We start from the raw sequence: 288358 nt of genomic DNA on the forward strand, positions 1-288358 counted from the left end.
AGACCTTCAAAAAGGGTATCACTAACCTACTGCCAACAGACCAAGAATTGCCTTTTATAAACATAGGAATGTAGATTAGAACTGAAAAGGATTACAGTGATCTTCTAGTCCAACTCTTTCATCTTACAGATGAGGAAACTGAGGCTAAGGGAAGTTGTGACTTCCCCAGTATTACACAGCTCCTCTAACTCCACAGCCCAGGGTTGTTTCCACTTGTACCACACTGCTGTCTTGTCTCTGCTACAGGGATCTGAGGTCATCCACATACATTCTTAGGATCCAAAGCATGCAACCAAGAAAACAGCTGGCCATGGTTAGGGGAGTCATTTGAAAAGGAGCAGAGCTAACTGGGCTATGCAGCTCAACCATGGGATCCCAACCTTGCTAGCACCATCCTCTGCTTAATCCTATTCATTTGGGATTGACCATGAGACTATGGTTGAAGACGCATTCTCCCCTCCTCCCAGCCGCTCTTTTTATTCCTTCTGAACTTTACAATCTGCCTTGTAAAGTAATGCTGTCCACTAACACTACTATTTCTGGTCTATCTGGAATTGGGGCGGGGGGGAGTGGTTCACTCTCAATTTATTAGAAAATGGAGGCTAGGGAACTATAAAAATAAGTCCATGTTATTACAACAAGCAGACAGAAATTGTAGGTTGAGCTCTGGCGAATAAATGATGGGTTGAAACATGACCATATGTGGTGAGACCAACACCTTTGCCCACATAGCTAAGTTCTCCTCAACCTTTTCTGGAGGCTGAAGTTTTGGGGGAGGGGTGTCTCCATTTTAAGAATAAAACCTTAGCATACGACTTTTATCAAATGTGTTGAAAAGCTAAGGGTGGCTTAGTTTTAATGTGTCCCTGTGAGAAGACTAGCCTTCTTTCTCAAATTATGGCAGTGCAAAGAATTCAACCCCAACAGGGGAGAATCGCCTAGAACTGCCATTTCTTTTGGTAAAGCTACAACTGAAAACTTATCTCAGGATGCGTGAGTCTCCAAAAACCCACCAGGCCCTGCAGTGCTTACAAGCCCACAGCCACATGAAGAATGAAATTAAACCCCATGGAAATCTTTGACATTTCTCACATTATGCAATATTTGGGTGAAAAGAAAGACGGGGAAATGGGAAGGGTACAGAAGGAAGATATCAGAAATGCTCCTCTCCTTCCCAGGACTTAACCCAGCTATTTCTAGCTCCTAATTATACATGTCACCATCACTTCATGGGCAGTTTTAAGAGCCACGAAAGAGGACTATTATGTAACTCCTTTAAAGTAGGAAATTAGGAACTCTTGAATGAATTCTGTTACTGTGCTTTAACTTCTGAAAGGCTGGGAAGAGACTACAGTTCTATTTCGAGGTGGGCAATCCATCCTATGACTGCCCAGAAAACACCACAAAGTTTGATGTATCACTGGAGGTTTCATAACCAAAACAGCTCAAGTAGTTTGAACTGCTGGAACATTTAGTTTCTAAATCCTATTAGCCTGAAAAGCAGAGGAATGGTTTCCTCATTGCCAATTATTCAAAAATGCAAATGTTTGAGATCAAATAAATATTCATTTCTTTTTCTTCTAAACTGAGTCCAGCAAAATGTTCTGGTCAACAGGATAAAAAGAGATGTCTGTTTCTAAAGGAGCCATTGCTGGGCACATACATAAAACAGAACTGCATGAAACTTGTGGACATTTGGGTACTCTGGGCCTAACTGGTTCTTGAAAACATTGGAAATCAACTTATTTCAAGCCTCAAGCTCCCCCTAGTGGATAAAAAACATAGGGCTTCAGTTTTACTGGAATTTCACAGCTGACAGTTGCAAGGGACTGCCCCCCATCAACAAAAATATATATTAATACCTTAGGGTTACAATGAGTTCCTTTTTAATTCATTTTCAAATATAGTATTTTATGAGAACCTCAACACAACTCAATAAGTCTGCTGGCCCATATCATGTAGTCTGGTTGTCAAAGCTTTTGCATTTTGCCAAAAACGTTCAGTCACTTCAGTTGTGTCCAACTCTTTGACCCCATTTGGGGATTTCATGGCAGAGATACAGGAGTGGTTTGAAATTTCCTTCTCTCCTTTTCCGAATGAGAAACTGAGGCAAACGGGGTTAAGTAACTTGCTCAGGGTCACACAGTTAGTTAATAAGTGTCTGGGGCCATATTTGAACTCTGGAAGATGTCTTCTTGACTTCAGGCCCAGTATTCTATACACTGTGCCACCTAGCTGCCCTCCAAGGGGAACAGATGAGAGCAAAATTTGGAATCAGAGGATTTGAGCTTTTTTCTTGGCCTCTAAACTTACTAGACATATGACCTAGGGCTTAACCTTTCTGAACTTCAATAAGACGGGGGTTTCGGATCCAGACCTCTCTTTGGCCAACCTGTAAAATAAGGAGGTTAATAAGGTGATTTCTAAGAAGTTTACTAGTCCTTTTTCATTGAATCACAAATTTATAGAATTTAGTCCATTCCCTTCATTTTACATTGCATTTAGGCAACTAAAGGTCAGAGGAATTAAATGACTGACCCCAGGATCTTTGACAGGAAGGCATTATTATACAGTAAAACGAGCATTGACTAGTGCTAAAAGATGTGAATTCAAATCACACTTACTATGATATTAGGCAAGCAATAACTTCCCTGGACACCTCAGTTTTCTCAACTGCAAATGAAACAGGTAGAACTGGATGATTTTGAGGTCTTTTCCAGCTCCTGAGTCATGATCCCACATTCAGGGCTCTTCCACTTCACTACCCTGCCTCCTAATGCCTTTCCTAGAATACTAATCACTCAGACTGTTTCTTCTTCTGTGAAATGGGAACACTCATAAACTAATGAGAAAAGTACTTTGTGAATTATCAAATGCTATATAAAAGTGGGCTGCTCTGATTATAGAATGTGCCAGGACACAAACAATCCCAAGATCCTATGTTAAGCACTGGAAAGGACCTCTGCAGTTCAGCTCACTCAGTTTCCAGATGAGGAAACTGAGGGTCATATTAAAAAAAAATTTACCACATGGGGAGCGACTTCTTTTATAGTGTTTGAAGGAGAAGAATCACAACTAATATCAGATGCTTCAGCCATTAGCCAAAATGTAGGTAATGGTGGCTGTATTAGGAATCTCACACAACAAATAACATCTTTAGAATAATGAATAGAGGGCTTTCTGTTTTGTCTTTTTTAATCCACAGGATAATTCCATAAGATAAATAGCCAAGTATTATAGCTGCCCCACCTTGTGATTTTGTTTTGTTGTTATTCAGTTGTGTCTGACTCTGGGATCCCCATTTGGGGTTTTCTCAGCAAAGACACTGAAATGGTTTGCCATTTCCTTCTACAGTTCATCTTATAGATGAGGAAACTGAAGCAAACAGGGTTAAATGGCTTGCTCAGGTTCACACAGTTAGTTTCTTTCTTAGTTCATTTAACAGATAAGGAAACTGAGGCAGAATTAAGTAACTTGCCCAAAGCCATAGAGCCAGTGTTTGAGGGCAGATTTGAACCCAGGAAGAGTATTTTTGGCTCCAGGCCTGGCACTCTATCCATTATGCCACCCAGATATCCTTTGATTTTATAAGTGGTTGTGTTGTTTAGTCATTTCAGTCATGTCTCTGTGACCCCATATGGGATTTTCTTGACAAAGATACTGAAGTGGCTTGCCATTTCCTTCTACAGCTCATCTTATAGATGAGGAAACTGAGGCAAACAGGGTTAAATGGCTTGCTCAGGTTCACACAGTTAGTTTCTGAGGAAAGATTTGAACTCAGGAAAAGGAGTCTTCCTGAATTCAGGAAAGCTCTCTACTGTGCCACCTAGCTGTCCTTTCATAGGTGTGAGGAGCTCTTTATGTGGAAACTCCCTCCAGTGCTGAAGACTGACAAATTAATTGTAACTTACAGCCTCACTCAGTAGCAAAGAATATCAAATGGGTTAGAGCAGTAATGGTGAACCTTTTAGAGAGGCATGTGATGTCCTCAGGAACATGAAGAGGGGTCTGGCCCCATATCCCTCTGACTTTCTAGTAATGAACTCTGGCAAACTCTGTGCTGGGGCAATGGCAAGCATGCTTACAGAAGGCTCGGAGTGCCCCCTATGGCATGCATGCCATAGATTCACCACCACAGGGTTAGAGTGGCTTTCAAAGTGGTGGTCACAAAGTTATTATGTATCAGAGGCAGCACTTGGACCCAGGTGTTCTGCTTCCAAGAGTGGTCTTCCTTTTCACTGTGTCCTGCCACTGACTTTCCCACTCCATTTCATGGATGAAGAAACTAAGGTTAATGTACTTTTGAGACATTTGGCCACAAGCTGGCAAGTGATAGAACTTGAATTCAAAATCTCTATTTTTTTTACCCCATGTCTAGTGCCATTTCTCTACATTCACAAATGAAGAACCATACAGAAGAGACATGGCAAGAACTCTACAATTGACAGAGACTTCAGGTTGAAATGAACGCCAATGAATCGTTTCACTAATTATGCTGCCACCCTGCCCCAAACCCCTAAAGCAAGGTGGTTCTTTCCATAGTCTTCTTGCTCTAGAAGGTATGAACTAGATTAAAATCACCAACAACTGTGTATGTAAAGAAAACATGAAGTTGCATAAAATTTATTTTTTCACCTTTTTTTTTTTTGCATTTACATCAATTCCATCTGGACCATACAAGGGCACAGAACAATAAATAGCTTGCATTCATTTTTCACTGAAGTCAAGACCTTTGAGAACTTGAATAAGTTATTTACATCACGTGTATTAGGTGATGGGTACAAAACATCAGCATCACAATAAATAGTTATCATCTCCACACCAGGAATCATATTTCCACAGAAATTAAAATGATCTTTAAAGGCAAAGCATACACAACTTTTATTAGGCAACAGGAATGAACCAGATTGGCAAACAATGAAAGAAGAACTATATTTGAAACGCTCAAGATCACAAGTGTGTCATCATAAGTTTTAGAATTTAAATCATCTGGGATTTCTTGTTAAATTAAACCATATTGTACCAAAATTCCCCTCTAATCAAAAAACCATGTGCTCACAAATACTTTGCAAGTTTGAGGCTTTTATATACATTTATATATATGTGTGTGTCTGTATATATATATGTATGTATATGTAATATTTGAGGGAGAGCCATCAATGAAGAAACCTTAGAATTCTGGATGAGTTTTAAACCTAACCTTACTGCCCCTACAACACTAATTTGGCAATTCCTGCTCCTGCTGCCATCATCTAGCCCTCACAAGGAAGCCTCACAATACTGTATATAGTGCATGATGATATTCAAGGATCGTTCATCATACCAGCTAATGTCGTCAAGGATGTGGGTGCATAAGCAATGTTACTTTGGCATGAAAAGGCAATGTTTTTGTAGCAATGGTGTCATTGTGCATCATGTTCATTTTCATAGGCTCATGAGATTTACAATTCAAGGGGCTCTTAGATCATCTGGTAGAGTCCCCTCATTTTACAAAGAAGGGAATCGAGGCTCACAGAGGGAAAGCAATTTGGCCAAGGACACCCAGCTTGTAAAAGTATAAGAGCCAGGATCTGAACCTAGGTCCTGACTACAAATCCATTGCTATGCCACACTGCAGTTATCTCCTTTCAAAACATAATCAGTACTTCTCACAAAAAAGAATAAAATTAGAGAAAATATTTCCTAAGAAGGCTACAAAGGCAAGGCCAGGTTGAAGTAAAGCTGGAAGTAAGGAGGAGGAACAAAATCTTTTATATTCCTAAAAAATTGTTTGTTTCTTTTTAAATGGCAGCATGAAGTCTTAAAGGGAATAGATTTTTGATACAACTCAAAAGGACACACTTATCACTGAAATCAGAGAGGATGGATGAATCCTTCCTTACCTCCTTCCTCCAAAAAGAAAACAGGTATCTATAGATCAACAGAAGTGGAAAAGGAAAGAAATTATTTTAGAAGGAAGAAGACCTTTGAAAATAGCTTGTAGGTCTTTGCTTTCAAGTCAAAATAAAGAACATGATAAATATTTTGGGATAAAGGCTTATAGCTACTCCTCACAAAAATGTGAGCCCAAATGACCATTATCCTCCAATTCTAAAATTAAAAAATAATAATAAAAAAGTATAAAAACAAAATCCTGTCTAAAGGAACAGGTATTAAAATTTCCATTTTCCATTGAGCGCAAAATTCAAAATTCATTAAAAAGTATTTTGTGTTACCTAAGTTTCCAATAGGGAACAGTATCATGGAAATGTTTAGTAAACATACATCGGTATTCAATGTGAGTATTACAAAATGGAGACTCTTAATTCAAGGGAAACTAGCATAAAAACGACACATAAAATGTGAAACTGGGGGCAGGGGGATGAGGGGTGGAGGGGAATAGCATTCATCCCACTTCCCCTTCGCTGCTATAAAAGTGTGATGCCTCTGCTCAGAGAACAGAGTGCATCCCGTGCTCCCCGGGTACTTTGCCATAAAGCCCCCTTGTATGAGAGGCTAGAATTTTGAGTTAAGCTGCTGGGCAGCCTAACACTAAACACCCTCAGCCCATTCCCAAATGCATTGAGGTGAAGATGTACACACAAGCACGCATATGCATACACACACACACACACACACACACACACACACACACACATCCAAAATGCCAACGATAAAAAAGTACTAAAGAAACAGTAGTTAGTTTATGCCCCTGATTTAGATTTGGTCTTTATCTAAAAAAAAAATAATAATAATCTCTTACATCCCTATAAACAAAAAACAATCTGCCAGAATTATTAGGGTAGTTTTTTTTTGTTTTTTTTTTTTCAAGGAAAAGAATTGCTTTGATAGTGCTAAGCACATTTACTCTGCTAAGCTAATTGGCCAGAGTGTTCTCTGGAAATTGGTGACGCTCTCCAAGACTTAAGTGCAGTTTTGCCCAGAGACAGGGGAAGAGCTTGAGGTCCATTTCAGGCCAGTGATTTTAGGAGGGAAATGCCAAAAAATGAAAAGTCAGCAGAACCAGAAAGAAGGAAATGGAACCTTGATTTGGAAACTTTATTGACTCAAGGGGCTTCTCTACAACATAGCTCAGGAGAACAATCAAAATGGCATGCTTCTCAAATTGGCCAGAATCCCCATGTGAAGTCTCCAAATGTTGATTCTTTTTCCTTTATTGTGTAAGACTTAATTTGTGTCAATATGGACTCAAAAGCAGCATTTGGACTGAGTCCAAAAAACACTGACTCTTACTCTATTTGTACCCAATACGTAGAGTGGCCCCCTGATTCCTGAGGATAGTCAGCAATTACTAAATGCTCCTTAGGGTCTGAAATTGAAGTGCAGAAGGCTGCCATGTGTTCACACAAAAGCAAGAGACAATTGGTTCCTTTCCTTATGTGGATATTTGGGATACTCCTTACTGATGGTCTCTATAAAAGCTAGGCTAGATAACATGATGAGAGCTTGCATGGATGGCATTTCACCAAATCTCCTGCTTCCGTGGGTCAGGATTCCTAAAACTATGAAACACTCTTTTCCCTCTCTTGTCAAGTATCAGTTTCAGTGTCTACCATAATTCCTGTTTCTTCCACACCTGAATTAAGAAATTGGGTCTCTTGACAAAAATAGGGGATATAAAAGGCCCCAAAAAACTAAAAACTTTTTACATGGTAAATATGTCTGTATTCTCTGATGTGACATATTGAAACAACCAGCTGAGGTTCACAGAGGACATAACTCAATTTATGCCTCCTATGTATGATTCTGCCTGCCTTTCTTATCTAGGGAGAAGATTACAAAAGTCAAACTAGTTTTTGAAGAGAAAAAAATATTCTCTAAACTTAAAAAAAAAAACAATGACATATCTATTCATCTGATGAGCCTTCAATATCTAATAGAGCTTTTGCATGGGAGCACCACTGCATACAACTCCAGTCTTTTCAAAAATAATCCAGTTCAGGGTTTGTAACCTCAGAAAGAGAGGATCAGATGGGTCTCTAGTTCCTTTGGATAGACTGAGAGTTGTATCAATTGAGCCCAAAGACTTCATGAAAGCTTAGTGCAAGCTTCTCTTCCTACTTTGAAACTACAAACCCCCCAATGTGCTTTCCCGTTGTTTTTTAAGCATCTGAATAAATGCCACTCCTCTCACAATCCATTCAGTCTTTTTCTCCTTCATCATATTTTTTTTATCCTCCTCTGCAAATGGCTGGATTAAGATGTGAAGGAGGAGCAGCTAGGTAATAAGAGTAGATAAAGTGCCAAGCCTGGAGTTGGGAGCAACTGAGCTCAAATCTGGTCTCAGAAACTTCCTAGCTGTTTGACTCTGGCCAAGTCACTTAACCCCCAATTGCCTAGAGCCCTTGCCACTCTTCTGTCTTAAGAGTTGTTACTGGAAAACAGAAAGTATAGGTTAAAAAAAAAAAAAGATGATGTGAAGGACCAAATAACAGGCTGGTTTTCCAAGTCAAAAGATCCCAGGGGCAGTTAGGTAGCTCAGTAGATTGAGAGCAGGCCTAGAGATGGGAGGTTTTGGGTTCAAATCCAGCCTCAGACACTTCCCAGCTGTGTGACCCTGGGCAAGTCACTTGACCCCCATTGCCTACCCTTACCACTCTTCCACCTATAAGTCAATACACAGAAGTTAAGGGTTTAAAAAAAAAAAAAGATCCCAGTCACACAAACTTGAGGAAGTAGAAAACTTCAAGGGACAATCTATTCTTGTCAGCAGTTTACTTTCATTCTTGAAAAGGGATTTAGAGCTTGGTCAGGTGCTGAAAGGACAATGTTGAAAATACAAACAACTGGACCCAGAGGTATCAATCCTGAAACTGGTGGGCCACATGTAGCCCACAACACTCCCAGGTATAGTTGACTCAGATTAAAATATAATTGCGAGGGGCAGCTAGGTGGCTCAGTGGAAAGAGAGCCAGACTTAGACATGGGAGATGCTAGGCTCAAATATGGCTGCAGATACTTCCTAGCTGTGTGACACTGGGCAAGTCACTTAACCCTAAATGGGTAGCATTACTGCTCTTTTCCTTGGAACCAATACTAAGTATTGATTCTAAGATAGAAAATAAGAGTTTTTTTTTAATGTAATTGGGAAATGTTTAACAAAATAAATAAAAATAAAATAAAACATAGATAATAATCATGTCATTTTCTAAGTCAGAATGCAGCCTGTAGAAATCATAAGTATGGCAAAATGGTTAACATTTCTCTTTGAGTTTGACACCCTGGCTCTAAGTAAAACAATGAAACCACCTATTCCAAGTACCACGCTGGTTAGTGGGATTCGCCCTGGGATAGTGATGGGGTTGGGACTAGGCAGTGGTAGCTTTGTGTCTTCAAGCACACACTTTTGGGGTATCCAGCATCAGCATCTCATTTTACTACTGGAGGTTTCACTTTGGAAGGTATGAGCTCATAAGGTGCTAGACTAGGAAGCCCAGACATTAAATATATGTTACTAACGAAGGCTCATTCATTTCTTCTCTACTGCACAAGCAGCTATATTTAAACGTGTGATTTTGAAACTCAAATTCCTTTGCCCTATGGGAAAACCCTTCTAAATTTCCTCTATCACTCTTTGAAACAACAAGCCATATTTCACATGAAATACTGCTTTATAAGAAACATACCCCAGGATTCTCAGCCCCGGTGGGAGAGAAATCTTTACCACTGACTGCTTTTCAACAAGTTTGCCTTCAGATCTGTCTCACTGAAGCACACTCCCACTCCCAAAGCTGTGGTTGTGGCCTTCTCTCCACTAAAGTTTTCTTGTTTTAAAAAGCCACTGATGAATGGTAACAGTGTAAAAAGTCTCGGCTTATTGTCAGATCATCTTCATTAATTCCTCTTAACAGGAAACAGATTTTTTTTAATGGAAGCAAAGAGTGGCAGCAGCTCTCTGACCTTTCCTTTGTAGTCTCAGAGGGCTTGAGCCCCATCTGCCATATTGTCTAAAGAATTAGTTGAGTCTCTTATCACACTGTCAACACTTTTAGAGGGAGCTCTAATTTCTCACTAGAGATCTCTGCTGAAGTTTAGGGAAGATTGTTGGTGAGCTGTTGTACCATTCTGTTATTATAAAGGATGATGACACCTATAAAAGTTATTGATTAGGTGGCTAGAGAGCCTGAAAGGAGTACCATGGGCATTAGACCATATTAAAGAATAACTGGGTCAAGGAGTCTGGTCTGGCAAATTCTGTCTTGGGCTATTCTAATGAACAGTGCTGCCTCTTGGAAGGGAAAAGTGACACCACAAGGTTGCAAAGCAGATTTCTTTTCAAGTAATTTTATATGATGCTCAAAGCTTTCCTTGAAATGTACCAAGTGCTGTTGTATCTCACTAGAAAGACAATTTTAAATTAAAATAAAGAAAAACATTAGGAGAATTCTAAACCAAAGCAAAATACTTCCTTGCAATTGTCATCTCATTTACAACTGCTGCCACGTGATGTCCCAAGTCAGGGTCATTAAGCCGCTTTCATGGTGCCCCCTCATGGATATGTTGGCCAAGTTGCCAATTTTCTACATATTCACACCCACTCAGTTCAATTATATTTGAAGAAGGGCAAAATTGACCCAATGAGATGCTTGTATGTACCCACCCCACCCCAATTACTCTGCAAAAGGGTTCAGTTAATTGAATTTGAAGCAGCACATACAAGCAATTACTGCATGATCCATACACAACTATCATAAGTAGTCGTATTATTAGTCGGAGTATATCCTCTTTTTCCATCAATAATGTGCAAAATAAAGGTTCTTGCCAACAGATGAGCAGGCTACGATGTGAGCTTCGAGTAACTTGGAGGAGAAAATCGCCTTCGTAGGTATTTCAGGACATAAAGGGGAAGACAGCTGACCAAGGTGATGACCGTGACCTTCCACAAGAATGATACGGTGGCAATGAAATAAACATCTGAAACCAAAAAAGGAAGATATCATTGGACAGAGTCCAGTGTTTTCTGAATTGTACACAGCTCAAAGGGAAAAAAGTCACAGGCTCCCCAAAAGGCAAAACATTCCACAGAGAAAATGTACTACCTTCTGGTATCTATATCCTTCCTGTCCTTCCTCCCAACTCTTCCTACAATTAAATATGCTTCTATTGATGGTTATACAAAGGTCATTAGTTATTCTCATTTTCAAGCTAGCTTTAAAAGACTCCCACACTTTGGCCGCAACCTATTTCTCCAGCCTTATCTCATATTATTATTCTATACATATCTTATTCTCTAGTCAAATTGAACTTCTCATTAGCCTCCAAACAGTACTTTGCTACATTTGTTCATTGAAATTTCCTTTCCGGAAAAATCTCTCCCAGTCCTATTTATGCCAGTCAGAGAATTCTACTCTTCTTCCAAGACCTAGATCAAATGCCCTTTTTACGTGAAGCCTTCCTGGTCTTTACATGCCAAATTTAATTGTTCCCCAATAATATTCTGCTTGTATAGCATTTGGGGTTAATCATTCTTCCTAAAAGAAATTAGTTCTAAGTAACGAAAATAGGAATCTTGAAGAAAAGGATCATATATGATTCTTCTTTTTAGCCTCCATAGTAACTTGTGCGAAACAGTTGCTCAAAAATGAGTGAAGAGTAGCTCACATTTCCACAATACTTGAAAGTTTATAAAATGCTTTCCCCATGACACCTCTATGAAATGGGTATTGCAAACAATATTTTTTCCCACTTTCCAAGTGAGTATATGTGTTCAGAGAGATTAACTTTTCCAAGGTCAAATGACTAGAAAGCAGCAAAACCAGGGCTAGGGCTCAGATCTCCCAACCTCCTTGATGCTCTGCCTAATGAACCACACTGCCTCCACAAAAGACACATAGTAAGAGTTTTCTCTGAGTGTTTTTTTTTTTAATTTGGGAATTTTCTGGCTTGGGGTTCTTTTGTCTCCTTTTAACTCTGAAACTACAAACTGCATACTTTTGATTCAAAAGGATGAACATACTTTCCAGTATTCCTTTTTACCAGTTTTAATTCATCAGAAATCCACTACCTAAACCTAAAATAAGTTCAAAGCAAGTTGAGCTACCCATGTGTTGGGGATCTCCCATAAAAATCAAAGAAATGAGGGCTGAGGTTCCTCCCAATACAGGACACAGAGCTGGTATTTGAGAGTTTTGAGAGAAGAGGAGTGACATCTTGTGGTTTTCAGTAGTAGGTGGAGAAAACTCCAGTGAGGAAGACTGCCATAACCAGATCAGCAGAAGAAAGGCATGCCCTGTCTTCATAAAAACCTAGCGTAAGAAGAAATCAGAACCTTTGTTTGGAAACCTTCAGGTTTGGAGAGAAAAAAGTCAGAGGCCTCCTCTGGACCCCAGTTCACCTTCTGGAGTCCAGCTTAAGTGTCAATTCCTCCAGGATATCTCAATCCATACAGATCCCTCCTTCCTAGGGATTCTTATGTTCTCTGCCTGCATGTCTCTTATTATTCCCTTGCTGTTATTCATCCTCCCTAGATTTAGGCTGTCAAGTTATCGCTTTATGCAATAATTCATTGTATTTATTTAATAATACCTTTATACATTGCTTTAGGGGTTTGAAAACTGCTTCACAAACATGAATCATTTTGATCCTCTGAATCAAATAAATGACTATATCCTCATCCCAATTTTAGAGATTAAAAAATGGGAATGCAAAGTGTTGAAAATGAAATTAATCCATCAACAAGCAATATTAAGCACCTACCAGGAACTGTGTCCTTGCCCTCAAGAAGTTTGCATTCTAATGGGGCAGACAACATTCCATGAATTCTAAACTGCACTGAGATTTTTGAGATACCCTGTATCAATCAGAATGTGCAAGATATTGCAAAACTGATGGAAGGTGGCCTTAGAGGGAAGGCTCAAGCAGCTAAGGGAAAGAAGGGAACAGAGAAGGAAAGGAGTGCAAAAGTCTTCTGGAGAAGGCTATGCTTGAGCTGAATCTTATTTATTTATCTATTTTAAACCCTGCTTTATGGCTCAGAATCAATATATTGGTTCCAAAGCAGAAGAGTAGTAAGGGCTAGGCAACTGTGGTTAAATCACACAGCTAAGAAGTGTTTGAATTTGGATTTGAACCCAGGACCTCCCCATCTCTAGACCTGGCTCTCAATCCATTGAGTCACCTCATTGCCCTCAATTGAGCTAAATCTTTTTTTTTTTTTTTTAAGTTTTTTTTTTTTAATCCTTGTACTTCGGTGTATTGTCTCATAGGTGGAAGATTGGTAAGGGTGGGCAATGGGGGTCAAGTGACTTGCCCAGGGTCACACAGCTGGGAAGTGGCTAAGGCCGGGTTTGAACCTAGGACCTCCTGTCTCTAGGCCTGACTCTCACTCCACTGAGCAACCCAGCTAGCCCTGAGCTAAATCTTAAAGGAAGTCAGAGATCCTATGAGTCAGAGGTTGGAAGGGAGAACATTCTAAGCATGAGGGACAGCCAGTGTAGATAGAGAGAAGGAAGATGGAAAACACCAGCCAGTCGGTCAGTATGACTTGCCGATTTGCATTCAGCTAGTAAGGAGATAGAGCTAGGGTTCAGTGCTAGGTCTTCTGATCAAATCGAACACATATTCCACTATTCTACATTGCTTTTCTCTCTTAACTTCCTAATTATGCTGTAAGATCCTTAAGGCAAAGGGACATGTTTGATACCTCTCTGTCCCCTATATCACACTGAAAACACGGTCTAGAACTCAGTTCTTTGCTCACTGAATATAAACTGGTTTTTCACACACTTGAGAAATTGTTCTCAGCTTTGTTGTTTATTATTATCGGTCAGTCATTTTTTAGTTGTGTCTGACTCTTCATGATCTCTTTTTGGAGTTTTCTTGGCAAAGATACTGGAGTGGTTTGCTATTTCCTTCTCCAGCTCATTTTATGGATGAGGAAATTGAAGCAAATAGGGTTAATAACTTGCCCCGTGTCACACAGCTACTAAGTGACTGAGGCTAGATTTGAGTCTAGGTTTTTCTGACTTTAGGCCTAGCAGTCTAGCCACTGTGCCACTTTCTATTTATAGTGATGCCTTTTTTATCCATAATAAATCCCCTTCTTAGAGTCTCATTAGGCTGATGAAAGAGATAATGTCTAAGAATTCTTCCAAGTAAAAAAATAATAGTTTGCATTTAAATAGCACTTTGTCAGGGGCAGCTAGGTAGCTCAGTGGATTGAGAGCCAGGCCTAGAGATGGAAGGTCCTGGGTTCAAATCTGGCCTCAGACATGTCCCAGCTGTGTGACCCTGGGCAAGTCATTTGACCCCCATTGCCTACCCTTACCACTCTCAAGTCGGAAGGTAAGGGTTTAAAAAATATTTTAAAAAAATAAATAGCACTTTGTCATTTGCAAAGCATTTTACATTTATTATTTCATTTGACCCTCACAACAATGAGAACTACTTGAATGGGAAACCTTGGATCTGAATCACAGTCAAATAATGAGAGGTTCACTTAGAATTCAAATAAAAGATAAATGTGGTACAAGAGAAAAAACGATGGGTCTGAGTTCAAATCCTACCTCTTTTTCTTCTTAAGTATAACTTTTGCATGTCATTTAATTTCTCTTTCAGGGCTTAGCTTCTAAGGACTCCTTCTAGCTCTAACCAATGATTCTATGGCCCTAAATCCATCTTCTTCGTCCAGCTGTCTCATTTATCGAACTGCACTTAATGGAACCCTTCTAATATACTTAAAGAACTGAGAGAGAAATCTTTAAGCAATATTTGCAAACATTTTTGAGTCTGTGGGAGATAAGCAATAGGTTAAAATAAAAAAAAAAAGATGCACACCTGCCTTTGACCTTGGGAGTCTGAAACAACCTTTATACATATACATAAATATAGAAAAAGGCTTAAGCATTTAATAGATCAAATGAATTTGAGTTTTTCTCACACTGGGCTGGCAAGACTGGATTACCACAGCATTATCCATAACACTACACAGTAAGAATGGTGAATCAGCTCTACCACCCACCTACAAAGATTTGTGAACCTGGGAAAAGAGAGAAACTGGCAGACTTTAAATCTAACTGCCCATCAATTCTCACATTACTGTCACCTGAAAAGATTTCCACTTCTATTTTTGGAATGACTTTAATTGAGATGCTAGGGATGCTGCTCAAAACTACTGGAAACTACTCCTCCAAGAAGATTGTGTTGCAACCTGACAGTGACTAACTTTGGAGTAGCCTAGGAGATGAATCCATCAATGAACATTTATATATTAGGTACTGTGGATAATACAATATATTAGGCGTGGTCTCTGACTTCATGGGGATGAATCTAACAGGAGATGAGCCATGTGTACAAATAATATTAATATAAAGTGGAATGGCAAAGTACAATAAGAAAGGTCCAAATAGGCTATTAAGAGAAGGATCAGGCTTGGCTGGGAAGGGTCACTGTTACCCTTTTACCATGAAAAGCCACTAAATGCTCTAGCCTACATTTGATGCTTGTACATTTTCCCACTGACAGGACTTTTACATTTGGAGCCTAACTATTACTTTATGGCTGCTCTGTGTACTTGAACTTCTCGACTTGTTAGAACCTGGTAGAACCAGACTTAACAGATAGATGGCATAGGGGTGCAATCTGAGGTAGCTCTGAACCAAAACTATTTCCCAACCACAGTTTATACTTTAAATACTAATCATGTCACAAAATTCTGCTATCTGTCAGAAAGAGGTTTAAATGAGACTGCATCCCCGATGTATAACCTTATACAAAATAAATGCTTATTGGATCAGATTGAATTAGACAGTACATATGACTTAGTACTAATCAATCAACCAATACTGTAAACAGGATAAAGGATAGGAATAAGATCTTTGATCTCATTGGCATAGAGAACTCCTAAGTGTGGACACCATCTCTACCAATGCAGGTTAGCACCTTCTCTGTAACACAAGATGTCAGAGAGTTGTCTAGACCACTAAGAGATTAAAGGCTGTAATAAGATTTGTTAGAGACAGTACCTGATCTCAGTTCTTCCTGTCTTTGAGTTCTGATTCTCTATGTACTAACAAGGCTGCCCCCTGGAAAAACAATCTAAAACCAAGATTAACTGACAGTAGGTCATCAATGTCAACTTCACGAATGAAAGATACTCTTGAGTTAGTGACTGCTGTGAGCTTGGACCTCAGATCAGCTTTTGCTGGGTTCACATAAATTGGCGCCTTACCAATGAACTCATGTAAGAAGACCAGGGAGGCGATGTAGCAGGAGAGGCTGAGCAATTCTGCCACTATCATGAGCCAGTGCCATGTCTGAATCGTTAATGCCACCATCAACAGCTCAGTAAGAATCAAGGACGTGAAGGAGATTGCAACAATGTGGACAAATTCTGATTCAAATAGTAGTAAAGCTCCATACATAATGATGCTACCTACAAAATCAGAAAGAGAAAATCCTGAGGAATGAAGTAAACAGAATTGAAGGATGGGTTCCCCTCCCCAATATGACCTGGCACCATCCATGAATTTTAATACAAAGATTGTATGAGACAATATGACATGGTAACTACTTTGTGCTGGACCAAGGCAGGAAGACATAGGTTGAACTCCTACCTCTGAAACTTACTGTGTGACCAAAATGTTGTGTGACCAAAGTGGCAAGTCACTTAAAGTCTAGTCGAACTCTTCAGTCTAAAATTTTAAGTCTAAGATTTAGTCTTGTTAAGTCTAAGATTCATCAACTAAAGCAAGGGTCTTCAAAGATTTTAGTCTTAGAACCCCTTTACATTTTTTAAAAGTGAGGACCCTTCCCCAAAGGGTTTTTTTCTTATGTGGGTTATATCTATGAGTATTTACTATGTTAGAAATTAAAACATCTTGGTATTGTTATGAAAATAGTTTTGACCTTACAGATCCCCTGAAAAGGACTTGAGCATACTTTGATAACCACTGAACTAAGTTATAGATAGATTGTGATCTGTACCAGTAAAGAGTTTCCACATCCATAAATTTCCATATCTTGACCTATAGATAAATTTATTCTGCTTCATATCCACATTAAATGTTTTTATTTAAAAACTAAAGTTAATGATAATGGCAGTTAACGACCAGTGATTTCTTAGAAACGAGGCAAGTAGATGAAAAAAGAAGTGTCATTATTTCACGACATGAACAATTCAGCATAACAGTTCAGCATAAAATCAGTCACTGAGTCATAGTGGTTATATAGAAATAAGGAGGATTATTAACAACAATATCTTTCTATAAGAACACATGTACAACTATAGCACAGTGAACTATGTAAAAGCAAGAAAACAATCTACATGATTATTAGGATGATATAAATGGAAATAAAAAAAATTGAAACTGAATATTTTGTAACTATAATGACTGAGAAGTTTATCCCTAAAGAGGAATATGAGAAAAATGCAATTTCTTCCTCTGTTCTTTGGAAAGGGGCGGGGAGACGGGGGGGACAGGAGGGTGGAAGACTATAGATGTGGAGTGTTATAAACACTTTCCAATTACTCATTTGAATTTAGCTAACTGCTTCCTCCACTCTTTCTTTATCTTTGTTAGAAGAGATAGTTTGCTGGATAGAGGAAGAGGAAGTAATATATTTAAAAATAAAGTTGATATAGAAACAAAAAACATCTAAAAAATGTTAAATAGCCTTCCCTGAATAATGATGATGATAATAGTTCTCATTTCTGGTTGGTTGTTTTTTTTTTAAGCTCTTACCTTCTGATTTAGAATCATTACTAAGTACTGATTCTAAGACAGAAAAACAGTAAAGCCTAGGCAATGGGGTTAAGTGATTTGCTCAGGGTCAGACAGCTAGGAAGTATGAGACCAGATTTGAACCATAGACCTTTGCACTTCAGATGTGGCTCTCTATCATTAATCTACCTAGCTTCCCCCACCCCCCAACTCCATTTCAGTTTAATGAGGGCTTTTTCTTCATAAGAACTTGGTGAAGCAGGTAGTATATATCATCATTTCCTAACACAGCTGGAGAATTAGAAGCTCAGAGAGGTCAAAATATTTGCCCAGGATCACAGTATCCAAGCCTGACATAAGTGTCAGTCAGAACTTGAAACCAGGTTGTCTGACTCCAAAGCCAACATACTGGTTGTTTTCAGTGTATAAATAATCCATAAGCAAAATTCTCTACCTCTCGTACTTTTGACTTTCATTTAATACTTGCAAGAGTCTGTAACATTGGTATAAGAAGAAATTCCACCGTCACAATACAAAAACATCATAGCTCATGGAGGCTACATTAGCATAAAGAGTCACTATAGAAGGACTCTTCATTTCCACCACAGCAAACAGACATTATGTTGCCTCCTTTTGAAACACCACAAAGAAAGCCAAAAGGAAAAAAAATTCACTTCCTTACCCTGATAGACACTTATCAAAACCCATATTAAGAAGGTCTTGTAGGACAATGGCCGTCCCTAAGTAAAAGAGAGAGAAAGAGATTAGAGTTATGTCAGAAACTAATTAACTGCCATCTGCCTTAATTTTACCAGAAGGAAATACCTATCCATTGACTGAGGCAAGTACAAGAGATTAAGTTCTGTCTAACTTTACCAAATGTCTTCAAAAAAATAAAAGGCACTAGAGAAATTAACTTTGAAAAGAATCAGCATCAGGGTTCAGGTACTGGTAGATTTACCAGTAATTAAGAGGACTAGTCACCTCCCAGTCTACTGAGAAAACACCTGAAAGACAGCATATAGAATGTTCTTAGAAAATAAAGATCTTGTTGAACCTTAAGAAGGTCCTTGTAGAGTTCTGGATACAGCATGGCAACTTCAGACTTGACATCTTTATCCAGGACCAAAGAGAATACAGGAAACATGGTATAAATAGTGGAATACCTAGAAATAAAGAAATATCACAAATTGCAAATTAGCAATATACAGAAAGAAATAAAAAGCAATTCTGGTGATACTCTGCCTAGTATGAAAGCCATGAGAATGCAAGTTCTATTTCCTGCACAGTTCACCTATTGGCTTGCTCCTTGACATACCCCATTGGCTTTACCCTCACTCCCCTGGCATATCTATTGGCTTACTATCACTCCAAACATATTTTCTTAAACTTCCCAATGATATGAAAATAATACATTTCATTCCTTCCAACCAAAACTACAAAACTAGGAGCAGCTGAAAGAACTCAGTTATCTACTGCTCAATCTATTCCATAAGCAAAAATATCTGGGATCATCTCTTCTACAAGACAGACTTCTAGAATCACCCTGAAAAAGATATCTGTGGTCTCAAATCTCTCCAACCTACTTTCTAGTATCTGCTTTTACATTATTCAGTACTAGAGAATCCAGGTTCCACGTGGCTCTGTATTTCCAAAGGTACATCAGATTCCCCAGAATTATTTATATCATATAAAGCCAAGCCTGTGAATACATTCTCCAGATGGGTGAAAAGGTTCTGAAACCTGGTAGAATCTATTGGTAGCAGTATAGGATGGTAGGAGAAATACTTACTAACTTTTATCTTTGAAACCCAGAAATGAAGATGATGAATAATAATGCCTTCTCATATCAACAATACAATGGAGGCCCCTTCTGGAAGCTTCACTGCATAGATGAAGTCCTGATAGGCTTGGGTTCCTATGTATCATTTTGGGGAGCCCCTACCTTACTTCTTAGGATCCTACTTAACATAGCCTCCTCTCCACTCAGGTAGTTCCTAAAGTATCTCATTTTCCCCCAGAGATCTCACAAAGATAGTGAGGATACAAAATAAGGGTTTTGTTTTTGCTGCCAACTTAATAGGCAATTAGCTTGGTTCCTCAATGGGGCAAACTGTACTTTCTTCATTCTCAAAAAGTACTAATGAAATAACTACAAAAACATAATAGCTACAAAAACAAGAAGCTCCATTTTTTAAGTTAGATTAAGGTCATAAGTTTTGAGAACTTACTTCAAGGGCATCTTCAATTGTATTTCCATTAATACCCAGGCCCAGTGACAACAGACATGAGCTCAAAATAATTTGGGAACTGACAGGACTTTGCAAAATGATTGTGCCCCTTTAAGAAAATGCTTCCCTTGTAATCAGATTCCAAAAAGAATAATCTCTCTTCTATACAATTCTTTAAGGAATGCTGAACTTACCCAATGATGAGAAATCCTTGATAAAGGGGTACAGAGGCAAAGTAAAACACTGAGGAGAAAACAGCCTGTGACAAAGAAAGAAAAAGGGGTCACACGAAAAACTTCTCCCAGGCCCCTAACATGAGCAGGTATCCCCTACATTAAATCCTTCTGTCTCCAGATTTGCAAGTTATTTGGCTACTAATAGTGCGAACTCAGCAAGGAGAATAGGAGTCAGAGACAGTGAGATCAATTACTTCTCTAGAGGTACTTTGGCCTTTAAGGGCAAGAAAAGGAAGTTAAGGACACTGTATTCAGGGAGCTAATTCTTAGTTGTAAATTTTCTTGCAAAATCAAAGGCAGTCCAAAGAGAGTTGTCACCTGAGGCACCGTTTAAATGATTAATGGAAAGGCTGGGGCTTTGTTCCTAGAAATGACTCTAAATCCAACTCTCACTTCCTGAGATAAGAAAGGGGAAATCCATATATACTCCTGTGTGTGTGTGTGTGTGTGTGTGTGTGTGTGTGTGTGTGTGTGTGTGTGTAACAGTGAGAAAGACAGCGGAAGAGGGAGGGAGGGATAAAGGGGGGAAGAGACAGAGAGAATGAGCCACACACTAGCCTTCCAAATCATTCCAGTAGTCAATCACAATCCTTCCCTTGTTACTAAAGTCTTCTACTCCCTATGGGAATGTCCTTTAACTAAAGATCAGCACCATTCATTAAAGAGTGTTGGGTTTGGAATCATAGGACTTGGGTTTAAATCTCACCTCTAATATGACTTGTATGAATCTGGGTAAGTAACTTAGCCTCCCTGGGCTAAGCTTCTTCCATTATGATTTAAGATCCTTAAATTCGAGCCTATTTTTGCCTTTTTCTTGAAACTCTAGCATTTAGCACTCAGCACATATAGACTGGACCTATGATTTCACTGGTATAGAGAACTCCCAAGTAAGGACATTCCCTTCATCAAAGTATGTCAGTGCCTTTTCTACAACTTAAAATCTTAAGAGAACTGCCTAGAGCACTGGGAGATTAAAGGTCACACAGTATGTGTCAGGGACAGAACCGGATCCCAAATTGACCTGGCTTTGAGGCCAGCTCTGGACCCATCCTACCACATGTGGAGCATTTAAAAAAATACGTAAGTGATCAATTGGTCTAGAGGGATTCTGAGGTTCCCCCTGCTCTAGACCTACAAGATCCTATGATTCTACAAAATAGAGTTGTAAGTTTATAGAAATTTTGTTCTAACCACCCCTAGGTCAAAAGCAGTTTTGCTCATCTAAGTACATGAATATTCCAATGGACCCTTTGGGCAAAGTGAAGCAATATATCCAATGCTCAGCATTGATTTTTAAACAAATCACAATCACATGCAACCAGTGGAGAAGAATTCATTTATTCCCTGAAGCTGGATACTCATAGAGTTACCCCAATATATTTGTCAGGGATTAATACTTTAGTTTTTATATAGGCAATTCTCCATCCCGAGTCAAAAAGAGTAAGGGATTGCATGAATTCTTAGAAACATATGGACAATGGAGAATTGAGTTCATCAAGCCAAGATTCTCTACGTGCATCCAGTGATGACAGATTAATTTCCAAATGATTAAAAACATAGCTTTGTCCAGCTCAATGCTTAAGTTAATGTAAATTAAAGACACAGATGTGGGTATGACTAACCAAACCAGCTGTTTGGATTTGGAGAATTTTGATGAAAATGAATTTGAGAGTTCCCCATTGTGACTTCCTCTCCTTCCCCCACACACCTCTCCTCCAAGTAAATGGATGAGAGACAGGACAATATAATAGAAAGAGCACCGAATTAGAATCAAAAGCCTGAACTTGAATCCTGGCTTTGACCCAGGGCAAGTTACAAACTAAGTTTCAGTTTTCTCATCTGCAAAATTGCAATAATAAAACTCAAACTACCTCACAAGGTTATTAGGAGGAAAATGTGTGTGTATAATTATATTATACCTACACATAGATATAATATATGTGTATGTATTTATGTATGTACATATGTGTGTATGTATGTGAGCAGCTAAGCGGCACAATAGAGTGCTAGACCTAGAGTCAAGAAGACTCTTCTTCCTGAGGTCAAATCAGACCTCAGATACTTACTCATTGTGCGACCCTGGGCATGTCATTTAATTCTACCTCAGTTTACCTACAGCAAAATGAGCTAGAGAAGGAAAGGGCAAACCACTCCAGTATCTTTGCCAAGAAAACATCAAATGGCGTTACAAAGAATCGGGCGTGGGTAAAAAAATGACTGAAAATGTATATAATGTATATGTATACAGGCATATTATAAACACACCTATGTGTGTTTTATAAATATTACAAAAATAAAATCTATCATCAATGAGTAACAATCAAGATATTAACAAATGTAATGGATACGTATGATATACGTACAAATTTGTTAATCAATATGCCATCCTAAAGATGTGTTAGGGTAGAAGAGAAGTTGGGCAATCACATACATTAGGAAATTACTGATTTTCCATTTTGAAGAACAATATGATATTCAAATAAGACTTAATCATTATAAAGTATAGTGTTGCCTCAGGTTTCAAAGTGCTCTGCAGACCCAATATTTAATTCTATCCCTTATCAGGGGGGGAACAAGCAATAATATTCCCCATTTTAAAGTTGAAGTTCCCTAGAAACTCAATGATTTATCCACCATCCAGAAGCTATATCTCTTGGTCAGGGTAGATATACAGTCTAGTGATTGACATTCCCATATTTTTTCCCAGCCAACCATAGGATTTCTATCTAACAATGACCAACTCTGGATGACTACATCTGCCCTCTTTTCCCCACATGACTCAGAAGTCACTGCTAAACTCCTAGAATTTGGTGATTCCCTTAAAATGTGGCTTTCTCCCTTGGACTGACCCTGCTATGGGTGTAAAAGCCAAGATGGGTAACTGCAGCTTCTTTGGAGTGGGCCATTTTTCTCAGTACCAAATCCTAACTATGTTAGAATATTAATGAGAATAACAGTGAGATTGACCAACATTTACATAGCACTTCAAGGTTAGAAAAGTGCTTTACATATATTATCTCATTTATCCTCACTACCCTCTGAGGTAGATGCCATTATTATTCCTATTTCACAGATAAGGAAACAGGAAATTGGAAGTAAGCAACTTTTCCAGGGTTACACAGCTAGTTAAGTGCCTGAGATAGAATTCAAATTCAGGTCTTCTTAACTATTAAGAGCAGCATTCCATAGACCTAGTTTGCAGCTATGTGCTGTCATGTATCAGGGGACCTCCATATTAGACACGGTTCTTACAGGCTTGACACATTCTTAAACACCTTTCCTTTGGTTCCCGCCCAATGCACAGGCAAATAGATTCTTAACATATTCTCTGTGCCAATGCGAATGCTCCTCCTCCAGGAGCATAGGTTTTAACTCCTTCACAACTTAATCTTTGTGAACTGTTGTGACTGAAAAATTTCCTCCCTTCGTGGTCAACCTTCCAGCAAGGAACCTCTCTTCTTCCTACATGTTCTTGGGCAGCAGACGCGGTCTTTGGCTAGACTTAAAAACAAAGGCTTTTCTGGCTTAGTACTTCTCATGGTGTCCTTAATATTTTTCAAATTAGAAGCTCCCACCTAAGTCAATCATTTACTCAACATCCATTGACCAAGTACCTCTAGTAGACAAGATGCACACACAAGAAGGTCCCAAGATTCTGTTTACCTGCATGGTGCTGATACAGAGGCTTCTGTGGATAACAAATTGACTGAGGGCGGCTGAGCGTTTGTAACTGTTCCTTCCATGAACCATAAGTAACCGGCCCAGATGTTTAAATTGAGTGACGGAAAAATCTGCAGCAAGAGATGCTTGTTTTCCTTCCTAAAATCCAATGAAATTGAGCACCATTAGAGTACAAGAGGTCAGGGTAAAAACTTTTTTTTAATTGAAAAAACAAGATGTTCTTTGGGAATTTTTGAGAAACTTCAATGAAGAAACCTTAGTTCTTTGGTTTCAAGCTCCACATGGTAGGTGGTCCAACTTAGAAGTTAAGCTTAAGAAGCAGAGGTAATTTAAATAAAAACATTCTGAATTACAAGTCAATTACAATTTAGGGGGATAACTAGATACAGCAATAAATGTTAAGTGGTAAAGCCGACCCCAGAACCTGTAGCTGAATGCTCCAAATCCTCTAAGGGTAATGCATTTTTTTTTAAACAAAATTCAATACCTTCTCAGTTAGCTCAATTTTTTTCCCTAAGGAAATGTGGGCTCTTCTCAGATGTAAAACTCTTCTTGTCCTTTAATCCAGCAATCTCACTAATAAGACTATGCCTACCTGAAAGTTATCAGGTAGAGGAAAAAAAAAAGGTCTAGCTGTATGAAAGTATATTTTTGGAAATAATCCATGAGTCTACCATTTAGGGACTGACTGAGAAAATTGTAGTACATGAATATAATATAAATTATTATGTCATAAGAAATAGAAAATATGAATTTGTTAAGTGACTTGTCCAGGTCACGCAGCTAGAAAGTGTCTGAGGTCACATTTGAACCCAGATCCTCCCAACTCCAGACCTGGTGTTCTAGCCATTGTGCTACCCAGTTACCACTAATGCCATTCTTAAGACCCTGATGAATCAGCTACAGAAAAGTTCAGGGAACAGCCAAACCGAAAAAAAAACAACTTTTATTCAGTCACTCACCTTTCCTTCTACCCCTACACCACAATCGGATTCCTGAATCATGCTAACATCATTGCCTCCATCACCTGCAAACAAACAAAAAAAAGATGGAAATTTGGAGATGGTCAGAAAACAGGGCTCCTATATCCAGAACAATAAAAGTAACTAACATTTATATAATACTTTAGACTGAGTTTTATATATGTTAATTTGTCTAATCCTTACAACAATCCTATAAAGTATCACCATTTTACAGATGAGGAAAATGAGTCTAAAACAGGTTAAGTGACATTTCCAGGGTCCGTGTCAAAAGACAAATTTTAATTCAAGGCTTCCTGACTCAGAGGCCAGCCCTCTAGCCACTGCATCACCTAACTGCCTCTACTGCCAATAAGAGGCCTCATTCAAAATGTGGACCCAGGGTAGCCAGGTGGTTCAGTGGATAGAGACCCTAGTGAATCCTGGGTTCAAATCTGACCTCAGACACTCCTAAGTGTGTGACACTGGACAACTCACTTAATCCCTTAATCCCTTTGGCCTAGACCTTACAGACCTTCTTCCCTAGAAGCAGTACTTTGCATTGATTCTGAGACAGAAGATAAGTGGTTTTTGTTTTTTTTTTTGGTTAAATGTGGACCCAGTGCTCTTCATCAAATAAAAACATAAGCAAATCATCAATTTTAAAATGTTTTTACTATGTTTAGCCTTAAATGTTTAGCCTTAAGCACAAATTAAACAATTTTTTTCAATTGGAAGATAAAAAATTTGGATGTTGAAAAGTATTTCAATGCTCAGGCATGAAGTGGGTCTATTAACCAGTGAACTGGGGAGATCTGATAATCATCTAAATCAGTGATGGGCAAACTATTCCCCGTAGGTCAGATCCAGGCCATAGTTTGCCCATTACTGCCTTAAGCAATTCCCTAATCACTACATCAGCATGTGGGGGTTTAATGATTAGGATATTAGGGCCTGGACCTGGCCCGAGGGAAATAGTTTGCTCATGGCTGATTTAGATGATTCAGCATCATCAATATCATTATCCCACCAACTTTAAAAATTTGAATACTAAAATGTTAATAAATAATAATAGCGACATACATTTCTCTCATACTTTCTACTTCCTAAAATACTTCCTTTTAAGATAGGTAAATCTTTGAGGTAAGTAGTACAAGTATTTTCTCTATTTTTCAGATATAGAAACTAAAGCTTCAGAGGTAAGATGTGGTTCAGATGCTATATCCTGTCATGATGTTCTGACTCCTTCACTTGCCCCACTCCCTCCCAATGCACTATATTCTTCCTTAACCCAGACATATCACTTTATTTTATTTTGAAACTCTAATGGACCTGTCATAATCTTTGCTGATATCTTAGTTCCCTATTGGACTAGGTTCTATGCCGGTAGGAATTTCATCTTACTTAAATTTTGTAACTTCCCCAGCACATAATCTACTCCTTTGCATACCCTATGTGCATATCAAATGTTTATTGAATGAGAAAATAAAGCAAGTTGCTGAAAGATCCAAAACTAGTAAAAGGTAGATCTGGACTGAAATTTAGATGTTCTGCCTCTTCGGATAAAGGAGAAATTGATTGGCATGGAACCTGCAGACTTAAAAATGCCTACCGACAGCACAGGTCAGCTTTCCCGTCCGTTCCTGCAGAAGACGCACAATCTGGGCCTTCTGGGTGGGGGCACAGCGGCAGCAGACCACTGCTGGACACTGGCAGGCCAGCTCCATGAACTCGTACTCATAGTATTTCAGACACACCTGACGTGGGAGAACCCAAAACAGTTATCTCTCACATGTAGCTCACAACAAAAACAGGACTAGTTATACTCTTAAGACTTGACCTTTGTTATTCCCAATGATTCCTGAGCATACCTCCAAGGAGTCACCAGAGATCACCAGGGCACAGTCATGTTTCCTGCGGAACGCATTCAGCTCCAAATGTGCTTCTCCCCGGTTAGTCACCTGGAAATGAACAAATAGGGAAAAGCAATGCTCCAGAGAAGTGGCTAGTAAAACAAACACTTTTATCTTAAAATGCTCCATGCTTGCATATGGTACCTAAATCAACAAATCCCTGACTCTAACCATCCCTGCAAGGCTAAGGATAAGCTCCTTTTGCTCCCCTCATTTTTTTTTGAAGGCACAAGATTGTAAAATAAAATTCTGTGCAAACAAAATGTGTAGGAGAACAAGTGTACCTTGAGATCCACTTTCTTACAGGTTTCACTTACCCCAAATCTGAGAAAGTAGGAGGAAGCAGCACAGTGTCATGGGAAGAGAAATAACTGGTCTTAAAGTCCCAAGTCCCTGATCCCAGATCCCTTATTTGTGAGCTCTGAGACCCTTGGCAAGTCACTGTAATTCTCTAGATCTTCATTCCCTCACATGCAAAGTGGGAATGATAACATCCCAATTATGTATCTCACAAAGTTGTGGTAAGGATCACATGAAATGATTTATGCAAAATGTCTCATAAGTGTGAAAACACTGTGTAAATGTGGGCTGCCAATCAAATCAATACAGTTAAAGTATTGTGGTGGACACCAGAGATACAAAGAAAATATGTCATTAAAAAAAGATAAGCACCTGCCCTGAAGGAGTTTGCATTTTCCTAGAATGATGGATTTGTACACATTAACAGATATGTAGAGCTAAAATAATTTCATGAAAAAGAACACTAAAAATTAGTTTTCCTTATTCAGCATAATGCTTGATTTTGGTCACTGTTAAAAGTTTATCTCCCACAGATTACTGATGATTCAGAGTACACTTGGAAACCCGCCATTGATAGATAAGAGTATCTAGACCTAAGAGGATGATTTTGTTGTTGTTGTTGTTGAGTCATGTCTGACTCTTTGTAATGCTGTGGACCATAGCATGGTAGTACTATCCAAAGGATTTTTTTGACAAAGAAAGTAGAGTTGTTTGCCATTTCCTTCTCCAATGGATTAAGACAAACAGAGGTTAACTGACTCACCCCAGGGTCACAAAGCTAGTAAGTGTCTGAGGTAGGATTTGAAATCAGGTCTCCCTAACCCTAGTCCCAGCACTTTATCCACTAAGCCACCTTGCTGCCTCCAAGGCAAATGGAAGTTAAATGTCTGAGGTCAAATTTAAACCTCGGGTCCTCCTGACTGAAGAACCAGTGTTTTATCCGCTGAGTCACCTAGCTGTCTCAAAAGGATGGTTTGAACCTGCTCTAATGCAAGAAAACATTTAGAGTCACTTCGAACTCAGGATTGTTGGCTTCTGACTCAGTTGTGGAGGATTTATAGATCCTATCTTAAGTACAAACTTGTTTTTCTCTGACTTCTTAATCTAATGCCAAGTACTTAGCACTAGAAAATCTACCAAGTATATTCTAGTGGTTTCGAATAAGTGAAAGTAACCTGCCTGGGTCACTGGGGAGAGTGGGGGGGGGGAGGGGAAGGAGGGGGAGAGACAGAGACAGAGAGAGAGAGAGAGAGAAAGAGAGAGAGAGAGAGAGAGAGAGAGAGAGNAGACAAAGACAAAGACAAAGACAAAGACAAAGACAAAGACAAAGACAAAGACAAAGACAAAGACAAAGACAAAGACAAAGACAAAGACAAAGACAAAGACAAAGACAAAGACAAAGACAAAGACAAAGACAAAGACAAAGACAAAGACAAAGACAAAGACAAAGACAAAGACAAAGACAAAGACAAAGACAAAGACAAAGACAAAGACAAAGACAAAGACAAAGACAAAGACAAAGACAAAGACAAAGACAAAGACAAAGACAAAGACAAAGACAAAGACAAAGACAAAGACAAAGACAAAGACAAAGACAAAGACAAAGACAAAGACAAAGACAAAGACAAAGACAAAGACAAAGACAAAGACAAAGACAAAGACAAAGACAAAGACAAAGACAAAGACAAAGACAAAGACAAAGACAAAGACAAAGACAAAGACAAAGACAAAGACAAAGACAAAGACAAAGACAAAGCATCATGGTGTAGAAAGAATCAAAGATTTAGAGTGAGAAGATTCAGGTGATCCTAACTGATATTAGCCAAGAGACACATTTATCACTCTTAGTTTCTTAATCTCTAAAATGGGAGGAATAAAACTTTTGTGATATGTCTGATAAGAATACATTGAGAAAAAAAAATCCCTCATGACCTAACTATAAAGCTATTCTTAACCCTCAGGCAGGATAAGAATCTTTTATCTTCAACCAACTCAGCACCTGGTTGGTTGCAGGCACCACTTAATTCCACTTAAGCCAATCATACAAAGTGTTCTCTTCCCTAGCCTTCTGGCTAATCCTCCTTAACCCCTTTTCCTCTCTCCTAACCTAACTCCCCCACCCCCAGAAGGAGACTCAGTACATGCTCTGGAAAAGTCCCTGCTTACCACATTCTGCACAGTCCTGACAGAAAGAACACTCACCAATCTAAAAATATGGATGTCCTGGTTCCTGGTTACCAGATGTGCGTTCTTGGCCGTACATGTGGCTGTCTCCAGTTTGTCCCCCGTCAGCATCCAAACCTGAAATTAAAACATGGAAGGGACTCATGTTAGTTCGTTTTTGAGGCTGCCTGCGTCAGCTGAGTTTCCAAGAACGCTAAGCTAAATCTGATCTATTCAATTTGCCTGCCTCAGAACATGCTGTTTTAAAAGGCTTCACCACAGGAGATGCCCCAGTTCATGAGTCTGGGAGCTAGGAAGCTTCCCATAATAAGACAGTTTGTGTGCAGGGATAGCCCCACATTAGCAAGTAGGCCATTCTTCTAGTTCAAATTGTCAAGGCAGGGAGGAGGAGTTACAGTGAAAGAACCTGACTATCCAAAAAATGTTTCCTCCACACCTTTGGTATCGTACCAGAAAATGACTGTCAACATCATTCTTTAACAACCCTTTTTTACAAACTCTTACCTTCTGTCTTAGAACCAGTACTGTGTATAGGCAGGAAGTGATGTGTGCTAGGCAATGGGGGCTAATCGACGTGCCCAAAGTCATAAAGCTAGGAAGTGTTTGAACCCAGGACTTCTGGTCTCTAGGTCTGGTTTTCAATCCACTAGCTATCCCCCACAACCTTTTAAAATAAAAACCTTGATTATCTTAGCTTGGTAGAATAGAGAGAGCACTGGGTATAGAAACAGAAAACTTGGACTCACCCCTTGGTTGCTGTTTGATCCTAATTAAAAAATGCTTTTTCTCTGAGCCTCAGTTTATATATATATATAAATAAAAGCTCTTTTCTAGAGCTTATATGTTTGCTATGAGGCATCAAATCACTTTAAAGTCATATAGAAATACTTGCTCCTATTGATATTCGACCTAGATTAGGTCCTTTCATTGTTTGAGAAAGAGCATATTTTTAACAAGTGAAATACCAGTTAAATCAGTGATTCCCAAAGTGGGCACTACCGCCCCCTGGTGGGTGCTGCAGCGATCCAGGGAGGCGATAATGGCCACATTTTTTTATATTACATTCTATTCTGAATTCAATAAATAGTTTCATAATTTCCAGGGGGCCCTAAGTAATACTTTTTCTGGAATTTGGGAACCACTGAGTTAAATTATCTGATTAAACTATTGCTGCCCTTTGGGCCTATGAGAAAGGATACAAAACAGTCCTGATGAAGCAGGGACAGGGTCAGAAATGCAGGGCACCAATCAAAAGATGGAAAGAGAGAGGGCAAAGAGCAGGGAGAGAACAAAACAGGATTTCTTTGGCTATTTACTCACAACAAACTACAATTATAAACTGAAGGTTAACAATGGAATATAGCTAATATGGAAACACATATGCATGTATATTCACATACACATTCATTCATCTTTTTTGTTATGTTTTAACCTTTACTTTCTGTCTTAGCATCAATTCTAAGACAGAAGAGAGGCAAGAGGTAGACCTTTGGGGTTAAGTGATTTGCCTAGAGTCCAATAAAAAGGTAGAGCCTGAGGCCAGATTTGAACTCAGATCCTCCCAACTCTGGGCTTGGTGCTCTATCTACTGTGCTATCTAGCTGCCCTCCAGACACATGCAAAGACATTTAAATGGTCACTGAGTTTCACTGAAGGACATGAGGACAACAGGCATCATTTGTGCTCCTGGAATGAGTTCAGGGATTATTTGAGTCTCTTCTTTCATCTGGGTCCTAAAGTTGGAAGATCATTGGATCCTAGACTTGGTGCTAAAAGAAATTTTAGAGCTCATCTAGTCCAACTCTCTCATTTTACAGATTAGGGAACCAAGGCCCAGAGAAAGTAAGTGACTTGACCACAGTTATATGTATAAAAAGTGGCCAAGTGGGGATTTGGACCCAAGTGGTTTGACTCTAAAAGAGCAAATGTCCTTTCTATCATACCATGCCACCACTACTCGCTTCCAATGCAGGGCAAAATGGTGATGAACTGAATGCTGTGAACTCTTGTTTTAATCCTCAGCCTTTATCCTGTTCTTATTTCTGTATGGAAATGGGTGGTAAAACATCTGTTTGTCAGAGCCTACAGGCATCCACATCCTCAAGTTGCTCAGAATCTTGGAAAAGAATAGTAAATGTTTTTCCCTCAGTTAATCACAGATTTGACCTCATACTCCCTCTGCTGGATGTTTTAAATATTTGAAGTTGCTCCTTTGGCTATCGCTAGAGAGCCCAGGACACTCATGCATCAACTACCACCATTTGTTGGGCACCTTCTGTATAGAGTGTTGCATCCTGGGAGGTAGGACATAAATAAAAATATCCAGAGGGGCTGTAGCCAACTCATACCAGTGGGCTGACTGTTAAATTTTCAGTGTGAACACTGACACCTCAGAAATCAGCAAATGCTACAAATCAGTTTAGCAATGTTTATTTGTTTTGTTGATTGTCAAGACTTAAGAAAGTAATGGAAGAAATGTTAATGATGCAGTTTAAACCTAAAAGTGCGTCATGTATCATTTTTTTTCAGAGAGCCAGTTGTTAAACATTTACCAGCCTACCACCTGAAAGTATCTTGCTTCCTTCAAGCTTTTAAACTCAGATGCCACTCCCTCTGTGCTGCCTTACCTGATCCCCACTCCTTTAGCTAAAAATTTCTCCATTTTCAAATTTTCTTAGACCACCTTATCGGAACCTGTCCTTTATCTCCCTTCACTTCCCACCCTGTTTTATTTCATAATGTAATAATATAAGTTAATATTAATATATACATAGTGTTTTCTTTTTAAACCTTTACCTTGTCTTACAATCAATATTGTGTATTGGTTCCAGGGCAGAAGAGTGGTAAGGGGTAGGCAATGGGGGTTAAGTGACCTGCCCAGAGTCACACAACTAGGAAGTATCTGAGGCCAGATTTGAACCCAAGACCTCCCATTACTAAGCCTGGCTCTCAATCCACTGAACTGCCTCATTGCCCCTTATATAGTGTTTTAAGGTTTACAGAGTGCTTTATATCTTATTTGATTTTCACAACAACCCTCCAAGGTAGATGCTCTTATCTCCATTTTACAGATGACAAATCTGAGGCACAGAGCTGTTAAGTGACTTGCCCAGTTTTTAAGTGTCAGGAGCAGATTTTGAACCTATGCCTTCTTGACTCCAAGTTTAGTATTCTATATACTATATATACTTCTTTAGACTTCCTCAAGGAATGTTTTGTTTTTTCATATCTTCAGGTATAACACATGTACTTAGTAGTACACACTTAATAAAAGATAAAGGAATGCTGAATTGAATTATGTCCTATGTTGTATTCTAGTCATTTGAGTGCTTGTCACAGCTCCACTACTAGAGTCATATCATTTTAGGGCAAAGACCATATTGCTGTCATTATTTTTAAACCTTTCTAGTGTCTAGCACACTGTTCCTGCATGTGTGTGCTTAAGTTGTTGAATTAAATTGGCTAGAACTATTTGTGAGAAGCAGAAGCCATGGACTCAGAGTCCAGTCTCAAGTGCTATTCTGGCCCTACCTTGATGCCTGCATTCCTCAGGGTCTCCAAGGTTGGCCGCACATCTGTCTGCAGCTGGTCTTCCACTCCAGTCAGACAAAGCAGTTCCATCTCCATTTCCAGGCTCTCAATCACAGTTGCCACTTTGAGGGAACGGTCATGAACACTGAGCTTTGCTTGGACATAACGTGCCTGAAGGGGAAGCAAAAGACCTGCCCACTGATTTATCTGAAGGTTAGACTCCTAATCCCCTGGGAGAAAGGCACAAGATTCTATAATAAGGTTATCATAGTGTAGCTAACAAGAATCTGGTTGTTTTAACTCATAAAACTGTTCAAGCTCTTTTCTTAATGTCATATCCCAGATTATCTATCAAAAGAGCATCATAACAGCCACAGTGCCAGAGCAGTTTGATTCTGTGTCCAAACAAGGTGGCCAATTACATATTCCGCTTCCTGCATCTTTAAATACAAAGCCAGTTACAAGACGTGATTTCTGCTGGGTAAATTGTACATGTTTATTCTCAAGGTTTCCTTAGGAATTGTCCCTCAAGGGCATAGAGCAGCTAGATGGCTTTGTACAGAAGCTTATGCCTTCTTTCTGCTGCTGTCAAGTCTTGGGGTCCTGGTCATCTGTTTCACATGGTAAAACCTCTTACCTCAAAGTCCTGATACTGTTCTTCCGTCAGAGATTTCTTGGCAACCACAAGAACTCTTAGGCCTTCTCTGGCCATGTTGCCACACTGAAAAGCAGTCAGAGAACAAGACCACAATCAACCTTCAGAAAAGTCTAACACATAGCAAGTGCTTCTTAACTATGTGACTTGAAGTCTGCTTGCATCTACATTTTGAATATACAAACAGTTCTTCTTCCCTGAAGATGGTAACATATTATTTTGTTTATCTAACATAGAAAATAGAGACAGAATGACCTGTTCGATCCAAGAAGAATTTGAGGGTTGTATAGTACAAAAATTTGTCTTAAAATCAAAGGGAATTAGAATCAGAAGGGAATTCTGTGATACAAACCCTACAAGAAGTTCAAATGAATCTCTCCATAATATTCCTGATATTCAATCAATACACTTTTATTTCAAAATATTTAGTGACAAAGAATTCATCACTTTTTTTGAGTCATTACCTTCTTTCTTGGAATTGATCAATTCCAAGGCAGAAGAGTGCTAAGGACTAGGCAATGGGGGGTTATGTAACTTGTCCAGGGTCACAAGGCTAGGAAGTATCTGAGTCCAGACTTGAACCCATGATCTTCTGTCTCCAGTCCTGAGCCCACTGAGCCACCTAGCTGCCCTCCAATTCATTACTTTTCAAGGCAACTCCTTTTTTCCCCCCTTAGATAGTTTGGATTGTTAAGAAGCCTTTTATATTGAATCAAAATCTGATTCTCTATAGCTTCTACCCATTGATCTTAGTCTTGCCTTCTGGAGCCACAGAGAACAACCCCTTCTCACATAATAACCCTTCATATATCTGAAGGCTAAGATAATTTCATCCCATCTTCCCTAACCCAACCCCCTGCCAAGTCTTTTCTTTTCTTAGTTAAACACCTCCAGTTGCTTTAAATAATCCTTGGACACTTTGGCTTGAGTCCCTACTCTAGTCACCATTCTGATTGCTCTCCTCTTTCAACTTATCAATACCTCTTCAAAACTGTGGTGCTGGGGGCAGGTGGGTGGCTAAGTGGATTGAGAGCCAGGCCCAGAGATGGGAGGTCCTGGGTTCAAATCTGGCCTCAGGCACTTCCTAGCTGTGTGCCCCTGAGCAAGTCACTTCACCTCCCTTGCCAGGGCCTTCCCACTCTTCTGCCTTGGAACCAATACTCAGTATTTTTCTAAGACATAAGGTAAGGGATTTTTTTTAATGGTTACTGAAAGAAGAAATGACTGAGTACATGGATGAATAAATATTAAGATCATATTGGGGTTTTTTTGGTAGGAGGGGGGCTAAACTATCATATTATTGACTCATACTGAATTTGTAGATCTTTTTCTCATGAACTGCTGTCTGACCATGTCTCTTCTAACTTCAACTTGTCCAACTCATTTACTTTAACCTAAATTTAAGATTCTGGATTACACATATACTAGTTTTCTATATTTCCTAATAGTAGTGATTTAGGCATCTGAATGAGCATTTTCTTACTTAAAATCCACAAAGGTCATCACTGGCTATTATTGAATAAGCCCACACACTTGGAATAAAGTCCAGTCCAAATGACTAAATGTTACATAAATATGCAGTTTGACATTAGGAGAGAGACTTGCAAACCTGAAAAATGTGCCCTCCCCAAACCCATACCAAACCATGGTTTTCTTAGAAACAACACCTCAAAAACTGGGGAAAAGTTTAAAATTTCAAACAGGATCCTAGAAATTAAAGCAGCTATGGACAAAGAGAATGATTAAATGAGCCAAATTGACATTGAAACTGATCCTCTGGGGCTCACTCTCCTGCTCCCAAATGACCATTTTTTTTACTTCAGAAACCCAGCTCTTTACAGCCTTATGTTTCCTGCTGTTAGGCTGCTTTCATAAACCAGAATGCAACAGGGGACTGTTTCTCTTAAGAAGGCTATTAGCAGCTTCTGCTTTGTGCTTTATTCTAGAAAGAACAAACTCAGGCCAATTCTTACCTCTTCTTCTAGCCAGTCATTATACTGTACAATACCAGACATGACAACATCTGCTCCCTTCATGTAGAATGTGATTTCTCCTGTTGACTCATCCTGGGGGTGGGAAATGAATAAAGAACTGAAAGATCATCCTCATTTTCCCCTAAATATATTTTCAAAAGAACTGAAACTACAAACGACCCAAAGAACAATAGTAATAATGATTTTTAAAAGCCCAGCAGATGTATGTAGGCTAAATGTATGTAAACAATGACTTACCTGCAAGAATTCGTTTGAAATACATCCAAGAAATATCTGACTAGTCTATGGAGTTGCCTGGTTATATAACCAAAATGAAAAGCAACAAATGGACAGCCTAAGTGGAAATACTGGTGTCTTCAATATATACAAAGAATCAGAGGAAAGATTCTGGGACCATTTGTGAGGCTCTGTTTTTCGTCATTCTATTATTCACAAATAGGCTCGGCTACATTTTTTTTTTTAACCCTTAGCTTCTATCTTAGAATTGATCCGCCAGTTCCAAAGCAGAAGAGCAAAAAGGGCTAGAGAATTGTAGTTAAGTAACTTGCCCAGGGTCACACAGCCTAGTCAATGTCTGAGGCCAAATTTGGACCCAAGACCTGTCTCCAGGCCTGAGCCCCCTGGGCCACCTCAAGATGCTACATTCTTAAGCATTCTAAACATCTAGGAGTGTCTCAATTTCTCCACTATAAAAGAGGGTAATAATAGTCTATCTCCCAGGGTTGAGGATCAAAAGAGATATTATTTGAAAAGTGCTTGATACATTAGAAGTATTTAACAAGTGCTAATAATGATTATACCAGTGAAGATGATATATGAATAGATGAAAAAATTCAAAGTAGGGAGTGATGAGAGTAAAAGGGAGAAATACTTGAGGAGGAAGAGAAAACTAACAACTTGGCGAGACATGGAAGGTTTCACTGAAGAAGTAAAATCTCAGTTAAGCTTTGAAGAATGTTAAGGATTCTAAGAGGAAGAAATTATCAAAATGATGTACATTCTTGGTATGGAGGGTGTTCTGTAAGGAACAAATGTCAAGGTCAAGAAAATAGCTAGTTTTCCTGTTCAGATTGAATGAGGACTCCAAAAGCAGGAAGCACAAGATAAGCCTGGAAAGGTAAATTAGAGCCACACTAGAGAAAGCCTTATGTACTAGGCTCCAGAAGTTACATAATTTATCCCAGAGAAAATGATAGTTTCTTAAGGTTTATTTTTCAGTTTAGAGTGGGGTTTTTAGTTATTGCTTATTTGGATTTTTTTTTTTTTTGTGGGAGTAAGGAGACGTCATCAGACCTATGCCTTGAAAAGTTTATTTTGGCAGCTGTGTGAAGGGTGAAATGGAAAGAGTGGAGGAAGGGAGGTCAATCAGAAGGCTAATACAACAGTACATAGAAGAAGTAATAAGGGTCTAAACTAGAGTAGCAATAATGTAAAGTAAGAGAAAGAAAGGAAAACCAAAGAATGTTGAGATTGAATCTAAAATAGTTGGCCCCTGAATGGTTAAGAAAGGTAAGGAATGAGGTCAATAAAGAGCCTAAGATTACAAACCTACTGGAGACTGGTTATTTTGTCAACACAAACAAGACCATTTATAGGACAAGTGGGTTTAGGGAAGAAAAATGATGAGTATTATTTTGGACATGCTGAGTTTGAAGTATCAGCAGGATATTCAAATGAAGAAATCTAGCAAGTGACTGAGATACAAGTATAAAATTCAAAAGAAAGATTAAGGATAGATTTTATATTATAAAGTGCAGAGAGAAAAGACAAAATTATAAAGTCTTGGGGTACATTCACACTTAAAGAGTGGGAAACTAACATATGATTTTGAAAAAGACAATGAGAAGTGGTCAGATAGGTGTGAAGAAAATCAGGGCTGGTACCTGAGGAGTCAAAAGAGGGACTATCTCAATGGGGTGAGCAACACCATATAGAGAGAGAAATATTAAAGAGAATAAAAAACTGAAAAAAATCATTAGAGTTACTATTAAGAGAAGAATGATAACCCTGAGGAAGGCAATTCATTTTACTAGTGGGATCTGAAGTCAAACTGGAGGGGCATCAAAATGGAAGCAGTGAGTACAGATGACACTGTCTTGGACCCTGGTAATAAAACTTAAGTGAGATTACAAAATAAAAGGATCACGCAAAAGTTGTTGTTTTATGAGATTTGAGATTATAAGAAATAAGGAAGTATCTTGCACTTAGGGGAAAACTGAAGACGAATGAAAGTATACAATCAATGAAGCAAACTTCTGAAGGAGGTGGGTGGGGATGAGATTAAAGGTACAAATAAGAGGTTAGTCTTGTCTAGAATTATGATTACTTCATCCTCTAAGATTAGAGTTTAACAAAAGAAAATAGATGAAGGCACAGAGAAGTAAGAGATCAGCAAATTCAAGAAGGATGACTTTGATTTTCTTAGTACAGTAGGAGGCCAGTTGATCTACTAAGATGGAAAGGGTTGGAAATGAAGAAAGTTTTAAACAGCTTCTTTAGGGAAATTAAATGCGTGGACAATCAGGGATGATGCTGTTAAATTACAGCACTGAATATGCCATCAAATTTGCAAACTCAACATTGGCCACAGGACTGGAAAAGACCCGTTTACATCCTGAAGAAGGGTAATGTCAAAGAATGTTCAAATTATCAAACAATTGTGCTGCTCATTTTACATGCTGAAAAGGTTATGCTTAGGATTCTACAAGCTAAGTTTCAGCAACACGTGAAACAAGAATTACCAGAAGAACAGGCTAGTTTTCAAAGAGGCAGAGGAACTAGAAATCAAATTGCTAACATTCACTGGATTATGGAGAAAGCAAGGGGGTTCCAGTAAAACATCAACTTCTGCTTCATTGACTACCCTTTAAAGCCTTTGACTGTGTGGATCACAACAAAATTTGACAAGTTCTCTTAGAGATGAGAGTACCAGGTCATCTTACTTGTCTCCTGAGGAACCTGTATGCAGGCCAAGAAGTAACAGTTAGAACTGAACATGGAACAACTGATTGGTTTAAGACCAGAAAAGGAATATGACAAGGTTGTATATTGTCTTCTTACTTAATTTACATGCAGAATACAGCATGCAAAATGGATGAATTTTGATGATGAATGGATGAATCAAAAACCAGAATTAAGGTACTTAACCACTCAAGAAAGAAAAGAAAATAATCTGAAGGCCAGTAGATGGTAGTAACAAAGTTATAAACAGGAAAATATAAATAAATGGAGTAAGCCTCAGAGGTGTTTGATAAGAGTGAGTACCAAGATTACCTATAAATTACCAAAGGATACAAACAGAAAGTTTTCAAAGGAAGAAATCCAAGCTATCAATAAGCATATGAAAAAATACCCCAAAGCACCAATAATTAAAGAAATCCAAATTAAAGCATCTCTGAGGTTCTGTCTTATGCTTATCAAAATGACAACAATGTCAATAATGGAAAATGACAATTATTGTCAGGATTGCAGGAAAATAGGCACACTAAGAGCTAAGAATTGTTAGATATAGCCATTCTGGAAAGCAATTTGGAAAGTAACTGTGGCATTTTTTTTTTAATACAAAGAACAGAAAAGAAGGTAGGCTAGTAGAATACATAAGTGAACAAAACAACTTTGAAATCGTGTGTGTGTGTGTGTGTGTGTGTGTGTGTGTGTGTGTATTCAGTTCTATCCAATTCTTCAGGATCCTGTAGGCCATTGCCCACAGGATTTTCTTGGCAAAGATACTGGAATACTTTGCCATTACTTCTCCAGTGGATTAAGACAAACATAGGTTAAGTTACTTGCCTAGGATCACACAGTTCTATTACATGTCTGAAGCAGGATTTGAATTCAATCTTCCTGACTTCAATTCCAGCATTCTATCCACTAAGCCTCTAGCTGATCCCTTGAAAGCAATTGGCTGAACTTAAACATATAATTAAAAGAAAAGCAAGATATATATATATACACATATGTATGTATATATATATATGTAAAGAGAGAGAGAGAGATCTGCAGTTTCAGGTACAAACCTCTTATTCTGTTCTACTATGCATACAGAAATATCCATTTTATTTGATGTTTGAGTACAGAATAAAAATTATTAATTTGTTATTTAAATTTATTAATTTAAAAAGAGTGACAGGGGTATAGTCAAGAAGTGGCAGCAGGGAACGAAAAATATGTAACAATTCCTCCACAATGATACAAAATAAGATTTCACCAACATAAACACCATGAGCAAAAATGTTTCTATTACTGACAAGCCCTGTATGCAAAAACAATCTTTCATTTAAATACAGAGCAGCCTAAATCAAAAAGGTAACAATTTTCTTTTTAAATTTATTTTCAGGTGGCCTTCTAAACTTAAAAACCTTAACAGGATTATATAAATAGCCAGAAGATATATCTCAATCAAAAGGAGCAAAAAGTGGCCTTGAGAGTCAATTCATATAGTTTATCTTCATTGTATTGCTCCAGAATTTATTGTCCCAGAGCTCTATGGTTCAAGCAAAAGATAGCTGTCCCTATATAAAGCATTTGACTGTTTTCTTCTCAAAAAATGGTGTTTAGCAACAATTTTGTAGGAAAATGAATAAACCTTCCACTTCCTCTGCAGTAGAACTGGCTTAAGATAGTTTAGAAATTCTGTCCAATATAAATACTATATCAACTGTCTTGCAGCATTAGTCATTTCCTCCTCACCAAGTTCATTAGAAGGTTACTTCGTTCTCAGATTATGACAAGATCACACTATGAATTTACAGCAGGATTTGCCAATGCTATTGTTTCAGAATTTCATCTTTTTCCACCCTGGTTTGCTTTTGGCCAGTATTCAAAGGCTTCTTTTCTTCTAGCTATGACAATGGTATGATCTATGCAAGAGATCAGACTTCATCATTCCACATGTTGGGGAGGGAGAAGGGGGCTGAGGGATGGGAAAGGAGGGGGCTCACTGGAACATCTTGTGCACAACAAAACAAATGCCTTACCCCAACCCTTTTCCAAAAAGGTAGCTAGAATGGCCTTTGTTCCTAACCAACTTCCTAGGACTGCGGTCATGACAAAAAGAAAAAGACTGGTTTGTGGCCAGCAAGAAGATCCTTCTGTAAGCTGTTTGATGTAACTGATAGTATGGGGTGAAAGAATTCAATACCTAGGAAGAAACACTCAACCAGATTCTGATCTGAAGCATAACTAAATCTACCTTCTTCACAGTAGGAAGTTTTCTTAATTATTTTAATATATAAAAATATATATTGTTTGAATTTGCAGGAAGTCAGATATTAGTTCACCGTGATGGAAGTAAGTCAGAAAACTAAGACACATTGAAAAGTGTTTCTCTCTGTGTATCTGTCTGTTCATTTGTGTCTGCCTGGGTCCCTGTATATGTCTCTGTCTTATCCCCAAGTGGATCTATCTTTACATCTCTCTCCTTGTATATGTCAATCCTATCTTGCTTTTGTTTATTTGCATAAAGCATGGCATATAATAAGCTTCCCCCACCCTAAACCCCTTACCTTCCATATTAGAATCAATATTAGATATCGATTCTAAGGCAGAAGAGTAATAAAGGTTAGACCATTGGAGTGAAGTGACTTGCCCAAGGTTACACAACTAGGAAGTCTCTGGGGCTAGATTTGAACTCAGAACCTCTTATCTACCAGTCTGAATTCTTTGTCTATCCACATGGTTTTCTGTGTGTGTGTGTGTGTGTGTGTGTGTGTGTGTGTGTGTGTGTGTGACAGAGAGAGAGAGAGAGAGAGAGAGAGAGAGAGAGAGAGAGAGAGAGAGAGAGAGAGAGAGCACGCGCGAGAGTGCACATGTGTACATACATCTGGGTATCTCTGTCTCAGGCAAAAAAAGTTTGTCATAATTTTCTACATCATATATAGTATTGAGTCCAAGACAGAAGATAAGGGTTAAAAAAAAAAAGAACACTTCCTTCCTTCTTATAATTCCATTTCTTTCATAGCTCAGCTCAAAGCACCATCTTTTACAGGAAGCTTTTCCTGACTCCACCTATTAGTGTCTTGTTTTTTTAATTTTTAATTAAAAGGTAAGATTCTTGAAGGCAGGAACCATTTATTTCTCATTTGTTTTTGTATCTTCGAGGCCCAGCACAATGACTGGAACACAGTTGCTTGATAAATCTTCATTAATTAGAAATTGAGGCAACTGGCTATCCCCTTTGTTTAACAACGTAGTATTGTCTTAAGAGGGGAAAAGCACTGAATAGAGAATCAGAAAATCTAGAATTCAGCTCCAACTAGCCATGAAACTACAGGCAAGACCCAACAGAAACAACCATAACGAATTGTCCCTCATAAAGTGCTATAAAAAATGTGAGCTGTCATCATTATTATTCCCAAATAATAGTTGATTTGAGGAAATATTTGATTATGACAGAAAAAAAGAGAAAAAAATGAAAAAAAAATCTTAGGTGAAAATTCTTCCTTGTCCCAGGTCTCCATAAAAATGTATGATCTCTCGCTCTCTTTTTTTTAAACCCTTATTTCAATACTATGTATTGGTTCCAAAGTAGAAGAGCAGTAAGGGCTAGGCAAGGAGGGTTAAGTGACTTGCCCAGGGTCACCCAACTAGTTAGTGTCTGAGGCCAGATTTGAACATAGGACCTCCCATCTCTAGGCCTGGCTCTCAATCCACTGAGATACCCAGCTGCCCCCTAGTCTCTTCTTAAGAAGCCTTTCTTGAGTGAGGTGAAGAGGAAAAAAGATACTGGTGATAGAAAAGCTATAGAGGTATCTAAGTGGTGCCCCAAACTCTGCTGCCCTCCATTCTCACATCTCCAACTGCCTCTTCAGATATGTCATTTTAGCTGTCCCACAGACATCTTAAACATGTCCAAAACAAATTCATTATCATTTCCCCTAAAACCTCCCCCCATTTTCCTTCCCTATTAAGGTAGAGGGAAGTATCATCCTCCCAGTTGCCCAGGCTCACTCACAACTTAGGAGTCATTCTGAATTCCTTACTCTCTCTCTTACCCACTCACATCCAAGCTATAGCCAAGGCCTATCAATTTCACTTTTGCAATATCACCTAAATATGCCCTCTTCTCTCTTCTGGCACTGCCACCCCTCTAGGACAAGCTCCAATCACCTCACATTTGGCCGTAGCCTGTTAGTGGGTCTGTCCGCTTCAAGTCTCTCCCCATTCCAATTTATCCTCCAATCAGCCACTAAAGTAGTTTTCCTACAATCAGGTTTGATCACGCCACTTTCCTACTTGGTAAATTCCTGTATAACTCCCTACAAAATGATCTGTTTGGTATTTGAGGTCAGCCTTCTTTTACCTTACCCCCAGAAAAGTACTCTTCGATCCAATGGCCCTGGACAAATCACTTAACCATTTTTGGCTGCCATTTCTTCATTTGTAAAATGAGGACAATAATAGTTCCTACTTCCCAGGGTTGTTGGAAGATCAGACGAGATAATATTTATAACTATAAAGTGTGTGGCAGGGAGCAACTGTGTAGCTCAGTGGATTGAGAGTCAGGCCTAGAGACAGAAGGTCCTAGGTTCAAATCCAGCCTCAGCCACTTCCCAGCTGTGTGACCCTGGGCAAGTCACTTGACCCCCATTGCCCACCCTTACCACTCTTCCACCTAAAAGCCAATACACAGAAGTTAAGGGTTTCAAAAAAACAAACAAACAAATAAATAAATGAAGTGTGTGGCAAACCTTAAAGCACTGCATGAATGTGCAATATACTTTCATTATGTTTCATTTCCAGAACTTTTATTTACTAACTCAATTGATTTTGGACAAATGACTTCATTTTACTGAGCCTCATTTTCTTCAACTATAAAACAGGGGAAATAATACTTGAACATCCCAGGCAGGAGAGTCTTTGGGAAGAAAACATTTTGTAAACTGTAAAGCAACACAGAAATGGAACTCGTTATCATCACGATTCGTTGTGGAGAGTTTCATTCCCAAGAAATGCTCGATCTTTCGCCATTGGGATTTAGATAGTGCCTGCATGTTTTCCATCCTAATTCAATGAGTTAACCAGAAGCTGTATCAGATATCTGTGGTCTGTCTGCTTTAGAAAAGTATATTTTCTTATCAGTGAAGGTCAGAAAGGTCGTGGCTTCAACATATGGAAAGATTTTACACTTTCAGAAAAAATGCATATCAAAGAGGGAGAGGGTGACAGAAAACACTAAATCAAGAATGCTGCTGCCGCTTGACATGTGCACTGTACCTGCTTTGTTTTTTTAACCGTTGTAGCCATAAATAAAGAACAATTTGCATAAGGTTACTTACCCTTACTATGATCCCCATGCGCTTGCTTTCATAGGTGAATGGGAAGATTTGAAGAATGGTGAAGTTCAAAATCTGGCCACCAGGGGTCCTCAGCTGCATAGAAGATTGATCTCTGCCCACCAGGGTTAAACCTACACTTTCAGTCCACTGGACCAGGGCCACCTAAATATAACCAAAGGTCAAAGGTCAGGTAGACTGCTGAGTTTCCAGGTTCACGGGTCATGCAAATGAACAGCAGTCAGGGAGGAGCTGTGGGCGGGCTGAAGAAAAAGTTGGTCACTTATGTCCATGTAAAAGCATTCGGTTTTCCTGACATGGGGGTGGGGGTGGGGGGGAAGGTGGCATGAACAAATGAGTCTTTAACATCACTTCCTGAGGCCGAGCCTGCTCATTGACAATATTAATTACTTTGGGACTGTGGAGGGCTTAGGAAGTTAATGCTGTTATAATGAACTATATTCAGTACAGTACAAACTATGGCCAGATAGACAAGGAAACTAACTAGATGAGAGACAGAGACAGACAGATTCAGAGACAGAGAGGAAAGCAGAGGGGGAAAGAGACAGAGACAGAAAGTGAGACAGAGACAGGAAGAAACAGAGAAGAAAGAGGAGAGGAGAGAGAGGAGGTGGGGAGGAGGAGAGAGAGAAAGAGAGAGATTCAGAGACAGAGACAGAAAGGAAAGAGGAGAGGGAGAGACAGAGAGGGGGGAACAGACAGACAGAGACAGAGAGGAAAGAAGAGAGGAGGGGGAGAGACAGACAGAGACAGAGAGAACAAAAGAAGTTCACAGCATTAGACTAAGTTATACGGCCACTAATCAATTTTAACCTTAATCACTAGAACACAGAGCCTGAGTTGAAAGGAATCATGGAGCTGGAAGAGACATTTAATGTCATTTAGTCCAATCCCCTAATTTTGCAGATGAGGAAACAAGTCCACAGAGGTAAAGTGACTTATTCAAAGTTTATAAAAGTAATGAGTTGTAGAGATCAGTATTTGAACTCAGTTCCTCTCATCTCAAATCTAGTATTCTTTTTTTTTCTGACAATTTCAATTTTGTATATGTTTATATGTATAAATAGTGTTTCCAATAAAAGAATGTAAGTTTCTAGAGGATAGACACTATTTCTCCACTGTACCACATTGCCAGAGAAGGAAGCCAAGACCTAAAGAAGTTTTTACTTGCCTAAGATCACATAAATATTATGCAAAGCCAGCATTTGAACATAGGTCTTCTAGCTTCAAATCCAGTGCCCTTTCCATTAGATCAGTGGTTCCCACTTTTTTTGGCCTACTGCCCCCTTTCCAGAAAAAATATTATTTAGCCCCCTGGAAATTAATTTTTTTTTAATTTTAATAACAATTAATAGGAAAGATAAATGCACCTGTGGCCATCACCACTTCCCTGGATCACTGCAGCACCCACCAGGGGGTAGTAGAGCCCACTTTGGGAATCACTGCATTAAATCATTATACTACACTGTCTCATTGATTCTACATATCTTCCAGCATGGGATCCTATTCATGGTATGTGATACTTTTTGAATGCCTGTCTTCATTTAGTCTATTTCTACATACATCTTGGACAGACAATGCAGATGGACAATAAGCTAGACTCAAAATTAAGAGGAAAAAGAAGCTCAACTGCATTTAGGAAATCACATGGCACTTTCAATACTCTCCAGGATCTTCCTGAACACAAAAACCCAATTTTTTAACCTGAATAGCCTCCAGCCAATACAGCATGAATATAAATCACTGGATACCACAATGTCTGAAAACCAGTCAAAATTTTAGAGAACCTGAAGAGTAACAGAGAGATGGAATGTGGGTAGCTGCAGCATATTGTCCACAATTGCAAGGATGTCAAAAAGTATACCATCCAGGAAATATATGAGCAGAAATAAAAGAAGGCCAGTAAGGTGGCAAAAGCAAGAGATAACAGATAGACAGCCCAAGTATACTTTACTGGTTCTTATGAAATATTTAAAAATATCAAGAAGGCCTCTGCTTGTGGAGGAGATCTGAAGTGCATGGATAAGAATCTATCCTACAGGATAAGAGGCATGGATGAGCTGTGGTTTGTACCACTGAAAACAATCCCTACATTATGACATCAGATCTTCATTGAAGAAGTATTAAAGAAGAAAGGATAAACTTGGATAAGTTTCAATTGACACTCAAATGTATCTGTAAATCTCATCAATTCAGGAGTTTCCTACAGAGATGCAGGCTACAACCCATTCATGCCAATCTATCCTATGTTTCTCTCATCAATGTCTGCCCAAAATTCCCAATAGGGGCTTATTCAATGGGCAAGGAGTCTTTCCTTACTTTCTCTCAACATCCTGAGTGTACCAGTTTGGAATGTTCTGATCATCTAGCCCCCATTCCTAGATCTTACTAAATGAACCAACCCATATTGTCTTTCTTTAATACAACTCTTTCAATACATTCTTTAGTCTCATTTTTTGGAGTTGCTCCTTGGTTAACACTGCTGACCTGTTCAAACCTACTATGTGCTTTTTTCCTTCCAGTGTCCTCCATGTGATGTGTAGTTCTCAGAGGCTGCAACATTTCACGTCTTGATGCTATATAGCAACACTGGTAAAATGTTTACATTGAAATGATGGATCTTTGCTGTTTTAGGAAACTTGGGATCAATCATGTATTATCCAATTACCCAAAAGCAAATTAGCTTGTTCACCTTCTTTTTCAACTTACTTTTTCAACTCTGGGTCTAGCTCATTGTTTACTTTTATTTTGTGCCCCAAGTATACATCCTGTTGGAAAAACCTTTGAAGGGATCCATTCAGTTGCAAGTTAAAATCTGAGCAACAGACATTCTTCCTCGTTTTCATTCATTTTATTCAAACATTTCCTTGATAATTGCTAAAATGTATAAAGTGCTATTCCTCATTCACTTAATTTCATTTACTCAAGATTTTCTTTAAAAAAAAAATCTAGAATTTATATAGTATTTTAAGGTTTGCAAAGCCTATCTGCCTATCTTACCTATGAATATAGGTACTTACCTATGAAGTAGGTACTATTCTTATGCCCATTTTACAGATAAAGAAGTGTGATTTTCCCAGTCACACACCTTTTAAGTGTCTGAGCAAGAATTCAAGCTCAGGTCTCTCTCTCTAAGTCCAACATTCTATTGTGTCACCTAACTGCCAATATTTCATGTTCTCAGATTCAGAATTGTTCTTCAACCATTCTTTACCCACTATGCCTTCAATTTGGCCATTTTCCATTGGAATCATTCAGAAATACCTTCCCTTCTCCCCATATGGTACTTTCTTCCACCTCTGGACCAGAAAACTATAATTAAATCAATACTACAACCCTTTCCATACCATCCCCACGACCCAGAACAAAACATCTTTCCCAAACCATATTCTTTTATATTCTAGTGAGGGAGATAATATATACATAAGCATCTAGAGCAGCTAGATGACACCGTGGCTAGAATATACAGGGATCAACTGGGGGTAAGATACTAGCAACTTGGAAGTATTAGCAAAGGCTTTATATAGAAACTATTATTTGAACAACTTTGTAGGAAACAAGGGATTTTAAGAGGAAGAAGAGAGAGAGAGATTTGCTGGTAAAGTCACCAAATGAGAGAGAAGAAAGAGGACAGAAGAGGAACCAGGAAAGAAATTTTAGGTACATCCACAGATAGAGGAAAAGAATATCAGTGATCAAATGGCAAAGGAGACTGAGATAGAACAATTAGACAAGTAGAAAGGGGGGAGGGGAAGAGAGTCAGAGACAGAACAGTGTTAAAAATGCAGAGTAGAGAGGATGCAGGAGTAATGGATGGTTAACAGTGTTAGATGGTATAGAGAGATCAAGAATAATGAGGATTGAGAAAAGACCTTCAGATCTGGCCATTAAAAGATCTATAAATCAGGAGATTCAATCAGTCACCAAAATCACATCTTCCTGTGGAGGGACTGTACTCTGAACTCCAAGCTATTTGGTTTTAAAGGCAAATTCTCTCTAGCACAATACATTTCACTTAGTGGAGTCCCCATTAAGTAAACTAGCTCTCTTTGCTTCCCCTCATTACTCTGTGGTCACTGAAACTTTAGCAAGTTTTTTCAAACCTTATCCAAACAGGATATGAGCCCTGTAGGTAGCCTTACATTTTCACCTTCTGCTCAAATATGCTACTTTTGTATATTAACTTCAATTTAAAGATATCCTCTAAGAAAACACAAAAGAAAAAAAAATCACACCAGATTAACACCACTGTGAATAAGAAGTTCTAAACATATTATTTTTAATTCTTGAAATCACGGCAGAAAAAAATTTGAATGTTAAAAATTAAGCTAAACCATTCCAAATAAATAAATTTCCCTAATAACTTGATTTATTTAATCTATGTGATCTTGGGCAAGTTATTTTCCATTTCTTGTACCTTTCTTATCTGCAAAATAAAGGAAGTTGACTAGATAATTTCTAAAGTCCCTTCAATTCTAACATTCTATATACAAGTCTATATCAGGGGTTCTTTATTCATTCTTTTTTATGTCATGGCCCCCTTTGCCAATCTGGTGATGTCTCTGGGTTTTTTCTCAGAATAATGTTTTAAATACATAATTACATTAAATACATAAAATAAAGTATTAGTATTTCTAAAAATCAATTATATTAAAATAAAAATGTATTTTTTTCATATTCAAGTTGATAGTCAGAGGTCAAGAATCACTGGCCTTTAGGGTTATTCTAGTTCCATGGAATTCAGAAGAATATTTTCATCTTTTAGCACCTGAAGCTAAAGCTCCTTGAGGGCAGAGACCATACCATTTGGCATCTTTATGTCTCTATAGTGTATAGATAGAATTCACTCCCCAAGGCTCCTCCGACCCAGCATCCCATTTAATTCTATCTACACAATAGCATGCACAGTTCTTTGTATGTAAGGGGTTCACAATAAATATTTGTTCAATTGAATTGAAAAACTTTAATAATTCTTCTAATGATTGCCCTATATTTGGCTAAAAACTAATAAACTTCACAATTACAAAATAGAGCAGTTCATGAAACAAATTTGGAGATTCTGGTGACTGCAAGCTCAATATAAATCAAAAGTACAATATGGGGACAGCTTGGTGACTTAACAGATAGAGAGTTAGGCCTGGAGATGGGGTTCCTGGGTTCTTATCTGGCCTCAGACACTTCCAAGCTATGTGGCCTTGGGTAAGTCACTTAACCCCCATTGCTTAGCCCTTACCACTCTTTTGCTTTAGAATTGGTTTAGAATCCTAAGACAAAAGATAAAGGTTTGTCATTTTTTGTTTTTAATTTTTAAAGGAAAAGCCTAGGTTACATAATAGGTTACAATCCTCTTATACCCTGCCCTGGTCAGACAACATTTTAGAAAGGACATTTGTTAACTTGGAAAGAATTCTGAGGATGATGATCAAGGGCAAAGAACTTCTAGAATACACTGTATGATGAGGAACTGAATGTGTTAAACCTAGAGAAAAAGGAGCATATGATAGCTGTCTTCAAAGATTTGAAGGACTGTGGCATAGAAAAGGGTTTTCAGACTTGGTCTGCTTGGTACCAGAGGATAAAATTAGTAGCAATGACTAGAAGTTATAAAGAGGAAGATTTTGTTTTGACATAAAAAAAAAAACCTCAAATAATCACAGCTGTTCAAAATAGAATGGATCAGCTCAAGAAGTAAAATCATCTAAATAAGCACTTATTAAGCACCTACTATGTACCAAATGCTGTGCTAAGTTCAAAGGATAAAAAGAAAGGCAAAAGGTAGTCATTAACCTCAAAAAATTAACGATCTAATGAGGAAGACAACATACCAAAAAAGCTAACTGTATACAAACAAGATAAATTGGATGTAATAGAAGAAAGGCACTAGCATTAAGGGGGGAGGAGGGTAAGGAAAACCTACTTTATTTTATTTTTTAAAAAACCCTTACCCTACCATCTTAGAATCAATACTATATATTAATTCCAAGGCAGTAGAGTGATAAGGGGCAATAGGGGTTAAGTGACTTGCTCAGAGTCATTCAGCTAGGAAGTGTCTAAAGCCACATTTGAATCCAGGATCTCCTGACTCTAGGCCTGTTTCTCAACCCACTGAGCCACCTAGATGGCCCTGAAAGGCTACTTCCAGAAGTTAGAATTTTAGAAAAGACCCAAAAGAAGGAGGCAGAGATGAGAGGGGAGAGCATCCCAGGCATGGGGTACAATCAATGAAAATGTCCGGAGCTGGGAGATGGAGTGTCTTATTCAAAGAACAGCAAGGAAGTCAATGGATGGTAGGACATATAGAGAAGTAAGGTATCATAAGTTTTGAAAAAGTAGGAGAGATAAGACAGGTTATAAAGGGATTTAAAAACCACAGAGGATTTGATATTTGATCCTGAAGGTAACAGGCATCCACTTAAGTTTATTACATAGAAGATGAGCTAGGCCTAACACTCATTTCCCTGATATAGCTTCTCCCATCCCCATCACATAAGACAAGGTCTCTCCTCTTTTTCTCCTTGTACAGGGATTAGTTTTCCCTTAAAGGAGACAAGCTGTCTCTAGGACCTGACTGGTCCAAGCCTCCCCACTGAAGTTTCCTAACTACCTAAAGCCATAAAAAGCCACAACCACATGGAGTCTGAAACTCTTCTTAGAAGATGGATCTCTTAAGACCACATGAGTTATCATGTCCTTCCTTCCCCCAGACAATTAGTCTAGGTCAGAAATGCTAAGTACCACTGTATCCTTGCTGCATTAGGTTAAAGTTCTTTTTGTAACTGTTCAGTGACTAGGGAGTATCTCACTCCATTCCAACAGTAAATTGGAAGTAACAGAGAACTAGCGTTAGAGCCACCTCCAAAACCTGGTGTAATTATCTAGGACAGGTTGGGATGAGATGAGATGGCTTTGTAGGTCATTTCATGGTTGAGCTGGGGAAGAGCCCCTCACATAAAGGATGGACAATTTAATGGCAGGACACTTCCAGGGTTCCAGATTACAAAGATCCTTGTCATTATGCATAGGGAGCTCTCTCTAGGAGTCTGGGAGCAAGAGAGGGACTAGTTCAAGGAATGCTAATTCTAGATTTACTCTAGAGAATAAAGGAAGTAAGAAGCAAGTCCAATATTCCCTAGCTATTGTTGATTAGTTAGTGTAAATTGGACTTCCAGTATGAAAAGATTGAAAAGTAAAGTGGGTCAGCACATTCATCAAGAAGAAATAGAGCTCACAGCTTTCAGAGACCATGAAATTATAGACAGGGAGCAGCTAATGAAGCTGGTGGATGTATGAGTGAATCTCTACTGATGGAGGCAGAAACTGAAAGGACCCAACCAGGAATCTGCTCTATGGTTTCTGACCCAGAATGTATTGTGTTCTGCTGAGATGGGGGCCATCAGACAGGGGTAGAGACTTGGAAATTCCCACAAACAGTAATGAAGCTCTAGGTTTATCCTACCACTGTTTTCATATTTTAGCCATGGGTGCCACACAATCAATTTAATTGGTGAAAATCTGCATTAGAGGCTGGGCCATTATAGCTTGGGAAAATATGAAGGCCCTTTCAACAATCTCTAGGCATATTATTGTGGGTTGGATCAAATGGAAACATTGAACAATCTTACATGGTTAACACAATATAACCCAGAGACCGTAAGAGGGTGAAAGATATTTCTTCTCTGGTGAAGGAAATGAAAAAAGTTGGAATACTTTGTTATACCAGCTCTTAATAGTAAGGAAGGCAGGTGGCAATCTGGCAACTTACAGTGAACTACATGGAGCAGGAAAAAGTCATCATGCCCATCACTATAACTTTTCCTGATCTTTTTAGTTTTGTTGAGCAGGTAGCTCAGGCCCACAGTGGGTGGTATGGGATTATCAACTTTGCTGATCCTTTTTTCTCTCCTCCTGGGGCTGAGGCTAATCAGAAGCTGTTTGTTTTCACCTGGGAAAAGTTCAATATACCTTCACCATTATTCCCCAGGGACTAGTTGAACTGCAATATTACCACATTATGGTAGGCAGCAACCTAAAAGAGTCTTTCCCCAAAACATTGATGTACACCATTATATTGATGATGCAGTGTTGACCAGGTTACAGTGACAGAAGTCATAGATCAGATGATGAACTATATGCAGGACAAGGGGTGGGAAATAAACCCTAAAAAAATTCAAGGTCCAGCCCATTTAGTCCAGTTTTAGGGAATGTGGTTAGTATGGGAAATCCAGAGGATTTAAACACAATTCAAAAATAAGCTTCTGACAGTTGCTTCCAATGTAAGAAGGAAGCCCAGAAAATCGTGAGTCTTCATATTTTGGAGAACCTGCATTACCTCCCTGAGTGTTCTGATGGCCCCAATTTACTGAGTAATGTACAAGTTCATTTCTTTTAAGTGGTACCCAGAATAGGCTACATCCTAAAAAATATAAAGAAAGTTGATTAGTAGTCACCTCTTGGATCTTTATTTATTTATTTGCTAATAAAAAATTTTTGAAGCCCTTAACCTTCCATCTTAGAATCAATACTATGTATTGGTTCCAAGTCAGAAGAGAGTTAAGGGCTAGGCAATGGGGGTTAAGTGACTTGCCCAGGGTCACAAAGCTGGGAAGTATCTGAGGCCAGATTTAAACTTAGGACCACCCATCTCTAGGCCTCACTCTCAATCCATTGAACTACCCAGCTGCCCACTCCCCCTTAGATCTTTATGACTTTCCAGGGTATATGCTTCTGAAAGTCTCTGTCCAATAAAGACTAGGCTAAATGGGAGTCTATGGCAGATTTCAAAAAGTATCTAGAATTGGCTATTTGGGCTTCTAGAATTCCAAGTTCCCTGCCATCTTTGAAAAACAATCGCTTAACTGTTTCAGGGCCCTAGGAGCTACTGAATGGATAATTAAAGGGTCATATAATAACTCTTTGCCTAGAGTTGCCTATAATAGGCTGAGTTATAAATGCTAGTCCCTCTAATAAGATGGGTAGAGTATAGAAGGCTTCTATTGCTAAATAGAAAAGGTACATTAAAAATCACACCTGCCTGGGTCCTTCTAGTATTCATGCACTTCATAAATATGAAGTAATTATTCCAAAGAGTAAGGCCTTCAATCCAGAACCTGGAACCTTGCTTCTCCTGATAACCCAATAGGTCCTACCTATAAGGACCTGGTTCCTGAGGAATGCCCTTATGCCTTGTTGACTGATGGCTCTATCCACTATGAAAAAAACATATACAGGTAGCCATTAATCCAGAAACCAGAGAATACTCTAGACCCAGGTTAGTGAAGACATGGCAAGTGTGTTCCAGTGTTCTGGAGGGGGCTACTCCAATTTTCACATGCCCCATCCCTCTGTCCAACAGCCCAATGTGAGCACTTCCTCCCTCTGCTGTCTGGGGAATGCAGGGGGCTCACAGGCAGCTTGAAGGTACAGTTTCGGCATAGGATCTCTAAAAGGTTCACCAATGCTGCTCTAGGGAATAAGGGTCCTAGTAAATCCTTCCAGAGGGCTCAGCTCTAGGTTGCATGGCTAGCATGTGAGAGAGCCTTGAAGGATGAGGCAGAAAAGATCTACGATCTATACTAATTCCTGAGTGGTGGCATGGGTCTAACCAAGTGGGTCTGGAGTCTGAAGAGCAGAGAACTGGATAGTAGAAGGTTCTCCCCTTTGGAGACAGGACCAACGAAGGAATTTTGTCCATGTCTCCCATTTTATCCAGTTACTGTGGGGCATGTCAGCATTTATCAGAGATAGTATATGCTTAATGACCACATAAAAACCATTACAGGAATAGCAGAAGTTGAAGAGAGAATCCAGTGCCAATTTAGACATTGGAGTGGAAATGCCACGTTGTGCTCTGTATAGGATCATATGATTCCCCCTAATTAAGAACAAGGCACCTCTTCATGTCCAATTTGTCTTTGCTAGAGAACCTATCTAACCTTAGTGATACTTAACCTATCTCCAACTGGCAAAATAGCATTCTCCCACCTAAGGACAAGATATTTACCCCTGCTAATCAAAAGCTGCATTTTATGCATCTGACTTCCAGATTTTTTTTCTTTTCCTCTTTTTTCCCCTTAGTTTGGTCCATGTCAGAATGACATGTCCAACAAATCCTAAAAGCATTTAATTAGTGGAAGGCCCTACAGAACAGATATCAAACACATGACCTGTGGGCTGCAATATAGTCCACAGAATTCTTGAGTGTGGCTCAATTCAGATCAAAATGTAATTCTCCTCTCTGATTTTAATGGCTGATGTACTAATAAAAAATTCTTATTTAAACTTGTGTGGTTTTCTAAGTTAATATGTGGCCCATGGAGTTCCTTATATATTGTTTAATGGTCCCTATTTCTATTTGAGTTTTTATTTATTTATTTAGGATGTTTTTCCATGGCTACCTGATACATGTTCTTTCCCACCCCTCTTCCATCCCCCTTCCCAGAGCTGATAAACAATTCCACTGGGTTATATATGTATCATTGTTCGAAACCTATTTCCATGTTATTCATATTTGCAATAGAATGATCCTTTAACATCAAAACCCTAATCATATCCCTAAGAACCATGTGATCAATCATATGTTTTTCTTCTGCATTTCTATCCATTTGAGTTTGACACTACTGTTGTGGACGATCCTTAGCCCCTAAGAGGTAGTATGTGATGGGATAATGTTTACATAAATGGTTTTTCAAATCACTACTACTCTAATATAGGTTAGCCTAGATCATGTCTGAGGTTCTTGAACATTTTCTTCCTCGGATCTCTCATAACATTTTGTTTGTACCTCTACTACTTATTTGCATTCTACTTTATACTATAGTTATTTGTGTTCATGTCTTAACTCCTCAATCCAATTAAGTTTCTTAAAGGTGGAGAGCACCATAAGTCATCTTTGAGCCCAACAATATGCACATAGTAGGTACTTACTAGATATAAACGGTATACTGAATTTAACTTCCTCCTCTAGAATCTCACTTTTCAAACTGACTTTCAAACATCTTAAAGCAATGTGTCTGGATTGAAAGAATAGTACTAAAATTACAGCCCATGTTAGGTTAAACAGATACAACAACACAAACCAAACTCTGGAAACTGCAGAGAGGGACAGCCAACTTCATGTTTTGCTCCCATTTTGGATTGGTTTCAATAGTGAAATAGGATAAGTAGAACAAGGTTTCGCCCTACTTAAAAAAAAAAAAAAAGCCTAAATCAAATGAATCTGGATCAAAGATTTCCAAAAAAATGGCTTTTCTTTTTTTCTATGAGCAGCAATAAACTACTGAGGACAGATTTTAATTATTTCTCCCTTGTATATAGTGATATGTGTTTAGGTATTGGGCCAGAATCCATTAAATGTTTCACTCTTTGACAAGAATCCAAAGTTACTTAGTCACTGTAAAAGCATTTGTAATATAAGGCAAGAATTAATTTTTAATGATGAATAATTCACATGTTACTTCCCCAAATTAAACATTTCAGTTAGCTGAGTGTTTTGCACATATTGGTATTCAATAAACATTTGTTGGATTGAATTAAAACTGTAACATACTGTGAACTCTTCTGTTCTAGACTGTAAGCTTGTTCACAGTTTCATAATCAGACATAAGACTTTTAACATTTTAAATAAGAACCATACCATAAAGAGGCAACATGTACATCATACTACAAAGACTAGAGACTTAGATTCAATGACAACTATGTCATTTCCCATTCTTGCAAGTAGCCCAGTGATTTTCAAAGTACAATCTATAATGTATAGGGCTAGCACTTGCTTTCCAGTAATGAAAAGCTATCAATTTTTTCCTTGGTTGTAAACAAATAATTCACTTCTGATATTTATCTGTAACCAGTTCTAATCTAAGTCAACATTTTAGAAACATCAATAGTAAGGTATAGATTTTAAAAAAATACTGATCTTAAAAAAGGCCTGCATTCAAGTGTGTAAGGAAATCACTAGGTCTGTTTCCTAATCTATAAAATGAGAGTGTTGGTCCAGTTATTTATCTCTAAGTTCCTTCTTACCTCTAACAGTGTCTTTTAAACATCCTCCCAGCTCTGACATTTTGGGGTTACAAGGGTCATAGAACTTGGCCTGTGAAGCTTTTCTGATCACAGTAAAAGCAGACTATAAAGGAAAGCACTCACCATCAAACACTGGATCTAACATAATCTAATAGTCCAGTAAGACTATGGATTGCTGCATGAGAGGCCATGGAGAGCAACTGATACCACATATCTCCATATAGTAAAGGCCCTCTTGCTTCTGCATTTAATGAGGAAATCCCTCATTTGCTCCCTTTCTCAAATTACCAAAGTGTTCAAAAGCTCCAATTAAATACACTTAAATAGATTTCATTTTGCAGACACCAAAGTCCATCATCCTTTGCTGTTAGTCCCTAGCATGAAAGTGCCATGCCTTGATTGGCTTGGCACTGAAACAATAACCTTAATCAATTCATCACCTATCACCAACTTCCCCATGCCATATACTTGGCCCCCCACAATCCACCCCCCAAAGTCTTAGAAATTGTGGAATGCTGTCAGGGTTAAAGAGTATTTGCTAAAGGATCTCAGGCACACTTATCTCTGATCAGATTATATCTACTTAATTTCCCCTGTTAGTTACTGTATGGCTGCCAGAGAAGGATCAGTACCCCTGAGGCTGTAATCGATATCTGAATAAAAGATACTTCAAGGGTTCTAAAGCAGAATGTGCACAGGAAACAAATTTAGGAAATCCTGCTTTCTGTTACAGGAAATGAATCTGTGCCAACTGGTAGAAATTACTCTCGCAGCTTTGGAATAAAATGAATACAAGTTTCTGTATGCATTTCATAAACTGACCTTGCCTAGAATATTTTATTGATATTGAATTTCAAAGGGAGGATTTCTAACCCTAGTAAAACTTTCACTTAGTCCAGGAGGAATTCAGAAACAATAAGGCTTTCTCAAGAATTCTACTTAAGCAGAACTCAGTTTCATGCTAAAACAGAAATGGGACTGAATGATCTCTAAGGTTTAACAGTAAAAAATATTGCAACATGAATGCCTTTAAGGTGTTCTCTTTAGTTCATCTTCAGCCAAAAATATTTATTTTGCCAAAGTTACTAAGAATTCTCAATTTAGGTTAAAAAAAGAGAAAATGAAAAGTGCTTCAACTTTTTGAATGATTGATATTAACATACAACTCTGAATTAGGTCCTAAGAGGGAAATGACATTAACAATTACTTACATATGATCTTTTATAGATGAGGGGACTTGGAAACCCTAAATAAATATAATAGAGGCAAAAGAACAAAGCAATAGGACTGCTTACCCCTGGCAATACAACTAAACAAATGTCAGATGCATAACTTGAACTCAGCTCTCCTGACTCTAGGTCTGGTGCTTTTCTAAAGAACCATGTGATATATATAGAAGTATATCAAACTGCTTAGGGGAGGGGGACAGTACACAAAAACATGGGAAAGACTACTAAAAACCTAAGAAAATTCAATCATTATCCAATTTTTCAAACCATATTAGGAAACACTATGAGTGATATGAAAATCAACATCTGGAAATTATCAACACTCAACCAACAAACATTCATTAAGTCTATGCCGAGGAGTATGCTAGGCACTAAAAGTACTAAGAATGAAGCAATCTCTACTCTCTCTTTTTTTAAATAATATTTTGGTTTTTTCCAGAATTACATGTAAAAATAATTTTTAATCCCTATTCCCAAGGAGTTTGTATTCTGGCAAATCAAATATATGTCTGTGTGTATATATATATATGTATATATATATACACACAGACATATATTTCATATATATATACATATATATATAAGCACTATATAGTTCTCTCAGAATTATTCTTCAGTAATAATAATAAAATTGCAATATTTATAAATTTTAGATACATTTATTACAAATGCATATGTGTTTATTATATATTATATGCATTTATATAGCATCTACTGTGTGCCAGGCACTATTATAAACACTTTACTCAATTACTCATTAACTTATTTACTTATTAACTCATTTGCTCATTAACTCATTTTTACAGTTAATCCATTTGATCTTCACACAATCCTGGGAGGTAGATGCTCTAATATCCCCACTTTACAGTTGAGGAAACTGAGGCGAATAAAAGCTTAACTGATTTGCTTAGGGTCACACAGCTAGTAAGTGTCTGAGGCTGGATTTGATTTGTATTTGAACTCAGGTCCTGATTCTAGGCTCAGAGCTCTATACACTGCTCCACCTAGTATTCTCTGTCCCTACCAAGGCCTTTATTCACCAACTCTCAAACTAAAAGAGTCGTCAAGAGAACCAAAAATAGGTATGTTACAAAATAAATCCATTAATTCAAAATATTTCTGATAATTATAGTTGGCTTAGGATTTTGTTGTTGCTATTGTTTTCTTTCAGGAAAGTCACATAGAGACTGCAAGTCAACTAGGGAGAACATGTGAATTTCTGTACATTTCCAAATTTAATATGTGCAACAGCAAAGAAATCTTTAACTTCTGAAAAAGTTGGTCCAAATTCTATTGCCACAAGTTAAAGGCATGTGGTAGTTATGCCACTTCTAGGAATTTGTCACATTGCAAATGTGACATAGAGTTTTTTTAAGCAGTCAACAATGGCATGAAATTTCAGCCTCCAAATTCTTAGTTCAAGTGAAATAAAAGAAAAATTAAAGAGAGAACAAGACAAAAGAAACATATAAGATTTCACATAAGTTTTGTGCCATGTCTCTAATGTGTTCAGTATGGTGGATTTGTGTTTCTCCCCCTACGAAATCATGAGCTCCATGACGGCAGTGAGCATTTGTTAACTCCCTTCTGCCAGTGTCCCTCACATGATTCTCTAGACAAAAATCACTTTTTTTTTTAAACCCTTGTACTTCGGTGTATTGTCTCATAGGTGGAAGATTGGTAAGGGTGGGCAATGGGGGTCAAGTGACTTGCCCAGGGTCACACAGCTGGGAAGTGGCTGAGGCCAGGTTTGAACCTAGGACCTCCTGTCTCTAGGCCTGACTCTCACTCCACTGAGCTACCCAGCTGCCCCCAAAAATCACTTTTAATAGATGTTTGATGGTTGATGTGTTGGGGGGGAGAGGGGGAGTCTTCTTCTTTTTGAATGTAACAGATGCCTTTGGCAGTCTAACGAACTCTATGGACCCCTTCTCAGAATGTTTGCAAATGTACAAAATAAAATGCAAAGAATCTCAGAGAAAAAACTATAGTGAAATAGTTATAAAAAAAATTTTTAAAAAACTTCATAGTTTCTAGATTAAGACCTCCTGAGCTAAGAGTATCAGAGGTTAACTGGGAGGTAAAATAAGAATATCTACACATATCAGAGCAACTCTTTGAAGCAGAAAGGTCAAAATATTCAGAACTAAAAGGGCACTTTAAAATACTTTATCCTTCCACCATTCATTTTCCAGATGAGGACATTGAGGCCCAAAGAAGATAAGTGACTTTCCCAAGGTTGTACAAGTAGTTAAACAGAGTCAAGATTTGAATCCAAGACTTCTGACTGCAAATCTGGTGTTCTATCATATCAGATCTACATTTACTTTGAAAAAAGAGAAAAAACACTACCCCAAGTACAGTCATGCATAATGGGTCATTTTATCAATATAAGTGGCTCTGGAATAGAACTATATACCATATAAACTATATAATCATGCCCAATATTTGTTAAAACCCACCACTCCTTCAGGTGGTTTATCCTGCTTAAAACAAAAGTTAAGTTTCTAAATAGTTTCTGTTTATAAAACCAATACCTTGCTTGAACAAGTAACCAAGGAAAATGACCTCTGTAACTGACCACAATGCTAACACTTCTGATGTAGAGAAACTTAAAGGTCCATCCATTTTTTAAAAGTAGCTTAATGTTTCAGTTCAGTCTCAAATATTAGATAATCACTAGGAGGGTAGAGTAGGAACTTGGAAAGTGTGATCTATTGTTGTTTAATCACATCTGACTCTGTGACCCCATTGAGAGTCTTCTTGGCAAAGATCCTGGAGTGGTTTGCCATTTCCTTCACCAAGTCATTTTAGAGAAGAGGAAACTAAGACAAAATGGTAAAGTGACTTGCCCAGGATCACAAAGCTAACGTCTAAGACTAAATTTGAACTCAGATGAATCATCCTGACTCTAGGCTAGTCACACTATCCACTGTGCCACCTAGTTGCCCCTGAGTGTGGTCTGGCATTATAGAAAGATTGCTGAATTTAGAATCTAAAAACCTGAACCTGGAATCTTGGTAATGAGAACCTGTGTGTCTGTGAGCATACTACTTTCCCTTTCTGGCTCTCAGTTCATTGTCTTTAAAATGGGTATAATAATATTTGCATAATCCACCTGACTAGTGTGCTAAGGTGCTCTATAAACTGCTGAGAATTACATACAAATGAGTTCTTCTTAATTAATTATATAATGATCAGTCCTAATATTCACATAATTAGGAGAACAAATAATTGATTTTTGTAAATTATATCATAAGTCAGCATGACAGAGGATATAAAAACACTTTTCCTGCTGAGTGAGCAACTTCTACCTGGAAGCAATGGGCATTCTTAGCTGTATGAGAAACTGGAAGGAAAACTAATTAGGAGCTCATTATAAACAAACATAAAACGGGCAACTCTGTTTCCAGGGTCTACACTCACTATGAAGAGAGACAAATGAGTTCTTTTGGGTTTAGTAATAGAATATGCTTCAACATGAAAGGACTTCTTAAAGGTATGTGGCTTTTAAATTGGACCACATGCCTTTTAAACACTGGTCATTCTGGTTGCTAATCAAGACCTCTTACTCTTTCCTAATTCCATACTTATCTTAAGGCAAAAACTTCTTTCTTAAAAGTCCAACTAATTCTCTCGTTTATTTCTAAGTGTGTTTATCCCAAAACACTGCATTGGGGGGGGGGGGGGGGCATTTGTCTTCATTCTATTTCATTAGCAATTATCTACCCTGATTCCGAGTTTCCTGATAACTCCTTGGGAAATTGCCAATTTCGAGCTTGTAAAAACATGCAAGGGATGGCCCACGTCCCAAGCTTTAGCCGGCTTCAGGCTTTACCTCATCCGGGCTAGATGCCTGGTACACCCGGCACGAGTCCTCGTAGTGCTTCTCCGCTTCTGCCTGATCCGTGACCCCGTTCGATTCATAGACTGGCGTAACGTTGTGGCAGAGGGCGATTGCTTTCACGGCCTCATGAACGCGGCTGCTCATGGTTTTCCGGACCTTGGTGGTGAGCGTAGGGCCCTTTAAAGTGGGAGGGTCTTGAGATTGCTAGAGAGAAGAAACAAAGGAAGATGATTAAAGATGAAAGACTTCGGAGAAGGAAAATCCCAGCTGGAGTCTGATCCCCTTCTCCAGATCGCCTAACAGACACATATATCACACACACAACCTCTTGGGATGTTTGGGGGTAATTTTTTTTTTTTTTCAAAAACTCCTGATTCCGTTTCAATGTTTTTCTCAGGTGGAGTATACCTGCTTGACCCCTGAACTGTCCACTTTTCCAGGTAATTAGTGACTTCGTATTTAATTCAGACTCTCGGCAGGGGAAATAGAGAAATAATAAAAAATAGAACACACGTATGCTGGTCCTCGGATCTCTCTTTGGTAGCCAAAGGATCATCTATAACAAATCTACTTTTTCCACAGCTAACGGAAACCTGGTTTTAGATTTGATGTGCCATTGGAAAGCCATCTCATTCCACAGAAAGACAAGGGATTTGATATTTTAGAATGAATGAGATTTAGATACATGAACACATGGTTGCCCCAAAATAGAAAACAGATGGGTTTCCTGAAACTAGAAAATGACTTTCATTTCATTTTTTAATACTATTTTTAGTAGCAGCGTCAGACTTTTCAGGTAATTAGACAATTACTAAATTATACTGGTCACTGAGGGGACACACAGTGCTCTGGCTTCCTGTTCGGTTAACCTCTGGTGTCAAGAGGACAAAAATTTCGCTTCCAGGTCAAAGGGCATTGCATGGTAACAGTAATTAGAGTAATGAATCAGAACTATAGTTTAAATGAATCATCATTTGCCAAGTGCTTTTAATTATAAAAAATTTAACACTGAGAATGTAAAAAAGAACAAAGATTTATAGAAAGTTATCATCGTCATAATGTAAAAATTCATCATGAGCAACTGGGGATAAGTTTAATAATTTAAACTGGAAAACATGAGTCCTTTGGGTATTTACACATTACTCAGAACACAAACTGACCCAGAATATTACTATTTGTCAGTGGAACCAATCATCACAATAGTTAATAGAATAATTACTTTGGTTTGTAATGTTAGTACTTATTTCAACAATGAATTTAGACACATAAAAGCTTTTGGCCACAGGAAATGTTCTGGATTTCATAAATAAAATAATCCCCTACACAAGGAAGTCAGATGTGGTCGGCTCCCATTAATATCTCAACTGAAGAAAACCACACGCGAATTGGTTTCCAAATAAGATTGAACACCCACGAAAATTAACCAATGACTAAGGTGGCCTAAAGCTTCCCCAAAATACAAACCACTTGGAGTCTGGTAGACCATTGGGCTCAGGGTCAGGTGCTGGTCCTTCAATACCTTTAGTAATTCAAGTCCTAGCCTTGTGTTTTTGTTTCCTCATCCCTAAAATAAGCTGTCTTCCCTCAAAGGATTAGTATATTCACATAATGAGAATTCTCAAGTGCTTTTTTTTTTTTAACCCTTTGCTTCTGTTTTAGTATCGATTTGAAGACAGAAGAATGGTAAGGCTAGGCAATGGGGTTAAAGTGACTTAACCCAGTCACACAGCTAGGAAGTGTCTGAGGTCAAATTTGAACCCAGGACCTCCTGTCTCTGGGCCTGGTGTTCTCTGTACTGTGTTACTTAGCTGTCCCTCAAGCATTTTCAAAGTAAAAACACACATTTGGGTATGCCAACTCTTAAAACATTAATAGTAGCGATATCTTACAGCCAATTTCTGTCAATACAAGAAGGCACACTCTTCAATCTTTCTAGCAAGCCTCATAGAAGAGTTTCAGATATTACAGTGTTTATATCTCTATACCCTCTCCCCAAGTCCTTTAACCCAAACACATTTCTTCTTACTTAAAAAAAATGCCAGAGGAAAACAAAAACAGATGTAGTAGCCAAGAAGGCAGGTTACTACACATTTTGCCCTGGGGAAAAACATTAGTCTCTTGCATAGGGAAAATAAAAAGACTTCATGTGAGGTCAGAAGAGATTTCATAACCAAACACAACTAGATGTGTGGGACATTCAGATCTCTGCAAAGAGTAATTCTACTGGGTCACAGCTCACAAAAGGGAAATCGGGAGCCATTGGAAAAGGCATCTCCTGCTCCTCATTAAAGAAGCACTCATTAATGAATACGTTTAGAGAGACTAATTCTAGGCTGTGTTAAAAAAAATCTTTTTAAAAAATTAAATTTCAAGTTAGAATGAATAAGCATTTTTTCTCAAAATAAGTACTGCCTGCAATGCATATTACACAAAATTTACATAAGCTGTAAATAAATAAGAAGAGAAAAAGAAATATGAAATTCAAATATCCTGGTTTTTTTTAAAGCATTTTTTAAAAATTCACAACTCATCCAAATCTGATCTTATTTATTTTTCAAAGTGCCAGAGGAACACAGAGATCAAATAACTTATATTTTCAAATAAAGAAACTGAGACCCTAAGTGATTAGTTGACTCCATTCACTTTATGACATAGAAGTTGTCAGTAAAATTTCAGAAATCTCCAAGAAAAACATGCCTTTCCATCCCAACTTATTTACCTGACCAAAACCAGGAAAATTTTATAAATTAAATAATTATGCTTACAATGTTATTGTAACATTATTATACTTATAACATAATACCTAGTATTTATACAGTGCTTTAAGATTTGCAAAGCACTTTATATATCATTTCATTTGTTCCTCACAATAATCTTGTTAGAGAGTATTATTATTCCCATTTTACAGATGAGGAAACCTGAAGTTCCCAGAGAGGTTAAGTGACTTGTCCAGGTTCACACAGGTATTAAGTGTCTGAAGTAGATTTAAATTCAGTTCTTTCTGACTCTAGTCCAGCTATCTAGCCACTATGTCCACCAGCTGCTACTCTATATTTTAAAATCTTATCTATGATTCCTCTCTAGGAATCCAATTTTTAAAAGTCATTGACTCTAAAACAGTGGCAAAGTTGATACATTCCTTGAACATGTTAACAAACCCAGTGTGTTTATTCATTATACAAGGGTATACTCTATTTAGACAAGAGCAGGGTGGATAAAGTCCTGGACTTAAAATCTGGAACATCTGACATTTTCTATAACTCTGGAAAAGTCATTTAGCTTTTCTCCTGGGCTTCAGTTTCTTCATCGACAAAATGGAGTTAATAATACTTGTACTACCTAATTTCACAAGACTTTTGTGGCAAAAAGGAAATAATGCATGTAAAGTGTTTAGCAAACCTCAAAGTACTATCTGAATGTTTCCTTTCTTTTTTTTAATCAGTAATAGTATTGCAGGTAATTCATAGTAGCTACATAATGTTTATTGAACATATAAAAAGCTAACTCTCTACAAAAGATTAATTTGGAAGAACCAATACTGTTTAGCAGGTAAAGCTCTGGCCTCAGAGACAGTCTCACCTGTGACACCAAGTGGTGGTGTGAACTTAGGCAAGTTACTTGCCCTAGGCAATTCTCTAATACTTTAAGTTAGGAAATTTCTTCACCTAGGAATTCTAGCAAATCTCTTTCCTTAAAGGGATGGCTATTTATTTTTTTTTTTTAAAAATTACTTACTTGACAAAAGCCTGCACTATTACTCTAAAAATAGCAAATTCCCCTGGAAAATGATTATATTTTCAAACAATAATTTACAAACTTCTACTTCTAACTTAGTATTTCTTAGCCAGCATAATGCCTGATTTGGAGTAGGCACTTAATTAAGGCTTCTTGACTTAAGTTCTAGATAAATGTATACTTCCTAAAGACAGGAACTACTTCCTTCTTAGTTTGTATCATTAGCCCCTAGCACAGTTCTTTCCACAATTACTTAATAAGTATTTGTTGTTTTTTATCATTCTTGACTTGGCATGAATTGGATTTAAGTGAGGCAGGGGTGTTCAGAGTTGTCAGCCTCCTCTTCCAGAGTCATCACAATCCAGTAGCAGGACAACAGTCAAAATGCCTGGTGATGGCTCAGGAAGCAGTAAATGAGCTTGGTGACTTCAACATCTGACCAACCAGCTTCAGCCACCTTCACGGTCAATGCAACAAACTGTTCTTATCCATCCGTTCCCAAGTGTTTCTTAATTTGAACTGAATTCTTAGAAATACAACTATTATATACATTATCGTAAACCTACCTTATAGACATACATACCTAAAACCATTAATTGCTTCCTTAAAAACACAACTTTCAGCAAAAAGCCCATTAAAAGGTACAGCTAGTTTCACAGGAAGAATAATTTAATATTATATGCGAGCAGTTAGGCAAAGAGCACTGTAGCATTTCTGTCATGTTACATCAAGGTTTGGCTATCATCTCAAGGTTTTACTATGAGAAAACTTTGGTCATGTCACTGACATGTTGGTTATATTTCTGCTCTGTTTAACCAGTGATAAATGGGTAGAATAAATGATTTCTTAGGGAATCTAGGTCAATCGTTTGGTGAGTTAGGTAGTGCAATTAATCTCAACCTGAGTGAAAAGAACAATCCATTGTAGCTGAAAGTACATGGAGAGTTTTGCCTTCTGTGGTAATAGAAAACTCTTGCCACCTCTCCTTAGGGAGTGTTTGTATTCAACAATTACCAGCATTTGGGTTGGTTAGTGCAATAGTATCTATACCTTGGACATTCCCTATCTCTGGAAGGCATTTCTCCTTAGCTCCAATCTTTGCCTTACTGAATCCCTTACTGCCTTCAAGACCCAGCTGAAACACCACTTCCTACATAAAGACTCTCCTGCTCTTCCCCACTGCTGGCACCCTCCCCCCTTAACTACCCTGTGTTTATTTTGTACTTACTCTATTTGTTAAAGCCAACGGGTTTTACTTATTTAAACAAGAGGAAATATAGTGTGACTGCTCAGTGTGCTGTTCTAATTCTATGTCATAGCTTTGGATTTTTAAAGGGTGAGTGGATTAAGCAACAGGAGGAAAACATCAAGGATATTACATTTTCTTTTCTCCAGGTTTACATTCTTGAACTCAATACTATGTTTTACATTCTAAAACACTGTGCCTCATGGATATCATTGTGATTTCATAAGAATCTGCTTCTTTATATCAATTCAAACTATCAATATTGCTGTAAGATAACGTCAGTCTTCTTTGTCCTCTTTATGATGATATGTGACCTTCCTATCTCACAGGTGGTTGTAAAGATAAAATAAGTATGTGGATATGAAAATATTTTGCCAACTCTAAAATACATCAAAATACAAATTTTATTACTAGTTATGGTCTGTTAAAAATGATAAAAGCATATCAATACTTATAAACCAACATGTTAGCTCCTTAAACAAACTATATATTCCTGAAGAATAGGGATTATTTCATTTCTTGATTTGTATTCACAACATGTAGCACAGTGCCTGGTTCATAGGAGGAGAGGGATAGGCCATAGGGAACAGACCTGTGATTTCATGGGTATAAAGAAGACCCAATAGGGAAATGATCTCTATCACTATAGGTTACCACATTTTCTTTTACTTGTACTCTTGGAAAAGTTTAAGAACATAGTAGGCAAACAATAGACATTTGATAAATGCTTGTTGACTGATTTAATTAAAATTTAGATATGTGTGTATGAGTGTATATGTACGGAGAGATAAAAGAAAACATAACAATTGAAAACACTTCAAGAGATATATTTTAGATCTGACATTTCTTCCCCCAACCTTAACTCTGCCGTTAATTTTTTTCTTTTTAAAAAACCTTTACCTGCCATCTTACAATCAATACTGTGTATTGATTCCAAATCAGAAGAGCAGTAAGGTCTAGGCAGTTGGAGTTAAGTGACTTGCCCAGGGTCACATGGCTAAGAAGTGTCTGAATCCAGATTTGAACCCAGCACCTCCTATCTCTAGGTCTGGCTCTCTAACCACTTAGCAACCTAGCTGTCTCCTTGCCATTACCTTTTTAAATTTTTGGCTAATTTAGGCATATTTATACTTTGAGAAAAAAAATTCAAACCATACATACCTTTGCTAACAACAAAATCTGTAGAAATTTTATACTTTAATATTCACCATCTTTTTATTCTTATTTTTAAAAAACCCTTACCTTCCATCTCAGAATCAGTACTGTGTATTATTTCCAAGTCAAAAGAGCAGTAAGGGCTAGCAATAGGAGTTAAGTGACTTGCCCAGTGTCACACAGCTAGGAAGTGTCTTGATTTGAACCCAGGATGACCTCTCATCTCTGGGCTTGACCCTCAATCCACTGAGTCACTCAGCTGTCCCTTCACCATCTTTTTATAGAAATTTGGGGGGGGGGGCCATGGGAAAGAATTATTTTTCACCACAAAGGCAGAGTAACATCTCTGACAAAGGCTTCAAAAGCCTCACCACAAGGCTACTTGTATGACTGGACCTAAATATGTATGCTCTGTTTTCCTACCAGGAAATCTTTGTGCTGTTCTTCCCCAACTGCAAGACAAGACCAGATACAACTATAGCTCCTACTCCAAGATCTTTTCTGCTATAGCAGTGGTTCCCAAACTTTCATGGCCTACCACCCCCTTTCCAGAAAAAAATATTACTTAGCCCCCTGGAAATTAAATTTTTTTATTTTAATAGCAATTAATAAGAAAGATAAATGCACCTGTGGCCATCACCTCCTCCCTGGATTGCTGCAGCATCCACCAGGGGGTGGTAGCGCCCACTTTAGGAATCAGTGTACTATAGGCTTGGAATATTTCAGTTTTTGAGGCTTGCATATATATATATATACACACACACACACACATATATATACATACATACACATAAATACATAAACATGTGTGTGTTAATATTGTTTATATGTATACATGTATGTATAATTTTTAATTACAATGAGCTAGAGCAGGAGAGGGAATATAGTTTCTTAGACTACAGAATTCACAGAGACGTCTTGGGTTAAATCTCAACTTGGATACTGTCTACCAGAACTAGGTTAGTTATGATATGAGTGAGGGAAAAAGGAGACAGATACAAGAAATATTTGGAAGGTAGAATTGAGAAAACTGGGCAACCAACTTCTAATGATAGCTGAATTGAAGGGAAGAGTTCAGGATAACTTTACAGTTATAAACCTTTCTAACTGAAGAAATAGAGAGCATTCCTTGAAAAATGGGGAAGTTAGGAGGAAATGTGGGTTTAGACAATAAGTACAGTTTTTGGATATGTGTAACTTGAAATGCCAATGGACATCTGGCAGCTAGAGAGTATAATGGAAAAAGCGTTTGGTATGCTATTGAGAAAATGAGAATTTAAGTGAGTCTTGAGCCACTATGAATTTGTCTCCTGATCTTTAAACAGGGATGCCACTCTCTTATCTGACTACTTCAGAGGGCTGTAAGAAGAATCAAGTGAGATAATGCAAATGAAGATACTTTGTGAGCTATAAAAGCGTAAGATGGCCTTTTTACTACACCTCAAAAAGACACAGTACCCATAAGATTTCTGAAATCAACATTTTTAATACATTTCAACCCAAACCCACTAATATCATTTGCCCCAGGGCTTGCCTACTTATAACAATATTTCATACAACCAACTAAATCCTGTAACATTCTTTTGCCTAATATTCTGTTTTAAAAGAGCAAATTACTGATGTTGTGAAGAGAGAATTAGACTCAGTTTATTTTTAATGTGTAATCAATCAGAAAACTTTAAATTTAATCAATTCAAGAACATAAAGTACTCCTACTTAATAGCTAGCTAACCATTAAGTAAGAGAACTCACAAGTCACTTACTAGTTCACACCCCCCCAAAACCACAAGTATTGCCCACCCTTGGCCAGTGCTAGGCAAACTGGGAGGCTGTGATTGGTTCCTGTGAAGTAGGAGGGAGACAGGAAGTGACATGGCGCTTTGGTACAACACTCTCCGGTGTGTGCTCTAGTGAGATTCTCGGCGGTCTTAGCCTGGTGTGCGCTGAAGACTCTCGGCAGTTTTTCAGCATCTCCTGGCTCTTTGGATTTCAGCTTCCTAATTAGAACTCTGGATTCTGGTGAGACTTGCTTTCGGATTTGCATTCTTGATATAGGATTAGGGTATTTGTAGGTAGGTGATTTTTTTCCTACCTCTTTCCTATATTTCATATCCCCACCCAGTTGTAAATAAAAGCTACTAATAGTTTTTCTGACTTAAGGGTTAATATTTTATAAATGGCAACCACAATCTTACTTTTATAACTCTCATATTTAGTCAAACCTAATTTTAAATTTTTTAATGTTAAATGGTAATGTTACTTTAACAATTTTTAATTTTACTTCCTGCTTCTGTACTATGTCTCAGTTTTATGTCTCAGTTAGAACCTAGAAATTCTAGTGTTTCTACTATGATTGGCAGCTGGCAATCAAGAAGTTAAAATTAGATGTCAACAATGGTAGTGCCATTCATTGCTCTGATGAATGAGAGATCATCAGATGATCTCTAAGGAACCCTTCCAGCTCTAAAGTTCTAAGGCTTTTCATTTATTTGGTTAATACTGAGCCATCCTTGCAAACCTATATAAAACCAACCTGGTCATGGTATATAATTCTTATGATATATTGCTATAATCTCCTTGCTAGTATTTTATTTAGAACTTTTACTCAAAATTCATTAGGGAGATTGGTCTATAGTGTTTTTTCTATTTTTTTCTCTTCCTGGTTTAGGTAACAATACCATATTTGTGTCATAAAAGAAATTTGGTAGAATTCCTTCTTTAGCTATTTTTCCAAATAGTTTCCGTAGCATTGTAATTAATTGTTCTTTAAGTGTTTGGTAGAATTCAATTGTGAATTCATCTGGCCCTAGGAGTTTTTTTCTTAACAATTCATTAATGGTTTGTTCGATTTCTTTTTCTGAGATGAAATTGTTTAAGTATTTGATTTCTTCTTTTCATTTATTTGGTTAATAAATTTTAATCCAGATAGCATTCTGACTTCAGAGAGATAATAATGCATAATGAATAGAAGCCTGAACTTCCAAGTCAGAAAAATTGGAGTTCACATCTTTACTTTGACACTTACTAAACCACAATCAAGTCCCTTAACTTTTCAAAGTTTCAAGTCTTCATCTCTAACATGGAAAAAATACCACTGGTGATACATATTTTGAAAGATAGTTACAAAATTAAAATGAAATAGCATTTCTACACAAGTCTTTAAAGACTCTATATCAGTTAGCATCATCATCATTATTATATTACATTTTCCCCAAGACTCATTAGCATTTCAGTACAGCAGATTATCTTCAAATATACTTCAGCCAGATGATATTGATAATTCTTGATTTGATAACAACTCAACAATGAATTGTTAAACACCTACTATGTGCCAGGTACTGGGAATATAAAAAAAAGACATCAACAAAAAAAAGTCCCTGCTTTCTAATAGCTCAAGATCTCAAGGGGGAGATAGCACCAACAAAAACAAATAAAGGATAATAAGCTGGAGATAATCAACAGAAGGAAGTCACTAGTTTTAAGGGGATCAGGAAAAGGTACTAGAAGGAAATAGGCTAGCATTAGCAAGAGACACTATACAACAGACCACATATTTTCCATCTCATAGTGGACTAAAAGATGAAAAGAATACAAGATTCAATCGTGCTTTACTATTTGTTGATTTTTTTAAAAAGCATTTGATGGGGCAACTAGGTAGCTCAGTGAATAGAGAACTAGGCCTGGAGACAGGACATATTGAGTAGTCAAATCTGACCTCAGATACTTCCTACCTATGTGACCCTGGGCAACTCACTTAGCCCCAGTTGCCTTGCCTTTACTGCTCTTCTGCCTTGGAACTGATACCCAGTTTCAATTCTAATACAGAAGGTAAAGGTGGTTTTTTTTGTTTGTTTGTTTATTTGTTTTTTAAGCGTTTGATCAGTAGTACAAAACATTAACTTCAAGTCTCTCTTCCAACAAAGTATCTTCTATCCATACATCAAAATAATTCAAGACTCTTTGAAACAGATAGCAGCAATAACCTTGTTCGACAACCTTAGATGATAAACATCAGCTAAGGCATAAAAGAAAAGATACGGGATAGACTGTCATAGAAAAAAAATTTTAACTGAACATCAATATATGAAGAATATTGGGGAAATGCTTTTTTAATAAAATAGTAACTTGGAATTACCTTACCTGGGTGTATATGCTAAATATGTGACTCTGTACTTCATCCATTGAATCTAATCCGTAAGCAACTGTTCCAAGGTGGAGTCGTTTAAAGACCATCTCATTCTGGGTAAGAGTCCCTGTCACAAGTACAATTCCTAAAATTAGCGACCATGCCCATTTCCAGGAAAAGAAACATTCCATCAAAGGAGCAACCTCCCCTCTGATCTCAAAAAAAAAAAAAAAATCAAATAAGTAGGAACACATTTTTCTAACCTTCCAAGAGAAAAAAAATCCTATTAATTCCAATTACAGAAAGAATTGGAAAATGGGAGTAGGGGGCACCATTAGTTAGTAAATGACTAAACAAATTATGTTATATAAATGTAGAATAATACTATTATGCCATAAGAAATGAATATAGAGAATATAGAATATCTTCTTCAGAAGAACACGTTAAGACTTTTATGAACTAATACATATTGGAGTGAACAGAACCAGGAGAACAACTTCAAAGGAAAACAACTGTGAAAGGCTCAAGAACCCTGACTAATGCACAATAATCAGTCAGTATAGCAGAGCACTGACGATGAAGCCTGCTGCTACCTACCACTTCCTAAAAGAGAAGTGATAAACTCAAGATACAGAATGACATATTTCTTTGTTAACGGCCAATTTGGAAATTTGTTTTGCTTGACTATGTATATTTGTTACAAGGATTTTCTTTTTCTTTTTTTCCAAAGGAGAAGAATTAGTGGCAAGGAGAGGGAAAAAAGTGTCTGTTAGTTGAAAAAAAAACATTTTTTTAAATGTGCCCACATGAAGAAAATATTATGCTAAAGAATTCACTCTGTACCTTAACTACTGCTCTTCAATTAAAAGGTTACCTGTTTTGTCTGTAAGTAAATAGGAGATCCGTCCAAGCTGCTCTGGAATTGTGCTGGAACGAACCACTGTGCCAGGAATTTTGGAATCCCTTCGAATCACCCAGCTATATACAATTTTCCCCATGTCTAGGTTGACACGTAAACTGTCCAGAAAAAAATAGAGCAAAGGTATTTAATCTTTGAATAATAGTACCTTAAAAAGATCAACACATGACATGAAAACATAGGCTTCTCAGCCCTCTTACCTTATAGGAATGATGTTGGAAAATAAGAGAAGGAATCTAATGATCTGTAGATACCAGCGGCCAGCAAAGTGCTGCAGTGCCACCATGACAAGAGACACCACCACCAAAGCACCAAAGAGTATTTTGGTGAGACAGTTCACTTCTAGGTCAAAAAGGCCAATCTTGAAGAAAACAGAGAAAGGGGAAAGGCAATTTGAGATATTTCGCCTGATGCCCATATACCTGACTAGAAACCAATTATACCACCTAGAAAAATGCATACCTTTAATTCGAGGCCTTCATCCACATGGACAGCAATAGGATGAGACAGAGCCAGCATGGTATAGTGGGAAGAGCACTAGATTTGGAGTCAGGGGACCTGAGTTCAAATCATCCCAGCTCTGGTGCTTACTACCTGACCTGGAGCAAGTTACTTCCCCTCTTTGGTCCTCATTTTCCTCATCTGTAAAATGAGGAAATTGGCATAGGTGTTCTCTAAAATCCCTTCTAGCTCTAAATTCTATGATCTCTGACTCCGAGATAACAGTTCAGCATGCTAGACACTCAAAGTTGCAAGTCTCAAAGAATCTTCACAAGGGCCCTTTCTCGCCTTTCTTAGCCATAAGGAAAAGACATTGCCATTGAGCAAGCAAGCACAGTACTTGTCTGGGAGTGAGAAAAACAGAGAATAATTTCTACTTCTATAACTTGGCTATATGACCTTGATAAAATCTCATCTCTTTATTGGGCCCATTTCCTCTATAAAGAGGAAATTGCATTAGATTAACTCTCATTTTGCTTCCAACTTTGACATCCTACAGACTGTAAATCACTTTTCCTCCCATAAAGTTCCTTCTTCATATGTTTAAAAAAAATTTTTTAAATATACTTAATCAGGCTGACAACAGTTTTGCAGATTAGATCACAGGAGGTTTAACAACAAAGAAAACAAGGAGCTGCAAGAAGATATATTTGTGTGTGTGTGTGTGTGTGTGTGTGTGTGCGCTCACACACACAGACTGCTACAACTAAAATTATTACACAAGTCTTTACATAATAAATTATTTATTATTCAATATTTAAATGGAATTTTCATACTAGAGAAAAAATAGTTCAAAATTGAACTACAAGGTCTCAATGCTAATTTTCTTTAAAACTAGACCTGTGATTTCATTTATATAGAGAGTTCTGCATTAAAAAGTCCCCAAACCAAGGTAGAACACAGCACCTTCTCTACAAGTTATGGTCTTAGAGAGTTGCCTAGGGGCACTATGAAATTGTCTTGCCTAGAATAAGATAAGTCAGTACCAGTCAGAGGCAGGATCTGTACATAGGCCTTCTTGACTCCAAATATACCTCTTTATCCACTATAGCATGCTGCCTCTCTATAAAGTTTAGGACATAATAATTCATCATAAAAGCATCTAAGGAGCTCCAGATTGGAATTCAGGAGACATGAGTTTCATTCTTGACTCAACCGATAACTCAATATATAATCTTGGTCAAGTCGCCTCGTCTGTAAGATGACAGAGTTGAACTAGGTGATTTCTAATTTCCCTTTCTACTCTGATATACCATGATTCTATGAATCCCTTCTTCTCATTCTCAAATTGTCAGAATTTGGCAAAACCCTAAATTGCAGCTGCTACCATATAAAAAATTCATCACCAATAAACAGTTTTGCAATTGTTTTAAATTCTAAAACAATGATTCCTAACCTTCCTTGTATTCTCAATCCCTTTGGCAGTATGGTTAAGTCTATGAACCTGTTCTCAGAATAATGCTTTTAAATACATAAAATAAAATACTAGGATTTAAAAAGGAAACCATGTTTAAATACAATAATAAAAAAATCAAGTTCATGGACTCCAAACTAAGGACTTATCATCTAAGCTAATTATATCTGACCCTTCACATAACTATAGGAAATCAGAAGGCAGACTATATTTTGAAATACTATACCTTGCCTAGAGTTGTCCCTTGTGCCTCCCAGGCAAAATAAGGCTATCATACACACTAAGTTGCTATTCCCTGGAAGTTTTGAGCAATTTGACTTATGGTCAAAGGATCATTACTTTAGAGCTAGAAGTCTAGTCCATCTAGTCCAAAGCCTTCCTATTATAGGATGGAATTGAAGTCAGGAGAATTTAGATGACTTAATTTCAATATTTCAAGGACCACTGATTTCATTCACGGGGGCACGCTCTCCAACAGGGTAGATATTAAAAAAGGAAACAAAAAAAAACCCACCAAACTCCTTAGTGTATATACATCATGGGGAAAAAATATCAACTGTCAATCAATCTAATGATGAGTCACGCTTAGCTTGATTTGTTCTTGGAAAACAGACACAAAATCTACTATATTTTTCCTACTTGAACCTTTTTTTAGTTTGAGGTTTTTTTTTCTCTAAAATATAACTTTATTTACTGCTCAAATTTGAGCTTATTCTATACACATTTAATCTTCTAGGGATTCGTATAGTGTGTGTCTGTGTGTCCGTATAACAACCTTCATATTTTTGTGCCTCATTCTGAACAGTAAGTTGTACATTTTTTGAGAGATTTTACTTCATACCTCCCAGAGTACCTGGGTTCAAATGATGGTTCTGCCAACTTTCTGCCTGGTATCTTTGGAAGGCAGCTATGTTCACCCCTATACCACCAATGCAGCTTGCCTGGTATCTTTGGACAAGTAATTTGACTTTAACCTCCTTTATCTGTTAATTTATTTGTTTGCTACATTTCAATTCACAGTTTTAACTTCATGCAGAGGATAAAACTAGCAAAATTATTAATTTGTTACTTCAGGGAAAAAAAATTGGGCGATGGGTAAATAAAATAAAGTGGAAGAAGAAAAGTTTCATTTTCTCTGGCATGAGGAGGTTCAGAAGAAGCAGGACACTGTGCTTGGAAGGGAAGGGAAATCTTCCTTTAATATGAGGAATGTTTCTGGGCAGCTTCCAGATGCAGATACTTTGATCAGGACAATGGTAGGAGAGAACTAACCTCCCAGAGACCCATAGGAGTGAGTATAGTCACCAGAGGTGGCAAATAAAGGTTAAGGAAGCTGTTCTGAGAGATATTATGCCAAAACTTACACTTCACTGGTTTACCCTTTGAAAATCGAATAGTTTCATATTCCTACCATGGAGAGAATTTATTAGAGGACTACCTGGGTTATCCCAAAATAAATCTCTAAAGTTTATAGAGAACAGCCTCTTCTGGCAATAAAAATGCATAAACTTTAGAAAACAAGAGGTTAAAAAATGTCCCTGAAAGCCCTGACTACGTAGTAGTGGAAGCAGCTACCTGCCTATCTTGTCTCTCCTGGCCCCAACTCCAAAAACATCTTTCTAAAAGTAAATTTCGAACCATTGATCAAACAAGATCAAACAATCAGCAAATGTTAATAATTACCTATTATGTGCCAGGCACAGTGAAAGGCATTGATATAAATACAATCAATAAAATAATTTCTTTTCTCAAGGAATTTCTAACCATTAGAAGACACACAATCAGACTAAGAAGTCTAACATCCCACAGGATTCAAAAAATCCTGCAAGACCACAGTAGATACTAATACCCAACATCCATATCCTTACTAACGACATTCTGAAATAGTGCTGTGTTGTTATTTGTGCTGGCCTCCTTTGACCTACCTTACTTCTTGGGTTGGAAGTATTCATGACACTCCGCAGTTCCCGACCAGTATAAAGGACCACACCCACAACTGTGCCTAAATAGAAAATCAATGAAAAAACAAAATAACAAGTGAAATATTAATGGAGACATTGCTACTTACAAATAAAATAAACTGCTTTTGGTGAGGCAGGGAAGGGACACAACTTGCCACATGATAGTGTGGCAAGAACACTGGAAATTGACTTAGAAACCTGGAAATTGTATGTTATAGAAATGTAAGCTATTAAGGCATGATACCAAGATTCCATAGTTTTCAGTCATCAGAGCTGATGGCACCTAGTCTAACACTAGAGAGACTCTAAGAAATTTAGTCTGTTTCATATGGTCAGAGCTTATGGATATAATGAGATCTACTTAAAGTTAACAGCAAATGTTTTGGAATTTCTCTGGGGAATTTCAAATATAGATTAAGTATGTCATCAAAAGTCCTCTAGATAATTACCCCAAGATTACTACATTAGTGTTGATGGATATACTCCCAAGATACCTCTCCAAGAAGAAAAATCAAATCTGAATCATGTTTGGAAAATCTCCACTAAAGTTCTCCCCAGAAGCTCCTTCATGAAAGGAAGATGATTATATACATTCTCACAAGATTTATCAACGGAGTCTAAGTTTTCTCAGGTCTTACTAAAGCTGGAAAAGACTTCCAAGTTCATCAAAAAAACATGAATCTGTCATCCTAAGAACAGTCAAGCTAAGTTAAATGAAGCTCATAAAAAGACTAGCCAAGAATGGATATACTTTTTAGACAGACACTCATCAAACTCTACTAAAACAACAAAGGAGGTGCAATTTACTCGGGTGAAAGGATTGCCCAAGCCAATAAAGTCAAAAATCTTTTGAAGTATTTGGAAACCCATACAAATTATACTAAATGACAACTTGATACCATATGCCAGTCTCTACTTTTGGAAAACCAAGGCTGAGATCTTTAATGACAATACAAAAGACAAGCAATTACTAAATTCTGCTACTGAGATTAATAAGAACATTCTAATGAATAAGGAATAGAGAATTATATCACAGCATCTAAGATGTCCTTTGTAAACTTGACAGAGATCTATATGAAAAGCAGATTCCAGCTGCAAAGCAAAGCAAACTGAAGTTGTCCAGTCATTAGAAGTGATCAATCTTCCATAGACTATGAGGCTGTGCATGCTACAAACTCATGCCCAGTTTATCAGTGTCACCTCTGAAGTTCAGTAAACACTAGTTGCCAAGTTGCTCTAGGGAGGAAATGGAATACAGCCAAACTAACCACACAGTAGCAAGCTCTGCAAAACACAATGCCTCTGGGATGGGATAGCTATTGTTTGGGTCATCTGAGATGGGAGTCATATTATTTTTAAGTATCTTTCTTTTTAAAAAATCATTTATCCCTATTTAAGGGAAAAATGTAAATACCTCCTTTTAAGGTGTTTACTTACATTTAAGGAATCTCAAAGTTCAATGGAATCAACATGAACAATAATCCTTTCAATGGCACACCTAAAGAGGTCAGTCAGCCTCTTTTTCTTCTTTCTTTTTTTTTTTTTAAACCCTTACCTTCTGTCTTGGAGTCAATACTGTGTATTGACTCCAAGGCAGAAGAGTGGTAAGGGTAGGCAAAGGGGGTCAAGTGACTTGCCCAGAGTCACACAGCTGGGAAGTGTCTGAGGTTAGATTTGAACCTAGGACCTCCCATCTCTAGGCCTGACTCTCAATCCACTGAGCTACCCAGCTGCCCCCAGTCAGCCTCTTCTTGAAGACTTCCAAGGAGAGAAAACGTACTGTCTCCTAAGAAAGTCTATTCTACTTTTGGACAGTTCTAATTGTTAGCAATATTTACCCTGCATCAAAATTTATTTTTTTAGTTAAAACATTCATTCATTGTTCCTAGTTTTGTCTTCTGGGACCAAAGAGACCAAATCTAATACCTCTGTCACATGACAAACTTTCAAATAACTAGAGACAACTATCATGTCCACCCCAAGTCTTCTATTTTCAAAGAACATCTCCCAGTTCTTCTTTTTCTTTTATTAAACTCTTATCTTTGGGGCAGCTGGGTAGCTCAGTGGAGTGAGAGTCAGGCCTAGAGACAGGAGGTCCTAGGTTCAAACCCAGCCTCAGCCACTTCCCAGCTGTGTGACCCTGGGCAAGTCACTTGACCCCCATTGCCCACCCTTACCACTCTTCCACCTATGAGACAATACACCGAAGTACAAGGGTTTAAAAAAAAAAAAACACCTCTTATCTTTGACTTAGAATCCATAAGCTATTGGCAGGGGGGTTGGGGAGAGGGGGGCAAACTGACTTGCCCAGGGTTACACAGCTAGAAAGTGTATAAGGTCAGATTTAAACCCAGGTCCTCCTGACTCCAGAATCTATCTACTGAGTCACCTAACTGCCCCTATTCCACAGTTCTTTCAACTGATCCTTACTTGCCATGAACTAAAGCCCTACAACATCCTGGTCATTCTCCTCTGGATATAATCCAGTTTATCAAAATATAGCACCTAGAACTCAGCACAATGATGCAGACACCATTTGATCTGGACAAAATTAAACAGAGCTAACATCAATTCATAAATATCAGACTGTCTTTTTGGCTGCCATATCACACAGATTAAAGTCCACAAGAACCCACAAACTTTTTACTCAGAAACTGATTTCTACTTTCCCATTTCACATAGGTGAAATTGATTTTTTTGAACCCAAGTATCCTGAATATGTATCTGTCCCTATTAAATTTCATCTTATTTGATCTGGTCCAAGATTCACTAATATCTTTTTGGATCTTGACTCTATCTTCCAATAGATTTAGTTTTGTGTCATTTGGAGTTTGAAAAGCATACCTCTATAAAAACAAATTTAAAAATTCAAGCAACCTAACAATGAGCTGAGAACTGTGTCTCTGTGCAAATGTATAGCTATATAAATTCCAATGTCAAATGACTTACCTTAGCAGTAAAAAAACAAATGTGAAGAAACAATACTTAACACAAAGTTACAAAAGAATTATTGTTGAATACTTATGGTTTCTAGTTTCCAGGGAAAGATAACACTTTAGAGAAAGCCATAGATTCCATAAAAATTTTCTTTTCCTCCATGGTTTTAAACCAACAGGCAGAACAAATCAATTCAATAAACATGTATTAGGTACCTACTGCATGTAGACTTAGCTACTGCTTCAGGTACCACTGATGCTATAAACAGCTTATGTTCTATTAGAAGAGTAGTGCTCACATACTCTTCTATTTAGAGACAGAAATGTTGTAAGTCATCCAATCCAAACCCATTTAACAGATAAAGGAGGTAAAAAGTCAAACTTGTCAAAGGATGCCAGGCAGAAAGTTGGCAGAACCATCATTTAAACCCAGGTACTCTGGGAGGTATAAAGTAAAATCTCTCAAAAAACATGTAACTTACTATTCAGAAAGAGACACAAAAATATGAAGATTAGGGGGCAGCTGGGTAGCTCAGTGGATTGAGAGCCAGGTCTAGAGACGGGAGGTCCTAGGTTCAAATCCGGCCTCAGACACTTCCCAGTTGTGTGACCCTGGGCAAGTCACTTGACCCCCATTGCCTACCCTTACCACTCTTCCACCTATAAGTCAATACACAGAAGTTAAGGGTTTAAAATTTAAAAAAAAAATATGAAGGTTGTTACATGCACACAGACACACACACACACACACACACACACACACACACACACTATTATGCACCCCTAGAAGATTAAATGTGTACAGAATGAGCTCAAATTCTCAAATTAAAGGATCTGAAATTTTCTTCTCAATTATTCTCAAAGAAATCTATATTTTTTCCAAATATAATGCACACTTGTAAAACTGACATCTTCAATTTAATACTGTATGTGCACACAAACAGGATACTCAGCCAGATGGCTAGGTGGAGAAAGCTGAGCATTCCCATCAGCAGATGGCAGGCTACTCCTGCAGCAGCCAGGGCCCCCCTTCAGTGGTCCCTGTGGCTATAGCAGATGGCAGAGATGACAGGCTCTGCTGAACTCTGGTCTGAGGGCTAGACCACAGGCTCCATGACATTGCTGAAATGCCGAGTCCACTCCAATTAGCTGAGGTCTGGGCCTTAGAACAGTACTTCCCATATTAACTGGGACTTGAACTATAATGACAGAACCACAAGAGCTAATAAAAGTACCTAAGAGTCTGAGAACTTTGGGAACAAAATACAGGAAATCAAGTCTATTTTCATACTAAAAAGTTCCCTCATGAGTTATTTTCAAAAAATGTGAGATTTCATAGTTATTATTTTAGAAGAAAAAATATTACTAGAATCAAAATTTTGTCACATCAATTTTTATCATGCCCCCCCATACTCAGGAAGGGTTCAGTTGAAAACAACTGGAAATACTGCTTTAGAATGTAGGTCTTTTTATCTTTAAAAGTATTTAATATATTTAGAGCATAATTGTTAAAGTGGGGGCCACAGGGAGTAGAAAATGACCTTAAGGAATCAGAAATGAGTTTTCAGCTTAAGGGTCTCAAAAACAAACCAAACAAACTATACGAGCATATGCAAAAACAAAATTGGGGCAGAAGGCTGGAAATTTTTAGGCCAGAATACAGATTATGCTGTCATCTCATATTTGTGCATCTGTATGTAACTGAAAAGAAACCCAGGCTCTGAAAATGCATAATTTATGATCAATTATTTACTCATAGCCTTCTCATTCATTGTATTTGACTAGATGAATTCGATGTTAAGCAGGCAGTATGGTGATGGCAGAAAGTACTAGATGTAAAGTCTGAGGATCTGGGCTAATTCCTGTCTCTGCTACCTTCTGTCATTTTGGCTAAGACATTTTCCTTTTTAGGCATTGGCTTCTTCCTTTGTAAAGTGAATGGGTTGTACTAGATGATCTCTCCAATCTCTTTCAATTTGAGATACTATAGATATTCTCAGGACATTTAATTAAATCACTGTCAATCACTCTGACTATATTCTTTGTGCCTAAGAATTATGCAAGAAATAGCTTGTCTAACTTGGTTGGCCTCTTAGTAAGTTTTGTTGAACTTCTCTTCTCAAGTCTAGGAATTTCCATTGGTTGTCCCCAAAGCTTGGAATGCTCTCCTTTCCTCATCTCCACCTCTAGGCTTCACTGACTTTCCTCAAGTTCCCCCTAAAATCCTATCTTCTATAGGAAGCCTTTCCCAATCCCTCTTCTTTCTAGTCCATTCCCTCTGTTGGTTGTTTCCTATTATCCTATACATAGTTTTTGCACGGTTTGTTTAGACATGGTTATTTATGTTACTTTCCTCTTTCAATTGTAAGCTTCTTCTGTACAAGAACCATTTTTTGCCATTCTTTGTATCTCCAGCACTTAGTACAGTGTCTTGCACGTAGTAAGTGCTTTAAAATGTTTGTTAACTGATTTAACTGTTTTCCATCTCCCTTTCTTCTTTTAAGTTCTTTTTTAAATTAAATTTAAATTATTTCACCTTTATAAGAGATAGTGTATTAGATAAGAGACAAGGAAGGAATATCTTCTGAAAAGGTAGCAAGAAAGCAGAAGATAGTAATAAAAATTAAAAATTAAGAAAAGAAAAACCTTTTTGAAGGAAAATTAATAATTATGTAAGAGAAATAGCATATAAGATGAAATATATAAATGGAAAAGGCCTCAACCCAGTAATCAACACTATATGTGTATATATATATTTGCATATATATACATAAAATTTTTTTATAAAACAAAAGATAACTGAAAGTTAGCACTTCATTGGTATTGACACAATTCCTTGAGCATAGAAACCATGGGATCTGGGCAGGATTGGGGATGGGGATGTACTTTGTTTCCCTAGCACTAAACATAGTACCAGGTATTTAGTAAGTGCTCCACAAATGCTTGCTAACTCATTGCCTGAAGGCTCCAGCATACTGAATGGACTCTCAATGGAAGATTTACAGAAAGATATGGTGGACTGGTGCTTTGGGAAAGGCAAAGAAAATAATGGTCTTCCATATTTTTAAATGAGTACCTACACTGTGGGGAATTTGACAGTCACATCAAAAAATGAAAAAAAAAAAAAAAACACCTTTGAGTGAATTTTTTTTTAATTTGGAAAGATCTACATGAAATCATGAAAAGCAGAACAAGTTCAACAAAGAGAATATTATATACAGCTACAAAATTAATTTTTAAGAATAACTTGAGAGTATTCACCTCCAGAGAAAGAACTGATATATAGAAACACAAAAGATATACTTTATATATATGTAAATCTATATATTTTGTGTTAAAAGATAAAAATTATATCTTTTGTGTTTGCTATATACACAGTTCTTTCTCTGGAGATATATATACACACACACATATATTTTTTTTTGGGGGGGGGTGTCAAGTGATACCTTCTCTCCTGCAGGGAAAAGAACGAGGGAGATACCTGAAAACTTTAATATAACCAACAAAAAAATTAATTTTTAAAAAAAGAAAAGAAAAACCACCCTTCTCCCAAAGCATGTGAGAATTTAAAGCTAAATTTATTGGGAGGAAATAATCAGCTGGTTTATTATTGAAACAGTTCTGATGGCTTCAATCCCAGACAACTTGCAGTTTGAAGTACATCCTCCTCAGGCAAGGAGAAGTTTCTGGCTTCAGGACCACAGCAGAAACACAGGTCCTTGAATTTCATAATAGCTTAAAAGTGAGGCATTGGTCTTATTTTCTTTAAAAGAAGGGATCTCATTTTCTCAAGTTGGTTATGAATCCCCTATCAGTTTTCCTTGCTCTTAATTTCAAAATCAAATTCAAGTAATAGGGTTGAAGTCCAAATTAAATTCTTTAGGCCTCTTTCTTTGAAAGGCCATTATTATCCTCCTAGGTCTAGAATGGGAAGGGGAACTTTAGAAAGGTGCTTAGGCATAAAAATTATGAAATTTTTGTCAAATTATGTGGAGCTAAAGACCAGATCAATTCTAATATCATACCATCATAGCTGTAGTCTCACATTCATTAGATTAGTAAAGCTGACCAAAAAGGATGAGAATTGTGGGAAAATAGGCAAATTAAATACACTGTCAGTGGAGCTATGAACTGGCCCAGCCAATTCTAGAAAGCAATTTGGAACTAAAGTCCAAAAAGTTATGAAAATCTGAACCAGCAATAAATACCACTACCATTTCTATATACCCCAAAGAGTCCAAAGAAAGAAGAAATGGGTCCATTTGTGCAAAAATATTTATATCACCTCTTTTGTGGAGACAAAGAAATGGAAATTAAGGGAGGACCACTTATCAATTGGGAAATGACTCCACAGTTATGGTATGAATATGACTAAATACTATTATACTGCAAGAAATGATCAAAGGAATGGTTTCAGAAAAATGGGAAGACTTGTATGAACTGACAAAAAGTGAAGAGAACAGTACCAAGAAAAAAATTTACAATGTAATAGCAATACTCTAAATCCACTTTGAACATTCAGAAATTTTGATTAATACAATGACCCACCACAGTTCCATAGGACTAATGATGAAACATGCTATCAACCTTCAGAAATAGAACTGATGGATACAGAGTGCAGAATGAAGCATATTTTTCTCTTTTTTGTTTGTTTCTTTCTTTCTGGAAACATGGCTAATGAAGAAATCTGTTCTGAATGGCTCTATATATCTGTAACAGGTTTTCCCTTTTCACTAGGTGAGGGAATTGGCAGAAAGGAGAGAATCTGGAACAGAAAAATAGTAGTAAAAAAGTCTCTGTGCTTCAAAATAAACAATTCTTTAAAAAGTAGAAAAAGATGATGAAGGAGATGGTTTCAAAGAAATCTGGAAAGACTTAAAAACTGAAGCAGAATGAGATGAGTATAACCAGTAGAATAATTCACACAATAACAACAACATTGTAAAGACAGAACAACTTTGACTTGGCAACTCTGATCAACATAATGACCAACCACATTTCTGGAGAATTCATGATGAAATGCTTTCAGTCTCCAGATAAAAAGTTAATAAATTCAGAGTGTAGATTGAAGCATACCTTTTTAAACATAATGTGAAATTTTGTCTCCCCTCTTTACTATATTTAACTGTAACATTTTGGGGTTTTTTTGTTGTTTGTTTGTTTTTTTTGCTTCCTCAAAGAGTAGGAGGGGAGGAATGAGAGAAAATTTAGAACTGAAAATAAATTAAAAACTCAATTAAAATAATTTATTGGTGGTTTTTTTAAGATTATTAGGTATAAAGGCAGATGGGGTCTTTGATGCCAACTCTACCATTTCACAAATGGAGAAATTAAGGCTTGGAGAAGTGATTCGTGAAACGTCATGCAGGTAGTGACACAGAAAGGATATAAACCCAAGAATCATATTAACCAAATAGATACAGGAATACAATTTAGCTTTCTCTGGAGAGGTAGGTGGAAGGAGAGAGTATTCTTCATTCTTGGATTGCTCAACAAAAGAAAATAAGCACCTCAACTAAAATGTAAAGCATACAAAGATATGAACGTGTTATATGTGTGTTCACACAGCTGAATAAGATCCCTAACTCCTACCTTTTAATAATTAACTTAGAAAAGAGGAGAAGCCATTGATAAAATTATTCTCTCAGATGATTGTCTTAGAGAGCAGAAAGATTATTGTCAACCATTCCTTTAAGACAACAAACTTAAATACTTGAAATTTTAATATGGAAAAGAAAAGAAAACTAGTCCTGGTGAGTCTGGAATGCAATGAGGAGGGAGGGAGTTGTTTTGAGAACAGATAGGATAGCCTTTGAATGCAAATCCCTACATTTCTCTAGAGCAGATAATTTAAAGCCATTAAAACAAATCACACAAAGCTTATTTTAATGCTTTATAAATTGAAGTTCCCTATATCCATGAGATAGATGATAAGAAAAGTTGTTAAAAGTTTTTTAAAAAGCAAAATAAGTATACATAGATAGGAGTCACACAAGTGTAAATGGTTTGAAGATCTCTATTGTTGCCAGGAGTATCAATATCTATGAATTCACATATCCATTTGAGTACCAAAGTAAATTATTAAGCTAGATAAAAAGTAAAAGGAAGCTTATGACAATATAAATTTTTATACATTCCAATTACAGAAAACCAAAGTAATAGATTTCCTGGAAGGTGGTTTATAATAAGAATAAGAGTTTATAACCAAGCCAGGTTTTTTCATTACTTCCTATAAAAAAAAACAAATATGCATGCTTTCCTCAAAATGTTAAAAAATATTTACACAAAAACAGACAAAAAAGGCAATAAACAAAAGATAAGCTCAAACATATACATATATGAACATAAAGATTATAGAATAAGACCAGCAAAGCAAAAAAAAAACAAAATACTAAAACAGAAATAATGTAAGAAATCCTAAATTCAAAAATATAAATGGAAAAGAAACTCTGATGTAGTTTAAAAGATTATAAAATGAGAGAGCACCAAAAGCAAAAATACAGAAAGAAACAAATAAAAATAGATATTCCAAATTAAAATAGATAACTGACATTTTCAAAGATTTTAAAGAAGAATTTAAAATGGCACCCAAAAAAGTCAAGAGAGAATTTAAAAAGCAACAGTGCAACTAAAAAATAAATTCCAGAAGGAAATTAGATTCTTTTGCCTTCACTCCCTTGCCTGCTTATAGTAAGAACACTGTGGAGAGCCAGAATGAAAAGGGATACGGTTAAACATGTAAACTGTACCTTTCCTGAAACTCTTCAGATAATATTGATATACATTTGAAGGTGGCATGGGTCTTAGAAAAGCTATAAGCATGCAGTCCCATCACAGACACTCTGTTATGCAGTATTCATTGGGTTTTATTGGTAATATAGTAAAACACTGCATACAACTTCCCGTGGGAAATTGGCTTCATTATACCAATATCACCAAAAATGGGGCTCCGTGAAATAAGTAGATTCATGGAAGAGGAATCATTTCTAGCAGAAAGAGGCTCAGAGCTATTTTAATTAGGTAACTCTATACTCTCTGAGCACCCTACAGAGCATAGCAGTTTCTTGGTTCTCTCTCTAAAAGTAGTGGAATGTAGAGCTGCCAAAGTGAGCATGGAGCTTCCCTGGGAGCATGACACTTTTTGGTAAAGATCATGTGAATAACAATGCCATTTGTGGTCCAAAATGAAATACTATTGAGCCATGAAGACCAATGTCATTCCTGGGACCATAGATCTATAGTTGGAAAGGACCTTGGAGGTCATCTAGTACAACTTCTTCCTTATGCAGATAGGGAAACAACTACAGAGAGGTTGAGTCATTTGCCCAAGGTCACAAAGGTAGTAAATCCCAGAGTTTAGATTTGATTGCACATCCTCAGACTCTAAATCTAGTATACTTTTCATTGTGTTGTTCATTGTTCATTGACTTAGCTCCTTTTTTTTCCCTTTTTTTGGTTAAGGGAAGCCTGGTTGGGGGAACAGACAACTGCTGTCATGTAATAACAAAAGACATCCAGAGAGGGAAGGCAGGAAGGAAAGTATGAGACAATATGCTCTTTTTAAGTCAATAATGTCATCTGTATTATATACCAATGACGGTGTTGATAAAGAAGCATAAATGGAAAAAGGCATCTAGGTTTAGGAGTAAAAAGACCTCTAAGTTAATCATAGATACAGCAAAGATTCAGTATGGGACACTGCACTCTGGGATCCTGGCTAAGTCATTACCTTCTAATGTCAGACCGTATAAAGCTGAATTAACCAAGGAGCCTGGATGAACCGATTTCACTTCTGCCCACAATGATTCCCTCACACTTTAGTAGCCTTCTAATTGGCCAAAAGAGCTGGTAGTGCATTCAAGAACTGCTACAAAGGGCAAATACAGAGAAAGGATAAAGAAGGAATCCCATGGTCCCAGATGCAAAATCTTCTGAAATTTTGATAGTTGCCAGTAGTGAGTCCCTGGGAACCTTCCATTTGCTGATGCCTGGGACTCATTTCATCTTAGACATTCAAAATCAAATAGCTCTGATTTTACTCCCACCTCCATGAATAAACACCCCAATTCAAATTGAACCATAATATGCTTCCATATTGACTAGCTCACTTCATAACTGCTGCACTTGCTTTGCTGTCTCTCACACAAGCTTCCATCACAACATTCAATCTGACACGATTTCTGTTACAGATTAGGATGTCAATCTAAAGGGAGCAATTAAGGCCTATTCTCAGAATGGAAGATCCAGAAGGGCCCACAGGCCATTGGAATTCCCACTCCTACACTTTTATAAACATCTGAGAGGCAATTAGATGTCAGCTCAGCTCCCCAGAGGTGCTAGGACAAGTGGAAAACTTCATTCTACCACTAATTTCCCCAACTGACAGAAGAAGATTATTCTAATTACAAAATGATTTTTTTTCTTTTAAAATTGCTAACATATTCCTCAGCAATCACACACTTACCTGATGCTATGACTGTGCCAGCCCAGAGTGTATTCTCTATACTTAAGCTCTCATTGATGGGAGGGTCACTGTCTTCCTGATAAAGATCAAGAAGAACATTTATTTGTCAAGCTCACAGAATTGCTACATACCCCTCCCATACAATAGCAAAATCTATAACAGAAAGCATAATGAAATCAAAAGAAAAGACTTTAAACTTGTGATTATCCTTCTCTACTCTTTGTTTTTGTCTATAAAAATATCTGTAATTGTGGTCACAAAATTAAATACCACTAACATTTATTTAAGTCCTTTTTTGCTAGGTGCTAGACATGGTTTTAGATGCTAGAGATACAAAAATGAAACAAAATCTCTGTTCTCAAAGTGTTTATGCTACTGGTGGTGGAGGTAGGGGCTAAATAAGGACACAGATAAGAAAATATAAAGTAATTTGAGGAGGGAGGAGAAAAGGACTCAATTGGGACAACAATTTTGTTTAGAAGTGGACCTCTGAGAGATCCTGGGTTCAAATCTAGCCTCAGACACTTCCTAGCTCTGTGGTCCTGGGCAAGTCACTTAACCCCCATTGCCTAGCCCTTACTACTCTTCTGCCTTAGAATCAATACCCAGTATTGATTCTAAGATGGAAGGTAAGGGATTAAAAAAAAAGAAGTTGACCTCCAAGGAATCATATATGTAGGATACTGTCTTCAAGAAGGCTGGAGATTTTAAGAGAAGTATAAGGGCTTCCATTCCAAATATGTGACACAGCCTTAGCTTAGAGATGGGAGATGCAGTATAAAATTTGGGGAACAACTATTAAAATACTGTGGCTAGAATGAAAAGTACAAGAAATACAAAACAAATCTGGAAGAATAGCTTGCAACCAGATTGTAGTGGGCTTTATATATTGGTCTGAGGCATTTATATTTAGCTTGAAAGCAAGAAAAAATCAGAGAAGATTTCTGAGAAGGGGAATAATATAGTCTGACCCGTGTCTAGAAATTTATTTTGGCAACTACATGGAGAATAAAATAGAAAGAGAAGAGACTAGAGACAGGAAGTCCAATTAGAAAGCTACTGCAATAAGATGCCTGAGTTTGGAAAACAATGTTTGGAAGAGTTTTTTGGCATTATTATGCCAAATTAGCAAGACTTGTCAATTGACTTGGCCTAGAGAGTTAAGATGACTTACAGATTTGGTCATTGTTGTCATAAGAATGATAACTTAATCCAAAGGAGCAGATGAGGCAACCAAGGAAGTATGGAGGCAGTCTTGAGCTGTGGGCACACACTCAGCAGGGAGAAGATGATGATGCAACAAAAGTAATTCAGACAGGGATGAGGAAAATTCAAAGCCGTGCCACAGGAGCCAGAGTAGTGTAGGGAGAAGGGATGGCTGACAATATCCAAAGCAGCAGAAAGCTCAAGGAGTCTGATGACTGAATATGGCACTTGATTTAGCAGTTAAGAATTATCATCATCATAATTGCTAGCATTTATATAGCATTTAAAGGTTTGCAAAGTGCTTTACTAATACCTTATTTTATTCTCCCAACAACCATGGGCAGTAAGTGCTATTATTATCCCCATTTTGCAGGTGAGGAAACTGATGTGACTAGCAGTTAAGTCACTTACCCAGTAATGTATGAGGTCACATATGAACTCAGGTCTTCCTGATTCCAGGTCGAATACTCTATTTATTATGTCACTTAAGCTACCTAATAACTGGTAACCTTCAAGAAAGCAGTATCTATAGAACAATGGGGGTGAAAGTTAGCTTACAGAGGGACAGAAATGAGTGGGAGTTGAGGAAGTGAAGGCAACAAGTGTAGCTGATTTCTTCCTAGGAGTTTGACTGTATCAAAGAGAAGAGATACAGGATGATTGCTAGAGGGAAGTACAGCAGAGACAAATTAACATTTTTTTAAGAATGAGGGAGAACTAGAAATGTTTGTACCCTGTGCCAAAGGAGCTGGTACATAAGAGAATGAAAGACAATAATTGAAAGGGCAAGTTCTCAGTTGTGATGGGAGGGGGAAGGGCACAAGTAAACAGGTTAGCCTAAGCAATGAGAAAGCCACTTTCTTCCTCTGAAGCCTGCTGTAAGCTTCTCCATGTCTCCAATACCATAAGCTCCCTGTGTTAGCCCCATCTTCTCTTCCTTTGATCCAGTCTTTGACTCCTGCTTTAGCAAGAAAAGAAAGTTCTCAGATTTACATTAGCAGAAATATAAGTATCTAGGGGAAAAGAGGAATGAGTTATATAGCAATGCTCATCACTAACAGTAGAGGGAAAAAACTATGATCACAAAGAACGGAGTTTTCAAGTCTGATCTCACACATTAGATGATACTCTAGTGGCTTATCTTGTATTTTATAAAACTGATTATATAAATCATACAGCTGTTCTCTCCTGGTTCTCTTTTTAAACTACCTGACCAGAAATAAAAAAACACAATTTTTATAATTAAAGGAAAATGAAAAAATTAAAAACAAAAAATAAAATAGTAAGTTAAAAAGACTTAGAAAGTTAAAAAAAATAAACTACCTGACCATTCCTTTTCATACTCCTTTGAGGACCAAAGAAACTAGACTCCAAGCAGAGGAAGGTCCATGAACACCATCTTGTCCTGATCCCTTCATTTTATAGGGAATTGAGGCTCAAAAAGGGGGGGGGGGGAGAAATAGCATGCAAACAGCAAGTAGCCTAAGTAGGATTCCAATCCACATGCCTCTGACACCAAATCTAATGCTCTCTCCCACTGTACCACCAAATATTATGAAAACCATTTCTTATCATTTAAGATGTATGCCCCATCTGCTTCAGAAAAATCCCAAGTAAAGTGGAGTGTCAGAAGATATTTAAGGATAAAAGAAATCAAGTAAAGGAAGCAGCAAAAGAGGTGGATGCCCCTAGCCCTAGGAGACAAAAAAAAAAAATCACACTTCAGCAATGCATCTGCTTTTAAATTTTCTGGCAGAAGTTGAAAAGGGAAGCGCAAGTTACAGAAGTTTCATTCTGACAACAGAAAGAAAATTCATTTGTAGACACAGAATTTAATCCTGGGCAAGGAAATCAAGCAGGAATTTATTGGGTGGGTCTTTATATAAAAGACACAAAATGACAGTGATGATGACAATATTCTAGGATTATCATTCAACTGAGAAGAAACAGAGGCCAGGAAAAGTGACTTGCTCAGGATAACAAACGAGTAAAGAAGAGTCTATGCTTCAACTGAGGTTTTCTATTTCCAAAATGAGAGTTCTTTTACTATCATTCTACTTCAACCATAGTTTTTATAGGAAGTATTAGACTCTTCTATCTATTTTCTATAAAGGCAAAAGATGTAACACTTGGTCCTAAAAGCCTTATGCAAATTAGTGTGGAAGATGAGAATCAAGGGGCCTGAGTTCTAAGTTCTGCCTCCACCATTAATAGATGCAGGATCTTGGACAAGACATTTTCAATCTTTTTCCTCTGTAGAATGAAGGGGTTAGATTAGATGATCTTTAAAATCCCTTATAGAGCTAAAAAGAAGTTCTTGGATTCAAAGAGCTAACGTAATATAGGGACTTAGCATAAGAATCTACATGAATGACTAGCTAACATGATTACATAGATTGACTTTCTCAAATCCTATAGGTCTCAAATGAGCTACAGATACAAAACACTAATTTTATTAAGTCAAGTCAACAAGCAGTTAAGTGCTATGTGTCAGGTACTATGTGACTTGGTTAAGTGAAAAGTCACTTATCTTCTTGGTTGTCTAAAACTAAATTATAAAAAAAGGTGCCAACCAAAATGGATAGAAGTGTCCTCATCAAGGAGTTCCCTATAGCAATGAAACCATGGGTCCAGTCTCTATTCCCTATCTCTTTTCACACGCCCCCATTCTTGCATACACTCAAAGATAATACCCTTATCAATATAAAAGTACATTTGTAACAATTTTGAGGTTTTTAACATATTTTTTTTAAACTTACCCTTGTAAAAGTCCCCACAAAGTTATGGATGTCGATATTTGGCTCTTCTGCATAGACATATGATCGAATTTGAAGAAGATCCTTTGAAATAGAGAATAAAACCCTTAAAAGTTACTTTATTAGCAAAAACTAAGTTCATTAGCTATTTGTTCAAAGAATGTTTTATTTTATTCAAGAATTAATTTGCTTTGTGAACAAATATTCATATCAACATGTTAGGGAAATCTAAATTGATTTTTTAAAAAAAGAATCTTGCCTTTACTTAGTAAGACCAGCTTTCTAAAAATTTCTTTTTTTAAAAAACCCTTACTTTCTGTCTTAGTATCACTTCTAAGAAAGAAGAGCTGCAAGGTCTAGGCAGGGTTAACTGACTTGCCCAAGGTTACACTGCTAGTGTTTGAGACCAAATTTGAAACCAGGATCTCCCATCTCCAGGACTGCCTCTCTATTCACTGAGCCTGCTATATGGTAACCTTTCAAACACTTGAAAACAGCTACCATATTCCCTCTACCATCCTAGCTTGGTCCCTGCTCTCCAAAAGGCCTGTATTTAACCTGGCACTGATAACTTTGATATAAAGTTATTTTTACAGCATTCCACTGTACATGCCAAAGAGGTTTCCCCTTTCACTTCACCTTGTTCTCCTACTCATTCTTTTTTTCCTCTCTATGTCCTTTTCTGTATTAGGTTCTGCCAGTGTCAGTGCTGAAGACTTAGAAATATTACCAGTGCCTAATGCAAATAATTCAGATAGGTGGAGTTTTCCCTGTTTTAAAAGGTCTCTTTCACTTCCTTTAGTAGCTTGTTCAAATGTTTAAACACTCTTATCACCAGGCAGCCTCTTTACATCACAACTAGGTGGTCTCTAAAATCTCAAAGTACACCTCAGAGGCTCTCTCTGTAAGACAGATGGGGATGATTTATGGGAAAATTGGAGGATGTTTCTTTATACATATATATAGATATATACACATATACATAAGTGTGTGTATATATGCATATATATAAGCACTTTGCTTCCTTACAATACACTAGATAAATAGGAAACTGCTTTGCAAAGACTGGAGGTAAAAGATTATACTCTTGTTCCTGTTCCCCTCCCACTCACTTCCAGCCCTAACACCTGCCAAAAAATTCTTTGCAACTCTGTGCCCTACGAAACATGGGCATCATTGTTTCTTCCCTAGAAATAACATGTTCTTTTAGTTAAGCCTAAAATATTTCATTTTTAAAAGTTATAAAAATGATACTATTTAGTTCTTAAAGCTTTCATAGATCAATAATAATAAACCAAACAAATGAAAGCATTAAAGACAATGGTACTGGTAGTACATAGGCTTGCCAAATCCTAAAAAAGTATAATATAAAGGATTAAGATACTGAATAGGAGAGAACACACTGTTCAATATAGTCTTTCTGAAGAGGAGCTTCCTGATTCACTGCAAACTATTCTATGATCTATTACCATAGGATCCTGGGGAGGTAAAAGGGGAGAAAGAGAGGAGGGGAGGGAAGGGAAAAGGAGAAAGAGAGGAAAAGGTAATTAGATAAGAGAGGATAGGGAAAGGTAAAAGAGAATGGAGGGAAGGGGAGAAGGGAAAGAGATAAAAGGGAGAGGGGAGGGAATGGGAGATTAGCTAAGAGATAGAAGGAAAAGAGAGGGGGGAAGAGGGAAGACAGAAGGGAAGGGAGAAAAGGGTATGAGGAGGAAAAGGGAGAAGGAAAAAAGGGAAGAAAGAGGAAGGAAGAGAGAAAGGACTAAAGAGGAGGAGGGAAGAGGGAGGAAAGGAAAAAGAAGGAATGAAGTAGAGGATGAAAGGGTAGAGGAAGGGAAGAGTAGAAGAAAGGAAAAAGAAGAGAATGATGGGGAAAGAAAAAAGGAAAGAGTAATGGGGAGACAGGAGAAAAGAGAAAATAAAAATGAGAAAGTCAGAAAGGTGGAGGACAATAAAGGTTACAAAGGAATAAAAGGAGGAATGAAGGAAATACTCACTGCAGCGGTGGGCAGTCTTTGCGTGCAAGCCACAGGCAAGCGTAGTTTCCAGTCTGTCTCCCCATCTAACTGATCCGTCCTCAAGAAGCAAGACCCTGTGAAATGTCCACATATTTCATATTCTTTTTCAACTTAAGAATCACTTAATCAAACCTGCTAGTTATCATCAGGAATACCTCTAAGCAGCTTTGAAAATAAATCTTCAAGTTCTAGTTGCCTTCAAAATGGAACCATTCAAAGATCACTGCATCACATCCCACTCTCTTTCCAATCAGCTGCTTCCTCTCCATCACTAGATTTTAAGAGTAGGAAGACTTGCTACCACAGTAGGGAGGCCAGACAATCAGAGGCACTTTTGCCACTAATAATTTGTGGTGCAACAGAGTATGTTGTAGTTTCTGCTACCATAGTCAAACAGAAGTCACCATGAAGCACTGATCTATCACAACTGACAAGATTATATGACAGAGAAAGTTAAGGATAAATTCCCTAGAAAACAGAAACCTCCTTCCACAGTCATACATTGAATATTTCATAGTATATTCCACAGGCAGCCTTGTGCAGTGAATATCGAGCTTTAAAAAGATCTGGGTTCAAAATCCATCTCAGAAAGTTATAAGCTATATGACTCTGGGGAAGTCATTGAACCCTTCTGGGTTTCAATCTCTTATCTATAAAATGAGGATAATGAGAACATCTACCCCACAAGGTTATAAAGATAACATGAACTGTCATTTGTACATGTCTAATATGGAAATGTTCTGCATGTATAATGAAAGGTATCATATTGCCTGCCTTCTCAATGAGTGGGGGGTGGGAGAGAACTTGGGACTCAAATTTTAAAAATTAATACCACAAAAAGATATACTGTTTATAAGGCTTCTAAAACTTGAAAGCATTATATAAACATGAACCATTATTATTCTACGAAAAGAGAAATGGAGAGGAAAGGGACTAGAATTGTAACTTCATTAGTAAAGGGAACTCCCTATACCACTGCAAACTCTAGAATTCCCTGGAAGTTATAGTCTTCTAAAGCTGCTAGGGCACTGACAAATTAAGTGACTAGCCCAGAGTCACAGGACTAATAAGTATCAAAAGCAGAACTTGAGTTCAGGTGTCCCTCGCTAGGAAGTTGCCTCTCATCCATTATCTCATGTTGTTTCTCTATTATTAGTATTACCCAGATTGATAAATGGTTATATGAAGACTGGACTTGTTGTGTGTTTACACATACACACGCACAGACAAAATAACCTAAAATCTTTGTTATTTTCACTTCAAACTGAACTGAGACTTCTGGGATGCATTGTATGTATACGCATTCTAGGTATGTGCATACACGTATAGAAGATGTATAGATATACAGACATATAACATGTAAAATTATTTGCATTTGCAAAAACATTTTGAAGAAAAATAATTATAAGAATATCAGTGATGAGCTCCTAAACTGCTTTCTAAAGAAAAGAACTTGTGTGCTCTTAAAGACATCACAGAGTAATGGAAAGGAAAATGAAGAAGTCAAGAGAGACCTTTGTGCCTCTCACTAGTTGTATGACTGAGCACAAGTTAAGATTCCTCTGGGTTTCATTTCCCTCAGCTATAAGATGAGAATTATTACATTATAGATCTAGAAACAGAAAGGCTCTCAGAGGCAATCTAGTTCAACTCTTTTCTTATATTATATATATAATGAAGAAACCAAGGCTCCAAAAGTTAAGTGGCTTGCCCAAAGCCACAATGGCAATAAACAGCAGAGGTAGGATTAGAAACTAGCTCCTTCAACTTTTAAGGCAAGTATTTTTACACCATAGTACATAATAATAATACCTATAGGAACAACCAGAAAAGACAACTGAGATTAAGCATGATCCTGTGTTTAAAAGTCCTTGCAAACTTAAAATACTATTAGGAATTATTATTATTGTTCTCCTTTTTCTCATATGCTACAGATGTCCTAGTACCGGTCACTATCTTAAAATTATTCTTTTTGTTTAATGTTCAGCAGACCATTGTATAGGAGGATAAAATGATTGCTTTTGGTAACTGAATAAAAATTGGGTGTCTTAATGCCTATTCACTTGAGTACCTTCCCTCTGTTGATTATTTCCTATTTATCTTTTAAATATTTTTTTGTACATAGCCTGTTTGCATGTTGTCACTCCCCATTAGATTGTAAATTTCTGGAGGGCAGGGACTGCCTTTTGTCTCTTTGTATCCTCAGAACTTAACACAGTGCCCTACACATAGTAAACACTTAATAAATATCTATTGACTATTACTACTATTAATATTACTACTACTACTACAAAATGACAATAAGCACATTACTATTTTACTATTACTAAGCACATTAGGTTTTTACAAAGAATTTGCCTCACAACAACTCTTTGAAGTAGACAATGAAAATGTTAGCATTCTCATTTTACAGATGAGTAAACTGAGGTTCACAAAGGTGAAATGATTTGCCCAAAGTCATACAGCTAGTAAGTGACAGAGGCAAGACTTGAACCTAGTTCCTCCCACTCTAAGAACAGGATTCTTTCCATTATACCATCCTCTCTCTCTCTCTCTCTCTCCCCACCCCCATTTATATCTACATATGTATATCAATAACACACACATGTGTGTGAATATATATACACAAACACACTCTATTTATTCATTCTAGTTTCCCCTCCCCCCCAAAAAAAACAATGTCTGTATTAAAGCCAAAGTCACAAAAAGCCAGTTCTAATTGGTGACCCACTAATCCCTGCCCCCTTCCTATTCATTTTTTTTCTTCTAAAATATAGAAGGGAGAAATCTAAACCACCTACAGCAGGCCACAAGAACCTCAAAGGAAAATAAATTCTGGCTTTCAGAGGTTAAAAGGTCTAGAATCATGCCTGACTACCAGTCACAGGAAAAATGGCACCATTTACCCAGAGCCGCCTAAAAATAAAAACGCAGGGAGGTTTCAAAGCCTGCTGGCAGAGAGACCAGTGAATTGTGGCAACCACACTGAGAAAGGGTTACAACTGCAGCTAACGCCAGCTGAGTCGTTCAGTGGAGCAAACTCGGGCTATCACAATAAACAAACAGATGGGCCCAGGAGAGGTAGAGCCCCTGTCATTCATGACAAGCTTATGAAAAAGGCAGGCTTTTACTCTTGCTTCTTTAATGCCAGATATCATCCATTGCAAACACATCTTGAAGGAATTTTCCAGGAGAAGAGAGACAACTGCTGTTTAAAGCCTCTATGTTAGAAACACTTCCTCCTTTACCAGCTCCTGAAGCTAACTTAACTCAGCCAAGAAGAGAGTGATAACAGGCAGTATTTATTTAACTCTCCATGGAACGTGAGCCACTGTGTGACTTTGCCAGCTGTGACTCTCCGTGGGTCCAGGCAGTTATATCTTTTTAATTATCAAAACCTACCATCACATAAATCGCCCCCACAAAGAAAAGGATGGGGGGAGGGGAAGACTAGCCCATCAAAAAGATGTTTTTGATTCATCTCTGTGACTCTAAAATTATATCTACTTCTGTTACATTTTCAAATTATTGTTTTGCCAAATAACCACTGAAAGGTTAATGGTTATTTCCAAAATTGATCCCAGATGTTTACCATTTTTTTCTGATGTCCTCAGGAAGATCATGTCAGCAGGGACCCGTTGGTTCTACATTATGAAAAGAAAGAGTGTTATTGTGTACACATGTGCAAGCTCTATCCACTACCACCCTCCTCCCACTGCCACCCCTGCCCCGACAAAAAATTTTTTGAAGGCCCACAGCCCCTTTTTAAGTTTGCTTCTTTGTCAAACAGAGATTTAGGGATTTATTTTGTATTAAATCTGAAAAATCTTGCAAGTTGCTGCTATTGTACTAATCCACCATAGAAATCCAATCACAGGAAGGGACTTTCTAGACTTCCAGAGAATCCAACCATTACCTCCAGTGATTCCCATCAAAGGATCACCAGCTTAGAGCTTAAGACTACTATTGGCTTTCTTCCAAAGAGTTCCCTATTGGCAATGCTACAAATACTCTCCCTATAGTTTCATTCTGTTTCTACTAATTTCTTGCTTGATTTTTTTTGGAAGTAGAGAATATAAATAACAGGAAAAAAGAGAAGTATCGAGGACTAATGAAAGTCATCTTCTGAAGGAATGGAAGGCTAAAATGGTAATACAGTATAATTATAAACAGAAGCAGCTTAAAGGGAGGGGGATGTGCACTTCTGTCTAAAACATCTCACTCTTCCCTGAAATCACATTTGTATCATCTACTTTAATCCTTTTGAAAAGGGCATGACCATTTTCTTCAGAAAGGAGTTAAAGCACAATCCTTCTCTGATTAAATATTATTCTGTTGACTTCTTTCCACCTCTCCCACCACCCCCCACATATCTTAGACCCCACACACTAATAAATGCATGGCAAAGAAATTAAGGCAATAACAAAGATTTTATAACTTATTCAAGGACACTGTAGTTCATCTTAATGCTGTTCCTCTAAGGGAGCAAAGTTTTTAAAGATCTAGGGTTTTTAAAATATGTTTCTAACACATTTTTTTATGTCATGCTCCATTCAACATGATGGTATGCCTACAAAAACAATTCAAAAATGTATTATTTAAAGATGGAGGGCTACTAATACTAGCTAAGAAAATTTGAGCATATAAACTACACATAAGATCACAGATCTAGTGCTGGAAGGGACCTCAGAAATAATCTAATCTAACCTCTTCACTTTACGATGAGTAAATACGGGTCCCAGAATCTTAAGTGACTTGTCCAAGGTCACCTAAGTGGTAAGCATCAGTGGAAAGGTTTGAATCCAGGTCCTTTGAATCCAGAGTCAGTGTTCATTGTTCTGTATAAGGCTATTTACCTATTTAAATAACAGGATCTTGTAACCCTATTATGTGAATGAAAATACTAGACTGAAAAAAAAATGGAAATCAAAATTTCAGATTCATCACCATGATGTCAAAGAATGATATCTGGCTAGCGAGTAGGCACAGACTGCAGAATTCCCCACCTTGCTCCCCAACCTCGTAATAGAATGAGATAAAATGTATCCAGGAAAAGGAATTAGATTTAATCCTAAAGAACAAATGCACAATTAATTTGTCAGTCTACAAATTACATGCTCATATTAACAGAGAGAAAAATTGGTGCATGCCAACATTGACAGAAGAATGTATATAGCCACATGTTTATATTAACCTTTTCAACAAGGATAAGGTCTCCCACTTGGATGCCAGAACTCTTCACCTTCACCGTGCCTGTGGAAAAGAAACAGTCCCCATCAGGTCCAAGCCAAATCATTCCAAAAATTAAATCCAATTCAGCAAATACTGAGTGAATGTCTACTGCCCAGTGCTCCTAAAACTCAGATACACATGTGGCCCTCACACAAATCAATTAAAGAAAGCAGTGTGGTACAGGGGGGTAAAGACCATGTAGATTTCTTTCTCAATAAAAATAGTGCTTTTCTGAAGCTCTGAAATGAATTGACTTCCATCTGCTTTCCTGCAAAAATGTTATCCACTAAATAAGTTTTTCTCAAATACTGATGCCTCATTATTCTGGTATAGACTTCCCAGAGGATTCCACTCCTCTTCAGAAGAACCTCTAGTGGAATAGTTTTCTACTCTTGGCTTTCCTAACTACTTGTGTGATAATGGACAAGTAATCTATCTGCACCAAATTGCAATTTCTGTCTCTTTATGTAAGGATTGAATTAACTGATCTCTATCCAACAGCACTTACACTATCATAAGGTACCTTCCAGTTCTGACATTCTATCACTATAACAAGTAAGGCAAGATTTTAATCTACATCCAACTTCCATGGGAGAGTTGTATGAAAGAATGGGCAAAGAGATGAAAAAGGAATTATGAACATGATTTGGTGGGCTTTTGAATTATTTTTTTTAAACTTCTACCTTTTGTCTTAGAATCAATACGATATATTAGTTCTAAGGCAGAAGAGCACTAAAGGCTAGGCAATGGAGGTTAAATGACTTGCCCAGGGTCACACAGCTGGGAAGCGTCTGTGGCCAGATTTAAATATAGGATCTCCCATCTCTAGGTTTGGCTCTCAATTCACTGAGCTACCCAGCTGCCCCCAAGGTTTGCCACTTTCTTATCTGGATCATTTTGCAGATGAGGAAACCAAGGCAAAACAAGTTACAATCAGATAGCTATTTGGACAAGTCTCCCAGACTCCAGGCCTAGCATTCCGTCCATTGTACCACCTAGGTGCTGCCATTTACATGGTGACTTGTCCAGGGTCACGCAGCTAGAAGTGTATGAGGCCATATTTGAACCCAGGACCCCCCATCTCTGGGCCTGGCTCTCAATCCACTGAGCCACCCCGCTGCCCCCAGGGCTTTAGAATTATTAAGAAGGCCAGAGATGAAATTTAAGGGGGAGACTTTTAGAGGGCATCAGCAAAAATTAAAGGTGGAGAAGGATGAAGGAGGATTTACTTTAAAGGAGAAAAAAGAGAAAGAATAGGAGACTAAGGGAGGAAGATCTGCAGAAGAAGAGAAAATGAAGAAACCTAAGGGGAAACAGCAGCAGAAAGAAAAGATGAAGACTAAGAATTAACAGAGAAAGCAAAGATTGTTATCAAGGCAAAGTAAGACAAAGTAAATAAAACAAATTGGTAAGATAGGTAAAAGGTTAACAGAAAGTAGGGAAAGAAATTTGGATGTGATTTATAAGGCATTAAGAGGTACTCCAAAAAAAAAAAAAAAACAACAAAGTATAAACCTGGTAAAAAGATGAGAAAAATCACTCTGGAGAGGAAATCATGACCTCTGAGCCCTTTGCCATCCAAATTCTACAGAATAAAAGCTAAACATTGACAATCATATTTCTAATTATGGAGAAAAGGGCAATTTTGCATGAGTCCAAGTCACCTATAAGATTACAGACAAACTCCTTCTTTAGGTACTGAAAGAACCAGTAAATATAATCATCAGATCACTGTCAATAATCTTTGAAAGTGCCACAGGGTTGGAGAAAGCAGGAGTATGCTTAAACCAACTCCAACTTATTATGAAAACTTTTAAAATTTTCCGTTATAAACATTTTCACCTTGGAAATGGGTGAATGCTATAAATAAGGGCTTTGATTTATCACTGTGTTGATTAACTAGACTTTTTAAAAATGATAGAGAGGAACATACACAAGTCATTCTTTAAATAATATTTCTATTGCTATATATAATGTTCTCTTGGTTCTAAAATATAAATAAAGTAGATTAAACTTAAAAGTGTGTCATGTGGGGCAGCTGGGTAGCTCAGTGGAGTGAGAGTCAGGCCTACAGACAGGAGGTCCTAGGTTCAAACCTGGCCTCAGCCACTTCCCAGCTGTGTGACCCTGGGCAAGTCACTTGACCCCCATTGCCCACCCTTACCAATCTTCCACCTATGAGATAATACACCGAAGTACAAGGGTTTAAAAAAAAAAAAGTGTGTCATGTACTTTTTTTTCCCTACAGCACTAGTTGTTACACATTTACTATCACATTCCAGAAAGGCTTTTATCCCAATTTACAAAAAAAAAAAAAAAAAAAAAAAGGAACATATTATTAGAGACTGAAAAAAGTCAATGAACTTGACTCCAATTTCTTGGGAAAATTCTAAAATCATTTTAATAAGTGGATATCTAGTATAGAAGCAAAATATTGAGGGTAATGCAGAGGATTTAGCTAAAGTTTTAAAATAATCATTGCTACAAAACCTCATAGTATGAGGTGATTTTTCGAGCTTTCTAGAAGTATTTTCACAAAAGTACATCAGATCTAGAATTCTTTACTCAAACAAGGAAACTTAGTTGAAGGAAAGTTGTCATTAACAGGTAACCATCCTCCCAACAACTTTTTGATGTAAGTAATAAAAGTACAATTCTAATAGATTTGATCATTAAACATAAAACTGAATAACTTAGTCTATTTGCTTCAACACTAATCAATATTTAGAAAGAGAAGAGGTGGTCATAAAAAGCTAGCATAGCTTTCACAAGGGCAGTTCATGCCAGACTAACCTTATTTCCTTTTTTTGACAGGGTTATCAACTGGGAAAGCTATGGAACATTATAGACATAATTTGCCTTGATTTTCTCAAAAGATTTGATAAAGCTCTCAGGATGAAAGAAAAAATGAGGGGGCAAACAGTTATACAATAATGAAATTAAGTAGATTAGGAAGGTCAGACCCAAAAAGTAGTCAATAGTTCAATGTCAACATAGTATAAGATCTCCAAGGTCTTGCCCCTGAGCCCTTAGTTGGCTTTATGTTAATTAACAATTTTGTGAATAACTTAGATACAAATACTGGCATTCCTAAAATTTGCAGATGACACAAATCTGAGAGGGATAATAGAATAAGGATTCATAAAGACAACACCATTCTTCCAGTCTCAGAGGTTGCAATCTCAAAGTTATCTTCAATGCTTTTCCCTAAATGCATCCCCTAATCAGTCACCAAATCTTACCAATTCTATCTCTAAAAAATTGGTTGCATCTGCCCCTTTTACTATACTTACATTATATGCACCAAAATTTAGCCCATCACCTCTTTTCTAGAGTACATCAATAACCTTGTAATGTGTCTCCTTGTATTTAGCCTCTCTCCTCTCTCTATTACATACTCTATAAAGTTGCCAGATTTATATTCCCAAAACACAGGTCTGACCATGTTCTTCCCCTGCTCAACAACATCCAGTGACTATTACATCTAGTTTAAAATATAATCTCCCCTATATAGCACATAAAATCTTTCCTAATATGGCTCCAGTCTACTTTTCCAGGCTGATTATCATACACCCTACAATTGTCTGTTGGCCATGTAACACAACAAACATCTTTCTTGATATCCATGCTTTTGTATTAGTATTATTCTATGTTCTCCCTCTTAATCTCCAACTCTTAGAACTTTTTTCCCAATTTTCCAAGTTTTTCTACACCTCAGTCCTTTTAACACTTTTAACAGTCATTTTATTTGTAAATGTATAACACTTTGTATACAAGTATGTAACACTCTTGTGTTATTTATCTGAACATATACTCTCCAGTGAAATATAAGCTCTTTGAGGCAAGGACTATCTCCCTTTGGTCTTATATCTCCAAGCACTTAGCCTGGCACACAGTTGGTGCTTAATGAACACTTATTGACAAACTGAATATATTAATTTAATAAAAGTTCTGTTGCCCTAATGACCCTAACGAAAACTGAAATTGACTTTTTCATTGCTAAGTATAAGATATTTCAAAGTTATCTCCATTTGTATTTCTGTAATTATGAGAAAATATGAACCATTTTCCTATGACAATTAACAATCCCAGTATCTTTCTAAAGGAAGACATGGTGATTGTTGAAATGTCCATATATCTCCTTGAGCTAAAGAAGCACAAGCAACTCAGTTTTGGTCAGACTACAAATTAGCATGACTCTTACTTTTAGAGAGGTTTTTTTTCCCCCCATAAAATCACTAAGTACTGTTACCTTAAAATTCAACTAAACTCCCTCTGGAGTGTCAGACTGTAGGAGGAACAGTTCCCTTTATAGGAATCGTTCATGTCAATAAAGAACCTGACATAAAAAGATTTCACAGCCTGAACCTTTAATATAAAGAGATGCTCATTGTGAGAGTATGGGATGGAGTTTTCTTTTAGTAAAACTTCCTGCTACTAATAAAAAAAATCAAATTAATAACATGTGTTAAGTATTGACTAGGTATAGATCACTGTGATAGATAATAGGGGAAAAGCAAAAATAATAAGTCTTGGTTGCCTCCTAGCATTACATACTCAAGAAGTCCCAAAGTGAATCCATAAACTCAAATACTCTCCCATCTTGTCTATTTCTATTACTGGGTAGCACCATCTTCCTAGTCACCCCCAGCTCAAAACCTCTGTCATTCTGATTCCTCTTTATCCCTTACTCTACTCCCTGCACACACACATCCAAATAGCTGCCAAGTATTCTCATTTCCACCTCCACAACATCTCTAGTTCACATCCCACCTACTCATGCTATCACTCCCCCAGTCAAACTGTCAACACATCTCACCTGAAGTAATAAAAAAGTTGCTCACTGCTCTCCCTGCCTCCAGAGTCTCTCTGTGATCTATTCTTCACACAGATAAGAAAATAAACTTCCTAATGCACAAGCTTCAGCATATCATTTCCTACTTTAAAAAAGTTTAGAGGGCTCCCTATTGCTTATAACAGGAGTGCAACAGATAATGTGCTGGGCCTGGAGTTCAAATCTGGCCTTAGTTACTTCCTAACTGTATGATCACTAGCAAGTCATTGTAACCTCTTTTTGCCTCCATTTCTTCAACTACAAGCTGAAGATAATAATAACAACTACTTCCCAGGGTTATTTTGAGAATCAAATAAGATAATAATTGTAAATCACTTAGTGGTGTACACATATTTTGTTGTTGTTGAGTCTTTTTCCAGTTATTCTGGATTCTTCATGACCTCATTTGTGGTTTTCTTGGCAGATGCTGGAGTGGTTTGCCATTTCCTTCTCCAGCTCATTTGACAGAAGAACTGAGGCAAACAAGGTTAAGTAACTTGCCCAGAGTTGCACAGCCAGGAAGTATCTGAGAATAGATGTGAACTCAGGTCTTCATGACTTCAGGCTCAGACACTATCCACTCTGTCACTTCATTCTCCCAATAGGAGGGGCATAATAGGTGCTACATAAATACTTATTCCTTTCTCCTTCCCCCTTCCCCTCTAAGACAAAATACAAACTCCTCATCCTAGCCCTTAACACCCACTATATATGGTTCCAACCTACCTGTCCAAGCTTACTTCACACATTCTTTCCTTCCTCACACAATATCTCTAATCTAAATTTGCTTATTAGTTTTTTCCTAATCTTATCCTGTTTTGTTTTTTTTAACCACTTGCATAGACAGGCACAGGACACAACTCTCATATCCAAAACAATGGCTTCATTCCTAGGTCACCTCCTTCAAGAAAAAGCTTTCCCAACTGAAAGCAATCCACTGAATCTCTCTCCCTTCTGAAATATCCCTAAAATACTTTGGTTGGATTTCTCCTTTATGTCTATCACACTCTACTTTGTACTTGTATACACTGAAGATACCTCCTCCTCCCATACTGACTGTAATTTCCTTGAGCTCAAGAACCTTCTCATTTTTCACCTTCATACACTCAGTACCTAAGATAGTGTCTTTGTCACAGCAGATACTGAATAAATGTTTGTTAAATCACGATTATCACTAATACCTTGCATTTTTAAAGAACTTTAAGGTTTACATGCACTTTACATGTGTCATTATCCTTCTTGTACAGATGAGGAGACTGATGTTCAAAAGTGGCCGGAGCCACAGAGCTGATAAATATGCAAAGAAAGATTCAAACTTAGGACCTTTTGGTTCCAAGTAGAAAGCTCTAGTCATTGAGTTGAATTGAATTTGCTGAATTGAATGATAATTTCAGTCTAATAGGGGAAATGTTCTATTTTGCAACATAATTATGCAGGTGTAACACGTTAAGTGCATGTTAGATTAGAGTTAGTTATAAGCAAAATGCCATGCGAAATTTCTTATTAGTGAAGATCAGGGAAGTCAGCTTGGAGAAAGTTGCATTTGGCTTGGGTTCTAAAGGATGGGTAATATTCAGAGAGTAGGGCAGGATGGTAGTAAAGAATACATTACTTTAGATCATTTATTTCAATCCTCATCTTACAGATGAGGAAACTAATATTCAAGGAACGGGAGGGACTAAAGATATCACTTCCCTCTAGGTCTGACTCAGTTTCCTCTTCCATAAAGTAAAGGAGCTGGCCTACATGACCCCTAAGGTCCTCTCCAGGCCTAGATATATGCTTACTTTGATCACACAAGTTAGAGACAAAGCCAGGGGCAGAATGATGACTTGCTCAATCGACTGTTTCTTCACAACTTCAACAACTTTGTACCCACTATTTGCTCTTCAGTTTCCTCCCCAAGAACAAACATATAAAAAGACTCATCAAAATTTTCATTGATTAGTCTGATTCCCCCAAAATATCCCTCCTGTCAGTTTCTTGAAGTTTCATTACAAGTTTAAATTTAACAATTAACTCAGAATGTTTAATTGCCAGGTCCAGATTCTGCCCCACAGAATGGACTCCTGATTTATTATCCATTCATTTGAACTCTGTCTTGCCCAGCCTGCTCTACCTCAACAAAAACCTCTTTAATCCATTGTGTTTGTTAAGAGGTTTCTGATTGACCTCAGCAGGCAGACATTTCATACAAACACTCCTACTGTACCTGACCATTCATCAGCTAACTGGCCACCAGAAGGGAGAAAGACACAGAGAGGGGGAAGGGGGGGAGGGAGAGAAAAAGGGGTTGAAGTAAGGAGAGAGGAAAGGAGGGGGGGGGGGGCGGGGAGAGACAGGGACAGAGAGACAGCCTTGTAGGGCAGGAAGTAAGTTGAGGATGAAGGAAATTAACACCACTTCAGAGGTTTCTTCATTAGCATCTCCTTCAAGGCAAACTTAGCTCATATGGTTTTCTGTTTTGTTTTGTTTTGTTTTTTAACTCTTTTTTTTTCTTAAAAAGCCAAGCTTTCACACATAATAGAGTTACATGCCTGGTCAGTGATGCTAATAAATTTATATTTCCCCAAATGCTATAATATCTGCTGCCAAAAACAAGCATTGGTGGCTCATTTTGAAAATAAGGGCTACAACTGTGAGATGTTTGTGGTTTGTACAAGGCTCTGGTAACAGAGCTTGGTGTATTTTGGGTACAATGGGGATAGGGAGAAGAGAAGAAGAATCCTGGAAGGAATAATAGCTGAGCAAATGGTGTCAGAGATTAACACAAAAAGGGATGAGATATAAAATGCCACAAGAGCCAACATTCACCTGATTTGCAGGTCAGAGCTCCTTCCACTTACCCTAGCCTGCCTCTCCAATATCCAATATATATATATATATATATAACTTCTAGAACACTCACAGATGAGATGCTTATTTAGTTGGTGGGATGTAGTTTAAAACCTACAAACACTACTATAAACATTATTTTTAAGTTTTCTATAGATCCTCAAAGAAAAAGTAAGCAAAAGCAATGTGGCAAATTCTTTCTTCCTAGTTAGAAATCACAGTTGAGTAAAATGTATAGCCAGATTTAAAAAGTCCACTTGCAATGGTTTTCCATTTTGTGATGATTGTTATCTGCATCAAGTGCACAGTGCATCTGCCTAGTACACCACCAAATTGTGTGGCTTTCCCTGACACACAAAAGAAAAACTAGCAGCCAAATTTTCAAAGTACCTTCTTCATGCCTACTCCTCCTGCCTCCCATAGCCTCTTACAATAGAAACAAATGAATGTGAAATCTCAAAACTAATGTAATAATGCAGAGGCAATATGACATAGTGGTGAGAGCAATGGTTAAGAGTTCTGAGACCTGACTGCTAGTTAAGTAACACTGACCAATTTAACTAAAACTCTCCAGGCCTCTGCTTCATCTTGTACAAAATGGATACAATAACTCTTACACGACGTCATTTATAGTAAGATTGTGACAAAGGGGCTACAATTTGTAAGCCTAAAAGCGTTATCTACATGTAAGCCAACTTTAGTCCTATTTATATTTTTCAATTTTTTATTATAAAGATTTTTTATCTTACTAATTACATGTAATAACAAATTTCTACATAAGTTTTCTGAGGTTATATGATCCAAATTATCTCCCTCTCTCCCTTCCCTACCTCTTTCCCAGAACTGGCAAGCGGTTCGATCTGTAACCCTATTATTTAGAGCTGCATGGATTCTCTGTCCAAGAAAAATATCATTACAACTCTCTTGCAAAGGTCATGCTTTTGAATCATGGAATATTTAAATTCACTAGAAGCTAATGGCTAGCAGAAAATGTCTTTTTTTTCCCTAAAAAGAATTTTTCTTAATGTAGGTAGACTATATAATTAACACTGAATTCCCCTGGTCCAGCAGTTTTAATTTAGGACAACAAAGCATAAAGTGTCTTAAAGAGTTTGCTCTCACACAAGAGCATTAGAAAGAGACTTTCCTGAGGATTTAAGTGGAAAATGTCTTATGGAAGCAATCTATATTATTTATTAAAATAAGCTTTTCTAAAATAAAGTCATTCCATCAATTTTCATGCACCTCTCCTTATTTGTAACAAGGAACAAATGTCTTATTAATATTTGTTTTCCTTTTTTGTGCAAACAGAATCAATGCCTTTTCATAAGCAACTTCTGGTCTTGCATGGGTGATATCTTTAGAATAAGAGTAGTTTGTCTGCTCAGAAGGGAGAGACCAGATGTTTCTCAGGTTGGGATAACTAAAAGGCAATTCTTTCCTCAAAGAGCTGAACACTTGGGAAAAAAATTAAAAATAAATTCTCGGGTCCTGGAATGTGTGGGCATATGTTGTGACCCCAAATACCTTTAGCTATACTTCTAGTTTTCACTATGTGTAAGACACTGATTGTTTTTAGAGATCTACAAAAGCAATCCTTAACATCAGCCCTGGTTAATGTATTACTTTTTAACTCACACTTTAATCTGACTCTGACAGTGATGAATGAAATTCTCCTGTAAATTCTATGGCATGTGAACATTTCCCCAGGTTAGCATTAAATGAGAGACTCAGGCACTATAGACACATCCAAAGTTCATCAAAGGTTAAAAGTTGAAATTTTCCAATTCAAATAGAATCAGTTTCATTTTTCATGGTATAGAACAGCTCAAGATATTCTGAAAACAAAAAAACACAAGTTTCATTTTATATATGCCGCTACTGGCTTTGGGGACTTTTTTGTTGTTATTTTAACAGTGAACTCTTTCAAAAACAACTGATTTACACAAATGTACATGTTTAATATATAGGCAGGCTAATTAAATAAGTCATTGACTAGTGTCCTAGTGACCGGCCCCACACATCTCCCATTTTGCAGAGATACTTAAGCTCCCTAATACTCTCATAGAAAGACTTCTTTGGTGGGGAAAAAAAAAGAGAAAATATGAATATGATTCTATGTGGCAATCTTCAGTTTTAAATCAATTCAAAGATCAAAATAGGAAAAATTAGGAATTAAATGTTAAACTAGGTGCTTTCCAAAATAGCAAACAATCTCTTGAAAGCACCTCAGATGAAAACTTTCAGATCTCTGCCCAAATAATTCATAGAAAAGAATCAGGTTCAAAGTTTGGCAAAAAGTTGTTGAAACATGACTAGTAAAGGGTTAATATGCAAATCATCACAAGGAGCCCTTGAGAGATGTGACTTCTTTGTGGTTTTCATTTCTTTTTTCCTGTCAACAACAACAAAAACCATCGTCCAAATTAAAAAACAAACAAAAGAATCTTCCAAACTAGATCATTTGTACTTGAAAAATAGAAATTGCACTGTCTTCATGAACAGAACACTCCAAGAGAGTGCTTTAAATTAAATAAAAGAATATTTTAAAATATTCCAATGTAAAATCTATATCATATTGCTGGCAGTCTTAGGAGGGGGTGGGAATGAAGGGAAGGTTAGAAATTGGCTCAAACGACAAAATTAAAGTTGAAAATTTGTTTTTTCATGTAATTGAGGGGAAAGTATTATTTTCTAAAAAAGAATATTCTACAAAGCTAATTGCAAGAGAGGTTCTAAAATGTAGAATCTAATTCATAAAACCAGCCAAGTTATCCATCTTTGGTCCTCAAAATTCAAAGCAGAAAGTGTAAATAAAATAAGCTAATATAGAGAAATGAAATGATTATTCAAATCACTGATTTTTAACCGTTTTTGTGTCATGGCAGTCAGTTTGGTTAAACCTTTGGAACTCCTCTCAGAATAATGATCTCAAATGCCTAAAAAAATACACAGGATTACAAAGTAATCAATTATATTAAAATACAGTTATTGATTTTTTTCAAAGCAAATTCCCAGACCTTGGGGTTAAGAATTTCTGCTCTAAACAAATGTGGACATACTAGAGTTTGACGGTACTATTTTGTGCTTGACACAGAGTAAAGGAACCGACTTTGTTACTCTGAATCTTTTTGTAAAGAGCCTGAGTTCAGGAAACAAAGTGTAGCGCCCCCAAGTGGTATTATATACACTACCCTGTAAGGGCACCCATCTACATATGTTCATGTAACCATAAAGACCACTATCTAAGATGTGTCTTGGATCCTCCTTTGTTTTATGAAGCACGAAGAAAAATCAATTCACACACTCTACAGCAGGAAAAAAAAACAATTAGCAACTGCATTAATTGTGTTTTAGCCTGAACTTTTTTTTCTAGGCTAATTATTTGTTTGCCTAATCAAGGCCTTTTGCCTTGATGAGAAGTGTTAATACAATGAAAGTATTTGTTGAGGCTGGCTTCCCTGGTGTGAAATGCAAGATCAGAGAAATTCAAGTAGGCTTGAGAGAAATAGACATAGACAGTTTTAATTTGCTAACAGCTATAATCAAAGTAAAAGCAATGATTTCACTTATTAGTTTTGTAACTACAAATGTAAATAGAAACATTTCATGACTTCAATAATTGTTCTCCCCTGATATATTCCAAATCATTAATAAACTATCTATTGCTTGCCAAGACTGTTGCTATTTTCAGCTCTTTTTTTTCATTCACAGGCTACCCAGTTCATTCCTGACCGTGTTGTCAACAACCTGTTCTAAAATCTTCAGTCATTCTCTTTTGATTATAGAATCAAATCTAAATCCCTTTCCTGGTTTTTTATGGTCCATCACTGGAGGTGATGTGATTACTGCTAATAACACACAATGGATAATTACCATTAATCTAGGATTTTGGAAAACACATCTCAGGGGATATGACAGTGGCTGAACACCGAAGGTTCAGAGAAGTGGTGGCTATTGTATCCACATTTCTATACCTTTGTTATCACACTTATAAAAATAATATCAAGATATGGGATCTGACATAGCAAGATGGGGAAGGGAAAGAGAAGAGGCATTTATACAGCCTTTACTCTGTTCCAGACACTGGGTTAAGTATTTTATAAATGTTATCTCACGTGACTGAAAGATAGGCAGTTAAAGCTGATATTTCTCTTAAACTGGTCCACCTCACCAGGAGAATGAAATTCAATTTCATTTCATCTATTTATTTATTTATTTAAAACCTTTACCTTCCATCTTAGAATCAATACTATATATTGGTTCTAAAGCACAAGAGTGATAAGGGATGGGCAATGGAGGTTAAGTGACTTGCTCAGGGTCGCATAGCTACGAAGTGTCTAAGGCCACATTTGAACCCAAAACCTCTTATCTCTAGGCCCGGCTTTCTATCCACTGAGCCTCTAGCTGCCCCTCAATCCACTTTATGGTAAGGCTCAAGATTAAGAGCTAGAAGTCATATTTAAAGTCAGAGAACATCAAAGCCACAAAGGAACTTGGAAACCATCTAGCTCAGACTCCTTCATTTTACAGATGAGCAAATTGAGACCCAAAGAGAAGTGATTGGTACCTGAAGTCACCTAATAAGTAGGCAGCAGCAAAAGGAATAGATTCCAGGCTTCCTGATTCCAAAGTCAGTATCTCTTTCCACTATATGCCATGATGACTTTTAAGCATATATTGCTAAATATAATTCTTCAAATCCAGACAATCATTCAACTCTAACTATCAACAGAATCAGAATGAATGCAACAGAGAAGTATTTGGGAGCATGGCTGCATTGATGAGCATATTCCTGCTATGTAAATACATACTCAAAATATGTATATAACATTACAGACTCACCATGAGTAGAAAGATTAGTCCTTATAACTAAGAAAAACAACTCAAGCAGAGATTTTCTTTTTTTTTTTTTAATGACAGAAACATAGTTTTTCAGAGCCAGCAGGGAATCTTTCAAAATAATCTAATTCAATGTCATCTTAGAGAAAAAGAAAATGAAGCCAGGGAAAGAAAATGACTAAACAAAGATTACACAGCTACCCAAGTCAGCTTTAAAGCTCAGGTCTCCTAACCATCCAATCCAGCACTCTTTCCACTATAGAACTGAAAGAAGCTATTGGGAATTTTGTCTAGGGCACATATTGTTCAATGACCCATTGACAAAGAAACAATAAAATTGATTAAGAGGTGAGACCCATTGAGAAAAGCATCTTATAGACCTTAAATCACCCTGTAAGTCTGAGTAACTCTTATCATTATTCTCCAATATTGAGACTGCCTAAAGATCTTTACATTTAAAAGGAAAAATGTATGGTTTGGCAGTACAGGGGGGAAAAAGCCAGGTTTTAAGCAAGCAGTTAAAACAATCTTCAGTAACTACTGAATTCAAAAGAAAACACCCACCAGGAAGGAAAACAGATTTGCTAAACAAAAACTCTAGCTTTTAAGATACTTGAGAGACCTCATTTTTAGCAAACTACAGTTATTTCTAGTATAGTAAAAGATATAGTACATCCTTTAATACTCACATCTTGGCTAAGACAACTGGCTCTAAAATATTACAGCAATGTTACCTTTCAAAGGTTTTACCCAGTTTTTTTCTGATTTTCAGAGTTTGTATTAATTGGAGGTTAATTACACTGTTGTTCAAATTTCTTTTACTCAATCAAGTTCAGCACTTTTAAAAGTTTTTTTGTTTTAATTTAAAACTTTGAAAAAGTCAGAAATTTCTGCCAGGAAATACACCAGCATAATTAACTTTACTAAAACTTGTAAATATGTATGTGTATTGTACATATACAGTGTGTGTATGTGTATCTATATACACATATGGTATTCATATATACATATAGTATACATAGATACATATAGTATGTGTGAATATATACATATACATCTACTTATACAAAGAGAAAGCAAACGTACATACATATTTCAAAGACTGGGTTTCAAGAGGAAAGCTGGAACAAAACCATTAACAACATTACTACACAACAACCATAGCTGTATATAAATTTGAGATAAAGTAGCTAACATTCTTGCTACCAAACACAGGAAAATATTAAATTCGTAGAAGATTTTGGAAAAACACATTTACATGCTTCACAAAAGTCAGACACACACGTGACAAAGGAACATGGAGTACTCCACTATTTTTTTAAGCCAAAAAATAGGCCTTTGTAAAAAATTGACCTTCCTCAAAGCAATCCATATAGATAATGAAATATTAGGATCAGAAAAGGCTTCTTTTTACTCCCCTGTCTGAAAGCTTCCAGTTGAAGCACTATGATCCTTCACCCTGCCCCCTGACCAGTATCAAATAACATGGCTCCCCTCAATCACTTTCCAAATTGACACATTTTTCTCTTTGTTTTGTTTTGCTTGAAAACAAAAACACACATTTGTGGTCTGGTCTCTGGTTTTATGTTCCATCCCCCCTACACCTACTGTATTTTCCACCTCTCAATATTGGTCCCACAATTGAGACTACAGACCACAAAGGAAACCAAACAAAGGAAGACACGTTCTCAATGCTAGAGCCATCTGCCAATTCTCCTTAGGATCTTTTCAAGAACTTCGTGCAGTTAAGGGGTAGGGGGAGAAAAATCATTCATGAGAAAAGTAATTGCAATATGAAAAGAACTAAAGAAAAGGTCAGAGCCCAGATAGATCCATGAATAGAATCCAGAAGGCAACTCCTCTTTACTTCTAAATAGATGTATTGCCCCCTCTCGAATGGGGCTTTTGTTGGTTGCCAAGCATTTTAAACGTTATAGTAAGAATATGTTATTAAAGGGGGATTTAATATACAGTGATTACAAAAAACACACTGAAGTGGCCTCGTGATTACTGACATAGAAAGCACACAAGCACCTGCCCTAGTAAAGATTATACTGAATTCTTTTTCAAAGGCACCAGAGTTTCCTAAGTACAGTATAGATGCAAGCTTTCTTTAGCAAAACAATTCTACACTAATTTACAATTCTTTGGTCCCCAAGGGAAACCTGCAAATCTGTGATCTGACAAACTACAAAAATCCTCCCAAACACACTTGAGAAAGCTCTCCTGCTCTGGACAATTTGAAGTTCACAAATTAAAAGTCCAAAATATGTTTTCCTTTGTTGAAAATCAAGTAAATGTTTTATTCCCACTACTCCCCCTCCCCACCAAAATCAATTTACATGCAGACTAACGCAAAAATAACCTATACCTCTCTTGCCATCTTACTGCCTTTGCATCTTATCTGATTTCTCCCACTAGACAATAAGCTTAAGGATAAAGAGCAGTCTTTATTCAATAAATACTTGAATTATCATGACCCAAAGGCAAGTTATTACTTAATTTTCTGATAAAACTCATAATCTGTTCAGGACTACAACGGATGATTTCACAACCTTGGGGTATTGTGATCTAGCCAGCTCCTAATTTTCCCCCCAAACCTTAAGCATTGCCTTCTTATTTCTTACCCTCAACCTCGAAAACTTGATCATCTAAGTTTTCTAGATAGAAACATCAGTCATTGAGAGGTGGAGGTCTTAAAAATTACTTCAGAATAAAAAAAAATATTTAAAGGTAGGACATTAAAAAGCCATCCCTTCATTTTAAAGAAGGAGTGGAGATAAAGAGAGATTAAATGACATACTCAGGGTCATACAGCTAGTAAGTATTTGAAGCAGGAGCTCAACCCAGGTATTCCAGACTCCAACTCTAATATCCTATTCACTTGTTTAATCATTCAGTTTTGTCTAACTTTTCATGATCCTATTTGGAGTTTTCTTGGCAAAGATACTGGAGTGGTTTGCCATTTTCTTCTCCAGCTCATTTTACAGATGACCTAAGGCAAACAGGATAAAATGACTTGCCCAGGGTCACATAGCTAATAAGTTATCTGAGGCCAAATTTGAACTCAGGAAGATGAATCTTCATGACTTCAGACCTCTGTGCACTATGGTACCACCTAGCTGCTGCTTTCCTCATCCATTGGTCAGAAGTTATACAAAGTGGGAAATTTACAAGTCTCTCAAAAGGATGATAGATTCAACAAATATTAAAAACTTGCTTACACCATGCCTTAAATTACATTATAATTAATAATCAGGATCACAGATTTAAGAGCTAGAAGGGGCATCAAGAGTCATCTAGGGGCAGCTGGGTAGCTCAGTGGAGTGAGAGTCAGGCCTAGAGACAGGAGGTCCTAGGTTCAAATCCGGCCTTAGCCACTTCCCAGCTGTGTGACTCTGGGCAAATCACTTGACCCCCATTGCCCACCCTTACCAATCTTCCACCTATGAGTCAATACACAGAAGTTAAGGGTTTAAAATTTAAAAAAAAATTAAAAAAAAAAAAGTCATCTAGTTTCACCTTTTGTGTAACTGAAGCCCACAAAGATGTGACTTGCCTACAGTCACACAAGTATTTAATTAACCAAGAGAAGATTTAAGTTCAGATCTTCTGATTCCAATTATAGCCTATCTTTCCACTTATTATTTAACAATAATAATAGTAACTTTTACATTTATGTAGTATTTAAGCAAACATTCACTCATTTGACCCTAACAACAGCTCTAGGAAGTAGGTATAATAGAAGTTTTATTAACTCCATTTTACAAAAGAGGAAACTAAAGTTCAATGGTATCAAATGACTTACCCAAGGACATGTAACTCACATTTGGCAAGGAATAGAGTCAATACTCAAATTTAAGCCTTCAGAATCCTAACTTCAGGGCTCTTACTGAATTAAACTCTTTCTATATATAATGGTATATTGCAGAGAAAACACATTTATTCAGGAAAATTTGGTGTTTTTTTTTCCAAGAAACACTTCTTCAATTTTGGTTTGAAAATAATCAGTGATTAATTTCTTGGATATTCCTTTTTATTTTCCTCCCTCCTACCATCCTTGACCCTACTTTAATGCATTCGTGGATACTGCGTAGTCAGAGATATGGTTATGGCCCAAATAGTCTCTAGAATGCTAAGAGAAGCAGAAAGAGAACCACCTTCTCCTACTCCTACCACCCACTGCTTCACCAGAGCACACAACTTGAGGCTATGGGTTGAAGTGGAGAATCTCTTTGCAAAGTTTTAGGATTTGTCTAATTAATTTTAAGGCATCTGAGCAGGACAGAAATGTTGAAAGTTTGTGCCATCCAAAAAAGTCTCCCATATGGCATTTAAAATCCATTCTCCACCCCCTCAAGCCCACCAGACCTGTAGACAGATGCCTCCCTTGTACCAGGAGCAATGAAATGACCACAGAGCCACGTGCCCATTTGCCTATCCACCCAGGGCCTTGAACTCTGCCTCATTTACTGTCAGCAGTAGTTGATTGAGCTGCGACCCCCACTGCCCCAGCAGTCAGCAGCAGGATACAGCAAGCAGGAGCCAAAAAGCTGACCTCTCGCTGTGAGCTTGCTATAGATCTGGGAGTTCACTTCCTTGTCCCGCATGTAACATCGGATCTCTTCCACTGCTTCTCGGATGATAGTGACGGCCAGCACAAACCCCTAAAGAGAGAAGATAGTAGGGAAAAGAATGCAGGGGTTAGAGTTTGATAAATTTCCCCTCTTCCCATATACCCTGACCAATCTGTCCTAAAAGAAAAGGGGCAAACAGAACAGAAGGGAAAAGAATCCCAGAAGAAAAATCATCTGTTTTCAACTCATTTTTTTCTCCTTTAATTGACAAAGCCCAAAACATTGATTTCTTTCTTTTCCAAAATGGGATTCACATTGATGTATTTGCTGGTTTTTTTTTTCAGCTGACATTATATCAATTGTCACCTTTTAAGACAGCTGCTACAACTGCTTCAGAGATTAAAAGAAAAGATTCCCTCCGATTATTTACCACATGCAATATTTAAACTGATTCCCCAGAAGGTTAAATCCCTTATATAAACTAGACAGGGACGTGCCTCTTTGTGTGACCCTGACAAAGAACTGTAGCTCTTCCCAACTGAAGGAGGATTATTCCCATTGCCAATCAAATATAAGATGTACATTGTGGCTAAAGAAAATCTGGCCAATTTTGGAATAAAGTGAAAGCAGACCACATACAGAGCCAAGATAATCCCCCAAGGTCCAGTAAAGAGGTCTGACCAAGTTCACAGAAGGTTGTCAGTGCAGCTATTTTGTACCATGTGCAAACTGCTTTTCTCAAATGCTTGAGTTTCTATTTTTCTCCACATGGGTGTAGATAATTCCCATTCATTTTAATGGAAAGTGTGTGGGCGCACAAAGACAAGAGACTATACCTCTTTGCTTAGCATAAATCTTGGCAATTGCTTGCACAGCCTAAGGTACTTCATCTTCCCTCCATTTGTGCATACACTTCTCATTAACCAGAAGAACATGTCCCTAAGGCTAAAAACTGCCTTAGTCAGAGATGTAAATTGGCTACAGAAATAAATTCCTGCTACCCAACTTTGGGATTAATATCCAAAATATTTGGAGTGAAGCCTTATTTCTGAGATTTCTGGTCACACTATGCCTTTCAGAGAAATTTTTTTCAATGACACATAATGAATAGACACGATAGAAGATATTCAGCCATTTTAACAGTTGGACTTTTTTGCTCTAGTCAGATGTTACTTATTCTCCCTCAACACCCTAAAAATCAGTTTTAGGGGGTAAACTCAGAGTGAAGGAGAAGAGACAATGAGGAACACTTTTCAAATATGATTTCTTATAAACGTCCTTTTTTTAATGCTAGAAAATCCTACTCTTCTTGACCCATAAGGATTTATTTTGAAGTCAAATGATATATGTTGTAGTAAGGGCTCAAAGCCTGCAGTGGACAGTGACATACACACATGCACACACACATACAACACACACGCACACTTTACTTCATTATGCAATTTTACATATAAATCAAAACCTTAGGATGTGGGACTGAAATCTCAAGAATTATAACTCAGAGAACAAATTGTATCACCCATGCAGACTTCTCCAATATTTCATGATATGTATATCCCTATCTCTTATACTATAAACACAAGGAAGAGGAATAAATATTCCAAGTGTGAATTATTTTAGGGGGAAAATTTACATTCTATGTCATAGCTGTTAAGAATGGTGACTACATACCCCAAAATAAGTAGATTTGAGAATACTGCCCCTAATGCCCATCAATTAGGGAATGGTTGAACAAGTTGTGGACTTAAATAGTGATCAACTATGAAAGACTTAGCTACTCTCATCATGTCAATGATCTGAGGACCCAGGATGAAAAATATTACATCTGCAGAGCGAATTGAGTATAGATTGAAGCATACTTTTTTCACTTTCTTTATTTTTCTTGTATGTATGTGTGTCTTATTTTGCAACATGGCTAATAGAAAAATATGTTTTGCATGACTTCACATGTTTAATCAATATCATATTGCTTGGGGGGCAGCTGGGTAGCTCAGTGGTTTGAGAGCCAGGCCTAGAGACGGGAGGTTCTAGGTTCAAATCCGGCCTCACACACTTCCCAGCTGTGTGACCCTGGGCAAGTCACTTGACCCCCATTGCCCACCCTTACCACTCTTCCACCTATAAGTCAATACACAGAAGTTAAGGGTTTAAAATTTAAAAAAATATATATCATATTGCTTGTCTTTCTCAAGGTATAGGGGAAGGGCTAGAGGGAGAGAATTCAGAACTCAAATTTTCTTTAATGACTTAAAAAATTTATATCATTGGGAAATATTTAATGAAATAAATAAAAACATAGTAAAGGTGAAAAAAAAGAATATTGTCCCCATTTTTAGCTAAAACAGGGCTAACGAGAATATTTTATAGACAGATATGATAAGCATGATTAGACATGCAAAACAGAGCCCCAAAGGAGATCCAAAAGAGAAATAAAAAGAAGAAAACTATTTTGCAATAGTTTTGCTGGATTGGATTACTTGATAAACAGAGCAAGGTTTTTGAGAACACCCATTAGAAAAAGCCTACAAGTTAGAGATAAAGAAATAAATGGACTGGTTTTATAAGATTTATGTTAACAAATCACTAGGAAAAGCTAGAACCACTAAGCTGAGATTCAGGTGACTATAGAAAGGTGATTTTTTTTTTAATCTTGAACCAAAGAATGGCTCTGAGGTCAACAAGGAAGAAGGAAAGTCCCACATTCTAGGAAGCCCTTCTCAATCCCTCTTGGTGCCTTCCCTCTGCTAATTATTTCCTATTCATCTTATTCATAGGTTTTTTTATTTAATTTCACTTTTTTTACCAATTACATGTAATAACAAATTTCCACATAAGTTTTCCAAAGTTCTCTGATTCAAATTTTCTCTTTTTCTCCCTTCCCTCCTCGCTCCCAAAGCTGGCAAACAATTTGATCTGGGTTATACATTTGTATTTAGCTTTTTGAATATAGCTGACTACGTGTTGTCTCCCTCATTATACTGGAAGCTCTTGAAGACAAAAGATTTATCTTTTTCCTTTCTTTGTATCCCCAGTCCTTAGCACAGTGCCTAGCACCTAGTAGGCATTTCATAAATGTTAACTGACTGACTGAATTAAATCCAAAGCCCAGGTCTATTGTATAAATAACAATACTAAGAGTGAAACTTGGAAATTTACATAAAATTACAGAATGCTAGGGTTGGACTAGATAAGTTCTAAGATCCCTCTATCTCTACCATTCTGTAGTTGAGGAAACTATGATCTAGTCCAGTGTCCTTTAATATACCGCAGAATATCTCTTAAAATGGAACACATTCTCTTCCCTCTAAGGATGCCCTCCTCCAAAAATTCCCATTTCTATCGAGCATACCACAGTCTTCTCAGTTACCCCAAGTCCATAAGCTCAGAGTTATAAGCATTTATAAAGTACCTACTATGTGATAAGCACTTTACAAATATCTCATTTGATTCTCACAACAACCCTGGGAGATGGATGCAATTATGTTCCCCATTTTATAGTTGAGGGAACTGAGGAAAACAAAAGCTAAGTGACTTATCCCTAGTCACAGAGCTAGTAAGAGTCTGAGGCTGAATTCCAACTCAGAATTTTCTCACTCTGGGCTCATTACTCTATCTACTGTGTCACTTAACAACTTTTCTTTTTGCTTCCCATCAAATCAACTCAGATGTTACCTTCTCCATGAGGCCTTCCTTGAACTCCTCTGTAGTTAGTACTTTCTCCCTCATCAATTTTCTTTGAATTATGTGGAACAAAGCCATTAGGAGGGAGAGACGGGGTCTCATTTTTGTCTTTATATCTCCAGTGCTTTGCATATAGTAGGACTTTAAAAACATATTTTGAACTAGGAACCTGAGTTAAACCACATATAATTCAGTTTAAATAAGAATATAAAATGCTGATAATTAATTTAATATGTAAATAATTTGTTCCCTTAGATTTACAAGATATACCAGTGAAGCAATTTCATATTCTACTTGTCCTGTGGTAGAAAATCATTCAAAAGGGGGATCCTAGAGAGAGAAGTAAAAGGAAATGGGTGACCATTGGCTTCTTAGGAATGAAGGTTGGAGTGCAATAAGAATCTGGAGATAAGAGGAAAGAGTACCAGAGGAGAAAATTTAGAGAACCTGCTACTTGGTATTGCTCATTGTATGGCATCTTTAGAAAGCCTAGGCCTGTCTTTTCTAAATATTCTCTTGCCCTGTGGAATGTAACTTCCTGAGAATTTATGATAAGCTAGGTACATAGGATTGAAAACTTAAAGGGAAAGCTGGTTTTCAAGCAGTGCCCTAGACCTGCTCATTCCACCTAACTCCCCAGAGAAAGCAACAAGAGTTCATCCTATGCAAAAAAAGTATTGAGCTATAAAACTGTGCATCCACTTTACCCAGCAATACCACTACTATGTTTGTATTCAAAGAGATTTTTAAAAGAAAAAAGAAAAGAACCCATATGTATAAAAATATTTGTAGTGGCACTTTTTGTGGTAGCAAAGAATTGGAAATTGAGGGGATACCTATCAATTAGGAAATGACGAAATAAGTTGTAGTATATGATTGTGATGGAATATTATTGTAGTATAAGAAATAATGAGCAGGAAGCTTTCAGAAAAACTTAGAAAGACCTACATGAACTGATAGGGAAGTGAGCAAAACCAGAACACTAAGCATGGTAATGGCAATATTGTACAATGATCAGCTGTGAATGACCGAGCTCTTCTCAGCAATATTGTGATCTAAGATAATTCTGAAGGACTCATAATTAAAAATGTTATCCACCTCCAGAGAAAGAACTGATGGAGTCTGAATGCAAAGTATGATTTGTTTTTAACTTTATTTTTCTTGGGAGGGGATTTTGAGGGGGTCTTTTATTTTCTTTCACAACATGACTAACATGGAAATATGTTTTGCATGACTGCACATATATAACCTATATCAAATTGCCTGCCTTCTCAATGAGGGGGAAAGAAGGAAGAGAAAAGGAGAATTTGAAACTTAAAAATTTTTAAACTAATATGGAAAATTGTTTTTACATTTAATTGGAAGAAAGGAAAATATTTAATTAAAAAAATGTTTCCTACAATATCCACCTAGGAAGCAGCCCAGCACACATCATACCACATTATTTTAGCCAAAGTTTAGTTTTATTAATGATAAAAGTTACCCCTATTGGATATTTTTCCACTTTAAGCCTTTATGAAAATCATTTCCCAAGCTCCTGCATAGGAACAAACCCTCCTTAAAGACTGCATTCTATTAATGTCTAGGGCAGTGATGGGCAAACTACCGCCAGAGAGCCAGATATGCCCCCTGAAATGTTCTATCCGCCCTGCAACATTATCCCTAATTATTCCTTATCTAATTAATACAATGAGTAAGATACAATACAATGAAACTTTAAAAGAGTTGCCTTAGAAACAGACTGACAGATGAGCATTTCCTTTCCTTTGGCTCTTTAAGGGGGAAAAAAATAACTACATTGAAATAGCTAAACATAGCCTGTCCTATTAAATTCAGCTTTATGATGATATGTATTAAGTAAATTTCACTAAATGAAAAATTCTTAAGGCACATTTCATTCAATAAACAATTACTAAGTGACCGCTAGAAGCAAGGCCATATTCTACATGCTATGAATTCCATGTAGCTTCCATTGACCTTGCATTTTTGTCAATGGCAACATAATTTCCTAGTCCTATCCTTCAAACTTTATTCATTTTTACAATTTACCCTACGATAAATACTGGAGTATCTATCATCCCCCTGGACTGGCATACAGTATCTAAACTTCTGACCAATTTGCCTTCAAAAACCATTTTTCCCATCCTAACTAGTCAATTCATTTTATCTGACCTGTTTGAGATCATTACAGGCTTGGCTTTACAATCTCTCAATCAATCAGAAGATCTATACCATACTCCCTCCATCTTTCTTGCAACGAGTAGAAAAGATACACTTGAAAGCCATGTCCATTCTTCAAATGTTTTCCGTCTACTTTAATGGAAAGGCAAAACATCCCTGCCCTTTCTTGCCCAGGCCTGGAAGATAGAATTTACTTATGTACGTGGTTTTCAGTTAGCTCCTTAAACCTCAGCTTCTAGGCAGCTAGGTGGCTTACTGGATAGAATGCCAGGCCTAGAACTGGAAGGACTTGCAACTGATTCAAATCTAGCCTCAGATGCATCCTGGCTATATAACCCTGGGCAAGTCACTTAACTCTGTTGGCTTAGCCTTTGCCCTTCTATCTTGGAATTGTGACTAAAACAGGAAGGATTTTTTAAAAAGGCTCAGCTTAAATGAAGGAATTGAACAAAAGGATCTCTAGGCTGCTAGATGGTAAAGTGAATTAAGTGCCAGACTTGAGGTCTGGAAGACCAAAGTTTGAATCCTGTCTCCAACATTTATTAGCTTTGTGACCCTGGGGCAAGTTGCTTAACATCACTTAGCCTCAGTTTCCTCATCTGTAATATGGGGATAATAACAGCAACTCTCTCACTGGGTTGTCTTGAGGATCAAATGAATAGCGTTTGTTTAAAGAATTTTGCAAACCTAAAAGTTCTAAATAAATGTTAGTTATTATCCCTTCCAGGTCTAAATCCTATGATTCTATAATCATTCTATGATTTATATTCCTTAAAAACAGGTTTTAGCTTGAGCAACATCAGATAAAAATTCCCTCTGGCAACTTTCTCTTCACTGAAAACGATAACATTTTCCAAAAAAAGGGCCTGGGTCCTTGAACATTCTTAAATGTTCATTAAGGGGACAACCTTAAGGGTTGGGAATTGATGGTTTTAAAGAAATGAGCACAAAGGAAGTTTCTGGCTATTAGTCCTTGAAGAAAGGAACAGAGAGGTTTGTAGGTTCAATCCCTTCCTTAGTAGCCTCCAAAAGCTATTATCAGTTCCAATGGTTACATCAATATGGCATGACTATTAGAAACAGAAAACAAGGTTTTCCAAGATCAATCTAGAGCTACCCAGGAAAGTATCAATATGGTAGATCCTGTAGGAACTGAGCTTCTGTATGACATCCCAAACCTGTCTACACTTAAAAGGCACCCATGGTGAGGCAGGGGAGGGTAAAATCCTACCTCTGACACATATTGGTGGTGTGGTTCTGAATAAATCCCTTAACCACTCAGTATCCTGGGCAACACTGTAAGACTTTTAATTTACAGAGGAATAACATATCTGCTACGAGAGAGGACATTTCTTTTCTAAAGGTTCTCTACACCAATGAAATAACAGGTCTGAGAATTTTGTTTAAAGGCTCTTAGCTCATATTGTGGCTGGGTTAGAGTAACAAAGATTTCTTTGTTTTATAACACTGAAAGGTTCTTGAATAAACAACGTTAGTTTACTTACCAGGGGAACCCAGTATGTGTAAAGTGCTCCGAGTCTCATTTCAGAGACAAACTGAGAACAGGCCAAAAGTAAGAAGTAAAGATTGAAAAAGTATTTGAACTGATTAAACAGCACCTGCAATTAAAATAGAAGAAAATATATATATATATATATATATATAAGTGGAATGGAGAATTTAAGGGAAAATTATGGCAAAAAGCACTGCTGAGGAAGGGGAAGTAGGGAAGGATTATGTGGTGATTAAATTCCTAAAACAGGCTCCAAAGGGTCACTTCAACTCATAAGCATGACATAAAAGGCAATAAGCCTAAATGTCAATTCCTTAAAAAATGTGCAGCCACTCAACCCTGCAGATGCCACCACCCTATGGGTCCTAGCCAAGGAATGATTTACAGTAGGTAGTCAACACTGTAATGAAAAATGCTGAAGTTTCCTAGAACCTGCCTGCATAAGACCTGAATGTCACTCCCCCACCAGATGGCTGCAGCCATCTGAGAATTAGATCCAATCCCTCAAGTGAAGAGTGAAGGAGAGACAGAAATCAGGAAGGAGGTGCTACCTTCCATACGTACCCCTGGAAGGAAGGTAAACAGGCTGTACTTCTGATTATTGATCACATTTCGAGGATACCTCTGGTCCCTTTTTTCAGGGTGGCCAAGCCAGACTGTTCGGGGCCGGGGATCTCCTCGACCACAGCATCTCAGGCAATCACAACACCTGGGGGAAGAAAACAATCAGTTTCACAGAAGTGCATGGATCTCCTGCTCTTACCAAAGACATTTTTATTCCCCCTAAGTCAGCCAATATCTCAGAGTCTTAATTTTAAGGGTCTAGCTTTGAGAGGACCCAGAAGCAGATCTGCAATCCCAGAGCCCAGCAATCCCTCATCCCTTCTATTGTTGCTGCTATTGGGGCAACAGAAACACTAGAGGCATTGTTATTCAATACTCCAGAGATGGGGCCTCAACGAGGGATACAAAGTGACAAAAAATATAAATGAAGATGCAATACAGTCACTAACACTGGCAAAAAAAAAAAAAGAGATTGAAAAAAAATTACTACCACAGCCTCTGAAACAAGTATATCAAAGTTGTGAGAGGTGTGTGGTTTTGCTTCCCCAACCCATAAGAGATAGGTTATGTGTGATAGGACTAGGATTCCCCCATTTCCCAGCAACACGGATTAATCTTCCCTAAAAGGCAACAAAGCAGTCCCTGGGACTTGACTGGCCTCTGCCTCCCTCCCTTGATGGAGCTTCCTGATCACTAGGCTTAAACGTCCCTCCCACAAGGAGTCAGCACTCCTCCAACTTATTGTATTTCTGAAGACCACACAAGTTCCCATGCCCTGTCCTGCTGACCAGATGAATTTTCAGATGGAAACAAGGTGAGGCAAGTCCAGGGAAACTAAGTAAAACTATATCTTTATTGCATATCTTCATTGTGTAAAAAAAACCTTACACTAGTAAGCAAAGTAAACCTCATTTTCTTAACTGTTTAATGAGTTGTGAGCATCTCATTTCCCTCTAACATTAAACTTGAAATAAAAGGGTATTAGACCCATCCCTAATACAATGGAATTGTAAAGATCTCCAGGGCTGATTGGGCTCTAAAGTTCACTTTTTTAATGAGGTAGGTCTACTAGATACATATCCTAAGACAGTCATTGATTAAAAAATAAAAAAAAACAAAACTCCGTATTCACCAAAATGGGCATTTTGTTGGGGACTGGCTAAACAGCATAATGGAATATTGCTATACTTAAGAAAGAAAAATATAATGAATATGGAGAAACATGGACAGATTTCCATAAATTGACGCAGAGTGAATTAAGTAGAGCCAAAAAGACAATATACTCAATGAATCCAATAATATAAATGGAAAGAACCACCAAAAAGCAATCAAGGATGAAAACTGCAAAAATTGCAAAGTACCAAAATGGTTTCAAAAAATAAAAGATCTCCTGACTCCACTCCTTTACAGAGGTAACATGATGATGATGATAATGATGATGACAGTAAATATTTATGTGATTTATTATGTGCTATGCCTTTACAAATATTATCTCATTTAATTCTCACAAAAACCCTAGATGGTAGATGCCATTATTTTATCCTCATTTTACATGTAGGTAAACTAAGGTAAATAGAGGTGAAGTGACTTCTCAGGATCAAAAAGCTAATTAGTGATTGGTGCCCAATTTGAACTCAGGTCTTCCTCACTTCAGTCTCTATTCACTGTACTGTCTTAGCTGCCCCAAAGTCCATGAGTGAAGAGTATTGCATATATTTTCAGATGTTTTAGATAAACTGACTGGGTTTACTGATTCTTTTTTCTTATTATTCTTTCTTTCCAAAAGAACATATTGTTATATGGAATGGCTCGCTGGGAAGGATAATGTAGAAGGATATAGAAGGAAATTTAGACAACAAAAAATTATCTGAATAAAATTGTATTTTTTCAAAGAAGATAGAACTTACATCTGGCCTGAGAAAGAAAGGAGTGAAGCAATGTCCTAGCCACCATGAGGACTCTTGACTAAAAGGACTAATTTTTCCTTCCTCTCTCTGCCAATAAAGAACTGACCAGGGTGAGGTAGAAGAAAAGGAGCATCTAGCTTCAATGCACTGTGTGAAAAAAAATTGCAGGCTTCTGTATTGTCTTATATAAGGTGCCCTAGTATCAAACTAAGTTTTATCTTAAAAAGGAACAGCACTCAAAATGACAATGGTGGTGTGACTACTAAGTATCAGAAGGCTGCAAAACATTACAATTAAGAAATCAGTGTCATCTAGTTGATACAATAAATAGAGCACAGGACTGGAGTCAGGAGGACCTGAGTACAAATCTGAAATCAATCACTTACTAGCTATGTGACCCTGGGCAAGTCATTTCACCTGTTTGCTTCAGTTTACTCAGCTGTAAAATTGGCATAATAATAGCACTTACCTCTTAGGGCTTTTGTAATGATCAAATGAGATAATAATTACAAAGTGCTTAGCACAAAGTAGGTGCTATATAAATGTTTCCATTATTAACTTTTATTATCATTCTTTTTTTTCTTATCACATGGAAGCAATAGTATAAGGGATATTATCGAAGAAATGTACAGTTGAAAAATAAAGTTGACTTAGTCATGGGATAACCAATGAAACAACCTGGGTGCTCCACTGGAATCCAGTAGAATGTCCCAAGATTGAAAAGAAAGCTCCTAGACACTAGATTAAACTCCCTCAGGTGAATTTTGGAAGCATGCAGACAACACTCGTGTAGAATGGGTGAGAAAGTCTGGATTGAGATCTTTACCTCTGGAAGGAGAACTTACACCAGTAAGGTCACTGATCCAATACAGTGCTCAGAAAACAGGAAAATGAACAGTAATTTTTTTTCTAGCAAAAACCAAAACCAAAACACACACCTTAAAAGAAGAACTCTAATGACAGCTCACACTCATATGGTATATTGCAATTTACAAAGCCTTCTATGACTATCACCTCCTTGAATTCTTACAACAACCCTGGAAGATATATATATATAATACAAGTTTCAACATTTCTGGGAGGAACCAGAAATCTGGATACTGAAAGGACTGAAATGACTCATTGTATATCATAAAAGTTATTCCCTCCCTATGCACTAAAAGACTTTATGATTAAAGGTCGAGTTGTCACAGAAAGCTCCAAAGTCTTCCTCCACTATGAAGAAGCCAGATATACACAAATATTGAGAGCTGCACCTCTTTTGGTGGAGGCAAAGGACTGGAAATTTAAAGAGTTCCTATCAATTAAGGAATAGCTAAGCAAATGATCATATATGAAGGGAAGAGAATACCATTGCACCATAAGAAATGATGAAAAAGATGAGTTTGGAAAAACCCAAGATCTGTATAAATTAATGCTGACTGAAGTGAATAGAACCAGGAAAACAACTTAGAGAATAATAATACTGTAAAGAAAAACAACTCTGAAAGACTTTAGACCTCTTACTAATGTAATGACCCACCATGAGTCCAGAGGCCTGATGATGATCTATGCACCACACCTAACAGAGAGGCAAAAGATTCAAGATGCAGTATAAGACATATATGCCTTTAGACATGACCATTGTGGGATTTTTTTTTGGCTCAACTATACAGATTTATTACAAGGGTTAAATTTGTCTTTGCTTTTTTCTTTTTTTTTTTCTTTCCCAGTGGAAAGAGGCAGAATGGAGAGAAAATTGTTTTTTTTTCTAATTCAAAAACCAGACTTAATTCAAAAAAACATGTGACATTTCATTCTCAGAGGCCATACTCCAGATCCTAGAATGCCAGAAAGGCTCCTAGCATTAGCCTAATGAAAATCTATATCTCTATTCTCAGAAGTTCAGCCCAGCCAAAAAGACAAGTTCATCACCAAAGCTTGACAGCCAGGTGATGAATTCCTGTGGTCAGAGCAATCCACGACTACTAAAAGGATTGCAACCCACATTTGTGGAACGAGCACACTCTGATGAATATCAGAGACCTTCAAGGACACAAAGGTAGCAAATATCAGAGGTGAATTTTGAACCCATGTCTTTTGGCTTCAAAGTCAATGGTCTTTCCACTAACTATACCATATCTGTTCTTGAAATGAACTGTTAAATCCAAAGGGTCCCAAAATATGTTCTATGTATATTAACAGGAAAAGAAATGAATACCCACCCTCCAAGACGATGATGGGTTACTGGCTCTCTCTTCCCTGTCTCTAACCTGGATTAAGCCAGAGAAGACACTTCCCAAAAGCAAACCATACCTTGGAGATCTGCCAGGCTGACCTGAAAGTTCAACCATCCACCCTGGCCCCCCTCACATCCTGAGAACCCAGCATGTTACCACCAACACAGTGAGCCATGTGGCCCATAAGGTCAGTCACACACAGGGCAAGGAAACACCTGGGAATCTGGCATCATTATTAGATTTCCGGAATGAAAGAAAGCAGCACTAGAACCCAAATGAAAAGGCAGCTATACCCAAAGACCCACCTAACACTTAAGACCTAACAAGTAGATGCTTTAAAAAAATGGTCATTAAATTGAGTCTCCCTTATCTGTACAGGGAATAATAATTATGATGATGATGATAGCACTTATATGATACTTTAAAGTTTGTGAAGCATTTTGTTCAATCATTTGATCTTCACAATAAACCTGTGAGGTAGGTTCCCATTGTACAGGTAAAGAACTGAGGTTAAGAAGTTAAGTGACTAATTGTTATTTGCCAGCCTGACTGAAGCCAAAAAAAGTCTTCATTTAAGCTGACCTATTTACTCTACTTTAAGTTAGTCTATATATTCAGTACTGGAAATGAGCAGCTCTTGATATGAGGTATTTATTGGAGTTCCTGAAGATCTGCCTTTCTCTAATGGGAATGTCTATAATTTCAATGATGAAATACAATGTCCATGCTTAAAAATAGAAATCCTTCTGCCTCTAATGTTACAGGAATAAAGGTCATTTTATTTCTGGAAGCTGAATCAATTCACCTAATTTCTCAGTTAGGCAAAACCACAGATCTAAATGCTTATATAAACGATATATTAACTTTTATTTCCATAGTGCCTTACAGGTTCCTTACAAGCCTGTGAAGTACATTGAGAGCTAGCATTGTTATCCTAATTCTACACATATGGAAACTAAGGCTCAGATACATAAAGCCTAAGAGTCATGAGAGACCTAGATTGAAATCTTCCTTCTGACATTTATTAGCCACCGTGTGACCACACAACACAGTCAATTAACTATTGGATGCCAGTCTCCTCATCTATTAGAGATGCAGACAAGATCTAAGATTTCAGAGAGCTCTCTGGAGAGGGACCATCCTCTTCCAAATCAGGTTGGCCTCTTCTCTGCAATCTCTAGACTTAAAAGAACTGCCTAGCACTAGAAGATTCAGAAGGGAAGTGACTTGCTCAGGATTAGAGTCAACACATCAAGGGCAACGCTTGCACCCAGGTCTTCCCAGTTCCAAGGCAGATGTCTATCCACCATGCCCTATAACCATCAAGAAAAAAGAAATACTTGTAGCATGGACTGCACAGGGCTATGAGACTCAAAGGAAATAATGGATATAAAGTGCTCAGCAAAACCTTAAAGCACCTGTCACTTATCATCATTACTGTGACTTATTCAAGTCATATAAAGCAAATAAGGGATAGTCAAAGAGTCACAGAATATGAGAGCTGGACCTCATCTGACCTTTTTGTTTTTACTAAGAAAGAAACTAAGGCCCAGTTAGAAATTACATGCCTGAAAGTCACAAAACTATGAAGTGGCAGAGCCAACACTCAGGTCTTCTTATCCCTCTTATCCCAACCTCATGTTCTTTCCACCTCATTACTCTGCCTGTACAAAAATTCCACAATCCAGCCATATACTCTTGTTAATATAACTACTACTGTATTTTGCTGGCAAACACTACACATTACATATCCCAAATCTGCTTGACAAGATCTTCACATCCATTTCCCTCCCTCTGACCTTCCCTCATCTGCAAAATGGGTATAAAAATCTTTGCCCTCTCAACTCACAGGACCATGGTAAAGTAATTTAACATGTACAAAGAGCCACAAGGGTGTAGGGAATTGTTACTACTTATATCCCATTCTTTACGGTGCTTAGTGCAATATAAACTCCAGTTTTAATATGATAGTTATTATGGTGAACTTAGAAGAAACAAATTCAAATCCTGCCTTGGTCCTAGCTATGTGACCATGAGCAAAGCCACTTCACCTGAGTCTCAGTTTATTCATTTGTAAACCAGGGGTAAGCATAGCACTTAAGTGACCAGATTGTTGTAGACTCAACTAACTAATGCACAGTATACAAAGCACTACCTAAAAATCAGCTAGAAGGATTATTATTCTATCTTTTTCAAAAATCTGTTGCTTAGGGGCAGCTTAGTAGATAGAAAGCTAGGCCTGGAGTCCGGAAGACCTGGGTTCAGATCTGATCTCAGACACTTCCTAACTGGGCAAGTCACTTAACCCCTATTGCCAAGCCCTTACCATTCTTCTATCTTACTATCACAATATTGATTCTATGACAGAAGATAAGGGTTTTAAAAAAAATCAGTTGCTTACTTCTAGCTCCAAATTAATTTAGGAATTCTTCTCCCATAGCAATCATTCTCTCTACCTCTCTCATACCACTCTCAAATCTAATCATTTCATCTGGCCAAGATGCCCACAAGAGTAGATCTTCACCTAGCTTGTAACCACCCTTCCCTAGAGCTGTGGTTTTCACTTTTTGGTCTCAGGGTCCCTTTGCAATCTTTATTTTTTAAATGCTTACCTTAATCAATACCTTAAATGCTTACTTAATCAATACTGTGCATTAGTTCCGAGGCAGAAGAGCTGTAAAAACTAGGCAATGGGGATTAAGCGACTTGCCCAGGGTCATATCATTGCTAGGATGTATCTGAGGCCAGATTTGAAACTAGGACTGCCCATGTGTAGGTCTGGCTCTCAATTCACTGAGTCACCTTGATGCCCCCAGACCTCTTACACTCTTAAAAATTAGAGGATTCCTCCCCAAATAGCTTTATTATCAAAGTGGGTCATATCAATCCATATTTACCATATTAAAAATTAAAATGTCTTAGTATTATTATGAAAATAATTTTTACCTTGCAGTCCCCCTGAAAAGTTCTCAGGTCCTCCCCTTATCCCCCCAGGACCTTTTGAGAACCATTGCTAAAGGGGGCAACACAGACAAAAAAGAAGCCTGAGTGCTGGGGTGAAAGTACTTTTGGGACCAAAGCTCCAAGAGTCTCCTCCAAAAAAAGCAACAGTACTCCTCCCTGAATCTCCCTTTGAGGACTACACCCTGGTTTCTGTTTTGATATGCACTATACTCAGCAATATGTCAACAGCAGCTGTTGCCACACCCTCTAGAGTTTATCTAGAAAGATGGATATCAACAATCTTAACGTATTAATATCCTGTTGTCCAAAGACAAGGCTCAGAACAGTACCTTGTAGAGAGCCACAAGTCCTTGGGCTATGTGCTAACAGTTGCTCCTTTACTTATAGGCTTTTCCCCTTTTTCTTAAAAGTTAAGATTCAACTTTGTTTCTTCAGTAGGAGAAGGTAGTTAATCCCTTTTTCCTCCTTGAGTCCCGACCAGTATTTTCTGGTCCCTTCAGTTTCCTTTCTGGGGGAGGAATTTTATGGAATGAAAGTAGCAAAAATGGGTTGTTTAAAACAGAAGGAATCAATGGGTGTGGAAAATTATATATGCTGTGGGCACCAGTAAGGTTTTAGTTGGTTGGTGTTTTTCTCTCTTTTTTTTGTACTGAGGAGTGATTTTCTGAGTTGGGAAGGGAGAAGGGGAAAGTTAAAAATAAATGAGATGTAAAAATGAAATTACAGCTGTGTGACCCTGGGCAAGTCACTTGACCTCCATTGCCCACCCTTACCAGTCTTCCACCTATAAGACAATACACCAAAAATTAAGGGTTAAAAAAAATGAAATTAATGTTAGTATAAAACAGAGAAAACAGAACTAGAAACAAAGGTTTCTAATTATGATGAGGAGGTCATAAATTTGAAGAATGACTAGATAAAAGTGATGAATAAAATGTGAAAAAAAAATGTGAGGAATTTGAAGAAACATAAGAACTATATGAACTGTACATGAAACAAAACAAGAATCCCCCTCAAAAAATATATATTTATAAATATAATTATATATCACAACTATGGCAACGTAAATTAAAAGATCACTAAAAGAAAGGTCAACTTTAAGGACCAAAACAAAAAAATAGTTCTTATATCGTTCAATGTTTTCTATTTTGTGTTTATTCATAATTCTTCTCCTATGCATAAATCTGACAGGTAATATGTTCCCTGTTAATCAAATTTGATCATGATATCTCCCTTTATGCCTAGATGATGTATCCATTTTGATCTTATCTCGGTAAAAGGTATAAAATACTGGTCTGTCTAATTTCTGCAAGATTGCTTTCCAGTTTTCCCAACAATTTTTACCAAATAGTGAATTCTTACTCCAAAAACTTGGATCTTTACTTTTGTCAAACACAAAGTTACTATATAATCTTTTACAACTGGTTGTGGTATGTCTATTGTGTTCCACTTATCTACTTTTCTATTTCTTAGTTAATATCAGATAGTTCTGATCATTACTACTTTATAACATAATTCAAGATCTATTATTGCTAAACCTCCTTTCCTTTACATTTTTTCATTAATTCCTTTTATATTCTTGACCATTACTAAATGAATCTTATTATTTTTTTCTAATTCAATAAAATAAATTTTTGGTTATTATATTAGGATAGCATTGAATAAGTATACTAGTTTGTATTATGAGATGGTCATTTTAATTATATTGGCTCTATGCCCCCAGGAAAAATTAATATTCAACATATTAATACATTAAAAATGAAATTAATATAAAATAGAGGAAATAGAACTAGAAACAGATGATTTTTATTATTTTTGATAAATTGACAATAATTATTTGATAATTGTTAATACATTAAATTTAAACAGTTTCATGAATAAAACTAATATAGCCATGATTAGAATGAAAACAGCAAAGTTTATCAGATAGAGGTCTAATATCTAAAATATATAGAGAACTGTCAAATTTATAAGAATATAGCCATTCTCCAGTTGATAAATGGTCAAAAGGCATAAATACATTGTTTGGGTGAAGGAATCAAAGTTATATATACCTATAAAAATGCTCTCAATCATTATTGATTAGATCAAAAGAATTCATCTCATATCTATCAAATTAATTAAAATGATAAATGATGGAGGGGATGTGGAAAAATGGGGACACAAACACACTGTTGATGGAACTCTGAACTGATCCAACAATGATGGAGAATAATCTGGAATTATGCCCAATGAGTTATAAAACTGTGTATGCCTTTTGACCTAACAATGCTACTGCTATGTTTTTTTTCTTAAAGTAATCATGGAAAAAGGAAAAGAATCTATATGTTCTCAAATATTTATAGTAGCTCTCTTTGTGTTGACAAAGAACTAGAAATTGAGGGGATGTCCATCGATTGGAGAATGGATAAATAAGCTATGGCATATGATAGTGATGGAATACTACTACACCATAAGAAATGATGAGTAGGTTAATTTAAAAAAAAAAAATATGGAGGGGGCAGCTGGGTAGCTCAGTGGAGTGAGAGTCAGGCCTAGAGACAGGAGGTCCTAGGTTCAAACCCATTCTCAGCCACTTCCCAGCTGTGTGACCCTGGGCAAGTCACTTGACCCTCATTGCCCACCCTTACCAATCTTCCACCTATGAGACAATACACCGAAGTACAAGGGTTTAAAAAAAAATTAAAAAAATAAAAAATAAAAAAAAAATATGGAAAGACCTACTTGAAATTGTGAAGAAGGAAATGAGCAAATTCAAGAGAACTTTATAGGCAGCAATAGAAATACTGTTTAAAGAATGAATTGTGTATATCCACCTTCAGAGAAAGAACTGATAAGCAGAAACAAGTAACATATATATATACATACATCTTTTTGCCAAATGATCCCTTCTTTAATGGAGGGGAGGGAATTAAATGAATAGTTTAATGTGCCAAACAAATAAAAAATTTTAAAACAGTTCTGAAAAAACAGTTCATTCCTTTAAAAAATAATAGAGAACACAGGAACATAAGGATCTTTCCTTAATATGACAAGCAGTATTTTTTCTAAAGGCAAGAGCCAGTATTATCTGTAATGCAGATAAACTGAAGGGCTTTTCAACAAGTCTGAGGTAAAACCAGGCTGCCCATTAACACAATTATTATACAATATAGTTCTAGAAATGCTAGCTGTTGCAATAAGGCAAGAAAAAGACATTGAAAAGAATAAGCAGAGGCAAACAGGAAACAAAATCATCACCTTTTGCAAATGATAATGATGGTTTACTTACAGAACCTGAGAGAATCAATGAAAAACTTAATCAAAACAACAATTTCAGCAAAGTTGTGAGATATAAAATAAACCCACATAAATCATCAGCATTTCTATATGTTACCAATAAAATCCAGCAGAAAAAGATAGAAAGAACAATTACATTTAAAATTACTACAGAAAGTATAAAAAACTTGGGAGTATCTTGCATGACACACACAGAAGCTATCTACATACAATTACAGAATATTTTTTACAGAAATAAAGACATCTAAATAACTGGAGAAATAGTAATTGTTCAAAGGTAAAGTGAGTAAACATAATAAAATGATGATAGCACCTAAATTAATTTCCTTATTCAATACAATGCCTAATCAAACTATCAAAAGATTATTTTTTAGAGAGAGAAAAAATAATAACATAATTCATCTAGAATTATTAGAACAAGAATATTAAGGAAATTAATGAGAAGGAAGAGGACCCAGCAGGACCAGATCTCAACTTATACTTCGAAACAAGAATCATCAAACAATTTGATACTGGTTAGTAAATAGAGAAGTTGGTAAGTAGAACATATTTAGTACACATTATATGGAAGCAAATCATAATAGTAACCTACTGCTTAATAAACCCCCAAATCCCAGCTATTGGGGCAAGAACTCATTATCTGACAAAAACTGTTGGGGAAACTAGAAAGCAGAATGCACAAAAGCAGATATAAACTCATAACTTATGTCAAGATAAGCTCTACATGAGGACATGATTTAACATAAAAGATGACACTATAAACAAAACAGAGGAGTAAGGAAGAAATTATCTGACCGATTAATGGATAAGTGAAAGTTCATAACCAAACAAAAGATAGAGAAGATCACAAAAGTTAAAGTGGACAATTTTTGATCCTGTAAAATATAAAAGATTCTGTACAAACAAAATCAATGTACCTAAAATTAGAAGAGCAGCGAGGACAAAAATCTTTGCATCAAGTTTTTCTGTTAATTGTCTTATTTATAAGATATATATAAGAACCTGATTCAAATAAAATTGGTAAATAGTCAAAGAATATGAATAGACTTCAGATAAAGAAATCCAAATTATTAACAGCAATATAAAATGCTCAGTCATTAATAAATAGAAAACATGCAAATTAAAACAACTCTGAGATTTTACCTCAGATCCATCAAGTTGGCAAAATTGGGGGGCGGGGCAGCTGGGTAGCTCAGTGGATTGAGAGTCAGGCCTAGAGACAGGAGGTCCTAGGTTCAAACCCAGCCTCGGCCACTTCCCAGCTGTGTGACCCTGGGCAAGTCACTTGACCCCCATTGCCCACCCTTACCAATCTTCCACCTATGAGATAATACACCGAAATACAAGGGTTTAAAAAAAATTGGGGGGGGGGGGAGAAAGATTACATATGCTAAAGGGAGTATTGGAAAATAGTTAATGGAACAGTTAGTCCATCCATTCTGAAAAGAAATTTGAAACTATGCTCAAAAAAATTAATAAACTGCAAATTTTTTGAATCATCAATATCATTATAAGGTCTAAACTCTAAAAAGATTTTTTAAAAGAGGAAAAGGACTCACATGTACAAAAATATCTGTAGCAGCCTTTTTTGTATATGTTGGCAAAGAATTGAAGTGGGGTACCCATCATTTGGGAAATGGCTGAACAAGTTATGACATAAAGATGTGCCAAACTGTGCTAACTGTTAGATATAAAGAAAAGCACAAGGCAGTCTGTGCCCTCAAGGAACTCACCATCTAACCAGCAAAAACACTACATTAAAAGAATCTAAAAAGAAATAGGGAGGGTACTTGCCATGAGGAGTGGAAAATGATCTGATAGAAGGTGTAACTCACACAATTAAATTCATCTTACACAATGATGAGTTTCTGGAGAAGATAAAATCCAGGACATAAGTCAGAGGGAACATGATAAAGCAGTGATGGTGAACCTGTGGCATAGGTGCCAAAGATGGAATGCAGAGCCCTCTCTGTAGGCATGCAGTCACCCTCCCCACCCTCCGCCCAAGTTTGTTACTAGAAAGGCAGAAGGACTTGGGTAGAGCAGCTCCCTTCCCCCTCTCCACTATGCCTGATGACATTTTTTCACATCACCCACTCCTCTGCCCAGTAGCCCAATAGGAGCTCTTTCTCCCTCCCCTGTGTGGGCTACAGGCGGGGCAGGGTTCAGATGGCACTGGGGGGGGGCTGGCACTCCATCTCTAAAGGTTCGCCATCACTGTGACAAAGGGTCTGAGAGGAGCTCTAAAATGTCTACCTCCCATTTTCTCCAATCAGAAGGAGGGAGGGGCCCTAGGAACAAGGACTGCTGAAAAGATGAGTTAAAGACTTGATTTCATCTTATAGAATCATGAGTTTCTAGAGATTATGAAATCTAGAACAGAGAGTGAATGCTACTATGCCACAGAAAATCATGAGATTTGTGTGAACTGATGCCGTGAAGTCCAAGCAAACATAATACCAATTGTAAAGGCAAACAATTTTGAGAAACTTAGAAATTTGATCAATATAAAGGAACCAAACACAATTCCAGAGGATTCATGATGAAACATGCTACCCCTCTCCTTACAAGTAGGTGATAGACTAGGAATACAGATTGAGATGTGTTTTTTTTAGAAATCGTTAAAGCAGGAATTTGTAGGGTTTTGTTTTTCTTGCTTTCCTATGGAAGAAAGGCAGGGGAAGTGGAAAGTAGAGAATTCAGATCTAAAAATAAAAAAATTCAATAAAAAAAGAAACAACTTCAAAAACTTGATCACATCAATAATAACAAAAAACAAACACACTATTAGAATTAAAATTAAAGAATTAAAAATACAGAGAACATACTACCTTACTAAATTTATGGATAGAAGAATTTATGAACAAGAGAAAGAAAGCATCATGAGATATAAAATGAATAATTTTGAATACATTAAATTTTAAAAGATCTTTGTATAAATAAAATTAATATAGCCACTATTAGAAGGAAAGCAGTAAGTTAGGGAAAATCTTGTAAACAGTTTTTCAAAGAGAGGTCTTACATCTAAAACATATAGAGAACTTCATCAAATTTACAAGAATATGAGCCATTCCCCAAATAATAAATGGTCAAAAAATATAAATACACTTCTGGATGAAGAAATCAAAGTTATATGTAACTATGAAAAAATTCTCTCAGTCATTATTGATTAGAGAAATGCAAATCAAAATAACTCTGAGATTTCATCTCGCCCCTATCAGACAGTTAAAATGGCAAAATGGCAAATGTTGGAAGGGATATGAAAAAATGGGGACACAAATACATTGTTGGTGGAAGTATGAACCAATCTATTTGTGATGGAGAGTAATCTGGAATTATGCCCAATAAATTACAAGATTGTATACTTTTTGACCCAGCAATACCACTATTAGGTTTATTTTCTATGGTGATCAGAGAAAGGAAAAGAACCCATGTGTTCTCAAATATTTATAGCAGCTACCTTTGTGGTGGTGGAGAACTGGAAATTGAAGGAATGTCCATCAATTGGGTAATGGCTAAACAAGTTGTGGCACATGATTGTGATGGAATACTATTGCACCATAAGAAATGACATGCAGAGGGGATAGCTAGGTAGCTCAGTGGATTGAAAGCCAGGCCTAGAGACTCCCGTTTTAGGTTCAAATCTGGCCTCAGACACTTCCCAATTGTGTGACCCTGGGCAAGTCACTTGACCCCCATTGCCTACCCTTACCACTCTTCTGCCTTGGAGCCAATACGCAATACTGACTCCAAGACGGAAGGTAAGGGTTTAAACCACCCCCCAAAAAAAGAAATTGCATGCAGATTAATGTTTTTAAAACATGGAAAGACCTACATGAAATTATGAAAAGGGAAATGAGTAGCACCAAGAGAACATTATATACAGTAACAGAAATATTATTTGAAGAATAGCTTATGTATAACCACCTCTAGAGAAAGAACTGATAAACAGAAATAAGCAAGACATAGATTTATATATACATATATCTTTTTGTCAAATGGTGCCTTCTCTAATGGAGGGGGGGAGTTAGGGAGGGGAGTTACATGGGTATTTTAATGTAACAAATAAATAAATTTAAATTAAAGATTAAAAAACCCATTATCCCATTTTTTAAAACACCATGGCTAAATTTATTTTTATTCTGGGGACACCTAAATTCAGGTTGTTTCGACTTCTCCTAAACAATAATGTAATATTTAAAGGGACTAGTGTGACTGAAATAACTTGAGTAGATTTTCCAAGTAAGAATGACATCCTTTTCCCATCTATTGATAATAACACTACAGTGATTCACTAAAACTAGGATCTGTCCAATTAAAAATATTCTAAATTAAATTGCTTCTAGCTTCAGCCACCTTTGATTCATACACTAGGGTTATGATAGGGGATACAGGGTGGGAGGGAATTGTAAAGGGAGAGAAATGGGGAGGGTTTTTTGTTTGTTTCATTAAGCTATACTAGCTATAAGTTAGACAAAAGGGATTGTGAAGATTTACTAGAGATTTAAGTTTACAGGTTTCATAGGACTTCTGAATACCGAAAGGATCATTAGATATCATCATATCTAATTATTTCATTCTAGAAATGAGGAAACCAAAGCCCTGAAGAGATGAAAGGACTTACCCAAAGTTATACAACTCAGAAGTCACAGAACCAAGTTTAAACATGTTTCCTGACTCCAAATCCAGTTATCTTTCCATCACAATGCATTTCACTGCCTGAGTAATAAATTAGGGATAGAGGTGAGGGGAGGTCCTTTATCAGATATCTTTTATTGATTTAGGAGGTGAAAGAGGGATGGGAAAAGTTTCTTTGGGAAGCCAAGATTTCTTTATACTGTTAATAATCTCATGTGGGATAAATTGTGGAATGGCTAAACAAATTATGGTACATGAATATCATGAAATATTACTTCATTGTAATTAACAGAGGAATATGAAGAATGATGAGAATACATATAAACTGATGCATAATGAAGTAAGCAGAACAAGGAAAACAATAAATACAATGACAACAGCATAAATAGAAAGAAGAAAAAATTAATGCTATATAATCACAATGACCAAGGCTGGCCTAGAAGAGGAAATGAGAAAATACACCTGTCTCCCTTTTTTTTTCTTTTTTTTTGCAAAGGTGAGGGAGCGACTATAAGTATGGAATATGGCATATTCTGTCAAACACTGAGGATGTGTTGGTTGGTTTTGCCTTTATTTCTTCTCTTTCTTTTTTATTACGAGGGACAAATAAAGGGCAGGGGGTGGGGGGAATATAATGAGAAATTGAGATTATGTAAAAACTAGAAACATGAATAAAAATTATTTTTTAAAATATCTCATGCAGGGCAGATCTGAAACAACAAATATGCAGATTTTAGATAAGAATGGAAAGACTCAGATGAATCCATGAGGAGCAAATTAAGCAGAACCAAGAACACAATATACACAATACTTCAAATAAAAAGAACAAGCCAAGCTCTGAGTAACCATAATCACCTATCATGTTGTTACTGGAGAAAAGATAATGAAGCATACAGTCTTTAAAAATCTCGAGAGATAGGGAAAAATGGGTACAGAATGTTTCATATGATTTCAGACATGTCACTAAGTAAATAAGTTTTGCTAAGTGACCTTTGGTAGACTCTGCAACAAGGGAGGGTTTTACATTGAAGGATGGCTACTATAATGCAGAAATGATGATGGGGGAAAAAAGACATAATTTTTTTTATTTTTAAAAAAAGATGAGGAGATCTTTGGTCTCTTTGGGGAAGTATTCCATCTCAGTGTTATTTCAGCATATTTTTGTAGATATCTATGTGTGGTCCTTTATCCACTATGGCCCTCATTCTAAAGCAGATACTTATTGCTGTAGATACACACTTCTCAGGCTAGCCCCCAGAGTCTCACAAGTTCTCAGCAATTTGACACCAAACCAGCCACAGGAAAAACTCAAACCCAACAAACATAAACTGTATGCCAGGGTTAGAAATGTGGACACTGGCTTCTTTAAAGAGATAGACCAATATGGAGGGGGGAGGGGCACAGCTAGGTGGCTCAGTGGATTGAGAGCCAGACCTACCAATGGGAGGTCCCGGGTTCAAATCTTACCTCAAATACTTCCTACCTGCAGAAATCTAGGCAAGTCCCTTAACCTCCACTGCCTAATTCCTACCACTCATCTGCCTTGTAACTGATACACAGTGTTGATTCTAAGATGGAAAGTAAAGGTTTTAAACATAAAAAGAGATCAACATGCTGTTGGCTTGGGAATCTAGCAATTAAAAAATCTTCAACCAGTAGCAGACACAATATCAATTTGTAATCTGTAATGCAACACCTCCAGTGAGGAAAAATGCACTGGATGTCCTTTCGGTCCCCTTTAAACTATAAGGTGGTATACTAATGGGAAAGACAAATGATTGGAAACTAGTTAATAAAGAAATGCAATTTTTTTCCTGGGGAAAAAAAGCTGTGTTGTTTTTCTTGGGTATATTAAAGAGAGAGAGAGAGAGAGACACCGACCTAAATTACATTAACATAATGGGCTTTTGCTGTTAGAAGAAATGATAACTGAACAATATGAAGAAGCATGGAAGAATTGTATGAACTGAGTTAGAAAGAAGAAAGCAGAACCAGGAAAACAATATATACTATCTATACAACAATATAAACAGGAAGAAAAATAAATGAAACCAAACACTGTAATTATAAGCATCAAGTTTAGTCCTAAGGGAGAGGGAAGAAAAAGCGCCTCCCTCCTTTCTTCACAGTAGATACCTATGGGAATGTAACACAGCTTATACTATCAAAAACCATTGATGTCATCTGTTAGTTTTGCTGAACTACTTTTTTCAGTATTTCTCTTTTTTATTCTTTGCTATAGAAGATGGTTCTTTGGGGAGACAAAAAATATATGTGTAAAGAAAAGGATCTAAAAACAAAAACTATGCCCTCAAAAAAGCAATAGAATCAGTCAAAAGACTTACGTTGGCATCCTGACTAAGTTGCTTACTAACCGTGTGATCTTAAATAAGATACTTTCCCTTCTCAGGGCCTCATCTTCCTCATCTGTAAAATGGGTGTAACAATATTACTTGCACTTCCTACTCACAAGGTAGTTATGAGATTCTAATGAGATAATATGAGAGTGCTTCTGTAACCATAAAACCTTGCCAAAAAATAAACTACTGCTTGACTACAAGAACAATCTTATGCTGGAAGTTTTATTATTAAACAGTTGTTATGTTTCTATAACAAATGCAAGTTTATTTCCTATAAGCTATTTCATTTGTAAAATGAGACAACTGAAACATGGAGATCTCCAAGGTCCTTTTACTAGCCCTAAATCCTAGGGTCCTGCAACCTCTGAACAAGGATCTTAGTATCCTAAACCAGAAATTCCCAGACCTTTGAATCAGCATTATTCAGTGGGTTCTTTCTTTTTTTTGTACTTCATAGCATAAATCTCCTCCTCAACTAATGAAAAAAAAAAAAAAAGTGAAGGATGGTGGCCTAGCAGTACCAGATCTTAAACTGTACTATAAAGTGATGATCATCAAAACCATATGGTGGGGGTAGCTGGGTAGCTCAGTGGATTGAGAGTCAGGCCTAGAGACAGGAGGTCCTAGGTTCAAATCCAGTCTCAGACATTTCCCAGCTGTGTGACACTGGGCAAGTCACTTGACCCCCATTGCCCACCCTTACCACTCTTCCACCTATTAGCCAATACACAGAAGTTAAGGATTAAAAAAAAAAAACAATATGGTACTGGCTAAGAGACAGAAGGGTGGATCAATGGAATAGATTGGGGGTAAATGACCTCGGCAAGATAGTGTATAATAAACCCAAAGATCCTAGCTTTTGGGACAAGAACCCACTATTTGACTAAAAACAACATCTCACATCCTATACCAAGATAAATTCAAAATGGGTAAATGGCAAATATAAAGAGGGAAATTACAAGTAAATTAGTTGAACATAGACACTAGTATACATATCAGATCTATGGGAAAAGAAAGAATTTAAGACCAAGTAAGAGATAGAGAATATTACAAAATATAAAATGAATAATTTTGATCATTAAATTAAAAAGGGTTTGTACAAACAAAACCAATGCAAACAAAATTAGAAGGGAAGCAACAAATTGGGAAAAAATCTTTATAACAAAAACTTTTGACAAAGGTCTACTTTCTCAAATTTATATGGAGTTAAGTCAATTGTACCAAAAAATCAAGCCATTCCCCATTTGATAAATGGTCGAGGGACATGAATAGGCATTTTCAAATAAAGAAATCAAAACTATCAATAAACACACTAAAAAATGTTCTAAATCTCCCATAATTAGAGAAATGCAAATCAAAACAACTCTGAGGTACCATCTCACACCTAGCAAACTGGCCAATATGGCAGTAAAGGAAAATAATATATGTTGGAGGAGATGTGCCAAAATTGGGACACTAATACACTGCTGGTGGAGTTGTGAATTGATCCTACCATTCTGGAGGGCAATTAGGACCTATGCCCAAAGGGCTTTAAAAGACTGCCTGCCCTATAATCTAGCCATACCACTGCTGGGTTTGTACCCCAAAGAGATAAGGAAAATGACTTGTGCAAAAATATTTAAAGCCACACTCTTCCAAAAAATTGGAAAATGAGGGGACGCCCTTTGATTGGGGAATGGCTAAACAAATTGTGGTATCTGTTGGTGATTATTGTGCTCAAAGGAATAATGAGCTGGACAAATTCCATGTGAACTGGAACAACCTCCAGGAATTGATGCAGAGTGAAAGGAGCAGAACCAGGGGAACATTACACACAGAGACGAATACACTGTGGCACAATCGATCATAATGGACTTCTCTACTAGCAGCAATGCAATGATACAAAACATTTCTGAGGGACTTATGAGAAAGAACACTATCCACATTCAGAGAAAGAACTGTGGGAGCAGAAACACAGAAGAAAAACAACTGCTTGACCACATGGGTCAATGGGGATATAGACTCTAAACGATCATCCTAGTGCAAATATCAATTATATAGAAACAGGTCTTGATCAATGACACATGTAAAACTCAGTGGAATTGCACATTGGCTCTGGGAGGGGGAGAGGGAAGAGGGGAGGGAAAGAACATGAATCATGTAACTATGGAAAATTTTTCCTAATCAATAAAATTTAAATTTAAAAAATAATTTTAAAAAAAGGTTGCCTGTGCTTTGTTCCAGCAATACTACTACTAAGTTTGTACACCAAAGAGATAATAGGAAAAAATACCTGTACAAAAATATTTATAACCATGCTCTTTGTAGCAGCAAAAATTTGGAAAATGAGGAGGTGTCCCTTGATTGGGGAATGGTTGAACAAGTGCTATCTGATGGGGATAGAATACTATTGTGCTGAAAGGAATGATGAACTGGAGGATTTCTATGTGAACTGGAACGACCTCCAGGAATTGATGCAGAGTGAAAGGAGCAGAACCAGGAGAACATTATACACAGAGACTGATGTACTGTGGCACAATTGAATGTAACGGACTTCTCTACTAGCAGCAATGCAATGACCCAGGACAACTTTGAGGGATTTATGAGAAAACGCTATCTATATCCAGAGAAAGAACTATGGGAATAGAAATGCAGAAGAAAAACATATGATTGATTGGGAATGTTGACTTTAAATTATCACTCAAATGTAAATATTAATAATATGGAAATGGGTTTTGAACAATGATACATGTATAACCCAGTGGAATTGCTCATCAGCTCAGGGAGAGGAGATGGGAGGAAAGAAGGAAGAGAAAGAACATGAATCAAGTAACTGTGGAAAAGTATTCTTAATTAATACTTTTCCACAGTTACTTGATTCATTAAATGATTAATTAATTAATTAAATGATTAAGGGAAAAAGAAAATACAATAAAGTGCTTCCCTCCCATTATTTGTTTAAATTAACACGAAGAAAAAATAATTTTGATGGTTGTGACTGCTCCTCAAATGACACTCCAGGAGGTGTTATAAACCTAGGATAAGGAATCTTAAACATAGGTTTCCTTCCATTATTATCTTTCTCTGGGACTCTGGTAATCTTAAACTCATTGAGGAAGCTCTGATGCCAAGCAACCAACAGCAGCATTCTCATTCATTTACCTTTAGGGTTACATCTCCTCCCAACAGGGATTCTATTCAAAGGCAAGAAAAGTTGCTGGTCTTGTTTTCACTTTGGTACAAAGGTGAGCAAGGAGAAAGCCAACTGGTGATCCCAAAGAAAATGCTATACACTAACAACTTGTAGTCACAATTACATAAGTAAGGTATTTAAATTTTCAAAGAGACATAAAACCCAACACATTGGGAGATTGTTGCAGAGAAAATGATTTAATCTTGAGGAAAGGACAAACTTCTTAACAAACCAAAGTGGCATAGGCCTCCCAGGGAGGATGTGGGCTCCCTTTCACAGGAAATCTTCAAGCAAAAGGACTGGCACTAATGCTTAATTACTGCTTAGTGAACTGAACTGAAAAACTGGATAAATACACGTATATTGTAGTGCACAGGTTGGATAAAATGCCCAAATTCCCTCAAAATTCAGATCCTGTAACTTGAAAGACTTATCTAGATAATGACAGTAGAATAGAGGAGAGCTCATTTCAAATCCTACCTCAGATATTTATTAACCATGTGACCCTGAGCAAGATGCCTCCTGTGTTTCAGTATCTTAATTAATAAAATGAAGGGGTAGGACTCAATGACCTCTAAGGTTCCTTCCAACTCTAAATCTAAGAGTCTATAAACATATGATTAATAAGAATCAAGAGTTATATTTTAAAAATGATACTTCAATGTAACCATTTCCACTTTAAGTCACAATCCAATTCAACTCAACATGTATAAGAAATCATTTCACTGTGAGTTCACTTATTTAAAGTTCTCTATAGTATTTCTAGGATGAAGAAGAGCAATCCTATATTCAATAAATTACAAATTAGGAATAAATTTAACTAAGCACAAGAAATCAAACAAGTAGTCACAAAAAAATTCTCCATATGAAGAAAGTTAGAAAGCTCCTAGAATGGAAGCATAAAATTAAGAGTTGGAAGGGACCTCAAAATTACTTATTTTAACTTCCTACCTGGAAAAAATACTCAATGGAATGGATTCAAATTCCAACTCTGCCATCTACTACTTGAGTGACCATGATGAGCACTTACTTAACCTTTCTTGGCCACAATTTCCTGACCCCAAAACTGAAAGAATTGTATTAGATTACTTTAACATCCTTTTCTACTCTAAAATATTATGGACTTGTGCTATGACAAAAAGAAAATCTCCTCTTTTAACATCACTAACAAGTGGTCACATATCTCTACTTAATTATTTCTTACTGATGGGGAACTCATAAAGCATCCTATTTCATGTCTAGGTGGCTCTAATTGAACTTTAAAAAAAAAATCTTTCCTTATATTGAGCCAAAATCTGAATAACTGCATTATTCACAAGTCTTAGTTCTGCTTTCTATAGTTATAAAGAATAAAGTAAATCCCTATTGCACATATGTACCTTTAAACTATTATAAGTCTTATCATGTACTCTCACTTTACATACACACACAACTTTTCATGGATAGGAAAATCCCCACTTCCTTCAACTATGTTTCATGATATGGTTTTAAATGTACCCACCATCCTGGCCCAATTCAATGCCTCTAAAGTATGGTCTTGAGAACTGAAAATTAAGTTATACTCTAAATGTGAACTAACAGAGTAGAGGCACTATAGTTGCTTTCCCTTATTAGGGGAAGGAGGTAAGGAAAGCTAATTTTATATTTAAATGTTTTTAGAAATTGCTATCCAATTGTGTGAACCTGGGCAAGTCACTTAAGCCCCTTACCTAGCCCTTACCACTGTAACTAATAAACAGGAAGGAAGGAAAGAAGGAAGGAAGGGAGGGAGGGAGGGAGGAAGGAAAGAAAAGGAGGGAAGGGAGGGAAGGGAGGAAGGGAGGAAGGGAGGAAGGGAGGAAGGGAGGAAGGGAGGCCGGTGGTCTCGCCAGTCCTAACGAGCCGACAGAATTGATGAAGTGCCCCAGCTGAAGGCCGTAGCTACCTGCAGCCGAGCCTTGTAATAAGCCCACTTGGGGCCCATCGCTATTCCCCTNGGGGAGGCTTTGAAATCTGATCCTCTGACTCCATAAACAATGCTCTTTCCACTATAACAGAACACTTATTCCCAAATCTATCCTTATAGGATCTTCTCTGGATTCTGGAGTGCCTGAATACTCTCTATTTCTCTGCCTGTTGGAGTCTTTCAAGGCCCCTTTGAAATATCCCCTCTTTCCTGTCTCCTCTAGCTGAAAATGAAATATTAAAGTTTGGGGGAACATATCCAGTCCCAGGGTTTGGTTTTCTTCCTACCAACCTTTACCTCTCTACTTTAGTGTTTATAAAGTTGTTCAGTTAGTACCAGCTAAGACAGTATAGGAAAACAACCATAGAGAACAGAAACTATGCTTGGTTTTTTCAAATTACCCTGAAGGAATCAATGGACTATGCTTCTGAGTCTCTTGAAATCACCAAATTCTCCCCATCTGAAAGCATCTAATCAAAAAAAGGAAGTTAGAAAACAATTCAAACTTGATAGAGGATAAATTTTAGCTATGTTCCATGACTGAATATCTCTGCTGTGGCTCTACAAATGTAAATGATTTTATTATTTCAAATGAAAATAGTTAAGAAATTGAAAACCTAAATTTAACAACTGATTCAAAATAGTAGGTTTTAGTGGCAAATTCAGGAATAACTACTGTAAGTCTATTAATAGGAAAGGACACATGGAAATAATTATCCAGTTCAGACGCATGGAATCTATCTGAAACCAAACTTAGGGAAAGTGATTTTCATTTAGCTAAAAGTCCAAATGCCTTTGTTGCCCTACCATGTGATTAAATGCAGAATCCCTATTTGCAGACAGTATAAAGAAAATCCTTTGAGAATTCTCAAATAACTCTTTAAAAGAAAGGGCTATGGTATTAACACAAAAAAGCTCAGGACTTTCAAAATGTTGGTAGAAAATTTCCCTCCTCCCCCAATATCTCCCTCCATTATGAATGTTACTGGCATGGGAATTCATGGCTTCTTTAGACACCCACTAAGCCATCTGAACTGATATTTAAATTTAATAACCCAAACAGGAATTTCTGGTCCAGCCGGTTTATGAAAAGAGGACAAGGTACTCTAAAAGGACAAGTGACTAGTTTGCTCTCAGTACACCTTTGTACTAGTGTAATAATTTAACGAAATACAACTTCACCTTTTGTCATAACAGCTCTTTGCCTAGGTTTACTAAAAGTATGATGTCAAAAGATAGTATCTGGAACCTTTTTTATAAAGAAGGCAGTGTTTATACAGCAACTTCCTTTCCCGTTAGACTTTATTTCTTTCTAGGATTTGAGGACCTGACTCTTGAAAAGCAGGCTGGCTCTCAATAAAGAGTAACAATTGTACAGCAGAGCAATTTAAACTCTGGTAAAGAAAATAGAATATAGGCCTCCTTCTATTCTTGCTCAAATAAAACAGCTTTCTTTCTTTCTTCCACTACAAATCATAGATTTTGGAGCTGAATAAACTTTTAAGAGATTGTCTAGTTGTCTCTTCATTTACAGGTGGGGAAACTAAGGCCACTAAGCCACTAATCCTATAACACCACGGGTTTTCATCAGTCCTTATAAATGCAATTTTAGGTAACATAATTACTTTCTTTAGTTTAAAAGATCAAAAATTGGGGGCAGCTGGGTAGCTCAGTGGAGTGAGAGCCAGGCCTAGAGACAGGAGGTCCTAGGTTCAAACCCGGCCTCAGCCACTTCCCAGCTGTGTGACCCTGGGCAAGTCACTTGACCCCCATTGCCCACCCTTACCAATCTTCCACCTATGAGACAATGCACCGAAGTACAAGGGTTTAAAAAAAAAAAAAGGAAAAAAAAAAAAGATCAAAAATTAATAGATTATGTCTCAATATCTGCTTAAGATCTACAAAATCCTTACCACATGACTGAGATAATTAGTAAAATTATAATCATTTTAATTTTATAAATTATAAATAAAATAATTCATTTCAGAGATCACAAAATTGATGCCCAATATGGAGAAATAATTTGCTCTAATATTTAGGAACTGTCTGAGCCAGAACTTTAGGTCATCTGACAGATCTGTGCTAACTTATTTATTGCAAGCAGGCAAAATGCTATGGTTATAGGTGCTCATCCAATTTGACAAGTGAAGCACTCTAAAAAACATATTTTTATCAAAGACTTAGTAAAACGGAACATAGTTGTGGAATATTAAATCAGTGGAAGTATATTCTATTTTTCCTCTGGGCAAGTTTAATGTTTTTAGACTGAGTATCATCATTTTACTACATATATAGGACAATACCTATCTTATACCCAAAACTACAAATACTTGTGTTAACAAAAAGTAATAGAAAAGAATGACTAAATTAATGCATACAAGAACAACATTAAAAGGTCGCTGAAGGGCAGCTGGGTAGCATAGTGGTTAGAGTGTCAGGCCTGGAGTTGGGAGGCAAATCTGGTCTCAAATACTGCCTGTATGACCCTGGACAAGTCACTTAACCCCTGTTGCCTAGCCCTTATATCTCTCCTTTTTTAGAACTGATAAATTCACGTCACTGAATGGCCATTCATTGTAATCACTAACCTCAATCCCAGAAAATAATAAAAACTCACTTTTCTCCTCTAGATAGAAAGTGGGTACTGTGGGTAGAAAATGTTGCATATTCTGTAAAATAAGGTCATTTTATAAGTAAATTGTTTTTAACTGTTTTTATTTGTTAAAAGTGAATTCAATGAGGGTTATTTTCTCCCTTGAAGTAATCTATAATATAATGTAAAAACAAAACATATCAATAAAACTGAAAGTGGCAAAAAAAAGTAAGCTTAAAACTGTTTAAAAGTAAACATTTTTTTAAACCTATAGCATTGTGGGTACAAGGAATAGAAACATTTGTTTCTTCTTTAAAACAAATATTAGGCACCAATCAAGCAATAAACATTTATTAAGCACTGATTATGTGCCAGGCATTATGCTAAATGCTAAATTTGCTAAATACAAAAAAAAAAAAAAAAAAAAAAAAAAAAGACAAAAAATAGCTCCTGCTCTCAAGGAGCTTAGCAAAGAAATACCTACAAACAAGCTACATGTAGGAAAAATAGGGGGGGAAATTTTAGGTTAAGGACTAGAATTAAGAGGGGTTGGAAGTTCTTCTTACAGAAGATGGGATTTTAACTGGGACTTAAAGGAAGCCAGGGAAGTCAGCTCATATATCAGAACGTGGAAATCCAAAAGCAGAATCCAAAGTACTTGTGGGAATGAAATAAGAATTAGGGTGGCAGCTGGTTGGCTAACAACATGCTAAGGAGACAGATAGTCGGGAAGTTATAAATATTAATAGTCAAAGGGGCAGTTGGGTGGTTCAGTGGATTGAGAGCCAGGACTAGAGATAGGAGGTCGTAGGTTCAAATCTGACCTCAGACACTTCCCAGCTGTGTGACCCTGGGCAAGTCACTTGATCCCCATTGCCTACCCTTACCACTCTTCTGCCTTGGAGCCAATACACAGTATTGATTCTAAGGTGGAAAATAAGGTTTTTAAAAAATATATATTAATAGTCAACAAAAGCCAAAGACATGAATAAATTGTAATTATAAAGAATACTCCAAATCACTAATATAAAGAGAAATCAAATTAAAATAACCCTGAGGTTTTTACCCCATACCCAGAAAACTGGCAATAATGTCAAAAGATGGGAAAAGTCATTTGTGAAGTTGGTTATGGGAAAATGGGCATACTAATACATTGTTGTTTAAGGAATGACTTAGTACAACCATTTTGGAAAGCAATTTGGAACTAAGCAAATAAAATTACTAAGATTTCCATACCTTAGACACAGAGACTGTACTAGGTATAAACCCCAAGGAGGTTATTGATTAAAAATAAAGTTTTATTTATATTTATGTAAATATAAATATTTAAAATCAACTTTTTTTGTGGTAGCAAAGAACTGAAAATAAAGAATATGCATAATGACTTGCACTATAGTGCAAGAATGTAATGGAAATGCCAAATATAATTAATACAAGGCAGCAGGGAAAGTCTTCTATGAACTATTACAGAGTGAAGTTGGCAGAGCCAAGAAAACAATATACACAATGACTACATCAAAATAAATGTAAGGATGATCCACAACACAAATGAAAATAAATGTTGCAAAATTAACAAAGAATAAGCATGGCCCCAAAGATATATAAGAAGATACACCCTCCCATACAGATCCAGATATGGAAAATTGCATATAATGTCTAATTTTTTTCACACAGATTAATGTCTTTTCTTTCCTTTTTTTTTTTCTAAAAAAAAAAAAAGAATTTCTTTGATCAAATGCAATAGACTTAGTTGCTATCAACAATACAATGATCCAGGACAATTCTGAAGGACTTATGACAAAAAATTCTATCCCTCTCCAGAGAAAGAAAGGTTGGAATAGGAATGCAGATGAAAGCATATGATTTATCATTTGTTTATCTGGATTTATGTTTTGGGGTTTTGGTTTTATATTATTTACTTAATAAAATGAACAATATGGGGAAAAAAGTATTTCTTACAAGGGATGGTTCTTTGAAAGGAGGGGGACACAGGGGAAAATGTAGTTAAAATATAAGTAAAAAACAATACTAATTCAAGTTAATTTTTAAAAAGAAAAAGAAAATTAATAGTCAAATACCTAAATATAGAATGTTCAATGCTCACTTTCTCCCACAACCACTTTCTTGTATCCCAGTATATACTAAGTTACTAACAATAGGGTCAGAGAAAAAAAGATTAAAAAGAGTGTTTAGGAAGCTACAAATGGCAATAACCCTACTTTCCTAGAACATTTCAAGATGTTCATTCCTTGGTAAGCTAGATCAAGAGTATCACAAGTGGCTCAAGCTATATTACTGGGACTATATCAGCAAATAAAAGAACTACAGTTCAATGCAACTCAGTAAAATTCTTTAATATTAATTATAGTAATAATTCACATTTATATTTTAAATAAAGGTTTGCAAAGTCCTTTATATGTTATTTGATCTTCACAGCAATCCTTGTGAAGTAGATGCTTTTTATTATTCCCCTGTTCAAAAAACATTAAGCGCAAGGTCCAGAATCACAGCTCCTGTGTGTCCAGTGGTATTGAAGTCCAGGTCTTACAGATTCCAATTTCAAGACTCTATCCAGCAAGCAACACTACCTCTTCAAATGTCACATCAATTTAGAGAATAAGAAGTTTGTGCCCATTTCCCAAGTGTGTGTTTGGAACAGGAGGATAGAGAAAGGAGATGAGGACTGAGTTAGAAGAACAGAATTGGGCAAGATACTTTCCCTTTCTGGATTTCAGTCCCTTCATCTGAAGAATAAAGGCAGTGGGCTGGTGGACTAAATAGTCACTCAAGTCCTTGCTAATTCTTAGTTTCTAAGGGTTTTCAAACAAATGGCTATTTTAAATTAACTAGCCTATATTAAAATGCTTTTTTACAATGCACTATTCTCAGATTCCTAAATAAAAAATAAATCCTTGCCTTCAAAAAACTTACAATCCTAGAGGTCAGACAAAATATGTGCCTGTACAAAAAGAATAAGCTTTGCATGGGAAAGGTCAAAGTGGTCTAAGAGGTTCAGAAGAAGATTTCAGGCTGGAGGAGGAGAAATCAAGTTCTATATCAAGGATATAGCAGCTTTAATGGGTTTTAATTTCAACAGAGTGAAGACAGATTTGCTGGATCCATTTCTATTATATATAGCTTTGTAAATTTAGGATTATTTTGGCAAGATGTAGGCCCCATAACCACCACAAAGTAGATCCCCACTGGCCATTTTTGCTCTCTTTCATTTCCCTCTCAGCCTGAACCTGAAGAAATGTGACAAGACACTAGGATTCAAAATGACTTAATAAAAAGGTAGCCAAAGAAAAGAAGAAAGATCGTTTTTTCAGTCACCACAGTCTAACATTTAAATGCTGTGTGCTTCTAAATACGTCACTTAACCCCTGAGTTCCTTTTTCATCCTCAATAAAGTGAAAATAGTAATATTTGCATTCCCTTTGTTCTAGAACTGTTGTGAGAAAAGCACTTTAGAACTGTAAAGTATCATTTAAACATGAGTTATAATTAGAATTAGTGAGAGAATCTAACTGAAGTTCCACTGTCCATCCAACCACAGTTATCTAGAATTTCACCCTTTTTAGTAATTTCATGTTTCCATCATTTATTCCTTTCTTTTGCTGAAAACATAATAATCCATCAATTCCAAGCTCTGAGATACTATAGTGGTAAACAACTACCACCCTCATGATTATGTTTGTAGAGTGTGAGAAGGTTTTCCCCTCCACTCTACTCTCAATAAAGAAAGAAATTTGAAGTTGACACCAGAGAAATTGGAGTTCCCTGGTTCCCAGTTGAAGAGGGAAAAAATTACAGTGTTTGGGATGGTTGATAAAACTTTTTTGTTTGGAAGAATTTTAATTGATAATTCAGAAAAACACACTACAGAAGGATATAGGCCACAAAACAAACAACAATATAATTTAAGTTCCTAGATTGTATGAACTAATGAAGAATAAGAGAACAGAAGAATCAGGAGAATAATTCCTAATAGATAGATAATTTTTATTAATTGAAAAAAAATTTTTTTTTACGTTTACAGTTCCTAAGTAAAAGTTCTATCCACTGGCCCTGAATTGTTGCTGCTTAACTGTGGCTCTCAGGTCACCTATCTGACCACTCTTGCTGTTTCTCCATCATCATGGATGTACCACCCCTTAACAATGAGTTTTTTCCAAGGCACTGTCTGTCTGTCTGTGTGTCTCTCTTTTAAAAAAAAAAAAAACCCTTACCTTCTTTCTTAGAATCAATACTAAGTATTGTTTCCAAGGCAGAAGAACAGTAAGGGCTAGACGAATGCAGGTTAAGTGACTTGCCCAGGGTCACACAGCTAAGAAGTATCTAAAACCAGCTTTCAATCCAAAACCTACTATCTTCAAACCTAGCTCTCTATCCACTGAGCTGCTTCTCCATCTCTCTTTCTAAATCTTACTCATGGTGTTCATCACCTTTGATTATTATCACTATGCTGATGACTTCCAAATAAACAGCTATATCTCCCCTAAGCTCCAACTCAACATCACTACCTACTGAACCTCTCTTAATTAATGGGCATCTCAAAAGCAACATTTCCAAAATGGAACCCAACATCATACCAACCCCTCAACACCATTCTCACTAACTCAATCTCTCTTCCAAATTTTCCTGTGACCATCAAAGGTATCAGCATCCTTTCAGCTACCCAGCTTCTCAACTCTGTAATAATCTTTGATTCTTCTATATCCCTTACCTCCAAATCTGATTAGTTGGTAAGTCTTGTGAGTTCTACCTCTTCTACCTCTTGGATCCATACTCTTCATTCAACTCACAGGGCTATCAGCCTAGTTCAGACCCCTCTCACCTCTCACCTGAACTACTGCAACAGGCTCCTAAATGATTTCTGCTTTCAGTCTCTTCCCTCTTCAAACCCTTCCTTTACATGGCTGCCAAAAAATTTTCCCAAAATATATGTCTGACTACATCATTCTACAGTTCCAGAAATTTCAGTAGCTCCCTGTTGCCTCTAGAGATAAATATAAATTCAGAACTTGCCTTTTAAAGCCTTTCACAATCTGTCTCCAGACTAATTTTTCAAGATTATTAAACATTACTCTCCTTCACATATTTGACATTACAATCAAAATAACCTATATAATTTCTTCATCTTGGTATTCTATTCCCTACCTCTGTGTTGTTTGGTCTAGATGTTGCTGTTTTTAATTTCATATGATGTGTATCCTATGCCTTGAATGTACTCCTCCACTAACTCCAAATTCCACAGAGGTTTTTTTTCCTGATCCACAATAGTTGAAACTCTCTCTCCCTTCCTCTTTTTTTTTCTCTCTCCCTTTCTCTTTCTCTCTCTCTCTCTCCCCCCTTTCTTTCTCTCTCTCTCTCTCTTACACACATCCCTGTTCACATGTCATACTCTCCCCTATCATGTAAGCTATAACACTTAATTTGGAATCAGAGGGCTTGAGTTTTAATTCAGATTCTATAATGCAGGCTCCTTGAGAGTGGGGATTGTTCCTTTAATTTATATACCCATTGCTCTAGTACTGCATCCAGCACATAATAGGCCCTTAATAATTGCTTCCTGATGGATTGCTTACACTCTCTATTACCTATCAGTTTCCTTTTAGGCACTTTTATGTAAAATTAAGGGTTGATCTAGATAATCTTTCAGGTTCTTTTCTACCTCTGAAATCCTTGCCAGAATAATCTCAGAGTTGTAGGGAAAAAAAAAAAAACCTAGAAACCAAGGAGGCCCATAATCAACAAAGAATTTCCCCTCACAACTCAGGTAGTCACCTAGCCTTTGCCTCCAAGTTGGAGGGAATCCACTACCTCCCCAAGATAGCCCTTCTGAATGACTCCTAATTATTAGGAAGTTTTTCTTCACATGAAGCATAAATCTTCCTTTCAGCACCTTCCACCCTTTGCTTTAAATTCTGCCCTCCAGGGCCAAAGTAGAACAAGTTTAATCCCTCTTCCACATGACAGCCTTTCAAATACTTGCACATCACTATTCTGTCTTCTTTAGGCTAAACATCCCCATTTCTGTCAACCTATCCTCAATGTAGCAGGAGCTCAAGTCCCTTCACCACCCTGACTATCCTTTTTAGAATACTATCCAACTTGTCAACATCCTTCCCAAAATTTACCATTCAGAAATTAACAATCTCCAGATGCAGTGTGACTAGGGCCAAATATTAAAGATCTATGATTCCCTTCATTCTTGACACTCTGCTTCTTTTAATATAACCTAAAATCACAATAGCCTTTTTTTTCTATTACCCTGTTGACCTATTGAGCTTTCAGAGCACTAAAACCCCAAGATCTTTTTCAACCAAACTCCTGTCTAGCCACACCTCCCCTATCTTGTACTTTTAACTGATTTTTAAAATCTAAATATTACTTTACATTTATCATTATTAGACTGCATTGCATGAGTAATTCTTTGTAGTCCCCTGACCATCTGCAAATTTCAGAAGCCTATCTTTATCCAAGCATCTATACTAGAGGCAAGAATAGAGACTGGATCTAGCATTTCATAGGTATAGAGAACTCCCAGGTGAGGAAATTCTTTCTCCCAAAGAAGGTAAGGACCTTCTCTCCAATTTATAGTCTTAGCATGGAGGTTAACATAGGTTCCATGGATAATGAAGGGGGTTATGGATAAACTTCATGGAGGTCTATGAATTTATATAGAAAAGAATTACATTTTGAATTCACTATAATGTATTTCCTTTGTAATCCTATGAACTTTATTTTATGCATTTTACAATATTATGCTGAGAAGTGACCTACAGACTTCACAAAAGAATACATGACACAAACAAGGTTAAGAAACCTTGTCTTAGAGAGTTGCCTAAAAAAATAAAAAGTTAAGTGACTTGCCCAGGGTCCCAAAGCCATTAAGTGCCTGAGGCAGTACTTTAACTCATCTCTTCCTGGGTTAGGGACCAGCTTACCTCTCCTACTTCATATTGCCTCTCTTCATTAGAAAAGTCATAAATTTATATCTTCCCTTTAGTGAAGATGAAATTTGTTCTTCCCTCCATTAGAAATCTCTTTCCCTTCCCCTACAGTCTTTCAAAGATCACTGAAGTGGGGGGAGCTAGGTGGACACAATGGATTAAGGGCCAGGTATTGACACAGAAGATGCTAGGTTTGAATTTGGCCTCAGATGCTTCCTAGCTTCCCAATATTTGGTTCTAAGATAGAAGGTAAGAGTTTTTTTTTTTTAATTGTTACCAGGGACCCCAGAGTCACATCCACCATTTTCTTTTTTAAACCCTTACCTTCCATCTTAGAATCAATACTGTGTATTGGGTCTAAGGCAGAAGAATGGTAAGGGCTAGGCAATGGGGGTAAAATGACTTGCCCAGGGTTACACAGCTAGGAAGTGAGTGAGGTCACTTTTGAACCTAGGACCTCCCATCTCTAGGCCTGGCTCTCAATCCACTGAGTCACCCAGCTGCCCCCCTCCACCATTTGCTTCAATACCAAAGAGATATACTTTGTCTGGATCTGACTTGAATTCAGTGAGGGCATTTAGGGTTTATCTAACTCCCTAGTGACCATTTTTGTTTATGTATGTCAAGCTTTCCTTAGTGAAGAATTTATAAATAAGAGTTACTACTGTCAATTTAGATTGTTCCTGGGAAAATCATCCAGTTAGTAGGATTCACCTGGCTTACAACTTGTTTTACTCTTTTCTTTTGGTATCTGCTCTTTGTGTATCAATTTCACTGAAGCCACAAGGAGAAATTGCTTAATTTTACAACTCTAGTAGTTGGATTCCTACCCTCTCATTTACTTTTCCAGAATAAATAGGACAGCCTTAAAGAGATGTACAGTGGCTCTTTCAGATGGTTCAGGAAGTTACTGCCAAAGGGCTGTAAACTGAACAACTCTGGCCTGAAAGAGTTAACAAAACTTACAAAGGTCATCCTGAGTATATTTTAGGAATATCTGACTCACCTGGGGTTCTGCATAACAAGTAGGTAGGCAGCTACTTTATATCATCAATATTTACTGAGTGCTGATTGCAGGCATAGCCTTGCATTCGTTTTCCAATATTTGTTTCAAAGTTATCACACAACTTATCCCAATTCTTTTCCCTTTATTCCTCCACTGGGATAATTAATTGACATGGATGATGATCATTTGTTTCTACAAAAAGACATGAAAAATTCTGTTGCATTTATCTTAATATACTAATCAACTAATCAACAAGTATTTATTAAGCTCCTATTCTGTGCCAGGCATTGTGCTAGACACAGGGGACACAAAGACAAAATGAAACAGTTACTACCTTCAAAGGGCTTATATTCCATTGGGACAGGCAATGTGTACATATATAGGGATATACAAAAGAAACACAAATTTTTGGTTGTCATTTTTTCAGGGAATCAAGGCAGTAGCAGCTGGGTAGGGATCGGGAAATGTCTCATGAAGAAAATGTTTTTAAATTCAGCTTTGAAAGAAGCTAATGATTCTAAAGGGTAGGGCAGCTGGATGGTTCAGTGGATAGACCACTGGTCCAGGAGTCAGGAATATCTGAGTTCCCATCTAGTCTCAGATACTTACTAGCTGTAAGGTCTTGAGCAAATCACATCACCTCTCTCTATATGCCTTGAAGGCAGGTAGGTAGCTCAGCAGATAGAGCACTAGGCCTGGAGGAAGGAAGTCCTGATTTCAAATCCAACCTCAGAGTAGTGAACCTGGGAAAGTCACTTAACCTGTTTGCCTTAATCCACTGAAGGAAATGGCAAACCCCTCCAGTATCTTTGCCAAGAACACTATGATCCAGGGGGTCCCAAAAAAGAGTCAGACATAATCGAATGTCTGAACAACAACCACAACAAAAACAAAGGACTCTAAGACACTGAGGCAGAAAGGAATGCATTCCAAGCATAGGGACTAGCAAGTACCTAACAAAGGAATAAGCTAAAATGTCATGTGTGAAAAATATCAAGCCACTTAAGCTAGCAAAAACTGCATGTGTGCCACTCACTTGTACATTATTTTTCATTTGGAGGCAATAGTGGGGAAAAGCATTCTAAAATCAGAATATCACTCTGAGGATCCTGGCTCTCCCAATCACCTTCCAGTGAGACAATGAAGAAATCATAGCACTTCCTGGAGCCTTAGTTTCTCGTCTGTCAAAGGAGGATAACAGTATTCATCGCTCCTTACAAGACTATTGTAAGGAGAATGTTTTTAATTTCCAATTCAATTATTTATTATTATATTATTATATAATATAATATGGAATATAATATTATTCCAATTCAATTAAAGTTATTTAGGACATTACAAGATATCCAGTACCCAACATGCCTTTTTGGAACTTATAGTTCTTAATGTCATTTCATGAAATCTCTCCCAAAGCTGCTAAAAAATCTTTCCAGACACAAGAATGCTTGCCTTCACAACTCATAACCAGAAATGTTTGTGTATGAAAAAAATTAATTTTGTATGTGCAAAAACAAGATTGGGAAGAAAACACTACTAATATACATACAGGTCCAAATACAAATGCATATGCAAGTATCTGAAGCTCAGTTTACATAGACAAGGGGAAGCTACCTAAATATATAAATAACTGAGGACTGTGATCTAAGAGTGGCTATCTGTCACCTAGTTCACGCCAGCAATATAAGACTAAGTCAGTTCCACCAATCCCTAAACAAAGTCCATGTTCATAGCAGTTTTGCTCTATTTTCTCTCCAGCCCACACATTCTTCACCATAAGAAATTGATACTATCAGTGGTGTCCCATAAGACTCTTAAATACCACACAAGAAAAGGGAGGCTACTTGAAGCCATAAAAAGAAGCTGCTGGCAAGTGCTGAAAGCCTTTGACAGCAAAATAGAACCAAAAAGAACTCAGAAGCTGGACATCAGAAGACACCTAGATTCTAGGCCCAGTTCTACACTAACCAGATGTGCAAGCTCAGTCAGGTTCTTCTCTAAGCCTTAGTTTTCAGCTCTAACAAAATGGGGGTTGGGCTAAATAATATCTAAGATACCTTCCTACTCTAACATTCTGTGTTCTACATTCTCTTTCAGTTCTGACATTCTAGATACCTAATGCTATTGTCAGTGTTGTAGCTCTGTATAAATAAAATTCTTTCTTCAGACGTTTCCCAATAAGGTCAGTAAGGGGTCTGATTTTTTGTGTTCCTTATTATTTTGGTGTTTGGGGGATTTAATGAGGGATGAAGGAGGAACCAAGAGGTGTTCTTTCTTCAAGGCCAATTTTTTTGGTTTTATTTTTTGAAGGGAGAGGAGAGGAAGAAGGAGGAGAAAGAGGAGAGGATGTTCCCTCTTTCAGTTGGGTTAGTTTGTCAGTATTAGGCTGACAAGTTTGTTTCAAATGAATGGGGAAACAAAGTTACTCTAGAGTCAGGATAGTGCATTAACTCTTTGCCCAGGAAAACCTCCTTCTCCTATAGGTCTCTATTTTGTCATAGGTTCCCACACAGGAAGGGCTTTTGCAAAGAATGGAACCAGAACCTAGAACCAAGGTGTGCCTCCAAAACCTTCTTGTTTGGCCTCAAAAGGTAGGCCACCACCAGAAGATGAGGAAACCAGGGCATATCCAACAACTCGCCTCTGAACTGGAAAGGCCGCTTGCAAACACCTCTATCTATGTGAGGTGAAGGGACAGAGGGAACCACGGGGAACTGACCTCATCCGGGGGTTTGTCTTCATACAATTATTTCCCCGGTATTATAATAGGAAATGATAGGAAAACCGAGAAATTGTAGGAATTCGCGACTCATTCTCTGTCTCCCAGGGGATTAAACGGGGAATCATCTTTTAAACGTAAAAGCGATTGGTTCCTAGAGGAAATGGGCTCAGTAGATACTGCCTGCGCACTTGTTAGTAACCACTATTATTAATTAATAATAATCATTTCCTTTGAATAAAATAGCGCCTGGCCTTTGGCAGGCCAGGTCTTCTAGGCGGCTTTTCTGTCTGTGCCTAGCTTTGAGCAGGGGGAAGGGAGGCTGGGAATGCCGAGTCAGCTTGGCAGCTTAGGTAGGCGGTAGGCCTGGTAGAGCTCCCCCGCTCAGCGCCCCCTGCCCGGGCCAGTCCTTGGGAGCCGCCGTCCACTCCCGGCTCCGGCATGTCGCCCCCCATCCTCGTCCCAGGGGGGATCCCAGCGCTGCGGGGCCCGGGCTGCGGTCTGGACACCACGGTTCTCTGGGTGTGTCGGTGACAATGGCGTCAGGCAGACTCCGGTAGCAACCTGTCAGCTCCCTCCGTCGCCTCCACTTCCCCCTGCCCAACCCACAGGTCTGGATCCCCAGCAGCCCACACACTTGCAGCGGTAAGAGCTCTAGGCACCCCGCGAACCGCCCCTGTCCGGGCAGTCCCAGCACGCCGCCGCCCCGCCGCAGGGACGCGCCCCCTCGCTCCAGGGGTCAAAAGAGAAGCACTCTGAGACCCCGTTTTGGATCCCCTCTGCCCAGATATTGGAGGAGGAAGCAGGATGGGGCCGCGACAACCCGGGGAACAAAAAGAGGTTGCGCCCCTCCCTCCGGGAAGGAAAGGGTGTCCGACTCGCTCCGTTGGGACGAAGAAGAAGAGCCCCCACACCTTGGCCCAGGGGCAGCGGCCCTAATTGCAGGCTTTCGCCCCTCCCCCGCACATCTCCCTCATCTCTCAAACCCCAACCTCCATGCCCATACCCCCGGGTCGCGCTCACCCGGCGCGGTGCTTGCTATCCATTCGTTTCTTCTGCCTGACAGGCTGCAGAGGGATGTTATCGGTCATGTCGGCGGCGGCGCCCGCTGCAGCCGGCTGGGGAGGAGACTGGGATTCACTTCCCAGCAGCGCCACGCCTCGGCCCCGCCTGGCCTCAGTCTGACAGCGGCCACCGCTGGGGCTTTGGATGGGGGAGGAGGCCCGCGGACTGGCGGGTGGATGGATGGATGAATGTGTGAGAATGTCTTCCTCCGCCCACGCAAGGAGCGGCTGTCGGACAGACGGACAATCAGATTCACATCTCCCAGTCTCCGGACGTCCTACATAGGGCAGCCCCTTCCTCAGCACCTACACAGCTCCGCCCCCTCTTCCTTCCATTCAGTGAGAGCTACAGCCGTCCCCTTACCCCCGCCCCCCCAACCACACACACACACACACACACACACACACACACACACACACACACACACACACACACAAATACCCACCAAGACAACAAACACAAACACCCACACGCTCACAAATGAGCGCGTACAGACGCGCATACTGCAGCTGCTCTTCTTCCAGAGCTACACGTCCAACTCCCCACCAACCTACTAGCCATTCTTCCCTTCCCTCTTCTGCCTCCTATTCCAAATAAACAGGTACTTCCGACCAGTCCTCGGTTCCCTATTTCGGCGGTGGCTGGTCACTCCCTTTTTGGCTCAGCTTTCTCATCCCTGTTATCTGTTCCCCAAGAGTAGACATTCCAGCATGAAACAACTATGTCTGCACTCAGACTCTCAATTCTTGTTTCTTTGACCCGCCCCACCCTGGCCTTGAAGCAACCCTTTCCAGTGCTGAGGATACCACTTAACCCCCTTACTGGGGGCGGGGGGGGAGGGGGGAGCAGTATCAGGCCTAGCCAAACATTTTATCAAGGCCCTCCAAAAGAGGGGGGAGGAAGTGAAGCTGGGTGGCTCAGTAGATTGAGAGCCAAGCCTAGAGACAGGAAGTCCTGGGTTCAAATTCCTAGGTGTATGACCCTAGGCAAGTCACTTAACCTATTCCTACTGCCGGTCCCTTACTGCTCCTCAGCCTTGGGAATGAGGATACACAGTATGGATTCCAAGACAGAATATAAGAGTTTAAAAAAAAAAAAGAAGAAGAGTTTCAGGTTCAACCTCCTATGTTCATCTTCTGAATAGAAGTAATTGTCTGGATAATATACAAAGACATCCCTCCCCTCTGGATCTATGCCCCATGCCAAAAATAAATTCTCTGGTAACCTCACACTCTTAGAATCCCTACCTTCAAAATTCAATAAATGCCTACCTCCTGTTTATCCATGGTATGTAAAGAATATGCAATAAGGATAGAGCACTTGAGTCAGTAGGCTATCTCACCCCAAACTCCTATCTCCAAATAGAAATTTGTCATGTCAGCACAGAGGGTGCTTACTTGACTATGATATAAATCTAAAGGGTTGAGGGACTCTTTTTATGGCCTTGGACAACCAAAAAGCTATGGAAACATGCAGGATCCTTAGCCTCCTGAGGCAACCAAATCTTGCCTTTTAGGGAAAAAAATTAGCTTACCTTCCAAGGCAGGGACCTTGATAGATGTTGTTCTTCCCAAGTGCCTTATGGCTGCAAATCATGGAATGTCCCTGTCTCTGAAAAATTAAAATCACAGGTGACCTAAAAGGCAATGAGCAAATGCCTGATGGGTATCAGCTGTTTGAAGCCTAGAAGGCATTGAAGCTGGGTTACAAAGGGCTTTGAATGCCAAAGGATTTTGAATTCGATCCTGTAAATGATAAGGCTAGCCTTTGGAGTATTTTTGGTAGGGAAGTGATATATAGTCAAGCCCAATCTGTTAAGATCATTTTGACATTGAAGTTGAGAAGGGGTTATAGTAGGGAGAAATGTGTGACATGTAATTGCGACACGTAAAATTAATTATTGCTATAGGCTACATATGAGGAGATGGAATCTAGGTATCTGAGGTGAAATTCACAGGCCTTGAAAACAGATTGGATATAGGGAATAAGAGATCATAAGGAGATGAGAATGACACCTAGATTATAAAAACTTGAGGAACTAGAAAGTGTTATCCAGGGAGCCAGGTTTTAGGAAAGGAAAAGATTTAGGATGAAGAGAAGTTTGTTGCCTATGGAACAGGTATTCTAGAGGGCACAGTAGAAGGGGTGGAAAGAATATTAGCTTGGCAGTCAAAGGACAAGTTCAAATCTCATTTCTGATGCTTACTAGCTGCATGGCAATGTAGAAGTCGTTTCAACTCCTTGGGCCTCAGTATCCTCATTTGTAAAAAAGAGAGAGCTGAACTGGGTGACTTTTTTTGCAGCTCTAGATCTGTGATCCTATGGCATAAAACAATGGGTCTTTTGCCCCTTAAAAAGTAGTATATCCATGTAAAATCCAGTGGAATTGTGTCAGCTGTGGGGGGGGGAATTGGGGGGAGAGGGGAAAAACATGAAACATGTAATATGGGAAAATATTCAAAATTAAAATTAAGAAAAGGAAAAAATAAAAAGTAACTTGAACCATGAAAAAAATAAAATATAAATTAAATAATAAAATTAAAAAGTAGTATATCAAGGAATCCTATGTTCAAAAATAGAGATGAACTTGTCCAAGTAGCAAGAGTGAAGGATAGCTAATAGCTAGACACTTGTACCTAAGAATTATTTGTTTGTTTTTTTAAACCCCTACTCTCAGTCTACTAAGTATCAGTTATAAGAATTGTAATAAGGGCTAGGCAACAGGGGTTAAGTGATTTGCCCAGGGCTAGACAACTAGGAAATGTTTAAGGTGAGATTTGAATTCAGACCCATGCTTAGGACTCTATCCACTAGGCTTCCTAGCTGCTCCTGTACTCAAGAATTATTGAAAGAAGATTTTAAGCACACTGTGGAGATTCTCTGTGGATGATTTAGGGCAGGGCATGGACCAGAATAGCATACAATGAGAAAGCAAATATAGCTCTTTCAAGCTCTATTTTCTACAAGTGGAAAGAATGCCTACAGGACCACTGACAACAAAGTCACTTGTTGAATTACATATACCCTTTAGGAAAGGTCAGTTATCTAGAGCAAGGAATAGCCTTTACCATTCAGTAGCAGAGATTGCCCTAGAGGGAGCAGTGGTATAATTTAACCAGTTCAAGGCATAAAGTGGTACAAGGCTCAAAGACCAGGTTTGACCTCAAAATAAGGCCAAGTATTTTCCATGGTTATTCTCTGTTCCTTCCTGTGAACCCAGTGATCATTTCACAAGGATAGTCAGTTTTCCTCAAGGACCGATTTTTTTTTAATTCATTCTCAAGAAGAGAGAGACACCTACTCACTCAGTAGACACTCAGTAAATCATGCCAATGTTGAAAAGGCCCTAGAAAAACATCTTGTCCATCCTTTTGTTTTACAGCTGAGAGAACTGATTTCTCAGAGAAGTGAAGATTACACATACAGAACTAAAAACAGAGCCCAGATCTCTTGACATTTAACCCAATGCTTTTACAATATACTATTTTGCTTCATCTAATGCTTTCAATTGACCAAAGTAGAATTTAGGTGTTGCACAGTCATAGAATCATAAATTTAGAGTTGGAAAGGACCTTTGAAAAACATAATCTAACCTCATTTTACAGATGAGGAAACTGAGACAAGGAAAAATTAAGTGACTTGTATAGGGTTCCACAGTTAATAAATGTCTAAGGCAGCATTCAAACTCAAGTTTTTCTTACTTCAGGTCTAGTACTCTATCTACTACTTCACTTTGCCTCCCAAAACATTTATAATCAGAGACATTTATGGCATCATAGGAGTATAGATTTAAAGCTAGAAAGGACCCCAGAGGTCATGTAGGCCAAGTTTAATTTTACAGATGAGGAGAACACACTGGTCATAAGCATCTGAGGTAAGATTTGAACCTAGATTCCAAATCCAGTAACTTTTCTACAATACTCTACTACATCTGATTGGTTTTGACTGTGCTAATTACACCTAAATTCTGCTTTCCTCTACAGAAATCATCTCTCTGAGGCAAATTGAAAGGCTATAAGAAATTGGAGTATGTAGCAGTTTCCCATCATATTTAGGCTCTATTCCATATTTTCTAGATACTCAACAAAAATTTTTAAGAAAACTGATCTGGAAAAATAAAGTAATTATTCCTTCTTTTTCATTCCAGGATATCTCCCCCTTGTGAAAAATGCATTTTGTCTTCAACTTTAAAGAAACTCAACACAAGAATAAATTTTATAACAATGAAGAGACTGCCCTAAGAATAAAATCAGCTCCATCAAATGGCCTCAAAATTATCAGTTATGCAGTTCTCAGAAATGAATGTAAGGGGCAGCTGGGTAGCTCAGTGGATTGAGAGTCAGGCCTAGAGATGGGAGGTCCTAGGTTCAAATTTGGCCTCAGATACTTCCCAGCTGTGTGACCCTGGGCAAGTCACTTGACCCCCATTGCCCACCCTTACCACTCCTCCACCAAGGAGCAAATACACAGAAGTTAAGGGTTTATTTAAAAAAAAAATGAATGTAAGGGCCTTTAACTGACATGAACACATCATTTATGAGGAAGAGGTAATGGAAATATTGAAGTATATTGTGTGCTTTTTTTCATCAGCAGGCTTAATTGAAAAAAAAGTAATTGTATTTCACGGTTTGTTTGTTTTTTACAGGTAAACAGAAAATAGTTTTCATTTCCTGAAGGAAATAAGCATATCTAGCATACTTCTTCATTAAATTATAGTAACCTATTATTTTTCCTCTACTTTAATACTTCCAGTTCAAAATAAAAGGTCTTTTACTCAGATGGCTTGAGGAGTCAAGAGGGCGGAGCAGGAAGGAATGCTATTCATTGAATTTGAGAGGTAAATTCTTCTCCAGAGAAGGGAATTTTCAAACAAACTTTAGCCTCAGAAAACACACAGCCCAAAGCATCTTTCAAACAATCCCAGTGCCCTTATCTTTCTGCATGAGTTCTACTGACCAATTTTATTTTAAAAGGCAAATTTAACTTGCTTTGCCTCAATTTAGCAGGACAATACATTCCTTCTTTTGATATTTTACTATAATATGGGTTTGGGTGAGTAAGCAGATAAGAAAATGAAACAGGTCCTTTCTTTTGGGAAAAATTTAGAGGACATCTGTGGGCCTATCACACAGTGAACAGAGGCTCTACCATTTAGAGAGTCTTTTCTTAGTATAAGTAGTAGCTTTTTTAAATACAAATATAGCCATTTTTTGTGGTAATAAGTGATTTAGATTTTAGGTACTTAGTAGTTTTGCTTTGAACCATTTAAAAATAAAAGAGACAATATGGTCAAATGGGAAAACTGTTTATCTGGAATATATATGTTTGCTCAGCATTCTCAGTTGTGTCCAAGTCTTGGTGATCCCCTTTGGGTTTTCTTCCCAAAGATACTAGAATAGTTTTGCCATTTCCTTCTCCAGCTCATTTTACAGATGAGGAAAAATCACACAGCTTCTAAGTATCCAAGGCCAGATTTGAACTCAGGAAATTGAATCTTTCTGACTGCTGGCCCTGTACTCTATCCACTGCACCACCTAGACTACTAGATTATGCCTAATTGGGCTCAAATCCTAACGTTATTTTTATTCCCAGTATGACTTTGGGCAAATCACTTACACACAATATAGTAAGCAGAACTAGGAAAACAAAATACATAATAAATAAAATAATGTTAACAGAAAGAACAGTAACAAAAAAATCAGAACTGAATATTATAAAAACCATAATGACCAAATCTGGCACAAGAAGAGATATGAGAACTTTCTTTGCAGAGGTGGGCAACTAAGCGTATGTAACACTGAATATGTCAAACATTTTTTAATGGTTTGGCTAGTTTGCTAAATTTGTTCTTTTATTTTATTCTTTGCTATAAGAAATGGCTTACTGGGAAGAAGAATGAATATGTTGTAAAATGTGGTGGTTTGTTGTTCAGCAATATTTTATTTTTCCCCAATTACATGTAGATTTAACATTCAGTTTTTTACATTTTGAATTCTAATATATTTTCTTCCTTTCCTCTCTCTTTTCCCTTTTCCTTGAGATAATAAGCAATCAGATATAGGTTATACATATAATGCTTATTTCCATTTTAGACATGTTGTATTAAGAAGGTACATATCACAAAAAAAATTCTTGAAAAAAATAAAATGAAAAATTGGTATGCTTCAGTCTTCAGAGTCCTTCAATTCTTTCTCTGGTGATGGATAGCATATTTCATCATGAGTCTATTAGAATTGTCTTGGATCATTGTATTGCTAATAATAGTTATGTCATTCACAGCCAATCATTGTACGATATTGCTGTTTACTATGTACCATGTTCACTTAGTTCTGCTCACTTCACTTTGCTTTAGTTCATGTAAATCTTTCCAGATTTTTCTGAGGAAATGTGGTTTATATGAAAAAAAAAGTAATAATTTTAAAAAGAGAATATAACTACCAACTATCTTATACATCTTATCAAAAAAGATTTAAATTTAGAAGAATGAGGAAAGAAGAAATCTTCCTCTATATGAACATGCACATGTTTTTGAACATATATTCAACAAGCTGCATATTTCAGAGCAGAGTTAAAATAAAGGAAGAAAAAAAGGAGTTGAGATACCCATAAAATCATCGGAGACACAAATCCAAAAAATAAAATTATGGTAAAATCCATGACCTTAAATGTCTATAGACAAATCTCAAACATTCAAGCAACAATCAAGATGAACTAAAGGTCCTAACACAAGAAGGCAAATTTGACCTTATATGCATTACTGAGTCTTAGTGAGATGAAACCCCTGACTAGAATATGACTCTATATCTTTGAAAAACAAACTAAAAAAAACCACACACACAAAAAACAGAGGGTAGCATTCTACATTAAAAAGGTGTTTTCTTTTGAGGAAATCCAAGAATCAGAGAAGCTAAGTATGATGGAGAACAGTTGGGTCAATGGAGGCAGTTATGTTATTATTAGAGTATTCTTCAGACTACCTGACATAAAGGAGGAAATGGATAAGGAATTTGAGAAATAGATAAGAAGTCCAGTATGAAGTCATGACAGTGTAGCGTTAGAAGAATTCAACTATCCAGATATCTACCAGAGTTCTCTTTTTAAAAAAAAACAGAACATAACTATTTTACTCACTTCAATTATAATTTCATATTATAAAAAAGTTAGTGGAACCAACAAGGAGGAATTCTGTACTAGAACTGACTCTCAACAAAAAAGAGAAATTAATTGCCAGGGTGAAAATGATGGGAACCATGGAGGGGAAATGATCACTTCCTCCTTGAGTCTATGATAGAAAAGGAGAAGAAAGACTTCAGGCTTTCCAGATTTTGGGAAAGCAGATTTGAAAACATTCAGAGGAAAGATATGATCCCTGGGCTAAAATTCTAGAGGGTAAATCTGGAGCATACTGATGCTAACTCATGTAAGCATTTACATTTAGGAAAACTCCAAGCTCTACAAATCAAGACTTGATTAATTGTTTTGTTGAGTGTTTAGACTTAAAAAAGGAGGGAGATGTTATGATGCAAACTAACCATAAAAATGCATCTAAAAAGGCATTTTGTGTTTTTGGAGAACCACTTATTAAATATTTATCAGCTAACCTCTGGGAGAAATCATCCTAGAAAGAATGGGAAACCCTCAAGAATTACATTTTGAAGATACAAAAAGGAATAATTCCAGAGTGGAAGAAAAATGGGAATCGTCTGAAGAGACTGTCTCTGCACAGAGAACTCAATAACCATTTTAGATTTCAGAAAGAGATAGAAAGAAGGATAGGGAACCAAGGATGAATATGAGTATAGCACAATCCTGCAAAAATAGTGTCCAAGAAACTAGGTGGCTCAGTCAATAGAGAGCCAGGTTTGGAGATGGAAAGTCCTGGGTTCAAATGTAAACTCAGGTACATTCTTTGTAAGACCTTAGGCAAGTCACTGAACCCCAATTGCTTATCCCTTACTGCTCTTCTGCTTTGGAACTTATACTTAGTATTGATTCGAAGACGGAAGGTAAGAGTTTAAAAAATGTCAGGAGTGTCGCTGCTTAAAATTAGATGAGAAACCCAGCCATGTGACCCTGGGCAAGTCACTTGACCCCCTTTGCCTACCCTTACCATTCTTCTGCCTGTATTGACTCCAAGACGGAAGGTAAGGGTTTAAAAAAAATTAGATGAGACAGGTAAAGACAATAAAAAATGTAAAGGTACATTGGAGTGGGGTAAGGTGTCTCAAAGAAGATACAGGATCTTAGCTTGGAATAGATGGAATGATGATAAATCACAACAGAGAGAAAAAAGAAAAATTCTTATTTTGGTTCTGTTTTCTCTACCAAGGCAAATAATCTTTACATTGGAAAAGGAAGAACAAAAATGACCTACGACTAATTGATACTCAAGATAAGGAAATAGTAAGAAAATACGTAATTGCCTTTGATGAATTCTAGTCACCTGGCCCAGCTGAACTACATCACTAAATACAAAGAGAACTGGTAGATGTGATTGCTAAGCCTTTGTCAGTACTATCTGAAAGATTATTGAAAATGGGAAAGGCACTACAAGATTGAAGAAGAGTCTGCCTAAACTAGACCAGTGAGTTTAATGTTAGTTCCTGGAAAATTTCTAGAATGAATGATTAAAGAAGAAGTGAACAATGGAAATAGGATTCAGAAATAACCAAATCAGCATACTTCGGCACTATGATTTCTAGATTTCCTCACATGAGTATTCCTGTTTAATATACAATGTCATCCTACTCTGCTCCCTTTTTCCTATCTTGTTTCTTACTTCCTCAGGACTGTATTGCAGACTAGCCTTCTTTCCTTTTATTTTTTTCTTGACAGTTACTAAACTGGTCATAGAGGGAATGGAGTAGATATTGTTTACCTAGATATAACAAAGCATTTGGTAAAGTATACTCTTTATATGAAAAAAGAGCAAGTCATCAAATGTACTACTACAATTAGATGGATTTGGAGTTGGTTGAATAGCCAGATCTAAAGAGTAGTCAGTGATTCAATGTCACTTTGGCATAGCTCTCCCCTGGACTACTCCAGGGATCTGTGCTTGGTCAGGTGCTATTCAACATTCTAAATGGTGACTTAGGTAAAGGCATAGATAAACTTACAGATGACACAAAGCTAGGCGAAAGAGTAGATAGCTTCGATATTAGAAACAGAATCCAGGGGACTGCTAAATATAGTACATGAGATTATGGCTCACAAATCTATGATCTACCCAGTGTGAGGAAGTAATAAAGATATTCAATATATAATATAGATGAGACATGAGATATGTAATTCCTTCCTACACACAAATTTCGTAGTCAAAAGTAGATATTCTCAACTGGGAGGGTAAATGGAAAAAGTATGTGGAAGTCTGAGGGGAAAAATGTTTGGAAGAATAGTTTCTGTGGGGAAATAGGGAATCAATTAGGAAGGAATAAAAGAATTGCCTTTCTGAAGTGAGAAGCCAGTTGAAAATTAGATAACATAAATTTGGAGGAAACTCAACAAAGTTATATAGCTTCCTCTACTTCTTCTCTTCAGCAGCAAGTGAGAGGCAACAGAGGAGAGAAATGATCAAAGTAATCCAAGACTGAGTTTTAGGAAGGCCTAGTTCAAGGAGAGAAAGATTAGAGTTTAGTTAATATCAAGTAAAGACTCAGAAGGGGAGAAAGTAAAGTCGGGGCATGGGTAAGGGTGTAAAAAAATTATGAGAGCTAGAAGGATCAGATGTCATGATGAGATTGAAGTATGAGTTTATGTAAATTAAAGTATAGGAAGAGATGGAATGGTAAAAAGTTAGTCACAGAATAATGTCAAAGTTCATGATCAGAGAAGTAGAATATATGTGGTAATGAGGTCTAAGATATGACCATCCCTATTCATGGCTAAAGTGGAATGGAGAAGATTTGAAGTGGATCTGAAGGAATGGAAGATCTAAGTGTTTGATGGAACATCAACAAGAATACTGAAGATAGGAGAAAAAGAAAAGAGTGAACCAGGGGCTAAATCCAGTAAGAAAGACAGAAGAATGAACTAGAGTTAGAAAGATAGCAGCCGCCATAATCTGGATAGAGTAAATAAAAATTAATAGAATAAACATCAAAAGAGGAAACATTTTTGAGTGATGGGAGCATACAGAAAGCCTAGAATATGCTATAGGGAGATAAAAGCCATCAACATTTTAGGGAAAATTCTCAGATTCTAGTTGTACCATAGGCAACCCAAAGCAAAATGTCCAAAATAGAACTCATTTTATTTTGCCCAAAAGTCACTCCTCTTCCTAATCTCCCTATTTCTATCTAGGACATCAACATCCTTCTAGTTGCCTAGATTCATAATCTCAGTCTTCCTCAATTTTTCCTTTTTTCTTACCTTACATGTATAATCAGTCATGAAGTTTTAACAATTCTGCCTTCATTATATGTTTCCTCCTAATAAAATATAAGATCATTGAAGATAGGGTCCATTTCATTTTTGTCTTGATATTTCTAGCACCTAGACAGACTCTGCCACATACTAAGTACATAATAAGACTTGTTGATTGGTTGGTTGAGCTTTCCTTCCCCTCTCCAATCAGGGAAGGGCAAACTAGGTTGAAGTGTCATGACTGGAAGCTCTAAACAGCTAGAGAACAAAATAAGGGCATTATTGAGTGGTTAGAGAAGTAGAGGAACACCAAAAGAGGAAAAAGGATTTCCAGAAAGGGAAACGGGAAGGTTTGACCCAATTCACAATTTCACTGAGGGTAGGTCTTAGGACTGAGGCAGTGAAATAATATGATTGTGAAGGACTTTTTCCACTTCTGAACAGGCAGACCCTTTCCTAGATGCTAGGGAGCTAGAGAAAATTAATCCTTGGCAGTTTGGTTTTGAGGTGGGGTAGAAGGGAGAAGGTAAACAACTTGGGCCTTGATGAAACCACCAAATAAGCTTGTCTGCCCCAATGTCCAACTACTAAAAAGCCAATTATCTCAATTGCACAGGCCACATTCAAGTCTGTGTATAATAGATAATTGTCTCTTCTGTTCTTAGCTTCCATGATCTGTGGTAAGCTGTAGCCTCATCTCCTGGTGCTGTGGGATAAGTAACTTTCCTTGCAACTGATACTCAAAATAGGATTACTTGGTCCCTATACTCCAATAAATTAAAAGGAGCCATGTGTTTGTGGGTCCTTCTGGATCCAATCTTCATAGACTTTGAACTTCGCTAATGAAAGAACACTTTCCAAATTTTATATGCAGCTATAGGAAATTTATATTTTATAGTCTAGTATTTCTAAATGAATGAATGAAATAAACAAATAAAAGAATAAATAAGATCCTGTGCAGATTTTGTACTCACAAATAACCATTACTATTTGTGCTACTTCTAAACATTCAGGATTGAATAGGGAAAAAATAGAAAAAATGTACATAAAGTGTTTTGTGAACCTTTAATTGCAACTGAATAGAAGAATAACTTCTAGGCTACTCAGGGAGAAGCAAATAAAAGAGGTGGCAGAATTGGTTTCATTGTTCATATATTTTATTTCATGGGACTTATGGGCATTTTGTATTATAGGGCTTATATTATTATTATTATTAACATAAAAATTTTAATTGATTATATTCGAATAGCCTGTAAATGACATTACTGATGCTGGCAGTCATTCCTAAATCAACTATGTAGTCAGGCCATTGTCTTGCTTAAGCAAACATCAAAATTAGTATAAAATTAGAAGAATAAAAAGTGAAAAAGGGATATGAAAGGCTTGCCATTTCTTTATTCAACTCATTTTACAAATGGAGAAACTGAGATAAATTAAAACAACTCCAAATTTACTTATATAAATAAGTTTTTAGTATGAAACATGGGATCTATATTGAAGAAATTATGTGGGCATCTAGGTGGCATAATGGACATTTTTCTGGAGTCAGAAAAACCTGAGTTCAAATTCAGCTTTAGATACTTATTACCTATTTAACCCTGAGCAAGTCACTTAAGCTCTGTTTGCCTCAGGCTCCTCATTTGAAAAAAAAAAATGAGATGATAATAATAGCAACTACCTCCCAGAGTTGTTGTGAGAGTCAAATGAGGATAATAATTGTTATGGGCTTAGCACAATGCCTGGCAAATAGAGAGAGAGCCCTATATAAATTTATTTGTTGTTATTGTTGTTATTTTTTGTTGTCCTGGAACATCAAAGAAGCCAGTGTCACTAGATTGCAGAGTTTTGGAAGGGGGTTAGGTGTAAGAAGTCTAGAAAGTTAGGAAGGGACTGGCTTATGAAGAGCTTTAAAAATCAAACAGAAGGGGGGCAGCTGGGTGGATCAAGTAGATCAAGAGCCAGGCCCAGAGCTGGGAGGTCCTAGGTTCATATCTGGCCTCAGACTCTTCCTAGCTGTGTGCCCCTGGGCAAGTCACTTAACCCCCCATTGCCTAGCCCTTACCACTCTTCTGCCTTGGAACCAATTCACAATATTGATCTAAGATGGATGGTAAGGGTTTAAAAAAAAAATCAAAGGGAAGATTTCTATTTTGTCTTGGAGGTAGTAGGGAAGCTCTAGAGTTTATTGAACAAAGGGATGAGATTGCCAAACCTTTATCTTTAGGAAGATCACTTTAATAGCTAAGTGGATAATAGACTGGAATGAGAAGAGAGTAGGGCCCAACCAACCGGCATAGATTACCTAACAGCAGTCATCAGAAAAGGACTTTTCAAGCCTGATGTCTAGCACATAAGCTTAGAGCAGGAGTTGGCAACGTATGACTCTCGAGCCATATCTGGCTCTTTTGAGGGCCAGATAGGGCTCTTTCTGCAGGAGCCATAAAGTCAATTTTTTTTTCAGGCACTGTTACAGGAGCGCACACTGTGCGCATTGTACGGCTCTCACAAAATTACATTTTAAAAAATGTGGCGTTTATGGCTCTCACGGCCAAAAAGCTTGCTGACCCCTGGCTTAGAGGTTTTCAGTTGATGTTGGTGTTACCTGCCCAAGAGAGGGTAGCCTTTGGAATATATAGTCACCTTGAGGAAGACCAAAGAACTCCAACTTATGGTATGGTTTAATAGGAAATCTATACTTAGTAATTGTATAGGCAATAGATTTGAAGAGAAGTGATGGGACTCTATGAATCCACTGAGTGCTTCATACATTTTCTTTATCTATGGTCTCCTGAGGTTCCTTTGTGATGGGTTTTAAGTATCTGTTGATGAAAACTACTTAGTAGTTTGTGTTTTGTGAAGGATGAAATAAATAGTTCTCCTATACCTTTTCTCCTTCATAAAGTGAGCACTTTTCTAGACAGAACCATTTTAATCCCTCTTGGGGGAAATCCTAAGCATAAGCCAATCCCAAAACTGAACTCAGTGAATGTGAAAATAGAATAGGGATCCCTTGGTGGGATGGGGTATTGCAGGCTTCCATTACTATCAGATCAGTTACAAAAATATAATTATCTGAGCAGGGTTTGGCAACTTATCCAAAAAAAAGTCAAGTTTTCATTTATTTCCTTCTGGGGATTTCACCTTAGACATTACCATGTGCTAATTGGACAACTTGTGTGACTGGCCCATCTAAGCCCATTTACAAAGGAATAGTTGATGTGCAAAGGGCTTTAAATGAATACCTGCCCTTTGACACAGCCATAACACTGTGGATTTGTACCCCAAAGAGATAATAAGGAAAAAGACTTGTACAAAAATATTTATAGTGCACTCCTTGTGGTGGCAAAAAATTGGAAAATGAGGTGGTGTCCATCGATTGGGGAATGGCTGAACAAATTGTGGTATCTGTTGGTGATGGAATACTATTGTGCTCAAAGGAATAATGAACTGGAGGAATTCCATGTGAACTGGAAAGACCTCCAGGAAGTGATGCAGAGCAAAAGGAGCAGAACCAGAAAACATTGTACACAGAGACTGATACATTATGGCACAATCGAATGTAATAGACTTTTCTACCAGCAACAATGCAATGATCCAGGACATTTCTGAGGGACTTGTGAGAAAGAACACTATCCACATCCAGAGAAATAACTGTGGGAACAGAAATGCATTAGAAAAATATAGTCTCAATCACGTAGTGCGATAGGGATGTGATTGGGGTTTTGATGTTAAAGGATCACTCTACTGCAAATATGAATAACATAGCAAGATGTTTTGAACAATGATACATGTATAACCCAGTGGAACTGCTTGTTGGCTTTGGGAGGGGGAGAAGAGAGTAGGTGAGGGGGGATTATGAATCATGTAACAATGGAAAATATTCTAAATACAAAGGTATAGTTGGAATTCCCTCAAAATGATATTTCTCTGAGTCTTGTTTAGTCGTTCAGACATGTCCAACTCTTCATGATCCCATTTAGGGCTTTCTTGGCAAAGATATTAGAGTGGTTTGCCATTTCCTTCATCAACTCATTTTACAGATGAAGAAATTGAATAAACAGAATTAAGTGACTTGCCCAGGGTTACACAGCTAGTAAGTATCTGAAACCAGATGTGAACTCAAGAAGGTGAGTGTTCCTGACTCCAGGCCAAACTGAGCCACTGGGCCACCTCAGCTACCCTGAATCTTGAGCTCCCAGTAAACCAGGTGTCCTTTGAATCTAAGAATTTAAATTGATAGTTAGGAAGAGGGAAGGGGGAAACAGGAGGGCAGTAAGGTAAACTTTCCTTCTCCATAACTTTTCCCATGATATGGTATTATGGAAAGAACATTGAATTTAAGTTTAGAAGACCTGAGCTCAAGTCCCAGCTCTACCACATGTGAGCATTTCCAAGTCAATTTATCTTTCTAAGCCTGAGCTTCCTAATGCAGATATTAATACACTACCTAATTTATAAGGCTTTTGCAAGGAAAGGAATATGTAAACTTTAAAGTGTTCTCTCAATGCAAGCAATTTTTATGATGCCACTAAATCCATCTCCCATCCCACCAAACCCTCACTTGGAATACCACAAGGGCAAGAAGAATTTCTCAAATGTTTATTGTATTCTTTACATTGCTCTCTACTAAATCTCAGAAAGTGCTATGCATATACCAAGCACTTTAGGTGCTGAATAAATATGTTTTGTGTTGAGTTGAGGGAGGAGAAAAAGGTGAATTAAAGATTATAAAGTTTCATCTGGTAAAGAGTCATTTTTTGGTTGGGAAAGGATCCAAATATATTGTAAGATTAAAATTAATATCCAATAACTCCAAGTATTATATTTTATAAGATTTATTCATAATCACTTGAAGTAGAAGAAAAAAGGAAATAGAAGTAAAGAGAAGTAAAACCTGAGTAAAACTTCTGCCTCTCACCTCCCCCTCCACAAACCTTAATCAGGGGAAAAAGAGAGCAAGGGGCAGAGCTATGCAAAATGTATATCTTCCCTTCTTAGCATGTAATGTGAGAGGGAACATGGGAAGCTGGGATTTAGAGTTCTGGGGAGCAAATCCTCATTACACAGTATGATTTCATTAGTATTAGAAACTCTTGATAAGGAAGTACCCTCTGTTGATGCTACATCAGCAACTACCTTGCAGTTTATGGTTTTTGCAAGTTGTCTGGGACACAGAAGTTAAGGACGGTAAGATGATGGTAAGCAATATGATACAGATTTTACATGTGCGATCATCTTACATCCTATTTTACAGAAAAAAATTTGAGCCATCTTCTGTGAGCTCCCACTTCTCCTTTCTCATCTCATATCACTTATATGGTTTCTGTCACCAACTCCTCCTTCACGCTTGTCTCACATGAAGAAGTGATCTTCCTCCTTCCCAAGTCAAATCCCTCTACCCGCACAAACCTCACTCTCCTCCAACAGATTGTCCCTTCTTCCCTACTACATACAAACATTTCCCCATCCTTAAAAAACCTTCCCTTGATCCTTCCAACCTCAGTATCATCCTATATCTCTTCTGCCCTTTGTGATTAAATTTCTTGAGAAAGTCGTCTAAGAAAAGGTCTTTCCTTTCTCTCCCTTAAATCTCTAGAATCCTGCTTCTGAGTTCAATATTCAATTGAACCTGCTCTCCCCAAAGGTACCACTGATCTCTTGTCAAATCCCTTGATTTTTTTCTCAGTCTTCATCCTTCTTGATCTCTCTGCATTCTTTAACTCTGTTAATTACCCTCTACTCCTTTATTCTCTCTTCTCTCTAAGTTTTTATGACACTAATCTCTCCTAGTTCTCCCCCTACCTGTCCAACCACTTCTTTTCAGTCTGCTCTGCTTGGACTTCTTCTACATCATACCCACTATGTGTGTCCCACAGGTCTCTGTCCTGAGCCTCATTCTCTTCTCTCTTTACTACTTCACGTGGTGATCTCATCAGCTCCCATGAATTCAATTACCATTGCTAATGCTGATGATTCTCAAATCTACTTTTCCAGGCCTTAACCTCTCTTCTGACCTGCAGGTTGATATCTCCAACAGCATTTCAGAATTTTGACATCTTAAACTCAGCGCATGTATAGCTAAGCCCATACCTTTCCCCTTAAGCCCTTTTCCACATCCAAACTTCACTATTACTTACTGTTAAGGGCATCACCTTCCTCCCAGGCCCCCAGGCTTTCCATTTAGATACCATCCTCAATTCTCTTTCACATACCCCCTCCTCATATCCAATCTTTGCCAATCCCTCAGTTTCTTCTTTGCAATATCTCTCAAATATGCCCCCTTCTATCTCCTGATATTGCCACCACCCTGGTACAGGCCCTCATTTCCTCACCCTGAACTACTATGCTGGCAGGTTGATCTGCCTGCTACAAGTCTCTCCCTACTCCCACTCTACTACATCCAGCATATAGCTGCCAAAGTGACTTTCCTAATGTGCCAATCACTCCCTTAATTAATTCCTTGGCTCCCTATCACTTCCAGGATCAAAATCTTCCACTTAGGGCTCAAAGCCCTTTATAACCTTACCCTCACCCTCACCTTCCCAGTCTTTCTTATATCCTACACCCCCACATATATATTCTTCAATCCAATGTCACTGGCCTCCTTATGATTCCCAGAAATAGGCATTCCATCTGCTCACCCCTGTGCGTTTTCATTGACTGTCCCCCGTTCCTTGAATGCTCTCCCTCTTGAATTTTACCTCCTGGTTTTGCTGGCTTCTTCCAGGTTCCAGCTAAAATCCTACTTTGTACAGGAAACCTTTCCCAATCTCTCATTTGTACATATCCGTATGCATAGCCCCCTCCATTAGATTGTGAATTTCTTGAGACAAATATTAAGTTTTGCCTTTCTTTGTATCTCAACTGCTTAGCACACTGCCTGGCAAACTTGTTTAGTTGTTGTCAGTCTGTCTAACTCTTTGTGATCCCATTTATGGGGTTTTCTTGGCAAAGATGCCATTTCTTTCTCCAGCTCATTTGACAGATGAGGAAATGGAAACAAACTGGATAAAGTGACTTGCTCAGGGTGATACAGCTAGTTAATGTCTTACCGACTTCAGGCACAGTGCTCTATCCATTTCAACACCTAGTTCCCCATGCCTGGCATATAATAAGTGCTTAAAAAATGCTTATTGACTGACTGATTGATTCAGAGTGAATTAATTAGAACCAGGAAAATAATATACACCATGATTTTAGTAATTCACAAGAAAAGAATAAGGAAATGAAATTGAATGCTATGCAATTATCAAAGGATAGAAGAATTTAAAGTTGGAAATCTAGCTGACACTTGAAAGAAATCTCCTCTATAACATACCTAACAAGTAATCATCCAGCCCTTGTCCGAAGGCTTCCAAGGAGCAAGAACCCACCACTTTTTTAAACTGTCCAAATTTGGCCCTAAGAAAGACCTGAGAAATTTACTTCCCTTCCTTCAATGCAAAAGTGGTTAACTCAGAGTGGAATATTGCATTTACTGTCAAATGCAATTGATTTGTTGGTTAGCTTTGCTGCATTACTTTTTTTCTCTTTCCTTTTCAGTAATTGTTGCTAAATAAGACTCAGTAGGCAGGGGAGAAGGAAGGAGATAGGTCTGTACATAAATATGATATTAAAAAAAAGACATAAATACTCTTTAAAACAATTAATTGGAGGCACCTAGGTGACTCAATGAAGAGCAATCCAGGCCTGGAGATGAGAGGTCCTGGTTTCAAATATAGTCTTAGACCAAGGGTCGGCAACGTATGGCTCTGGAGCCATATCTGGCTCTTTTGAGGGCCAGATATGGCTCTTTCTGCAGGAGCCATAAAGTCCATTTTTTTTCAGGCGCTGTTACAGGAGCGCACTGTGAGCACTGTACGGCTCTCACAAAATTACATTTTAAAAAATGTGGCGTTTATGGCTCTCACGGCCAAAAAGGTTGCCGACCCCTGCCTTAGACCCTTCTTAGCTGTGTTACCCTAGGTAAGTCACTTAATCCCTATTGCCTAGCCCTGACTGCTCTTTTGTCTTAGAACTAATATAATATATATGTATTGATTGACTCTAAGATGGAAAGTAAGGGTGTGTGTATATATATATATGTATATATAGATAATGTATGCTCACATTATATATATGTATATATATATAAATATTTATGGTAATTTATGGTAAAGGAAGTAAACTCATCATGTAACATGAGCAAGTAGGGTAAGAGATGGACTCTCTGAATGTTGCACTGAAATTCATGAAATATTAAAAGAATTAGAGAAAGACTGCCAGTAGGTACATTGGATGAATCTTCTATGGATGATTTATCAAAAGAAAACAAGATGAGAGTAATGAAATGAGTTGCATTCTGTACTAAGCAAGAAAATGCCTCCTCCGTGATGGCACAGACCCATTCTAAACATTCAAGTATATTTTTGTGTGCCTATAAAATGTGTATCTGTAATGTACAAATTCTCTTCTCTCTTTCTGTCTGACTCAATTTTTCTGTCTCTCTGTTCCTCTCTGTCTCAGGCTATCTTCCTCTCTGTCTTTGTAACTCCCATATCTCTGTGTATGTGTGTGCATTTATTATGTACACTTGCTTCAAAGGCCTCTCCTCAGATAATATAGCAATTGTTACTACCCTTTTTAAGCACTCAGAAGCCAAGAGGTACAGTTGTAACTATCATTCTGAGAAATGTTTCTCTCTGTAGAGTCAGTTAGAGCAGTTATGGGCAAACTATTGCCTGCGGGCCAGATGCGGCCCCCTGAAATGTTCTATCCACCTGCGGGACATTATTCCTAATCTGACCAATACAGTGAATAGGATACAATACAATGAAACTTTGAAAGAGTTGTCTTAGAAACAGACTGACAGATGAGTATTTCCTTTCCTTTGGCCTCTCTTTAAAAAGTTTGCCCATCACTGAGTTAGAGTATACTTATATATGGAGGTTAACTTTGATTAGTGAGGATAGTATATAAGGAATGTTACAAATATGCACAGTCAAGCAAAATTAATTCTTATATTAGCCATGCACAAAGAAGAATATGCCTCAGTCTGTACTTTGAGATTATCACTTCTCTAGCTGGAAGTAGGAAGTATATTTCATCTTAAGTCCTATGGAATTGTGATTGGTCATTTTGTAGATCAGAGTTCCTAAGTCTTTTTAAACTGTTTGTCTTAAACAATTATTATTATATAGATTGTTCTCCTGGTTCTGCTCACTTCACTCTGCATCAGTTCATGTAAGCATTTCCAGATTTCTCTTCATTGTGACCCACTCCACCACATTCATCAATCACAACTTATTTAGCTATTCACCAATGGATGGGCACCCCCTCAGTTTCCAATTCTTTTTCCATTACTAAACCAGCTGCTATAAATATTTTTGTACATACGGGTCCTTTCCCTCTTTCTTTGATCTCTTTGGGGTATAGATCTAGTAGCATTATTGTTGGATCAAAGGTGTCATTATCATTCTGAACACCCCAGAAATAAATGAGAATAATCTTCCATAGATTCATGTACCAGCAGAGAAAAAAGGATCAAGTTTCCCATATGCCCTCTTGGAGGAAACTTATGCTCCAATATGAGGTAAGGTGCCTTGCAGTTAATACCTTGCCGCCGGTAATTCCTGGTCCCCACAATTTTAATTTGCCAAAACTCTACTTCCAAAGTTGTCAGTCAGAGTTCACAGCCACAGGACTCCTTTGGCCAACTTCTGCCCCCAACATTGATTCCCCTCCTCCAAAACTTCTTCTCTGCTGCTGCCACCTCAAGCTTTTCTTGTTTGTTTTCTTCTTTGCTTTGGCAGCTTTTAGCAAGTATAATTACTCTTTTAGGTTACAACTATATGTATGGCAGGCATCAGATAAGTATTATTTTTTCTATTAAAGTCAAACTGCCTGGGCCACATGCCTATTTGCCACAGCCTTTAGTCTATATTTTATACTTGACTCATAGGCTATCTAGGCAGACCCCAAAGAACTCTTTAAGTAGTTCCTGTCACTTTGTGCCTTTTTTTCCCTTTCCACAGAAGGTACCCAGTGCTGATTCCTCCATGAACTAGAAGAAATTATCTTTCTTTTTAGCTTTTCCCTGCCTCAGGGTACAATCTCTTTGCTTCCCCAAACTGTCTATATTTCATCAAGGATTTCTTTTCCTAAGGTTAAGGATAAACATGTGAATCCTTCTGTTCTGGTGTGTTCCTAGTCTCCCATTATAACTCCCATTTTCCACCAACTTCCTGATATTTTCATTGGCTTTCATGAACTTACAGAAGGTGACAAAACACTGATACTTAAAGAGGACAGAGAGGCGAATGCTAGGGGCCCAGCTGGCATTTCTGCCATCATAGCAAAACCTCCTTACAAACTTAAAATGTCAGAGCTGGAATTGGCCTAAGAACATGGATTGTCAGCATTGTATGAAGCCTTAGAACATAGAATGTTAGAGCTGGAAGGGGCCTTAGAAATCATTTAGATCAAAGGCCTCATTTGACAGAAAAGAAAACCAAGGATTGGAGAGGAAAAAAATTACTTGTTAAAATTATTTAGCTAATAAATAGGTAGCTATTAAATAAATACACAACAAACTTAGGTTTTGAACCCAGATGCAGCACTCCTTCCACTAACTGGAATGCCTTAGATTTTCTTCACATGCATGAAATTATAGTCGGAATTTGGAAAAATTCTGTCCTTTTTCCAAATTCCCTATTTTTGTATGTCTTTTCTCATTTGGCAAAAAATGAAGTGCAATGTCTTTACTGGGAGGAGTGGTAAAATTAAAAGCCCATTGGGAAAGGTTTTTTGCTTCATTCTAGATGAAGAAAATATCTTGGTGATTTCTACAGTTAGCCCTGGTGATTTGAAAAACTTTCCCCATTATATTTCCCCTTTGCTGTATCACTAGGAATATATCTAAATAGAAAGAAGTGAGATGAAAGGTCTCTGTGATGCGGCAATGTTCCTTCTAAGTTATCCATTTTTGCAATAGCATGGCTTCAATTTCCTATGTTGAAATCAGAATGAAGAAATTAGTTCTGAGGACTGAAGGAAGAAATGAGATGTAACAGAAAGGCAGGGGATCCAAACAAAAATGCAGTTGGAGGGTCATAGCCCTCCAGAAAACAAGAACAATTAGGCATTCACATAGAAAAGAACAAGCCTTCTCTTTGTGGATCCTTTCATCACTGAGATGGTCTGCATTGGAAAGGTACCAAATTCATGTAGAAAAATAAATGAGCAATCCAGTTCTTCAAGGAAGAGAGCACTCATATTATAGTTTAGTAAATCTTTCCATTTATTTATTGAACGTCACTTTTGCCAGTCCTGACACATGCTGTATGATCTCAACAAAGTCATTTAGTGAAATGTGAACTGTTTTCTTAAGCACTAAAGACAGAAGTAAGCTCTTTTTCAGGGATGTTGATTTTTTAAAAATCTTATCTTTATTCAAAAAATGTTGTATTCCATTCCACTTCAATGCTGTGCCTGAAGCAGCAAGTGATTTTGTTTGTGAAACATAACTTTGAAATTTGGTGGAACAATTTCCCATAAAAGTATAGACATTTTACTTTCTTTTTAGGTTATAACAATTATTCAACGGATTCTTGACATCAGTTGTATCTGATTGAAAAGAAGACATCCCCCCATCCTCCCAAAATAATTTGAGCCATTGAACATACTTTGTCCATGTAAAAAGGCCTTTTTCCTATAAACTTAAGTGAATCTAATTTTCTTAGAAAAGTAACTCCCCCAAAACACACACACACAGACATGTGCACATGCACATGTCAACATACACATGGCTAACTTCATATATGGAAGATAAAAGAAGAAATCTATCTATATGGCAAAAAAAAAGGAAATAATAAGAATATCCCTCCCTTTTAAAAAATTAACATTCAAAAATTGATGCAATCAAAGGAGTTTTATCTCTTTCAAAGTAGTTACCCTAAAAAGCTTGACACATTCCCATGATGCTATTCTTACTCTAAACATGTTTGGAGCTCCTCTTTGGAATTGTCAACAGTGCCATGAATCTCCTTAGAGCTGTGATGGAGAACCTATGGCACATGTGCCAAAAAAGGCATGCAGAGCCCTCTCTGTGGGCATGCCTGCAACTGCCCACCAGAGTTCATTACTAGAAAGCCAGAGGGACTCAGGGCAGAGCTATTCCCTTCTCCCTCTCCATGTACCTGAAGACATCCCTCACTTTGCCCACCCTTGCCCAGCAACCCAATGGGAGCGCTTCCTCCCTCCTGTCTGGGGTAAGGCACTGGGGGGTCGGGGGAGCTTACATGCTGTATGAGATTACAGTGCAGACAGCAGCCTTTTGAATCTTGGTGAAGGTGATTCCTGTGGTGGGGTTGGAGAGGAGCTGGGTTTGAGGGGAGCATAACTCACAGTGTGGCACATAGCTGGAGGAGAGCAGAGCACTGAGGCCACTCTCCTCCACCTCTCCACATGCACCCCTCTGCTCAACAGCCCAATGGGAGCATTTCTTCCCTCCCCTGTCTGGGGTAAGGGGGGAAATAGGGGGGCAAGGTGGTGGAGTGAGGCACAGCATTCAGTCTCAGAGGGAATGGCATGGCACTTAGTCTCTGGGGGGTAGGTGCATCACTCAGTCTGGGGGGTAAAGTGGGGGCAGAGCCCAGCACTCCATCTCTAAAAGTTTTGCCATCATTGCTTTAGAGGTAACAACAAAAACAATAACAATAATAATAGCTAGCATAGATATTTGTTATTTAAGCATATACTGGACTTTTTGAAATTGTCAAAAGTTTTTTGGAGACTGATAAATAAAGTGAGTGGATGATATGGATAATAATCCTGACCTCCCACAGTTTATAAACTGATCATAAAGACAAAGAAACATTCTCCAAATAATTTTGAGGGAAATGGAACCATTGTTGGAATAAGTATTTATTTTTTCCAAGGGTACTATTTTGGTAGTAAAAATGCTCATTTGAATCTGACAATTAGATATATTTATTAAGAAGCAAGTGATAGGGAGCAGCTGGGTAGCTCAGTGGATTTAGAATCAGGCCTAGAGACAGGAGGTCCTAGGTTCAAATCTGGCTTCAGATATGTCCTAGCTGTGTGACCCTGGGCAAGTCACTTGACCCCCATTGCCTACCCTTACCACTCTTCTGCCTTGGAGTCAATACACAGTTTTGACTCCAAGATGGAAGGTAAGGGTTAAAAAAAAGAAGAAGAAGAAGCAAGTGATAATACTTTAAAATCATTGCTCCTACAAAATCATTAAAGCTAATATCGGTAGATACTATCTTTCTGGAAAGAATGCTTGTAACTGAAGCTTAGCACTACTAGAAGATTCCTGGATAATCCACTAGATCCATGATGTTATTCTGTAGTTATTCCCTCCACTTTTCAATATTGAAATGTAGTCACATCATTCCATCAAGTATAATTGTTTTCCCACAGATCCTCCATGAATATCTGTCCAACATGATGATCTTCATTTTGTTTTTCTTTTTTTTTTTTTTAAACCCTTGTACTTCGGTGTATTGTCTCATAGGTGGAAGATTGGTAAGGGTGGGCAATGGGGGTCAAGTGACTTGCCCAGGGTCACACAGCTGGGAAGTGGCTGAGGCCGGGTTTGAACCTAGGACCTCCTGTCTCTAGGCCTGACTCTCACTCCACTGAGCTACCCAGCTGCCCCCTCTTTTGTTTTTCTTAATGATAATAGCTCCTATTTTCATAGCACTTTTTCTACACATATGTATTTGTGTATACTAAAAAAACCCTTCCAAACAGTGCTGAGGTATATGTCATTTGAAATTGTTGTAAGCCCTGGAAGACTACAACTCCCAGGGCTCTCTGCTACAACTTCCCCTGACAACTCCCACTTCCTTTGTGGGAGGTGTCAAAGAAAATATAAAAGAGAAAGTTTGGCACCTTTTCTCTCTCTCTACCCTGGAGGATCCCCTCTGGAGCCCTGTGGCTCTCAGATCCTAGGATCTCTCTCCGCGCCATTTTCCCTTTCTATCTCCTAGTTTTTCCTAGACATTCCCCTTTCTAATCTAAATAAAACCCAGCTATTCTAAACCATAAAGTTGCTCTCTGATTTTTTATTTGAGCCCTTCAGGGCTCTGGTCAATCTCCCCCTGCCCGGGCTGGGGATGTTACCTTCCATTCCCTTCCTCTACCTTCCTCTCTCCTTTCTCCCATTCCTCCAATCCTCCTACCTTCATCCCTTCACCCCCTCACAGTTAGATAATGCAAATATTACTATACTCAGATGGGGAAACTGAGGCCTAGGAAAGATAAATTACTTGTCTAGAGCCACACAGCTGAAAAATGTCTGCCTTCAAATTCAGACGGACTTTCTGATTCCATTCCAAGACTTTTCCTATTATATCATGCAACTGCTTTATGGGGGTTGATGCCTTAGCACCCTACCTGTCCAAATGTCAACCTTCCCCAACCCCACAAGCCAAACCCACCTCCTTTTTCAGTCTTACATGCATTTGATGACATTTATCCATTTAAAGACATTCCCATGAAGCTTTCTGCATTTGGGGTCCAAAGATCTGAAACTGAATCCTTGTTTTGCTCCATATATAACCATTGTAACCTTGGGCAACTTTGTCTCTTTGAACTTCAGTTTATTTAACCTGCAAAGTGAGAAGTTTGGACTAGATGGTTTTAATGAAACCTAGGAACCTTTGGGTCATTTCTAATTCTTTGGAGTATCAATCTGGTATGAAGGAGGTGGGCTTTTGGAATAACAAGCAGCTTGGGATTTTTGAAACTAAAGCTAAAGGAACTAGAAGAAAATACCCATCCCTTCTAACTGACATGGGGGTACAACTTTGAAAGATTTCTCACAAGGAAAAGAGGTGAAATAGACTATGAATCACAGTTCCCTCTGTGTCAAACTTATAGGGATCAAAGAACTCCTGGACCTTCTTCCAGGACTGAGCATGAAAGCCTGTTCAGGCAGATCTGCTCAAGTAGTCAGTCATGAACTTTTCTTCCTCAGATCTCCCATAGCACTTGGCCACCTCTCCCATGAACTTATGGATATTCTAAGAGGTAATGGCATTATGGATAGAGAGCCAGCTTCAACCCAGAAAGATTAAGGTTCACATCCAGCCTTTGAAACAACATTGTGTGCCTCTGGGCAAGTCCCTTAACCCTTAAGTGATCTAGGCAACTCCCCCTAAGTTTCAGAGAAGTGGCTTACTGCATTAATTAAAAGAGTTTCTTCACTAGGGAGTACTTTATACCAATGAGATCACAGGGTTCACTCCCTACCCCTTTGGAACTTAAGAATAAGAAAAGGGACCTTAAAAGCTCTCTAGGACAATCTCTTCTTTCTACAGATAAAAATAGTTATTAGTAGGAGCTCCAGGATCCTGTTTAATAGCTGCTTAGTATCCCCCAAGCACCTAGCACAGTGCTCTGTATAAAACAAGGATTTAATAAGCTTTTACTGGTATGAACTAAAATGGTTCCAGTGCCAATTTTCTAGTCTTTGTTCCTCTTAGAGACCAATCTGCATATGTGGATAAAAAGGATGATTTAAGCAAACTTACCAGTCTTTCTAGAGCCTCAAGATGGGAACAAACTAAACTTTCAATATATAAAAACTTTTTTATTGCCCTTTCTCTTCACAAGTGCTGAAGGATTTATGAAGGGTTTCATTAAATATAGGCTTAGAGGACATCCACTATCACCTACTTGCCAGAGAGAAAAAATGATATCAAAGCCCTCTGAACTTATCAGTGGTTCAGGTGCTAACAGTTCATTATAGTCTGGAGGTGATTAATTCCCCATTTAATTGTAAGTAGGCTTTTCTCAATTCAGCTACTTAAAAGATACATTTTAAAGGTAAATGCTTAGTGGAAGAACTCTGGGCAAATATTCATTGCCCACCCCACTGGGGACTGACTGCTTACTAGTAGATTCCTTATGCTTGCATAAGGAAATGTGTTTCCTGATTAAGCAGTGTGCTATTGGAAATTTGGAGGTCCTTGAACTAATTTTGAGGTCCCTGATCTAAACTTCCTGTGAACATATAGGGTTCTTTCAAACTACATTTCCCATAATTCCTGGCTTACATAAATGATGTAGGCAATTACCTAATAATGAAACAGAAGGTTAAATAGTGAGTGCCTGGGTTGGTGCTTCCTCTTTTGTGATTGTGGAGCAGGAGTCAGGATGGGAGGAGCAGGTAAACCATGGGTCCCTTTAAATAGGCATGTGGCTTCATTTTCCTAAATGGCTATCAATAAACCCTTTAAAATCCTAATATTTCTAAATCTATCCTTTTACATTAACTTTATTTCTTACAGCAGGGATATACAATAAAAAAGTTCAAGATTTGGAGTCAGGAGACATATACACACATATATAATGTATTGTGTGAAATCAACACAAAAATATAGCCCAAACTGATGAAGCACAATGCAGCTGGGAGGTTGGTGGTGAAAGATGATCTGGTAATCTCCTTCTTCTCTTTTACTAATAAATAATAACAATGTAATATCAAGTCTGAGATTAATTTTAACATTATATGTTACACATACAAATTCATGTATACTGATAACTACAATGTTGTTTACATACTCTATTGCCTACATATATACATGCATTTTGTTTACTTATCAGTGTGTGTGTGTATATATATAGTCTTTACTTATCAATATACATGTACATGTAGCTATATATTATAATACTTATTGATATGCTTGTATCTCTTTAGGAGGTATGTATCTGTATGAACACAGGTGTGTGTGGTCATATATCTCCAAAGTAATTTCAAGAGAACATTGGGGGGGGGGGGGGAAGGCAAGGAGTGTTAAGAAATAGATGATCACTGAGCTACATGCTGGAAGAAGCTAAATACCCTAATAGTTGAGAGGGAGGAGGAAACATTCTAGACATGAGGGACAGCACATGTTCAGGCATAGAAACAGGCAAGGGGATGTGACTTCTGAGCTCAGATTCTCAACAGGAAAATCTCCAACAGGTTAGCATATAGCAGTGATGGTGAACCTTTTAGTGTGTGTCCACAACTGCAACCTTCACATCCAAGTGAGCCCCCTGCTTTACCCCAAACAAGGGAGGGAAGAAAAATGCTCCCACTGGGCTGCTGGGCAGAGGGGTGAGTGATAAGAGAAATCTCCTCAAGTATGTATGGAAATGGGGAGGGGAGCAGCCCCACCTCCAGCATACAAGCCATAGGTACACCAACATGGGCATATAGCAATAACTTTAGAAAAAGCTCATATGTATTACATGATAATACATGTATAACCCAGATCAAATTGCTTGCCATCTCTGGGGAGGAGGAAAGGGAGACATTTTGGATCATCTAATTTTGGAAAACTTATGTGGAAATTTGTTATTACATGTAATTGGTAAAATAAAAATAAAACAGAAAAAGCTTAGTCATCATAAGATCCAGTTTGGCAACCAAAGCCCTTCATAACTTGATCCCCTCATACTTTACAATCTTCTTCCCCTTTCTTTATTCCCAAACACTGTGATCAGGGACACACCTCCCTTGCTGTTCTTCACACAAGAAACTCCACCTCCCTACTCAGGGCATTTTCTCTGGCTGTCCTCCAAGTCTTCAAAACTCTTCCTCATCTCCACCTCCTACCCGACCTGGTTTCCTTCAAGTCCCAACTAAAATTTCCCCTTCTACAAGAAGCCTTCCCTCCATTGATTCGTCTCCAGTTTGTACTGTAACTTATCTTGTTAGCACAAATTGCATTTTGTCTTAACATTATACTGAGTCCCTTGTATGTTAAAGTTTTTTTGCCTTTCTTTGGATACCCAATGGTTAGCACTATGCTTAGCATATAGTAGACAGTTAATACACATTGAACTCAACCATTTGGGCAGTTCAGTTGCCTGAATTAATGCCTCTTTATTTAATCTGGTCTATACCAGCTAAATTTGCCTTACCAAGACTGATTTCTAAGGGAAATCGCTACAAAACAGGAATATTGCTACTTCTCACCATAAATGAAAGTGATTTTAACTTTTCGTTGTATTTAGAATAGGAAGGGATATAAGAAATCATTTTATCCAAACCCTTAATATGAAGAGTAGAAAACTGAGGTCCACTGAGGCTAACTGGCTTGCAGTCACACAGGGAGTAAAGGCAGAACCTGTATTTGAAGCTGCCCTCAGCTTCTAAATCCAGTGCTCCTTCTATTATACTGGTTAAAGTCTGCACAGGCAAGGCACAACTCCTTACATGACTTTAATTAATAAACACTTATGCAATAGAGTTGAATGAACGAAAGGCAGAACACAGAAGAGGCAAAACAATCTTGTAGAAAAAGCCCTGGTCAGGAATAAAATTAGGTTGGATTTCTAGCTGACATGTACTAGCCAAATGGCTCAGGTTTTTCATCTCTAAGAGGAGGGCTTTTTGGTCTCTTAAGGCATTTTCCCACTTATAACATTAGATGGTTCAATTCCACTGGTTTATTGAGGTTTTCTTTGGGGCACATTTGTTGACAGGATGGACTTTAGCTTTGTTTGAAGTAGTAAAACCCTTAGTGTACTCTTGGACTAGTGAGATGGGAGAGACATAGGTGGAGGATGTAACTAAGTAAGGATATAGTCTTTGTCCCATTCATGCTGACAATATCATTCATCAATTTAAGAGCGGTTCTGATGCATGACTTCCAGCTTCCCTGCCACTCACCTTCAACACTACTTGAGTGGGGATCAACCTAAGATCTGTGTAGGGAGATGCTGTCAGATATGGTGCCAAGTACTCCGGTGTTCCCTTTATCTTAGAAGTGGTAACACCTGGAGGGGAAACGGTTAGAACTGTGCATGTGGTGAGAGACATCTCCATTTTGGAAAAGAGCCAAACAGATTACAGTGACAGATTTCTAGAAGAGTGTGGTTCAGTGAAAGGTAAGCTTTTTAAACTGAAAAGGGAAGTGAATGAATCCAATCTTTCCCACACAAAAACTAATATACTTCCCAAGCTACCTAGGAAAACTAATTCAAGTTTTTCCAAAGTTCATTTTCAAGCACATTTCCAATTTGACTATGGATACAATACTTTTGCTCAAATTCTGTATTTCCATCTACCTTAGGGATATAAAGTAATGTCCTTCAGGCAATTTTAATACACTTTTTAGTGTTTTCTGAAGTCTAGACAGCAGCTCTCACAATTTTCGTAAAACTCATTAACATAAGTACCAGAGGATTAGGAAATTTCCAAGCTCAAATTTTTATCTGTTTATAGAGGTATAGTCCTAGTTTTCTTATTTCTTAAGTGTCTGAATTCTTTATCAATTACCACCCACCCAGTCACTTGAGGTTGACTCAGCACTGTTGGTTTAAGAGCTTTTGGTCTTATTCTAAGAACCAATTGTAAAGCCTTCTCCCCTCCTCTCTTAATCTCTAATGTGCCTTATAGACAGATTGAGAAGTCTTTTCATACCAGAGATGAGGACCAAGAAAATGTTTTTAATATTTGACTGAACAACATATGTAAAATTTAAACATTTGGCAGACTTTATTCCCAATGTACTGAGATTACGGCTGTTGTTCTGACTGCATTTAATCCTGGGCTTCCTAAAGCACTGATTTCTTTTGGTACTCTACTTTCTAGTCAGAAGGAAAAACCTCAATGCTACCCTCCTTATTCTTGTTCTTTTATCAACAAGAGGGTCTGTCAACTATAAAAGTACTGTAGAAATGACCACGGTGACCGAATAAACTCACAGAAGATAAAATGGGCAAATTGGGCTATCCAGATGGTTAGTTTTCACACAACCAATGCAGCAAAAATTAGAATGGAAGCAGGCAAATGGGGAAAATTTACGTAGCACATTTCTGATAGACGTCTAATTTCCAAGAAATAAGGAACTTATTTTAATTTATAAGAATAAGTTATTCCTTGATAGCCCAAAGTAAAGTTTTCTAAGGACAAATATCTAAAATACCAAAGGCCATATAAATCCAAATCATGAATCATGCTTTTTAAAGCAACTAAGGCACCATCAGATTTTCAAAATTGAAAAAAAGGAGAGGAGCTACAGGTTAACAAGAACATTAAAACGCACTGTAGGGACTATGAATTAGCATGGTCATTCTAGAAATCAATCTGATACTTTGTTCTCAGTTACTAAACTGTAAAACCTTTGACCTAGTATTAAGCTGATAATGCCCCACCCCAAAAAGTGGTTAGAGAAAAAAGATCATGACCCTTCACTTATATTTCTTTTTATGGTGGGTAAAGAACTAGAAAAACTTGCAGGTTCTGGTCAATTGGGGAATGGCTGAATAATGGTATAATGGAATACTATTATGCCCCAAGAAACAAAAAGGGACAGTTTCAGAGAATCCTAGGAAGATTTATACAAATTGATGGAGGTAAATTGAGTAGAACCAAAAGACTAAATAGCCACCATCATAAAGAAAAATTTTAGGAGTGACTAACACAATGAAATACACTTAATTCTAAACAAATGGCACATCTCTTAAAACTTAGATAATCTGGAGATTCATTGTTTATGCATGTTACTAAGGTTATTTTGTTTTTCAAAGTGGTAGGTATGACAAAATTCAATTGAAAAGAAAAATGAATGCAACCTATGCATATTTATTCTCTAGACCAGTAATAGGCTAACTACAGCCCCCAGGCCAGATGCAACCCCCTGAAATGTTCTATCAGGCCTGGCAACATTATTCCTAATCTGAGGAATACAATGAGTAGGATATAACACAATAAAACTTTGAAAGAGTTGCCATAGAAAAAGACTGACAGATGAGCATTTCCTTTTGCCCCCTCTTTAAAGTTTGCCCATCGCTGCCGGTCCATTATTACCAGCCCAATGTAATAATTACCAGCCCAAGTAAACAATCTGAATTAGCCAAGGTTACCTCCCCAATGTCATTTATATGGGTGAAAGTTGCAGCAGTTTTGCAGCTTATTCTAAGTCCATACTTTCAACTGTTTGATGCACAGTACTGAAAACATTGGGAGGTGTTCAAATTAGATAATTTGTGACTTTTGAATAAAACCAAAACCAAAAGGTAAACCCATTATTTATTACCTTTCTCTTGAAAGCAGGGTTAATAGCACATCTTCTGGCTCCAAGTAAGAGCAATAGAAATGGCTCAGATTTTACCTTGTATACCTCCACTGGCATTTAAAGAGGAAAGTCATAAATTTCTTAAAAGGCCTCAAATTAAAATTATAAACTCTGGCTTAAAAATAGCTACTATCATCTAATTAATGACCATAATTTACAAGACTTAAAATGTCAGCAAGAACCAAGTTAGTACATTGCCTTAAGACTCTTATTCACTAACCAAAAACAAGTAAATGGCAGGAACAATGTTATCTTAAGTAATAGCAACTGTCTGCCTCAATTTCCTTCTATAAAATGGAGAGATCTGCCGAGATAAATATAGGAAGTAGTTGCTATTATATGTAGTTCTAGTCCAATGTCATGTGTCCCAGGACCTGCTTAACATCACCAATATTTTGGAATTCTTGATATATCTTTCCTTTCTGGGTTACATATATAGCAATGATGATGCCCCATCTGCAAAGCAAAGATTAGCCATACTACCCTCTAGAGCAGTGATGGGCAAACTTTTTAAAGAGGGGGCCAAAGGAAAGGAAATGCTCATCTGTCAGTCTGTTTCTAAGGCAACTCTTTTGAAGTTTCCTTGTATTGTATCCTACTCATTGTATTCATCAGATTAGGAATAATGTCAGGAGGCCTGATAAAACATTTCAGGGGGTCCATCTGGCCCATGGGCAAGTTAGCCCATCACTGACCTAGATGTTGTTTCCAAAACCATACTATATGGGGCAGCTTAGTGGATAGAGCCAAGGAATCCTGGGTTCACAAATGATCTCAGATACTTTCTAGCTGTGTGACCCAGCCACACTTAAAGACTCCACTGCCCAGCCCTTACTGGGTTCTTCTGCTACTTAGTACTGGTTCTAAGACAGAAGATAAGAGTTTTAAAAAAAAAAACAAACAGTATATTCAGAACTTTCTTTTTTTAGTAGAGTCCTAGAACACATGTTACTAGCTGACAACTCAAATCTTTTAAAGCAGTCCAGAAAAACCTACACACCACATGAAAAAGCCATCCCAAGTTTATTTTCAACAACAACAACAAAAAAAAAACCCCAACAGAAACACATCAGCAGGTACACAAAACAATAGAATTTCTCCTCAGGTCATACATTCACAAGGCAGAAGCTTGACAATGACAATGCCTTTGGTAATTTTTTTTTTGTAACAATATCCCTTCACAGTGTAAACAAGTACTGTTGTGTTCTCTTCTCACAGATCCAGGAGGAAAGGAAGGCACAACTTGGCAAAAAAGATCATATACAAGAATAATCAGGTATACAACCCAGTTTATGCAAATTATTAGCAATTTTGATCCACATTCAGTTTCAGGCCCTTCCACAGTTAAGGGGGAGAGAACTAAATGATTTTCCCTAACCCAAGTCAGGGTCTCCTTTCTTCCTTCCCCCAAGTCACTTTATTGCGATGTTTAATCTTTAACTTTACATTTTATTACATGTACAAACCAGATACAAGAGGGACGAAAGTCATCCAAGTTCAGCTGCTCCCACTAATACATCAACTTTGTTTGCATGGGAACAAGCATTTTCAGTTCAGTGGTCATATTCATAGAAAAATAGATACTACAGCTACAAAGAAAAAAATGAGGTAGATAAATTAAAGCCTAGACTCCAGGACTCTTTTCTCTCCCATATCCACAAACCTTCTTCCAATACACTTGAATCCTTATTGACCTTGGCTTACAGTGAAATGAATGACTGAAAATAGGAATGCTGTTCCCTCCTTTTGGCCCTCCAAAAGGCAGGCACTGCCTAATTGAATTAAGTCACCTGAGAGCCCCTTGTTGGGGAGAGGAAGGAGTGCCAGGAGGGGAATCTTTCCTTCAGTGTTTGGTAAAGTTATGAAAGGGGCAAGAGAACCCTGAAGAGCTAGCTTTGGCACTCTTGGGGTGCTAGCTGAATTGTTCTTGAATAAGCAGCAACCAACACACATCATTAATTCCTTAGGGACTATGAACAAGTCCAGTAAAGAAAGGCCTTTCCATTTCGATGCAAAGGTTGAAGGAGTCCTCTCATTCTACAACCTTAGTTTACAAAACAAAAGTACATTCAAGAAGTGAGAAAAAACCCACAAACAAGTCTAAATCTAAAAAAAGGATGGCAGACCTTCTACAATTTAACCCGCATAAACAGTAGCCCCCGTAAATAGTTGTTTTTTTCCCCATTACTGCTCAGGGTTGTCTTTAGTCTCACTTCACTGACAAAGCTCATAAGCAGCACCTTTAATGGAGGCAAAACTAATCTTTGGATGTACAATTCCTATAGTCTGGAGAAGACTATAGTTTAAATAACAAAGCTACTTTGCAAGACCCGCATCTTTCCAAATAGAAGAATTCCTATTCTGTGTTTCTTTTTTGCAAAGCAACAAGATGATTGTAGAGCTGCCCAGAGAATAAAGACAACTACAGTCATTTTGCACATAGACATGAAAAACAAAAACAAAACACTCCCGGTAGTTGGTTTGGAATCTTTCTCTTTTTTAAAATAAGTGTCTATTTGCTTCCTTTTTAGCTGACTGCAATCTTGTTTTCTTCTAGGAAGTGAGGGAATTGATGTTTTGGAACACTGTCATTAGCACTAGTTTTCTCTATAACATCAGGGCTAATCCCAGACTGTGACCCATCTATCTTGGAGACTGGGGCGTTATTCATTACAGATCCTCCACCGCTGACAGGAACTGGTAGGGCAGGGATAGGACTGCTCTGGATCACAGATATCTCATTAGTCTTCATTGCTAAGCCATTGTTAATCACAGCTGCATACTGGTTCCAAACAGTGGAATCAAGATTCATCACCGCAGGAGGAACTATATCCTTTGGAAACATCTCAGATACCTTCTTGACATCATTACTCAGCAATGCTATGGTGTTATCAATAGATAATCTCCTTCCACGTCGGGCAGAGTTATTCCACATATGGGTTCCAACATGGACCTAGTAAAAGAGAAAAGGGGCCAAATAAATCCCTAGATGCTTTATAATTACATTAGTCAGATAAACAGATTGGTTGGGATGAGGTGGGGAAAATGACAAAATCTCAACGGGGAATAAAATTGTTTTCAACTCTTGTTGAAATTTAAAGCATATTCAAGGATTATAAAGTTCTCTATGATCTATCTAGAAAAAGAAGGTCCCCACCATCAATGACATATTAGTTTTGACACTGGTGAAGGGGCTATTCTGGCCAGACCACCTAACTTTAGGCACTAGATTTGTCTTGCCTACCAGCCTGTGGTCAAGACTTGAGTAGTTACTTCTTGTGGTCTTCTCTTTGCTATTCCTTGCATAAGATACTCCCAGCAATGTCTTGCATTTTCAGTGGCTATCCCCTATGCATGGCTTTCCCACCTAATCTGTCTTTTGATTCCTTTACTTTTGAACTCAACAATCACACCTACTCTAAGCTTTTACAGTCTCCCTCAATGCATACAAAGTGACTTCCTTCTGAGATGATCTCCAGTTTATCTTAAATATATATTGCTCAACTCATAATTATTATATCTATTATTTTCTTCCCATTAGATTTCCAAGCTCTTTGACACACTTTTTTTTAAATCGTATTTTAGGGCACACATAATAAGCTTTATGCAAATGCCTACTGACTTGATTTGACTTTTACTTCTTGAATTTACATTCATTTAAATTACTTGAAGAAATGTACCTTCAAATTTCCTTTGGTTGTAAAGGCCCTTCCACAAATGGTACATGCAAAAGGTTTTTCACCAGTATGAGTACGCTCATGGATCTGAAGAGCACTGGCTGATGAGAAGTTCTTCCCACAGGTGGTACAAATGTGCTGCTTGGCAGTGCGTCGGGGTGGGGCCACCAGCAAAGGTGTCACCCCTGGGGACAAAGCAGGAGGTCCAGAATATGGGTTATTGCTTACAGGACGCTCCCCAGGAGCTTCAGCTTTGATCAAGGCCGGTGGCATTCTGACAAAAGTAGCAGGAATGTTACCTCGACCTAGAGATAAGAAAATCCCACACATTAGATATGCACCTTTAAAAATCAATAACTACCTGGCTTAGAACTTTTTTTAAAAAAAAAAAAACAACCTTTTTTCTAGCAAAATAAAGCCTTTATGAAATGTCTTAGCTGTTTTTATCTTGTGGTGATTACCTCCAAAAAGACAGAAACTTATTTTACTTTTATAGACAGAATTAACCTTCCCCACATATAAGGATCAATCTAAACACTTATAAAACATCTTTATATAATCACCTCATTTGAAGGCTTCCAATTCTAAGAGGAATTAGACTCTCCATTTTCAAATGAAATTGAACTCTAGATTAAAAAGTGACCTTCTTTCCCACAAGCACTAAGTGAGCTAACCAAAAGTCCTGAAGGAAAAGATTTCATCCTAGGTCCTAGGCCTTTCTTGACCAAGCAAAGAACTAAATTACTCAGGTCTACTAGCCCTAGAATACAGAAATGGAACCAATGAGTGGATAGATGTGGAAGTGGAAGATTTCAGTTTTAAAACCACCTAAACAGCAAATAGTGTGGTAAGAATACTAAATTTAAAAGTCAAGGAGGGGGGCAGCTGGGTAGCTCAGTGGATTGAGAGCCAGGCCTAGAAACAGAAGGTCCTAGGTTCAAATCTAGCCTCAGACACTTCCCAGCTGTGTGACCCTGGGCAAGTCACTTGACCCCCCCCATTGCCTACCCTTAGCACTCTTCCACCTATAAGTCAATACACAGAAGTTAAGGGTTTAAAATAAAAAAAAAAAGTCAAGGAGATCTGGAAAGAAATTTCACCAATAGGCTCTTTGTAACCATGGGCAGTAAGTAACTTCAGATGTGCTGAACTCTTGGGAACCATATACTAAAGCAACTTTCCCTCTTAGGGTTGTTGGGGAAAATAGGATTATGTTGAAGGTGGGAGGGTAAAATCAGCGAATGAAGCCATGTATGTTTGTAAAAGTTAAAGAACTATAGAAAGGCCAGCTATAATTCAGTTGATGACGCTGAATACAAGGTCAAATGATTGCTTAAAGAGAAAGTGATTTTTACAATTTAAAATATAATAAAGAAAAAAAATTTAATGTAAAAACTATCCTTAGATCACAGATCTTGGGGGAAAAAAGGTGGCTTATTGGATAGTCAAACCTGGAGAAGAATGGTCCTAAGTTCACATCTGGCCTCAAGACACTTCTTAGCTATGTGTGACCCTGGGCAAGTTACTGTCTAGCCCTTATCATTCCTTTGCCTTGGAAATGATACTTAGAATGAATCTAAGACAGAAAATAAGGGTTTAAGGAGCAGGCCATAGTCTGCTAACCCTCTGATAGTTGGAATTGACTTAAGATTCAATGATTGATAATTCTTGGGGGGCAGGAAGGGAGGGTAAGAATCAGGCTTTTTTCTCCTTTTGCAGTAGCAAAAATACCTACCATACTCCCCATTTGCAAAATTTAACCCAGGCTCTTCCTTGATGACCTTTCGGCCAATATTGGCATAAGTTAAATCCAAAGCACCATCACCTTCAGTTTCTGCTGGAGGGTTTTCGGGTCCTTCGGCCTTATTTCCCATGTCATCATGATTGGTTAAGCCAGGTGACTTGGACCTAATACTTTCAGCTTGACTATTTGTTGGAGATAATGCCTGGAAGGATGCAGACTCTGGACTGCGGCCATTTTGATAATCGTGATCTCCCATGACAGATGAGGAGTCGTTGGTCATGCCATCGCTTTCAGCAGAACTAGACTTCAAGCTACTTTGCCTTTGCAGGCTCAGAGGGGGATTGCCCGTTTTCCCTGGAGGCTCTGATACACTGGTAAATGCCACAGCTGGCGTTTCTGGCTGAGCTTCAGTAAATGGAGTAGATGGCTTAGATGAGCCACTAGGAACATCTTGGGAATCTAAATCTTCCATATCAACAATGCTTTCAATGGTCTCATCAATGCAATTGGCAATGGCATCTCCATTTTTCTCACCAATAACAGCTGGATCCATATCAACATGGTCACAGGAATTCTCAGGCATAGGGGTGTTAGGAATCTGGCCACCCATGTGCATTCGGATATGCTGCTGCAACACAACTGCATTGGTAAATTTCTTTTGGCAAATGGGGCAAGAATGCTGCATTTTTAAAGGAGTGTTGGCTCGGTGAACTCCATAATGAGTCTTAAGATTGCCTTTTGTAGAGAAGGCCCTTCCACAGATCTTGCATTTGAAAGGTCTCTCCCCAGTATGAGTGCGATAATGCATTTTCAATGAGCTTGTACAGCTTAGAACGCGATGACAGATGATACATTCATTGGGGTCACTGGTAGCCTTATCGATGTTTTCTACCAGTTGTTGAAGCTTTAAAGTCTCTGACCCCTGCTCAGTGGCCCCACCGCCTGGAAAACCACCAAGGCTACTACTACCAGCCTGTGGGGAACTCAAGCTCTGCTCTGTCCCAGATTCATGACTGGCCAAACCTGAAGATGTGGAACCCCCTTCACTCTCTGGGGAAGGCCTCGATGGTAGATCATTGGGGAAAGCACCACTAAGTGAGTCTTTGGGGGTCAGAGAAGAGAGACTTTGAGGTAAACCTAGGGAAGGGGCTCCAGTGGTCAGGGGAGGTTTACTGTCCATAATCAGATTTGATTCATCTAAGGGTATGGCAGTTATTCCACATGACATCCCACCGGCACTTGTCAGGTTATCCAGGTTTTCAGGGACTGGATGGGGATTCATTTTTATCTGGGGATATTTATCCTTATGGCGCTGGAAGTGAACCTTCAAATTCCCCTTAGTGGTAAAGCGATTGCCACAGATATTGCATTTATATGGTCTCTCCCCAGTATGGGAACGGAGATGAATTTGCAAGGCACTGTCATTTCCAAACACTTTGCCACAGAACTTGCATTTGTGCTTGAAGAAGGGCTCCTCAGCATTTGGTTTACTCTCAGAAACAGTGATGTTGGGAGGTTTCCCCTTCCCTTTTTTGGATGGGTCCAGCACAGAAGACACTGAAGATACTGGAGGGAATGGGTTCTGGAAAAGAACGGAACCTGATGACTGAGGTAGTAAAGGATTTGGAAGACGAGACATCGCATTAGGAAGGATTCTGTTTGCATCAGGCTTTAAAGAGAAAGATGGCATCCCAGAGGCTACTGAACCAGCAGTTGGGATGCCTATATTGGCATGAGGTAGTTTGCCTTGTTTTATGGATTCCAGTGACAGGCTCTGGCTTCCAGCCTTCTGTCCAACTAAAGCCAAAGCAGTAGAGAGATGCTGGGACATATGAGTACCCAGTGTTTTCAGAGGTTCAGATCCATGAGACACTGATGGGTGGCCACTGGTGGCCATCATGGTCATCTGCACACGGATCTGCTCTGTGAGCTGGATTTGCTGAAGCTGTTGTTGCTGGAGACTCATTAGCTGTTCCAGGATCATAGGAAAGGTGTTAAAGCCCTGGACTGGTAAAGACATAGAATCAGCACTCCTCTGATTCACAGCTACTTTGGTCCCCCGTAGTGTTTGTAAAGTCACATTAGTGTTAGGAACTTTGCCTTTTGGTAAGTAGCTTATCCCGTGGGGTGTAGGAGGGACAGTGGGTTCTGTTTTGAGATAGGTTCCTGTCTCCCCACCAGACTTCTCTTTCTTGTCCACAGAACCAGTGCAATTTTTTGAACGACTGTCCTTACTGCTCTGACTTTCCAAATGATGAGCTGGAAAATTTTCTGATGGGGCTGGGGTAATTTCTGCAAAGACCTCAGGAGGTGCTGTCCCCTCATTGTCATTCATGATTAAGACGGGTGGATTTTTAGTGCAATTTTTCTTATGTTCCAAGAATTCGGAAAGGCTGAAGAACTCTGCACAGCATTTCTCACAGATATTAGTTTCCTCAGTTCTACATCGTTTAATTCTTCCTCTTATTCCATCTCCATCTCCAGGGCAATTTGGTGGACCACCTGAGAAAAAGAGGAAAATTTAATACACGAATAAACTATTATCCTATCTAAATGTAGGGATAAACTTGAGAAGACCAGTGTTTGTCAGGATATTTGCTTTAATTAGAGGTACCTTAGAAGTTAACTCCACAAATGTTTTGAAAAAAAAAAAATGGTACCCTGTGGTGGCAAAGAATTGGAAATTGAAAAGGTGTCCACCAACTGGGGAATGGCAGAACAAATTATGGTATATGTTGGTGATGGAATACTATTGTGCAATAAGAAACCATGAGCAAGATTTCACAACAATCTGAAAAGACTTTGAAGTGATCAGAATCAAAATATTGTACATAGTAACAGCAATACTGTAGAAAGTTCAACTATGAATGACTTGGCTATTGTCAGCATCGCAGTGAACTAAGATAACTCCAAAAGACTTAGGATGGAAAATGCTATCCACTACACCTCTAGAGAAAGAACTGATAGTCTTGAATACAGATGGAAGGACATTAAAAAAAAAAAGTTTTTTGGACCTGTGTTTTCTTTTAACAACATGACTAATATGAAAACTGTTTTGCATATGTATAACGTGCATCAAATTGCTTGCATTCTCAATGAAGGGGGGGGGAAGGGGACACAATTCATAACATTTTAAAAAATTGATTGTTTTACATGTAAAAAAACTTTTTAGGGGGAAAAAAAAGACAGTGCTGGGCCTGAAATCAGTAAGATCCAAGCTCAAATCTAAATATTAAAATCTCAGGTATTGAAGTTTATTGTGAGGATCAAATGAGATATTTTTAAATGTTTATTAGTAGTCTCTGACACACAATAAGTACTATTATAAATGCTTATTCCGTTTCCTTTCCCCTCAGAAGGTAGAATGGTTATAGTGGGAGCCTAAAATCTAGATTCAATGTGGTACATTTATTTAAGTGGGCAGAAACACTGCAGAGCTACTGATACCCCAAAGAGAGCCCTCTCAATGTACATAACATTGTAAAAATTAATCCTCCTAGTACCCATAGCTGTTTCCAGTTAGGAAGTAAGAAATCAAAACACAATTGAGTAAATTCATAGAACAGACAATTAATAGAGCTCAGATAATTCTTAAATGGTCATACTTTTAGGTGATTGCTTACAAAATGAAATGGCATTCCATTTGTACAGTAGTTATTGTCAGTGTTAAAAATGTCCATAAATTTGGAATTCTGAGGCTTTCATACTCACCCACTACAGAACAAACAGCCTCTAGAAGAATATGTATGGTCTGAGTCTCACAATAAACTTAGGATTTGACATAAGGAAGGTAGGTCACTTTGAACACATCATGGAACTTGCAAATTAAAAAGTTCAAATCCTGTCTGACCTCCAAGACTAGTCTCTCCCAAATCCTTTCCAGATCTAAACCTTATCCGTAACAACTAGGACACTGAGATATTCTTGAGATTTAAGTGAAAGCATTTAAATACTATCGTAGGAAACACCATTCCTTCCTTTCTTTTTTTTTTATTAAATCTTTACTTTCTGCCTTAGAATCAGTACTGAATATTGGCTCCAAGGCAGAAGAGCAGTAATGCCTAGGCAATGGGGGTCAAGTGACTTGCCCAGGGTCACACAGCTGGGAAGTGTCTGAGGCCAGATTTGAACCCAGGATCTCCCATCTCAAAGGCCTGGCTCAATCCACTGAACCACCTAGCTGTATCTACATATCATATTCCTTTTCTGTTTCCTCTCAATAGCTAAAGTTTTTATGATACTATCTTTGGGGCAAGGGGTAAGTTTTTTATCTAGGCTCATTAAGTCTATTCTGAAGCAGAATATGGTCCTAAATAGAAATCATGTTTTCTACTTTTAAGATATATAGTGTCCATTTTAAACATATGACTCACAAAAGCTAGGTGTTTTTTCCTTTTAAAAAGCTGTCTTTCAAGGCCCTCCAATTTGTTAATGCCTAGTCACTGTCCCTCTTTTCCCTTTCTTAATATCAACTGCTTTTGTGCTTAGCTTAAACTGTTGCTGCCCATGAATTCCTCCTCTTTTGATATCTTTAAAAAATGCTCAATTCTGGGACAGCTGGGTAGCTCAGTGGATTGAGAGCCAGGCCTAGAGATAGGAGGTCCTAGGTCCAAATCTGGCCTCAGACACTTCCCAGCTGTGTGACCCTGGGCAAGTCACTTGACCCCCATTGCCTACCCTTACCACTCTTCTGCCTTCGAGCCAATACATAGTATTGACTCCAAGATGGAAGGTAAGGGTTTAAAAAATAAATATGCTCAATTCATTAAAAATTAATGCATACTGAGACTTTCTTCCTATCTGATGCCTTTTGATTTTTGACTACATATACCATAACACCATTCCACTTTAGATTATTTTTGAGGGAGAGACCAACTACACTTGTCTTTCATTGGTATAAGAAAGATAGTCTTCAGATAATTTACTGGGACACAAATGTTAGTATTAACCTTGAGTCAAAGGAATTCATCCAAAAAATTCCACCATAATCTGGTCCTCTTCTACCTTCTACTTTCCTAAACTGTTATCTCTCCTACTCAGGACTGAGTCTGGCCATGAAACCATGTTGCTTCTTCTAGCATATCTTTATAAAAATAATCTTCACAGCTACATTTTAAATCTAGCTAAAAGAATTGTAGGCTGAAAGAATATCACCTTTCTTCTGTTTCTTAGTAACTAGCACCATTTTAGATATACGGCGGGTATTCATTAAGATCCTATCATATGTAATAGACTGATTCTTCTAAATTCAACCAACCTCTCATTTTACATTAAGAAACTGAGGCCCAAACCTAAGAGGGCTTACAACAATAAATTAATGGGGGTAGTTAAGAGGCTCAATGGGCAGGGAGCCAGAAGAGGTTCTGGGTTCAAAACTAGACTCAGAATTTCCTAGCTATGTGACCCTGGGCAAGTCACTTAACCCCAATTGCCTAGCTCTTACCACTCTCTTCTGCTTTGGAACAGATACTTATTATTGATTCTAAGAAAGAAAGTAAGGGTTTAAAAGAAAAAACAAGAATTAACAGAAGTGGAACAGGAGGCCAGGTCTCCTAACTTCCAGAACTACACTTTGAGAACCACTGTCCTAGAGGAAAGAAAAAACCTAAAGTAATGTTCATAACTTATATCTCTTCCTGACTCTTCACTCTTACCCACTCTGCCAAGGCTTATCAATTTTCCCTTAATTGGCAAATATGCCCCCTTCTAACACTGCCAACCACTTCTATCAATCACCTCCCTCCCAGATGACTGCAATGGCTGCTGGTATGTCAGCCTGGCAGAAGTCTTCCCACTACAGTCCATCAGAGGATTTGACTCTTAAAATAATCTTTTTAAATAAAGCACAAGTTTGATCATGTCACCCCCTTACTCAATAAACAAGTGACTTCCCTAGAACCACCAGGATCAAATATGAAATCCTGTTTTGAACATCATAATGTGAGCCTCTTCTACCTTCTACCTAACTCTGGGTGCTCTTTTATGCAGTGACAGTGGCTTTCCTTGCTATTCCTCAAGAAACTCCCTGCTCCAGGTACTTCTGTTGATTGTCCTTCACAAATAGAATAAGAATGCTCTTCCTCATCAAGTATCCTCAGGGAACTTTCCCTGATCTCTCTTAATTCTAGTGCCTTCCTTTAATTATTTCCAATTTATCCTGGATATATCTTATTCATATTTACCTGTTGTTTCCCAACATTAGAATGTGAACTACTTAAGAAAGGACTGTCTTTTACCTTTCTTTACTTCCCCAGTGCCTAGGCACATAGTAACACAATAAATTATTGACTGACTGAAGGAAAAAAAGACAGCAAGGAGTTTAAAAATTACAAGTGCTAAGGTGAAAAGAGTGAATGGTTTCCCAGTGATTACAGTTAAACCACCTAAAACATTCACTACAAGCTTGACTTGACACTTTACCTAAGAAACCATTATCAAGTAACATCATACTTGACAGTCTTCAACTTCACTGCAAGGGTTTACTTGTGTACAAAGCAAACCTGTGAAGCATGTCTACATCCAGGACCACCTCTGTCCAAATACTGTAACAGTGTTTGCAAAGTAGCAAGAGGGCCGGCCTTGGGAGAACAATGTTCATTGCACTTGGGTTAACCTCTTAAAAAAAAAAATGATTGTACTTCTACACTGTTTTCCCATCTCTCCACCTCCCCGAATTTCAGGAATGTTATCTCTCAGCATCTAGGTATCCAATAAGTTAGAAGAATGCCGGGACACCCAGCAGGGGTTTTAGATTCAATCACTGCCAAATGGATAGAAAATAACCCACTATTGTAGACAGGCCTTCATCCTATTCAAAACTAGATAAAATAGTCAAGAACCTAAGGAAACTCTAAACAGTATCTTGATTGCATTTTAACTTATCTCCTCATTTGTTTCTATATAAAAAATAAAGAAACTATTGAATAGAATAAGAAAAACCCTATAATCAGCTCTCCTGAATAAAGGGCAATTATGTTTTTCTTCCTCATAAAGTTACAAAGCAGAAATCCTCTAAGTGATTAGTATGATAGATTCTAGTTTTGATAAAGTCCATGCTTTATTTTTAAATTCACACCTTTACTCTTTCTATTAGAACTAAATTAAAATATAAACTGAAAGGCATTCATTCATCAAATTCTATAGAAGAGCAATGGAGATTTATCAATTTTTAAAGAAACATTCCAGTCAAACACTAACACAACACATTCCAAAGTTTAGGTTCTCCACTACTACCTAAGTGCTACCACTGCAAAAGCTAAAGCATATGGTTTGGTATTTACAACCAAAGTTGTTGACATCAGCTGAGCTGTTCTAGCCAAGCACTGAGCCTCAGTTTCCTTCTTTTTTTAAAAAGGTGGCATTTGGATGGCTTACAAATTTCCCTTCTGGTACTATATCAGTTTTTAAAAGTCAAATATCAAGTTGTTAGGTGAGGGCAAGCCAGCTATGGGGATACTAGTGGCAATTCCCTTTTTTCCTCTTTGGTACATTAGACCCAAGGCACTTTTCAAAATGGCTGTAGCAATCAAAGACTGCAGCTACTTCACCATTTTAATAGCACCTACTACATAACAGATACTGTGCTAAGCACTTTACAAATTATCATCTCATTTGATCCTCCCCCAAACCGTGGTAGACAGTATTTTTTATTCACACTATAATTGAGGAAACTAAAAGGTTAGGTGACTTGTTCAATAACAGCTAAGCAACTCTGAAATTCTTTCATTGGTTCAAGTTTCTTGACATGAGCCTTAAAATATGGACAGTGAAGGGCACTACTAAACTAATTACAAAATTAGAGACTTTACAAATTCAGTATTTAAAATGATCTTTCTCCAAAACTGAGGCTGTCAAGATGAATATAACTAACTTTTCAAAATGGGAGCCCAATTAAATATTGCTGCCATTTTCACCACAACAAAAAATACTCAAAAATGCCACAGAATGTAGTATATGGAGACATTCCATGCTGGTTTTTCTAATCTCCTGCCAAACGCTCACATACACTTCCAATCTTTGTAAAAGAGATAGTTCTGTTTATGGGAGAAGAAAGATTGGGAAGCTGGTTTGATGTAAAAAACAAAAAAACAAAAACCAACTCTTATTGAAAAAGTACCTCGAAGCTGAAAGGTACAGTGAAGTGAGTGTTGGCTTAGGATTTCTAGAACTCAGTATTTGAAAACTCTAAGCATTGGTACATTTCCTACTTGTGCATGGATCTTTCCAAATGTTAGCATCACAATCAAGCCCTAGTTGATCCTTGCTAAATGAAGAATGAAATAAAATGAAATGAAATAAAAGTTATTTCTTCATTATGTACAAAAAGACCAGGACCAGAGGGTGAGCAAGAGAAATGGATACAAACTCCAAATTCGATTGTGCCTCTAGTCAAATCTCTGAAAGAGAATCTTTCTTAGCATTAAATAAGACCCAAATTCCAACTCCAATATCAAACCATTGGTGTGAGCTAAAACAAAAATGGGAACCCCAACTTTGCAACCAACAAAAGTCTAAATCTGACATCCACTTATGACCTCTAACAGACAAGAGGAAGCAGCTCAAGTTGATAAAAGGAGCAGGATTATTCTTTATAAGTCCAAACACTGCCAGGGCAGCAGTTGCATACAGTAGGACATCAAAAATACAAATTGAATAAATTCAAAAAAGCCACTGAATGTGAAATTGAGTCAGATAATATTTCTTGGTGGTACTCAAATGCTATTCTTTGTAGGGAGGCAGCACACATTTTGCAATGCAAACGGGGTTTACATAGTCAGAAGTCAAGCATCCAGTTAAGAAATATGCATGCTTCTTTTCCCTCCTCCCCTCTCACAACCCCATTCTGAAATTTAAACAGAATCTAATCCTATCTACCCAACATGTTTCCAGCAACTTTTCAAAGCTTTTTAAGAACCTCCCTTAATGTGTAAAATTCACATCTCCAGTAAGTTTGAGCTAGTACAGAGGCTCAGAGTATAATTCTTTCCTTCCAAAGTAATATTTATCATTCTTAAATTTTAGGTAGCCTGTATTTTTAAAAAAAGGTATAAATCTTGGACTTTAATGATGGTAATCCAGAATGGCTCAATGGGCATTTTAAACCCTTTAGAGAAAATGCTAATTTTTGGTATGTAGCATTATTCCTCTGACCACCTGCTGATTTTTTGATCTGCTAATTGATTGTCCGGTTACCAAGACCATTTTCCACCCAAAAATGGCATTGTTTTCAGAGGTGGGTCTCAAATTGCCTTGCAAATTAGGTCGATCCAACCTCAAAAAAAGCATATATACCTAGGCCCCAAGCTCAATCAAAAATAACCTGAGCAGAGCATTAATGGTATTTGAAAGTCTTTTGTTCTAGCTATTTCAGGATCCAAGATTTTTCTGTGCTGGGTGACTAATGCTTTCAAAACAAAATTGAGAATTTAAAAGTCCTCTGAATTCCAGCTGTAAGAGAAAACCTCTCTCTGGAGTAATACGGGCTTTCAAAGCTTTCCCCTCCCACCGTTTCTGATAGCAATCACAAACAGAAGTTGATAGATTTCTGTTATGCTTTCAGGTTGAATCCCAGCAGTTTCTACCCCACTTGCAGGGAAGCTCTCAACTTCATTGCAGAAAAAAGGAAAAAAAGGTCTTCCCCCAGGACTAGTGGGAGGGAGGACCCTAAAACATCTAAAATAGACAAAGCTTGTGGGACCCAGGGCTCAGGAGGGTTCCACAATTGGAGGGTAGGGAGCAGAGACAACACCAGATGATGCTGGAGGCTTCCCTAGTTGCTCTACTTTACCCTTAACTACTTCAAAAAGCAAAAGCAAGAAAAGGTGTGAGTTACCTGAGGAAAGATGGGGGTTGGGGGTGGGGGGCCGCCGAGGATTGACGGTCTACGAGTTGGCGTTTAGATGGACTCTAGATGGCGCCAGCAAGCAGTTCAGTTTTTAACCGGAATGTATTCATATACCCAGTACAAGTTAGCAATTAATGACCCTAAATTAAGTGCAAACTTGCTTCGGATTAACAAAGACCTCCCATCCAAAAGTACACCTCCGGGGTACTTTAAAACAACGAACAGAAACCGCAGACTGGGCTGGCTGGCAAAAGTACTTTTTGAAATTGAGTCCAAATTATACTCCCAACTTTTGCTCTGAAATAAGACAGATGCTTAATGCTCCCAGGTAAGTCTTTCTGAGGTGGGAAAATTCGAAAAACTTAGCTGCTTCTGTCCCCATCCCCAAATCAAGCGTGCAGCCCCCAACGTTAACCCTTTTGTCTTTGACTGGTCCCTAGAGGCAGCTCTCCAGCAGTGGGCTGCGATTTACATGTGGAATCATCACCTCCGCCCCCCCAGCCAAACCGAAGGCACAAAGGAAAAACAGTCATGCATTAAACATGGGATTTATTGCCTTCTGGCCAAATCCAAGCTCCCCCAGTCACCATTAGTCAGACCTTCCCCCCCACACACACACTATACATTTGATTCACCCACCCACATAAACCAGACAACCTGGCATGGTCGTACAATCGCTTCAGGGCAATACTGTTAGGAAAAAAAAAGTAAAAACCGGGGTGGGGGGGTAAGTTTGGGTTGCAAGATAAGTTAAAGCCCAAGCTGCTTTTAAAAAGGACACAACCAAATCCCTCCCGGGAGAAGGAGGGTGTGGCTGTTAACTAACTCGTTTAACAATAAGTATTTCAAGAATAATTAATTGGGAACCAATCGAAATTTCAGTTCCTCTTCAGATATCAATAGGTCGTAGTTGGAATTTAGGGGCCGAGACCACCTCGATCTTCACGTCCCTCACCTCAAACAGCTGCTTTTCAGCGTCTTAGAAATGAGTTAAGAGGGGACCCCAGAACTCTAGTGCTATGTAACCGCCACACACACCCACAATCAGGCGACAATTTGGCGGCAGGGGAGGGGGAAGAGAAGGGAGAGGAAAGAATGAAGATAGTGGAGTTTGAATATCTAAGTCACTTGGAACTGCCAGGGCCGAAGTAGCTAAAAAAAACTTTCCACCTCTAATTCAGGGGGTTGGGGTGGCAAATAGGAAAAGGTCGGGGTGGAGGGATTCCTCTGCCCCGGGAGGGACGCCTAAAATGAAAAGACCAGCCCCCCATCCCCCAGTTCCTAGTTCCCCAACTCATTCCCTTCCCCTCTCCAACTGACCTCTCCCAGTCCCCAACCCGCCCCTACACATTGTGGAGACCCGGCATCGGAGGATTGGAGCGCCCTCAAAACGTACGTCTTCTCTCAAAAAGCTGCAAGGGGTCTGAGTTTATTCTGGGAAAAGTGCGACCTCACGCCACATACAACACCCATTCCCCAACTGCCCGGACCCCATTAGCTCACCGCGGGTTATTTTAGGAAGTCGGAAATCAAAGATGGCTGGAGGTCAGGCTACAAAGGTCCGGGGCAAATGGGATAGCCCGGGGGTGGGGGAGAGGAGAAGGCAATAAGTCGCACCCCCACACACATACCACTCCCCAGGGCCCCAAAGGGAGGGCAAGCACGGTAAGCAGATCCCGCGAGCTCCCAGTGCCCGGGAGAGCACCGAGGTCAGGGGTTCCGTGACTCTTGCCTCCCCCGCCCCACCCCACCCCCCTTACTCTGGGTGGTGGTGGGCGACGAGCCCAGAGTAGGTCGCGTGCGCAACAGTTCGTATCCCCCGAGGGATAAACCCGGCCGACCCCAGGTCCAGATAAACTGGGGGAGTGGGGGGGGGGGGGAAAGGCACAAGGTAGGGGGACAAGGAAGAGCAAAGCCGGAGAACTAGGGCAGCTTCAAAGAGGATGGAAGGTATTTAGCCCTGAGACAGTTTTTTCCAAATCCACCCTAAATTGTTCGGAGAACAGCGACTGCTTCCCCTGTGGCCAACAGCTGGGTAACCGCACGGGGCAAATTACACGGGTAAAGTGTCCGGTTCACATATTCCTTTTCAAAAAAAAAAAAAAAAAATCTCACAGTACAGGGCACTAACCCTAGGGCGACAGAGAAGCCCTAGGAGCCGCCCCAAGTCCTCGCGCGCTCCCAGTCTCCGACCCCAGCAGTCGATCAAAGTTCTAAAAGAACCTGGGAGAAGCCCACTTCCCCTGCCCAATTACCGTGCTCTGCTGCGGCGGCAGCGGGGGTCGTGGCTGAGGAAGCAGCGGCGACCGAAGCGCAGGCTGCCGCATCTTGAAGCTGCTGCGGCTCCTCAGAAGAGTTGATGTGCTGGGGTTTCGCCTGCTTGCGTCTCGACATGGCTCGAGCATCGGGAGCAAAATTGTAGCAATTATTTTCCCCTTCACAACAAATTCCTAGAGTTGGGAAATAACCCCCTTCGGCTGGAACGCGCATGTCAGAGTAATTATGATTATCAATAATGCATTGCGATTTATCATGAGCCCTGACAGCTGATTGGCCTGGGTCCAAAAGCTCACAGATTATTTAAATAAGCCCTCATTGATCAGGGTGGGGAGGGGGATTGTGGGTTTTGTAGTCCGACCCCGGAACAGTTCTCCGTGCCTGCGACAAAGGCTAGAGTACCGAGGGAGTTAAGCTAATTAGCATGCATGTTCAGATTGGCTCCCGGGACATAATGAAATTCGAGGGGACCCGTCGTGGTACCCCAGGAAAATATACACAAGCTTGCAAACATTTGTTTTTCCAAATGGGGACTTAAAGATAGCTCTGTGTCTAGAGCTTTTTTAGTGGCGTCCTTTAATTAATGTTTTGCAAGGGTGAAATTAACAAAGCTCGGGCCATCAAGTGGATTCTTCCGAGTTCCTTTTTAGAAGGATTTTAGGTTGGGGGCGGGGGAGAGCTTCTTAAAAGACGTGTTATCACTAGGCGTCCCTTTTGATGAGATCAAGTTATGAACTCAGTTTCGGGATGAGTGGCTCAGTCCTGGGTGTAGTCGCTCTCAGAATGTTTAAACTTTTTTTTCTTCCTCTCCTGTTAGCCCCCACCCCCAAAATAAACAGCGATAGGAGAAGTATGCGCTCTTGCACCTCTCTCAATTATGGAAGTATCTTTTCAGTATCCGAATACAAGCCATCTACCTACTTCTTGCTCAGCAAAATCTCCTGGCGCCACAGGAGATGAGCTAGAGCTTAAATGTTAACTAATAGCTACAATGACTTCTCTATTGAATTCACGCTCATAACGACTAGTTTATTGTTCTAATGTCACCTTGATTTTTCTACTTTAAAATGTTTCAGTAATAAATTTATTAAATGAAGGCTGGCTTCAACCAGGTGTGGTTAAAGCAGTAAGATTAAAAACTGCAAAAAAAAAAAAAAAAAAAAAACTGCAAGCAATTACTTTGTCTTTTTTCCAATGCCATAAAAATCAGATCATTATAATCTTTATTACACAAACCAGTATTCTTTGTAGAAAACAAAACTTCTTTCAGAAAGTATTGGAAAGCTTTTTTGCAACATGGGCAGTATCAAAACAGTTATTAAAGATAGCTAATCTGACCCCAATGTGGTTTATGATTAATAATCATTATTGAATTCCCCCTCTGTTCCCCAGTACAGCCTTTATCATGGAAAAAGTTCATAGTTCAAATGAGCCCACCAGCAATGCTGGGCTAGAAACACTTTATCATCCTGACACAATCAAGCACTTTCTGACACCAGGAAGGTCCTAGGGATTGTTAATTTTATTTATATATATATATATATATATATATATATATATATATATATATATACACACACACACATGTATTTTTACCACAATATATCATTCTACCAAGTGCCTTACATATAGATGTGCTTAATACATGCATGTTGAATGAATGACATTTTTTGCAACCTTGCATAAATCCTTGTGATTTCCCATGACTACAATGGAAGTATAGTCTTTCTCAACCATTTATTTCATTGCAAGGGACTATGCAAATATAAACTTTCCTTCAACATCAGCTGTTTGCATTTTCTGGATTAACTGTAAAGGGCTGTCTATAAGTCAAGTAGGAATTGAAGATAATATGTTTGTGGTTAGGGCATTACTCTTAAGTGAATTCAGCTGCATGTTTTCTGTAGCAGAAGGTGGATGCTGAATACTAGGTCATCCTAAGCATAATAATAATGATAATAAGTATCTTTTCAGTGTCCAAATTACTTTATCCAGCTACTTCTTGCTAATAACAGCAGTGATAATATATATTTATATATTACTTTATAGTTACAAAGCATTTTCCTGACAAGGATCCATAAAAGGTTAAGTAGTAGAGTGTTATCCCTATTTTGAATAAACAGGACCTGGGATTCATCTGTAAAGTGACTTGCCCAGGGTGACAGACAATATATGAGCCCAATGTTCTTTCCACTAGGACAGTTCTTAGACTTTTTGCGCTCAGAACCCCTTTAGCCTCTTTATTTTTTTTAAATTCTTATCGTCCATCTTAGAGTGGATAGAGTAGTTTCAAGGCAAAAGAGTAAGGACTATGCAATTGGGGTTAAATGGCTTGCAGAAAGTCACACAGGTAGGTAATATTTAAGGTCAAATTTGAACTCAGGACCTCCTGTCTGTAGGCCTAACTTTTTATCCACTGAGCCACTCCTTTACACTCTTAAAAACTTTTGGGAATACCAAAGGCTTTCATTTGTGGGTTTGTTTTCTAGATATACCATGTTAGAAATTAAAACATCTTAAGAATTATGATCAAAATGTATATGATCCCTAATATACAAAATCTTAGGGATCCCTGTAGACCACATTTTAAGAATATCTCCGCTTGCCATGTGGCATCTGGCCAGGACAAGGCATTGGGACAGTATAAATACAGCCCCTTTCACAATAGTGTCATGGGAAGAAAGTTTTGTTTGATTTTTTTCCTGTATTGGAGATTTCAAAGAGCTAGTTATAAGTATTGTTCAAGAACAAATTTTTAGTTCAGCCTGATTGTCACTATGGAATCTGTCTGCATAATTCTTCTATAAGAACCAATGTAAAAACAAAGGAGAGAGGGAAAAGGCAGCAGAAAAATGGAAATGTCCTCGAGGGTAGAACACCAAAGATAATTTTATTACTTGCTGTTCTTTAAATACCCAAATTCCTGAGGTGGAGGACCTTTTTGAATCTGGAAAAGAAGAAAAGTATCTTTATTACAAGTTGAAGGTGATAAGACTTCAAGACAAGATTAATTCATGATATATGATCTTATTGTATTTGATCAAATTAATTTTCCTTTTAAAATATAATTGGTTGAAGAAGGGTGGAAAGTACCTGCATACTTAGCAGTTAACAAAGAAAAGGGCATATCTTCATTAAATTTTTGCCCAGAGTTTAAATTTGTTAGAAGGTAAAAAACATCTAAGTTCTAGAATATTGTATTTTTTTTGTGTGTATAATACTACTTCCCAGGGTTATTGTGAGGCCTAAATGAGATTATATTTGTAAAGTGCTTTGCAAACTCAAAAGAGCTCACTAAATGTCACCTTTTACTCCAATTGTCATGGCTACTAGGTGTTAACCAGCCTCATCTTTATAACCAAAGGAACTCTGCCTATGATGCTGTTATCTGGGCTAAATTGGACTTGAGTTAAAAGGGAATTTAGAGAGCATCTATTCTAACACCTGTGGGTTATAGATGAGGAAACTAAGACCCAGAAAGTTTAAATGACTCTTACAAGGTCAAACAACTTCCAAATTGCAGAGTGAGGTTTGGAACCTAGGTTCTTTGACCTAGTCAAAGGATCTTTGACTCTTTCCCCTAGGACGGAAAGAATAAGGTTTGAAGATACTATTCATATCAACTATGGTTTGCCACAGCAGATAATAGATCAGTTTTTTGCCCTTTTCAAGATTAAGAATAACAATGCAGCCTCAGAAATTTATTAGCAGCTATGACTCAGAGCAAATCATTTAATCTCTTAGAGTCTCAGTCTCCTTATCTATTAGAAAGCATAATAGCATCTACTCATTGGATTGCTTTGAGAATAAAAAGAGAAAATTTATGTGAAACACTTTAGGAATTTAAAAGCTGCACTAAGGCTTTTGGGTCACATTATATACATATTTATTATTTTTGTTACTATTGTTATTATGGTAGACTCAATGCCATGACTACTATTTTTATACTTTAATTTGTGAATGATAAGATATTTTCATTTTGCTGCAGTGCCACATTATTGCAGTCTATTTCCCTGTAGGGAAGTGGAGAAAAAGGAGACTCAAAAGTATTACTTTGAAAATGACTATGCAAAGTAGAGATTTAGAAGCCTGGCTAAAATGGGGCTCTTGGCCCTCATCAGCTTGTAATTCACTGGGAATGATTTATTTCGTGGCAAAATGTCCAGTTGTCTGAGTGGATTGGCCAAAAGAACCTTTGTTACAATGATGTAATGCTGCCCAGTCCAGCTAATTGTGCTAATTACCACTTAGCTGGTGATGGAGGCCAGCAGGCTGGATCACTCAATTTTAGCCATCATTTTATCATTTCAAAACTAGTATTGAATCTTTTCCCGGAAGCTCAGGATTTGGTCACAAGTGTAGGTAATAGTTTTGCAAATTAAGACTATGGTTTCAGAATATTCCTTTTCTTTTCCTACCCATATCCAAAAGTTCCACTGAATTTTCTTGATAGATGAGAGACTTGTCAGAAATGATTCAGTAAGAATAATTATTTTGAATGCTAATATATGGGAAGACAAGTCGAGAAAGTCAAGATCTCTTTTTGTCCTTATTTCCTGAGGTGACTTGAATAATTTACTCTCTATTTGCATATTTCTTCAAGTAAACCAGAAACATCCATATGAATACTGAGTCTGAGACTGATTGAAATTGATGGTAACAGCATTAACAAAAGGTAAATATCATCTCAAGGCCACATTAGCATTTGCTAAAACACTTTATTATTTGTAAAACACTTTGAAATCAATTATTAATTATTCAACTCCAAAACAACTGCTATTGAAGACACATTCAACATCTTATTCAAAGAGACTTTTCTTAATAAAGAGCCTACAGAACCCAGAGATATTCAGAGACAGTTAATGAGCTGAGAACTATTTAACATGTTTTCTCCTCATCAAAAAAAAAAAAAATAAGAATACCACCTGTATCTATAACATTTTAAAAGTTCACCAAGTATTTACCTCACAATAACCCCATAAAGTAAGTTATGTAAATCCTTCTCCCTCTTAGACAGATGAAGAAACTGAGCTCCTGAGAGGATAAATGATTTATCTAGTCACCGAGCCACTAAGTATTGAGGGAGGGGAGAAGCAGGGAATCAAGTCCCTCCATCCTTTCAAGGCCAGTTTCAAGGTTAGTTTCTTCATGAAAACTTTCTCCATCCTCCCAGTCAAGAATTATCTCTTTACCAACTCTCCACCCATCTTCTTCTGTACATTTAAAAACTTATTTTCTATAGCAGTTATTTTCATAGATGTCATATTTCCTATTAGATTTTAAACTCCAAGAAAGCAGAGATGAAAGCATTTAATCTTTTGTATTTGTTCTAGACCAGAACACATAACTGTACATACAATAGGTATTAATAAATGCTCCTTGGGCACCTCAGAAAGAGAATTGAATTGGAGACAGAGGACCTAGGTTCAAGTTTGAGTTCTGCAGCTTTCTACCTTTTGTGACCTTGAACAAATTATTTAACTTCTTTGGGTCTCAATTTCATCATCTGTAAAATGAGGAGCCAGAGATTAATTAACTTCTAAGGTCCCACCCAGGTCTAAATCTATGATCCTAAGAATTGAATTCTCTAAAAGGGTGGAGTAGATGAACTATGTTCTTTTAAGAGATAAGCTCCTTTATCCATTAGTATTAGAGTTTTCCAAATTTCTCACTTTTCTGCCCTAAGGGAAGAAAAGCAAAGGATAGCTGTTTAAAAGAGATCCATCCACTGAGGCTATTTTCTGAAATGGGTGGGGTCAAATAAAAAGTTTGCTGTTTAGCAACTTATGAACTTGAAGACCATTTTTAAAAAATGTCTTTTTCCTGTTTGTGGGCTTTTTGTCATTTGAAAGATGTGAGTCTGGCGCCATGAGTGATCAAGCTAAGTAGGTCATACCATAAACAGGGTTATCACACTGCTCACACATTGCGTAATGAATGTGAGGAGGGGGGGAAGTATAGATTTTCAAAAACAAGTTGAAGGTTCAATGGGATTTAACAGCTTCCTATTATAAAGAAACTTCCAGTTTAATTTACCGATTAGTTCTTCATATAGTGCTTCGATATGATCCCAAGAGGATATGGCTTTCTTATAAATATCTTTATTTTTCAGCGTCAATCATGCATGACTTGTAACACCATTCTGACTTAATTCTGGCCTAGCCTGACTTCTGCTTGAAGAAAATGAAGCTTTTTTAAAAAGAAACTGCTGAAAATTTGCACATAACTCAGTTTCTTTGGCCCCAAGTTTATTACGAATAATAAAGAGATAAAAAAAAGTCTTGGGCATTTAAAGTTTACTGTCATAATTATCCATCTTTGTGATATAAATTAGAATGCTGAAATAAACTTGTCAGAGAGCTTTATCCCACACAAAAACATGTGACTGTTAGACCAGGGCAATTAAGAATGTTAATGGACATAAAAAAAAGAAAGGGAAGCTATAGTCATTGTTAAGGTAACTGGTCTATAAACACCTAAATGGAATAAGTGGACATAGAGTAAGGACATTCTTTTGACCAAGAAAGGAAATGTAACTTCTTTTCTTTGCTTTTATGTGAAGTTTCTACTACCTCTTCCCTCTCAACTGAAACAATCTGTCCTAGCATGTTAGTATGGTAACAAAAAGGGGGATGAAAAGGAGAAATGCAGAGAGAGGAGACTAGGGAACTCAAGTTGCAGGAAGAAATGAATGAGCATCTATAAAAAAAGGAAGCAGTGAAAAAGGATGTGGCAGGGAGAGTAAAACATTGATATAAAGCTATAAAATGAGGCTCTTAGGTCAGATAATCTCTAAATTTCCTCCAGCTTTAAATTCTATAACTGTGATCATAGACGAATACAATAGTAAAGTTGGAGCATACCTTACACTAGAATATTGGATCTGGAGAGAAGCTTAGAATATAAAATCCAGAATGTAGAAGCTAGAACAGATCTTAGAACAAAATATAAGAGCTGTAAGGGGCCTTAGAATAGGTTATGTTAGCTTGAGGGGAAGATTTAGAATGGATCAGGATCATAGATCTAGAGTTGGAAGGAGGCCTCCAAAGTTCTGTAATAAATGCACTACTTTCATTTCACATTTGAAGAAATGGAGATCCCAAAATCTTAAATCACTTGTCCAAAGGTCACATTGGTAGTTCCTATCAGAGATACGATTTGGATGCAGGTCCAAATCCAGGGCCCAGGGCTTGTGATATCTCTCTCTCCTCCCTGTCTCTCTGTCTCTCTGTCTCTCTGTCTCTGTCTGTCTGTCTGTCTGTCTGTCTCTCTCTCTCTCTCTCTCTTTCTCTCTCTCTCTCTTTCTCTCTCTTTAATTCCCCCTCCACCCTTATGTTCTCTCTTAGAATGGATACTGATTATCATTTCCAAGGCAGAAGAGGGGTAAGGGCTAGACCATGGGGGTAAAGTGATTTGCCCAGGGTCACACAGCTAGGAAGTGAGAGAGTTCAGCTTTGAAGCCAGGACCTCTCCTATCTCTGGGCCTGGCTCTCTATCCACTGAGCCACTTAACTGCCCCCAACTATGGGCCTTTTCCATTTAAGTTTGACACCACTGGTCATAGGGATAGGGACTAGACATAGGATTTCATTGATAATAAAGAACTTCCACATGAAGAACCTTCCTCTACCAATGTAGGTGGTGATCTAAAACCTTAGAGAGTTGTCTAGATAGGTATTCGGACTTGCCCAGTATCAAATAGCCATTCTGTGTCAGAAATAGAATAGAACTATTCTACATGAAATAGAACTCGTGTCTTCTTGTTGTAGCTCCCAATCCATTATACCACTTGAGACCTTGATGCAAAGTACTGGCCATAGACTTACTGTCCATATTGCATGTTTTCTTACCCATTAAATAGACTGAGCTCATTGAGACCACATACTGCCTTTTGCCTTTCTTTGCATCCCCATACTTAGCCCTATGCCTACTACACTGTAGGTACTTAATAAATTTTGCTAGTTGACTGACTGCTACCTCTATGAGGACTTCATAAGCACTTCAGGTATAATACCCTCTAATGTTAGTCCTAAAGTATGAGAATGCTAATAAATAAATAAATAAACCACAAACCTTAAAAAATCATACTCTGGATAGCCAGTAACCCAGTGGATTCAAATCTAGTTTCAAATTTGACCTCAGAAACTTCCTACATGTGTGACCCTGGGCAAGTCACTTAACCCCAATTGCCCTACCACTCTTCTGCCTTGGAACTGACACTTAATATTAGTTCTAAGACAGATGGTAAGGGTTTTAAAAAAAATCATCCTCAAAGTCATAAGAATTAAACTGAAAATCTCTAAACAGCAAAGCAATTTCCACTCTCAAGCTAATAGCTCAGTTTATTTAAATAATAATCTATGTTAAAGAATTCTGGCACCACCCAATAACATAAACAGTAATAGTAGTATTGCTATTACTACTATTAGGCATGAAAGAAATAGGACCCACCTTGAAGTTAGGAAGACCAGAGTTCAGGTTCTCCTCTGACACATACTAGCTGTGTGATAATAGACAATTCCCTCAACCTCTTAGTGTCTCAGGAAACTCTCAAAAATGAGAATTTGCTGGTAATAGCTGATCTACATCAATGGATGGAATTTTTACACAGGAAAATCAATTATAGTTCTAGAAGGGAATTTAAAAAAAAAGTAATGCCACATTTTATTTGTATAATTATTTCCAAAGAGTGAGCACTGAATAGAAGATTGGTTTTTGGCCCCAACCATACCAATGATCAGATGTGTATTGGGATAAGTCAGTTCCTTTCTGGTGGCCTTCATTTACTTAGTTTTAAAATAAGAATGATAGCATTTGTACTATCTTCTTCAAGGGGTTATTGTAAAGAAATGCTTTATAAACTGCAAAGAGCTCTATGAATGTGATCTGCTATAATTATAAACATAGATTTAAAAACATAGGGCTATTTATATCTTGTATGTATTTCTATATTGGCAGTCTTTTCCCTACTAATAAAAAAATCAATATAATTTCCACAAACACTAAATTTTTAAACATTTTTATTTTATTGATGCTTTTTTATTGTTATGGTATATCTATTTCTGAACATATCCCACCCCATTCTTTATCCAGTGATAGGAACGCTAGAGGCCATTTAGTCCAACCATTTCATTTTGCAAATTTAAAAAAACTGGAGCACAGAGAAATTAAGTGATTTGCTTAGCTCACACAGGCTATCTGAGGTGGATTTTGAACACAACTCTTTCCCTTGTAACATTTATTTTAAAAGAGAGGGGGAAAAAAAAGTGGCTCAACAGAGGCATTAATCATGACATTAATAGTATATGTATCTAATTATTCAAATATACAAGGAGTTAAAGCAATTGTATAAAAAATCAAGCCATTCCCCAATTGATAAATGGGCAAGAGACATGAATAGGCAATTTTCAGGTAAAGAAATTAAAAGTATCAATAAGCACATGAGAAAGTGTTCCAAATCTCTAATAATTAGAGAAATGCAAATCAAAACAACTCTGAGGTATCACCTCACACCTAGCAGATTGGCTAAAATGAAAGAAGGGGAGAGTAATGAATGTTGGAGGGGATGTGGCAAAATTGGGACATTAATGCATTGCTGGTGGAGCTGTGAACTGATCCAGCCATTCTGGCTGGCAATTTGGAATCATGCTCAAAGGGCTATAAAAGAATGCCTGCCCTTTGATCCAGCCATACCATTGTTGGGTTTGTACCCCAAAGAGATCATAGATAAACAGACTTGTACGAAAATATTTATAGCTGCTCTTTTTGTGGTGGCAACAAACTGGAAAAGGAGGGTATGTCCTTCAATTGGGGAATGGCTGAACAAACTGTGTGGTATATGAGGGTGATGGAATACTATTGTGCTAAAAGGAATAATAAACTGGAGGAGTTCCAGGCAAACTGGAGAGACCTCCAGGAACTGAGGCAGAGCAAAAGGAGCAGAGCCAGAAGAACATTGTACACAGAGACGGACATACTGTGGTAAAATCGAATGTAATGGGCTTCTGTACCAGCAACAATGCAATGACCCAGGACAGCTCTGAGGGATTTATGGTAAAGATGCTACCCACATTCAGAGGAAGAACTGCAGGAGAGGAAACATATAAGATAAACAACTGCTTGAATGCATGGGTCGGGGTGGACATGATTGGGGATGTGGACTCGAAACTACCACACCAATGCAACCACCAACAATTTGGAAATAGGTCTTGATCAAGGACACATGACAAAACCAGTGGAAATGTGCGTCGGCCATGGGTGGGGGGAGTGCGGGGGGGTGAAGGGGAAAGTAGGAGCATGAATCATGTAACCATGTTAAAAATGATTATTAATAAATGTTTAAATTAAAAAAAAATAAAAATAAAAAAGTTAATAAAAAATAGTATATGTAACATTCCATACCTATAATCCTAGCTCTGCAATGAAGGAAGGGAGGCAGGTTTTCTTAACTCTTCCCTGGAACCAAGCCTTAAATACTAAACTAATTACTTATTAGTACTGAAAAATATAATGGAGTCACATTTTCATTCTTTTCATTTTTCTCATGTCTCCTTTCTCTTTTCCAAGTGTGCTTTGCTACCTTGGATAATCCCTGCCCCTGCCCCTCAACACTTTTACAATTTGGGCATCTCTAAAGTCCTACTCTCATACCTCTTCACAGAATGGAATTGACCAAGGGCTCTCAAAGCACAAATCCTAGCAGGTCCTACCAAGCTGGAAGTCTCAGTCTAGTGATGACCTGGGTTTACCTAAGTCAGTAAAGAACTGGCTACAAGTAGATAATTTATTAATTTATTTTTCACTGTGGCAGCTCATGACAATAATACAAATTTTAAATGGCTGTCAATCCCAAGTGACCCTCTTCTACTTCCAGAGTGATAGTGATGATGGCAGAGTAGCTGAAAGAAGTGGGGAGAAACACAGTTTTTAGTCCAATGACTAACATTTCTTCAAAATTTCTCAATGTGTGATATCTGCCCAACAAGACAAAATAATGAACTATATTCTGAGTGGAGTATAAGTAACCTAAGGTGTCAACCACAACCTATAATATTCACAAGTGTAGGTGGAATGAGATTAAAATGTAATCTGGAAATAGCAAAATAAACAAAAATACAATAAAACATAGATAACTTTTCATTTTAAAACTTGGTCAAGAATATGGAAGCATATTTTGTATGATAGCACATGTATAACCAATATCAAATTGGTTACCGCCTCAGGAAAGGGGGAAGGAAAAGAGAGAATTTGAAATTCAAAATGTTAGAAAATGAATGCCAAAAATTCTTGTTAGCTATAGTTGGGGGCGGGGGGGAAGTATTACTGAAGGAAAAAAAAAACTTAGTCAACATGTGGCCAAAGGAATCCTTATATACCAATTAATGGGCCCTCTTTCTATTTGAACTTGACTCCACTGCCCTAAATACTAAGGGAACCATAGGAAAGCTTCTTGTATCTCTGAAGGATTTTCCAGAAAACTTAGTCAAAGAATGAAAGATGTGAGTGCAAGAGTCAAAATCTTTATGTGTGGAAGGGATAAACAGTTGAGGTCAAGGAGAATCACTATAAAGAAGAATATATTATTGAATATTTCTAGTGTCCTACAGAGTGCCCAGCTCTATATAAAAGGATCTTGACAGGGTAGAGCATTATTAGGGACTTGCACCAGGATACAAAAAAAGTAATAGGACAAATATAAAGTAAGGAAGGCAGGCAACGACAGTTGTTCTGAATAACATCCAGGGTTTTTAGTAAAGTACAAATTTAATATGTGTCAACAGTGTGATATGGCAGTCCAAAAAAATCTAAAGCAGTCTTGGCCTGCCTTTAGAGGTCTATAGCTTCCAGGAAGAGGGAGATGGTAATCCTGTGTGTACTTTGCCCTTTTCAAGCTCATCTTAATCATGGTTAAGAAAGACATTGATAAAAACATGGAAAGACTTGTGAGAAATAAAGCTGAGTAGAACAAACAGAGCCAAGAAAACATTGCATACAGGAACAGTAATATTGTTCCAAGAGTAACTGTGAATGGCTAACCTATCCTGTGTGATATGCATATTTCAGTCACCTATAGACTTATGAGGGAAAATGCTATCCCCCTCCAGAGAAAGAACATATATCTATTGTGAATATTGTCCTTCTCTAATGTAGGATTAGGAGGGTGGGAGGGAAATAACTCAGAATTCAAAATGTGACTAATAAAAACATTTTTTTTTAAATAAGGGCACTGATAAGTAAGAAACTGTCCAGAGAAGGGCAGCAAAAATAGTGAATTACTATTTTTGCTGCCCTTCTCTGGACAGTTCCTGACATATAAGAATTGAATAAAGAAACAGACCATGCTTAGCTTGAAGAAAAGACCGATGGGGGAGGGATGTGGAGACAAGATAGCTGGGTTCAAGAATCTGAAGGGCTCACATGAGGAGTAGAGATTAGAATGATTCTATTTGGCTACAGAGAACCAGAAGCAATGGGTAGAAGTCCCAAAAAGGCAACTGTAGGCTTACTTTCAAGAAAAAGTTCTTAACATTTAGGACTATCCAAAAGTGGGATGATTTGTTTCAAAAGGTGCTGGTTTCCATCTCTTTAGAGGTCTTTGAACAGAGGCTGGATGATCATTTGTCAGGTTGGTAATAATCGAGACTCCTATATTGGATTGGACTACATGACCAGTGTTGTATCCTTCAATTCTCAAATTCTTTGAGAGCTTTTAAGACCCAATATCAGAATTCTTTTGCCTCTCAATAATTTTTACTATTGCAACCACCTTAAGTCATAAAATAAGATTATACAATTTAGAGTGGAATGAGACTAAAGAATTCTACTCTGGGGGTAGTGAAGTGGCTTAATGGATTGAGAACCAGATCCAAAGATGGGGAGTCCTGGGTTCAAATATAGCCTCAGACACTTCATAGCTGTGTAACTCTGGGCAACTCACTTAACCCCCATTGTCTAGTCCTTACCACTCTTCTTCCTTGGAACCAATATACAAAGTATTGATTCTTAAGATGGAAGGTAAGGGTTTAAAAAAAATTATTCTGACCTGCCCTTTGATCCAGCCATACCACTGCTGGGTTTGTACCCCAAAGAGATAATAGGGAAAAATACATGTACAAAAATATTTATAACTGCACTCTTTGTAGTGGCAAAAAATTGGAAAATGGGGGGGTGTCCATCAATTCAGGAATGGCTGAACAAATTGTGGTATTTGATGCTGCTGGAATGCTATTATGCTAAAAGGAATAATAAACTGGAGGAATTCCATGTGAACTGGAAAGTCCTCCAGGAACTGATGCAGAGTGAAAGGAGCAGAACCAGGAGAACATTATACACAGAGATGGATACACTGTGGCACAATCGAAGGATAACATTTTCCTTCTTTACTAGCAGCAGTGCAGTACGATCCAGGATAATTCTGATGGATTTACAAGAAAGAACTCTATCCACATCCAGAGAAAGAACTGTGGGAACAGAAACTCAGAAGAAAAACATTTCCTTGATGATGTGGTTTGATGGGGATATGGTTGGGGAAGTTGACTTTAAATGATCATTCTACTGCAAATATTAATAATATGGAAATAAGTTTTGAACAATGATTCATGTAAAACCCAGTGGAATTGCTCGTTGGCTCCAGGAGAGGGGAGGAAAAAGAATATGAATCATGTAACCATGAAAAAAATTCTAATGTAATTTATTAAATACATTAAAAAATTTTATTCTAGTCTAATTCATTTTCCAGATGGAGAAATTAGGACCTCAAAACTGTCAGTGACTTCCAGTATTACACAGTCAATATGCCTTTCTTATATACTCAGCTCAGATACTTCTTTTTTCAAAAGGCCTTTCAAGGATTTCTCCCAGCTGCTAGTGCCTTCCTTTCCCACTAAGGTAACTGCCATCCCCTCTGTATATAACTGCTGCCTATTTTTATATACGATGCTTTCTTTCCTCTTTCACATTTGGGCAGTGGCTGTTTTGCCCTTCTTTGTAAATCCACTGCTTAGCCCAGAACATCTCAGTGCTTATATATAAATGCTTGTTGATGGATTCCTTTAACGATGTGATTTGCCATGGGATACAAAGTAGAAACAATCACTGTTCTCAAAGAGCTTACACTCTAGAGGGAGTGGGATACAACATGTTCACCGATAAGCATACATATATATACAAAATAATTACACTGACAAAGGGAGGAATGCTACCAACCCAAGGAAACAGGAGGTAATGGCAAAGCTAAGACTCAATCCATGTTCTCCAATTCCAAATCCAGGGCTTTCCTCTCTCATATTATAGTCTAGCTATTGGATAGAGGAAGATTGAATGACTTGCCAAATATCTCACCATTAGAGACAGAGATGAGACTGAAATCCAGAGTTCTGGGTTCTAGGTCCTCAGCTCCATGCTCTTTCCACTAGGCTCTCCTAAATGTGATTTAGTTTGTATTCTCTCATGCCTAGAAGGCACTCCCTCCACATCTCCACCTCTCAGAATTGGTAGTTTCCTCCAAGGCTCAATTCAAATGCCACCTACAGGACTAAGACTGCTGAATCTCCCAGTTACTTGTGCCCTCTCCACTTACGCCAAATTCCCTCACTTCTAGTTACTTTGTGTCTAGTTTTATACAATGGGGCACATTCCGCGGTTTCAGTTATCCGAAGTTTACTAGTGAAAGACCACCTCCAGAGGTTTGTTACAATAACCAGGGAAGCCTGAAGGTACTCCGAGGGCAATCGCAGTAGGTGGTCTCCTCTGATTTCACTTTCCCTTTTATCACTTTCACATTCAGGGTTTTTTTGGGGGGAGGGGGTTGTGGGATTGGGACCCTCAGAGAGCCAAGAGGAGCCACTCCGCTTTCTGAAGGTCTCCACCCCACCAAAAAAAACCACATGCACACACATACATACATACATATATATATATATATATGGTCAGCAGATATTCTCTTATATCCATGGTTTTAGCCATCCTCAATAGGTCTTGGCACTTATTTCCGGGATAGGGGTCCTACTCTATTTGTATATGTACATGTTGTCTCTCCCTAAGCTAGACAGTAAACTCTTCCAGGGCAGGGATTATTTTTTCCTTTTTGTCCAATAGAACGGGGACTTTTTTTTTTTTTTGGTCTCCTTTGAATAATAGGGTGCTGTACCTGGCACAGAAATGGCAGTTAATAAGCTCTTGCTGAATGATTGAAACATGCAGTTACTCAAAATTTGCTAAACACCTAGTATGGCAAATCAGAATTTTCTGGGCTAGGCAATGGGCAAATAGATGTAGATAGGATTTGTCTCTCCAACCTTTGCGGGAATTCTCTCTTCCAAAAGAGATCAATGCCACTTTTATTCAGAGAGTTGTCTAGAATATTGAGAAGTTAAATAAATTGGTCAAGGTGACAGTCAAATTTATTTCAAGTTTTCCTGGATCCAAAGCCAGTTCTCTCTACACTTTGCAACATTCACTCTTATATATTTGATAATTAATTGAATTGAATAAAGGTAACAACTGAGCCCAGCGGAGTTTATGTCATCAAACAGGTAGAAGGAGTGAGCTCAATACCATGAAAGAAAAGAGACTAAAGGATCCAGGGGACAGAGTATTTCAAATTTCATATAGACAAAAAATGATGAGAACTGGGAAAAGACCATCAGATTTAGCAATTAAGAGGTCACTGATGATTTTTGAAAGAATGGTTACAGTAAACTAGTGAGATCAGAAGATAGATTGCAAAGGGTTGATAAATGAAGATTCTAGGAAATAGAGGCAGTGAGTGAAGAAAATGCTCTGTAAGAAACTAAGTGAAAGGAATGAGAGATATAGGATCATAACTTGAGAGGTTAGTAGGATCAAAGAAAAGTCTTTAAAGGATGAATGAGATGGAGCAGTTAGGTAATACAGTGGATAGAGCACTAGGGCTAGAGTCTGGAGGACCTGGGTTCAAATGTGGCCTCAGATACTTCCTAGCTATGTGATCCTGGGGCAAGTTACTTAATCCCAGTTGCCTATCCCTTGTATCTCTTCTTAGTATTAATAATAAGACAGAAAATGAGGTGTTTTTTTTTAAAGATAAATGAGAAGTGATCATTTTTGTAGTAAGAGACTCATTAGATAGAGATAAAACAAGAGAGCAAAAGAGAATGGGAACATTTCTAAAGTATATAGGAGGGAATGTGATGAAAGGGGATGGGTAAAGGGATAGCCTTGGCAAAGAGAATGTCACTTCATGCTCTGAGAATGTAGCATAGGAGGAGAGAGAGAAACCATAGAGAAGTTTAGAGGTGTGGAGAAGGAACAATGACAGAGTTCATAATGAATAGCTTCACTCTAAGTGGAATAGAATATATTTTCATTCTTTAGAAAGTCTTGTACAAAGAAAGCCCCTTCCCAACCACCTGATCCTTGGCCAACATTTTTTGAATGAAAGAAAAAAAAAACATTTAATCAGTGCTTGCTACATGCAAAACATTGTACTAAGCGCTGGGGGTGCAAACAGAAAATTGCTTAAGTGGTTCTTCAAGTCTAGAATGAACTCCTTCCTCACCTTCACCCTTTAGAATTCATAACTTCCATTAAAACATAACTCCGGTGACACCTTCTACATAAGCATTTTTCTTATCCCCTCATGATTGTTAGCACTATCTCTCTCTTGAAATTATTTTGTATGAACATTATATTTCCTTATCTGTATTATAGTATAGAGAGAGGGGGTCATGATAGTTTTTTCAAGCTTTGGCTGAGTTCTGTAATCAGTTAGGGGTTTGGAATCTTGAGGAAAAAAAGTCAGTAGGGTTGTGAATCTCATGGAGAGACTTTCAGACCTGCTGAGCTGCTTCCTTACCTATCTGGAGAATTGAAATTTAGCCTAGCTTTGAAATATTTATTTGAGAATTGTTAGTTTAGAGAAACCCTTTGTATTTCATTTCCTTTATTATTTCCTACCTTCCTTCCCTTCCCTTATATGTCTGTGGAGTTAATAAGGAGTAAATTAGAGAGGAATTCAAATCTGTGAAGGGTTTAACTATAATTTGGCAGTATTATATATAAAGAAATTAGTCATCATTTATTCCCTTTAGATATCAAGAACACCTTGTAATCTGAATTAAGGCAGGTCCTTGCTCAGACTTCATCTCTGCCTCCCTTCCCTCACCTGAGGTTCCTGAGACAACTGTTAAGGCTTCCTCAATCCACTTTCCTGACAAATCATCCTTTAAAGATAATAAACCCTTTTGTGTTTCAACAGACCTATTAGTATAATTTGTCAGTTAGCTATTAAGAGAGGGAAGAAGAGGGAAAGAACTAACAAACTCCGAGCTTGAAGGGAAGCGGGGGTATCCATCTTGAAGGAAGGTGTAACTTCAAAACAAGTCCCTTCCAGTGAAATTAACTAAAGCCTGTGGTTAATTTCAGTTCCGTTTATTTCTCTCAGTTTGTCTCTAAGTCTAAGTCCCAGTCTGTAAAGCTTGCTGTCTTTGCCTGTTTAGATTAATTCCTTCTCTCCCTGAAGATCTTAGTTTCCTTTCAGTGTTATACTACTGACTTCAGCCATATTATATCCTGAATCTCCTTATTCCAACCTACCTGTAACCTAGATTATCTACCTAGCAAGTCCTTGACAACCTCCTTTCAAAATCCCCTTTTACCACACACCTTTCCTCAAAATTATCCCCATTACAGTATACATCTTGTATGCCCACACAAGAAAGTAAAAAGGCATTGTTTCCTTTTTGCTTTTGTGTCCCCAGTGCCTTCCATATAAGGAACTTCAAAAATATTGGTTGAATTTAATTGAATTAGATAATCTAGATGTGAGGTCTTTGTCCAAGGACCAAGGAATTGACATACAATTGGAAGAGCTGAACCACATCAATATTGATGTGCTCTGATAAATGAAACTAGAAGACAAAAGGAATTTGCAGTGAAGGGGAAGGATGTTTCACAGGGTCTTGCTGGACAGGCAAACAAAGGAGGTGATAGAGTTGGTTTCATTGTGTATCCAAAGGCAGCAAGAGACATCATTTCAGGCAATACTTGTTCATTTTGTAGTGGAGTGTTCATGATGACAATAAAAAGACCACCATGAAGATAATTGTAGCTTATGTACCAATATCTAATGCCAAGGATGAATAGGTAGGAAAATTCTACAAAGAACTTTACAGTATTTTCCAAACCCCATGAATATATACTTTGATAGTAGATGACTTCATTGTGAAGAAGAGAATGGTAAAATGTATATTGGAAAATATGGCTCAAGTTTGAGAAAACAAAGACACCAAAGACTTATAGATTATTCAGAAGCCTCATATTTATATGTCATTAATACTTTCTTCCAAAAGAAAACCAGAAGGTGCTAGATATAGCTAGCACTAAACAAGACCGAACACAATTAAATTGACTTTTAAAAAAAGATCTCTACTTTCCATCTTAGAATCAATACTGGATATTGGTTCCAAAGCAGAAAAGTGGTAAGGGCTAGGTAATGGGGGTTAAGTGACTTGCTCAGGGTCACACAGCTAGGAAGTATCTGAGGCCAGATTTGAAATGTGAAAGGGAATTTCTTTATCTTAACTTAATCAAGTATTTTGGAGTGTTTCACCCTTTTAACTCAATCAATCAGAAACTTGTGAATTCTTTTGATAAGAGTTCACACCTTCAGAAACTCAATCAGTCAGGAACTTGTGAAGTTTATGCCCTTAGAGGATGGGAGGTAGATCCCACAGATACTGCCCCCTGGACAATGCTAGGCAATTTGGAAGCTATGATTGGTTCCCTGTGAAGTGGGAGAAAGATGGGAAGTGAGGTGGCAAAAAAGACTATAAAAGGTGAGATCCAGGAGAAGAGTCATTCATTTTATTCCTTAGCTTTTTCAAAGAGGAGACTCTCCTGGGTAAGAGGATTCTGCATGATTCTGTGCTGAAGGCTTTCTGGGTGGATGACTGGAACTGAAGGAAGAGACACTAGTGAGACACATATTGAAGAGGTTATCAGACTTCCACATGGAGATTGGGAGCTGAAAGAACTTTTATCACAGTTGAGCTGAATTTCTTCCCGGATGGGCAATTATAGGGTATTTAGCTAGGAAATATTTTCTACTTCTCTCTTTTGCTGTATTTATATTAAATTATTAAGAGCTACTAATAGATTTTTTTGGCTTAAGAAGTTAATAAATATTCTTATATTTTGTCAAACCCATTTAAAATTATTATGGAACCCAAGACCGAGGCCTGACTCTCAATCCACTGAGCTACCCAGCTGCTCCTGTGGCTGACTCTTAACACATAAGAAATGACTAGTAGCAGATGTTTTAATAATATCAGAATCAGCTTTCTGTATTTGGGCAGACCTTTGAGTAGTAAGGGCCAGGATCAAAATCAATATCAAATTAGAAGAAAGGCTAAAGAGAAGAAAATACCATAAACATTTTCAGTGGGTTCAACTTTAACTGAATAAAGAATCTTTCGTGCCAAAAAATGGAAAATGTAAAAATTATTGGCCTTGATTATTACCATTTCCTGTAAAAGTTTAACCAATATGGAAGAGTCACCAAAAGAACATTGAAACTGCTTTAATTAAGAACATTTGATTTCCTTGCTAAGTGAGCAAAGATGGCAAAAAAGGGCATAAGAGTCAAATGAACCATATCTTCCCAAGTACAGTCATGGATGAAACTCTGAAAGCAACAATCTCAAAAGCCTTGCAGGACTACTTCACAAAAATATTCAGGGAGTGTAACTTTCATTCATTTATTTGTTCAATGATTTAACCAGTTTTTATTAAGTACTTTCTATGAACAAGGGACTAGGCTAGGTACTAGGGATAAATGGCAAAAAGAAAAAAGAATAGAAAATACTATCCTTACCTTCAACAAGCTTATATTTTTTCAGACTTGGAATTAGGAAACCTAGGTTTGAGTTGCTAGTTACTGGCTTTGTGACTCTAGAAAGCTAGGAATAGAATCGGGGAGGGGAAAACATGTTATTAATATGACCAAATAAAAACTAATATCCCATATACTGATTTCTTAATTTCATTTTTATTTGCTTTTATTACAGAGAATATTTATTATTTTAAATGTATATGTATATTTTAAAATTCTATTTTATTTTTATAAAATTTCAGATAAACATTGCATAAGCATATTAAGGGAGCCCTTCCTGAAAACATCAGAGAAGAACCTTCAGGCTTTCACAATTTCCTTCCATATGCTATAGTCGAAAAATTATCTGGAAGATGCAGAGCATACAAAATTCTACTGGATGTATTTTTTGATGATTACCAACAAAAATCCATATTAAAATAGAAAAGACATACAACTTAAAAGCAAGGGTACTTTACCTTTTAGCTTTTTTTAAAGCCCACTGATTTTTCTTAAAATATTTTGATAACTATTTTTCAATGAAATTAATTTTCTTTGTAATCCTATGTATCTTAGTATTATTGTTATTATTATGCATTTAAAATCTTATTCTGAGAGGTACTTTGGCTTCACCAGATTGCTAACGGGGTCTATGACACAGAAAAGGTTAATAACCCCTGCTTTAAAGATTTTCCTTAACTAGGAGACTCTCATACAAATGTTATGACCTTCCAAGCCTCCTAGATAAATAGAGCCACAGAAATGATGTCTCTAAATCCCTCTGATTATTAATATCAAGCAAGCAGTAAAACAGGAACATGTATGCTCTACCTTTCATCACTTGTTTTGGTTTATTAAAGCACTTTCACATTTATGATTTCATTTTGTTGCTGTTTAATCATTTTCAGTTGTGTCCAACTCTCTCTCTCTCTCTTTTTTGGCAAGGATACGGCAATGGATTGCCTCTTCCTTCTCCCATTCATTTTATAGATGAAGAAACTGAGGCAAGTAGGGCTAAATGACTTGCCCAGGATCACACATCTAGTAAGTACCTGGATTTGAACCCAGATCTTTCTGACTCAAGGCTCTACTGTGCCACCTAGCTGTTTTTAATGTAGCCTTATACCAACCTAATATTGAGAGACAGGAAATAATAATAATATTTGGCACTCACCTAATGCTTTACAAATGTCTCATTTTATTCTCACAACCACCTTGGGAAGTAGGTTCTATCATTATCCCATTTTATATGTAAGGAATCTAAGGCAGAAATTAACTGACTTGCCCAGCATCACACAGCTAGTGTTTGAAGCTGGATTTGTACTTGGGTTTTCCTTATTCAGTTTAGTTCTCTCTGTCCATTGTACCACCTTACCCCCATTTTACAGATGAGGAAATTGAGTCTCAGAGCAGGTCCATAGTCAGCAACTGCCAGAGTAGAAATTAGAAGCCAGGTTTCCTGACATCAAATTTTAGTAGATCGCATAAGCTAAAAGGATTTTGATAAGTATTCATTTATTTGACTGAAGAACTTCTCTGCATAGGTTTTACCTTTCACTCCCTCCTAAAGAAATCATCCCTACAACTTGTACACAAATGCTTTTTGGATCATTAGGATCTTGGATTGTGGATTACTTGCTCTGCATCTCAAAAATGAACAGAAAAGTCCATTAGCTGAGGCAGCCCCAACTTGCAAAATGAATTGTTCAAAGGGCAGTAAATATTTGAGGGAGATAGATGGCAGGAAGTGAAGTCATAGATAAATAAAAGTCTGCATGGATTTTATTTGAAAACTCCTGAAGCAGCGTGCCCCAGTCACTCTGATGTATTAGCTTCAAGTGGCACATTCCCTATGGGGAGAAGCATGTTTCTTGGATTAAGCTCAGCTAGACCCGGATATTCAACCTGGGCTTCTATCCACAGAGCTGATTTGTGAAAATGTCTCTGGTTCATGGTATTTATGAGTTAAAAGCATGCGAAGTACTTCACATAGTTATTTCAAAAGGATGAAAACATAAATTATAGTCAGGGAAGGAAGGAATTTGAAGCCACTGGAGCAACTGAGTTATAAGCAGTTATCTCTCTGGGCATTCAGATTCATATAACATTATGTAAAAAAACACAAAAATAGAAAACCAACCCACTTGGGAGATAAGAAAAACAAACAATATACTCTGTTCTTAGAATGATCAGGGACCCTCCTGATAAAATCAACCCACCTAATTAAATTACCTGATTATTAATTTATGTCTACTAAATCCTCTAACAATACATAATGTCATGGAATTGTGGGTAGGGTTCTGTATTTAGGAGTCAGGAAGACCTGAGTCCAAATCTTGTCTCTGATATTAATTGTGTGACCTTAGACAAGTCACTGAGACTCAGTTTCTTTATCTATAAAATTAAGAATTTGGACTCTGGATTCCATGGCCACTATTGTAGCTCAAAATTCTAATAACTTAGGGAATCATCAGGCGATGGAAAATTTTTACTAGAAACTTCTACAGAGGATAATGATAATTTTTATCTCATAGGGCTGCTGTGATCATACTTGTTTAAACCCTGTAGATCTTAAAAGATTATATAGAAGCGTTATTGTTTAATTTGATCATCAGAGTGACTTTGTGACATAGGTCACATAAAGACAATTGCCTCATTTTTCTAGTTGAGGAAACAAAGGTGTAGATAGGTTAAATAACCTTTAGTCACATAGCTAATAGAAAGTAATGCAAAGCCTGTTCTTCTAACTCCAAATTCCATGTTTTCCCCATTATTCCACAGCTACTTTGAATCCTTCCTTCTTTTCCTACCTTTGAAACCAATGGCCCAGAAAAAAAATAACCTGTGCTTCTGAAACTGCTTTCAGTTCTTTCAAAGATAATTATGGGCTAGAAGTGGAATGGGAACAACAAATGCAGATTGGCCAAGTAATGGCATGCTCTAATTGTGGTGTCATATGGAAGGCCTGTGGGTGGGCCCAGTTTGAAAAATCTATCCATGGCTAGCAAAATGAAAAGGCATTTATGCTCCTCAATAGGAAGGTGACTCCTTTGTAGCTGAACTGACTAAATGGAAAGAACAAATTTGCTTATAAAGCCTCTTCATAAATATTTTGTAGAATGTGAATTAAGGATAATCTCTGGATGTGATTTAAACTAAACAGGATGACATTGACATAGGAATGGCCTGTAATATGAAAATAAATGGCCCACGGCTCCAGGATATACTGTATCATAGTAGAAAGTACACTAGGGAGGGAGAAAAAAAGAAGACCTGAATTCAAGTCTAAACTCTTCCATTAATTTCCTCTGGTAACTTGGGTGTTCGGCTCCTCTCAGAACATCAGTTTCCTCAATTGTAAAATGAAGGGGTTTTATTTATTTATTTTTATCCTTACCTTCTGTCTTAGTATCAAGTCTAAGAATGAAAAGAGGCAATAGCTAGATAATCAGGTTTAAGGGATTTGCCCAGAGTCTACAGGAAGAAGGTCAAATTTGAACCCAGGGCCTCCCAATTCCAGTCCTGATGCTCTAACCAATTATAATATGGACCTGGGGTTCTTGCTGGTAAGCATATACCCCATGGCAAAAAGAAAAATCCTTTAGGTATAGGGAAAGAGAATCTATGGTTTCATTGGTACAGGGAACTCCCTCTGCCAGTATAGATCAGTACCTACCCTGCATACAATTTATAGTCTTATACAATCTTTTTTTAAAATTTTAATTAAACCCTTACCTTCGATCTAAGTAACAATTTGAAGATAGAAAAGTATCAAGGGCTAGACAGATTTGTCCAGGATCACCTATTTAGGAAATATCTGAGGCCACATTTGAACTTTGGTCTTCCTGACTCCAGGCCTGGTAATCTATCCACTGTGCTACCTAGCTGCCCCTTTTATACAGTCTTAGAACTGTAGTCTAACTAAAGAATCTAGAACATGAAGCTAAGTAATTTCCCCAAGGTCACAAAGCCAAAATATGTCAGAAGTTAGATCTCCTCTCTCTGAGGCTGGCTTATTTTGCTTCTCCTGAACTCTAAAATATTCATAACAGTGCTTTTTTTTTTTTTAAATAGCAAAAACCTGGAAATAAACCAGGTCCCCATCAACTGAGGAATGCCTACACTCTGGTATACGAATATGTTATTGTTAGTCATTTCTTTCAGTCTTCTCTGACTCTTTATGACCCCATTTTGGGTTTTCTTGGCCAAGATACTGGAGTGATTTGCCATTTCCTTTTCCAGCTCATTTTACATGAGGAAACTGAGGTGAACAGGGGGAAGGGCCTTGCCCAATAAGTATCTGAAGCCATCATTGAAGATAAAACTTCCTGACTCCAGACCTATCCCTGGTACCCTATCCACTGTGCTACTTAGCTGCCTGTTATAGAAATATAATGGAATATTACTGGAGGGAGAGAACAAACTAAGTACCTACTAAGTACCAGCATTGTGCCAAGTACTTCATAAGTATTACTTATCCCCACAGCACACCTTAGGAAGTTGGAGCTATTATTATCTCCAATTTATGATTGAGAAAACAGTTTAAGTGATTTGCTCAGTCACTTGCCTGTTATCCTTTGCTGGATTTGAACTCTGGACTTCAGGCCCAGCGTTCTATCCATTCTGGCACCTAGCTGTCTAGTTCTTTAGACCATAAGAAATGATAAATGTGAGGAATTTAGAGAAATAAGGGAAGTTTTATAGATATGAGTTAAGGAAATTAAACTAAGAAAACAATCTATTCAATGAATTTGTAACAATGTAAACAAAAAGAACACCCACCCAAAAAAGGATTGAATGTTCTTTAATTAATGATGGCCCTGGGGAAGAGGTAAGAAAATTTACTTCTCTGTTCTTTTTTTTTTTTTTAAAGAGGTGGGAGACTATGGATATGGAATTTAGCATGTGCCATCAAATATGGTTGATTTTTCTAAACTTAAAAAGAACAACCAAAATCCTTTGACAGAAGATATTTGGAAGAATATATTTGAAAATGAATGTGATAGAAAACAAAAGACCCCACTAAAACTTAAAAAACCACAAAGCCAGATTGGATGAAGATGGCCTCTAACATTGTGGTTTTCTATTGTTGATGGTCCTTCATTTTCTAAGAGGACCATTGACATTACAGGATGATGTCTTGACTTGCTTGTGAATTGGATTTAAGTAAGGCACAGTTGTACAAGGCATTGGCCCTATTCTCTCTTCCAGGGTCAGATAAGTCCAATGAAAAGTCCAATGGCAAGACTAAAGTCAAGATGATAGGGGATACTCTGGGATGCAGTGGATGACGTTGGCATCCTCCATGTTGCTTACAAGCTCTGAGTGCTCTACACTACCTACTTTGGTCCATGGGAAGAAATCATTCTCATCTACCCCTTCAGCAGAGAGAAGTCTTCACATGCCTGGGGTAGAGAACTCCCTATTTGAACAATAGTTTTGAAGCCTATTGGTTACCCTCAACATGGTTTAACCCAGTGATGGGCAAACTATGGACCCGTGGACAAGATGTGGCCCCCTGAAATGTTCTTTCAGCCTCATGACATTATCCTAATCTGACCAATACAATGAGTAGGATACGATTCAATGAAATTTCCAAAGAGTTGCCTTATAAACAGACTGATTGATGAGCATTTCCTTTCCTTTGGCCCCCTCTTGAAAAAGTTTGCCCATCACTGGTTTAGCCTATTTGCAAAGAAGGTTTTACCAGGTGTTTTTTGGGGTGTTCAGGAAGGACTAGCACCTCTGGCTCAGGGGCTTGTTGTCCCTCTTCAGGGCCATGAACCTATTTAGTCTGTGTTGGCTCAGGGTCTCTTGCTAACTTCTCTTTTCTCAAGCTACAGCAGCCTTTTTTTTTTTTTTTTCAACCACAATAAAGGCATTCTCTCCACTGATGCATCTGCCAAGCCATAGAAAATGTTCCTTAGGATCTGTTATGGCCAAAACCAAACCCCACAGAAAGATTTCCTAGAAGTTAATCTTCTAAAGGTGAATAACTTTGTATCTTAACTGGGCTGAGAAGTCTGAGTTGATCCTCCAGCAAGAGGCATATTGCTTCTCAAAGCCTTTCCATTTTGCTTCAGAATCAAATTCATATTGGATAGGTCCTGTGACTTCATTTTTCCAGAGAATTCTTAGTGAGAAACCCTGATACTCATGGAGATGGTCACCTGCTTTGTGATTTACAGAGGCATCTAGCTGGCACAGTGGACAAAATATTGGGTCTGACCTCAGATGCTTATTGACTGTGTGACAATGGGCAAGTCACTTCTCTCTGCCTCAGTTTCCTCACATGTAAAATGGAAATGACAACAGCATATCTCCCAGGGTTATTGTGAGGATCGAATGAAATAATAATTGTAAAAAGCACTTTGCACAGTACCTAAAATATAGTAAGCACAATATAAATGTTAACTAATAGTATTACAATCTTAAAGAGTTGGCTAGGACCCTGGAAATTCCAAGTAACTTATCCAGTTTTATGAAGACTCCAACCATAAAGAAAGGAGTTCAAGGCATTCTATTGCTGAGAGAAAGAGTAACCTTGGCCATGTGATTCATGCCTCCTAATCCCACCTAGTGAATAAAGCCTTTCCTGATCTCCCTTGAGGCTAGCACCTTCCCTCTGAGAATTATTTCCAATATATATCATCTATATCTTGTTTGTACATAGTCCCATAGTTGTTTACCTGTTCTCTTTTCTATCTGCCCCACTAGACTCCTGAACAAGGATTTTCTTTTGTTTTGTTTTGCCTGTCTTTGTATGCTTCTCCCATCTAGCACAATGCTGCTTAGCACCTAGTAGATACTTAATAAATGCTTGTTGACCTGTAAAATTGAAAGAACTGATAAATAAAAAGAAGCAAGACATGATTTTATATATCCAAATGTCAAATCATGCCTTCTTTGGTATGGAAAGGGAAGGAAGGGAGGGAGTTACCTGGGAATTTTAATGTAAAAAACAGATTACATTTAAAAAAATATACTTGATAATCTACTGTAACTTGTTTATGGTATTCATTCCTCAGTGTTATAAGTATACGTGAGAGAGCATGCCCAGGTTTATTGGGAAAAGTATGTATCCTCTGCTACTCTGGCACCTGAAAGCAAGTAGTTCTGATTCTAAGGATAGTTACCTCTCCACAATGAGAATTCTGAAATCATATCTCTTTATTTCTTGGCCTAAAATGTCAATAAATCCTGTGATGGGGGTTAGAGAGGGAGAAACAATCTATACTGAAAGCAGTAGGTATCATGGTAGAAAACAGGAAGCATTCTCAGCCCTTCCAGTGCTTTTCCTTCATTAATTATTTCCTCTTTATACTATATGTGGTTGCTTTTGGCATATTCGTTTGCATGTTATCTCCTCCATTAGTTTTCAAATTCCTTGAAGGCCTGGACTATCTTGCCTCTTTTTGTATCCCAAAAACTTCTGGAATGTAGAAGGCATTAAATAAAGGTTTTGGTTGATTATTCCTGATAATGATAATGAGCATTATTTCTATGTACTTTTTAAAAATCTGTACCTTTTGTCCTAGTATCAATTCTAAGACAAAAGAGCAACAAGGGTTAGGCAACTGGGGTTAAATGGCTTGCCCAGGGTCACACATAACTAGGAAATGTCTTAGGTCAAATTTGAACCCAGGTCCTCCCAAATCCAAACCTGGCATTCTATCTATTGTGCTATCTAACTGTCCTGTATTTACTTTTTTTTTTTTTTTTAAACCCTTACCTTCCATCTTGGAGTCATTGACTTCAAGGCAGAAGTGTGGTAAGGGTAGGCAATGGGGGTCAAGTGACTTGCCCAGGGTCACACAGCTGGGAAGTGTCTGAGGCCAGATTTGAACCTAGGACCTCCCGTCTCTAGGCCTGGCTCAATCCACTGAGCTACCCAGCTGCCCCCTCTGTATTTACTTTTTAAATGTAAATGTTCACTCTTTACAAAGTACATGTTAAAAGCTTGGATGATTAATTATATCATATGGATCAGATAAGATTTTTTTTTAAGTCCCAGAACACAAAAATATCTTGAAATACAGTATAGGCAACCGCTATTTATACTAAAATGAAAATAATGATAAAAGCTCATATTTTTATAGCACTTTAATATATTTTTACCAGAATCATGTGTAGGCAGAAGGAATAATATTCTCCAACTTGTACATAAGGGAATAGAAGTTCCTTTTAGGCAAAGGACTGATAGGTGGTGATACCTATGGTAAGGAGCTCACCCAGGGCCTGAACCTCAAGCCTTTTGAATCCAAGTCCAAGGCTCTTCTTATGTATCCCAGACTCCCTGGACATGGGTTCCCTTAAAGCTACCTGATGTTCCCAGAACACTTTGAGTCAGCATCCACCTGCAGAAGAGGGAAAATTTCATTCTATTCCACCCCCAATTCAATTGATAAAGTCACACAATGCAGTCCCAGAGATGAGATGTTAAGGACTAATAAAATGTGAATATTTCATTATCCCCTTGGAGTATGTGAACACTTCTCTCTGACTGAGATGTAAGGGAGCAATGCTATTGGACAGATAATGACTAGCTACACTCCCGAAAGATCCTTAAAAGATCCAGTTCCTGGCAGTTTTGAGTAGGAGCTAGCAGTCTAGAAGAACCAGGTCCCAGAGAGGACATTATTCTTGGGGAAGGAAGAAGGGATTTCCTTCTTTTCCTTGTTCTTCCTCTGCCACCAATAATTACATCTAGAAATGGAGCTTCTTACTCAAAAGGAAAAGAATCAATTAGAGGGCTATCTAGGTATAGATACAGAACCTATTCTTTAGAATGATATGGTTGTAAACACATGGGGTTGATGCAGACATGATTGGGGATGTAGACTCTAAATGACCACACCAACGCAACTATCAATAATATGGAAATAGGTCTTGATCAATGACTCATGTTAAAACCAGTGGAAATGTACGTTGTTTATGGGAGGGGAGGGGGTGAAGGGGAAAGTAAGAACATAAATCATGTAATCATGGAAAATTTTTCTAAAAAAATAAATAGAATGATATGGTTGTAAAGTCACTCAAGGAAGGAAGCATCTTCCAGGATTGGAAACTCTGGAAGCAAAGAAAATAGTGGTGATGGACTCAGGTCAGCTAGCCCTGGCAATGAGAGTTGAAGAGATCAGATTCTGGGATCTCAGTGGAACAAACCACACAGCAAAGATGCTGTGCCCAGATAGGAGTGTTAGGAGATTTCCAAAGGAAAAAAAGGATGCCAAGGCATAGTATCACTGAAAGAATGTATAAGCATGGACAGGTGGCCCTATGTGTCTTATTCCTATTGTATTCTTTAGCTTTTGCCATGCTATGTTTATTTGTGGGATAGTATGCCACAGATTTATGGGGTAATGTTTTAAAACTAATTTACTATGGCATATTAGTAAATGCCTTTGCTAAGAGCTAATTGTGTCAATTGACTAATTGTTAATGGGAAAAGTACAAATAGGGGCTTATGAACTATAGAAGTAGGAGTTTGAATTTGTAGATTATACCTTTAAATCTTAGAGTACTCATCCCCCATGAAGTGCCAAACTACAAACCTTTGCAGGCTGAGTTGGGCCCAGAGGGAGTTGATACACACTTAAAATAATAGCTCATGAGCCCCCATAGAGGTTCTTCTTACTAGATAAAATAGAATACTACTAGCTCACTTAATTAAGTAGTTTAGCAAAATTAGTTACAAAGAAAATTCACATATACTGATTATACTTTCCCTCATATTTACAGATATATATTCCATATAGATATATACATATATGTTTTAGATTATATTTCCAGTTTCCCCATATATTTATACATATATTTATATTATTACATGTTATGATATATTTCTCTACTTCCCTAAAACAATTTTATTCCTTTCCTCCTACTTGTGCTTCTATACCAGTGATGGCAAACCTATGACACAAGTGCCAAAGATGGCATACAGAGTACTCTCTATGGGCACATAGCTGCCCTTCCCCCTTTACCCCTAAGAGTTCATTACTAGAAAGGCAGAGTTGCTGCTCACCTTCCCCTCTCCATCGCACCTGATGACATTTTTTCACATTCCCTGCTCCTCTTCCCAGCAGCCAATGGGACTGCACAGAGGGTAAGGTGGACAACTTACAGGTTGCAGAGCTGGAAGGGAGCAGAGCACTCAGGTCACACCCCTCTCCCTCTCTATACTTGCTGAGAACATTCCTCACTTCACCTGCCCCTCTGCCCAGCAGCCCAGTGGGAGTACTTCCTCCTTCCCCTGTGTGAGACAAGGGAGGGTGGGGCAGGATACACCTGGCACTTGGTGGGGGCTGGAGCATGGCACTCTGTCTGGGGGGGTGGGGGTGGAGGTGGGGGCACAGCACTCTGTCTCAAAAAGGTTTGCCATCACTGTTCTATGCAGTATGAAAAAAGGACCCTGGCAGCTATGTGGTTGCATTGGCTCCCAAATGGTTCTTCTGCTTCCCAATACAGTGAGAAGGGAGATAGATTCATCATCCCTGGGAGGCTGTGGAAACTCTTGCTCTTGGAAGTGTTCTGGGAATCAGCACTGGAAATGAAATGTATCCAAGTTAATAGCTGTTAGTGGAAAGTGTCCTACTGGTGCTTCTTGTAAGGATGCAGCTGAACAAGATGCTTTTTGGAGCCTCTCCCTCCTCAAATCACACACACACACACACACACACACACACACACACACACACAGACAAAACCCAAGCATATATTGTTGCTCTATCACACACATTAGTCTCAGCCTGAATTAGACATGATAGCCACAATCTTCTATTTCCAGATTTTGACCTTTTCTCTTTTTAAGAACCCTTGAGACACTCTTTTACTGTGACATATTTTTCAGGAACTTCTCTCAATGATTTCAGCACTCTGCCCCAAATCTGGTGGGAGATATGGATATAATAGAGACTCTCAGTATCCATCCATACACAGGTCTATTACATTTATAATTCATGTATATCATACCAGAGTTGCCTTTTAGAATATAACACATTCTTTTGACCACTGGCAACTTTATTTTCTCAGAGCCTCTTTGCTCTCTGTTATAAAATGGGGTTAAATGATAGGACCTACCTCAAAGGGATAGAGAGCCAGGCCTGGAAACTGGAGGTCCTGGGTTCAAATAAAAAATACTTAGTATCCATTCTAAGACAGAAGGTAAGGGTTAAAAAAAAAGAAGCTAAAATAAGATAACAAGTATGAAGTAATTTGCAAGTCCTGAAACTATGTAAATGTCAGCTGTTGATACTGCCTATTATTGCTATTAGAAAATTGCAGAATTAAATTAACTGCTGACCCATTTGGCTAGAGAGGAGAAAGTTATTTCCTAGAACTACTAGTTTTGAGGCCATAGGATAGCAAACTAAGAGATTGATGCATTTTCACAGTTTTAACTAATTCGATCATAACAAGACTTCTTTTTAATGACTATACCAAAGGCTGCCATTAAAAGTATCTTTTAGAACAAAACAACATTCTGGTTAAAGGTTTTGTTGCCTGTCAGAAAAACCATTATTTAACAGGGTATTCTGGGTGGCCCTGTTATTCTAAGACTATCTCCACTTAATGCCAAAACATCTGAGTGAAAAATTTCAGGCAGACAACTATGCTATTAAAAAAAAAAAAGTGGATGTTCAATATTGTAGAGAGAATAAAAATCCAAATAATTTCTCTCTTCATCTAGAAGTTTTGAAGCTGTATAGATATGGTCTAAGAAACAAAAAATTTCAGAAGGCTTGGGAAATACCTCAGCCTAAGATGGGTAGGTGAAAGAATGGGTAGGAATGCCTAATTTAGGGGTATCTAAGTGGCTCAGTGGATTGAGATTCAGTCCTGGAGATGGGAGATCTTGGGTTCAAATATGGCCTCAGACACTTCCTAACTGTAGGACCGTGGGTAAGTCACTTGATCCCAATTGCCTAGTCCATATTGCTCTTCTATCTTGAGACCAATACTTAGTATGTATTCTAAGATGAAAGAGAAGGGGATTCTAAGAAGAAGGGGGAATAAAAGAGTGCTGGAGGGAGTCAGGAATATTTGAGATCAAAACCACCTTAGATTGTGTTACTAGCTATGTGACTGAGCAAATCATTTCACCTCTGCCTTAGTTTCCTTATCTGTAAATTGAGGATAATAACAGCACCTGACTTATGGAATTTGTTGTGAGGTCTAAATGGGATACAGCATTCTGTAAATGCTAGCTATTTTTATTAAGGAAGAACTTGGAACATCACATATCAGAGCTAGAAGGAACATGAGAACATGTAGTACTTGGGAGGGGAATTAGAACAGAGAATGATGGGTCAGGAAGGGACTTTAGAGATCATCTACCCTAAACCCCCTTTGACAAAGGTGGAAACTGAGAGCTAGAAGGGTTCAGCAACTTGTCCAAAATCAGATTTGGGAGATGGGGTTTGATTCTTAATACTGTGCTTTGCTACCAAGCATCCACTGTAGAGTCGTTAGAAAGCTATTAAATGTCTTGTGTATCCTTAAAAAAAAATCATTAAATTACATTTGACAGAGTTTTTCTTTTGAAGTATTTTAAAATCATATATGTATAGATACATACATACACATAAATGCATATGCACATATATGTACACACATACACACATATATACATACAGAGGCATCTGTGGTTCAGTGGATAAAATACTAGGTGTGGAGATAGGAAGAGCCAAGTTCAAATGCAGCTTCAGACACTTACTAGCTGTGTGACTCTGGGCAAGTCACTTATGCTTTGTTTAGCAAAAGGATCCGCTGGAGAAGGAAATGGCAAACCCCTCCAGTATTCTTGCCAAGAAAACCCTATGGATAGCTATGGTTCATGGGGTCTCTCTCTCTCTCTCTCTCCCTCCATATATGTATGCATGTATATGTATATATACATATGTGCATGTATGTAGTTATATGCATATATACATACAATCTATGTCATCTTCTTCTCTGTATGTCTTACAGGTTAGCAGCAAACCACCTTCTCTCCAGTCTTGGGAGAGCCTGAATGTATCATAAAACATATCCCTCATAAAAACCCTTGTGATGTTGGCAGCACAAGTATGATTATCTCCATTTCAGAGATGAAGAGACTGAGCCTCAAGATGGATGGCTTGAAACAGGTCTTCTGACCACAACTGATAATGATTTTCCATCAAGAGGCCATCAATAAACCAGCAATCACTATATTTGCTTTCTCATTTCAGAGCTCCATTTTGGAAGAGACTCATCGAGGCTGTCAGCCCATCCTGTAGTATCTTTACATTCATTTATCCTACTTACACAATACCTACCTATCTAGCAGCCTAGAATGGGGAGATTTAATCAGCCTATGCTATTAATAATAATGATAATTAGCTTTTATATAGGTTTACAAGGCGATTTATTTACCTATATTATCTCATTTGATCTTTACAACCATCCTGTGAAGTCAGTGCTGCTATTATCTACTTTTTACAAATGAGGATACTGAGTCTGAAAATAAAGTTAAATGACTTGCCACATACAACTACTATATGCTGAGACAAGATTTAAACTAAGGTCTTCCTGACTCTAAAACCAACACTCAATCCAGGCAGCTGGTGTCACTTCAAGACAGCTAGTAATAGAGGAGATAAATCTATGAGCATGAAGTCAGGAAGACATGAGTTCAAATTTGCCTCAGATACTATGTGACCCTGGGCAAGTCATTTAATTTCGATCTGCCTCACTTTACTCAACTGCAAAATGGGGGGAATATGAGCACCTCCCTCCCAGGATTATTTTGAGGTGTAAATTCAATAATATATAGTTTTTAAAATGCTTAATGTGGTACCTGGCACAACATAGGCCCTCCTTGCATATAATGTCTTTGCCTTTCCCTTATCTACTCCATAACCCAGCTACTATCACATTGAAGATGTTGTCCTAGCCTGAATGATAATGAACCTATTCCCACAATGCAATTCAAGACAACGGTACAATAAAAGCAATAGGCAATAGTCACACTTCTAGCCAGTTTTTACTAAGCATCTTCTATGACGTTAGCATGAAGACCCGTGGGCATATAGAGGTACAATAGATGGTCTTTGACCCTCCTTCCTACCCCAGGAATTTCAATATCATTGTAGAAATAAGAAAAATTCAATTGGAAGGACAATAAATGGAGGACAACAATGAATAAGATTCATAACAACTCACATTTCTATAGGACTTTATAGTTTTAAAAGTGCTTTTATCAGGTAAGTTGGCCAAGTATTATTATTTTTGTTTTATTGGTAAATAAACTGAGATTTTAAAAGAGGAAGTTATTAGCCCATAACATAGTAAGTGTTAAAGTAGGATCTTGAATCTACTCCATAGGGTCGGAGTATTTTCAGTATATTCAGATTTGAGAAAAATCCTCAGAAGTCATTTAGTTCAATTCTGACCTTTTCTTTCCCTATTTTACAGAGAAGAATATGAACCCTAAAGAGATTATGTCCCCTCCAAGATCACACAGATAGTAAATGCTAGTCAGAATTTGAACCCAGGTCCTCTGATTCTTGATACAGTATTCTTTCCTCCCCATCTTTTGGAATCCATTTCTCAGAGCCGATTATGTGAGATACCAAACAAGGCTATGTGAATGTGAGACATAAGACAGCAGCAAAGAGCTGAGTCATAAAATTTCTTTCACAGCACAGTTCCTTCTCTGATCTCACAAAGCACTTAGAATGGTCTCATTCTCTTTCTATTCTATTGCACACTATCATTTTTGGGGATCGTAGCAAGACTGGATGATCCCAGGAAGCATGTGCCCCCAAATCCCCTGGTAACTCCCCTCAAAGGATCCAAGTGGAATGACTTTTTCTTTGGAATTTGTTCCGAGGGATCTCTGAGTTCCTAGAGTGCTGCAGCCAAAAGCTGTCTCTTCTTTGATCAGATATAGCACCTGCTCTACCCCTGGCTGCTGTCACTAGTAGTGGAGGGAAAGCAAAGGGAACAAAAAGAGATGAGAATCCAAGAATCTATCATATCGTTAAGAAAAACCCACCAGCAACTCTTTATCTTTCTGTCTTAGAATTGTTACCAAATATGGGTTCCAAGGCAGAAAAGTGGTAAGGGCTAGGAAATTGGGGTTAGTGACTTGTCTAGGGTCACACAGCTAGAAAGTATCTGAGGCCAAATTTGAACCCAGAGCCTCCCATCTCCAGGCCTGACTCTCTATACATTGAGCCATCTGGCTGTCCCCAATGTAGGCCACTACATGGCCAGGAGAATTTAGGAAATTTATCACCTCTCGAGACTCAAACGATGAGTGACTTTGTCCTGGGAGTTTCTAGAAAGTTTCAAGAGAACTCTGGGTAAATGCTCCCTGGGATGGTGACTATGGACTCATTTGGCCCCAGTACACTTGTATATGTTAGTATACTTACACAGTATCTTGGACAGTATTCTCAGTACACATATATTTATGCATATGCTGCAATCTCTATTAGACTGTAAACAGGAGGACACTAAATTCTATCTCTCCTTCTATTTCCTCCATTCCTCAGAAGAACACTTGGTTGGATGTTGAATGAAGGAATGGATAGACACATCACAGAAATACTTTATAGAATCTCAGCAATGAAAGAGGACCATAGAGGTTCTCTAATCCAAAGGTTATTCGTAGAAGAATCCTCTTGCAAAGAGTTCTTGGCAAAATAAAAGAAAATGAAGAAATTCTTGGCATTTGTTCCTTTAGTCCTCAGTGAGAGCCTTCAAACCTCCCTCACCAGTACCAAGAAAACAGTATAACACCTTATGATTTAACTATATTATTATATGCCCCTCAACCATGGAAAATATGGTATGGATAAAGGTATCAGAAATGGCCGGGAAAAGGGGCAGCTGGGTAGCTCAGTGGATTGAGAGTCAGGCCTAGAGACGGGAGGTCCTAGGTTCAAATCTGGCCTCAGACACTTCCCAGCTGTGTGACCCTGGGTAAATCACTTGACCCCCATTGCCCACCCTTACCACTCTTCCACCTTGATCCAATACAAAGAAGTTAAGGGTTTAAAAAAAAATAAAAATAAAAGAAATGGCCAGGAAATAACATGGAACCCTGGACCCTGCTAAGACAAACTGAAAACTCACCCATCAGAGCCCAGGGTGGTTCCAGGGGTGGAGTCCAAATTGCCTCAGTGAGGTTGAGGAGAATGACCTGAGAGAGAGGCAACATGGTTTGGAGGTAGCCAATAAGGTCACCATAGTGACCCTTTTCCCAAAAGAGCCTGGGCCTTATTTCCTCTTGGTCTTAACTTTCAACTTTTCACATTGTCCAGTTCAGATCAACAAGAGAAATATTACCATTGCAGGGTAATCTATTTTTGCTTGTAAGCTTTTTCTTTTGCCTTTTGGAATACTGTATTCATTTTAATCCACCTCCAGAGAAAGAACTGATGGAGTCTGAATGCAGATTGAAGCATACTTTTTTTACTTTCTTTTCTTTTTGTCTGTGTGTGCCTCAGATTACTTTTATTTCTCTGGGATCATGACCAAGATGAGGGGTCTTAGTTTTCTCAAATGAGATTAGTTTTTACAGAGATCAAGCTTGAGGCAACTGAAATGTTATCAAATATTCTGGATCATGCTACAAGTATTTATTTACACATTGTAAATATATATACATATATGCAATTCAGTTCTGTTTTTTAAAATATATTTTATGAATATCCTCTGTTTTGACTTCTCTCCAATACCTCCTTGTAACTTTCCTCAGCCTCCCAGGGCTCTGATTTTTGGTAAAAAAAAATCCATGAAAAAAAGAGTATATATGGTAGAAAAAGCATTTGTTCTATAATCAGAAGGCCTGGGTTCAGTTTCCTCATCTCTAAAGGGATGAGTCTAATTCTGCCCACTTGTGACTTCATCAAGATGAGAAACACCTGGTGGGAGTCCTCATTCCCCACTTTTGCCTTATTACAGGTGACCAGTTTCCTTAGTGCTTTAGTTCTCAGCAATGAGATGGGAAAGAAGAGACGTGTGTGTGTGTGTGTGTGTGTGTGTCTTGTCTCTTATCTCCTTGGTAGCTTCTACCAGGGGTGTTGGAACCTAAGCATTTCCTCTCACCACATTTTTGCATTTTCTTTCAAACTCTCCTCTCTGGGGCTCAGAAAGAGGTTGGGCGGCCCTTACCTGCTCAGCTTCAGAAATGTTAGGCTTCCCAAATTAACCAGAGCAACAAATTCACTTCATGACGCACTGGCCTCCTGAATAACATCCAAAGCTGTAGACCTCCATGGTGGGATTTCACACATTTGCACAAATCTTTCTGATTACCTTAATAGGGAAGGAGCTGTAGACTGACATAAGGATTTTTGCTGTAAGACTTGGAAGAAAAGTCTTCTGACTCAGTTTCTCCTTTCAATCATTAAGATCCCTCTTGTTAATCCATCAAACTACAACTTTTTCTTGCATCATGAAGTAAATGATGCATTTACCACTCTCACACTATGTTATTCTCTCTCTGTAATGGATGTCCAGGTTTTCTTCCCCCATCACCCCCAATACATTTCATCATCGTATTGCTATGAGTGAGGTAACAAATGATTAGGAATAATTCACTTGTAATTTGTGGCCTGAAGTTCATTAGCAAATAAAACTACTTTAAATAGCATCACCTGTCATTTAAATACCAATAAATAAATTTGGGAAGGTATGATTCACAGCATTGGGGCTTCCCTAGATTTCAAGTAATGGGATCTTTCCTGTCACTAAGATGTTTATGAGGACCAATGGGTGGGCACAACAGGTAATTAAAAATACCAACCCAACACCCTAATAAACTCAGATATCCTGGCCCTCTCCTCCCTCCAAAAGGGACAATTTATTCCAGCCTTCTGTTCCCTGTGAAGTTATTCCTGTGAGAATGTTGGGGAAGTGGGAGCCACATCTGGGGAACTCATTGTCCACCTAATAACCCTGCCTGCTGCCTCCCATGAAACAAAGGCTGTGTTGCCCCCCACCCCACCTCCTTTAGAGGCTGGACAACTTTCATTTTCAGAGTAAAGAGAAACATCCCCAAATGTTGTCACCTAACTGCCTTTTCAGATCTTCTCTCATTTGCTATGTTGCCCGTCCTCTATCTTTATAAAGGCTTCCTTCCATTCCTTTTGGGATTATACCTATTAAATACAACAGCTACTGGTTTTCATTGGTTTTTTCTTTCTCACTAAAATGCCTCCTTTTATTCTACTTTTATTTATTTTCAATAAAGAGGAAGCTAGAATCATGGAACATTAGCATCAACTGAAACTTTAGAAATACAAAATATTACAGTCAGGAGGTTGCCCATTTGGAACCATTTATTTTGTATTAGAACCTTAGAACATACAATGTCAAAGCCAGAAGAGGCCTTAGAGCACAGTGCTGGAACTAGAAGGAACCTTCTGGAGAAGCTAGTTCAGTGTCTTTTCACAAATGGAGAAACCATAGCAACCTTAAAGAGAAAGTGACCTGCGGAAGATCACATAGTGAATTACTGATTAGACTGGCATTATAACCACCTTTTTTTCATTTTTGTGCCCATACTCCTTCTTCTATATGTTGACCAAACATTCTAACATAGCTATGGTTTTAAGAAAACAAATGTACTTTTTTCTTTTTTTTTTTTAAAACCCTTACCTTCTATCCTGGAGTCAATACCGTGTATTGGCTCCAAGGCAGAAGAGTGGTAAGGGTAGGCAATGGGGGTCAAGTGACTTGCCCAGGGTCACACAGCTGGGAAGTGTCTGAGATCAGATTTGAACCTAGGACCTCCCGTCTCTAGGCCTGGCTCTCATCCACTGAGCTACCCAGCTGCCCCCCAACAAATGTACTTTTAATGAGACTCTGCCAAAGTGAAATTCTTTTTGAGAAGTTTTATTTGAATTTTGGCTTAGCAAAATAGTTTTAACTATAGGATTCAAAGCTAGAAGGAGTCATTAATACCATTCAGTCAAACTCCTTCCTTTTACAAAAGATGACACTGAGGCCTGCCAGAGGTTAGATAAATGACTTGACCAAAGTCACACAACAAATAAACAGAAAAGCTAGGCTGAAAACTCTTTTTCTAACTCCAACTCTTTCTCTGATAACTCTTTTCATCATTAGTCAATAAAAGTTTATTAGTCCTTACAGGCCTACTAAGTGCAGAGCACTCCCACCCACTATGAGTCACCAGGGCTTTGTGTGAGGAGCCAGGTGAAAAAGATCAAAGGAAATCATACAATTTAAGCAGAGGACCTTTTGACCACTAATCAACAGACATCAGTTGCCATGATAATTTTTCTGAGCACTGAAACAAACAGAAACAACAATAAATAGAGCCCCACAGGGAGAAAACTGTCAAGAATCCAAGCATTTCCTGGAGTTCCAGTTTTTCTATTAATATCCAAAAGCTGGTCCCTTTGGATTTTTAAAGTCCAAGAAATTATTTATAGTTTTATATTCTTCTCTGATACTGCTCCTACTCATCGAAAAATCAACCCCCTATTACTTATTGAAAAAAGAATTCTTATATTCACAGAAATAATTTCAAGAGGATGAAAGCAATCTAATTCCCAGAGGCTCGGTGTATCCTAAGTGATAAGTATATAGAGACAAATAGGAAACAAAGGACTTTTGTAAAAAGGGATCAGTAATAAATCCACCATACCTTAGCATACAATAGGACAGCTTAATAAAAAGCAGAGGAAAGCTTGTTAACAACCAAATGCATATTGTTTGTAGCCTTTCAAAATGCTAGATGTTATCAGAGGAGCCCCAGAGAGATAAAAGAAAGAAATGAAATATTTTAAATGGTCAGAGTATCTTTAGGGCAGTTTTTCCAGGTTTGGGTTATTGAATAGAAGCAAGATTCCTTATCACTAGTGGGCTCTTGTTCTTTATTCAGGAAACCTGAGAATTTCTCCTGGGTCTGCTCTTGGACTCAAGTATCCCTGATTTTATTAGCATGGCACTTTTTTCCTTTCCTTTTTTTTTTTTTTTTTTTAACCTTACTCCCTGGGGGAGAGTCAAGAGAACATAAGAGATAAGATTCCAAGGATCTATCATATAATTATTAAAAAAAACCCTTCCCTTCTGTCTTAGAATTGATACCAAGTATTGGTTCCAAGGCAAAAGAGCAGGAAGGGCTAGGCAATGGGAGTTAAGTGACTTGCCCAGGGTCACACAGCTAGACAGTGTCCAAGGCCACCTATGAACCCAGGGCCTGTCTCTCTAACCACTGAGCCTCTTATCTTTCCCTGTGGTACTTTTTTTTCACCCATGCCAGACTGGAACCTCTTTGTGGCTTAGTAGATGGTCTTCATAAGCTGTGGAGGCTGAAAAACCATCATGTTATGAACTGGCGGGTAATGAACCTCTCTGAGTCTTGAAAGGCTGTTCACTAGATCTCAGACATATTTATTTCAATAATCAACCAAGAAGCATTTATTAAGCACTTACATATGCCAAGCACATTGCTTAGTGCTGGGATTACCAAGAAAGGCAAAAACCATTCCTCCCATCCAGGAACTCAAGCCTAAAGGGGTCACAAAATACAAAGAATTAAGTATATAGGAGACACAAATAGAGGAAATGGATATGTTCTCTTTGGCAAAGGGGGTGTAAAAAAGGGAGGTCCTGAGGGGAGACAGGGAAAGCCCCCCAGAAGAAGGTGAGTTCAAATTGAGTCTTGAGGAAAGACAGGGGGAAATGAGGCAGCACATTTAACCAGGATCTGGGCCCTTCTGTCTTAGAATTGATGCTAGACAGACAGTCAGGGTTTCATTAAGAAAAAAAAAAGTGAGGGGGCAGCTGGGTAGCTCAGTGGATTGACAGCCAGGCCTAGATACGGGAGGTCCTGGGTTCAAATCTGGCCTCAGACACTTCCCAGCTGTGTGACCCTGGGCAAGTCACTTGAGCCCCATTGCCTAGTCCTTATTGTTCTTCTGCTTTAGAGCCAATGTACGGTATCAACTCCAAGATGGAAGGTAAGGGTTTAAAAAAATAAAAAGTGAGAGAAATGGGAAGTAGCGGTAGGAGAGCAGCCAATGAAGAGACATGGAGATGGAGTGCCGTGTCCAAGAAACAAAAAGAAGACCAGTGTCACTGGATGGGAGGTGAGTCAAATGTGAGAAGACTAGAAAAAGAGGAAGGGGATAGGTTGTGAAGAGTTTTGAAAACCAGAGCAAACAGCTAAGGTGGATCAGTGGATAGAGAGCCTAGGTTCAAATCTGACCTCAGACCCTTCCTAGCTGTGTGACCCGGTGCAAGTCATTTAATCCCAATAGCCTGGCCCTTAATGCTCTTCTGTCTTAGAATGAATGCTTATGCATGAATGTAAGTTTTCTTTTTTATTTTTTCACTAAAACCCTTATCTTCATCTTGGTACCAATACTGTGTATTGTACTGTGTATTGGTTTCAAGGCAGAAGAGTGGTAAGGGGTAGGCAAAGGGTGAAGTGACTTGCCCAGGGTCACACAGAAGCATATGAGGTCAGATTTGAACCCAGGCTCTCCTGTCTCTAGGCCTGGCTCTCAATCCACTGAGCCACCCAGCCGTCCCCAAGTATTTTTTTTTTTTTAAAGTCATATTCCTGTGCTCCTTTCCCTCCTCCTCCTCCTCCTCTCCAGATCACTTCCTTTCCAAGTTGGAAAGAAGAAACAAAAGATATAACACCTTTTCATGGTTTAAAAAGAGGCAGCTGGCAGGTCCAATTCCAGACTTTCAATGTATAGAATACCAACTAATTCTCTCAATGCCTCCCGGGCAATTCTTCCCATCAAAGATTGATTAGGAGCCTTCCACCAGCTAAATCCAGGTTATACAAAATGGAATCCCTCCCTGCCCTCAAGTAATTTAAACAACTATAAAAGGAGACAACAAGTCCATACATGAATATATACAAAATAAAAAAGATAATAGGTATAGCAGGTACTTTCTCTAAGACAATAAATTGCAAATGAATTGCTCTCAGCAGAGAGTATCTGATACTGATGAAATCACTGGCCCAGGTCCCCTCCCTTTCAAATAAATAAAAAGTTAATAAAATGTTTTCCTCACCTCCGCCTAGTTGGGGAGGAAAAATAGGTTTATTATTTCTACTTTACAAATGAGGCCATGGAAGATCCCAAAGAGTAAGGTGCCTGGCTCAGGATCATGTTATTCAGTCCTGTGAGAATCTTCTGACCCCCCACTGGGGTTTTCTTGCCAAAGATAATAGGGCGGTCTGCTGTTTCCTTCTCTGGCTCCTTTTACAGATAAGGAAACTGAGGCAAATGGAGTTAAGTGACATACCCAAGGTCTCACAACTAGTAAGTGTCTGAAGCCAGACAGATGAATTTCCTTGACTCCAGGCCTGGTGCTCTATCGATTATGTCACCAAGTTTCCCCTTAGGATCCTACTGCTAAGTAAATAAAGACCTGGGAGTCTTGACTCACACATTGCTGTCAGGACTCCAAGACTTGGGGTAGCATCTCTCTCTTCAACAAGGTGGAAGTCAGGAGCTGGGCCTGTGATTTCTTTGATACAGGGTAGCTATTTTCAAACTTGAGTCCTAAGGATTATCTTGGACCTTCCTCAGCCCCTGAAGAACTTTTGTTGATATGGCTCATATCTAGGGATTTGTGAATAAATATTCCACAATTGGGTCTCCAAAAGTGTATTGGGAGATTTTGTATTGATGTTTACTGTATTAGAAATTACATTGTCTTAGTATTTTAGTGAATAGAGGGCAAGGCTTGGAATCAAGAAGACTCCCATTCCTGAGTTCCAATCTGGCCTCAGACACTTACTAGCTATGAGACCCTAGACAAGTCACTTAACCCTTTTAGCCTCTGTTCTTCATCTGCAAAATGAGCTGGAGAAAGAAATGGTAAATCACTCTAGTATCTTTACCAAGAAAACCACAGTGGAGTTCTGAAGAGTGGAATAATTGAACAAAAACATTCTCCTGCATCTTATCTTCTGGGGCCACCCAGTTGCCTTTATAGGATTATATATTTTAGAGCTGGAAGTGGACCTTGGAGGGGCCAAACTTCTTAGTCTGGCAATCAAGACTCTGAGAAATCTAAACTCAATTCGACTGTGTTGTATAAGGGGAAAAAAATGCCAGACCTGGACCTGGAGTCAGGAGAGACCAGGGTTTGATCTCTGGTGACTTAATTGCTGTATAGCCAAAGACAAGTTCTTCTACCTTTCTGAGTCTCATTTTTTCCCCTCACTGTCAAAAGGGAACAATAATACATGCATTGCCTACTTGCCTACTTCAGATCCTGCCACTTTTCTGCTCAAGACCCCTTACAACTCCCCAATTTCCCACCAAAGAACCATTTTTCAGATCCCTTGGCCTGGTATAGCCAACTTAAACCTAGTCTACCCTTTCTACCTTATTTCTCTAAGCACTAGTCAAAATGAATTACATCCCCTGATATGCTCTTAATGTCCTTAGCTCCAGCTCTTACTTATCTGTGGAATTTTGTTGATGTTATTCATAAATTTCAGAGTCTTTGAGGCCTTATTTGGGATTTTCTTGGGAAAGATACTAGAGGGGTTTGCTATTTCCTACTCCAGCTCATTTTACAGATGAAGAACTGAGGCAAAGCGAGTCAAGTGACTTGCCCAAGGTCACAGCTAGTAGTCTAAGGCCAGATTTGAGTTCAGGAAGATGTCTTCCCGATTCCACTGGGCCACCTACCTGCCCTATTCCTGGAATGCTCACCCCTGACTCATTGGTAGAAAATTGAATAAGCTATTAGATTGAGTTGACTTGTTGATTAGTTTTGCTAAACTGCATTCTAGCCCCTCTTCTTTTTCTTATTCTTTGTTACATAGGATTTTTTTTTTTAGGTGAAGGGAAAGGAGATATATTTAGAATGAAAGGTGAAGGGAAAATAAAAGAGATCAATAAAAAAATCAGAGAGGGAGAAATCCTTTCAATGAGTTCTTCCCTGGCTTTGCCCTCTCCTCCTCTCTCGTACTCATCAATTGCCAAGTGTTTAATAATCATTTCTCTGCAGATGAACCCCATCTCTACATATACTTGCTCTCGAGCTGAAATTGGGCATCTCTTGCTTATTTCAAGATGGATATCCCATAGGTATCATAAATTCAATCTGTCTAAAAACAAACTCATCTTTCTCCTCAAACCTAACTCTTGCCAAAGTTTTCCAGTGAGCATCTGAAGTTGGATTTGAATTAAGGTCTTCCTGGTACCAGGTCCAGTGCTCTACCCACTGACCCCCCTGGCTGCCTCTTTTACCCAATTCCCTGCTCCAAATACCCAATGGCTTAGCAGAAACAGTGCTTTTGCTATTCCTCCCAGAAGACTCTATCTCATAATCTTTGCTTATTTTCAATGGCTATCCCTAAGGACTGAAATGCATTTCCACCTAGCCTCCTCTGCCTTTTGGAATCTCTGGTCCCCTTCAAGTCTCTGCACTACCTCTTGCTTGAGGCCTTTGTGATTATCTCTATCTTTAAGTGCCACTCCACCACCTCATATTTGGTTTGTTTGTTTTTTAAAACCTTAACCTTCTGTCTTAGAGTCCATACTAAGTAAGAAGAATGATAAGGGCTAGGCAATTGGGGTTAAGTGACTTGCCCAGGGTCACACAGCTAGGAAGTATCTGAGATCAAATTTGAAACCAGGATCACCGGTCTTTAGGCTTGGCTCTCTATCCACTGAGCCACTTAGCTGCTCCTTGTATCTGTTTTAATGTAATATAAATGCCTATATTGGGGCGTGTTGTTTCTCCCCACCCACTACCCTTTTGGAAAGTAAGTTCCTTGAGGGCAGGGACCATTTTTCTTTTGTTGTTGTATCTCCCATATCTAGCCCAGTGCCTTGCATGTAGAAAGTACTTGTTGATTAATTGATTGTTTAATAATAATAGTAGTAACTTTAGCATTTATATAACATGTAAAGTTTTCAAAGTACTTTACAAATCTATTATTGATCCTTGAAATAACCCTGAGATAAGGGTGGGATTATTGTGTCTTCTTTTTTTTTTTTTAATGAGAAAACTAAGGCCATTAGATAAGGTTAAATGACTTATTATAATAATAATATAACATAATAATATCTATAATATAATAGTATATGTCTGAGGTAACATTTGAACACATTTTTTCCTGACTCCAGTCCAGGACTATCCACTGAGCCAATCAACTGATTGATGTATTAACTTCATTAAACTGGTTAAGAACCTGAGGTTCTGAGAATGTTTTGTCCCAGAAGGTAATGTGTTGAAGAGAAAGAAGCTTCAAAATTTCATTTTAATCCTTACCTTCTTTTGTATAATTGATACTGGATATCAGTTCCAAGTCAGAAGAGCAGTAAGGACTGGGTAATTGGGGTTAAGTGACTTGCCCAGGGTCATGCAGCTAGGAAGTGAACACACCATCTTAGATAAGAATTTCTGGGGTCAAATTTCATGTCTACTACTTATTAGCTATATGTAAAGCTCTTTTTGGAGTTAAGGAAAAGAAACAGTTCTTACTCCAGGAAACCCACCTAGCTGTAATTTCTTGATGTTAAAATAAAGGGTACGATGAGAACATGTGGCAGTCTATGACAGAGGTGCCCAGGGCTTCTTTCTCTGATTCTAAGCATCCTGGCAATATCTGGGGGCCCTCTTGATCTTCTAGATGGTGGCCCATGGGAGTCAGCCAATGGAGAATGCTACAGCACACATGAGGTCCATTTAGGAGGTCCTTAGCTTTGTCAGGACTGCAGTCTAACCTGAATAGCTTCTAAACTTTAGGGCTTACACTGTTTTCTACTCAGGAGGTCAAAGGGCACCTAGCCTCGGTTAAGCAAACTAGAGGAATCTTTCATTCGTCATCTTGGTATATACAAATCTGGCCTCAGACACTAGCTGTGTCCCTCTGGGTTACTTACTTAAGTTACTTGCTTAAGTTACAAAGTCCTGTTTGCCTCAGTTCCCCATCATTCAAATGAGCTGGCAAAGGAAAAGGCAAACCACTCCAGTATCTTTGCCAAAAAAATTCCCCAAAGGAGTCACATGCCTGAATAACAAGAAAATCACCAATAAACTGGGTGAACATGAATACAGGGGATGCTAGAAATCCCTTCATGCTCAATACTACAGGTATGCTTGTGGATTCAACAAGCCATCTCTGGTCCTCTTTCTGAGGGAAAGGGTCTAGTCTGACCAGATTGCCCTACCTTGTGATTGTAGGCAATAATTATAATAACAATAACAAGTCACATTTATAGCACTTATTGTATGATAGTGCTTCCCATGATCTCATTGTTTGAGTTTCTTCCCCTTCTGGGGACTGAATTTCTTATCAGTCAATCAACCAAAAAGTATTTATGAAGCATGTGCTATGTGCCTGGCAAAGTGCTAAGTACAATAAAGACAAAACCAATAGTCCTTGCCCTTCAGTAATTTACCTGTCAATTCTTCCTCTATAAAATGATGGGATTAAATGAGATCTCTCTCTCTCTCTCTCTCTCTCTCTCTCTCTCAGATTCCTTCTGACTCTAAAACTTGATTTCTCATTCTATTTTGATACAAGTCATCAGAGGGTGGGGATCAAGGCAGCCTGGGATTTGGAATTAGGTGTAGAAGTTAATTATAGCAGCTAGATGGCTCCATGGAGAGAGTGGTAGGCTTGGAGTCTGGAAGACCTGAGTTCAAATTTAGCCTCTTACTCTATGATCTTGTGTAAATCTCTTAACCTCTGTTTGCTTTAATCCATTGAAAGAGAAAATGGCAAACTGCTCCAGTGTCTTTTTAAAGAAAACCCCATATAAAGGCAAGAAGAATCAGATACTACTGAACAACTACAATGTGCAGTTCAATTAATCATCACATGTTTGTTGCTAGCTTATTATGGACTAATAGATCACAGGGCTGCTGGGAGGTATGAGATCTGATCCCTTGTTCTTAAGGAGCTTACAAATTAACTGGGAAGAAAAGACTCACACAGAAAACAATACAGACAGTGCAAGATAGGTTATAATTATGCTCTTAATAATATGGTATAGACCAGTAGTTCTCAAATTTTTCAGTCTCAGGACCCCTTCATATTCTTAAAAATTATTGAAAAGAAAGCTATTATTAAAAGACCTTTTGTTTATGTGAATTATGTCCAGAGATATGCTGGAGCCAGTTCTTACTGGCAGAATTGATTGTTAAATTTTCATTGTGAACATTTACACCTGAAAAATAAACAAAGGCTACAGATAAAGATTTAATTGATTGTTTTGTTGATCCCCCTCCTCTGCTGGCAGGTAATTTGATCTGGGTTATACATGTATTATCATGTAAAACACATTTTCATATTATTCATTTTTGCAAGTGAGTAATTTTTTAAAACCAAATCCCCAAAACACAAATCCAAATAAGCAATTGAAAAATCCTATACTTTCATCTGCATTCTGACTCAGTTCTTTCTCTGGAGGTGAATAGCACTCTTTGTCATAAGTCCCTCAGAACTGTCCTGGATCATTGTATTGCCCATAATAGCTAAGTCTCTCACAGTTGATCATTCTACAATATTGCTGTTACTGTGTACAATGTTTTCCTAGTTCTGCTTATTTCACTCTGCATCAAGAAGGTGTTTCCAGTTCTTTCTGAAATCATCCTGTTCATCATTCCTTATAACACAATGGTATTCTATCACATACCACAATTTGTTCAGCCATTTCCCAATTGGGAGACATCCCTTTAATTTCCAATTCTTTGCCACCACAAAAAGAGCAGCTATAAATATTTTTGTACAAGTAGGTTCTTTCCACCTTTTTTGATCTCTGGGATACAGACCTAGTAGTGGTATTACTGGATCAAAGGGTAAACATTATTTAATATCCCTTTGAGCATAATTCCAAATTGCCCTCCAGAATGGTTGAATCAATTCACAGCTCTACCAGCAATGCATTAGTGTCCCAATTTGAAATTTAGAGTCTTAGAGGGTTGCCTAGAACACTGAGAGTTCAAGGCACTAGCCCAGGGTCATCAGCTATTTATCAGAGGTGGGACTAGAACCTGTTGTCTCACAACAAGCCTGAGAAGGTTATACAGTCTTTTCCATGGTAATTACTTAATAAATGTTCTTCATTCATTCTTAAATATTATTACCCCTCCCCCCCTTTTTAAAAATAGAGGTTGATATACCCTTAGGGAAATTAGTAGAGTAGCCTGGAGTCATCATGCTAGCAAAGGAGTCAGGGTACATTCCCAGTTCTCTTGGCTAGGTGGTACAGTGGATAAAATGCCAGTACTGGAGTCAGGAAGTCTCATCTTTTAAAATTCCAATCCTGCTTCAGATACCTTCTGTATGATCCTGGGCAAGTCACTTAACCCTGTTTGCCTCATCTGTAAAATGAGATGGAGAAGGAAATGACAAACTATTCCAGTATTTCTAGCAAGAAAATCCCAGATGGGGTCATGAAGAAATAGATAAATAGATAAACTGAAAAAAAAGATCTAATAACAGTAGCTGCCCTTTCTTCTGATCTATTTTTGTAAAACAATTTTTTCCACCAGAACAATTTTCAGTAATCATTTTCTGTCATTTTTTGACCATGTTCTCTCTCCTTCCCACCCTCCCTTCTCCCCAAGATGTCAGATAATATAATATAGATTGTACATGTGTTATTATACAATTCATATTTCTATGTTCATCATGTCATAAAAGAAGACACATATCACTAAATTTCTTGGAAGAAATAAAGTAAAGAATGATGTGCTTTAATCTGCAGTTCCTTTTATAGCAGTGGATAATCTTTTTTAATATGAATTTCTTGGAGTTATCCCGGACCCTTGCACTGCTAATAATAATTAAGTCATTCATAGTTTGTCATCATATATTATTGGTGTTCCCATATACAATATTCTTCTGGTTCTGCTCACTTCTCTTTCTCATCGCTTCATAAACATCTTTCCTGTTTTTTTGGTGTTTTGCTTTTAGTCATTTCCCCTTCCTTTATATTACTCCCCTTCCCACCATCACCCTTCTTGTTCCCCTCTTATTTATCTACAGGGTATTTTCATCACCCCTCACCCCAACTTCTTCCTCTCTTATATTACTCCTTTCCCCACCACCTCCTTTCTTATTCCCCTTCTACTTCTCTATAGAATAAGATAGGATTCTATACCCTAATGGATCTGGTTGTTCTTCCCTCTCTGAGCCAATTACAAAGAAAGTAAGGTTTAAGTATTACCTGTCAACACCCTCATCTTCCCCTCCACTATAATAGTTTCCCCCCTGCACCTTTTTATGTGATATAATTTATCCCATTTTACTTCTCTCTTCCCATTTCTCTTAGTAAAATCCTCTTTTTCAGTCCTAGTTTTTTTTTTTACATATGATCCTAAATAGCGTACTTCCACACTCTCTGTCTATGTATATTTCTTCTAACCACTATGATAATGATAACAATTTTTAACTTATAAATATTATCTTTCCATATAAAAATATAAATCATTTGACTTTATTGAAAGCCCTTAAATTTTTTCTCTTTCTTATTTACCTTTTTATGTTCCACTTATATTTTGTATTTGGACATCAAATTTTCTATTTAAGTAAGTCTGGTCTTTTCTTCAGGGATGCTTGGAAATCTTCTATTTTATTAAATGACCATACTTACCCCTGAAAGAATATAATCAGTTTTGATGGGTAGGTGTTTCTTTGTTGTAAACCCAGTTCCCTTGCCTTCTGGAATATTGTATCCCAAGCTTTCTGTCCTTCAGTATGAAGCTGCCAGAGCCTATGTAATCTGGTGCTCCATGATATTTGAATTGTTTCTTTCTATTTCCTCTTACAGGGATTATAGGGATTTGCACTATGAGCTATTTTGCCCTAGGACTTCACCACAGCAATGGAGACTTGAAAGGGCCTAGCCCTGTGCTCTTCTAGGCCTCACTGCAGGTTGGCGCCAGGACCTGAGATTTCAAGGGGTGGGTCTGAGGTGCTCTTTTGTTGGTGTAGTCCATGTCCCAGGATCCCAAAGTTAGCCTATGCCCCATCACAGAATCTGATGCAGTAGGTGGGGAGGTGGTTGGCCAACACTCCTCTAAGTTCAGTTTTGCTTTTCTTTTTTGTCCCATGAAAATCAATTCCCTCTCCCTAACTTCCAAGCTGTAGAGCCCCCTCACTCCTTCTTGATGTTCATTTTTGACTCCTATCATTTTGAGGCATTTTTAAAAGATTGGTTCTGAAGGGTTGTCAGAGTGGTTTCAGCTTTTGCTACTAAAACACCATCTTGGCTCCACAACAGGCTTTAAATCTCCTGGTGACTTAGGGAGATGTCTACTCCAAGCCTATGGAGACTTTTTCTATTGGAAAGGCAGATGAGTACAATTAATTCCAAAGGCCATGAAGGTGGCTGAGGAAGGTATTGTGGAGCATTCAGAGTTTGGTCAGATATGGAAGACAACAAAGTCATCTTCTACTTCCTGAGCTATCACCAGGCATTCTGACTTTTGTCTTGTCTTGCCAGTAGACTTCAATGACTCCAGAGATATGATGACTTTGTGAAAGTCTGCCTTGCTTAAATCAAATTCACAGGCACATCAAGATATTCTGTGATGACATTAATTTTCTTTTTTCTTTTCTTTTCTTTTTTTTTATTAAATCATTTATTAATATTCATTTTTAACATGGTTACATGATTCAAGCTCCTACTTTCCCCTTCACCCCCCCGCTGCCCCCCCACCCATGGCCAACGTACATTTCCACTGGTTTTAATATGTGTCCTTGTCCAAGACCTATTTCCAAATTGTTGTTAGTTGCATTGGTGTGGTAGTTTCGAGTCTACATCCCCAATCATGTCCTCCTCAGCCCATGCGTTCAAGCATTTGTTTTTCTTATATGTTTCCTCTCCTGTAGTTCTTCCTCTGAATGTGGGTAGCGTTCTTTACCATAAATCCCTCAGAGGACATTAATTTTCTTTGAAAAGTTAAGATGAACAATAATATGTCAGGCATTATGTGAGGGATATTAAGAAAGATAAAAAACAAAATAAAGCAAACAAAAAACAATCCGTTCTCTCAAGGAGCTCACTGTCTAATGAGGAAATAACATACAAACAAGTTACATACAGGATAGCTTGGAAATAAACAAAGAAAGAAAGTGCTGAGATTAAGGAGAACCATGAAAGATTTTCTGCAAAAGCTAGGACTTCAGCTGAGACTCAAAGGAAGTGAGAGGGCAGGGAAAGACAGAGATGGAGATAAGAAAGGAGAGGGTTCCAGGCACAGGGGACAGGCAATGACAATTTCTGGAGTGGGGCAATGGAGGAATGTAAGGTGTAAGAAGATTGGAAAGGTAGGAAGGGGCCAGCTTAAGAAAAACTTCAGAAGCCAGACAGAAGATTTTATTTTTGATCCTGGAGGTAATAGGGCGCCACCAGAGTTTACTGAATGAAGGGTAACGTGATTGGACTTTTGCTTTAGGAAGATCACAGCTGACTGGAGGATAGAATGGAGTGAGAAGAGACTAGAGGCAGGGAACCAATTAAATAGGCTATTGCAATAGTCCCAGGGGAGTTGATAAGGAGGTGGCAGTTTCAGAACAGTATCTCTTCCTAGATTGTACATTTCTTGAGGGCAGGGATCATTTATCAAGTTATCATTGACATACTTGGTAGATTAGGAAACCAAAGATCAAAGAATCATGGGAAAGAACATCTGTTTACAATACTTGGAGCCACAATGCAAAAATACTCTTGTGGTATCCCAAGCTAAGGTTTGGCTTATTATTTTGAGGATGGTACCTATTCAGACCATGGCTCAAGGCTCCACCAAATATATAGCTAGATACATGAGACAATGCCACAGCAACTTTTTCATCCTGGAAGTTCATACTGCCCTTGCCTTCTCAACATGAAAACTCACTCTGCCCCCTTTAATCCCTTCCTCTGATTAGTTGGTTCATCCTAAACTTCTATTTTAAGGAAAAGTGCCCAAGTCAATGATGTCTTCATTCTTTTCTGGACTCCCCTCCTTACTCTCTCAATTTTCTTTTCCCATTAGACTATAAGCTCTGTAAAGGCAGGCATCTTCTTTCTGTATGTATCTGTTTGCCCAGCTGCTTAGAACCCAGCACATAATAAATAATAAAAAATCCTTGTTGACTGACAAATTTGATAGAAAAAAAGATTTAATTCAGACATGAAACTACAGGATTTAGGAAAGTGATTTCAAGAACAAAACATTCTTTGTAGCCATAAGCCAAAGGGTAAAAATCTCACATACCCTGAGGGAGGTTGTAATCTTATTTTTCTTCCATAGAAGAATGGAGTTAGAGTAAGAAGAAATTCCTCAACATATTTGCACTCACATGCAGAGGTGGCTGAAGTGAGTTCCTACTGACTTCCTGGAATATACAGTATCTTTTAATTTTCAGGGTGAGCATTTATACCTCTGAAGTTGGCAAATGTTACAAATTGAACTTGTTCTGTTGATTGTCTAATTTTAAGAAAGTGATGGAGAAAATGTCACTTATACAGATTAAACTTAAAAGAGTTTGTGCATTTTTTTTTTTTAGAATTGCTTGTAAAACTTTTACTAGGCCATCTCTGTTCAAATGCTAAGTGGCTGATTTTTACCACAAAAGATGATTTGCATCTCTAAGGGACTCCTTTGGGAGATTCTGAAGAATAGCCAACATAGTCTAGAAGGGATGCCATGCTTCCAGATGGCATGGTTGCCATTCCAGCTCATAATCTCATCCCAATCACATTTCTGAATCTTCTAGTTTCTGTCACCACTAACCTGGTTTAGACCATCCATAAGTTTTCTCATCCAGAGCTATGGGATCCTGAATTTGGAGCAATAAGGTCTTTACTGACCATAGGTGGAGCAATAAATAGAACGTGTGGCTTGGAGTCAGAAAGACCTGAGTTCAGATCTGATCTCAGACACTTTCCTAAGCTTTATGATCCTGGGTAAAGTATTTATCCCTGTTTGCCTCAGTTTCTTCATTCATAAAATGAAGTGGAGAAGGAAAATGGTGAATCAAATACCAAGAAAATCCCAAATGCAGTCACGAAGAGTTGGTACCACTGAAATGACTGAACAACAGTTCAACCTTCATATTTTACAGCTTAGCAAATTTAAGCCCAGAACGTTTAAATGTTTTATCTAAGGTAACATGGTTATTAAGTAACTGGCAGGATCAGATTTTATATTGCTGCAGTGTCATCCTTAGCCTTGTAGGAAATCCAGTCCAGAGAATTTCCTCTAATGAAGCAAGGCTTTCTCAAAACAAAGCATTATGGGAAATGGATTCCAGACATATAGCTTCCTTTCTAGCCCCCCTCCAAAAAAAAAATGACTATTCCAGCAAATCTCACTAGATACCCAGGTATATGTCTGTAGGTATACCTATAAACATTCATTAATTCACATAAACTCTAGTCCCAAATTCATCGTAGGATCATAGTTATAAAGTTTAGAAGGGACCTCATAGGTGATCTAGTTCAGACACTCCTTTTTTTTTTTTTTTTTTTTTTTTTTTTTTAAAGCCCTTACCTTCCATCTTAGAATCAATATCCTGTATTGGTTCCAAGGCAGGTAAGGGCTAGGCAATGGGGGTGGGGTTGAGTGAGTTGTCCAGGGTCACACAGTTAGGAAGTGTCTGAGGTCTGATTTGAAATCAGGATCTCTTGTATCTAACCTGACTCTCATCCTCAGAGCCACCTAGCTGCTCCCCTAGCTCCCATTTCATTTTAAAATTAGGTAATCAGGGGCAGCTGGGTGGCTCAGTAGATAGAGTACCAGGCCTGGAATTGGGAAGTCCTGGGTTCAAATCTGATCTCAGACACTTCTTAGCTCTGTGACTCTGGGCAAGTCACTTAACCCATTGTCTAGCCCTTCTTTCTTAGAGTTGTTACTCAGTCAAAGAGTAAATGTCAAATCCTCTGAGTGCAGAGGTCAGTACTCTTTCTCATTTCCCATGCTGTCTCCAAATATATATGGACTATATGCAGGAATATAGCATATAAAATCTACATTTTGGATGGATGAAGTAGAGCAAATAGAAAGAGAAATCACATATAGAAAAAAAAAGATATAGTTAACTTGGCAAAGCACATATGGCAAAATATTTAGTGTGAGGAAAATATTTAAAACATGCAGTTTCAGTGCATAATAAGGGTACATACAATGACCCCATTATGTACCTTTTATCAATAGGTCTGCTAAAGGAGAAGCATCAAAGCTGGGTCCCACAATAGTGTCACTGAACCAGATTAAAACGATGTTGGGAGATATCTTAAAAAATAAATAAAAATACAACGAACATAGACAATATTACATCTTAAAACTAAGTCAAAATGCAACCTACAGGAGGGCAGCTGGGTAGCTCAGTGGAGTGAGAGTCAGGCCTAGAGACAGGAGGTCCTAGGTTCAAACCCGGCCTCAGCCACTTCCCAGCTGTGTGACCCTGGGCAGGTCACTTGACCCCCATTGCCCACCCTTACCAATCTTCTACCTATGAGACAATACACCGAAGTACAAGGGTTTAAAAAAAAAATACTTAAAAAAAAAAATGCAACCTACAGAGAGGAGGATGGATGTGTTAGTGGCCCCATTTCTATTTGTGTTTTTCCCTGTTATACGTGGGGCAACATTTATTAGTAGTTTTCATTGATCAAAAAGTTGACAATTCTTTAACCTTTCTTTTTCTCCCCCAAAGCTAGGGATATATATAAATGTATATAGATCCATACACATACCCACACATACATATATGTACATATATGTGTGTATGAAATATATAGAGAGAATATATATTTTTGGGGGGAAGACATGGAGTGTCTATAGCTTCCCTAGGAAGAAGCTTAGCTCATATATATGTATATTATATATTTTATTTTATGTATGTTATAATATGTATATCATATCATATAATACACATATGTATAATATAGCATACATTCCTAGCTGTTTTGGGAGAAATATACATATATATAGAATACATATTTATAATTTTGAGGGGGGTGTCTATGTCTTCCCTAAGGAGATTCTTAGTTTATGAGCTTCAGCACTCACTTCTGAATTCTAGGATTTATAAGGACTTACAGGACTCAAGCATATATACTATAATATTTGTTCTCTGTTACCTTAACTTTCTTCTATATTCTATACATTCCTTTTTAAAATCTAAGTAGGTTGGTGAGTTCTCTGGATATCCATAAAAAAATCTCTTCAGATAAATTTCATTTTTATTCTTTATTGGAATTGTTTCCTTTTGTAACTTCAGAATTTCCTTCTTGAGCACAGATTTGACCTTGCCATTCCTCATTCAATAATCTCTAATGGCCCCCCATGGCTTCCCTATTTTTCTAGTATTTCATCATATTGCTTCCTATTACATACTATATTGGTCCTATTGCTTTTCTTTATACTCGATGTTCTATCTCAATTGATAAATATACAACGAATCTACTGTGTACTGGGCACTATGATATTTTATCTCTATGCCTCTGCCTCTTTGAATGACTGGCTTCTTTTTAAGACTCAGTTCAAGTAATATCTGCTCTAAGAAGTCTTTCCAAGTCTATCTGGTGGCTAATGCCTTCTCCTTTAAGGTCATTTTCCTTCCATGTATTCTGTATTTATTTTGTATATGCTGATTTCTGTATTGTTATCTCCATCATTAGAATGTAAACTCCTTGAGGGCAGGGAGTGCTTTTGCATTTGCTTTGCATCCCCAGTGTTTTGTACGAGGCCTAGTAAGCTCTGAAAATACTTCTGATTGACTTACATGTACCAAATGTCACATTATTTAAGTACTCAAAGGAAATTCTGGGTAATGTTTATTGATTTTTCCAATAACCATAGAGAGTACTGAGTATACAAAGTTGACTCCGGTATGCCATGTATGATGTTTTCTCAATACCAGTTCAAGATACATAATTATATGGTAAATGACTTACAATTATTTCTATAGAATAGTATACAATATCACTTAAGCAATAACCAAACAACATAGCTATCCAAATCATTTTCTGTGGACCATCTAAGTGTCCGTGATAGGAGAAATTTAGTGACAATTTTAGATGTAATTCTATAGTAGTTATTTAGATCAATTTGCTTTTGAAAGAGATTACATGTGGAAAATAACTGTTAATTGAAGCCTAAATTTTTTTTTTTTAAATACAAGGAAAAGACTTCATTGGATATGACACTATAGTAGTTAGCTGTAGTTTTACTCAGTACTCCAAAATATTCCTAGTCAATCCATAATGTATCCCAGATGAGCCCCCACAAATGTAGTACCATTTTTAGCTCTCCCAAGCTTCTGCATTTTATTTTGATATGCTAACTATTTAAACCATGGCTTTAACCCCTATCCAGTGTGCTGCTTTACTGGTAGGCATACAAAAGGTTTGGAAATACAGCAGGGAAAAGGAGTCTAAAATAGCAAAAAATTGAATCAAGTAGCAATATATTCATTGTAACTATATACCAAAGGATGCCTATCTCCTAAGGATGGGAGGAAGAGTTATATTTTTTCTTTTGGTAGTTTTAACTCCCCAACCTGAGGGCCTCCTTACTTAGTAGGTCCTATAGCCAGTTTTTTAACAGTTTTCTCTTGGCAATAATTGCTTCATTTAATAAGTATTTATTAAGTACCTACTATGTACCAGTCACTGTACTAAGAACTAGAAATACAAAGACAAACAGAAGGCAAACTAATGAATGATTCTTGCTTTAGCCCTAATTTCACTATCATCAATAATCTAAAGAGGACATCAGAGTTCAGCTAGTCATGACTGAAGCAGCTATGCATGGTCTTTCCCTGGAGGAGAGTCATTCTTGGAGAAGAGATTGTGAATGATGAGCCAGAGCAAAACTGTTATGCCCCAGGGGTTTTTGTCATTTTTATATCCTTTGCATATAAATAAGGGAAAATTTGCATATATTTGATTAACCTCCCCCCACCCCCCACCTCATGCCTGATTTATAACACTTTCTTTCACTTCTCTGATACCAAGGCACCAAGGAGGAAATGGAAGATTTTTAAGAGCTTACAGTGAGAGTAAAAGTAGTCTGATGTCAAATATTCCTTTAGAGCAGGACTTACTGATTTTATTCACCAAAATAATTGTTATTATCTTCACTGGTAAATATGCTTTACATAACAATTTCATTTTTGTGAAGTACTTTACATGTATTATCTCATTTGATCTCAACATTAACCCTGCAAAGTAAATAGAGGCAATGGGGCAGCACATTGGATAGAACTCTAACCTTAGAGCTGGGAAGACGAGTTAAAATTTGGCCTTAATTACTAACTATGTAACCCCAGGCAAGTCTCTTGTTTCTAGTCTCAGTTTCCTCCTCTGTAGAACTGGGAAAATAAGAGCATCTTGTATAAACAAAACCAATACAACCAAGATTAAAAGGGAAATAACAAAGAGGGAAATTTTTTTAGAGTGTTTCTGACAAATGTCTCATTTCTTAAATATATAGAGAAACGAGTCAAATTTTATAAGAATACAAGTTGAAATATGGTCAAAGAATATGAAGAAGTAGTTCTCAGATGAAGTAATTAAAACTATCTTTAGTCATATGAAAAATGCTCTAAATCACTATTAATTGAAGAAATGCAAATTAAAACAACTCTGAGTTACTGCTTTACACCTATCAGACTGGCTAATGTCACAAAAAAGGAAAATGCAAATGTTGGAGGGGATGTGGAAACACTGGGACACTAATACACTGTTGGGAGCTGATATAACCATTATGGAGAGCAATTTAGAATCATGGCCAAAGGGCCATAAAACTGTCTATACCCTTTGATCCAGCAATACCACTACTAGGTCTATATCCCAAAGAGATCAAAGATAGAAGAAAAGGACTTACTTGTACCAATATATTTAAAGTAGTTCTTTTTGTGTTGCCAAAGGACAGGAAAGTGAAGGGAAGTCCACCAATTGGGGAATGACTGAACAAGTTGTGGTATATGATTGTAATGGAATACTATAGTGTCATAAGAAAAGGTGAATAGGATCATAAAAAAGCTGGACAGCACTTATATGAACAGGCCTGGAGTTAGGAAGTCTTGGGTTCAAATTTGACCTCAGATACTTCCTAGCTATGTGACCTTGGGCAAGTCACTTAATCCCATTTCCTTAGCTCTTAGAGGTCTTCTGCCTTGAAACTGATACTCAGTATCAATTCTAAGACTGAAGAAGAGAGTTAAAAAAAAGAAAAGACTTATATGAAGTCATATAAAGTAAAGGGAGCAGAACCAAGAAAACACTGTACACAGTAACCGCAATAATGTATGATGATCAACTATGATGATTTAACTGTGATCAACAATTCAAGTATCCAAAATAGTTCCAAGCATGATGAAAAAGATTATCCACTGCCATAGAAGGAACTGATGGAGTCTAAATGCAGACTGAAGGATACCATTCTTCACCTTATTTCCTTCATGAATTTTTCCCCAGTGTAAGAGATCTGTGTCTTCTTTCACAACACGACAAACATGGAAATATGTATTGCAGGATAACACATGTATGACCAATGTTGTATTATCTGCTGTCTTGGGGAGATGTGAGAGAGAGGGAGGAAGAGAACCCAGATCCCAAAATGTCATAAAATGATTTTTAAAACTGTATCAACATGTAATCTGGGAAAAATATAAAACATTTTAAAAGAAAATAAGAGCATCCACCTCCCAGGGTTGTAATAAGCATCAAATGAGATAAAATTTGTAAAGTACTTTATAAACCTTAAAATGTTATATAAATGTTAGCTATTATTATTATCCCCATTTTACAGATGAGGAAACAGAGATTCAGAGAGGTAAAATGTAACTTGATTAAGATCATTTAAGTGACAAAGCCAGCACCAGAACCCTAATCTTCTTCCAGTCCAGTATTTCTTCCATTATGCCCTACTGTCTCTTTAATATAAATTTTTATTGTGAATATAAACAAGCAAACAGAATGTGGAGTTAATCTGTACATTAAATATCATTTATGTTTTGACAATCACTAATTTTTCAGGTTAATTTTAATTTCTCTGGTCATTTGATTCCCTGACACATTCAGTGATTTTTCTAGACACTTTTGAGAAAGTTTAGAAGGCAGTAGGAAGCCGCTTTTATAAAAATATTTTATTCGATCAATTACATGTAATAACACATTTCCACATAAGTTTTCTGAAGTCATATGATGCAGATTGTTTCCCTTCTTCCCTTCCCTTCCTGTTTCTGAGAGCTAGCAAGCAATTAGATATGGATTTTACACATATTATCATGTGAAACATATTTCTATATTGTTCATTTTTGCAAGAGAATAGTCATATAAAATCAAAACCCCAAAATAAAAACCCAGAAAAACCAAAGTGAAAAATAGGATGCTTTGATCCATATTCTGAATCCAACAGTTCTTTCTCTGGAGATGTGTAGCATTCTTTGTCCTAAGTCCCTCCAACTGTCCTAGATCATTGTATTGCTGCAAATAGCTAAGTCTTTCACAGTTGATCATTCCACAATATTGTTGTTGCTGTGTATAATATTCTAGAAAGCCATTTTTAGCAGAGGGAAATCATCAAAGGTCACGATCCATATAAACTCAGAGCAATTTCTTCAGTTTCAAGTTGTGAGCAAGTCTGTTGGGTAAGCAAAGTCTGCCCCTGTTTTGTCCTCACAACCCACTATTTCTCTCCAATTGTCATGGCTCCTCTGATCTGAAAGACTCCCTTAAAGGAAATTCTTGATAGTTCAGCTAAGGCCACTTCACCTTGTGTTGATTTCATTCCTTACATATTCCTGTTCTCAGCACAGATAACCTGTATGTTCTCATCCATCTCTTCATTTCACCTTATGAATTTGGTCATCTTTAGTTCATCCTTCTTCTTCCCTAGGCTGTGCTGTGCTGACTTAGTTGGGTCCCTCTTCTCAACCACCTTACTAGGTCTCTTGTATCACCTTATTCTTTATCCACTTGGCCTCCATCTTAGATTTAATTACCCGTTCAACATTTTTTTTTTCTGTTAAAAACAAAAACTTACATTTCAATAAGCATTCCTATAGCCCTTTAAAATTTACAAAGAAATTTCTACCCATTAACTCTCTGAGGTAGGTAATTTGAAGCCCCAGTTTATTGAAGCTTAGTGAAATAAAGTCCAGTGACACAGCCAATTTAATTTGGATTTGGAACTCAAGCCCAGAACTTTTGGCTCAAAAATCATACCTTACTCTACATTCACTCTATTTCCATCTTTTCCACCTTTGCTTTCATGCCTTACTTTCCCTCATTCATTCAACAAATATCTATTGTATTCAGATGACTGTGCTAGATTCTGGCAAAGATATAAGCTTCATATGAATCCAATTCCTTGTCCTCAGAGATCTCCTTTATACATTTATCAGTCTTCATTTAGATTTTTTGAAAAGACACTTATCCCCACCTACTCACTGGCTTTTGAATTATTTTTCTGATCTGTCTTTTCAAGGGAAAGCTGGTTCTGTAGAATCTCCTAGATTTGGTATTCTTCTATGAACTTTCATATTCTGAAATCTTTCATTATTTATGTGTATGTCTTATCACCTATTAGATTTTAAGTCCTTCAGAATCAGAGCATGCATGGCACTCATAACTTATACCTTCTCTAGGCACGTAGAATGGATTAAGGACATTTTAAATTTAAATCAAATTTAAATTTTAAATTTTAAATGAATCAATGAACTTTAATATTCTTAGAGGTACAATTTCTATTTTTGTGTTTACACATCCTAATACAACTGGTTGATCTCACTTATTCAGTCAAACATCCAGTCAGATTAGTTGAAAATCCCAGCAGCTTAGATTTCTAAAGCGCATGACATCTATGTTTTCATTTGGTCCTTATAACTAGCAACATGGTGTAATGTATAGAGAGCCAGCCTTGGCATTAGGAAGACATTACTTCACATCTTCCCTTGGATTCATCCCAGTTATGTAACCATGAGCTAGCTGTTTTAACTTATCAATGCCCCAAGCATTTCTGTAAGATTGTGACTTATAGACAAGTTCTTTTGGTGCTCTGCATTGGTACTAGAAACTTCCACAATGGGAGTTCTTTATACAGAAAAAATCACACATCTGGATCTCACAGAAAAACAGAACTCATTGGAGGGAGGTGTTATTATGTCCCATTTTACAGATGAAGAAACTAAAATGCTGAAATGGAACCTTGAAACTGAGAGGTAAAAATGACTTACTCAAGATATTGAGGTTATTCAGGGCAATGAGTTGTCAAACCTGGATCTAAAAGCCTACTTGTTCTGATTCCTATGTGAGGGATTGTTTCATTCCATGACACTATTATCCAACCAATTATTTGGCATCAAAGCATTATCACTGGTGGATTGATGGACTTTTCCCTAGGATGTGTGTTGAGGTGTAGACACAATGTACATATATCACCCATTTATAAAGATCACACCACCTTGTCTGTTTCTATAATCTGTAATAGCCTCTGCCAGGAATTGATTAAATCTTGGACTAAGCATCGTATGTTCCTTGATGGCAGGAAGATATAAGATAAGAAACTGTTTAGGTGTGACAAAGAGAACACATTTTAGCAGTCCAGAGAGATGGAATTATCACAGAGCAATGTAAAAAAGGAGTGAAATTATTTAGTATAAACTATGAAGGAATTTTATTGCCCAGCAAAGTTATAAATCAAGTTCTCTGTAAATGCAATAAAACAATTGTTTAGTCTGCATGATTCATACCACGAACCTAAGCATTCTGTGTTTTGATCTTATTGCTGCAATAAACTGTCTAGACAGCAATTAACAAACTGTTTTTTCTTCAGATGTTTGGAGTGCCATTGCAGTGGGGATCAGTCTCAGAAAGACAAGAGCTTCTTCTTTGCTCCCATTAATTATCAGGTTGAATGGAGAGTAGACTTGGCCCTGGGTATCTCTGCAATTGTTCCTCATTTCTCCTATGAGGCTGGAACTGCCCTAGGTAACAGAGGTTTATAATCCATAGGAAAATGTGAAGATTCCGTTTTCCCTTTTAAAAAAATTCTGTTTGGTTTCTATGGCGAGGTCTTAGGAGGAGGGGACCAAGGCAAATTGTTCAAAGAAGGCATCGGCCAGCTGGTGGGGCAGAAAGGGACAGACTAAGCCCTTTGGAAAAGGAGACAATATATCTTGGAAACAAGAAGGCTAGGGGGAGTGAGAAAAAAGAGTGCTGGACTTGGAGTCAGGAGATCCCTGGGTTTGAACCTACCCTCTGATCCCTTATTAACTGTGTGACCATGAGCATGCCAACTCATTTCTCTAAGCCTTATTTTCCTCATCTGTAAAATGGGTATCTGCCTCACAGGATTGTCGAGAGGATCAATGAGATAATGTGGATAAAGCATCATGCAAACCTTAAAACCCTGTATTTTTATACTATTTTTATTGCTATTATTATTGCTGATATTGTGACAGGAAAGGCATCACAAGATATTGAGGAAAGGATATGGAGCCAAAAAACCTGAGTTCCAGATCCCCCTGGGGCTCTGTCACTCCCCAGCCTTCAACAAGTCACATAACTTCTCTATTTAGTCTCAGTTTCCTCCACTGTAAACTGAGGATAATACTACTGCTTACAGTCGCTGAGAAGATCAAAGGAGAAAAAGGATGTAAACGTGTGTAGAGAACAATTAACATGTATAAATAGTCAAGGAATGTGTGGACCTCTAAGAAGTAATAAAGGCAAACAGGAGAATTTCTTAAAGTGATGGGGAACTCACATTAGCTTGGAAAATGTTGAGCTTTTTTCCTGAGGACTGGGAATAACATTGTATTTTAATTCAGAGGACCTTGGTTCCAAATTGTCAGTGCCACTTAATACTTATGTGATCTCAGGTAAATCTGGTGCCTTTCTTTGGACCTCCATTTCCCAATCTGTAAAAACGAGGGGTTTAGACTACATGGCCCCCATCTTCCTTTCTAACTTTAAAATGTAAAGCTATGTCCAAGGGGAAGAGTCCTTCAAAGATCCCACTACCTAATGAAAAGACTAAGTGTGCAGGCTTTCCCACTGGGCAAGTCTTTTAACTTTTGCCTCAGTTTCCTCAACTGTGAAATGGGGATAATAATAGCACTTACCTCCAGGGTTGTTTTGAAGATCAAATGAGATAATATTTGAAAAAGCATTTAGCACAGTGCTTGCATGTCATAGGTACTATATCAAATACTTAATCCCTTCCTTTCCCCAGGGGAAAGTATTTTGGTTATATGAAATCTGTCAGTGACCCAAGAAGTCAACTGTGTTCAAGAATTCTGCCTTCATTGAGAAATTGTTGGCTTTGTTTATCTGCAATGGGGGTGGGGGGATGTGAGTCTCCTGACTTCTTTGAAAGAGGCCAATGAAAGGATGGATCTCTTTGTTGTTAGACTGCACTGAATAGAGAAACATGTAACACCAGAGAACCTTATGTAGACCTTATGTAGCTCAAGGTTTAAGCTCAGAACATTTATATAAACCTCAGAGTCTTGCAACAATTCCATCAGTGCTGCCTCAACCCAAGGGAGGCACCCAGCATCAATGAGAAGCATCTTATGTAAATACTCTAGGCTTGAACCTGGGTTACATTCAGGAAATACAAAGTGGAATGTTAGAACTAAGAAGGATCAAAGGAACAAAGAATATGGAATGCTAGAGCTGAAAGAGACTTTAGGACAGAAGATCATAGGTTCAGAGATTTAGAGCTGGAAGAAACCCAAATCTAATGCCTTCCTTTTTCAGATGTGGAACTGAGGCTCCCAGAGATGAAGGAACTTGTCACACAGTTTGTGACACAGTTGAGGGACTGGAACTGAAGTGCCCATTTCCCAAGTTCAGGTCTCTTTTAATTAAATCACACTACTGTATGACAGCACTAGTATAACCTAAATTTTCTGCCACAGGGAGGAAGGGACAGGGGGAGGGAGGGAGAAAGAGAGAGAGAATTTGAATCACAAAATGCCAGAAAAAAATTGTCAAAAACTGTGTCTACATGGAATTGAAAAAAATCTAAAAATGTAAATAATGATATCACACAACTACCAAAGTAAACTTTATATTGGATAACATAGATAATAAATGGTCAGTAAGGGCATTGGCCCTGGGTTCTGATTTGCTGGATAGCTTTGGTATCATACAGCTCTGCTGGGGAATGCTAAAATGAATCTGGTATTCTGGACAGTACTGGTGGCCACTGAGGCCACTGCTGTGACAGGAACTCACATGACAGAGGTCTTGGTAGGACTGGCTGCTGACAATGGTTGCTAAGGGCTTTGGAGATGTAAAGTAATTTATAAATACAATCTATAATAGTGTCGCTGTACTTCCTTGGATAAAAATAAAAATTGCCATTTCTCCAACTCTCAGTCTGGAGGTGACAATGCTTACTATGCTATTTCAAACTACAAAGTCAGCTCCTGCTTAGGCTCCCTCCCTTCCTTTCTGCCCTGACTGCCTCCCTTCCCTTCTCTCCCTAAATCTGTCACCTTTTCTGGTTGTTTTCTGACCTATTGATGGGATAGGAAAACAAATGAAGGCTGGGTTCTTTGGAGGGGAACGTCTATAATAGTAGTAATATTTTATTTACCCAGAAAACAGGAGTCCTCAGATTCATTGATAGTTTCTCTAGAAATCTGGAAAGAAAGGCATTTAAAATTTGTATATTATGGCGAGAACCTAGAAAGATTGGTCCATGGCCTTTCCCATAACTGAGAAAAAATATTTTTAAAGTGATTTAAAATTATCTTATAATAAAAGTAAAAATATTTTTTAAATTATTTACTTTTGACAATAGCTAAAATGGACGGCCTCTTGTATTTTTTGTTCATTGACTTTTTTTTTTTTTTTAACCCTTGTACTTCGGTGTATTGTCTCATAGGTAGAAGAGTGGTAAGGGTGGGCAATGGGGGTCAAGTAACTTGCCCAGGGTCACACAGCTGGGAAGTGGCTGAGGCCGGGTTTGAACCTAGGACCTCCTGTCTCTAGGCCTGGCTCTCACTCCACTGAGCTACCCAGCTGCCCCCTCATTGACTTTTTTCTTTCTTTCTCCTCAGGCCTGGTAGCTTCATAGATAGTTAACGTTGTCACATATACTCTGAATGACTCAGGACATTTCTAGATCCTCCCCATGATACAATTGAATCCTGCTTCCATCTTCTTCCTTAATCCAAGAGATCCTTTAACATTATTCATCTTCCACATTCTGTGAAACAGTCAAACTGGCTTTCTCTCTGTGGCTACAAAAGACCCTCCATCTTCTGCCTTTGAGGCTGCCTTTGTCCTGGCCACCCTTCAAGTGTAGAATGCATTCCCTCCTTCCCCTTCTCTCAAAGAATTCTCTTTTTCCTTTGGTTGTTGTACTTCCTACTCAAAGGGGACCCAAATGACATCACTATATTGGGGTCAATGTAGAGTATGTCTGGCTGTGGTTGATCAGACCAATATCAGCTCAGAAAGCTCTACCACAGGTTGGGCATAAATGGCCCTTATGAACATTTGGGATGGAGATGTCCCTAAATTTGTGCATCTCACATGACTTTTGAGCTACTGCAATTCTGCTTTGCTCATAGAGTACAGTGCCTTCTTTGATGGAGTATGTCATGCAGAACCAATGCTAATTCTCCCATGTCCCACAATTAAAATTAAAGCTCTTCGGGACAGCTGGGTGATTCAGTGGCTTGAGAGCCAAGCCTAGAGACAGGAGGTCCTGGGTTCAAATCTCACCTCAAACACTTCCTAGTTATGTGACCCTGGGCAAATCACTTAACCTCCACTGCCTAGCCCTTACCACTCTTCTGCCTTGGAGCCAATTCACAGTATTGATTCTAAGACAGAAGGTAAGGGTTAAAAAAAAATTTAATTCCTCAGAAAGGAATTAAAGCTCTTTGGCTAAAACTTAAGCACTGTTTTCTGATAAAGTCTTTCTTAAGCAATTGTTAGTACCTTCTCTCCTAAGCTACCTTGTATTCAACTACTTTGTATCTATTTGCATTTATTCACTATTTACAGTTAGGCCCCCTGATCCAAGATTTTGCTTTCTCATTTTCTGTTATTTGAGGACAATCACAAAGCACCAAAGCCTCACTGCTGTTCCCTCCCCACCAGTCCACTACCCAGGTCTGCCCCTTTTGGTGGTGTCTTCTGTTTTCACTTTCATTTTTTAGTTTCACTTTTCCCACTTTTTTTTTCTTGGAGGCAGTAGGAGGCCCTGATTTGCTTAGCCAAAGGACAGGAAAGGGGAGAGAGAGTGTATGTGTGTATATATATATATATATATATATATATATATATTTATATATATATGTGTGTGTGTATATGTAATATACATATTACATCAAGTGGATCTTTACTTATATCCTTGGTGGATCTGGGAATGTGTCAGGGTCATACTGTATTTATGTAGTAAACATTTATATACGTATATGATGTCTCTTCCCTGATAGAATTGAGAGTAGGGAAGATTTGATTTTTTTATACTTTTGTATTGTGTCTAGTATAGTGCCTGGTACTTAGTCAGCACTTCAGAAATACTTGTTAATTGATGAGTAATTGGTACTCCAGTCCTGAGGGACTTTCCAGTAGAATGGACCCTCCTTAAGGATAGGAACTATGTCATTTTTGCCTTTGTAGTCTCAGAGCACAAGACTCTGCTTGGCACACAACTAATATCCAGCAAATATTTGTTCTTTAGCTGAGCTGGATTCCAGCCTGGCTATTTTCTTTATTTCAGTATCTTCGATTTCAAAGTATATGTGTATGGTATGGGGAAGGGGAAGGAATGGGATGGAATAGACTAACTGTACTGAGACTTCTGAGAGTGTCTGGCATTGCCTGGTCATTGGCTATCAGGGAAACTCCAAGAATGGAACTGAGGAGATTTTCTAAAAGCTTCACATGCCAGTGAGGGCAAATCTAAGTCTCTTTTGATTTGCCCGAGTTGTGGACCTTTCTCTTGCCTCATATCCTCCATTACTAAAATGGGAATAGAAAAAAAGAGACCATATAGTGTGAATATGGAGAAGTTCTTGGTGTGAAATCAAATAAAATATTCATCAACGCTTTGCTTTGAGCTTAGTATTGAGGGAATATGAAGAGGTTAAAGCCCAGAGTTTACATACAATCAGGTTTCTCAGGAGTCAAAAAGCAAAACTTTAAAAACATAAATATGAAACATTTAAATGTCCTTGTACATTTTATGTAGCACAATAGAAAGAATACTGGATATGGCCTCAAAATCACAAGAGAAGACGGAAAATGGTAGCAAAGAGACAATGTGAAAATGAGAGTAAGGATCTAGGAGGATCTGCTGATGATATGTAAGATAATGCAACAAGGACAAAATATATTTGAAAAAATATATACAAAAGAGCTCAGTAGGGGACATGAGAATATCAGGAAAACAGTAACATTAATACACTATTTACAGAGCCGTGAATTGGTACAGCCATTCTAGAAAGCAATTTGGATCTATGCCCAAAGTCATTAACCTTTCCCTACCATTTGTCTCCAATATCACTGCTAGGCCAACACCCAAAAGAGATCAAAGAAAAAGGAAGAGAACCCATATGTGCAAAAATATTCATAGCAGCTCTTTTTAGTAGTAAAAGTCTGTAAACTAAAAGGGGGAATGGTTAAACAAATTATAGTATATAAAAGTAATGGTCTATTATTGTACCAAAAGAAATGATAAAATGTTCAGAAGAAAAATGAGGCCTCTATGAACATAACTAGAGGAACAGTTTCTAGAATGACAATGAAATTATAAACAAAAACATCTTTAAAAAACTTGAGAACTCTGATCAGTACAAATGACAACTCATGATTCCGGAGGACCAGAGAAATGATGCCGACCTCCTACCAGAGAGGCAATGGGTTTAAAATGCAAAGTGAGACGTTCACTTTCAGACATGACCAATGTGGGAATTTGTTTTACCGAACAATGCATATTAGTTTTAAGGGTTTCATTATATGTTATTTTTTTGTTCATATGTGGGAGAGAGAGAAAGAGAAATAAGTGCTTGTAAAAAAGAAGAAATTTTGAATTTTAGAAAAGGGGCCATGGAAGCATATAGGATTTTTGTTTCTATTAAATATTACAGTTTAAAAAATATATTTTTAATAATGGCATTTTCTGGTTTATGTATGAGATTTTTTGTTAATTGTTACTAAGCTTTGAAGGGAAAAAAATGAAAGGATTGGACTAGATCAGTGATGGGCAAACTATGGCCAGCGGGCCAGATGTGGCCCCCTGAAATGTTTTACCCAGCCACATGACATTATTCCTAATCTGACAAATACAATGAGTAGGATACAATACAATGAAACTTCAAAAGAGTTGCCTTAGAAACAGACTGGCAGATCAGCATTTCCTTTCCTTTGGCCTCCTCTTTAAAAAGTTTGCCCCATCACTGGACTAGATGATTCCTATGCTTTTTTCTGGCTCAAACATTTTATGAAATGTCTTAATAAGTAAATATTTGATCTGGATCCGAATTTCTTTAGATTTGGTTTAGATTTGTGTGCCCCAGTTCTGCCACTTATTAGCTGTGTGACCTTGAACAAGTCACTTTCTCTCTCTAGGTCACTGTTGTCCCACCTGTAAATGGCAAGAATAATTAGAAAAAAATCTTCCCCTTCTGTCTTAGTATCAATTCTAAGACAGAAGAGCAGCAAGGGCTAGTCAATTGTAGTTAAGTGACTTTCCCACAGTCACACAGCTAGAAAGTATCTGAGGGCAAATTTGAACCTAGGACCTCCTATCAATAGTCCTAGCTCTTTATCCATTGAGCCACCTTGCTACCCCCAAAATTATTATTTTTGCACTATCTGCCTCAGAGGGATATTATGAGTTTTAAATCAGATAACACACATACATATATATTACATATACACATGCATACATATATAAATATACAAATATTCTATAGATATATGAATCACATCACAACACTGCAGCATTATATAGAGATCCATCAGTAGTATAGCTATTATCATTATCTGTTATAGATGCCACAAAATTCTTTAAAGTCAGTTTTACAAAATATTGAAATGTGAACCTTGAACAGTCAGTTAAGCATTTATTTATTTATTAAGCACTCACTCTGTACTAGGCAGCATTCTAGGCACTGGGGATGCAGAGAAAAAGAAAAGCAACCCTTGCCCTCAAGGAGCTCACACTCTAATGGGGAAAACCAAGTACAAGATCTACAGAGAGCAGATAAAGATTATCTGAGAAGGGCAAGCATCGGCATCAGGGGGGACCAAGAAAAACCACTTGCAGAAGGTGGGATTTGACTTGAATCTTAAGGAAACCAGAGAATCTAAGAAGTGAAAGTAAGTTCCAAACATGGGAGACAGTTAATGGGGAAGATACAGAGATGGAGTATTGAGTGCTGAGTTCAAGAAATTGTAAGTAGACCAATGTAGGTAGGTGGATAGTGCTGTGTGTGTATAACTAGAAAAAGGCAAAGCCCAGTCAACAGTCATGTCTCCCTGCCAAGGGCCAGAATTTATTGCAGAATCTATGTAAGGGCTAAGTCTAGATCTGGGCCAGGGAAAGGTAGGGATGTGTCTCCCAGCATCTGCAATGGTGGGGAGAGAAGCTGAGTCAGGAAACTAAGTGATTGTGGTAGACTCTTAGCTAATCTTCCTTGCAACTCAGGGCACAGATGCCCTGTCTCAGATTTTAAGATGGCTAGCCAAGGCTAGGATGAGAGATGGTAGCCAGGGTCTAATTAATCGTCAGTACATAAGGATGGAATTTGATGAACTTTATTGCACCTAATTCTATGCTCAGACCTCAGCTAATTAGCCACACATATAGATTCTCAGAATGACAGAATCTCAGAGTCAGAGAGGAACTCAAAGGGTATTTAGCCCTCACTATCTGAGCAGTACTCCCCTGACCTCAAGGAGCTTACAATTTAATGGGGGAGACAATATGAAAACAATTATATACAAAACATGCTATATACTGGATATATAGAAAATAATTAACAGAGGGAAGACACTGGAATTATAGACATAATTTTCCTTCATCCTGTACAGTCCAGCCAAACAGGTCTTTTTGTTCTTTCTCCAATGCAGCACACTATATATCCTCTCTATGATTTTGTAAAAGTTGTGTTCCTCCACCCCAGCTTCCTAGAATTCCCTCCCTCCTCTCTACTCCTAAGAATCCCTTCAAAACTCAGCTCAAGCATCAAGTTTACATAAATCCTTTTTTTGATTCTATATAGCTGTTAGTGCCTTTCCCCTTCCCAGATTATCTTGTACTTATGTCAGACAGGACTTATAAAGCTGGGAAGACATTATGTATGGAACCAGTGATGGCCTAGAAAGTCATCATGTGGTTGACCACTAATTGAAGACACTTTTGGAGGAACTATGATATGTTTCTGTAGAAAGAATGTCCACATTAAACATTAAATAAATGATGAGTCTTTAGAAGCATCCAGTTAAGATTTCTGTACCTATCCACTAACTCTCCTTGGGCTTGTGGATTCCTGAGCAAAGTGAAATGAGCTTCTCAGAATGCTTGCTCAAAGACATTCACCCCTTACTTTTTTCTACATTTTAGTTTTTAGGAAGAAAAGGGAATAGTTCTTTCTAGATTCCAGGCTAACAAACTGGATATCTGCTGACAGAGCGAACAACTGAAACATTTGCAATGGGAATGTTACTTTTTAAAATCATTGGTGCCTTTTGTTCTTTATATCACAGTCATTACCTAATAGGTACCCCATCTACTACTCTGTCTGGTGACACATACATTCTCTCACTTACAGAAAAACACATAACGTTTAAGCAAAACCAATCAACAAAATGATAGTGTCTGAAAATATTCTGCACCCATAGTCCTCTATTCTCCCTTAAGATGAATGAAGGGTATTTACTTCCTTCTTTGGGAACCAAAATTGATCATCACATTTAATCTGAGTTCAGCTGGGTATAATATCTCTTAAAAAAAAAAACCCAACAACTTCCTGTCTGTCTTAAAATTGATATTAATATGGGTTCTAAGACAGAAGAGCAACAAGGGTTAGGCTATTGGGGTTAAGTGACTTGCCCAGTATCACAGCTAGGAATGGTCTGAGTCTGGTTATAACATCTTAAAGAGTTGCAATGTCACTAACAAATCTAGTACTGGTATACCTATTTTTTAAGGTTATTGCTAATAATTACATTCTGAATCTACAGAATGTTTCTTTGATGAAATGGCATGTTTATATTGATCCAGAACTTTTCCTAAAAACATACTTTTGAGTCTTTTTTAAAAAACCTTTACCTTCTGCCTTTGAATCAGTACTGTTTATTGGTTCTACAGAAGAACAGTAAGGGCTAGGCAATGGGAGTTAAGTGAGTTGCCCAAGGTCACACAGCTAGAAAATGTCTAATGTCATATTTGAACCCAGGACCTCCCATCTCTAGGCCTGGCTCTCTCTCCACTGAGCCATCTTGCTACCCCTGATTTCAAGTCTTATTTACACCCCACCCCCCTTCAAGTAACAGTTGTTTGTTTATTGGATTACGATCTACCCTACTCTACCACTGGTCACTTGCTTAAAAGGCCTTGAGAATTCCTAACAGGAAAGGTAGAGGACAGGAACAATGTTAATGTGAAATGGATTTACTTGCTGAAATGTATAATGCAACTAGGTAAGAACTTCATTGCACATCTGAACATTTTTCTTTTGAGTACAAATGAGAACTGCTGCTTTATTAATTTATTAATTATTGTTTAAACATAAATTATATAGTTATATAATTTATTAATATATTAGTTAATTCGTTAATTGAAGGAAACTCAGATAATGTGGAAAACTTTTCTCTCCAAAGAGAATCTGATTCCTTTCAGACAATGAGAATTAAGCGTCTTTACAACAAATGCCATTATAATAAAATAGACAGTATGATAAAAACATTTTCAATCTGATAGGATATTGGTCTCAGCTCCCAAATATGCTCCTAGGTCAGTGATGGGCAAACTATGGCCCATGGACCAGATTGGGAGGGGGGCCCTGAAATGTTCTATGGGGCTGGGAGACATTATTCCTAATCTGACAAATACAAAGAGTAGGATACAATACAATGAAACTTCAAAAGAATTGCCTTAGAAACAGACTGACAGATGATCATTTCCTTTCCTTTGGCCCCTCTTTAAAAAGTTTGCCCATCACTGTCCTAGGTGACAGGGCAGAGTCTCAAAGAACTGCTGTAACCAAGAGGTTCAGACTGTTTCAAGAATGGCTTTTTTCTTACAAATTTGCCTGGACCTTAAAATTGATCCCAAGCCATCTAGCACAGTAATAAGCATAGCCAAATCATCCCAAATACTCTTATTATGCTTATTCTAGTGGAGGAGATACATTCATATTAAAAGATTCCTTAGGTGATCATATAACACTATCATATAGCCCTTGAGCCCCCAGATGTGTACCTGGGTCCAATCTCATCCTATAAATAACCAAATCCACTTTGGCACTATGCTGTAGCCAGGCGAATTATCTAACAGCTTCATCAAAAAGTCCTTCATTTTTTTCTTAGCATTTCTCTCCACACACTGTCCCTAAATTATCTCTAAATTCAAGGCAGCATAGCTCAGCTAATGCCAGCTTTGTTGCTTTCCATAGCCATGGTGCTGAAAGGTGATTGGTATGTCTCTGGCAACCTCTGGTAAAAGCTCCCAATCATGAAGAGGATATGAATAATCTTTACCTAATTCCCATGTGCCATGCTCTGGGCACTATCCCCTTCTAATCAATCCTATTACCTCACTGTCCCTGCTTCTACTGGCAATATGGAATTTTGTACTCATCTCTTAAAACCTCTTACATGCAAGTCAATCATTTTGGTTCATAATAATCCTAACTCAGAAATTACTGGGTTCAGATATTTAGGCCTACATATATGTTATCTTAAGTCCAAGAGACAGTGTTCTAGGAGATGTGCATGTGTGTGTGTGAGAAAGAGAGAGAGAGAGAGAGAGAGAGAGAGAGAGAGAGAGAGAGATTTGATCTCCAGTTCCCCAAAATAGTTCTCTAACAATCTCTCCCTGTTGTTTTCCCTATATAATGACTGCTGAGTGACCCTGATTTCTTTAGGCTCAGACATCAATCAATAGACATCATTTTATAGAACATACTATATTCTAGTCCCAATGCTAGACACCAGAGATACAATTATAAAAACAAAAAAGCCCCTGACATCAAGGAACTTACTTCTAATGGGTGAGACAGTATATACATATTGTTATATGTAAGACAAATTTCATGCAGATACAAGATAATCTTGGTGAAGAAAGTAATAAAGGTCTAATTTCTCAAATTTCTAAGGAACTAAATCAATTGTACAAAAAAAAAATCAATCCATTCCCCATTTGATAAATAGGCAAAGCACATCAATATTTTTCAGATAAAGAAATAAAAACTAATAATAAGCATATGAAAAAGTGTTCTAAATATCTTATAATTAGAGAAATGCAAATCAAAACAACCCTGAGGTACCACCTCACACCTAGCAGGTTGGATAAAATGACAGCAGGGGAGAGTAATGAATGTTGGAGAGGATGTGGCAAAATTGGGACACTAATGCATTGCTGGTGGAGTGGTGAATTGATCTAAACATTCCAGAAGGCAATATGGAATTATGCCCAAAAGGCTTTAAAAGACTGTCTGTCTTTAGATCCAGCCATACTACTGCTGGGTTTGTACCCCAAAGAGATAATAAGGAAAAATATGTGTACAAAAATATTCATAGTCATGTTCTTTGTGGTGGCAAAAAATTGGAAAATAGGGGGATGTCTTTCAATTGGGGGATGGCTGAACAAATTGTGGTATCTGTTGGTGATGGAATACTATTGTGCTCAAAGGAATAATAAATTGGAGGAATTCCATGTGAACTGGAACAACTTCCAGGAATTGATGCAGAGTGAAAGGAGCAGAACCAGGAGAACCTTATACACAGAGATGGATACACTGTGGCATAATTGAACGTAATGGACTTCTCTACTAGCAGCAATGCAATGATCCAGGACAATTCTGAGGGACTTATGAGAAAGAATTCTATCCATATCCAGAGAAAGAAATGTGGGAGTAGAAACACAGAAGAAAAACAATTGCTTGAACACATGGATTGATGGGGATGTGACTGGGGATATAGACTAAATGATCACTCTATTGCAAATATTAATAATATGGAAATAGGTCTTGGTCAATGACATATAAAACCCAGTTGAATTGCTCATTGTTTATAGGAGGGGGAGGGAGGAGGGGAGGGAAAGAATAGGAATCATGTAACCATGGAAAAATCTTCCAAATTAATTAATTAATTAAATTAATTTTTTTTTAAAAGAAAGTAATAGAAGCTAGTTTGGATGGGAAATAGATGAGGCTTCAGACAGAGACATTTGAGCTATCTTAAAAAGAAACCAGTCAGTCAGAGAGGCATACATGTGAGGTAGGAGAACATTCAGGTCATGGAGTAGAATCAATGCAAAGCCACAAAAATGGGAAATGGAATGTCATGTGTGAAAACCAGTAAGTAGACCAGTATGATTGGACTGTGGAGGCAAGTGACATATAGTAAGGTGAGAAAGATAGGATGGGGCCAGGATGGGAAATGCTTTAACAAAGGAGTTTATATTTTATCCTAGAGGGGAATGAATGAATGAATGAATGAATGAATGAAACATTTATTAAATGCTTACTAGGTGCAAAGCACTATGCTAAGTGCTGGGAAAACAAACAGAAAAATAAGAGTCCCTGCTCTCAAGGTGTTAGGAAATCACTGAAGCTTATTGAGGTGGGGAGCGGGAGGCTGACGTGGTCAGATCTGACCTTTAGGAACACAAGCAGGTCCTGGACCTAGTCCTGTTGTTATTGTGTAGTCTTATAGTGTAGATACTGCTTGATATCCTCCTTTGTCTGTGATACTTATCTACTGACCTGTGGGTGGTAGGCCATGGTAAGCAATAGCTGAACCCCTAACCTTTTTTGAAGTCTTCTCCAGAACTTGGTTGTAAACTGTGGGCCCCTATCTAAGACAATCTGTACAGGAAGCCCATGCAGGTAAACAACCTCCTTTAGAAGATATCGCATTGTCTATGGGGCAGATGGGAGCAAGGGGAAATATCAAAGGAAGAAACTTCTTTCTCATTTCCCCTAAAATAGAGATCCCTAGTGAACTGCAAGTGAACTCCCTCCCCCTCCTTTTTTTAATTTCTAGTTTTAGAAAGATCATTTGGCCGGGTGCTATAATATATAACTCAACATTGTTACCGACTTCTCTTGATATTTATATAAATTTAACTGGTGATGGCGGATGATTTCGATGAGGGGATTGTACCAGATAATCTATGATCCTACGACATGTGATTGAGCATTTATTCGTTTGGATGAATGAATGAAAGAGTATTGATTAAACACTTACTATGTGCTTAGCATGAAAAGGGGAGGCTCTAAAGGAGCTCTCATTCTAATGGGGGAGAAAATATATGCAGAAGGTCTTAGCTGTCATTCAGATGGATAGGTTCCATGGTCCTTAGGGTGTTGTTACAAAGCAGATGGTAGTGCATCTTTTAAAATATCATTTCTACTGATAGTAGCATATCTGTTTTAGATGTTGAACCATTTAATAGGGCATAGGATTTTGGTGTCAAGTATTTTTCCCTGAGGTCTTTAGAATCAAAGCCTGCTGAGGAGGGGAGGGGAGAGTGGGCTGCAGAACCACAAGAAGTTGCTAGATCATATCTCCGCTTTTATTGGAGGGCACGATGGCTGCAGAGCCTGGGCTGAAATCAAGAACAGTTGTCTGAGAAATACTGCCATTCCCAAGGTCCTATCATGTCTCCATAAGGTTATCAAGGAAGGTAGTGAGTCAAAGTGGTGGCAGTCCAGGTGCTTTGATTCACCTGACACCTGACACAGCTCAGGGTGCCTCACTGCTTCAGCTAGCCTGATTTGCCTCTCCTATAGGTGACAGTTCTTCACAATAGTTGTTTTCTCAGATGATGCCTGTGAGTGGGAGGCACGAAGGGCTAGGCTGGAAATCAAACCTGTGGTCTGGGGATGCTGCCATTTTGGGGACTCTTGGACAGACCACCTCTCCCCCCTTTGGTCACAGTTTGGCAGTAATTGTTTTTGGAAATATCAAGAAAGGTGTTCTTTTCTATAGAGCTCACTCTCAAGGATGGCTTCAGGAATCAGGCTGGAAGCAGGGCTGATGCTCTAGGGCAGTGATGGGCAAACTTTTAAAAGAGGAGGCCAAAGGAAAGGAAATGCTCCTCTGTCAGTCTGTTTCTAAGGCAACTCTTTCGAAGTTTCATTGTATTTTATCCTACTCATTGTATTCTTCAGATTAGGAATTATGTCTCCCAGCCCCATAGAACATTTCAGGGGGGCCTTAGTTTGCCCATCACTGCTCTAGGGGCTGGGGTTGCTGCTATTCCTAAGGTTTTTGAAGATAGGGCTCTCTCCAACAAAGGAAGTCAATTATTATATTTTTATTAAATCAAACCCCACTGAACACTAGGGTGAAGAAGGTATTACCAATGGTTATTGGAATGCTGTGGCTTACACTAGGGATTTTTGCTGATATAGGTTATGCCAGACCAAACATAACCTGGAGGGAAAAAACCCCCAAATCATAATGCTCATCTTGGGAAAATCACTTTGACTCACTGAGTCTTAGTTTCTTCATCATAAAATGGGAATGATAATAATTTACCTTCTTCACAGGGTTATTTTGAGATAAGAGTTTTATTAACTGCCAAGTTCTAGAGGAACTTTAGTTGATACTATTATAGGAGTGGTCATAGAGCATAAGTTGGCAGAGAAGTTGAGAGGAGGGGGAGATCATTTCTAGCTGTCTTCAATATGAGAGAAGTAGGAAATGAGCTGGACCTTCCAAGATAGTGAAGATTTCTAAACCAAAAATGGGGGAGAAATATTCCATGCTACCGAAATTGAAAGAGTAAAGATATCAGATATGAAAAAAATGCAAAGGACATTTTAGATAAAGCCAGGGGTATGCTGGAGTCAAGGAGCAGGAAGGTAGTACAGTGGATAGAGCACAAAGCTCTGGAAGATCTGAGTTCAAATCCAGCCTTAGACACATTAATTATATGACCCTGGGCAAGTCACTTAATCTTTTTTTGCCTCAGTTATTCCCACTGGAGAAGAAAATACTTTAATATCTTTGCCAAGACAATCCCTAAGAATCAAGTAGTCAGACACAACTGAACTGTTTGTTCAACAACTTTACAGGAGCCAACTTGAATCTGTTTGGGAGAGTTAATTGTTAAATTTTCAGTGTGCGGGTTTACATCACAGATTAGCAAATACTACAAATCAGGGCTTGATTTATTGTGTTACTTGTCTAGACTTAAGAATGTGATGGAGAAAATGTTAACAATATAGAATAAACTTAAAAACTTGATCTTCCTACATTTAAAAAATTTTATATGTTTTTGTACATATTTTTTTGAACCTGTTGTTAAGCTTTTATTGCCACCCCACCCCCACCCCCCAGATATAGCTAATACAACATACTGTCTGCATCAGAGGATTCATTGCAGTCATAGAAAGAGAGCTATGGACTGGATGATGGGAGGCCTTGATTGCTGGCTTAGTTTCCATTTAACTGGGTTAGAGAATTCATTTTTCAGCCTGGTTATTCAAGTCTCAGGGATAATCTTCAAGTCTGGTTTTTTTCTGATTTGATGAGAAAGATTATAATTTCAAAACTCTTGGATGTTTGGAGAGGTTGGCATGATGCACCAAACTAGGAGTTAGAAAAGCTGCTTTTGAAACCATCCCAGAGGCTTCTGATCCATGCAATCCCGGGCAAATCACTTTACTGGTCTGAGGCTCAGATCTCTCATCTGGAAAACAGGGAGGAGAATCTCGGTCTTGATTACCTCACAGGGCTTTCTGGAAAGTCAAATAAGGCATTGTAGCTTCTCCCTATCATTGTTATGGAGTATAAGTAAAGTATGACCTTTTCAGTTTAAACAAAATCTTTGCATAATTTTGAGTTTATCTTCAGGTTTTCCCCACCCTTGGCTTACCCAGCTGCCTCCACTGAATAGTACTTGCCTGAAGGCATGAAGTAATCTACTCCAACCTCCTCCTCCCACTGCTGATTAACACATAATAGACACTAACATTTTTTTTTTTTTTTTTTTTTTTTGCCAACTATAGGTTAAAAAAAATCTCAGACTGCCCTCAACCATGTTGCTGTTCAGGCTTTTCAGTGGTTCCCAACTTTTCTGGACCCTTCTATGCCAGGTACTCTGCTCGTTGCTGAGGCTGTAAGTACAAAGAATGATACAATCTGTACTCAGGAGAAGCTTCCGTTCTAATGGGAGAGACAGTAGGGACACATATAAATATATATGTATATCTGTATCATAAAGTGAATAAATACAAATATATACAAAGTAGTTAAATACAAGGTATATAGGGGAGGAGGACCCTAGCATTTGAGGAGATTAGGAAAACCCTTCTGGAGAGGATAGTTTCCTTTTCTTTACTTATATATTAATTCACTTGTGATCTCATCAGCTCCCATGGATTTAATTATCATCTCTGTGTTAATGATTTTTAAAAATCCTTACCTTCTGTCTTAGAATTGATACTAAGTATGGGTTTTAAGGCGGAAGAATAGCAAGGGCTAGATAATTAAGGTTGTGACTTCCCCAGGGTCACATAGCTAGGAAGTATCTGATGTAATATTTGAACCCAGGTCCTCCACATTCCTAGTATATTAATGATTCTTCAATGTACCCTAACCCTAACTGCTGGTTTGAGCTCCTAGTCATATTATCATCACATAATTAATTATTTTTTTTTTTTTGGCCATAACAACTCATGTCACATCCTACACAAGGCTTTTTCCCATCCCACCTATCCTAGCTGTAAAACAAATTTTCTAGATTAATTCGTATCTGTTTTATATTGGTTTTTCTATGTACTGTGTCTATTTTTCCTCCCCACTCCAGGAGAAAAGATCCTTCTTGGGGGCAAGGACTATTTTTTTGCTTTGTTTTGTTTTAATTTTTTTAAATTTAATTTTTATTTCATTTATTCATTTTTTGTTTTTATGCAAACAGACTTCTATATTGGTCATTGTTGTAAGAGCACATTCATATATAACCAGAACTCCAAAATAAAATCACAAATACACTGATGAGAAAGACAACTCCAAAAGTTCTTTCCTTGGAGGAGGGGAGCATTCCTGTCATAAGTCTTTCAGGACTGTCCCAGATCAGTGCATTGCTCAGAGTAGCCAAGTTTTCACGGATAATCAT

The 288358-nt window shown here is 37.8% G+C and overlaps 2 protein-coding genes across 2 annotated transcripts; both read right to left on the bottom strand.

Annotated features, from left to right (window-relative positions):
* Window positions 1-10723: 10723 nt before the first annotated feature.
* Window positions 10724-160286, bottom strand: ATP9A (ATPase phospholipid transporting 9A (putative)). Its single transcript, XM_044663832.1, has 28 exons — window positions 160207-160286; window positions 123429-123573; window positions 122857-122970; window positions 115471-115579; window positions 98364-98422; window positions 96762-96813; window positions 93149-93243; window positions 91155-91235; window positions 87190-87265; window positions 75754-75830; window positions 72114-72274; window positions 71869-72011; window positions 71009-71121; window positions 60724-60936; window positions 43621-43782; window positions 35324-35416; window positions 33333-33416; window positions 32696-32866; window positions 29183-29281; window positions 26639-26728; window positions 26380-26524; window positions 24771-24835; window positions 23791-23946; window positions 20086-20150; window positions 18718-18826; window positions 18343-18400; window positions 16169-16372; window positions 10724-10914 (listed from the first exon to the last, which is right to left on the bottom strand). The coding sequence occupies exons 1-28, from the start codon at window positions 160272-160274 to the stop codon at window positions 10778-10780; spliced, it is 3144 nt and encodes a 1047-aa protein (XP_044519767.1). The 5' UTR covers window positions 160275-160286; the 3' UTR covers window positions 10724-10777.
* Window positions 160287-193826: 33540 nt separating this feature from the next.
* Window positions 193827-209355, bottom strand: SALL4 (spalt like transcription factor 4). Its single transcript, XM_044659629.1, has 6 exons — window positions 209217-209355; window positions 208722-208818; window positions 207605-207651; window positions 197199-199619; window positions 195377-195678; window positions 193827-194649 (listed from the first exon to the last, which is right to left on the bottom strand). The coding sequence occupies exons 1-6, from the start codon at window positions 209353-209355 to the stop codon at window positions 194224-194226; spliced, it is 3432 nt and encodes a 1143-aa protein (XP_044515564.1). The 3' UTR covers window positions 193827-194223.
* Window positions 209356-288358: the final 79003 nt, after the last annotated feature.

Source organism: Gracilinanus agilis, chromosome 2, assembly GCF_016433145.1.
Source record: "Gracilinanus agilis isolate LMUSP501 chromosome 2, AgileGrace, whole genome shotgun sequence".
Classification (NCBI taxonomy): Eukaryota; Metazoa; Chordata; class Mammalia; order Didelphimorphia; family Didelphidae; genus Gracilinanus; species Gracilinanus agilis.

What these genes read in the sequence shown, in the direction of transcription:
- SALL4 (XM_044659629.1), bottom strand. Translation starts at nt 209,355, where the DNA reads ATGTCGAGACGCAAGCAGGCGAAACCCCAGCACATCAACTCTTCTGAG. An exon ending in GTCGCCCACCACCACCCAGA is followed by an intron (nt 207,652 to 208,721) that starts GTAAGGGGGGTG and finishes TTTTCCTAACAG; the next exon opens with TATTGCCCTGAAGCGATTGT. An exon ending in CCCTCCAGCAGAAACTGAAG is followed by an intron (nt 195,679 to 197,198) that starts GTGATGGTGCTT and finishes TCTTATCTCTAG; the next exon opens with GTCGAGGTAACATTCCTGCT.
- ATP9A (XM_044663832.1), bottom strand. Translation starts at nt 160,274, where the DNA reads ATGACCGATAACATCCCTCTGCAGCCTGTCAGGCAGAAGAAACGAATG. An exon ending in ATGACTGGCTAGAAGAAGAG is followed by an intron (nt 33,417 to 35,323) that starts GTAAGAATTGGC and finishes ACTGCTTTTCAG; the next exon opens with TGTGGCAACATGGCCAGAGA. An exon ending in TGAGGAATGCAGGCATCAAG is followed by an intron (nt 29,282 to 32,695) that starts GTAGGGCCAGAA and finishes TTTTAATTTCAG; the next exon opens with GTTTGGATGCTGACGGGGGA.